Genomic DNA, 210,089 nt, shown 5'->3' with positions numbered 1-210,089 from the left:
AAAATCCTCCTTATTGAAAAAGTTCTGCTTTGCTTCTTATTAAACTTTATGCCTGATTGTTTGAAACCCATTTCTACTTCCTAGCTGGATTCTGTACTCGTTTTGCTTCAAACAAAAGCTTTGGGAAAAAGGGCTGAAAAGACTGGTGTGGCAGACTACTAAGGTCCTGCCATACAACCTCAGTCAGAACAAAGGCAGAGGAAAAGGAATCCAAGAGAAAATTAACTGAGGTCGAGTTTATTAGTCTAACTCATATTTAGTTCTATTTTAAAGCTCTTTGTGGGCATATCACAAAAAACTGAGAGACGTTATTGATCTCACTTTTAGAATTTAGGTTTTCTAAAACTTCTTTTTAAATATCTAGTTATAGGAAGTATCATGCTTATTGGTGAACAGTGAGGTCCATTTCTCTTCCACTTCATGCCCTCAAATGAAAGTTGTTCTAGCCAAACTTTAACAATATGATTTAGGCACCAGCTAAGCAAATAAAATCCATCTTTTTCATAAGGTTTATAAAATTACGCTGCCAAGTTAATAGTTTGATAAGCCAAATACTGAGTCTTTAAAATGCATTTTCTTGCATACAATATAGTCATTTATACTTGTGCCATGGGAGTGTTCAATTAGTGTAAAACATCATAAGACAGCAGAATTCAGGTTTATACTGCTTTGAATATAAAGTCATAAATTACATTTTCTTGTAGAAGCAGCACAGAATCAAGATCAATATTCTTAGCAGAAGACTTACTTCTGAGCAAGTGATGAGTAACAGAGAACTCCGAGAGACAACCAACAGAAGTTAAAACCTAAACGAATAAATAGAATTAGCTAATGTATAGATGATCTATTTGCACACATTTCTTTAGATATTCACAAGTGTCATGAATTATTAAACAGCTACTAGTACAGACAAAATATTGGTTTTATACGAGAATTTATTTAGACTGAAATGCTACAAGAACCTTTTGTACTTTTCCCTTTGTATTACTACTGAAGCATAAGAGAGAGAAAACAAAGGTATATGAACTTCTGTGTTAATATAGAAGTCCTTAACCAAGAAGCAAGAGGAAAAACATTAACTTTAAGATATTTTGATGCACAAGATATAGATATGTACTTCGTATGAAGGCTTTTCTTCTAAGAATACCATGACTTCCCTGAAATACTGCATACTCACATGCATATATCCACATTTTGCCTGACAATATTTAGCTTTATCAAACCATTTCAGTGATGCTCATTGCACTCAGAGCAAACTTTTTAAATAAAATCAACAGATATTTATCAGACTGTTCCTTTAAAAAAGGTAAAAACTATTTCCACAAAGTCAAATATTGCCTGAGGCATATCTGAGCTGCATGTAGCTTATCAGCACATGCCAAATTCCTCCAGCTCTGCCCACTCAAGCATGTCCGATTTACAGTATTAACCCATAATTCAACTTTAAATCAAGTTCCTCAGTCTTACTCTCCATTTCTTCCTGCTTACAACCTAATAAACACTTTTGTCCTGCCCTTACAATCACACTGCCAAAATACCCTCCCTCATAACTTTAAAAACATTTCCATTCTTAATTGAAACAATACCAGTTCATCCCAAAGCTAACTTGTCATATCTGTACAATCCTGTCTCTAGTTTTATGAACACTTTTCAGACTGATAGCACACCAGAAACCTCTGTTAACTTGGAAAATTATCCCAGTTTTCACAGCTTCAAGGGCTTTACTGGTGATCCTTTAGCATCCTTGGATCATTTGTAGATTATTAAAGCTCCATTTGGAAAGCTGCGTACACCGTCTTTTATTCTACAGAAGCCATGAGGTATTTAAAAGTCTAGTGGAAAGCTTTAAGGGGCCAGAGAGTAGGAGGTCTGACCTTAAATGCCTTTCTGAGCACATATTAATGCAAGGCCTTTTCCTCGTCACTTGGCTTTTTTGACTGGGACTGTTCATGAGCTGACTAAAACAGAAAAGGTCAGATAATACCATAAAGAAACAGTGTCATCATAACTCAACATATACTTTCCCCGTAGAGGCCTAACTCCAATACAGCAAGGGTACAGGCTGCCCAGGAAGGTGGTTAAATCACCATCCCTGGAGGGATTTAAAAGACGGGTGGATGAGGTGCTCAGGGGCATGGTTTACTGGTTGATAGGAATCGTTGGACTCAATGATCCAAGAGGTCTTTTCCAACTTAGTGATCCTCTACCTTGACCCTACCTCCTTTACTGACCTTGAACATTTAAAAAAAACTTGTTAGCTTCTCTATTAGGCTCACCCCAAACCTTCTAGTCACTGCCACGTTATTACTGCTTAAACCTCAGGCACACATCCTTGGACTGCATTTTGTCAAGATAAAAATGATAACCCTAAAGCAGGTGGTTTGGGAACATATAGGTTAGAATGAAAGCATTGCCTATGTCTTGGAAGCATGCATGCACACGTGCTCAGTGATTTGAGGTTAAACACCTTGGTTCTGTTCCGCCCCCACTGAAGTCTGTGGCTCTCATTCCCTATTGGTCCTTCCACTTACACGCAGAGCTTGCTCAAAAGCATAAAGGAAGCTTTCTAATATTGTTCAACATGTTTCATACTAAACTTATCTACAGTTATAAGAAACACATTTCTGAATTTAAAAAAAAAATACATATCCTAATCTTTAAATAAATTCAGAATTCACCTGTTCTCACATAAATCAAGGTCCTTAAAACTAGGAACTGAACTGCCCAGAGACCTAATCTCAAACAGTTCATATAATAAAACACTGGTCGTGACAGAAACCTCCTTCAGCCCATAACAAAAGCTACCAAATATGAATTCATAGCTTACCAATAGAAGGAGAAAAGACTTTGCACAACAGAAAATCACTCTACAGGTATTAGTCACGCCACCAAAAAAAAAAAAACTTTTCAGAATTTACATTCATACTTATTTCATGTTTCCTATGCATCCTAAACTATTAATAAAAGATCAGTTGTTTCAAAGTCCAGATAAATGTGTCAAAATCGTCGTGGGCAAGAAAAAGATGCTAAAATTGCCTTATAGTCCTGAAAATACCAAGACTAGCAGCATAACTATTTGTATTGCATTAAAACTACAAATATTTGTGAACCCAAAAAAAACAGGCTAGATGGGACAAAATTATTGAAACCAATGATTGACAATTTCATATGAGCAGCATATGCGCTGTCAGTCTAGCAAAATTGTGTTTGCCTTGGCTTCAATATTCTTGACAGACAAGTAAAATAATGTGAGTTTCTACCCCACCCCTTTAGATTCATCATTGCAGTAAAGTGATAGGAAGTAAATTTTAGGCAGAGACTGGTGGGCTTCCATGACTAATTTCCAAGGTTTTTTGTGTTACTAATCTACCTCATTCCCCTGTTCCCATCTATCCATTGCCTTTATCTCACATGTTCTCTCTCACTGTCTGTGTAAATAAATAGAAGTTCCATCAATATTTTTTGTACAGTTAGTGAAAACCTAATTATTTTCCTTAAAAATAGCTTTGACTTGCAGTTTACTGATCCATTTTATATTGCTTTCACAACTTTCTCAGTTGACTTTATGATGGAGATGTTGCAGTCTCCTTAAGGATATTGTATATTATCTCTGGAAATCAACAAAGATTTTCAAACTAAAAAGTTTCCAAATTTTCCCACAATATACAGCAATTCCATCCAAGAGGCATAAATAATAAAACACATCACATTTACAAAGTACTCAATAAAAGTATCTAAAATACAAAATCTAAAGATAAAGAAGTGGCATAATGCTGTCTTCGTAAGCCTGAAGACACCACACTGCAGCTCATGATGCTGCTCACAGATGTGCTATTTATGGAAGTTGCTGTTCAAAAGCTCATTGTGCCCATGAATCTGAAAATACTGGTCAGCAATACTTTGCAATTTGTGAAGCAGCAGGGTACACGTGTATTTGTATAGGTGTGAGAAACTGAATAAATTAGTGCTGAGAAAAACATTTAGTAGAGAAATGAAAAATAGAATGGAGATAAAAGCTGTAGGGGAGAAAGCAGGGTGTGTAACGTAGGAAAAGGAAAAAGATATGAAGCTAGGCAAGTGGAATAACAATCAAAGATATGACAATAAAACCAACAAGGCAATACAAAGGTAACAAAGGCATTTGAAGTAATTAATAGCAAAAGTAAACAATGAAAGATGTATCAAGAGATTTTTCAGAAACCTAATTAAAAATTAAGTTCACATTTCACACATCATACAAGAGAACTAATAATTAGATCCTTTAAGATGCAGAGCCTGCTCTGTGAGTACAGCAGCATAAATATTTCTATATTTCAAATATTTTAATTACTATATCTAACTAGATAGAGGCCAACAATTAAAATACTCCAGTAACCAACATTTCTATCCTATGTTCCACTGCCTTGTGTTTCAATATATCTTGTCAGAACCTTCAGTATTCCATGCCTTTTCCCTCTATTTTGCTTTTTGCAGCTCTGTCCTGGAGACCCTGCCTGACTACCACTACATTTCCAGTTTAAGTTTTAATGGAAATTTCCTGGAGACCTGTCAGGGCTACACCCTAATGGGCTGGAGGAGTCACTGTTGAGTGACACCCAGACCTCCCCCAGACTGTGAACGTTCTGCTTTTGCAGTCCAAGGGAGCAAGAGACCGGGACCAGGAATCAATACAACCCATTTTAACTAGCAAGAACCACCTAGTAATACCTTGTTTGTATTTCTTGAACGAATGACACAAGAAACACTTATTTCATTCCACACAATAATTCACCACAATCAGAAGGAGCACAGTAAGGGCAACACCATCTCCCAGCTGCTGATTACATCAAAGGTTTGCAGCACAAATTCAATTTTATGATGTTAATCTCAGTCTGCCACTCAGAAATTTTCTCTGAGGGATATGATTTTTCTCTGGATTTCATTTTAAGAATGATTTTCTTCTACTACAATCAATAAAGATATGTTTTCATCAAAAGACTCTATCTTGGCAGAATTCAATTGGCCATCTCAAAACCTTTTGGTGACACAACATTAATTAAAATAGTTTATGTTGCACCTAAGCTGGAAAATAGAGCAGTGAAAGCACCAGGAACTCAGAACACTTGTGCTTTACACACTGTCATAAGGTACAGTACAACAACCTTCACCTCCTTAAAGCTAGTGTTTTACTCCATAACTGTCACATTATTTTAAGCTTGCTAGCAAAGTGTCATGAACTGGTCTTTTGCCAAGCAGAAAAATTAAAAATGCATGCACAAAATACAAATTCCTCACTTTCTTTCATTGTTACTAAAGGTTTCAACAACAGTCAATGATAAAATAGCCATATAAACACATTAGACAACAATTACTGCATGTAAGCTAACTTGGTTTTAAATCACATACATCAAAGCTCCTGCATACATACAAAGTTTATTTGAAAAAGAAATACATTATACAAGTGTACTTGGAGCTATAGCATGCCTTTAAAGAAAAGCCAACCTCATTTGTGTTCACTGTTTCAAATACAGTATCTGAACAGCCTATCAACCACAAGAAATGAAACATATCTTAAGCACTATACTGGAATACACATGTGAATTATTTGCCACTTCTAAAGCCTTAAGCATACAAATATTATCGCATAAGTCATCTTCAGTGGAGTTACTCATATTCAAATAGAGAAACGCTTTGCTGTAGCAGAGCTTTAATCAGGTCTTAGGACATTCACTCGTCAATTCTAACAGGAAAGCACACAGGACACAAAAACATCATGAGTTTCCACAGAATGTAAGCTTTGATTTCTACAAAATTGCATCTTACTGACTAAAGACAGGTATTAACCTTAGTTCTATATGCATCGATGCATGCCTATATTTATTGAAATTAAGTTTTCCATGTGAGAAAGTACCTATGCTAGTAGAGACAGATCCTTACGTTTTCTTAATCATAAATTGTCTTTTGAGCAGAGACACATTTTGTGTCCTTTAAAAAATCAACGATCCCAACATAACCCCACATGAATCAAAAGGTGGTGTCAACTCCAAGTTTATGGCCTACATAACTTGGAAAGCGCTGAGAGTAATAAACTTTTAAGTCTGTGTCAAGAGATGCAAGCAAGAGTCTCATGTAATCTGCAGGAGCTTTGACTGACTTTCATTTTTATGAAATAGCACAGATTTGGTAATGAATTTGCTATAAGTAAACGTACAGAATTCGTTCTTATTTACACTGATTTGATACAAAAGATACAAAATCTGCTAAGGCCAAGACATTAAATCAGCAACAAACTTACAAAACCCTCAAACTCTGAGGGAGTGAATATGCATCAAAGCTTCAAGTCTCTCATTTTGTCTTCCTCAAGTGACCTTGGACTCATTTAAGAAAAAACAAAACAAGCAGTTGATCAGAGAGGTGATGTTTTTGGTTCAGCTATGCTGTACTCAGGACTGTTTCAATAACAAACAAAATTGGAATCAGATGCTGGAAATAAAACAACTAGAACATTTCATCAGCCTTTAGTTTTTGAAATAGTGATGTAGTAATCACTAATCAGTGTTGTAATCAACTGCATCATAAATGAAGATTTACAAACTCTGACACAAGAACTAATATTTTTCGCATTTTGCTCATGAATTACTCTTAATTACAAAACAGGTCTCTATGTGGCTTTCTTTGCTATAGGGCACATAGCTGTTTAGTGTAAACAACTCAGAATGATTTATTATATATACACTGTCAAAATCGCTTAAGTCAAAAGACATTGTTTATTATGAAGCAGAATCAAAGTCCAAGACTGATTCAATGTACAGCAATGCATAGACTGCAGTTTTCATTACAGTGAACTTCTAATTTTAACACTGAAAAAACAATTTTAATATGGCTCAAAAGGTTTGTGTCAGTTGGTAGGACTAATTACACGAGCAGGCCTTTCTCATTAATTTTTTCAGTGTTACACCTCCCACTGTATCAGGTTGCCCAAGGCCTTGAACACCTCCAGGCATGGGGCAGCCACAGCTTTCCTGAGCAACCTGTGCCAGGTCCTCACCACTCTCAGAATGAAGAAATTTCTCTTTATGAGTAGTCTAAATCTGCCTCTCTCCACTTTAGACCCATTGCCCCTCATCCTGTCACCACAAGCCTTTGTGAACAGCCCCTCCCCAGCTTTCTTGGAGCCCCTTCAGGTACTGGGAGGTCGCTCCAAGGTCTCCTCGGAGCCTTCTCTTCTCCAGGCTGAACAACCTCAACTCTCTCAGCCTGTCCTCATATGGGAGGTGCTCCAGCCCTCTGATCATCTTTGTACCCTCCTCTGGACCTGTTCCAACAGCTCCATAGCCTTCTTATATTGTGGATAACGCTACTTAAAACACTTTGCTAAATTATTTTATATAGGCAAGCTGTGAACGGCTATAAAACAAATACAAATTTATTTCTACTTTATGTGTTCGCATCTACTCAAGAAGACATTACTGAAATAACACAACAGCTGACATTTTGAATTCCGACGTGTCCTTGCATCACAGCTTTTCTCAGAAAAGCCAAGCATCGCTCGCTAGTTTATCTTTGAGATGGAAGCCAAGTATTGCTCACTAGTTTATCTCTGAGTTGGAAGCCTTAGACAGCGAGCAACAAGGCTGAAATCATAGAATCATAGAATCACCAGGTTGGAAAAGACCCACTAGATCATCGAGTCCAACCATTCCCATCAATCACTAACCCATGTCCCTCAGCACCTCGTCCACCCATCCCTTAAACCCCTCCAGGGAAGGGGACTCAACCCCCTCCCTGGGCAGCCTCTGCCAGGGACCAATGACCCTTTCTGGGAAAGATTTCATCCTGATGTCCAGCCTGACCCTCCCCTGGTGGAGCTTGAGGCCATTCCCTCTCGTCCTGTCCCCTGTCACTTGGGAGAAGAACCCAGCTCCCTCCTCTCCACAACCTCCTTTCAGGGAGTTGGAGAGAGCAATGAGGTCTCCCCTCAGCCTCCTCTTCTCCAGGCTAAACAACCCCAGGGCCCTCAGACGTTCTCCAGCCCCTTCACCAGCTTTGTTGCTCTTCTCTGGACTTGCTCCAGAGCCTCAACATCCTTCTTGTGGTGAGGGGCCAGAACTGACCCCAGGATTCGAGGAGCGGCCTCACCAGTGCCGAGTACAGAGGGAGAAGAACCTCCCTGGACCTGCTGGTCACACCGTGTCTGATCCAAGCCCAGATGCCATTGGCCTTCTTGGCCACCTGGGCCACTGCTGGCTCATGTTCAACCAACACCCCCAGGTCCTTCTCCTCCAGGCAGCTTTCCAGCCAGACTTCTCCTAGTCTGGAGCTGCCCAGATAAGTTCTGCAGTTAATGCCAAACATTCAGGGGACCAAACAAAACTCCCAGATGAAATTTGACCAAAGGAAGAAGAACAAACGCGTCAGGAGGCCGGGGGGCTCGGGGCCCACAAGGAGAACTCGCCCCTTCGCTTTCGGCCACGGCAAAACCCACCCGCAGCCCCCCGGGCAGCCCCCTTACCTCCAGCGGCCTCCAGGCACCGTGGGGGACACCTGCCAGCGGCGAGGAGAGGGCTGGAAGGGAAGGAGCAGGAGCTGGGCCGGGTTTTATCCCGCGGGGAGCGGCTGCTCCCAGCCCGGCTGCGGCGGGGGCGGCGCGGGCCGGCGGCCGCTCGCTCCGCCCGGGGCTCCCGCGGCACCAAGGGCACCGAAAACACCGGGAAAAAGAACCCTCCGAGACTCGCTGTGGAGGTTTAGAGAGCGAACGCCTTCTCTCAGGCCCGGGCAAGGCGAGGGAGCCACCCCCTTCGAGCGTGTGGGACAGAATAGATTCCCCACTTCATGCATATGGGTAATATCTCCCACAGACCTTCTGCATATTCTATTAGTCTCCAAGGACTGATTTTAATGTTATTACGAGCTTCACAACGGTCAAAACTCCTGCTTATTTGGAGCTGGCTCCAGCTCTCTGCTTAACCTTGCTTCTGAGAGAGAGAAAAGCTCCAAAGAGAGGAAATTCCAGAGAAAAACCACACCTGCTGAGCACAGATCACACCGAAAACAAGGCGTTGGCATCTTCAAAGAGCCAACAGCGTGTGGAAAATCCCCGTTTTTAAGAGACCACGCGGCCAGAGGGGCATTCTGTCTACCTTTCAAAGAACGCAGCTGTTTAGTACTTAGAGGAAAGTTTCGCTTGAATAAAAAAGTATTCTGCTTTGTGTAACTTCAACAGCAATCAGCTTACTGTGGTCATCGTTGAAATCTTCTGAGACTGATGAGTTTTCAACATGCGGCTGAATTGAGGGACAGAAATTTTGGATGCTTCAGCCATGGCAGAAGAGGGAAGGTGAAATGGGTGAGCTCCCTTCCCCTCAAGAAATCTTGCCTCTTCCATCCTGTCCCCAGAATATCCTTAGGTTTTTCTTTAATATTGATCTTCTTATTTAATTTTTGATCTGCTTTTTAAATAATTCCAGAATTTCACTTGGCATTTAGCAATGGGAGGCACTGTGTGTTGGTCACAGAGCAGTGTTTTTATGTTTAGTTAGGCAATATCATTAGTTACAGTGAATTACATTGAGCTGCTTCAATACTTAAATAAGCTTTGAAGTCATAGAATCATAGAATAACCAGATTGGAAGAGACCCATTGGATCATTGAGTCCAACCATTCCCATCAATCACTAAACCATGTCCCTCAGCACCTCGTCCACCTGTGCCTTAAACCCCTCCAGGGAAGGTGACTCAACCCCCTCCCTGGGCAGCCTCTGCCAGGGACCAATGACCCTTTCTGTGAAGAATGTTTTCCTGATGTCCAGCCTGAACCTCCCCTGGTGGAGCTTGAGACCATTCCCTCTCATCCTGTCCCCTGTCACTTGGGAGAAGTCCAGCCAAAAGTACTTTTTTTTTTTTTTCCAGGAGATCAAAATGAACTTTTTATTTGTGCCGCTCTACAAATTGTTTAATATTTGGAAATAAAGCCCTTTTTTTTTAAATACCACTTTCTGCATAGAAACACAACTAGAATAAATTATTTATAGGTTCTCATTTATTACTCCATATGTTTGAATAAGATTTATTAATTTCAGGCTGGACGTTAGGAAAAAAAATTCATGGAAAGAGTCACTGGGCACTGGCAGAGGCTGCCCAGGGTGGGGGTTGATTCACCTTCCCTGGAGGTGTTTACGGGACAGGTGGATGAGGTGCTGAGGGACATGGGTTAGTGATTGATGGGAATGGTTGGACTCAATGATCCAATGGGTCTTTTCCAACCTGGTGATTCTATGATTCTGCCTGGAGCTGTTGCAGGTGCTGCTGATTCTCTTGATGAGGGGCGGAGCCGGCATTTTCCCTCCTCCCTCCAGGTGCTCTGAGGGTGGAGCTTCATTTCGTGCAGGTGTGGGAGGCAGCAGGGGGTGGTTTGGCTGGGGGTAGGGCTGGGTTTTTGAGGCTGAAGTGTTGCTGTCTGAAAGCAATTAGTGAGTTGGAGCGCCTGAGTGAAGAACAAGAACTGTCATGTCTGTTTGCTCATCGGCCTGGGTTGTCTTTGCTCAAAGGTTAGTCACTGCTGGGCTTGGTAAAGGGTCCTGTGGGGAGAGGAGCTGAGGGTGCTGAGCAAATGTGAGTTCACCTCGTTTGTTGGAATACAGACACGCAAGCGAAATAACAAGACTCGGGGTTACAAAAGGCTGAGAGAATTGGTTCCTTTAGCCTGGAGAAGAGAACGCTCCAAGGAGACATTTAGAGCACCTTCCAGTACCTGAAGGGGCTCTGAGAAAGGTGGGGAGGGGCTGTTTATAAAGTCTTGTAGTGATAGGATGAGGGGCAATGGGTCTAAACTGGAGAGAGGCAGATTTAGACTAGACCTAAGGAGGAATTTCTTGACAATGAGAGTGGTGAGGGGCTGGCCCACGTTGCCTAGGGAAGCTGTCGCCGCCGCATCCCTGGAGGGGTCCAAGGCCAGGTTGATGGGCCTCGGAGCAACCTAGTGGGAGGTGTCCCTGCCCATGGCAGGGGGGTTGGAACTGAATGATAAGGTCCCTTCTAACCTTAATTATTCTATGATTCTAAATGCATGGGAAATATACTAAGAGATTTAAGTGCATTTTTAGTGCTCACAGCTTTCCTATTTCAGTATAATTAGTCTGGTAGCTAAAGTATGTGGTGCCTTCATTATTGAGTTTACATTGGCACTAAAACTATTTTCTCAAGTTATCTATCTTAAGTTTAACAGTAATATTCTAAAATGTGTTCATTATCATCTGCCTCTGTGGGCCATATTTAGGGGTAAGTGAATACAATGAATCAAAACCAGTTTGTAACATTGTGGAACGCTTTTGTGTCTTACAAAGTTTTATTTGCCGGTCATTTTCGATATCAGTGTTACACAAGGTTTGCATTCTAATTCTTTTTCAGAGTTTTGATCTAACACGTAGAGCACTTCATCTCATTTTATCCAAATGTAATTTTTTATAACAGAAGGGGGTGAAAACAGGTTTTGGGAAGTATTTTTCAGATTCTTTCGTTGAAGAGTATTTATTTCATTGAAGATTGGATACTGGTCTATTTGGAGACTCTGTGTGGCCAATGTCTGGATTTATCCAGCCTCAATTAGCAATCGAGGCATGTTTTTGAGATGAATAAGGGCAATTAGTGCTTAACAACGTTGTTGACAGATGTCACATACTGAAATATGAAACAGCATTAGCTTAGATTACATTAGGGGATAGTTGTCAAGTACTGAGAATTTATTGTATTATCTTATGTACAATGTGATGAAATATTGATGAAAAATTGTCACATTTCATGTCAATGGAGCTATTGTTTTGCAAAGATAAGCTACAGCTGAATTCACCACTGTATATACTTTTGGAGACTTAAGAATGTTGTTGATTAAATCAGTGCTTTTATGAGAATAAATGCAATTTTACAAATTGCTATCAGATAAAAGGGCGAGATAAGTCCATACTTGTTTCATTCTGGAATTAAAGCAAGGCAGTGTTTTAGTACAGAATTCAATCTCTTAATGCCTTTCTTACTAGATTTACAAACAGTACTGTAGCTTCTAGATCCAACAATAGGGTATTTTCACAATATCGTTAATTTAAATAAATAAGTAATGAGTATGTTTTATCGTTTTTATTGTAATGATAAAGAAGTGTAATGTACCCTATGAGACACCAGAGGGAGTAAAGTGAAAACAGGGAGGAAAGTTAAGTCCTGTTAACTGCTTCATTTTACGTAGAATACAAAAATGTAATTTCTTAGAGTTGAATTGTAGTTTAACTACATTTTAAGCTTGTGAAACTAACCTTGTTTTGTCTCTCTCGTAAATATTTTTACAGGCTTTTTTCTTGGTGTGATTACTCACTTCACACTTTTGCCCTGGAAGATTGTCTGCCTGAAATGGGTTTATTTTTTGTTCCATGTGTTTTTCTGAGGACAAATAGCATCTGCTTAAGATTTATGTTTAGGAAGACGTTATACAGAGGCTAAAGTATCAGATCTGGTGCATAAGATGAGTAGAATTGAATCTTCTGAAGAAAGAAAATCAAGGTATATTTTCTATAGTTCTTTTTAAAAAAGGTAGTAGATATGCTTATGTTTCAGGTGTGTATTTAAATCAAGAAAAATGGACCAAATACTTTTTATTATCTCAAAATTTTCATGTGTGTTATGAAATATAATTCTGCGTTTTCGTATTTTGTTTGTTTGGATTTTGGTAAAGTGTTTGCTGTGCTGTGTTTTAAGAGAGAAATAAAATGTGAAAACATCCAAAGTTCTTTTGGACATGAGAAATCGTTGCTGTTCTCCAGAGCACATCAGGCTCTAGCCACTAGGTGTCTCTCTATGTAAAATAAATGTAGTCAGAAAGGCAGCTAAAATTGCCTAAGAACGTGTTGAACCGAGATGTAGAGAAACTGGAAAACGTTTCCTGCCATACAGAACAAACTTGTGCTTTTAACAATCCGTTCCTGCGTAGAAATGTTTGATTTGGCCTCCGATGAGCAAAGTTTCTGTTGAAATGTACTCCTCCTTAATTAAAACGAGCACAGATTAATTATTTTGTGTCAGCAAGCAATTTTACAGAAATCTCATCAATGAGCAGAGCTACCAACAGCTAAATAAAAACTCTAGAAAATTTTAGTTAACTTGAAATAGACTCTAAAAAGAAAATACCTTTTTCTTTATTAGGTTTAGGTTTCTTTGTGTTATTTAAGTAGCTTTTTCTGATCTATCTTGCTGCACAGAGAGGGTATAGTTTTTGGGGCATAGACTTCAGTGGTCCAAATGACTCCCTCATTGAAGAGCCAGGTCATTGTTGGGGCAGGATAGTATCCAAGTTTAAGGACCTTGGTCCTCTGCCTAGTTAGTGTAGTGGTACAAAGACTTATTTGTACGTATTCAGTTTCTATTTATGTAAAATACTAAAAATGTTTCTCTTTCTTCTCATAGCATTCTTAATGAGAGGATCCCAAAGCACTGTGCAGATGTATATTGTAATGCTATTTGCATAAGACAGGTAAGTGATAATTTTTTCAGTGAGGTCCAGGAAGAAGAGATGTGAAGTAGCATGCAGAATTTGTATAGAAAAATCTTAAGGTTTATCTGGATTGATTTATCTAGTTTTTCTAATGCTGAGGTCCAAATTAAATATGAAACAATTTTCTTATTGACTCCAGCTATTCAATTATTGAAAACTTAGACATTTGTGTCACTTATTTACTGTTGAAATACCATTTTTTTTGCAGCAGAATAAGTAAAAACCTGTGAGGTAGATCTATTTTTAGTCTAATAACTTATTAGCTCCCATGACTATCAAAAATAGGACCAGTGGAATATTAATCTATTTCAAGTTATTGTATTTTTCTTTGTGTTAAAACTAAGGATTTTTTTTTTTTATTGCTGTGGCTTGACTTTTTGTTAGTAATCTCCCAAATTGTTGTGAAAGAGATATTTCAATAGAATTTGTATCTGTATACTTGTGGTTACTAACACATAACAATTTGAAGGAGGGCCCTTCCTTTGTTTCCTGTTGGAAAGGGTAAATGGAGTGCATTGAACTCGTTTATCAAGGTGATTCTTGTCAAGCCCAGAACACATCGCCTATTATTCCTAGCCATAGTTGTGCCTATCATTTGGAGGCAAGGGCCAAACTGATTTAATTTGTGGTTCCTGCCTTCAATATTGCTCATAGTTTCTCAGGGTCAGAAATCAGCTGATTGATTTTCTGCTTATCCTGTCTCTTTGATGATGTATCTCTTGATAGCATATTTTGTTATAGAGTTCATTATTTCTATCTTTTATCACTTATGGAGTCTACGGAAAATTATAGTATACACCATGGGATGCAGAATCTATATTTCTGAAAGGTGGAAATGAACGGGCTGGAAAAATGAATTTTCCTTTTTTAATTTATTTTTTTTACTTGCTTTCCTGGTTGAATTCCTTCTCACTGGTGTCAGCTTTCTGTGTTATGATCATAATGATAATATAGCTGTTTATCTTTGAATTTGATCTGAAAAGCATGTAATTTTCTCCCATAGTAGACAAAAACCTTCTTCTACCACTAGCTCTCATTTTAAGTCAAAGATTGACTTTAAGGTGAAGGCCAAAAACCAGTTTATCTCATAGTTTTCTGAAATAACTGGCATATTTCTTCATGTGCTAGTGTAAGGTGATACTGATTATTGTTGATCAGCTGAAAATTTCAGCATTAATTTGTGAAGGAGAAAATTCTCCTTCTCGACAGAAGAATTTCAGAAGAAATTTTTTTGAAGTCTTTCTGTTCCAAGGTCAAAAGTTACTTAAAAATACACATAGAAGTAGCCATGAAGAAGACACTTCATCATGTTCACAGACAGAAACGTTGGAAATCCAAGGGAACTGTTCCTCTGCTCTATGTTTGTAATATCAATTGAAATTTGGCTATTTTTTTCCCCCCAACAAAGTTATTTTTTTAATATTCTCTTCTATAGTTGGTGTCTTAAGGCAGCTATAGACTGTGTTTTCATTTTTCCATTAAGAGTTGAGAGGTTATCTCCCACATGTTTTTGCAATCAGTATTCAAATGTGCCCTGTTCCTTGTTTTCCTTATATTAAAATCTATGTTTTCTTGACCATAGCTGTTGCGTTACAAGTATCCTGTAGAGGAGGAACTTCCTGAGCAGAACAATAAGTAGTTTTAATGCCAAGTAGGCAAATCATCAGCCTGAAATCTCCTTGCTTTTGATTAATTAATTCAAAGATGTTAGCAGGCTTCTATTTGCTAATATGTGCTATATATTCATATAAAGAAAGAGAACTAAAAAAAAAAAAGGAGATCCTCACTGTAAAAAAAATTTAATTTCATAGATTAAAAGAATCATAGCCTTCTTATATCAGTTGAGAACTGGGATAGAAAAAATAATTACATACACCTTTTGGAAGCAAATCATTCAGTGGTGTCAGATATCAGCTGATACATCCTTAATAACATCATTGTACCTAATTACTCTCTCCTATTGATAAGGGTGAAAGTATAGACAGTTTTGATACAGTTTAGATAAAAATGCAACATATACAATTCCTTTTGTTTATTTTTTTTTCTTCAGTGTCTTCCTAAACTTTCTTTCTGCATGTAGATCTGCAGTGTTAGGACCTTTTAATTGAAGTCAACTTACAGGACTGAAATGTAATATCAGGCATTAAATTAGAAATGGTAGTATGGAAGAAAAAAACATTGGGGAAGGCATGGCTAAGCAACAGGGCGATTACTTGAAGTGCTGTAACTATCAGTTTGTGAAACATCCGTGTTGTGTTGCAAGTTCTACTCTTTATGCCCTTTAGCCAAACATCACCCTGACAGCTTTTTCCAGCTCAGTGCTTTTCACTATTCTTTTGTTAAGTGTAAGAAATGCTTTTTCCAAATGAAAGAGCATTTGCACGTGCCCTTTTCTTAGTCCACAATGATCTTCTGCCTGTGTTCAGGCATTCTCTATGTATCTCCTACCGTTAATCACAACATCTTCTGCAGCTGCATATGTAAGAAACAGTCATGACATCACAGTAAAGTAAACAAACCACAATGACTGGTGTTGCTGCTGAAACCCATGGATTCAAGTAGAAAATCGATATTCTACATGAAGGACCTCAGTATCTGAGAAAATGAGTTGAACAAAGGAAGAGAAGACAGGTTTGCATAATTTCAGAAGGATACAGAAGTTAAGCTGTTTAACTTGGACTTATGCTAAGGCTTATTGTGGACTCTATTTACTGAACCTTAAGTCAGCAGTGATTACATTTTTGTTCCAAGTAAATTTTTTTTTTGTTTGTTTGACCCAAATGCATGCTTAGGATCAGATTCTCGGCCAGTGTGTACCAGACTAACTCTGTTAACTTCAATGGAACTCCAGTTCTAAGACTGTCAGACTCCTGTGGAAGACTTGTTCAGGATAAATAGAATTCAGAAGAGAGATAGTGATCTAAAACACAAGACCAAAAAGTAATACATCCAACATCGCTGCTTAAAAACAGGGTCAGCAAGAGCAGGTTGCCCAGTATTGTATCCAGTCAGGTCTTAAATATCTCTAAGGAAAAAGATTCTGGTTCCTCTCTGGATAATGTATTTCGGTGTTAAACTACCCTCTCAGTAAAAATGAGTTTTCTTATTTTCAGGTGAATCTTTGAGTTTCAATTTGTGCCCATTGTCTCTTCACTTGTTAGTAGGCAACAATTCAAAGCCTCAGTCTTGCTTACACCATCCTATCAGGTATTTAGAAACATTGATAAACCCACCCTGCCACCTGAAACTTTCTCTTAGCCAGGCTAAAGGGTCTCGGCGCTCACATCTCTGTTGAGGTCTGGCTGCCATCCGCACCCAGTTTCTTGGAACCACAGGCAACCACTTCTGAATTGAGAAGACCCATGCTCTCCCCTCTGCTCCAAGGACACACGCCTACTGGAATTTAAGACCTAAGACCAAATGCTGCAATTATAATACAACAGAAAGTAAAAATGTTACATGTCTGTGGAAATACATATACTATTAAGCACAATTAGAAAAAAAAGTTCAATATTAATCTGAACAAGTAGTAATAAGCACCACCGATTTTATAATTGTTTTGAATACTGTCATGAACTATTTGAATAACTGCATGAAAATACTTTCCATTGAAGTGCTGCAATAGAATTAGAAATTAACTAAGTATATTGAATTTCAGTTTGTGGTTTTGTGCAAAATTTATTCACACTTTATTTTAGAAATTAAGCCTACTTTTTCTTAGCTATGGCTAACAGTAAAATAAGAGTTCTGACTGTTAAACTGTGTTTAAAAAATTAAAAATCAAACCCTCGGGATTCTTTGGATGCTTTGAAAACTTTAAAATTTTTCTTAATCATATACTTTGCACCGAGTTTGTTATCACAAACATGGCATTCAGAGATGTTTAGACTAGAGACAGCTGCATACAGCAGACAGACTTAGAGGAAACAAGGGTGAGGAAATGGTTATAATATTTCTCCTTTCCTCTTCCATCTCAATGTGTACAAAGGGAGAGAGAATTTGTTGTTGGTCTTTCGTTACTCCATCAATTGGCTGGCTTTCCTCCATGTGAAACATGGGAGGAGCTTGTAGGAAAAGTGAAACACACTTGCAGTAAGGAAACAGGAGGCAAAGAGTAATGTAGTCTTCAAGTCAAAGTAATTTTTTCCCCACATGTAAAAAAAAAAAAAAAGAAAAGCTTTTTTTCAATTTATTTTTTTTAATATTATTCTACTGGCATGGAACTCCTCTCTGTAAAAGGTAGGTTTTCTTATCACACAAAATCCTTCACCAATGTGACAAATATTTAGTAGGTGGGTGTAAAAAGCAACTTCATAGACTGCAGAAGTGCATTGGGTCGATGAGAATATTCCTTGCAGTACTTCCTTCAAAGTAAGTGCAGTGTGTGAATTCTCCACTGCTGCAGTGCAGTTGAATTGCTGTGGTGTGTGGACTCTGCTTGTGGCTCAGCGACAGTTTGGCCTCTCTCCATTTGCTTTGAAAGCAAAAGCTTTTCCTGGTGTGAGACATGATTGAATTATTAATGCTGTCAGATAGATACAGTGCAAGTATGATGCTACTCCGTAAAATACTTGGGGATGTTTAGGGATAGATGAAAGCAAGAATAAGGAAAGGAAGGCAGATGAGGTTAGGCAAGTGGAAGGGGTGTTGGAAATTGATGGTAAGCTTTTGGCAACCTTTTGGTAAGCTTTTGGCAACCAGGACTGCAGTGGTATTTCATTCAAATTGAACTGAACTGCCTTACATGCGTTGATATGACAGGAAAATTTAAAGACTATTTAACTATATTATATAAAAATCTAAATTCAATGAACTTCAGTAGTTAGACAGTTGATATGAAACGATTTCTGAGTTAACTGAATCATGATCTTATTAGCTTCAGAGCTTTTTTTATTAATGGAAGCTATACCATAGTGTGGAACTTAAAGCTGTTGAAAAAAGTCAGGATTAGAATTGGTCACTTTCGAAATGGTGTTTACTGCAGCATGTATTTTCTAACGGGCAGAGTAAATACAGTTAAAAATAAATACAAATGATTCTTTGTAAGATGATAGAAGCTGCTTAAGATTACATGAATTCTGTGAGCCTTCTATGACTATTATTAAGAAGAATTTTGAACTAGCATTATGAGGTGATAAATAATATATTACTTTCTCTGGTGACCCGGTTTCCATTCTGCACTTTGTGTTGTATCCATGTATTTACTAAGTTTCTGTATGCTGTAAAGACTTTTGACACGTTTTCTTTGCCAAAGATATCAGAGTAATCATTATCTTGCACATTTGTGCTAATGTAAGAATACTTCTAGTTTTTGATTGAGGTTTCTTATATCATAGAAGTCCCTTAGACATTTTTTCATAAAATTTATTGGCAAGCATTGCTAAGTTACTATCTGAAGATAATAATTTTTTTTTTCATAGTGAAAAAAGGGAGGTTGGATAAAGCAGCTGGTAAGTCTGATTTCCCTTTTTAATTTCTGCTTACATTTTTATTTCTTGGGAATATATGTGCATGTCACAGTAAAGAACCATTTAAGCCTGGGATTACTTGAATGCCTTTCATCAACAGTACAGTACAATATAAATGAAGAAAGAGTTTTGAAATATACGTATATTTTAAAGATCAAATTAACAAACAAGATTTTGGCCTCAGACAATCTGTAATTTTTCTGTTATTAATCGTTATTGTCTCTCAAACTGATGGTATTTAAAGGATGTTTCCACTAAAAAAATTAATTCTACATAATTTGATGGTGTAACTATGTCATCAGTCAAGAGTTTATTTGAAGAGAGTTCAGGATTTTAGCTTCACCCAAGTAGGGAGGGGATGATGTCTGAATTTTCCTAGTGAGAAAATGCAGATGGGAGATAGCCATGGGTGTTACAAGATCAGGTATAGGCCCTAGGCAGTAAGCATGAGCAAAATCAAGCTGTCCAGGATCCTGTAAGTCTTCTTCCAGGACCAAGATTAAGCCAGAGTGGAAAAGAAAGTCCAAACTCAGCTGGAGATTTCTCACATGTAGGTAGATGCTAAATTTAAGGCCTTCAAGATCTTTGTAATTACATCCTCCTCCTGAGAATTAGTATATTTAATTAATGCAGCAAATTTACCAGTATGTGTCTGGCTAATACACTTAAGTGTGGTAACCTGAACTAGCACAAGTGAAGCTGCTTTCTGGGAACACATTTCTCCTTTACTCTCTGAAGTAATCATTCTTCACAGGAGGAAGTGAGGCATTGTGTATGAAATATAGACTGAAGAATCATCTTTCTTTCATTGAAAAAACATTCGGCAGAGTACAGCAAATCTTATTTCTTGTTGGTACTCAAAACAAGTGATAATTTACAAAATATGATTATCAAAATTGATAAAAATAATTTTCATTTTCATTCAAATAATAACATTCAGTCTTGACACTGATATTTTTCAAGGAGGTTGCATATCCATGGTTACTTAGAGGACAGAGTTTCTACATTTTCATACTTAACGTAACTCATGAAACCTGGAAAAGGTGAAATTGCTGTAAAGAGCTGAAGGGTAACATTTAGATCAAGAGAAGAGCCAAAGAGGTCAAGGAACAACTGGAGAAACATCTCCTTTCAAAGGGTGATGACAAGGTTCTGGCCAAGACAATGATAATGCAGGCAGTCTGAAAATTCTTTAGTTTTTCTTCTAGAAAAGGAGCTGGGAAAAGACAGAATTTGGTTAGGTTTGACCTAACATGATACATAGGAACAGGAAGATTTTGACTGGGAAAGAAAGTATAGAGTTGAATATGCATACAATAGAACACAGAAGCAGACTTCCACTAAAAGTGTGCCTTAAAAAGTCACGAGCTTGACAGTTACAGCTTCATTTAGAGGAGCCGGGTTTTAATTTTGTGGTGGATTGCTGGTTGTATTTTTATTTAAACATGGATACAGATGTAGGTTTATAGCTGGAGTTATAGTTGCTACTTTTCAGCCAAATGATTTAATGGAAAGATCTTTTTAAAAATTGGTCAAACCCTACATTGCAAGTCTTCAAACTACAAACAGATTTTGCAACTGTAATACATTTTGCAGATTGTTTTGTTTGCCGCAGTTACACACAATAAGCAATAGGATGGCAAATGAATCATGTATTGTTGACACTGTTTCTCACAGATAAGTTACCAGACTCCTAAATCTGTATTGACTTTGTCAAGTATTTTCAGTGTAGGAACAAAGGCGTGTTTGAAAAGACTGGTGCACTGAATCATAGAAAATAAATAAATAACATGCATCGCTGTTGATTTTGTTTATTGAAAAAAATAGTTCCCATTACATAACATCCTTTACCCCTTTTGTCAAACATTATCATCAGTCCTAACTGATAAGATCTACATACAGGATGTACAGAACTAACTCTTCGCCTTCACACTTTAAGTGCGGTGTAATTTGATACAACCTGTTCAAACAGCTATTGTAGACAATAACAGCTTCCCCTCAACTCAGACTGGTTGATTGACCTGTTGTAATACAGACAGCTCAGCAATGACTTATGTTCTTGGCTACATCTCATGTATATTTTGGCAGTAGTTCTATTTTTTTTTTTTAAGTCTTTTTTTAACCATATGTCAATGTTGATCTTTATGTAGGATGCTGGAGGCTAATGAAGGATGTGTTGCATGCTAGCCAAGAAGCTATTCTGAACAGACGCATTTATCAAGATGATCAATGTCCTTTGTTGCCTTAGAGTCCTGTATGAGGCCCTAAAGAGTAGAGCTTGCCTTTGGTTCTTTTACTTTTTTTTTCTGACAGTGATATTTTCAAGCACTTTGAAACTTTTAAAATCTTATTCTTCTTGCTGATTAGGTCAAATTTGATGAATGCTCATATTATGCATTCACAAAGGTATTTACAATATGTTGGAGTTCATTTGGGACTGTGCCTGAAATCCATTTTGCTGCTGCATCTATGGACAGAACTAGATTTGCACACAAAGACTGAATTACATGTTGCAAGGCTGTGACCTTGCCTTATACAGACATAGAAGCCCAGCAGCCAGTCACTGATATTATCATACCAATTGAAAGAAAAAGAAAATCCTCATTATGATCCAGTGGGTCCTTTCCAACCTAGTGATTCTATGATTTGCAGAAAGGGAGAGTGCACTGGTTTCATGCAGGATCTGTTGGGTCAATTGATAAATAATCTAAGAAGCCATATGTGGAAGTTTATCCTTAAAATACTTATTCTCATTTAGGATTGTGCTTGCTCCTACCTGTGGTGTGCAGGCAGTTTCCTGTCAGAATCCCATTAGAGTTAATAAGAATTTCCTTGTTGAAACCCAAATATTTGAACCACTCCTTGGACTGCTTTGTACGGAGTAAGAGATAAACCCTTACTAACACAGGGTTAAAGATTTCCAACTTTGAGGAATAAATAAAGTAGATTTTAATATTCTTGTTATTTCTTTTTCAGATGCATTCAAAACCTATGTTGTCTTAAAAGTCCAAAATTTAAAAAGCACTACAATAGACAGAAGGGGAAGTGAACCTTGCTGGGAACAGGACTTCATGTTGTAAGTAACAGGGAATTCTTATCAATTGTTTTTATTCTCTTTGCTGTTTTTAGATAGTTTAGAACAATTGTTAACATCTGAGACCATGTACAGACTGCAAAAGTGAGGAAAAAGTATCCAGCTCAGAGAAAAGGTAGCAGACTTGTTCTAGTGAACAGAACAAAAGCTAATTTTGCAAGCCACACTGCAGATCAAGGCCAACAGTCAACAAGGGGAAGAAAAATATTCATCTACAGTATCTTTAATTTCATGTAATGTTTGAGGAACACAGGAATGGGAAGAAAGAGGGATCAAACTCATCCTCATGTGCCTTGATTTTTGGTTTATTCAATTTCTTTTCTATACGACTCATATTTTATGCATTCTTTTGGCCAGTTTAGGTAGTTTATTATTGACTTGCACTGTTTCTCACTTCTGTCTGCTCATCTTCACCTGCTTCACTTAACTCTCCATCTTGTTATTCGGTCTTTGTTCTCCTCTTTTTCTCTAAAGCCTTATACACCTCACTAGTCGGATGGGTCCAAACTGACTGGCATTCTGAAGAAAGCTGCCTCCAACTGCCAATTTCAAAACAGTGTAAACCAATGCGTAATCTGATTACATGCTGAGACAGTACGTTAATCTCTGCTGGTTTTGCTCCTTTCCTCCCTGCACAAATCCTTCTCTGTCACCACATCCTCTTTGTGTAAACATAGTTTTTATTGCTGAGATCTACAGTGGGTTGGTATACTTTTACAGAATTAAACATGTAATTAACTTTGTTGTTTTTATGAAAAAATGTCCTTTTTTACAATTTGGGGTTGATTTTCCTAATCCAAGTATTTTAATATTTTGTCAGAAGAATTAATTGTTTTGAATCATTTTCCATACTTTCTGGTTATTGAAATTTGTAAGTATTTCTGACAGGATCTACGTATGCCAGAACTGACATTTTGGTTGAAATAACTACCTCCCAATTTTATTTTATTTTATACTAGAGCATCATTTTTAAAAACCTCCCTCTAACCTTCACAGATATTTTGCATAAATAAGTTTTATTTCTTAATCTCTCCTAAGAGCTTCGTTTTAACCCCAATTTTTTCCTGAATGTGATTAATTGAATTAGGAATTGGTGGGTTTTTTTTTGTTATCATGTAACTGATTTCTTGGGCAGCTGTAGCAGAATACTAGAATGCTTAACTGAAAGACTCTGGGGGACTAAAGGGCCTGTTACATTAGGGCAACATAAATACTTTCTTCATATGCCATTTTATGGCTGGATGTAATGATACATCAAAGAAGTCATCAAAAATTCTGACTTCTGACCATATAAAACTAATCTTAATTTGAGGCTAAATCCTCCCCCATTCCCCAGCCATCAGGCTTCTCTAGCAGACTGTTCAGAGCCACAGTCTAAAATATCCCAGCAGGAAGATCACATCTGTATTTGAAAATGCTAAGGAAAATTAATATTGATAGCTAGCCTTTATAAATGCTATTCTTATACTGCAGCTGATTTGTAGAAAAGCTAGTCATGTTTCAGTGCAGAGGAATCGTCCTGTGTTAACAATTTTTTTGCACTTTACTGATCCAGACATTACTGTTCCAGAACACGTTGTAGGTGGATGGGATGACAGTGTAACAGTATATGAGGAAGCAGATTAATTAATCGTCAGCATTTGCTCTGTTACCTTTGGTGCAGGAAGCAATTAAAAAATATTTTAAAGTGGATGCGTGTAATCCTCAACATTTTTCTGAGGCGCGTGTTAAAATATTAATACATTTGCTTTTCTGTTGCATAAATGCTTTGCTTTTAATTGTATTGTATGTAAATTAGGTGTTCCGTGACATCAATGAGAATGAGTAATTTATTAGGATTATTTTCTTAGTTTGCAATGTAAATTTTAGACTAGAATACTAAACCAGTTTTCTAGCAGACGTCATGAGGTTGCTGTAGCTCCATCTGCTGCCTACTTAACTACACAACACAGCAGACTTTTAAAGCCATTATAGGTAGACATTTACAAATAGATTTATATAGGCTTTGTAAAGTTATATTGTAGTTCTTTTTCATAAGGGCTCTCTCTCCCTCTCTGCTGTAAAAAAACTGTTCAGTTACATACTACCATTATATTTTAAGAATTACATATTGTTTAAGCGTTCAATACAAGGTTTCACTACTCAGTTATCAGTGCAACAGTTTTAAAGTTGGGATCAAAAACTGCCAGAGGATAAGAATTTATAATCTGGCTTCCATAACATATTTGTAAAGGGAGAAGCTGAACAGCAAAAAAAAAAAAAATCCACTGTATCTACTCAACTGCCTGAATGCAGTGGAAAACTAGACATCAAGGCAGCTAACAAAATATTTTTTGAGAGCAAGGTACCTGTCTCAGGGGTGGCACCATTTTGCCTTCTCAGGTTTTATTTGTTCTTTTCCTGGTAGTTTTTAAATACGCAGTAGTTCACTGTTGTACACAACACAAATCAGTTGAAAATTAGTTTTGGTATTTAAAATTAATTCAGTAAAGTGGAGATAATGTACAATCATCTTCAGCAGAGACACTAATGCCCACTTTATTGTAGCCATATTTACAGAATTGGTCAGTAACTGCTTACATTGATATATAAACAAATGCCAAACATTCCATGGGAAAATAACTTCTCTCTTAATTTTAGTTCGATGTCATGTGTAAGTCATACGGTCTGGTAAAATGTTATTTTAAATTCTTGCAAAAAAAAGATGTGGCTTGGTACTGTTTTGGTCAAAACTGGGTAGTAATAAATTACATGTATCCTATAAGCAGGACTAAAATAAAGCTGGGATCTGCAACTTTTAAAGTTGAGAGCTGTTTTCTCGTATTTTTTTTTTTTTTGTCGTGTAGTGCAACTTCTCAATTCTAATGAAGGAAACAAGCTCCAAACATCTTGTCTACCTGGCCTCATTTGCAATGAAAGCAAGAAACTGTTCAAGTTTCCTGCAGGAAATGGTGTGAAGCTTCCCTCTAGAATTTTGAGAGGAAAGATGGAACTTTTTCTCTACTTTTATAAATTATTCTTAGCTGATGGTGTGCATTAATTGATGGTGTGTGCCATCATGGCTGACATTGCCAACTCTTATGTTTCATTGAACGTCTTCATCTGAGTTTTATGATCAAAAGAATTATCATGTTATGGATCCTAGTTTTACCTAAAAGAATTCATTTGGCAAAAGGCTAGCTGTATTGTACTACTCTTCACCTAACAAGTTGTCTACAGTGGAACCTGAGAATGCAGGTTCTTCAGGGCTGTCCTAAGGAGACCAGCTTCCTCTGGAAGCAGCTGAGGAATTCCAGATACTGAAGCTGCTCCAAAGAAGCTAAAACTGACCTAAAGGTATCTTCTGGTCCTGGATTCTTCTTGGATTATATCCAATAAAGCCAAGTCTAGTAGCAAAATAAAGCTACAGACAACTGGGACTTCTGTGCCACGTTTCCAGCCCAATTGTCCTCACCCTTTTGGAAGAGTAATCCTGAGCAATAAGACCTGAGCCTTGGGTACTCCAGTCTAACCTTTGTATTAGTCCTGCTATCTTGCATTTTATGATTATACTGAAAGGAAAATGCCTCTGTATCTGCTGTAAGTCACTAACTCAAGTTATTATTACAGATTACTGAGTACTTGCAACTGTGTTTCTAGTTTAATAGTTTGTGTGTTAATTGTTTCAGTGAAATCTGTGCTGATGGAAAAGGCTTCATTATAGAGCTATGGAAGAAAGGCTTGCTCTGGGACAGCATTTTAGGAGTTTTATGGATTCCCCTTGCAACTGTGGAACATGCGACAAACGTGAGTTGACTTTCCATCAAAATATAAAATGTTGAGTAAAATCTAATGAATTTTTCATGTGACTCATAAAGCAACAACTGATATGCATTAGCCATATACCCTGCAGAGATGGCTCACACACAGATTCAGGTATAACTCAGTAAATGAGTTAGAATTCATCTGCACTCACAAATTATTAGTCAGGGACAATTTGGTTTATGTTATTTAAGTGAAGGAATTTCAAACTGAGGTTCCTGGCCTGGCTCTTTGTTGTGTGACCTTGGACTCAGTTTTGCTCTGCTACACTAGCTGTTGTTGAGTTACAACTTGCTGATGCAGAGGTTGTAACAGTGAATACTGAAACTTTAAAAAAACAAAGATACAAGAAGAAAGATTGTTTCTTAATTTCTTCAGACCCTCTAAGCCTTCATGTATAATTAGGCCACTGTGGAACTTTCCTAGTTATTTATCCTGCTCATCTTAACCCTGCAGCCCTGCCCTGGGCTTTAGAGCTCAGAAATAACCTATAAGGGAGCATTAGTTCACAAGCTCTTTTTTTGGGTTGTTTATTAGCATATATTGATTGCTTCAATCCTGCTAGAATGTACTTATTTGGCACAAATTCAAAGAGGAACTGGAAAATCTGAGTTCATAAGACAAACTTTCAATATTCTTATTTCTTGCTTCTTAGTCATTTGGCCATCATAATGTGGATTTTTCTATATTCTAGAGCAATATTTTATTTTTTTTTATTCCATGCCTTTGAGAACTTGATGAAGTCCTAACCACTACTTACATAAACAGAAATGGAAAAGTCCAGAATAGATCCTAAGCCTATTGATGTCATAAAGAAACTCCTATTGACTTAGGGGAGCCATCATTAAGGAAAAAATGGATAATGCTCTAATCCTACCCAGGTGACTTTCAGAATTGTTTTTTCTAGGAAGGCCCAGGTTCCTGGTGGACATTGCATTCTGAAGTAATAAAAAATGGAAGCGAGATTCAAGGCACAAAAACACCAACTTCACATGAGATCTTGCTGGATGTCTACTTTGCATTACCATTCGGTGAGTTATGGATTGAGGTCTCACTCAACATCTCCGACCATTCTGTTCCACTTCAAGTTCCTGAAATATGGTAGCGAATACTATTTTTTCTATAGAATCTTAAATGCTTATCCATCACTGGAGCATTCATATCATTGATACTGTTAAGTAACGGGATCACTGTGAGCCACTTCCCATGAGGAGCTGAATGAACCATCTCAGTGGTTAATGTTCATCCACATGTCCAGTCTAAATCTCCCCCTCTCCAGTTTATTGCCGTTGCCCCTCATCCTATCACTACAAGACTTTGTAAACAGTCCCTCCCCAGTTTTCTTGTAGCCCCTTCAGGTACTGGAAGGTCGCTCTAAGGTCTCCTTGGAGCTTTCTCTTCTCCAGGCTGAAGGACCCCAATTATCTCAGCCTGTCAATAAATAGTGCAAAGAAGCACCATTTTATAAAGATGACAGAGAAGGACAACAGTTTGTGCAGTAACAGTGGAATACCTGTTATAAAACAAGAAAAAATGGTTAAAATAGTATTTATGCTATATTTACTAGATTCTTCTCGGCGCCTTTGAATCATCGGAATGTTTGAAGTGTGTCCCTTGGACTGTAGTCATGGAGCACTGTGGAAACCCTGTAGAGGTCACTGTTGCACTGTAGTTTTCTGTGCAGAGGGTAGAATTCAAAAGCTTTGTGTCAGGTATTGAGAAAGCCCCACGTTTATCTTCACTGTCTGCCTGGAGTTGGACTGAGGCATTACATTTTCATTGCTTATTCTGTTGAATGCCTCTCGGCTCAGCTGTGACCAGCTACAAATCTGTCCTTGACTCTTGGAATCAGCAAAGCCTCTTTATGACAAATTGCATCGTAAAGGTAGAAGACTGCAGTTATTTTTCGTGTATCCTGAAAGACGTACATTTGAGAATGCCACACATTTGACAGAAATATAAGAGCCTTCCACACTGCTTTTACAATAATGCTTCATTTGGACTTGAAGCACTGTGTGTAGTAAGAGAAGTTTTTTAACATCATTAGTTCATTCATGAGTGCTTTTTTTCCAGAGGCATCATCTAATGCTAGTTGTGGTAGCAACTAAGTTGTCATTTCATTATTGCCATCCAGAGTGAGCTCCATTAAAAGGCTGCTAAGTAAAATGAGGTTCTAGAGATTCAAGTTGATTTAAAATTCCGCAAGCAAATTCGCAGCAATATAGTCTGGACTCCAGATAAATACTAAGCTGAATTGCAAATGTTCAAAATGTTTATAAACAAGTTTTTTAAGGGATAATCATATTTTATTGTGAACTAAAAGAATTTTGCATCAAACTTCTAGGTCATTCGTGCCAGAGAAAATTTAAAAGATATCACTTTTTTTTTTTAATCCAGCATTAGAGACGTGTCATACTCCTTAACATTTGATTATACCATGCATACAGACTATAAGATAAAGAAATTAAAGATCTGTAAAATAGTCTGAAAGATTTCTAGCAGCTTTTTCTTCTCTGCAGATACCAAAAAAACTTTAGATTGCAGAGACTGGCACAGAGACGTGGCCTTCCAAAGGACAACGTGTTCACGCCAAGATACGTGTGATAGTCCATCATCAATGGAAAGTGGTCTCAGCATACAAGAAAGCAAACTAAGGTATTTTAATTTGTCATATAAGACATAACGTAACACTTAGTGATCTTTTTTTTATTTGTGAATGATGTGATAAATATTCAATCATTTAAGCAAGAAGATGACCTTCTTTGATCTTTCTTGACCTTCTCTGATCTTCTTTGATCTTCTCTGACCCTCTCCGACCTTCCTTTGCCTTCCTGAGCGTCTCCTGCTATACTCATTGCTTCATACTCGGCAGACATTGCTTTCTGTGGGAAGTTTATCCCATCTCTCTCTGAACTAGTGCTTTCATTTGATTTCCATAGTTTCCTGAGGCAATGAGAGCCTTCAGGAATGCTGTGTGAAAAATCTTTCCTTTTATTCGTGCTAAACTTGCCACTGGGTGATGGCACTCAGGAGCCTCAGTGGTGTGGTCTGAGCTGTGCACTGAGAAGTGCTTTTTACTTTGTCTAGGGCATTCATGATTTTATTCACTGCTATCATCTCCCCGTCTTCATCTCTCTCTTCCGTGCAGAAGGAGCCATAGCTTTGGAACACTGAGCTGATTAAAGAACTGCATTCTTAGCACATTGGTTCAAAATTTTATAATAATGACTTCCAACAGGACTCCTTTTCACAAGAAACTTGCTCTTCAGACTAGACAATGCATTTTTGTAGACAGAAAGTGGTTTAGGATTTTGGAGTTAACAAAACCCTATGGAAACCTGCTGAGAAAGGTGTTTTAACTTCCTCCAAAATGTTTAGTTCCTTGGTCTCCGATTTCTGCCTGGTGCTCCCAGACCTCACTGCCTGTTGGCATGTGCATAGTGGCAGTTGACGCTCATAGAGCTCCGTGTTCCCTGCCCAAGGCCCATCCAACCTGGCCTTGAACACCTCCAGGGATGGGGCAGCCACAGCTTCCCTGGGCAACCTGGGCCAGGGCCTCACCACCCGTATAGTGAAGAAATTCCTCCTTAGGTCTAGTCTAAATCTGCCCCTCTCCAGTTTAGACCCATTGTTTTGCCCTGATCAGGTGTAGAACAGGCCCTTGGGAAATGCAGCAAGAATATATGGAGTTCCAGGCACTTGATTCATGTTTAAGCAATGTCTAACAGCAGTGGTACCAGAAAAATAGCTTAAACACAAGAGAAACGATGATAAAAGCCATTACATTATTAATTTATATATTCTCCGAGGGGATAACATGTTGTGTATGCACTTAAATGACCTTTGTGTGTTCAGTAAAAAAGCAGAGTCCTAGCACATGTAGCTGCAGCACAAAATTACTAGGGTATAAATGAGTCTGTAAAAAGATCATCACACTCGTGGATGCAGTTAACCAGTTGACTGTATACATACAAGTACTACAGCATCTTTCTGGCCGTTGTGATCCTTGGCTTGTTTACATTTTCTAGCAAGTTCTTGCAGGGGATTTGTAGAGAAGTACAAGTGTTTCCTTAGGGTGAGAACTGTCACTTAATGGCAGTATTCAAGAACTGTTTCTCTCTGTTCTTTTTAAGCACACGTCCAGTCATTAGCATATCATCTGAGCTGACATGTCTCCTCTCACCAGAGATCTGAGCCTCTGAGCAGGTTAAGTGAAAGCAAAAGAAATTAACCTATCCTGACTACAGAGTTATTTCCATTGCCGATTTGTCCCACGTAATTTTATTAAAATTAAATTAATGTTTTTATTACGAAATTGAGAGCCACCACTGAATTACATTTAATACTTTTAAAAGGAAGGTTTTTTTGGTCTAGTAATAGGTATTTTTAAAAATTATGAGCAGAAAGATGGTGATCATATTAAAGCTTAATTAAAAATGGGGATGTGTATCTATTCAGAATAACTGCATTTGTACTTTAAAAATGCACAATAAAAATCTGAGACATTGGGGAAGTAGATTAGACTATTTGTTTTTACTGGCTGTATTAAAAACCAGATTTAACTCTCCTGTAAATATTTGCATGTTAAGGTGTACAAAATTTCTTCATTAATATGTTCTTTGCACTGATATTTACTTGTCCATTCTTTGGTTATGTACATAAATGGTGTTTATAACAGTTGACTCTATATCTAGAGTGATAGCTAATTAAGTGTAACTGATTAACTTTTTCCAGAAATTGTAAATTTAAATTAACTAAATCAGAATTTGAAGGGTGTGGTAAATGATTAAGTGAATTCTTATTAGAGCAATATATCTTTTCCCAGAGTCTTAAAAAAAGAAAAAAGAGAGAAAGGGAGAGGGAAAATACCGTTAAAAACCAATCTAAATTTTGTTCCAGTGGATGTAATTAATGACTGACTGACTGTAATATTTAAAAAAGCAGCAATTTATATTTTAATATATACTTCATTCCAGCTGTGTATACTAATTGTATGATAAATCAACTATTTCATTCTGTATGCATTATTAGTATTGAATGCTGAATGCTACTACTTGCAAGAATAAGAATTTAGTGTTCAATTTTCTTGGTACCATTCAGGTACAAGTATCTTGCTGTATATCTGGAATAGCCACAAGTTGACAAATTTTACATCATTATTACTGGCAACTCAATGCCTTTATAATTTTAGAAATATATAAATTATGGAGAAGCACACAATGAATGAGTACTTCATGTAATTATACTCTGTTTCAGGAAAAATATGCACATAGGTACTCTTGAAAATCTTACTTTTCACATGTGCTTCTTGTGTGTCATACTCTGGAAGTAACGTATAAACATACTGTATTAGCACTATCCTGTGATGTAATTGCCTTAACGTGCAATAATTGGAATTAGAAAAGGCAGTAATGTAACTGATGTAAACATATGATTGAAGATGATAATATAGCTATTGAAACTTGTGATCGTAGGCAATAAAAAAAAGCAAACAAAAAGAAAAAAGTATAAGCAAAATTTAAACTAAAATTTTACTGTAGAGATCAGTAACTGGCTGCTGACCTATAAGTAAGTTTTGTTCTCTGCTCTGGTGTTTGGAAATCTAAATTTTTAAGTGCAACTTAAGTCTCTGCAAATGGGAACCTGTGTAAGGGGTATGGATTTAATGCTATTAAAAATGTATCTTGGAGCAAAGTTTGCCTCCTATCGTCACTGAGACACAAAAATATTTATATGAGGTGGTTGCATAATACTAAATATATATGAATCTATGTCAGGCTTAATAAAGTAAGTCTTGCGGTGACATGGCCAACTGTGGAAAGCCTAGCTCACTTAATTCTCCTTCATAATTTTATCAAGTCATTTACTTACTGTTAACATGATTATAGCTAAGATGGAAATGTACTGTCTACTGCTTCCTCGTGTTTTTCTGAACTGCTGCTTATTGCACAGCTTTTCAATGTTATATTGATTCTTTTATCTGTCTTGTATAACTGAGGTATATGAAATGAGTTTAAATTGAATTATAGCTTTATAGTACAATAATTCTTAATGGGATAGCATTTATATAGTTTCACATCCCAAGTACACTTTCCGATAAGAATAGTGGTCCCTTCTAAGCACATAAGCTGACTTAAAAGCTAGTGATGCAAACCACCTGGTTTTCAGCTGGAAACTATATTAGTGCAGTCAGCTTCAGATAATGTCCTGGCAGGTGCTGTAACAAGGACAAGTTTATTGTAGCCCTGGTACATATAATACAACGAATGTCGCTCTGGCGTGATGTGCAAAGCTGTGGGAGCAACCTCTGCATGTAGTGCTTCACTGTACTAGTAGTTAGAGATACTCCCAAAGAGCTTGTTCTGCTGCAATCTAAATGAGTAATAGGTGTGTAAATCCTTCCCCGAAGTTCTTATGAACTTATCCCATACTTCCAATGCACATTAAATTGTTCATGTTTTAGAAGTCAGAGCATTAGAAGTGTAGTGCTTGAAAGTACTCCTTTTCGCGTTCTAAAAGACATAGAAGCTTTTCTTAATCTCTAGTTATTCTTTCATATCCTCCTCCTGAACTATAGAAGAATGCAGAATAAAACTAGAAATTACCATCAGCGCCCTTACCCCGTATACTTACAAGAATGACCATTATCAGGACTCCCTGAAAAGCACATTTAAAGGAAGCAAACCAAACCAACCGAACAAAAAAAAATTCACAGTTTTGTGGTATTATACTACCCAAGTACAATTCTACTTGATCTGTTCATCAGAGATTGCTTTAAGCACAACATGTTAGGTCCAATGTAACTTTTGCTAGTGGGGAGTGGAAATTGCTGATTAAAAGCCATCATAAGGTGTCATAATGCAGTATAATTATTTCAGTTTTTCTTCAGTAGTTTATTTCTAGTTATTCAAAGCTGACAAAATCGTCATTCGTGATGAATAGTTAGAAACCAAGGCAGATGTTCAGCACTGCCTATTGCAAACAAATACCCGTTCAGAGGATGTCATTATTTGTCTATATGTGGCCATGCTGCAACTGCTGTATAATTAACTGCTTTACAACAGAGTCTGTAGTGAGATTTAATTTTACAAGAAGTGCCATGAAAATGCAAATCATTGAAATACTAGACCAATTCTAATGTATTTGGGCAACATAACTGAGAAGGAAAACATCTATTAAATAAGTGTCATTGTAACTTTTATTTTCTATTAAAAATCCTAAGCTTTTGATAAACCAGACTGAACAGCCCTCATGTTCATAAGGCTTGTGTGTTCCTTTGCGTGTAACTGTCTTCAGTTGGTAAACTGACTGCAACAAGACTGGTTATTTTAATCCTTATGGCCAGGAGATGAGGAGATCTGCTAAATTTGGTGCACAGTGCATCAAAACTTCGCCCTAGGCCGTTTGCTTAGCTCATCATATATGAATATTGCTGGACCTCTCTTTACGAGGCTTCTCTTCTAGTTTTTCCCTTCTTGTTCTTGTGAACTCCACAGGTTTAGAGACCACAGCTGGGCAGTATGTTTTAAGAACAGTGAATCAGGATGATTTTCAGGCACTCTTCTGGCATTTGTCTTGTCTTTTTCTAAGCTCATTTGTTGCTTTACCATGGGGATTTAATTCTTCTAATTATCAGCTATGTTTCCCTTATTCCCTTACTCACTGGCAATGCTTGTGTGAAGTTCTAATCTGCTGTTATTAGCTATGTTGTTTGTTTCAAAATACTATAGCAATCTATTTGTCTGGAACAAAATATGTTCCTTGGCCTTAGTTCAGTTAGCAGTACAGATCATTCCCAGGAGTATGTGGTGATCTCTGCTACTTAGAATTCTATAAGCTGCATGTCTTCTGGAGGCTTTATTCAGTGTTGAGAAACTGCTTTCTGCCAGTTAACATCAGTTTTAATGGATCTAAATAGAAATGTGACTTGGATCAATCACTGTGTCAGCAAGAATTGGCTAGGTAAAAAGCTGCTCCTAACCTTGTCTGTCTGTGCTGAGTTTTTAAGTAGAGTATTAAACTGCCTTACTTGTCTGCACTGCTCAGCAGTCTGATCACAGACCAATGGCTTTGTAAAAGTCTTTCAAACCAGTTAAATGTTTCTCTCTGCTTGTGTAAGTTATGCCTCAAGACTTAAGAACACTCTTGACCCTTCTTACTTTCGGTTAAGGCAGAGGAAGCTGTTTTTCTCTGTTCCTTCTGAATCAACATTGACAACGAACTCTCCATCTGGCCTTGAGGTTAATTACCTTCATAATTCCTCAGGTTAATTATTACCCAGTGTTTTCAGTCTAGTTAGCAGCTGCAGAATGGAGTAAACTAATTATTAGTTTGACTTGGCTGATTTACCTTACAATAAAAAAAAGTGAATAGATGTGAAAAGGGAAAAGGTTGAACCTGCAAACATGTAGCCTCAGATGAGGGCAGGGGAAGACAAACCTCTTCAAATTTCATTTTGCAGTGGTATGCACTGAGCTGTGCGTATCGGAGAGAACATTTTTTCTCTTCAAATAAAAGAACATTATTCTGAAAGTCCAAGATAATTAACTAGTAATGTGTAGATCTAGGGATATCACCAGGATATAGAATATAAATATGTTCCAACTTTACTCAACAGACAAACTGCTTCTGTCCTCTGTAGGCTGTGCCTATAAAATGTTACTGCATACTTTTTATTTTGCTGCTTAACTGTTATTGTACAAGGTAGGATCTTTTGAGTTACTTAGTCTTGCAGGAGTGGTAGACTCTATGCTAATTATTTTAACCTGCGCTTGACACCTGTGAACTGAAGTAGCATTTTTTCAACTCGGACCACCATTCTTCTCAGGCGTGGTAAAGTAGCTGAATAATGAAACCTCATTATAATTTGCCTGTGTGACGGTACAGCATGTGTGGAGCAACCAATTGCATAACAGATTCTTATTTCAAAGATTTATTAGAGTTCTGCTAGTGATGTTTACCTGATCAGATGTAAGTATTTGTTGTGCTGGGTTTTTCTGTGGGTGGTGTTGTTTTGTTTTGATTCCTTTCCTCACAGAGCTTTATTCCAGGCCTTGAAAGCTGTAAGTGGTTCCAGGATGTCTTTTCGGTAACTCCTTTAGCACAATTTCCAAAGATTTTATAATGGTGCTAGCTCTGTGGCACAGGGATGTGCCTTTACTGAGGGAATTCAAAGTTTTCCTTTGTTTAACTCTTGATGGTTTGGGGTTTTTTTGGATTGTTGCTGGCTTGGGTTTTTTTTTTTCTTCTCTCCTCCTGACATTTGATGTCAAAGACTTTGTAATACTGACTTATGAAGCATTATAATCAGGAAATATATTCCTTTAGCAATGCTATTTTATGCTCTGTTAATAATATAAGAGGCAGGGATCATGTCTTTTCAAGCTGGTATACCCTGGATACCAGAATTAATGGAACCCCCTGTAATCCAAAGGGGATACTGGGAGCCATTTTTCTCTGCTTGAACATATCTTAATTGCTTCAGAACGTCTGGATAGATGGGAATTGTTTCAGAACTGCAGTTTAATGTTTTGTTATAGCAGACGAAGTCAGGATCTGGAGATACTGCCATGTGTTTTGCCGCAGTTACCGTCTAGAGTCTGCTTATTTTCCCCTTTATATGAATCAACTATATGTATGCTGCATTCTTATTTTGCAGTCAAATCACCAGCAGGTCTGGGAACTCTTCACTGTAAACATTCTGTTTTCTTTTGTCAACTCACAGCCAAAGTAGAGAGCAGCAGGGTAGTTGGAAATGAATGGAGAAAAGATGGGAGAAAAATGTGTTTCTGTACTCTTGTCTTCAGTTGTAATGAAAAAAAGACAAAATAATATGTACATTATAAAACTCAAATTGTTATATTTGATTTTAAAATTCAAATACTAGAAAAGAAACAAAACTATTTGAAATAGAATTTTGGGTTTTCTTAGATTGTTACTTTTGTTTGCCTTTTTTTTAAAAAAAAAACCTGTGCTGGAGTTGAAAATAGGTATAAATAATAGAAAAATAACAGACTACTGCTTTCAACCTCATCATTCTATGCAACAAATTCCAGTTGAGGTCATGGTGTCATGTCATTAATCAGAAATGAATGAAATAATTCTTACATCTTGAGGGCTAAATAGATCATACTGGAGTGTTTTCCTCCATTATTTTCCATAGCTTGTTTGAGTTTAATATTGACAAAGCAGAGTCACTTGTGCATCCAGTCACTTAAACAGTACATGCTGAACAGTTGATCATATTGACTATGAGGATGACAGTCTGGCTTTGGATCAGGTCTATTCCTGCTAAGTGTAAAGCTACCTTTATGCTAATTACCAGGATAAATTTTTGTGATTTTATATTGGAAATAACTTCCACAGAGCTAGTATTTTCTATCATATGGAGGCTATGATGAACAGAGGAAATACAGAGGGTGATGTTTCTAGCTGTCTTTGATCTGCTTGTACACAGACTTACAGAGCTCTTTTAAGTCTTGTTTTTTTCACAATTTGTTCCGAGTACTTTTTACCGCTCTGCTCTTTCTCCAGGAGAAATAAAGATCAAGCTGATGGAAGTAATTTTGCAAAAGCAAGATGGGCCAGGGCTATTCAGAAGGTAAGAACTGCTCTTAAATCTAGTGATGCGTTACTGTGATTTAAAGAATTTTCCCAGATGGAGAGAGAATTTAGTGTAAGGGTTCTAGTTTGTGTAAACTGCTATTCAGTTACAGCAGAATCTGAAAACGTGACTGCTGAGTTTCTGATACCGTCTTGCAAAGAGAGATGTAGCTATCAAAGGGTAGGAAATGTTAATTTGAAAACATAACGGAATGTTATATTAGGGTTTTTCCATGGTAATGGAAATGGTACAAAAGGGAAAGGGACACCTTTTGTGTTCTCAGTTGGGTAGCTTGTGTTCTTATCTTGATGCCTGCACCAAAAGTCAGAACTCGGTTTTAAGCCCAATCTTTTTTTTTTTTTTTTTAGTTAAAACCAGATGTGTATATAATTTAAAGTTGCATACTAGCATCTTATTCAACTAAGCTCTTTATTTTCTGGTGCCTATACATATCTTAAGAGATCTTGCACAAAGGGAAATGACGTGTACAATCTGGTCGCTTGTTACATCCATTTTGTAGTTTCCTTAAACATAAAGAGGTAGCTTTCCTTCTTTTTTACCTACAAATTAAATTGAATAAGACTCCTCTCCAGATGAAGTTATTTAGCCTGAAATATGCATGTGTCTTTCATCCTTTACACTTCAGTAGCTTAGGTTGAGGGTTGTCTTGGCTTTTTGTTTTCTTCCTGAAGATAAACTGGTTTTCAGGAACAGTACACTGGTATCATCTCATCACTGATTTAGTACAATTGATGTGACATTAAGTGCCATTCTTTGCTCAGAAAATCTGAGAGGCATGAAGGATGAATCTCTGCCAATGTTTAATCAAAATAAGCTTTACACTTGCAAGTATTCTTATGGCTAAAAAAAGGGCCATCGACAAAAACCATGCAACACTAGAAGATCGGAAAACTAAACAATCCTGAAGGTCCTGCTTCCACAAGAAGGGAACTGTTCTAATCCATAATGAACTGGAAATAGAAATAACGACCTTTGGTAACCACAAGGAAGGTTTGGGGCACTGGAGCAAGCTGTAGGTAGGGGTATCCATTCCTGTAGGCCTTTAAGAACAGAGGACCAACGAGTTTTTCGGTGGGTTGTTGGTTTTATTTTTTTAGCTATTTTTGCAAGTTTAGGGAAGGGGATTTAGTTTGGAGCAGAGAGGAGTGTGTGTGGAGATTTCTCAGTTGGATGTCTGTTAAAATGCACACTACCATATACCTGTGTATAAGGGAAAATTGAAATGCTACTGCTTCAGGTATTTTGTCATAGGTGAAATAAGAACGAGTTCTTACTGCACTGGAAAATATATAAGTGGCTTAAGTTCCAGTAAGAATATTTGAAATGTAGGCTTTTAATCTTAACCTATGGAAATAAGAAATTGGATTAGGCAGTTCTGATCAAATATGAGGTGACATCCAGTGGTTCACCAGAGGCATTGTAGCTAATGAATATTTACTCAAACATTGACTGGTTAGGAAAAGTGCCAAACTGTTGTTTTGGAGAATGTATGTTTTAATATAATAAATTGCCTCTGTATCCGTTTGAAATAGCAATCATTAGGCTTCTTGCAATCACATGGATATATAGCAATGTTAAGATGTCACGGTTTATGCCATTAAATTAAAAATATTGATGTATTCCAATATTAAAAAAAAGTGATATAGAATTAAATATTCACTGTGGATTGTTCTTATCCTGTTCTTTATGATACATGGTTAACTACTCCATGGATGCAGTAATGATGCTCAGTACGAGAATGCTCACCAGCACAGAAGTTACTGGTAGCTTATTTCTGTCAGCACTGTTGATTTACTGTATTATTCAGAAACAAAACTTGATAAACTAATACTAAAGTAGATATTGAACAATGACAGCAAGTGGAATTTAACACTGAGTAAGCAGAAATCATTCTTTGTTTAGAAGCCATGGGGCTATGAGATTTATGCAAAGTTTCCCTGTAAAAGATTTTAGTAAGCTCAAAGAAATTGCATTTTTTTTCAATCAATCTTTCAGTTGAACAATTTTTTAACCCTGCATTCCAATTTATAGTTTGCTTTCAAGTGTGTCTTGAAGTAGAAATAAACAGGTGTTTCCTTTTCACGAGATGTTAATAATAGGTATCTTGTATCCTGATGCAACTGAAAAGTCATCAGTGTTCAAGTGGCAATCAGCAAATTGGGCAAAATGACTGTCAGCAAACAAACTGCATTTCTTAAAGTTCTGAGTATTTATTTCCTAGATTAAATATTTAAACAGAAACTGACAAACTGACAGTTTGAAAACAAAGGAATGTTGAAATGCAGTTTCTTTTCAATTCAGTGAATTTAGTGTTTGTCGAGACATTTCGGCAATGGTTTATAAAGTTAATTGATGTTATGAGGAAGCTTAAAATACTTGAGGAGTTAAAGGGCCTCCTAGGATGTCTTTTAATGAATCGCTCTTTTGCTGTTATCTGAAGAAAATTATTGATTGGTTATATCAAGCAGTTCTACTGCAATGGTACAAAGAGAACGTGGTGACAGCAATAGATGTCATCAAGCAGGACCTGGACAGGCTGGAGAAGTGGGGCTGTGTGAGCATCATGAGGTTCAACAGGGCCAAGTGCAAGGTCCTACACCTGGGTCAGGGCAATCCAGAGTTTCAATACAGATGGGGGATGATGTGGTTGAGAGCAGCCCTGCAGAGAGGATTTAGGGGTGTGGGTTGATGAGAAGCTCGACATGAGCCGGCAACGTGCGCCCACAGCCCAGAAGGCCAAACGTGTCCTGGGCTGCATCAAAGCAGCGCGGCCAGCAGGGAGGGAGGGGATTCTGCCCCTCTGCTCCTCTCCTGGGAGACCCCACCTGGAGTATTGTGTCCAGCTGGAATCCTCAACATAAGGAGGAGATGGAGCTGTTGGAATGGGTCCAGAGGAGGTTGCAAGGATGCTCAGAGGGCTGGAGCAGCTCCCATACAAGGACAGGCTGAGAGAGCTGGGGTTGTTCAGCCTGGAGAAGAGAAGGCTCCGAGGAGACCTTATAGTGACCTCCCAGTACCTGAAGGGGCTCCAGGAAAGCTGGGGAGGGGCTGTTCACAGAGGCTTGTGGTGACAGGACGAGGAGCACTGGTATGAACTGCCGAGGGGCGGATTTAGCCAAGGCAGGAGCAGCCGCGGGGGCGCTGCGGCCGAGCCCCGGCAGGGGGCGCGCTGCCGCCGTCCCTCGCCGCCCCCGGAGCCGGGATCGGGGGGGCGCGGGGCGTCCCCGCGGCTGCAGCGGGAAAACTGCCCTCGTGCCGCCTCCAGAGCCACGCGGCCCCTCCCCACCGCGGCGGCTCTGGGGAGCTCTAAATGTTATGATTTCAGAACGAACCGCTGAGGTTTCTTTGTGAACTAACGGGTTAGATTTGAGAATTGACGCGGTTAGTGCCCTTGGTCAGGCTGGGGAGTGGAAATGGACGGCTTGACGCCGTGAGGGCTTTCCCAACTGGAATTGATGAAGCGTTAGAGGGGCAGATTTAGACTAGGCATAAGGAGGAATTTCTCCGTGATAGGAGTGGTGAGGGAAGCTGTGGCTGCCCCATCCCTGGAGGGGTTCAAGGCCGGGTTGGATGGGGCTCTGAGCCCCCTGATCCAGTGGGAGGTGCCCCTGCCCAGCACAGGGGGTGGAACTGGGTGATCTTTAAGCTCCCTTCCAACCCAAACTGTGTTTCCATGAAATACACATGATTTCTCAGTCATTCCATCCATTAGAATAACCATTTCAGTATGAGTATTAAGTAGTCAAATAGTATCTATAACGGTTATACATTATTTAACTCAACTGCTATTACTCTAAAATTGTGATGGAAATTATTGAAATATTTTCACTGGACAGGCTTTTATTCCTAAGAATTCCAACAATCATCTTGGAAAGTCTTAGTCACATAATCCTGGAAATAGACCCACAGAATATGTTTTTTTCCCGTGAGGGCGTATAACCCATCGGGGGTTAGCTTTTCTGTTTGGGGTGTGATTTGCTTTTCTAGGGGGAGGTGGTGGTGGGTACTTTTGATGGAGTTTTGTCGTCTTCATTAAGACACAGGGTTTGGCTAGAATTGTGTAATAAATTGCAGCATCTGCACAATGTGTATTTCATAGAATCGTAGAATAGTTTGGGTTGGAAGGGACCTTAAAGACCATCCAGTTCCAACCCCCCCGCCGTGGGCAGGGACACCTCCCACCAGACCAGGCTGCCCAAGGCCCATCCAACCTGGCCTTGAACCCCTCCAGGGATGGGGCAGCCACAGCTTCCCTGGGCCAGGGCCTCACCACTCTCATTGTCAAGAAATTCCTCCTTATGTCTAGTCTAAATCTGCCCCTCTCCAGTTTAGACCCATTGCCCCTCATCCTGTCACCACAAGCCTTTGTAAACAGTCCCTCCCCAGCTTTCCTGAAGCCCCTTCAGGTACTGGAAGGTCGTATTTCTCCTGTTCCTTCCACATGTGGGCACTGTATCTTCAACAGTGTGTTTGACAAGTATAGTAAATGGATGTGCACCCTTAAAGGTACAGTTCTTTAAGGCCAACTTCAGCATCATGTGACTTAACTGGCAGATAACCACAAAAACCAAATGACTCACGTGTGCAAAGTGCTCATTTGTGTTAGTTTATTGAAGGCTGACATGAATGTCTTTTCAAGATGGACAGTAGCCTTATTCCAGTCATTGCCTTACAGGTATTGGGGCTACCAGAACTGTGAGAGTTTTAGCTGCTGTACAGAATGAAAACCTCTGGTCATATATTTACAGTAGAAAGTTTTAAACCCCAAATCTATGTGAGGATCATGTAAACTGAGATACAACATAACTTTATGTGGGCAAATTTGGGTCACTCCAGTTGCAAGCAATTAGTCTGTGCTTATACATGACACTAGATTCTTGATTTGTTAATATTATTACAATCAAAGTCAACGTTTTGCTGGTTTGACTGAGTTGCACGTGGAATTTTTATCCTGTGGTAGGTGAGTCATTATTGGTTCTGAAGGTCTTTGGATTGTTTTGGTTTGTTTTGGTTTTCCGTCTTAAATGTCAATTGAATGATACGTTTGACAGAGCAAAATTCCATGCTTTTGCTGGGCTATCAATTAAGTGGCTTAAAACTGAAACATTCAATACCTGATAAGGTAAAAGATTAGTATGAAGTGGGTCAATACTTAGAAACTTGTCTGAAGATCACAACATAAATCTAAGTGTTAGGAGTTAAGGTTATTTGCAAACAGTTTTTTAGTTAGATTATAAAACCTTATATTTTTAAGAAAACTTTCCCTGTATTTACTGGTTTTATTGTCTGTAGGCTCAAGAACGCTTGTTTAATCTTGATAAAAACCCAGGTTATTTCTGTTGTGTGTGTCTACTGTGGGTGGCCACGCTTGATTAGGCTGCTTAGGGTTTTTTTTTGTTTTCTTTTTTAATCCTGATGTGAGTAGTCCCGTTGATTTGGAGAGGCATTATTGTTACATCTCTTGTAGTTAGGACTGTGTTGTTGAGTGCTGCTGTCAGTGGAATATTTCCTGTTGTTCACTTATAATATGTTGTATTTTTTGTTGGCGTTGCTACGTGGCAGTTTTGAAGTGTCAGTTTGTTTAAGTTTAAACAGGATATTAAGTAATTACTGCAGGCTAATAAGGACAATAAGATTTGAGCAGTAAAATATTCGTTCATCTGGCTCTTATATGGGATCATTCTGGATGTGTTTCTGTAGTTCTTCGTGTGTCAGAGTTTTAAATATATCTTCAATGTATGTAAGGCTGAATGTGGCCTTACACACACTGTTAAATTATTTATTATTTGAAAGAGCATCTATTGTATTGTGTACAGGGTAATTTACTCACTGCATGCACAGTAATAATCCATTGTGTTTGGATCCCAGCAAAAAAAATGACTGAGTCCTACTGTCTAGGTATTAACTTGGAACGTACAAAATACTTCTCATGGAAAACAGAGTGATATGCTTCTTATCATCTGAAGCATCCTTAAATAATCATGGAATAGTAATAGTTATGACTCTATTTAGCGGATTCATTACCAAAAATGATTGGCTGTTGATGAAAGCACTGCTGAAAGAAATACCTATACAATTATTTTTCTGGGTCATGTCAGACTGATAAATAGAATGTTAGGTGAAACATGGCCCTACCAAGCAAGAGATAGTATCTCATGCTGTTATCCTTGTGGCCACTGATGCACCTGCCAGCTCGCACGATGCACTGCATGTGTTGTTTCTCTGAGCAAGGGTTCTCAATAAGCTTATTTCACTCGATTGGTGAAGCAGAGGGGCTGCCTTGCACGCAGGGGGGCTGTGGCTATTGCAGTGAATCCTGCATTCAGAAGCAGTGGCAGAAGAAAACAGCAACGGGTGAAGTTACCAGCACGAAACCCACCAGGATGATTACTGTTCTCTCGTGTCGCTGTTGTATTTGAGCCGGAGTAGGACACTGACTCCCATTTTGCTGTTATAGAAGAGAAATAAAGCTGAGCTGCAGAATGAATTAGTAGCTAACACCGTGATTACTCTTAGCGCAAGTTGTAGGAGGGAGAAAAAAAAAAAGAAATGAGAGAGAGGGGGGAAAAAAAAAGCCATTTACTGCTGCCTAGGGAATACGTTGGAATTTAGAACAGATACCGTTGCGGACTGACAGCATGCCTGACTGCACTTGAGTTGAATCACTGGGAAGCAGCCTCATGTTGCATTGTACCGTTTTTAAGGCTGAAGGAAGAACAACAAAATAGTAATGGAGTTGTGTGCAGTATTTCTGCATAAATGGAAAATAATATAAAGATGGTGGTATGTAATTTGTGTTTTATTTTTAAGAAGAATTTAATCCAGGTATGTATCCTCTTTGTGGTTTTGTATCTAGACTGCATACATTTTTCTGTTTCCTTTGTTTCCTTATTTTCATTCTGAATGTACCTCCCACTGTTCTAGCTAATGCAATGCATTGATTTGTAACTGATTTGCTTTCTGATGGTATAATGTTGATGAAACTGTCTAGGCTTGTGGACTTAGGAATCAACACTTCATTAAAAAGTGCGGGGGAAGGGTTTGTAATGTTGCTAAGTTCACAATTTGAGTAAGACGATATAGTATTTTATTTCACAGTAAGTTGGAATATTTTAAGTGGTATAAAAAGATAAATAATTCTAATGGATGATTGCATCGTGAAAATACAATGTTCTGCTTGTATCTGCCAGTACTTTTTTCCTAGTTCATGATAGGATTAGTAAAAAAATGGAGCTTTACGGATGTTTATGTATTTCTGGGTCTTGATTAATCTTCAAGATGAACACCCTGCAGCTTGCTTTTGAAGAAGCAGCCTGCTTAGAATACATGCTTGATTCTGTTCCACAGCTAAACCTGTGTTAGAATGCCCTCTCAGATGTACCTCCCCAAATTCACAACCAAACACCCCACCTCCCCCACCCACAGCTATTTAATACTTTTTCGTCCATCTTTTTAGGTTCAAGAAGATAATGTTAGTATTTGGCCTTCTGCAATTCCAGAGGCCAAGTAATAGTAGGTGAAACTAATTTCTTACTATAAAATTGGTGGTTCATTTTGCTTGAAGAGGGAGAACTATGCAAATATAAAAATCTGACTGTATTCATTAACCCCCAACTTTATTTAGTCAGCTGGGTCCTATTGCATTTTTTGTCTTACTAAAAACGTTTTCTTTCAACCGATTACTCATTGTATGTAATAAGTGAAACAGCACATAAAGCTGTGTGCCCTTAAACTAAGGACACGAATAGTTGTTTTATAATGTGCATGTCTAGTAAAAATGTGTTAAAACAACATTTAAGACATGGAAAATCATGCTTATCTGATTGTCCAGTAGTCCTGAAATTGCTTAAAACATTATGTTGCGTTTGTACTTTGTATGCAGACCAGTTTTAAGTAAGATTTTTTTTTTATATCATTGATACAAAAAGGGTTAATATCACTTCCAGCATCTTAATACTGATGTTAACCCTTGGTTGACAGGAATTATAGTGCCTTAAAAGCATTCATTCATGTAACACTATTTAATTGCTTTCTGATGTGAAAATAAACTATGATCATAAAGTTGCAGTTGTTTTTCACAGAGGAGGTCATGCAATGTTTGTATTCTAAATGAAGCTATCAGTGATTATATAAAACAGATGCCTTTAATAATACGCAACTATGATTTGTCAATTAAAATGTAGTTATTTGACGTATTTCAGTGTTCTAAAAACTAGTCCTAATTCTTACCATATAAAACAACATACTGAGGAAAGTGTTGAGAGAATGCTGTTGAGTCTGTAAGCATTAAGAAGAGTGGAAAGTGAATGTTAAGGTTAAAACTTTTGTTCATTGTAAATTACTTTTGTAAAGGATACTAATTATGGTTAACTGTCATCTCAAAAACCTTTCATATAGAAAGAAGTCATGATGCAAGATAAACGAGGTTTTTTTGCAGTGGAATTTAGACAGCCTGAAGAGTTGTACAAAGATTTTCTGTTACTGTACCATTTGCTTGATCCTGCAATGTGATGTCAGCACAACATTATCATAATTACAATATCTTGCTGTGAAAACATTTGGGAAATCACAAGTAAAGTACTGGGATTCCAGAGTGTTATCAAGAAGACTGATAGCTCAGAATATCTCTGAATTCATGAAAGTATCAGGGTGGACTGAAGAGTTTTAAAATTTTCTTTTAACTGTAGTCTTGTGAAAATCTAGGAAGAATGAAATAGTATACTAGCTTCTGCCTTGTGAGACCATTAGAGTAAAACAGAAGCTCTGAAGCATAAAAATTCTTTGGCACTTAAGAAGAAGGTTCTTGTACAGGATTTGTTTTTCTTGTCTTGTCTGTGTCGTTCAGTTAGATTGATAGCTCTGAAGTACAGAGGTTGTTTCAGGTGGAGATCTAAATATCCCACTGTAGTTGTCAATACATTGAAGCAAACAAAGAAGATATTTTTTTTCTTATAAACTTTTTGAGGAAATTTAAATTATGTTTGATATCTACCATTCTTATCAATGAATGTCACTTCAGTTATTTAGCAAGCATGGCTTCTATCTGTGCGTGCCTACTCATCCTGGGGTATGTTGCTGTCAACAGTAGTTGTAGTGGTTTGTGCTTGTGGCGTTTTTTCGAATGTAAATGTCACAGATGGTTGCTACCATTTATCAAATGAAAGCTCTCTTTATCAAAATCCATCCATTTCATACTTTTATGTTCTAAAAATTTAATGGACTTACTAGTTAACTACATTTTAGAAAATATTTAAAACCTTTGGGCGGGGGGGGGGGAAGGAGGGAAAGGATGGAATCCAGAGGGCTTACAAGTACATTGTTCCCTGAATTTAAACATTTCACAGAGAATTTTTATAAGTAGTTTGTGTGTGTGTGTTTGTTTTTTAAAGCCCCCTCAAGCCTAGCTAAACAAAAAATCACAGCTCTCTAAAATAATCTGTGCTATATAGAGTGATGTAGTGAACGCATGGTCGCAGACTCTGCCCAAAGGATGTCTAATTCAAGGCAGAGAACTGCCCATCCCAAGTTTCAGGTCACTACAACTAGAGGATTAAAAGTCTATACCTGAAAGAAAATTGAGGGATTTATATATATCTTTTTTTCTGATGCAATTATTATAGAGATTTTTTGAAGTTGATGAAAAGTTTGAAATGTTGGTATTATATGAGACTTTGAGTGTACACTCAGTATACTGTAAGTTTATCATCTGTATATGTGTTATGCTTCAGTATAAATTAAATCACTTGGTCTCTCAGTTTATAATGCCCTAAAGAAAACTCCTAATTAAAAGCACACACAAAATTAAGGGCAGAACTGAGATTTGGTCAAATGCATCTTAATGCTTTCTGGTTTTTAAAGGCATTAAATAGATTCTGATTGTTCTGTGCTCTGTACACTTTATCTTTTGTGTATTTATGGTAATCTGACATAATAGCGTGCATTTAATAGTCTAACTCATGCTTAGAAGCCAACATGCCCAGTTCTGACTTAGTAGTACAAGTATCCCTATGTAGTCAGTAACCAACTTTTTTCTTCATGTTCCTTTTTTAGCCTCTTTTTTTAGGAATGGACTGTTAAGTGAAATTATCTCTAAATCTAGCAGTATCGACTAAAAATTAGTTTGTTGGAGAGCATAAATCATAAACAGCTGTAAAAGAGGGGGAAAGGACTCTCAGGTTCACTATTGCCTCCTCCTTTATACAATGCAGTTTCCTTTTAATTAAAAAAGCAAAGGAAGCAACTAAAAACATTAAAGTAAGGAAAGGTTAGTATCTTTAGCCAAATAGTATTGAACCTGTGCTTCAAATTATCTGCAGTCTCTTGACCCTTATGTGTGTTAATATATTCAACTGTATAGTGAATAAGAGCTATGAATGACCAGTCTTGCAATATGACTGTTAAATATTTAGATTCGATTCAGTAGCGTACTTGATCAGCATATCTGCAGGTTTCTCAGCACAACAGCAGGCCTTGTGGGTTAAAAAATAGGCACATTGTGGTCTGTTTAGACTGAGGTTTGAAACAACAGTTTGGTATTAGTGGTGTTGGTAGCATTCCGTATTAGCAGAAAAGCAACATGTTTAATGGTAGTTAGAAACACTAATAGCAGGATTCACAATGAAATAGCACCAAATAAATAAATTACATTGGCAGACCCCAGGGACAGTGTTCTAGCCAAAAGGAGAGCGTGCTGCTAGCACTTGGTGCCCTCATGTGAATGTTGGAGGGGGATGGTAGGATAGGGCAACACCTGAGGAATTCCTGGAACAGAGAGTAATTATCCAAAAGACAAAGTAGAACTACTTTTTTTGCTGTTGCCCTTGTCTTTGCCAGGGTCTGCAGGCAGATAATCTATGTAGCATGTGCAGTATTTAGATGAGTATCACTTTACATTGAGAAACTCACTGATAACACAGATCTAAAATGTCAGTATTTAAGAATATAATGAGACTTTAAGAAGAATATAAAGGAACAGATAATTGTTCCGCATTAAGTTGTTCTGAATTAGGTCATCTGAGATGATTGTCAGGATAATGCTCCTGTTATAGTAAGCTAATGAAGCAATCTGGAGTATACACAGTTATGCCTGTCTGAAGAAAGGTAGTGTAGGTTTCACCCAACAGACACTCACTTGATGGTGAGTACACTTACGTCAGGGTAACCTTGTTCCCAGGTGACCACGGCACTAGTAAAAGGCCATACTTCAGGTATCTGTAGACCTAAATTCTAGTTATTCTGTTATTGATTTCTTATCATAGAATCATAGAATAACCAGGTTGGAAGAGACCCACCAGATCATCGAGTCCAACCATTCCTATCAAACACTAAACCATGTCCCTTAGCACCTCGTCTACCCATGCCTGATATGTTCCTGATATGTTATGTTCCTGATAGTTAAAGAACCTATCTTAGCCTCAGTTTCTGTAACTGTAAATTGCTTACATTTTGTCACGTGCGATTAATTCATTTCAGTGAAGCGTTTTGCATATCACAAATAGATGCTGCTGCCTATAGGCAGTAGTGACTACTTTGGCAGCAATGCAGAGTGCTATTGCTGCAGAAAAAAGATTTTTGGGTTTTGGTTTTTATTTGTTTTTCCCTTACTGTCTTGGTGTTGTGAACACAGACTGCTGTATGTCTTCTACAGAGAGAGACAACACTTTAGTCTCTTCTTTTTCTCTGTCTCCTTCCAATAGACATAGGGCCCTTGTTGATTGACAGTGTAAAGGTTTATATGACTATAGTTACTGGCTTCTTGCTTTTTAAGTGGAATAGTCTGTATCCACAAAGCCACCTCTGAATGGAGAAGGATGTTCCTCTACAGTTTCATTTACTGGGATCCAAGCAGAACGCCAGCAGTGATGTAGCTATTCTTTTCAAATACTAAAATTAATTTTTTAAGGTTCAATTTTATTTCTTTGTAAAAATAGAGGGCTGGATTTTGCTAAAACTAGAAAAAAATTGGGAATCTATGAACATCTGTTGTTAAGACACATAACTAAAATACACTGCTTGCATTATTTAAAAAGCTATCATTCTTAACACAGCCCACTCCACCCCCCTTTTACCTGACATAAGAATAAGATCCTTTGTACCTACATGATGCTTCCATCTGATGAGTTTTATTGTGACGATGCTTTATCAATAACAGTATCCTTGAAATTAATCCAAATTACTTGTTCACCTTCTAGTTCTATATTCAGACTTCCTATGGGTAAAAAGTTGAAGGCAGTGTTATTGTGTGCTTTCTTTAGAAAAGGAACTCATTAACAATTTCTTTTATTTCTAATCTCACAATCCATGACACTTTCCAATTTCCTGCACTATAACCATCTACAGTAAACTCTGTATTTCACTGCTGTAACAGTTCAACTTAATTCCTTGTGCTTAGAATGTGTTAACCCAGCTATGCTTAACTTTATCATAGAAATTGGTTTAACTTGATAAATGAGCACACTGGAAATGAAAAATGGGGTCATGATGGTTTATTGTGAGACCTGGATAAAACCAGAAAAACAGATTGACAACCTGCAGCTTATTTAAGCATTTGACTTAGTCATATGTGCTTCTCAAAGACTGTTTCTTATTTCCTAGACTTTTAACCTGCAGTGACTTAAAATGGTAAGAATAATGCTATGCAAATCTTTGCAAAAAGAAATGGATGAGACCTCTAATGACTCAAACTTGATTCTATGTGTAGGTATACAATTTTAGAAAATTATTATTTGGCGGAGCGATGGTAGGCTGTACATTGATGAACGGATCATATGACTAATATAGCTGAGATGGAATGGAATTCGCATGAGAGAACATAAATCTGCTCCATTTAGCAGATCTGTCTATGTAACAGTACAGATTTTAATTTACTATGGCATTGTCAGAAACTGCATTTAAGTATACTGGGTACTGAATTAGCAGCTATTTATAATACTTTCAGTTATCTCTGATAAAAAGTATAGTTAAGGTATTGAGTAAAGTGTGTATATGGCTGTGGCAGTGAAATCAAGGTTCTTCTACAAGAATTAAACCCTATTTTAAAATGAACAGAAATGTTCCAGATTCTGATAATAACTTGAGTATTTCATCATGTTTTGTAGGCTGAACCAATAAACAAGCCTTCTAGCTTGTTTAGATGTTGTTGGTTTGAAGTGTCTTCAATGAGAATAACGTCCAAGTCATCTGAGTGATGTTTATGTAAGAGGGCACGTAAAACTCTTTGGCTGCGTGGGCACAGGAGGCAGTCAGTCACACTTCAAATCTTGCTCAGTAAATGGTTACAAACATTCAGTGTAAGAGCTGAATGGTTAACAAGTGTTTTCTACATCTAGAAACATGCCTTAGATATTAAAAAGTGTCCCAGGACGGTTCCTTGATCCACTAATAATATGTGAAAACAAGGCAGCCTTGGCTCTAGTGAGTTTTGTAACATATTGAGAGATGCCATTTGAATGCCTTGAAAATTGTATGCAGTCTCATTGAGCATTCTTTGGCTTTCAAACATTGCTTGCTCTTAATTCACTCTCAGTACTTTGACTTCAGGCACGAGCCTGGAAGAAAAAGAGCTATGCTGATACATACATGTTAAAAATGTCTTTCATGTTCTGCAAATATTTTATCTTCTATAAAATAACAGGTAGCAGCTTTGGGGACAATGACGAATGTTGTCTATCCTAGTTCTTGCGTTTGGACTGCATCCCTCTTCTGTTATAACTGGAAAATAAATGTCTGTTTACATGCTTTGAAGAAAAACTGTGTAATGAAAAGATCAGATCTTGAGGTGTGCAAGTGAACCATAATGTTTCATGCAGTGCCAGGCTGTTTGCAGACAAGGAGGGCAGTTCATATCCTTTATTCCTTTTAAGTTGCCACAGGGCAAGTTTTAACCCTTCATATCCACTGTATCTAGATAAACTTCTTATTTTGCCAAAGAATTTTTAGCTGGTTTAGAAACTGAAATGGCTGTTTTAAGAACTGCTACTTTGTTGGATTTTTCTGAGCTATTTGTCTTACTTTTATTCAGTAGCTATGAGACTGGAAGGTGAAATATATGCTGTACAAAAAAGTACATTTATAAGTTTAAAATAGAATACAAGCTTTTGTTTTATACAATATAAGCTTACAGATACCTCATGAGATCTTCCATATTTTATATCAAACTGCTTTCTGTTTTAACGGCACCTGGTTTTGTCTTGAAACTCATGAATCATATTTGTTTCTCCCTCTTCCTCTTATTTTGTGTAGGTGGTTTGTTTTTTCCTTTGCCCAGAACAATGTAAAACTTAGTAACCTGGATGAGAAAGTTCTATTAATTGTCATTATATTTTTCTGTTATTTTCTATTATTTGGAGGGTTTATTTGTTTTATTAAAGAAGAGAACCCAAGAAGGTAGGCCCACTTTAAGCCCCAGCTTACCATAACATGTTAGTCTGGCATAGAAAGAAAGAAGGTATTTCTCAAACCCTGGTCATGTGTATAATTCAGTCTCTAGACAGAACAGTCCTTCATGGATGCAAGGCTAATTTGTTGCACAGAATCCTACCTTGCTCCAAAAGATGAAACGAGAGAGCTTTCTGTTTCTATTTTACTATCTAGCAACAATTTGTTCCCCTGTCAGTTTTTTGACCACTGCTGTATGTCATATGGATCAAAACTGAAGTGTCATTACTCTGAAAGAAAGCAGACAGCATTAATACCAAATATCTCCAAGTCAGAGAATGAAACTGGACAAAGAAGACTGTAACTAAGTAGAGCTTTTTTCATTTTTTTTTAATAATATTTGCTTAGAATTGTTTTAAGCTTCAGTTGTTCATGAAAAGTTCTGTTCAGAAAATTATGGGGGAAGTATAAATAACTATTTAACTCCTCCGTGTTTCGTTTATGATGCAGTTAAAACAACGTCATTATTATTGAATGATAGTTAAGTTTATTTGTAACATTATTCCCTCCTTTTTAGATGCTTCAAGAAGCCATATGCAACAGAGTGAGATTTCACAAGACATAGAAAGTCCCTTCAGGATTTGGTTTTGAACAAGCAGATGTGTGATTATTTATGTATATGGGGTTCTTGCTGTCGAAAGCATCAGTAGTTTATATGTCTGTAGTCCTCTGCTGATGAAGTATTTGCTGATGATCTTGTTGGAGATACAAATACTTGCCTGGATCAAAAATTATGTTTTGTGGAAACAGCTTAATATAAATTACACTCCATGGTTTCTGCCCTCTTGAAGAGCCTGATCTCATCTTACATATATAAGATTTGCAAAGGAATGTTTACAAAGAAATTGGGAAATAGTACAAAAAGGAAAGAGAGTTGTCAGAGCAAAAAGGAACAAGACTTAACTGAAATTGGACAAACAAAGAATCCAAAATTTTCAAACACTTTAAAAAGCACTGTTAAAAAGATTGCCAAGTGTCCATCTGCTCGCAACTTATCAACTGAAGAAGAGGAAAGTAACAGAGAATTTTCACTTTCCCCAACATTCAGTTACAGAGTTGCTATTGCCAATGGACTGCAAAAGCATATTTTTGTAACAAACAATAATAGTGAAGATATAGTTCAAGATCTGTCTTCAAATGATAGCTCATATTCTGAGTCATTAAGTGAAGTAAAAATTAACAGCAAGAAAACTGAATACAGATCACACACAATGCCTGTGAGACGCAATAGAAAAAGCTTAAGCAGCCTTGCACCATCTGATGGAAGTTCTGACGGAGAACGCACTTTACACACACTGAAGCTGGGAGCATTACGAAAGTTAAGGAAATGGAAGAAGAGCCAAGAATGTGTTTCATCAGACTCAGAACTAAGTACATGGAAAAAAACATGGGGTTTAAGAAGTAAATCTCTCGACAGGACTGGCCGTCACCAGAAATCAAACACTCTTGAGCCTAGCTTTAGTTCAACAGGGAGTATTAGTCAAACCCATGATGTTATGGAAATGATCTTTAAAGAGCTTCAGGGAATAAGTCAAATTGAAACAGAACTCTCCGAACTAAGAGGGCATGTTAATGCTCTGAAACAATCAATTGATGAAATTTCTAGTAGCGTAGAAGTTGTACAAAATGAAATTGAACAATTGCGAACTGGATTTGTACAGTCCAGAAGAGAAACTCGGGACATACATGACTACATTAAGCTGGTCGGCCATCCAGGAAGCAAAGCAAGTCTTAGATTTCTAAATGTGCCTGAAGAGAGGCTTGAAAAAACTGAAAGCACAGTTTACAAAATATTGGTAGATAAAATGGGGTTCTCGGAGGCACAAAGCACTATTAAAATTGAATTTGCCCAAAGGCTAGGGCAACAAAGAGACTGTCCAAATGCAAAGCCGAGACCCATTCTTGTTTACTTTGAGTCATCGCAACACAGAGATTTGATTTTAAAAAAGTCTTACAAACTTAAGGGTACTGGCATTGGAATTTCTACAGATATATTTTCCCATGACGTAAAAGACAAAAAAGAAAGAGGACTTCCTTCCTCTCAGACGTATGAGAGTATGGATATGAAGCTTTTAACTGTGGAGACAAAAACTAAAATGCATGACTGGGAGTCACCTGACAGTGATAAAGATTTGGAGTCGGATATAAATAAGAACAGTTATGCAAAGATATCCAAATCAGCACTTCAAATAAAAACAAGCACTACAAAAGGGAGTATCGAGTCCCCAAATACTAAAGACCTTAGTAGAGCTGCTGACAGTAGCACCTTGTCAAGCAGAAGAAATTATGGCAACCAGTCACCAGAATTTGACAATGTGGAAAAGCAATCAAAGACCTATTATTCAGACACGAGTTCTCTATGGCATTTACAGAACGACTTCACAACACCAAAACTTAGCCGCTCAGAGTCAGATTTCTCAAAATTGTGTCAGTCTTACTCTGAGGATTTTTCAGAAAATCAGTATTTTAGTAGAACAAATGGCAGTTCGCTATTGTCTTCCTCCGATCGAGAGCTTTGGCAGAGAAGGCAAGATGATTCGATGAACTGGTACAGCAGTTCCCAGGAACAGACTTTTGTCCAAGATATGCAACAGTATCCAGAGCAAAATGAAGCAGAGAACACGGAAAATGTTGACAGTGGGGTAAGCAATGGAATACTACGTGCATCTGGAGACAGAAACCACTATAGTGATTCTCAGCTTTCTTTACGTGATGATCTTTCCCCGTGGAAAGACTGGAATCAGTTGGAGCAAGGGGCAGATTTGGGTCTAGACTCATCCACGCAGGAAGTTTTTGTGTATGATATGAGCAGCCCTTCAGATCAACAGACGGATTTTGCAAAGTACCAAAGTTCTGACCTCCAGTATGATACTGAAAGCTATGATTTTACCCTTGATGGTACTTCTCCATCGTGTCCAGGCCTTGATAGTGAATCACAAAGTCAGTGGACTAGTCAATATGATGATTACCAGGAAACAAATTCTATCTCGTCTTATCAGAATCAAAACAGATTACCCATGATGTACCGAAGCCAGAGTGAACTTCCAAGTGACAACTCGGAGGAAACAGCCCCTAAATCGTGGCATAGCCGATTAAGCATAGATCTTTCTGATAAGACATTCAGCTTTCCTAAATTTGGTTCTACGCTTCAACGTGCTAAGTCAGCTTTGGAAGTAGTCTGGAATAAAAGTACACAAAGTTTAAGTGGGTATGAAGACAGTGGATCATCTTTCATGGGAAGGTTTAGAACTTTATCTCAGTCTACTGCAAATGAATCAAGCACAACTCTTGATTCTGATGTTTATGCTGAACCTTATTGCTACAAAGCAGAGTATGAGGAAGACTTAATTGAACCACCTGCTGAGAATGAAACAGACTATGTAGAAGTAATGGAACAAGTCCTTGCTAAACTAGAAAATAGAACTAATAGTAGTGAAACAAGTGATCAGGTCCAAGAATATGAACTAGGGCAGCCTTTGTATGAAACTCCATATGCAATACTGCAAGAGCAGCAATACGACACGCAGTTTGACAGTGTGATCAGTGAAGAAATATTAGAACTTGAAAGTGATACAGCTGTTAATGTAGAAGTGAAAGAAGATGAAAATCAGAATGTCCCGGAGGTGCTTACTGAAGCTCCAAAGAAAAAAAGAATAAGACCGTCATTTAAAGAAGCTGCTTTAAAAGCGTACAAGAAGCAAATGAGTGATTTGGAAGAGAAGATCCTTGCTGGAGGTAATGGTATTTTAATATTGTCTTTCAAGCAACACATTTTTTCTCACTAGAGTTGGACATTAATTTCTGTATTGTACCTGATACTGTTTCTGTTGAACTTGATGACAAAAAATCTGACTATGGTTGGTTTAGTTCAGAGGGTGAAATTAAACAGTACATTCTTCTTGGTTTTCATATACCTTTGTAAATATATTCACAGGAGTAATCCAGAGTGTTCAGATATCACAGTAGCACAGTATGTACAGTACAGTACATCCATAAAGTATGGAAGAAAAAGAGAAGTGTAAATGGTAGAATCTGTGTATAAAGAGCTGGTAGAAATTAACTCATAGAAGGTGCTGACACAGATTTGTTCATGATCTTTATCTTCTCTGTTAGCAGACTTCAAAGCAGTCAGACGTACATAACTAATACCTCTAGTAGTGCACAAATACGGTAATTTTCAATTTTAATATGCACTGTTATGCTAATGTTATAATATTGCATATGCATTTAATTGGGAACACATAATTACCATAGCTAGCTAGGTATTAATTGTCACCTTTACTGTATCTTTGCTTTCTTTATCTGCCTTGAAAAAATAATCATCTGATGCATTGATTTTAAAGAATCGTGCCTTTAGCCAATGATTGTATTTAGTAGCAATGAGCATCCAAAGCCTGGGCTACTATAGTTTCTTTTGTACGTGGACAAAAACTTTTAAAATAAACATATTGTCAAGTTGAAAGTATGTTACACAAGAATTAAATATTGCTAATATGAAAGTTTATTTTTAAAGTCTATTTTTACACTCAAATAATGGCAGTAGATGGTAGATTTGCGTTTTGCAGATACAGTACTGTGTTAGACACTAGGTAATGTTTGTATGAAGAAACAACTAGCAACAGCAAGTATTTTCATAACTTCTTCATAATTTTATCAGGTGAGGGGGCACAGTCATTTTGTCTTGTCGTTGCACAATAGAAATATAAAGGTCTGAAGACCTAATTAAAGAAACGCCCAGGGAAGAACCAAAATAGTGAAACCCAAATAGATTCCGCAATTTAAAGTCTATGCATTTATCTACATTATTAGATAACATCGGCCGTCTAAACTGTTAGATAGTCTATTCAGAGATAATGGAGTCCACAGATGCAATCTGCATTCTTGGAGATAGTCAAAAGACATCTGATCATGGTCCTGGGCTATCTGCTCTGGGTGACTCTGCTGGAGCAGGGTGATTAGACGAGGGCCCCCAGAGGTCACCTCCAGCCTCGACTATTCTGTGATAAGGAATTAAGTTTTTGTAGTACTTTGTATGCAGCCTTTGAAGAAGGATGTCGTCTTAATGTCAATTTGTTCTGTAAGACATTCATGTTGAACTTCTGTATATTACTTGAATTGCACGGCAATTTTGATTTAGTATAGGAAACAACCTTTTGAAAATCAGTTCTTAGAGGAACTCTGCAAGACACATAAAATGTATTGTTTATAGCCTGTTTTCACAACCTGCCCCTCTTTATATGTGGATTCATGCATGTCCAGGGAATATTTAATTTATGATTCAAACAAATAGTAGCTTTGGGGTATTACATCTTCCTTTCAATATTTGAAGAAGTAATAATTTTGAAGCAGAATAACTAGTAGTTGATCTAGGATTTACAAGACTCTTGTGAATCGTTTTGTAGTTTTAGTGATTTTTTTTTAAGTCTTTTACCCCTATAATTGATTCCTAGTCAGCTTCCCTTTTCTTATTTGCAAGTTGAAAAGTACTAGATGCAGAGCAATTTCCTCAAATTTATCTTCATTATGTAAATAAAGCATAACCTAGTGCTTAATGAATTGTTTCATCTCTCCATGTAGACAGGAGCTGGTACATGGCAATGTGGCCAAGTGGAGATATAGCCAGATAATATAGTAGTGTTATGTCTCCAATTTAGTACAAAAGAAACGTTTAGAATGCTATTATTTTCATTCTGGTAACACATGAGGTAAGGTCATTGAAACTTTGGTACGTAAATAATTTATTAGCGCACAAGAGCCTTGTCTGATAGTTCCATTCTCTGTCTCATGCTGGAGAGAAAAAATACTCTCTGTGCTGATTGCTTATGTATTATTTATTACAACTTGAGTTTGGAGACATATAGGAGTGAAAGCAATAGGGTATGTGCATGAGAGGAGATGTGAGCTATGCATGAGTAATCCTCGGATTTCAAGTTCTATAAGGAAATAGAGGTATTGTGGTGATGCATATACATTAATGGAGGGATTAATGGCTTTTCAGAAAAGTACAAGAGAAATGCTAGCCAGTGGTTTGTTTCTTTATACACTGTAATCGAGAATAACTCCCACACTTTTATTTATTGTTCCAGTCCTCACTCGTTATTTTCTAGCTTTCTTTTTCCCCAGTGGCTTTTTTCATTCCATCCCTATCTTGTTCTTCTCTTTTACAGGTGCCTTACAACAAGCATTGTTCTCTCTCCGGGTGTAACTATCACTCTGGATAAGCTTCCAGAGTTGCACGCACTTTTCTGAGTTGCTTTTAATGATAACATAGCTCTTTTCCTATGAGAGGTAGTTTATGAGCAATAGCTTCTTGATTTAGTTAATTAAGATCTTCCTCATCGTTTGGTGACTGATCAGGTCTTTGGTCTGAAGTTTCTGCCACAGTGTAAGCTGTAGATTGTTTAAGGTGTCGAGTGAACTCATCTTATTCTATACGTGCATACTATAGCAAGTCAGATTACGTGGACCAGTGGAAGAAAGTGGGTTTTCTATTGTTTTGTAGGAAGGATTTGTAATACCTTAGTGGTGTCTGAGTGAAGAGCAGAGCTTAGATATCAGTATCAACACAGACTTACTTTGTCTGTGCTTGGAGGAAGAACTGTGATGCTAACATTTGAAACCAAAGGAAGCAGTAATGTAGTCCTGCACTCCCCTTGCAGTGCGTTTATTGGTTCTACATTAAGTAAATCTGTTGTAAACATAAGTATATTATTAATGCATATTTCACATTCTCTCTGTATTCGAGCTACATTCTTTCTTTCGTATTTTGGTAGCTTTTACAGCCTTTTTATAATAACAGCTTGACAGAACTGCCCAAGTCAGCTGTATTCTCTCAAAGACTCGAGGCTTTAGAATCTAATCTAATCTAATCTTCTCTTGTGGTACCCAGGCTTTGTTTCTTTTACGTCTTGCCTCCATCGTGTTTGTTTTTAATACACTTGTATAGGTGTGTGGTTATGTAATGCTAGTAACTAATAACTATATTTAATAGCATCGTAATATTTTTTTCATGTAAACATAAATCTCGAATTTGGACTTGAGAAGATTAGTGCTGTGGCCTAGATGAGAATCAATTGATTAGGTACTGTTTAGTAAATTAATCTGTCATTTTATAGCCTTTCAGGTGGAAACAGGATAAATAAAACTATTAATTTGATCATGGCATTTGCATATTGGTTGGTAGTGACTGTAATGGAGAAATACAAAGCCTCTTAGCAGACAAATTGCTTTTAAACATGAAAGATTTCTCCTACACTCCATCTACATCGCGTGTGTTGGGAAGTGGGCTTTAAGAAACGACCACTGTTAATAGATAGATAAATGAAGTGTAGATGTATATCCCATCTTATTTCTTAATTGCTTGGGGTAAGTGTGTTGACTGATTAAAATACTGTGAATTGTGTTTGAGTTTGCAGGTTCCTTCTCAGGCTACTGGTGCAGATTGAGTAGGGAAGGAAGCCTAGTCAGATGGTAGAATTCTAGTTCAGTGTATAAAATACTGCAATAATTAATGAAATAGAATGTGTATTTGCATGTATTATGCCAAACTGAGATGTAAGTTTCTTCATTGACCTGTAATAACAGCTAATGTTAGTCAGTCTTGTTCATAGCACAGTATAAAAGAGGTTGTCAATAATTGTCATCTTTCCCCTCTTCCATCAGTCTATTATTGTCATAACAGAAGTAGGTTTGTCATCTTGCAGAAATTCTTTGAAATCTATAACACCTCTCTGTTGTCATTACCACGTCATTTCTTCCAAGTATTTTGCTGTTAAAAAATTAACAGTGTTAATTTTTAGTGTTGTGGCACTGTTGAAGGCTTAGATGGAATTAAATCTGAACAAGTTGTCTTGATCTAATGCAGCTTTAAATTGATATAGTTCTGACATACTTTATATGGGTTTAGGTGTACTTCACTGCAACCACCACCAGAAGCCCTCACTTGAAGGCCTGAAGCAGAGTTGTGGCTGCACTTTAAAGTTCCCTTTAAGTTCAGCATCACCTTTTATTTGATCTCTTTGAGATGCTGTTCCTTCACTGAGCCCAGTGGCATTTCTCATCTTTCTAATCTCAGTCATAGTCTAATGGAGGATAAAAAAGAGAAGTTAATGAGTGAGTCATTGTGAAGGAATAGCCCGGACAGGAACATTCTGAGTTTATTCAAGTTAATAGCAACACCAAATCCTAAATTTTACATCCTGTTTCAAAATAGCGTAACCACCCTATTCAGGGATACAGGGTGGTTTTTTTTCCTCTGCTAGATTTGCTTTATTAAAAAAAACCAAAACAACAAACTCAAGTGCTCTAAGACTTCGTTAATATAAATGCTGAATGTGTGTGCTGTGTGGCTGATAGAGTTGATCTGCAACATTTAAAGAAATTAATATATATTCACCTAGTGTATGAGGTATAAAGAACTTTATACTTAATACTTTTCAACAAAATTTGATTTCTCTATTGCTCTTCTCTTCTTATGTAAATAGGTAGATTACAGAGACTTTTCATCCGTGAAATTCCTTTCAACATTCACGTCACTAGATGGTAACAATGGAACAGATGTATTGTGTAAACAGGCTGGGGAAGAAATGGATGCCTTTGCTATACACTTGAATAGATGTGTGGTACTAAGGGAACAAAATTTATTGCAAGTTAAAGAATCTATTTTGATGCTATATTGGGGATGACAATGAAGTACAGAATTTAATAACCCAGTTCTACCCACTACTTGCATTCATCTTTTGTTTCTGAAGAAAGAGCAAGTGGTTACATTCACCACCTACCCTTAAGTTAGAACTTCATGGAAGGATAATCTGCATCACTTGCTTGCTGCTATACTACATATTCAGTCTGTCAAAAGATGGATTAGAGTAAGGAAAATTATACTGAGAGCAGTGCTCATCATCTCCAAAACTTTTTGCACTCAAATAAAAGCAAACCCCTGAAAAAGAGGTTAAGGAGATCACAAGATGGGTTTTTTCCCCCAGTATCTCTGAAAAAAAAAAATCCAATTTTTAGAAACCTTAAGTGAAAGGATTCTTTAAACCCAATTTTATATGTCTTTCTGAAAACATAGTAGTGTTCTCATGGCCAATTTTATTTTACTTCTGTAATTATAGGCTTCACATTTATCAAAAATTCTTAGGTTGTAATACTACATCTCTTTGAGGAAGGGTAGTAACCAAGTAAATCGAAGATAACAGTGAAATTTAGCATAATAACACTTATTGAATCGATGTGCTTTTACATCAGGACCAAAACAAACCCAAAATAAACGAACAAAAAAACCCAAACAAACAAAACAACACAAAACCCACCCAAATCATATTTTTGGCTGTTTATTAAAAAGAAACAAAAAAAGAAAATAAACCCAACCACTCCAAACCACTTCTGTTTAAAGAATGACTTTTTAGAAAAAGTAATTCATTAGAATTGCTAGTTTCTTTCATAAAAGAAGAAAGTCTTTACTATTCTACTCATTACAAGAACAAGAGACTATTTAACACTATTTTTACTGACTTCAGGTTTCATGCAGATTGATTGATATTCACGTAATTTTCCTGCTCTTTTTGTGCTTAAACGAATTTAAAATAAATTCGCTAAAGCTAAGAGAAATTAGTGTGAATGTCAGTTCCAAGGACTTATAGTGGTTCTGCCATGGAAATGAACAGAAATCAATATTTTATCGCCAAGACTGAGAAATATTTTCTCTTTTTATTTCTAAAAGGTTTAAGCCTTTTCTTTTGATCATTGTGTTCTAGAAGCAGAAATAACTACATCATTTTATAATGCAGCTTCAGGATAAAAGGAATCTTGTTAAAGCAACTGGCTGAAAAAACATCTAGACACGCATTTAAAAAAATGTAATGACTTGGAAAACATGAGTTCATAAATATGCTCAAATCTTCCTCTGATCTATCAGGGAAGTAGAATGCTGCAATAAAGTGTGAAACTAAAGAGATTATCTGTCTTACTGCCAAAGTGAAATTCTGACTACTTTCATGGGACAGGTGCCAGATTTTTTCTTTATGCACATTTTCCAGGTGATCAGCAGAGCATCTACTCAATTGTGTCTCCCTGGGACTCTAAATAAGAGAAAATATCTGAAACCTCTCCAGTTCCTGCTGATGCAAAATTATCATTGAAACTGTTGAGATTCGTCAACCAAGAGATTCGCTTCCTTGATCAGTGGAGAGTATTCTCAAGATAGCTTGCAAGATCAGATGTTTTGGTAAACCTGAAAATAAAGACAGGATTGATTGATGTAGAAATAATTCTAGCAAAAAAAACCAGGGACATAAATACAGCCACCTGCATTTTTATATTGTCTAATAAATACCATTTTTTTAAAAGAGATTTCTTCTGCACTTGCCTGAAGTGAAACTCCTATTCACTGCACTGAAAATTCTATTCATTTTCAGATTAAAACCTAAGTAAAGGGAGAGTTTACAAGGTAGCCCATGTCTTCTAATTGTGATGCTGCTTAGAAATGTCAGTAGCCACAGAGGAAAAGCAAAAGTATTCCACTGTTAAACTAAAATGCTTAAGTACTGTCACCACTTCCCTCCTTAATTTTATCTCTCAGTAAGACAAAACAAACAAAATCCTTTCAATCTATCCTCACAGATTGTGGGGGTTTGTATCTATGCTTGCTCTGGGTTTTGCCATCATCTTTCTATTCAATTTGTTTATGTTTAATGTGATTCCAAAAGCTGGGAAGACAGCTTCAGCTGAAGTTAACAGGTGCACTTAGAGCTGGGTAATTTCTGTCTCCCACAGGACGCATACAATATATTTATTTTTATATAGGGATATGATTTAGTAGTGGACAGGAATGGTTGGACTTGATGATCTCAGAGGTCTTTTGCAACCTAGTGATTCTGTGATTCAATGATTATATACAAATACTTTCTAGAATTACAGTAGCCTTGTTTTTGCACTGACATTGCATCAGCAATGCTTTCAATTTCAAATATACTGTATTCCTTGTACTGCTATCTAATCACTTTTTTTGACAGTTTTCTTTTTTTCTTCCAAACATAGAGCTAGATTATACAGGAGTAGTGTCAAGGCACTCAAGTCAATATGTGAAAAACATTTTAAATTCTAACTCCATTCTTTCAAATACTTGCAACCCATTCCAGATTTGTCTTCTACAGACTGTATGAAATTCTATGCATCCAACTTGTTGAGAACTTTGGCTGAAATCAACCTGTATGATTTTGGTTGATACAATACGTGATACTTATTGCAAAATAATTACTCCCAAATATCACAGCACAACTATACACTCTTTTCTACTAATTTCACCTTCACTGTATTTATTTTACTTACAGCATCACTAGGTTGGAAAAGACCCACAGGATCATCAAGTCCAACCATTCCTATCAATCACTAAACCATTCCCCCCAGCACCTCATCCACTGGTATTTTAAATACCTCCAGGGAAGGGGACTCAACCCCCTCCCGGGCAGCCTGTTACACAGGGAATGTCATGAAAAAAAACCTCAAATATCATACTAGCTCTTTATCCTTTCTGGGTAATGTATGCTTTATCATTCTGTTCCGGGGTTGGAATAGAGTGCTTAAAATGCACTCCACATTTTGCTCCCTACCATCACTCTGACAAGTGGGAGGCAGTCGAGAAAACTGTCTTCAAGAGGACTGCAGTTTTATTTAGGCCACAAACATTTAAGAAGCACCAGTATCATCCTATATAGTAATCAAATGGTTCTCTTGGTAGTCAGTAATTTACTCTTTTAGAGGCGAGTTTCAGAAGTTGGTAGAAGTATCTAGTAGCTATTGAAAGACAATAGAAAACAAGAGCCCTTACAAATCTAATGGGACTCAATTTCTAAATACCAGAGGTGTTTTTAAAGCATGTCCTGTTGTTTCAGATTTGGAGACCAGTTTGTTAATAAAGGCAGAATGCAGTTTTTATCTTCACCAAGCTGACCTCCTGTTTTGGCTCTCGATGTATCCGCTAGTAATTTTTCTACATCACTGCTAGTAAAGTGCTAGCAGCAATTCTATTTCTCCTGTCAACCAAGCTTTATTCAAGTTTGACCTTCTCTTTGTCAGACAAGCATCACTCATCTCTTATGATGTGCTATCTTTAACATTACCTTTCAAGCGTTATACAGTGCATCTTACTAGAATTTATTTCAGCAACACAACATTCTCTTGTCTTACATGCTGTAATATTCTGTCCTGTAGTGATAATATTAGCTTCTGTGTACAGCATTTATTATTTTTACATGGGTTAATTTGTTTTATTGCTTTGGACAGACAATCCACTGCTTTAATGTACTGCTTTTATGTGACCCTGGTTTTCATTTTTTATTTCCCTTTCTTAGCAATGAATAGCAATTATCATTGTCCAGCTCTGACTACAAACTGCTCCTGACTATGTGGACTTTACACATTAGTTCCGTGTAGCAGTTGTATTGTTCTCTGATTCCAGCAAGTATTATGTCTAAAGGGTTTGCTTCCAGGAATGATGTAATTATCAGTCAGTCTGACATTCTTGCAACCATTTTGCAGTATTAAAGATTAAATAGGTACTTTGAGAGATGAATGAACTTTTAAATCTTTTTCCAATTTGACGTTATACAATTATGAACGCTTGTAAGAGTGGAAATCAAGGTAGTATATGTAATACCATCTTAATACTAGGGTTTCCTAGCGGTTTAGATTTTTACAAGCAAGTTTTGCTATGATGAGGGGGTGGTGAACTAAATTTTGCAAACGTTAAAGAAGGAGAAGAATATTAGGATGATGCTCTGCTGCTCAAAAAAATGCAAAAGTGAAATAGTGACACAAGGCTTGAAGGATGCTTATGACCAAGGAAGTGAGGGGAATCTTCTGAACCTCTTTTGATATGAATCTCTCCAACTGATGAGATTATTCTCCAGTTGTGTTTTTGATGGTATTACAAACTATAAAAGCAAAGATCTGTCTTCACATCTTTATCTTCCTTGCTAGTTTATCTTTCATGCTGGAAGAATCTGCCATTTAAGCATCCTTTATAGATGGGGTTTTTTTTTCCCTAGGAAGTTTAGGTATAGAAACAAGTTATCTTGTGTGATGAATTATTGTGTTCTGTGATAAGCTACAGGTGGCAACAATGCTATTGAAAACAGATAAATCAGACTACATGTTAGATTGAAACTATTAATTTTCAGACGGAGTTTGAATAGTAATTATGTGATGTTAATAAACACTTCTTGGAAATTATATTTAGCCTTCTCAAGACCTTTAAGCTAGTTCATGGACAGAAAATAACTTGGATTTATTTGAGGGGGCTGAAAGAATGCCACGTAAGCCTCCCTTACTCCACCTCCCAACATCCCCTGCATGTAGGAACTACTTATCTTGGTGGATACTTGTGAACTGTTTTCAACAGAAGCTTGAATTTAGTGGGTATTTTAAATGTTATACAGCTTTTATAATGGAATCTTAAAGACAAATTTTAACTAGTGAATATTTAAAATTTCTTGTTTACCTAAGGGTTTATGCATGTCTGTTTATGGGAGGCTTAACAAGTGGTATTGGTGTTTCATAACGTAAAAAGTTCTCACATAAAGTAGAAATCTAATGAGAAACAAACTAACTGAGATAAAATAGGAAATACCCTGGAGGGTTAACTAAATTATTTTACACCATTCTTAGTAGATCCATAATTTGTTTTGGTTAGCTGTTTGCCATAAAATGTGTGGACGATAGAAATGAGTTATGTGAAGATAAGCTCTTTCAAGAAAATCGCTGTCTATCTGAGATATCTAGCTTTGTATCCCTGATTTGAAAATACATTCCATGGTCTCTTACATAATCACAGCTCATTTCTTATCTACATCAAGGAATGTTGCTGTCTATTCAGGTAGCCTAATGACTACCAAAGTGAAGTGCTTGATGACTTGTATATTCCCTGACTTGGTGCTCTCAGACAGAGAACACTTCCACAGTTCATATTATTTCATTCACAGTGAGATTAGAAGAAGCAATAAACAGTGAAGTTTTCAAACTAATTTTGTCTCAGAAGATGCAGTCGCTTCTTACGAAAAATAGAGAGATGCTCTCAAAATCTCATTTTGGGAAATTTACATCAGTTGTCTGCTTTATGCAATTTCTACAGAGAAAGGAGGCCACTAGACTGATACTTTTTTTTCTTATTTTAAAGTAGCAGCTGCAAAGAAAATAAGTTAAAACAAGCATGGAATGCCTTTTCCCCGCTCCTAATCATAGGTTGTCACTCTTCTTCCTAAATTTAGGCATAATTAGATTCTCATATGGGAAGTGTAGTAAAATTAGATGAAACTGGCTGAAACTCAAGGGAGGTAAAGAAAATTTTATACGTCCATCTCTCGTGCTCTGAAATCCAAAATTCCATTTAATGTGGAAGACAAGTGTCAACAATTTTGGTTTTTTTAATGTAATTTTCTAATTAACTGAATTAAACATGTAGTTCGTTTGATTCTTTAGGCAGGTGACATTGATAATACCTAGTAGCTCAGCCCTCTTTGCTCTCTTTAAATAATACAAACTCAGATATAATCTGACTGGTGAAACGTGTTTTGAGCAATTTACCTCCAATTTCTGTTCTGCCTGTTCTTGTGTGTATTCTCTGCTTTGACCACATAAGTAACCTCTAAAATTAGTGACACAACAGAGCCTTTTGGTTTCTTGGATTGCTGGTGCTATACTGTATGCGCCTTTGCATTTGCCAGTCTATTTTTTATATATATGTTTGAATGTCTTGTTTTCTTGTAGATAAACTGGTTTAAAAATGAAATGTGCCATCTGTTTAAGGAGTAAGTGATCATTTTGTAACGTATGTAATGTGGGATATCTCCAAACATTGTAAAAACTACTTAAAGGGCCTGCAGAATGTGAACTCCATTTGAGGAAGAAAATTGAGAGATCAGTAAGGTGACAATTAAAATAATTCAGTTTCATATATGCTCTGTCCTATAAAGTATCAAAAAAACCCCCCACAAAACAAATAACTTATTAGTGGAATAGTATATTAAAACAATTTTAAAAGTATTTCTGTATTAAAATTGACAAGACAATAAAATAAGGGTAGCTTTTCCTGTCTGTAGATATTTTCTATCAGATAGTAAATGTGAATACATCACATTTTTACATTAAGCAATTTATAATGAGATACATATATCATATCTCATATTTTAACAATTGCAGGTTTTCTGTTGCTATTTGGGGGGTAATTTCTCTCATTATATGACTGGTTATGATAGAGTAGAATAGAAATGGTTAATGATATTTTTTAGTAGATATATCCTTAGTAGAAACACTCATTTTTGTAGAAAATATGGCATTGTTTTATTGAACATCGCAACTACAGTAAATGTATTAATTAAAGTTACACAAAAACCAAAACAACAACTGAAAAACCCTAGAAGTCATGTGGAGATGGTATAAAATATGTAAATTATGTGATATGTATATATACACACACAGTCCTACATATGTGGCAGGGGTTCTTGTGTAAAGGAAACATCTTTTTGCTTATTTAAAATAGAGACAGCAGTCTTGCCAAAGCAATGCAGCTAAGCACAGGTGTTACTTGGATTCTGCTCTGCATTAGCAGATTACAACAGTGACAACTTTTTATAGATTAAAGTGTTTTCTTAGCAACTGTTTTTATCTAACCTATATTCCCCTTCTTCCCAATTCTCTTTCAGATAGCGGTTCTGTGGATGAAAAGGTTTAAAAATCACATATTTACTATAGGGATCATGTATTTTGTTGATGTTTGTTTGTGACTTACTTGACATGTTTGGTTCCTTCATTTTAGTCGTGATATTTGCATGTTTTTACCAGCTTTCCACTTTTTTTGTTCTCCTTTGAGTGTATCGCAAATATGTTGCGTTTACAAACAGGATTACCCTCACTGTTGTGCTTATCATAACTGCAAACACAGGGGTCTGCTACTGTCAAACATGATAGCTGGGATTTTTTTGCTTCTAATTTTCATCTACACTGCATACACGATAGGATGTAAAGGACAACAACACATGGGAAGTGATATCTTATCTTCCCACAGGTTCTCCTAGCGTGTTTCACTAAATGGTGAATGCTGCCAAAATGTATTCCTAAGCAATAGTTACTCAAGCTTTGGCCTGGAGCTGACCCTGCTAAACATTTTCATAGTATTTGTTGTATGTTTGATGCAATTAAATTCTGTTAGTAAGAGCAACTAAGTAATTGTACTTTTTTTTTTTTATTTATGAAAGGCTCGGATAGTAAGTGGAAGTTCTTTGGATACTTCGAAGCTTTACGCGGTCCAGGCATTTAGTAGGTAAGAACCAAAATGGCTGGAAATTTTGTTAATTGTATCTGTAAATTAGCCTCATAATGTTATGGTATTTTGTTCTAAGTTTTCATTTTACAGGATTATTTTAAAAGGAATACAGTAAGTTTTGTTGTATACGTCTTCTTTTAAGTCCTTAACTTTTAAGATATTAATATGATTTCAATTGCACAGGTCAACTGGGTGACAAGTTGTTTTACCTCCTTACATACAAAATAAATGCCCTTTGAAGCTGTGATTTGATTTTATGTCTTCATTTTAGTAGAAGCCTAGTAATCTGATAATATCAGTCTAATATTTGAAATTTTTAAAGGTCAAGGGCAAATTATCTTCTAGTTGCTGAGAGTGAGCATGGCAGAAACCTTTACAATTTGTTTGGTTGCTTCCAGACAGAGCCATCTTACATCCAGTTATAGGGATTCCTTTCTCTGAGGAAAATCTCTCCTTCTTATTTTGAATAGCTTTTTAATATTCAGTTTAGAAAGGATAAAATGTAAAAGCCATTGGTAAAATTTATCCAGCTATATTAGTTAACTATTTAAAAGGGATATTATCTTCTTGGTGGTGCACTTTGTAAGCACTTTTTGCTACAGTTTTGCTTTGCTACAGAGACAAGATGATGAGATCAAATTAGCTAATTTATCTTCCAGCTTCTCATTAGTATGTCTTAAAGGCTATACAACAGAATGTAAACATTATGAAGTTTTTCCATTTAGATTCCCATGTTTTGGGCTTTTTCTGTAGGAGTTATTAATGGGAATAATTTGCTTAATATAATCTACATGCTGCTGTGGAAGGTATAGTTAGGGTATCATTTCTACTTATTGCTAAACCTTAAACAAATTTAAGAGCACTCTCTAGGTGATGGGAGAGATGGGAGATTCTTTCCCTCTCAACCCTTAATACCTTGCTTTATATGGAAACACTCAATTGACTCTTTGCCTTATTTTTCCATCTCTCATAGCCCAGTGCTGTGAACCCACCTCACAAGCACCAGCACATCCCACATCCATGGCACTGACTGCAATTCTTCATTTTCTGCAATGTTCTCTGCTTGGCTACGTGAAATGGGAGAAAAGTCAGGTTGGGAAAGAAAAGGCAAAGTCTAAATACAGGTTTCCTGGGTCTTCTCACACTACCTTGCTCTTAAAAGGCAAAAGCTCTCTCTTTCCTATTCTTTCCATGCCAGTATCAAATATCTCCTTAGTTTTCTTTTTCTTCTTCATTTTACTGAAGATGGGACCCTTCAGAATTCATCCTTTCAATATTTTTTAAAAGTGCATGGAGTTCAGCTGGGCTTTTCATAATGAATATCAATCTAGGGTAGTTCTGTTTTACTTCTTCCAGAGGCTTGCTCTGTATTAGTTCCCTGTTTACCTGGTGGCAGTGATGTCAGAGACTGATAGTTTTACCACGTGGCCTAATCCATTCTAAAATTCACTAATGATGCACAGATGGTGCTTCATGCAGATGATCACTCCTTTCTTTTAGTGGCACTTTCTCAATGCTAAAATAAATTTATTTTTCTTTATTTCTTTCAAATTCAAATAGGTAATTATTATGCAGAATATCCTCAGAAGCACACAAAACCCAGTCAACTTTACAGGTTTGGGTTTTTTTTCTTGCCTTGAATGATAACTTGGTTGCCTTCAACTTCATCACCTTCTATGTCAGGATATTGTTGGGTTGTTATTGATCACGGTTGGGAGGGGAGTAGAGAATTGAATGAATAACCTACGTAACAGGAACAGTTTGCCTATGGCTGTAGTATTTAATGTTCCAAAGACTACAGAGAAGGACTAATATTTTATTGTCAATACAGCATTGCCCAGTTTGTTAGTTCTGGTAGTGTAGTTATTCTTCTGTTTTTCAACAACATTTGATCTCCCAGTCCAGAACATATATTAATCTTTGCTTCCAGCTCATAGCCCACGATCTTTTCATACTTACCCAAATGTTATTAGAAGGATTGAATTTGTTCTTGTATGGAGAATTTGTGCAGAGGAGAATTTCTAGTTCATATCCCCAGAGGGGCTCTTTCAATCAAGATGCGAGAAAAAGTACTAAATATGCAGTTAGCCAAGAATAAAACTGAAATGTATGTTTTCAGCACAGATATGTGTTAATGGAACTGTATTCTCCCACTGAATCTCCCAGAGGATTCTCCTACTCTCCACTTAAAACTGAAATGGATCTTCCTAGGCAGGTGTACACTTCTTTTTATCTACTGGTGATATGTCAGAGTTTGGTGGGTCGGACTTTCCCTGTCTCCATTGGGTAATGCTCACCAATCCCTTTTATGCTGTTACCTGAAAGGTTTTGTGTATGTCCATGCAATTAGTTCCGTAATTTCTTTCCTTTACATAATACTTCTAACTAAGTATTTATTCTGGGGAAAATAACTAATTAACAGCATTTTAAAATGTTTTAAAAAAAATATGAAATGCCACACCTGTTCTACTACCAGGAGTAACACAGAAATAATTTGCCGGACACCCCATCCAGTTTCTTCACCCGCACCCCACAATATATGCAGGAGTCCAGCAGCTGTTATCTTTATTTCATTACGTGTGCCTCTGTCGATAAGACTACCTGTCTTCAGCATAAATGGCAGTGATCAGAATTCCTGACGTAGCCCTTCTTTAGCATATTACCTTGCTTATGCACTTTCACTGTCTTCCCACCAAGCCCAAAACAAATACACATGCTCATATCTGCTCCAAGCTTCTTCATTCCAGCCTTTTATAGTATTAGCTCCTACCAAGTTTAAAAATATAGTCTTTGTTGTTGCTATTTTTCTGTTCCTTTAAATCCCATCTCTAAGACAATTCTAACATCTCAAACCACTTTAAGGCCACTACCACCTGCTCCATCCAAACCTTTGCCAAAACTGGTCTTCTCCCTGTTTCCCTTTAATCTTCAAAAAAGAAAGGGTCACTGTCCCAGATTATGCAAAGAGACTGCTGTTATACCCTGATGAATTTAGTTTGACAAAAGGTTCCCAAGTCCCTCATAAAATAAGAATTCATGTAGCCCTAGCGCAGTATAACTGCAGAACAGTTCGGAAAAAGTGAAAGCAGTGCTGCAGTTGTGGAAAGAAATAATCGTTTCATCAAAAAAAAAACAAAGCATGAAATTGAGGTTTTAGTGGGAAGTTGGATGTTTGGGCTCATTAGTTGCTTTGCTAGTTGAGCTTGTTTTCATTTTACCTTTCTCTTTCTCTTTCTTATTGAGAACTGTTTTGCTTGTAACTGAGCTTAATGACATCAGGCTGTCTGATAATTATTTTCATCAGCTTGCGTGATTCCATTTTTATGTGTCCACATAAGGTAGCTAAGTAGAAGATGAGCATAGCTTTCCTTATAGAAACATAATTCAGGAACTTATTTATTCATGTTAAAATACAGAACATTGAGTACTAAGCGCCAAAAGCCTCAGTGTCCTGCAGGTAAAGCAACTGCTATGGATAATTCCTTGGATTCTGCAGAAATTATTAATCAATCAGAGATGGAAATGTAGTAAAGCTTTTTGTCACAATTCTGTGATGATTTCCGTCCTGCAAGTTCACAGCTAGATAAAGGTCTGGGTTTAAAACATAAATTAAGGGGTTGTTTGTTTTTTTTTTGGGGGGGGGTGGGGTGTAAGATACAGTCTTATCACCTTCAGTAGGATGTCACTGATGCTTCATTATTGCTTTTAGTCTGTTTTACTGCTTTCTGCTCCAGAATGAAATGCAAATGAAATTGGCTTGTAGAATTTCCTATTTCCATCTTACAAATTCTCGCAAGCTTTATGCACGTGGTTGGTTTTTTCCTTTCCCTTGTTGGTATCTTTTCATTATGGTCGTGTTGATATTAAGGAAAGCATTTACATAGCCTTCAGGAACAGTAGAGGGAATTCAAAATGAGTCCTTGGTTTTGTGGTATTGAAACAATTTGGCTAAGGGAGCATTAATTTTGAGAAGGATGTTCAGATTTTTCTCTTCCCTGTAAATGCTGAGACCAGATTTTCCTTCTAGAAAATATTTCCAGCACTGTGAATACTGCTATTAGTGTTACTACTGGTTTGCTCTGGACTAAAGGTCAAGAATACCAGCAAATGTCATTTTAATGCTGTTTTGCTGATGCTTGGTTCTAAATAACATTTTTTAATTTGAGTCCTAGGAAATAATTTCAGTGCTTTGGGGTGTTTTGTGTGGCTTTTTGGTTTTGTTGTAAAAAAAAAATGAAAAAAATAAAGGAGAAAAATTTACAAGTAGAAATGGTGGCACTTTGGGGCCACATCCCCCAGGGCTAGCATAAAGTCATTTTAGGTGGCTAGCATCATCTCCTTGTAATGTGACAATAAGTATGACAGGAAAAAGAAATAAAGTCAGAACTTCTTTGCCAGCAGCTTTCATTTTTCCAAGAGCTGGCCTGCCAGCAAAATTCAGGGTATCTGCTGGTCTGTTTTGGCTTCCACCTGGGGATGAAGCATTCAACAGATTTGTGATCAGAAAGTGGCAGAGGGAGATTCAAAGCCATAGTCACAAGGTCTGTTTTGCTGCATCAGCCAGAATTTGAGCACTGTCAATATATCCCAATGTGTGAGTAATACTTATCTTTAATATAGAAATATGATTAACAAACTTAAATTCAAAATTTTCATGACATTAATGTGCATACTTACTTAGGTGCACAGCCTTTCAACATTTGAGTGGATGTAGTCCTTCAGTACAGCCTAGTCTACCCCGGAATTTTCTGACATTTTTTATTGGCCAGGATAACAGGTTTTCTTCTGTGGAGGGATTTGGCTCATTCTTTTTAATTTCTCAATAGAGTATTTTTAGCTCATATTAAGAATCTTTTAATCCAACTTTCATTTTCAGAGAAAGTGCTAGGCATTTATTTGGTGGCATTTTAATATACAGAGAACTAGGAAAAGCTGTAAATCCAGTCCTACCATTACTTTTATAATGCTGATATTTTCTCCCAGTACTAATAAACAATTTTAGATCTCAAGTTTTGGTTTTCCACTCCAGCAAAACTTATGTATTACTACCCAAGTGTGGATTTGTTTGTCTTGAGATGGTGTGGCTGTCTCATAATTATTTTCATCAACTTGCATGGTTCCGTTTTTATGTTTTTACAAAAGCCGTTTGCTACATTTTGTCATAATGTGCAGCAATGGTGCCTTTCTTCTTCCCTTCATCGCCGACTAGTTCACTCTTCAAAAAATTCATCTCAATTTTAATGAGATTAAACCAGTGTAATAAGTTATTAAAGCTGTCTAGGTACTTTAGTTATCACGTTTAAGTTTAATTATGCTATAAACCGGACTTGCCTAATCTGAAATATTATTTAATCTGAAGAACTTCAAGAAAATTAAGTAGCCCAGTAACCTATAGTGCATGTTGAATACAAAACAGCGAAACCTCACCTCTTCATTTGCATCATTATTTTTATCTGGAAATGAAGACAGACTGTAAAGAATGACTGTGATTCTCTCCAGACTTTTTATGCCTAGGAATGAAAAGAATAAGAAAACAGGAAAACCTGCCCAGTGTACTGATAAAACTTTCACCGGAACTTCATAGCATGGGAATTATTGAATAGAAGGTGAACAAATACCTCCAACAATATAGATGCCATTATGCCATTTTCCCTGTCCTCTCCTGTGATTTTAGTTCAGTTAAGCTTCACTGAAGCTGAACATTTCAAGTCCTCCATCAAGCACGCTCCAAGAAAATAAACTTGCTGCTGTGCATCTGTTGAAAGTAAAGCATGGAAAGAAATACGGCCAGTCTATTGCTGTGTCCATTTCTTCCAGGTGCCTGTGGAACAGTAAGAGGACCAAATAGAATCCCATTTTATTCCAAGTGAGAGATAAAGGTTATTGTAGACTTGCCTTAGAAACAAAACAGAAAAACAGAAACCTACAACAGCAACAAGCTAGCAAACAAGAAACTAATCCCCAGACAGGTGAGAAAAGTCAGTGATACAGTGAATGACTAAAGGTACATCTAGCCCATCATCCAGCTCCTCCTGATGGTGGCCAAAAGCAGATACCTAGGAAGTTGTCAGAAAAGAGCAAGGATAGCATAAGACTATATTTCTGTAGGATACTCATCTAGCCTTCTACTCTTCTAATAGTCTGTAGTTCAGAGATTGTTTAAAGCAAAGTTAGTGTAAATTTTTTAAACACTAACTTCTCTTAAGTCATTTGGATTTCAGATTTACGAGTCCTTTTGGCTTGCACTGATTCATCTCGAAGACATTAGCAGCGGAGATATCAGAGTAGAGCGATATGTCTGTCCCAGAACTGCTTACAGTCTGGCACATTAGCATAATCCAGCATTGATTTCAGTTTCTATCAGTATGCCAGGCTGAGGTCTCTGATTCATAATTCCTTTTGGATTTAGCTGCAGCTGTGGAACTGTTACATCTATATCCAACAGGAATCATTAGGCAGAGTTTTGGCTTAAATAAACACAGAATTTGTCAAGTCGGCTAGTGGTGGGGGATTGTAATAGCTGAGTCAGCAGAAGAGGCAAAGGTTTGACTCTTTGGAAGTGAAAATTCTGTAACTAATTTCAGTTATATCTCTTTTAACCCAATAATTGTGATTTGTATCAATAAAATGAGGGCTTTCAGATGAGAAACTGTTTACTGTGACTTCTTTTACATAGACATAGACATTTAAGAACAACTGAAAAGGGTATTTGAGACAGTGCTAAGCAGAGGGAGCATTGAGGAGAAAATGTTGGATCTTGAAAAAGATAGTATTCCAGCTTCTCTGAGAGTCTCAGTGTATCTCTGAATTAGATCTGACAAGGTATATAGCCATTGTCCAACACCGACTGTGGAAAAGAATCAGGAGGATAATACCTGTGTTACCTCTTCTCAGGAGTCAGGGAGAATGAGGCATATTGTTACTGGATCAGTATCTATTCTTTTAAATCCTATTGGTGTGTCCGCCATTCTTTGAAGTGACTCTGAGTTGATCTTTGCTGTTGTTTCAAACTTGTATGTGAGATCTAATATGCAGTTTCAATGTCTGCTTAAACTTATCTTAAAATGTCACCAACTCTGTTTTTCACATTCACATGGACTTATGTGAGAAGATGCGATTATCATAGAATCACTAGGCTGGAAAAGACTCTATCAATGGATTATGGATTTAGTTAGATGTTTTACTCTTTGTATTAAATTGGTAAAAATAGTTGTATAATGTACAATGTTGGGATCCATCTCAGCTATCAGATATACAAGCTCTTTTGATGGAAAGTTGCTGTTATAACTTCTAAATGCACGGTAAAAAGATTTAGGAAGTATTAAACAAACTTTCAATTACTTTTGTTTTGAGTGAATACCAGGAGAAAAAGTTAGTCATGCCAAGAGCACCACCATGAATTTTTCTTAAGAATTAGAACGCTGATCGGTTGATAACTGCTAATTATTATTTTGATCGTAAACACACACATTCTAAAAGTCCTTAAGGTTGCAAACTTGTAAGACCTAGGATTGAGGGGGTTTTTGCCTTTTAATCTCCTACAGTGCTGGCCGTGGGCTGTATGGGATTGACAGCATGCCAGACCTGCGTAGAAAAAAGTCTTTTCCCATTGTTCGAGATGTGGTAAGTAACTTGTGATGTCATGAAACTTGATATACATGTCAGTTGTCTAGATCTTTCTTGTAATTACTGTTGCACATGTGAATTATAGTTTGTCAACAATGGATTTATGGGAAAAAAAGTATTTTAAGAGAATTAGTTGAGGCCAGTAAAAGTCAGTGATGCAGTTGTTATAAAGTACTAGATTAATAAGTATGACTATCTCATTGAATGTTTAGATATTTCTTGTGGAATGAAGTAAAACGCATTGCATGCAATAATAAACTACTCATTTTCACATTGAATTAGTTTACTGAGTCCTTGGGATACCGATTGACTTGGTTTATTATGATACTGAAAGCTGAAGAAAGTTACTTTTAAAAAGCAGCCCTGTTTCAGCATGAGTGTTTCAAAGAGTTATCCGTGTTTTTGGTATAAGATGAGGTATGGTTTTTTAGCAGTCATTGTAGACAGTAATAATCTAGGTTAATAAATTTCATAAAGGTGAAAAGAATAACAGTCCCTTTAGGATTTATTCTGACTTCCAGTCTAAATATGATAAAGTAGAATCTCTGCTCTAAAGAATTTTAAGTGCTATTCACATTTCTCTTTTTCTTTTCCTGAAGTATAGAATTCATAATCCGATAGAATAAGAAATTGTTAGTACTTTGCTGTCCAGTCATTGAAGGATAGCTCCTCTTGAAGAAACTCTTCTTCCAATAGGTGAAAGTTGCAGAGTTTTAAAACTGAAATTTGTTCTGGAATTCTGTCATTACGGATTTATGGTATAGCTCTTAACTATATGCTGTTTGAGTATATACTTCTTTAAAGTAGTGAAGTATATTTTAATTCAGTTCTGCAGCTGTAAACCTAAAACAATTTTGCCAACTTGAGGAACATATTTCTGACTCAGTGTAGGTCATCTTTGTCTTTGAAAGATTATTTGTAATTGAAGGTATGTGCATTTTAAATAATTGCCTCGGAGCTTATAATAGATTGATTCCAAAATGCCTCATTTAAATAACTAAATTAATTCTCATGTTGTTGTAAGATCTAATACATTGGGAATTATCTTTTTAATGTTTACTTATATGATGGTTTCAGAAATACAGACATAATATTGCTAGAAATAAGTGCTAGACTCTTTCAACACTGGCTGAAGTAGATATCATTTGATTTTTTTTATTGCAATAGATCTGACAAACTATTAATATTCTTTATAATTTCTTTCCTATCTCGGCTGGATTTTTCAGGCTATGGTAAGTGCTTTTATACTGATAAACGCTCTAATATTAACTCCTAGGGATTTCAGCAGTGTCTTATTTTATGATAAACTTCTCTTGGAAAATAGAGAAACTATTTTATGACAAAGAATTTCATACTAAGTGAAGTTGTGCCTTCTGTGAATGTCTTGTCCTCTGCATTGTATATGCCAAAATTAATAGAAAAAGTTGATGTTAAATAGTTATCTACGTATTCCAAATATCCTTTCTAATGATACAAGATTGTTTAAGACCCAGTCCTGATGCTTCCCTTGTGGAACAGAATAGCCTTATTACCTAGATGAAGAGAAGTTGAATGTGTTATATAGTTTTAAGTCCTCTGGTATCAGTAAACTAAATGCTTGGGTATTTCTTGTAAATGTGACTTTAGCACAGCAAATTGAGACTTTTATGTACTGTGGTGTATTTTTTTAATAACTAAATTAATGTCTCATGGAAATCTTTTCTTTTCCACCAACTTTGCCAATTGTGTATTTCCCTCTTTATTTTCCTAGTCTCTTTGTACTTCCAGTTTCTCTGCATTAGTTTTCGTGCTTTCAGTGTGGTATCTTAACATAAGGTCGATCAAAATTATGGACATCCTCTTAAGGTGGTGTCTTTGATTCCCATTTGCTTCAATAATTTAACATTCTGAAAAATTCATTTTTCAACAGCAGCCTTACTAGTTCTCTTTCTCCTAAATCTCTGAGGAAAGCTTTTTCATTAATGCATTGGGATTCTCTGCTTTCCCTGCTTGTTTTAGATTGAGTCATTGGAAAAGGATAAGGCAGTCAAAATCCATCTGCAGGAACAATTGTATTTGCTGCAGTCATAAGTTTCACTGTGGGTCATTATTAGAGTTCTAGTAGAATATATCTTTATAGGTGGGAAAGAGAATGAAAGAAGTGATCATTCAAGTGGTGTAACAAAACGGAGAGCTTGAGCGGCTTTCTGTTTAAAGTGGAACCAAGAAAAAAATTGAGTGTAATCGCTGTAACTTCTGCTTCAAAGCAAACCTGTTCTCTCTTTTGTGCTAGTTAGAGCTTTTATTTGAGGTGGAACTACAACCAGGGAGAGGAATAGCAGTAATTACAGTGAAGGTTAGAAGTCCTTAACTCGCAGGAGCCAAATAGATGTGGTGATCTGCCCAGTCATAGACAAAGGTAGCCAGCTCTGTTTTTCTATCTCACTGTGTTTTAGTCTTTGCTTCTGTTAATGCAAGTCATCATTTCAAATGTTATGAAAACTCTAGACAGTTCCTAGTTTCATTTGATTTAAAGGTGACCTTACACTGTACGATTGTTGCAATCAGGAAATCTCTTTATCATTCAAGAATTTATTATTAGTTTTATCATTTGATTATAAGAACAGAAGAGTAATTTATGAATCCTTGCTGCTGTTGTAAAACAGACTACTTAGTTCATCCTGTTAAAGTGAACACACCAAATGAAACAATTGCTTATTTCAGTTAAAATAATAACCCGCTGATACTTCTTTGTATATAAGTGTCTCCACAACTCAAGCATTTATAGAGGCTAGAACTTGATTGGGGTAGTTTAGACTCTTTAGATTGAAGACATTCATAGAAATTACAGCTGCCACATTCTCAGGTTTTGTACATTGTCAGAGTAATCATTAGAAGAAAGCTAAATATAAACTATTTTATATTATATCTGATATATGCAGTCCATTTTCTTAACTCCTTGTATCATTAATAGACATTTCGGATTAAATATTTTAATATTTGTACATTGAACAGATAAAAATAATCAAACAGCACTTGTATGTTTGTGGAGGTTTTTAAATTCTACTAAGTAAAATTTTTAACAATATGATGACATTCCTTTGTTTAACACTTGTGTGTTCCAGGGACTTGGGACTACCTGTGGGGAAATTAAGTTATTGATTGTGTTTGATCTTGTTTTCCATGCCATTTCTGACTAACCTTAATATTCAGAATGGTGTTAGAGTCCAGACAGGGCGTGCTTTTTTGTCCGTGCTACAAAAAACAAATATGAAGGAAAAGTAAGTGGCATTACAGTGGTGCCCAGTAACAATTGTTTAGTTAAGCTGAGTTGCCATTTCCTTTCTTAATCTGTTTTCTGGGCTTAGTACTGCAGTTCTGTTGAGCATTTCAGGATCAGACATCAACTTTTTTAATAGAAAATTTATGGGAAAGGAATAAGTTATTTCAAACAATAGCTTGTTTCCTTTTGAGTGATTTCTTCCTCTGTCTTAACCTTGTCCCCTCAAGGAACAGATTACAAATCTGTCTGTCAAAATAATAAATTCAAGATCCTTAGATTGAAAACATTACCTGTAGTTGATAAAAAAGGACCAGTTTTGAAACCATGCAGCTTTTAAATGCTGAAAAAAATATTTTCCTGTCAGATTCACCTCTAGCAGGTAACTATTATATTGTATTAAAACCACAACAGTTTTTGTAAAGTTGCAACAAGTACTTTGTCTTCATTCCTTCTTTTTCCTGGTGGCAGCAGTCTACAGATTCTTTTGAAGAAAAGATTTGTGACAGGAAAGGTAATTAGGAAAACAGAAACCCCTCTGTAAAATGAGTATTGCATGTCACAGCCAGCGTTCACAAACAGTTGCAAAACATTAGCTTGACTGCTTCTTCCTCCCTGCTACTTTAGCTGCTCAAAAATGCAGCTTTTTTATTTTATCGTGGCAGGTGGCTCTTTTTTTCACCCACACAATTTTTTCATTTCGCGTTTAATTGTAGCTTGAGTCTAATGCTCTTTTGCCACTTTTTAATGTTTTTCCTAGAATGCTTTCTAATTATATTTATTTATTTATTTATTTAAGCTGCTAAGGCTAATTTGGAGGTATTATTACTAGGGGGGCTAACAGGAATTGAGCACAAAGGGGGCTAAGTTATTTTAAATGAGAGATTTGGAAAACACTTAGAAAATTCGAGATGATGCTCTGCTTTATTGTATCTCTCTCTCTTTTCTTTTTTTTTTTTTTTATAAATTTGTCCATATGTTCATGATGCCTTAATACCTACATAGAGATTTTTATGCTCTGCAGGTCACATTGTCCTATAAGGAGACATGAGGCAATATCTAAATATCAGTTTGAGAGGGTAAGCAAGTGTAAACTGCTGAACAAGTCTTGTGTTCTGTTAAAGGGGAGTAGTGAAAGGCTTTAGGTTCCTGTTGCTCGCTGTGTTCTATTGATGCTCTGGCAATTTGGTTGCCTTTCTGGAGGCTCTGGATTAGCTGCACTTTCCTTTCTTCCTTGTTACTACTTGAAAACAGAAGTGCAGTGAGTGGAAAAGCTTCTACATTCATTACCTTGTTTCCCATAGATGTCTAGCAGCCTTTTTCCCGTCCTCTCTCCAAAATATTCACTCCTCCTTGCTTCGTTCCATCCTTAAGAACAAGCACTCTTCTGTGTTTGTTCCATGCTTCAAGCTGTTGAACTATCAGCAACTACAGTATTTCAGTACAGTAACATTTTATTTATGGGCTTTCTCTTGAAGATAGAGTTTACTCTGACAGTGATACATAAATGGAAATCATCCTTGTTAAGTTTTTTTTCACTAAAATACCTGTAAATTTAATCCTTAACGACTGTTAACTTTACTAGTTTATGACAAATCCCTCTAGATATCACTTTCTTCTGTATTATGACTTTAGACACATTGATTAATGAGCAAAACGGTTTTGCTCATGATTCCAGGAGTAGCCTTTGGGAGAACCAGGCCTCAATAACATGTGACAAGGTCAAAATTGCTTCCTTACTTTCCTTTTTCTCACAGGAAACAGTGTCTGTTTATTGACTTATACTGATAGCATGAAACAGCAGTTCTCCAGCTGGCTTTTGTACTGTGACTGATATATTGCTGGTGGAAATAACACAGCATCATTCAGTACCCTATACTTAAGGTTAATGTTATTGTGCCCTTTGTATTCCTGCCCTGACAAGTATTGCTCCATATTGCTCTGTAGCCTGGAATGGCTAGGATTAAATATTTTAGGCCTAAAATGATTAAATCACTTTCTAAGTATAAGGGACATGAAGATTAGAGACGAAAACTGTAAAACTAACATACTCAAAGCAAGTGAATGTAAACATATACTTTCAAAGACTTTGAGAGGAAACTTGTGCTTCCAGAGGGATTGGAAGATGGGTTCTTTTAAAATGAATCTTTTTGAACCTAAAACTCTACCAATTATGAAAATTGTTTCTTTTCTTCTTAATATTCATAGAATCATAGGGTGGTCTGAGTTGGAAGGGACCTTAAAGATCATCTAATTCAATCCCCCTTGCCATGGGCAGGGACACCTCCCACTGGATCAGGTTACTCCAAGACCCATCCAACCTCCCCACCCTAATCATGAAGAAATTCCTCCTTATGTTCACTCTAAATCTGCCCCTCTCCAGATTATACCCATTGCCCCTTGTCCTATCACCACAAACCTTTGTGAACAGACCCTCCCCAGCTTTCTTGAAGCCCCCCTCAGGTACTGGAAGGTCGCTCTATGGTCTCCTCGGAGCCTTCTCTTCTCCAGGCTGAACAAGCCCAACTCTCTCAGCCTCTCCTCATATGGGAGGTGCTCCAGCCCTTTGATCATCCTTGTGGCCTCCTCTGGACCAGTTCCAACAGCTCCATATCCTTATGTTGAGGATTCCAGAGCTATGTATTCCTAATACATTTTTGCTTGCCATTTCTCGCATGAATGTGTGGGTCCCGTAGAATTAGATTTTGCTACAAAAAGTTTGAGAAAACAAAGCCTGGGTTCTTTTTAGTCTTTCTTGACCCTATGTCATTCTCACTGCCACACACCAATAGGATTTCCCATGTTCATAGAAACAGAAGAAAAACATGGTCATAGAGAATCAAAAATAATTACTTACTTATTAATAACATAGTGGAAAAGCTGATAGCAAATTAATGACTCAGGCTTCACAAACTGCTGAGAGTTTAAAAGAAGGAAAAAAGGGGGGTGGGGCAGGGTGTCTTGGCATCCCATATTAACTGTAATAGGACAATGATGAATCGAATCAAATATTTCTGTGCCAAGAACCCTATAATTGGTTTCACGAGATTAATAATTCTATGTCTATCTGCAAGTTTAATTATTATTGACAGAAACTTATTGAAAATTGAATGGTTATGTTCTCAAGGGAAAGTAAACATTTAAAATTAAAATTAGCAGTCTTAATATCGCTACATTAAAAAAATCCATTTGAATTATGTCAGTGTTTTAAATGATAAAATACAAAGAAATTGGAATTGTCTCTCCATCGAGAGATTAATGATGTAGTTGCTCTGCTGGTGTAAGCCTAGATTACTTCTGACCTGATATATATTTCACAAAAATAAGGATGTCATGCAAAATACCATTGAAACTTTTGCTGTAATAGCTCTGTAATGGTGGACTACAGAAAACCCAGTTCATAGCAAGGTGAAAAGGTGTATCCTCACACTGAATACAATGACATACTTATGGTTAGTGGGTGGTATAATTGATCATCCTCACTCTTCTAGACTGTAAGGGCAGCAAAGTATGACAAAGCAGATGCTGAGTTACAGAAGGACAAACATAAAGCACAAGTATACAGACACACTTGAAATGATTTAGAATAGGGGGAAGGATACAGTTAAAATGCAGTGATATATCAGTGTTTTGGTTAGTATTTTGTACAGTGGAGTAAATCTTACCTGTTTCTGTCAAGCCAAAAGGACTACTGATAGCAGAAGCAATATACGGAGTTGAAATATTATTTGGAAAACACAGAACTCTCAGGGTCTTTTTCTTTCTGATCATTATACTTTCTGATTAATTCTCAAAGGCCTATTTAAATTACAGGGTTACTGCAGTAAGATAAAAATTTCTTGTTTGTTGTATATTAAATATCTATGGCTTATGTTTATTCTATATTAAAAATAATTTGATTTGAGTCCCCTTATGTTTACTATACTAGAGCAAATGAGGTTGACTTTACAACCAACAATGTAGTGTTTGGAACTGGGACGTGTTCATATACACTTAACATCACATGGAGAAAGGAGACAGATTGAGACAGATAACCATACTTTTTTCTTCCTCCAAGAATCGGAATATTTCTTCATATTCCTTGTCATAGTATTGAATAAATATCGTCTTTGAGGGAAAAACTACTTTTATGTTTCCCAGAGACTTTTTATTTAAGGCAAGTAACATTTTATATACACACACACAGTTTAAAAATGCTCAGTGAGTTACAAAAAAATTATCTGGACTGACAACTTGAACCATAAGACTACTGCAAAATTATCTCCCGTGTTGCTGCAGGCACAGACAGCTTCCAAATTAGGGCAGGATGCCTATCCTTGTACCACATTAATTTGGTTGGCAAAGCAGAGAAACAGTGACAGCCTGTAGTTAAAAAAAACTGAGTCATAAACCTCTGAATAATAGGTTTTATATTTGAAATGGCAGCTCAGCTAGGCACTGCTGAAAGAAACAGTAATGATGATGGAAAGCATGCTCGCATTATGCACTGAAACCTTTAGAAGTCCTATGTTGCAAGCGTTAACTAGAAGGTTTTGTAGCTCCTACAGTTTTGCTTAAATCCAATAGCATAATCAAGTACGACTTGCCTTCCATTAGATTCAGCAGTAATTTTAACGGTTTTGCATTTTCTTTAAACAGACACTCGCAGCTCGAAAATCTGGTATTTCCATGGCCATGCTCATCCGGACTTCCATAAACAATGATGAAATGGTAAGCGTTTTCAATGACAGGTTTATGTGGTTTAAATAATAGAGAAATTTTTCTTCCAAGCTCTTTAGAAATTATTTCAGCCTTCGACACTCCAAATGGAATAAAACAGTATATAAGCATTCTGTTTATTGTGTAGGAACTTTAAGAAATTTGAGCAGAATTTTCTACCCGGTCTACAGTGACAAGACCCAGTTTGCTTCTGCTGACTCTCATCCATGACAGTCAGAAGAGACTTAGCCAGAAACCTTTGTTTTACAAAATAGTTAATGGGGTAACCTTTTATTTTAAATTGTCCAGCTGCACCATGCTTTACCTGCAGTCTTTCAGCAGCTGTCTCTCTTCATTATTCCGTGACTACAATTAGAATGACATTACCCTGCAAGAAGGTTTTTGTGTAATAACTATTTCTTTTCCCCCCAGTCCTTATAGGTGGCTGGGGTGATATTTGATTTTGTAATAACACCCGTAATTCTAGATGAAACAGTATTTAATTCATACAAGAAGTGACCGGCCAAATCGCTTGAAAAATCATATTCTTGCAGCTAGTAAAACCCGTGTGTTGTGGTTTTCCATTATTGACTTCACTTACATTTTGAAAAGGAGATTTATATTAAGCAAAAATGCCACAGATGCCATTTTCTTCCAGAACACTTTGTGTCATGCAAGCGGATTTACATAGCTGAAACAAGCAAAAGCACTGATTTGAAGGAACAGAGGACCCTTTGTGTTCCTTCAATTACTAGTGCAAACATAGCCTTCTAGGATGTATCCTACATTGAATAAAATGAAGCATTGGCTTTCTCGTATGCTGTTGTTAAGCTCCATAATAGAAGAGCAGAACATGATAACAGGTGTTCTGGGAACTGAAACTCACAGCGCAAGTGTGCATGTGTTTATGGCTCTTGTCTGATTTATTGTGAACTTCCTATGCTTACATGGTAATCACAAAGAAAAAATTTGGTAGTGCTCAGGGACTGGTTGATGAGGTAAGAAACAGCTGGTGTTTGAAGTGATCTTTCAGTAGGAGCAGTAGTTTTGTTCTGTCTCAAAAGAGCAACAAAGGTTGATAGAATGAAGAATCTGTGGAATCTTAAAAAAGACATTAAAGGCTGAGGGAAAATTGTAGACAACAAACTCATATGCCGTGCAACTGGTGCAAAACGAAGGCTTTTTCCAGCTGTGTTAGAGCAGCCACAAAAGTATCTAAGTTCAGTAAAAGGCCCTAAGATACTCCATATACTTTACTAAAAGATGTCTAGTAAACAAACAAATAAAACCATTTCTAAGTGTAACTACCTATTATGACAATAATTACAGTTTCAACTATTTGTTTTCATGCTTCCCCCCATGCAAAAACTACCTGGCTGCAGTTTTAGAGGGCTAAAGGTACAAATTTTGGAGATAATATCAATTGCCAACAAATGCAGAACAAGAAAGAATAATTTAGACAGGTTCTGACTTAAGTGGTTCTGTTCAAGAGGAAAAAAGAAGGCAGCAAATGCCAGTGGACAGCTCACTGCAAACATTTCTGCAATGCTTACTGTCAATCAGGAGAGAGCAATGAGCAATAGCTTGAGAGAAATGGAAAGGGAAAAATTATTTGAATGTATTTTTATGCCATTACACTCTTTGGCCTCCATTTGAACAAGGCCGCATGAAAAATTGTGTGCCAGAAATAGATATTTTAAGAAATCTTTAAATGAACACATAAGTCCAAAGGCAGACAACAAATATAATCTACATACATAAAAGTTCATTTGATGAGAGAATGTAAAAAGCTCATTCGGGGAAGAGAGGAATAAGAGAAGTCTGTCACCTTTTACAAAGCGTACTAGGAAGAAGTGGGTACTCTTTCCAGGATAAATGTCAAGGTACCGCCAATAAAACCACTTGCAAAGTATTTAAAACAAGTGGAAGGTAATACTTTTCTGCTTGGTTGGTAAGTAGCCGTCAGAACTTAATGTCCTAAAGCATCATCAAAACTGAGTAGAGCAAGATTTGAAAACAGAAAGAACAGGCATTTTCAGGCATAAAAGATCTCTCCAGGTACTCTCCGCAAAATCAAATGAAAAAGTGCAGTCGCTGATGAGAGTTAAGGAAGAAAATTCTCTTTGGGCAGGTTTTCCCCTGATTAAGGCTTTTCTGGTTTTCACTCTCCCTCGGCTTTTTCTGGAGGGAGGATTGGTGACTCTGAGGGAAGCAGGTTATTTGGCTGATTAGATTTTGTATGGAAATTTTCTGAACTAATGCCTTTTATTAAAAGCTATGTGTGCTTACTCCTGTGGTTAAATGCTTTGAGCTTTGCCGCCTGACATTGCTATCCTACTAGTATAACACATTCATTGCACAATGAGTTTGTATGTTCTCAGGCACCGACCCAAAGACATTTTAAGCAGCGTAAACATACTACTATCAGTGACACCTAAACTTGTGCTTTGAGTTGAGCATTCATTTAATTGCTTTGCTGAACAGAGAGCTAAAGCTGCAAATTTGTGAAAATAATACATCGATGACATTGAAAAAGTGTCTAAAGTAGTATGTGATAGAAGTAAGTTTTACTTCAGAAGATAAGCAGATAACTAAATAAACCTCCTCTGTATTAAATGCTGCTATGCCTAGGGCTCAATGAATGCATATAATAGATACATTTAAAAAGAGAGAGTATTAGGTATGAAAGCCTCTAGACTGTAAGAAAAACAAAACTCTTCTTTACAATTTTAGTTTGCTTTATTAACAGTGGGGGAAAGATCATGTTCAGAAGCAAAAGCAATCTACAAATTGTGTTGTTCAGCTGAAAATGTCATTTACACTCAGATGTTTATTTAAAGGCTATTGAGCTGTGCTGTTTCATTACTTACTGCAATTTCAGAAATAGATAAAAATTACAGGCAAGATTCTAAAATTATTCGTACTGTGAAAAACAATGAAGCTGAAGAGGGCGAAAGCAGGATTTGTACTAATCTTACTAGAGCTCAGGCGTGCGAGAGTGTAATCTGCAAAGGAATCTTCAAAGACCTGGTGGTTTCCGAGAAATATGATTCCTCAACAAGCTGAATAAATTCACTTTAGGTTGTTTTTGAAGTCTCTCGGATCCGTGTAGCTGGTAAGCTGTGACATGGGAGGCAGAAGGTAGAGAAGTGCACAAAGATGAAGTTTGCCAAGTTAGGTGACCACGACTAGCCCAGTCCCTCTTAGGGTCTGCCAAATCAAACCAGTGCAGACCTTTGCTTGCTTTCAGGGGAGTCACTGGGTTGCCTAGGATAGGCTAAGAAAGCACCCTGAAGAGCAACTCAGTATTTGTTTTACCCATTCCTGCTGTATCATCTTCTTTTCCAAGTTGGTTTCTACAGTGTTCTCAGAGGTGCTAGGATGAAATGTCCGTTAAATGTCCGCTATATTTGTTTGGCCAGGCTTCAGAAGATAGGTGTTGGTTTTAGCATGCAACTATGGACTTCAAGAAATGCTGTTGTAGCCTAAACTACTTAACATTTGCACTTGTTAATTGTAGTGCTTGATCCTGTGAATCAGTAGATTTATGGCTACTCGGTAATGGATTTCCTGTGGTAGTTAAATTCTTTAATTGCTGGCTTTGATTGTGCAACATTATCATAGAATCATAGAATAGTTTGAGTTGGAAGGGACCTTAAAGATTATCTAGTTCCAACCCCCCTGCCTTGGGCAGGGACACCTCCCACTGGATCAGGTTACTCCAAGACCCATCCAGTCTGGCCTTGAACCCCTCCAGGGATGGGGCAGCCACAGCTTCCCTGGGCAACCTGGGCCAGAACCTCACCACTCTCATTGTGAAGAAATTCTTTCTTATGTCTAGTCTAAATCTGCCCCTCTCCAGTTCATACCTATTGCCCCTCGTCCTGTCACCACAAGCCTTTGTAAACAGTCCCTCCCCAGCTTTCCTGAAGCCCCTTCAGGTACTGGAAGGTCGCTCTAAGGTCTCCTCGGAACCTTGTTTCTCCAGACTGAACAAGCCCAACTCTCTTGGCCTGTCATTATGCAGATATAAATATTTGATTTATTTAAAATATTTTATTTTTATCAGACATTTTATTATTAGCAGAATGTCCTTTAGCTGAAATCATGATAATTTTTTTTTTTTCTTACTCAACAGAAAATACACGTCTTCAAGAAGACATTGCAAGCTTTGATCTATCCCATATCATCCACTACACCTCATAACTTTGAAGTATGGACAGCTACAACTCCCACATACTGTTACGAATGTGAAGGTCTACTTTGGGGCATAGCCAGACAAGGCATGAGATGCACTGAATGTGGTGTCAAATGCCATGAGAAGTGCCAAGACCTCCTAAATGCTGACTGTTTGCAGAGTGAGTATTTCCTGACAACTAGAGCTCTTCAATACTTCACAATTTTTGATTTTGTGCGTGCACTCAGATATTTCCTGAAATCAAAAGCCAGATAAATTATGTATCAGTGAGGGCATATTGATGTTCATTGGCTGAGGAGCTAGCCAGAGACTTTATGAAATACCTGCTGTTAATTTTGCTTTCCTCCTTAGAACTCGCCAAATGTTACTGTTCAGTTATGAAATAGTGTTTGGTAGCATCGATATATTATTTACTTTCCACAGCCCATGGCAGTACCCAGAGCAACTTGTTGGATGACATAAACTCTCTTTGTTTAACTTGTAACACAAGAAACCCCAAAGCAAAGATTAAAAAAAATAATTCAGAATACTCTTTGTAGTCATATTAATGTGCTACAGAATACACAAGTATATGAAAAGCTAAATAGGATCTTGTCCCTTCAATATACCAAACCATGTATGTGTAAGGGAAAATAAATATCAGTCCCTTGGGATTAGAATTAAGGTAAAATAACCTGTTTCTTTGCTTCTTAATTGGCCATATTGATTCCAGCTACTATGCATTATCCTCCAAAAATATCAGAGTTTCATTTAAACCATAATAAAATTACAACACAATTACTACACAAAATTCTAAACAATAGAAAATTAAGACCTTTGAACTTTCTGATATTCTGATTTTTGAATGGAAGGGGCCTTTACTGCTCTGGTGTTATCCAATATTGTTCACTGCTGATTTGTTCCAAAGGTTTTACCTAGCTTCTTCTTGTAGAAAAATTTCACAGATATTCCAGTAAAGTCTTATTTATTCCCACCATGTTCTCACAATTTCCCAGAGCAACTGACCCCGTGAAGCATAAATCAATGACAAATTTCCGTATTAAACTGCTTAACAGTGCTTAATTGTGATTCTACACTATGGTTGAAGCTGGGCTGTGTTTGACAGCTGAACTTTTGGCGTAGTTTCGCAAGAGAGAAAAGAATGTTTGCTTTGGAAATTAAATGTTATAAAAGTATATTGTGCAGCATTAATATGATTGTGGGTGGTGAGTTTTCAAAAGCGTTGAAGGTAACAAAGATACTCCTGAGTAGCTTCTTCAAAAGAGGAGTCTTCTTCAAAAGAAGGCAAGCTTTCGTAAAGTCAGTTGCTGTTCATTCAAACTGACCAATTGTCCATTTCATTCTAGGTACATTTTAAGACTAGCTAAAAATAATTAATTCCACATCAGCCCATTGATCTCTCTGGTTTAGGTAATTATTTGACATCCTAGTTCTGCTGAGAATCACTTGGTTTATATTACCTGGAATTAGAGGCATGAAAATGAGTTAAAATAAATATGAGCTTGTATTTCTGCTGGCAACAGAGTATGTACAGGTCACTTGCCAACTGTTCATTGGGTTGATGGAGGAACTAGAAATAGGTTTCCTAAATTTAATCTCTCTGCTTATGCACATGTTGTTTAGCGCTATTTATAGGAGGAAAAAAACACAGAGGAGGGGATCTGAGTTGATGTCGATACTCTCAAACTGGAACGTGAGATTCATCTTGTAGGAAGGCCTCAAAACAAATCTGTATGGATCGCAGCAGATCTAATTGAAACTTACTTTCTGGAAATTCTTCAGGGAACTGAGCTATTACTGGATTTGTAGCTACTTTCCTAGAATTCTCATCTGCTGTTCCCTGCAAATGATAACTGTATTCTGTGGCAAAGAGATAACTATCAAGTGTTCTATACAGTGTTGTGGGAATTCCCCTATGGTAATTACATTCATAATGGTCTGAAATAAAGCATAGCTGAAACCTTCTTCATGAGAAGGGGAGGTTTTCTTTCTGAGGATTTAACAGAATAGCTTATCATGTTGTAACACATTGTTTCAGAAATAATTTTGATTTAAGAAAATCAAGATTGTTTCCCCCTCATTAGTATGCAAATGATTTTGAGCAGCCTGTCATGTTTTTTTCATAATCACTAAGACACATGGCCTCCAACTTTTGGGGTTTTTTATGCTATGTAGTTATTTCTAATGTAGGTTGTAGAAGTGAATTAACATCTCAGGCTCTTTATGGTCAATATCGAAGATTGTTCTAAATTAGGTTTAAAAAAATCAGTAATACATTCATTAGACTTCTCATTTTCAGCAAGATATTGCTTTCTAGTAGCAGGTGCAATACTAAACCAGAATTTATTTCAATCATGTTGAGTTTGTATCAGTCCCTAGGCTAAAAAGGGCTTGTTAACTTCCTGTTCAATCTAAGTTACAATATTGTCTTAATTAGTCTGATCAATACTGCATTAAAAGAGTTGTTGATAGACAGTCAGTAGTAGAGGATGTACAAATAGCTGCAATAAATAATTTTGTATGAATAGAAAGCTATGCTGATTTTTCTCATAAAATGATAGTTTTTCTCAAAAATCAGCAAGATTTTTAACAGGAATACATTATTGCCATTCACGTTGTGTCCGTGGATTATCATTTGGTTATGATGTTGTATCTCTACTTTTTAAAGAAAAGGCAGAAAATAGTAGAAAATGTAAAATATTGCTTTCCTGCATCTTGCAGAACTACCCATCACACTTTTCAGGAAGCTCAGCAATAATCTCTTTTGTGATAAAATCACTACGGAGTTCTCTAACTGCTGTTTGGTTTCATGGTAGCATTTAATTCTTTTTCTACTAATTCTTGATTTTTCAGTGTAGAAAATTCTTAATTTTTCAGTGTAGAAAATTCTTAATTGCTAGAACTTTCGTCTTCCACATTCCATAAAATCAGGTACTTAGACCAAGAGTTTTTCAGGATTTCTCTAGATTTAGTAGCTATGGAAAACACCCTAAAGAAATCACATATATAATATATATAAAGCTACTCACAGGATGCTTTCATGGTACGGATCAGTACTGGACAGTACTGATTTGATATTTTATATATTTCTGGGTATAACATATACCTGATTATAGTGAATATTAACCTGTCTTGTGAAACTAAATTAAACTCTAATTTTAGGTATCGCAAAGAATAAATGTGAGAGGCTGCAGTACCAAGAATTGGCTGGAGACTCTAGAGGAGAAAAAGAACTAAGATAGCATTGACATTTTCTCTCATTTCAGGAGCTGCTGAGAAAAGTTCCAAACATGGTGCAGAAGATAAAACGCAGAATATTATTAGTGCTATGAAGGAAAGAATGAAGATTAGAGAGAAAAACAGACCAGAGGTGTTTGAAGTGATCCAGGAAATGTTTAATATTTCCAAAGAAGATTTTGTGCAATATACAAAAGCAGCAAAACAAAGTGTTTTGGATGGAACATCCAAATGGTCGGCGAAAATAACCATCACAGGTAAATTTTCTTCTGAACTGTTTGCTCTATGAGCTCTTTCTTTCCCAGTCCTGCAATTCAGGAATAAGACTTTTATAAACAGAGCTCAAATTGTGTGTTTAGTTGCATGCTTGATGCATCTTTCAAAGCTTGCATTTATAGAACACTAACTGGAAGAGTTTCAAGTTACAACTGTTGGCAAAGCTACTTTATATTCCACTGCTCTGGGAAGGAAGATAAGTAATTGGTCTTGTTGTGTCTCCTCTATCTCCTACCATTATCTCCTGCACCAGTGCTGAAATTTTTGCCACCAATTTAACCAAGAGTTAAAGTTGACAGTTGAGTTTATGGGTTTTAATTACTCTAATCCTAAAAACACTGGCGCTTGCAATTCCCGACCCCATTGGATTGTAACTAATCATCTATTGTTGTTGCTGGACTAAGGGTATGTTCCAGTCCAGTGATGCTGAGCCAAGGAAACCTGCGTACCCAGAACATACTCAAGGTTTCTTCCAGCTGCATTAGGCTGGTTGTGTATAAGTATATCCAGGTCCTCTGACTTTTATAGTTCAGTTTTTGAATTAAAGCCTCAGCATAGAAAATCCAAATAAAAGCTCAGCTGACTGCACAAGTCAACCTGACTTTATGTGATACTGGATTAGAGTCAAATAGAGATTAAACTGAAAGACCAGAGAGTTTAAAGGTAGTGGTAGGCAATATTAAAGGACCCTGGTTAGATTTCACATCTAAATTAGCCTCAATTTCATTTTATTGTAATGAAAAATATAAGTTCTCTTCTGATATTAAAAGTAAATTTTCTCTTTCTCTGGGATTTGCATTATGCCTGGTAGGGGGGGATAAGGCGGTATAATTTAGGAATTTGGTTTTAGCTTTCACTACTCAGTTTTGATAAAAATGAGTGAAACAAAAACTATGTCTTTAAAATAAGCAGTAGTGTATACTTAAGTAACACAGATTTTTCTCACTACTTAAAAGTAACTTGCATAAAAGGGATGTTTAAGACAGTTCTTGGTGCCTAATGTTTCACACCTGTGTTCATGGTAATTTTCCTAACATATTTCACAAGATATTTTCCATATATACTCTTTAAGATCAAACACACGCACACTGCTAGAAAAATGCAGGAGAGTCCTTTGCTGCTCTTCTCCATGTGAAAAAAAGTGACTAGGATACCCTGAGAAGATAGATGACATTATTTTAGCAAGTTGCACAGCAAATATGCAAGTCTTTTCCAACTATCTGCTGGGTAAACATCCCTTTACTAGTGTTGGTACAAAGCTCATTTATATTGCTGAATGGTTTGGTGGTTCTCTTTTAGAATTAAAACACGTACTGATGAGTTCTTCAGATTCTTGACCTCATAAATGAACCAGGAAGTGATATTGGAAGGGATTTCTGCAGTATATTCAAACCTTCTGCTAAAATCAGGACTAACTTCAAAGTTAGATTAGCTTACTCGGGGCTTTATCCAGACTAGATTTGAGACTCTCCAAGGATGAAGATTCCCCATTCTCTTTGGGAAACCTGTCCTGCTTAGTGGACAATCTGTTTCAGTTACTAACCACTCACATGGTAAAACTGGTTTCTTTACATCCAGATGGGATTTCTGATGCTGTAGCTTGCAGCTGTTTTATCTTCTTATTTCACTGTGCCTTTAAGAAGAGTTCGGCTTCATAGAATCATAGAGTGGTTTGTGTTGGAAGGGATCTTGAAAGGTCATCTAGTCCAATCCCCCTGCAATAAGCAGAGATGTTCTGAACTAGATGAGTTTGTCCAGGAGCTCATCATCTCTATGAATGCTGTTCAAGTAGTTGGGGATTACAGCTTGATCTCCTCTTAGCCTTCCTCTTCTCCAGCATAAGCAGACCCAACATCCTTAGAGGCAATTAGTAGACTCATACGAAGTTACACAACAACATGACATTACTTGCCATGCTAACTAAACCAAAGTTTGAGAAGAGTATGTGAATTATGTATGGCCAGAAAAGTACTTTTGTGCTTTGTAGTGAATCTTTAGATTTATTATTCTATTAAAGTGTATTTGTAAATTTTATGCAATCCAGAAGCTTAGTTGGACAGACCTTGTGTTTATTTAGAGTAACTGACAATGAGAAAATTAATCCAGAAAGCTTTATTCTAGGTGTCCATAGTTTGAGGGCTTTCTTTTCTGTTGCTGTTCTCACAGTCTCATTTATTTCTTGGCAATAAAGGCAATGAGGGCCAAAGCACATTTCTCTCCTTTTCTTGCAGTTCTTTGTGCTCAGGGCTTACAGGCTAAGGACAAAACTGGCTCAAGTGACCCGTATGTTACTGTGCAAGTTGGCAAAACCAAGCGGAGGACAAAGACTATTTTTGGAAATTTGAATCCAGTATGGGATGAAAAATTCTATTTGTAAGTATTGAAGATACTGTTATTTCTTGCTCTTTTAATTTACTTTTAGGTAATATAATCCTACCAAGTGAAACGATTAGTTCATTTAAAAATGTTGGTATTGCAAATGCCTTCCTATGTCTCAGATACTGACCATGCAAGTTAAATGTGTTTTATTCAACATTACAACTCTCCTAAGTGAAACTGGGAAATTTTATAGTAACTGGTATACTTCAGGCTCTGGGCTGGGCTTTTTGTAATGTCTACCTTTTCCAAGACTGAGTGTTGTCCAGAAATCTGATGTGGAGGGTATGGTATGATTCTCCTGTCTCCTTCCTTTGGTCCCAGCCTCTGCACTGAAATGGTAACGTTTGTTGTGAAGTTTGACTATGACTGCAAAGTAGATGTTTCAGCCTGTGATACATTGACTAAGGTTTGAATATGGTTTCATGCCAGTTCTGCTGCTGATGTCCCTAGAACTTCTTTCAGGAAGACATGTTACAGTAAAGGGGATTCCAATTCATAGGTACTATACCATTCCTTTCATGAAAATTTTGCCTTAGGATACATGTCCCTGACTGAGAACGTGACCAATCTAATAATAGTAGCATTTTGCTTGGTGTTATCCCTCTACATGGAATAGTCCTCTTGCTATCACTACAAGCCTTTGTAAACAGTCCCTCCCTAGCTTTCTTGTAGTCCCCTCAGGTACTGGAAGGTTGCTGGAAGGTCTGCCTGGAGCCTTCTCCTCTCCAGGCTGAACAACCCCAGCTCTCTCAGCCTGTCCTTGTATGGGAGCTGCTCCAGCCCTCAGAGCATCCTTGTAGCCTCCTCTGGACCCGTTCCAGAACTGGACACAATGCTCCAGGTGGGATCTCACAAGAGAGGAATACAGGGGTAGAATCCCCTCCCTCACCCTGCTGGCCGCGCTGCTTTGATGCAGCCCAGGACATGTTTGGCCTTCTGGGCTGTGAGCGCACATTGCCGCCTCATGTCGAGCTTCTCATCAACCAGCACCCCGGGTCCTTCTCTGCGGGGCTGCTCTCAGTCACATCATCCCCCATCCTGTATTGAAACTGGGGATTGCCCTGACCCAGGTGTAGGACCTTGCACTTGGCCTCGTTGAACCTCAAGAGGTTCACATTTACTTCAGTAACAGGTGAAGTGTTGTACTTAATTGAATGACTGTGAGTAATCTAAGGTAGGAGATTACTGTCTTACACTTAATTGTTATAGTTGTGTAGTATCAAAAGTTGGATGAGCAATTCAGCAAATTTGATATGAAGTTTTAAATATGTGCTCTCAAAGATGTGAGCAGGGCTACCATAAAATTGCTGGAAACTTGAAAATATGGTTTTTTTTTCACCCAGCACTATGTATTACTATCATCTGCTGCTCTGGCAATAACATTAATAAAAAACCCCCAAACACTACTGTAGCATAAATCTCCTGCATAACTGCTTTGAACTGAATACATTTTCAATCATTTTTATAGCACTTGTAATTCCTAAAATAAAATTATCTTCTGAGTTATTTAATACATTGAATTTCAATTGAAAGTGTATGAGAATTTCTAATGTATATTAAGTAAACTATAAATGGTTGACCACAAGATTAATTCTAAAGTAGATCAATGTAACCATTCTATTGACTCAGGAAGTCTCACTTAAATTAGCCTCTACTGGTCATATTTGATAGTCCTATTTAAAATAAAATATTAATCGTCGTTATAAGTCCTAAATGATAAACTGCAGAAATAAAATATATCTTCAAATCTAACAATTATATTTGCTCATAACACCAAAACATTCATTTAAATTACCTCATCTGTTCCAAAATAAGTACTTGGAAGAAACATTGGCTCCCCACTGTGCCTTTGCTCTGTTATAGCAGATAGAGGGGGGGCTGCGTTCTAGTCTGCAGAATCACGCATAACCCCAATATGATTGTATAGTAAGCAGAGAGTGAATGCTTCTAAGAAAACATAATGGAAGTCTCTGCTAAATAACCATGGGATATTGGCATAGAGAACATGGGAACTCATAAGCTATAACTAAAGTAGACCTTATGCACAGCTGCATGCGTCTCAGTAAAAAAGCAAGGCTGTAAGAGGAAGAATGCACCTTTCCTTGAAATGGTTATTTATTCAGTGCCAGATCAAAGCAAGAGTCTTGCAGCTATCTGTCACCTTCTCTCTTCTGGCTGAGTGTGGTATCTGATATGGGAAAAAGGATTGTATTTTTATTTTTTAATTAAAAGGAAGAGATATTTTGGCTGTATATTTTTCAGCTTTGTACAAACTTTTAGACTTGTGGACTGTAATAAAACTCTTCTCCACTCTCATTCGTTTCTTGGCTGTTTTCAACAGTTGATTTACTGAGATATGGAAATCTGCCTTTTTCTAGCAGTGTTGTCTAGCAAGCATGCATTTCCAAGTTGCTTTGTAGACTTTGCAGGTATTGTGTTTCTTCTGACTGTTCATCAATACCTCAGGTTAATTTGTATATTACAGAAGTCTTTCGTATACCTGGATGATTATTTTACATTACTTATTCTTTCTATTTTAACTGTCACTGGGCCACCATATGACTCTGATAAACAGCTTTATTGGATATCTAGAGTAATAGATCTTTTCACTCTTTTCAGTGCAGAAAAACAGTTGATCTGATTGTTTTAAATTAGACCAGTGAGAAGGGTTTTTTTTTTTTGAAGACTGATTACCGCCTGGTCAATATAATGGTCATCATTAACCTGTAAGAATTTGTCTGATTTCTGACATTCTTCATGATTTCCTGGTGATATACAGAAAATATCAATACAGGCATAAAATCCAATAGAGAGAAGATCTACAGTCACTCACAGAAAAAAAAAAAATAGTGTCCGTTTGTTCAAACAAACAAGAATGTTGCTGAGAATTCTTGCTGTAGCACAAACAGTTAGAGACCATGACAGTTAAAGTCCCTATGTTGGACAGAGAAGCTGTTCAAATGCTTCATATTTCAGGTATTTCATTCTAGAGTTTCTAGAAGTGAGAATTTCTGGCAGCTATTTCAGGCATCCAGCTGTGGATATTCTTTTCCTAGAATTGCCTTAAAGAGCAGCACTCGCACAGTTTATTTGGAGTGCAGAGAAGTGATTTGTGAAATCATTTGAAGCAATATTTGCTATAAGCAGCCACGTATAGGAAATAAATACAACCAGGGAGCCTTACCAGAGTCCTTCCCTGCTGTCATTTTATATGCTCTTGATCAACTGAATCGACTTGTAAAAGGTATAATTTTTGCTGTACCTGAAGACAACAGCATTGGTTAAATGTTTAAATGGTTCTTCAGTTTCCAGTGACACCTAAATGCAGCTTTGTGAGAACTGTTGTATCAGCTTAAGGATTGTTTCGTAAGCAAGAGCATATAACAAGGAATTATATTACACAAAGCCAATTAGGTAATAGAAACGTTCAAAATAGTTTACTGGATTCTGAAAAATCTTCAATAAGCAGCAAAGTCTCTGAGAGACTCTGCTAATTAAAATAACTATCTCACAACGTCAGCCCAAAGCAAGAGAGTACATCTCTAAGAACACACTCAAATTATGCCTTGTTTGTTCAGCAATAATGCTTTTTTCAGTATCGTGGTGCAGCATGTTTTATCCAAGTCTTTTTTTTCAAACTACTGTCAATCCAGGTTAACTTTATACAACTCTCTTTATGTTGTGAGAGAGTAAACTAATGCAAGAAAAGACATAATTAGTCTCATTCTGCTTTCTCAGAAAGCATGGCCTGTGACCACACAGTTAAAGGATTGGGACTGCCCAGACTATAGAAGAGACAAGTACTGGAGGTAATGACAGATCTTCAAGTTCAGCAGCAACCAGAGTGACTTCTCTGGAACTTTAGCAAGCCCTGTTCACTCTGGATTTGATGTTTCTGGAAAGTTATATAAATTAATATTATTTGTATCTTGGAAATTCCCACCAGAGAGCAGAGAAAATGTTCATAGAGGAAACATATCTCACACTTTGCTATTTTTTAATAAACCCTGTTGGGAATGAAAATGGATGCTAGTGCTTCGGGAAAGAAAAAAGGCCATTTTGAAAAGGAAGAATGGGCCCTATGAGAGAGAAGTAACAGAGATACTTGTTGAGTGGTTGAACCCATCTGTGATTCATTATCCCAGCTGTAAAATCAGAGTAAGAACAGTATAATGCTTCCCTTTTTAACATTTCTTCATTCTGTCACTTTTGAGGATATCTTTTAAAAATAACTTGGTCATTATCTGTGGCATTGAAAAGTTTCCTATTAGAGTACAAATTCTTCAAAGCTTTTCTACCATTAGTCTACTCTTGAACCAGTTTCCTTGAGAGTTCAGGGAATACAAGACCAGTTCTAAACACATTTGTCTATTTTATTATAACAGGAAAGATTTTTCTCCACTGAAAGATTAGAAGTAGTTTATTTTTAGACTACTCATTTGTGAAATGATTGGTTAGAAGTTGATTTAGAAAAAAAATAGTAGGCTCCAAAATCTGAAAAACTAGGAGTGGGGGAAAAGTGTTGCAAAGGCTTGTCAGTCAAGTTCGTTTTCTAGGTCTCAGACATAGCCTAATACATCTGCTGATTACTTACAAAATTTCACCAAGATACTATATTTTATTGGAAAAACATTTTTTTCTAAGTTATTGAAACAAACTAATAGAGTAGGTGGAAAAAAACCCTCTCTGCCTAGACTAACTATACAGAGTATACAAATATTTTAGTGTATAGAGAAGTTCTTATCGAAGACAGCAAGGAAAGAGTGCTGTTACGATTGATAGATTTCATTTTGACAGAACGGGAAATTAGTCGCTGTACATTCTTCACCAGCTTCTTCATTCATTTGCATTTATTTCTTTACTAAAAATAGCATAGAATCAATTAGTGATTATTTTAACACTGGGTGCAAATCTCGTAGATGAGTGTAGAATGAGGTCATGCCAGTACACCTAATATTAAATTCACATGGGGCTACAATAGCAAACATAGTTTGTTATTACATTTTTTATTACTCTAGCCATTAGAACAAGCAGGAATGATGTGAGGATTGTTTCATGTCTGTAGCATTCTGTGTAAATGCAGATGCAGTGTCATCAGTGTTGATAAATTATTAAAGCTCTCTCTTCTGTCTAGCTACCTCTGAATGTACTGCAGGTTTTCCAGCTTTCAAAAGCAGCAGTATCTTCATTCTCTGTGTGCTAAAGAACAATTCACTTCTCACATTCCTCTATCACACCTTAGTGAACACTTTTACTGAGCATATAAAGCAGAGTGGCTGGAAGAGGAGCATTGAAAACAGTGTACGTTGTGTTTGCCTTGAATTCCCTGGACTGATTATCTTGGACAGAGTAAGAAGTAGGAATCCCACCTAATTCTTATTGCAAAGCCACCAGTGACTAAAGCAGAATGTGCATCCTATTATATAGTGCTGTTTCTGAGAGATTGGGTGGGTAAGTAGAATCATGCAGAGTATGATTCTGTAATTCTAACAGGCCAGTAGAATGAAGCGTTCATCCACCCTTCTGTTCTTGCATCACACATCTATGTTAGTTTTGGGGTCTTGCGCTGGAACCTTGTAAATACGAAGCAGAGTTAAATGTTTAGACATGAACATGTGAGTAAACACACTGGTTGTGATAGGTCTCACCATGTTTCAGTGACCTAAGATTACAGGTGAAAAAGGTGTGGGAGAGACAAATAAGGATATCAGGGGAAAGTGCAGGCCTTCTAACCGTATGAATAAATATTCCTTAATCAGCTAAGTGTACAGGGAAATTGGTGTTGTCTCAGGAGAATAAATATATGGTATCTGTGCTGAAGTACCATTTAATGAATTTTTATGTGCAGCATCTCCCTGAGAAGCAAAGCAGGAACAGGATTTCTGCTAATATAATAGCACAGGTAGGGTGATGAGGGTCCCATAAATGTCTCACCAGTGATGGATCGGGCTATGCCACTGCAGAAATCACCTGTTTAATATTTCTATTGGGTGCACAGCTAAATGCAGTTCAGGACTCCAGCAATGTTAAGCAATAATTCAGGGCTACGTTTTAGGAAAATCAAATGGTTTCTAGATTTAGCCTAGTTTCTTAAGGCAAGTATTTTTATTTGATCCATCTATGTCTTTCTATATTTAGTATGTCCTGGCCAATAGTTTTTGAATTTTGTCCTCAGTCAAAGAAGTTTCACAAACTGCCTAATACTACATGTTCAAGTGGTTAGACAAAGATGAGATCTTAGCAGTGTCTTCAGTATGAGCTTACCCCATAGCAGACATCAGAGTCCATGTGAAGAGGGAATTTATGAAAATCCCAGTTATGCGAGAAGTTTCAATAGGTGATTGCAGTTTGTTAGGTGTCAAGTAAGCCAGCCGTATGACAAAAGGAACCAGGCTTCATTAGTTTTGCTAATCACAGAACAATGTAGGTTTTAATTATCAGAGATCTCTGCAACGTTAAAATTTGGAATACAGTCAGACACGTGCGTTTCTTGATAGTGAATGATGTCACAGTGAGGCGAGTGAAAGCTGTGCATGCAGTTTTTACTGTCTGATTGGCCTTGACAGTAATAATACCATTGAAAGCACTTTATACTTCTAAATCCCATTACTACTACTAATTAATTCTTAGAACACCCTTGAGGGGTGCCGTTTGGGAGATAAGTTATAGTACTACTGTTTTAATGCTCGAAACGCTAAGACAGATCACTGAGCAGTGATAGTGCTTGGAATAGAATTCACCTAAGAACTCTTAATCTAGTGCCAAACTAAGACCTTGCTGAAGATGGAAACTTGCAGCTACGCTTTAAAGCTATATTTAAAGATAACAAAAGATTTGTAATATTTAAAATATTTTTGAATGATATTAAAAAAACAAACAACTGGTTAATACAGATGCACGAGTATGACACGGCTTATAACTGATGGTCTGGTCTGTAGTTGACATTGAATGTCATCAGACGTTTCACAGTCTTCTGCAGTCAGCGTTCAGATATTCCCATGAAATCATCAAAAGCCAACACTTACCAATAGTAAACAGTCCTCATTGTGGCTTATAGGAATAAGCAACAGTAGCATTTCTTTTCCATTTCTGTGTAAATATAAGCGGGATGGAGCTAGGAGTAAAGAATTGTAACCACTGGGAACTCTGCTGATTGCAAGTGAAGCCACCTCGATCTCTCATACATCCATTAGTTTCTCAAATCCACTCAACTCATGAGGAGTTAGTAAGCTGCTTAAATTTGCAAGGAATTTTTTAGCATATGGCAGTCTGTCCCTGCTTCTTCTCCTTACCAAGGAATGGAGGTCTTGAAGAAAAGCAATATATCTTTGAAAGGCAGCAGTTGCTTATTTCTCTAGGTTTTTCTGCTTGCCTGTCTTGTTTTAACATGATGTTTGTGCATACTTCTTGGGAGGTTTTCTTTTTCAAAAACTTCATGTCACTCACTGGAAGTATTCTTTAAGATTTTCTCACTTTTTGTAGTCTAATGTGCTAAGCTACTATTTTTGTGGTCTCCTGTGTGTCCTATATAGGATTCCTGAATGAATAAACTTGATCTAACTCTATCTGTATATTTGTTAAATAGAAGCATCAAGAATTACACATTTTAAATTAATTAATAATTTTAATGAGGCGTTCGTGGCATTCCTAAATACAATCCATAAGTGTATGTAATTCAGTCAAGTTAATCTCTTTAATTTCTGTTATCTGTAGTGAATGTAGTTTTGTCCCTGGCAATGTGGCGTGACCTTTTATTCCATTGAATGTTGCAGGTTGTTTGTATTCTGTCACCGCTAACCAAGCGTACGAGAATTGAGGACAATTACTTAAACAGCAATACAAATGTAGATAGTTTATGTATCACTCATGTTTTGTATTTTATTATTATTTTTATAGTGAATGCCATAACTCTACAGACAGAATAAAAGTGAGAGTATGGGATGAAGATGATGACATCAAATCTAGAGTAAAACAACACTTCAAAAAGGAGTCAGATGACTTCCTTGGGCAAACAATCATTGAAGTAAGAACACTGAGTGGAGAAATGGATGTATGGTATAATTTAGGTACGATTCTTACTGATTTTTTTAGAACAAATATAGGTAGAATCTCAGAATCTGTAGATATGAGACTACAATATTTATAGCTTTGATACCGATCTGTGAATATACAAAATGTTAAATATTACAGGTTTGTTCAAAAATGAAAGATATTTTCTTGGTTGTGATCCAGAGTTATGACAATTGGAGAGGCAGACTAAAGACAGTAGTATCAAAGAAAAATATGTAAGAAAACCTAACACTTCAGACTAGTCCATTCACAGTAACATTCTGCAAAGGTACATAGAAAAATCTAGCTAATCTTGCTTGTCCACATTCATTTTATCACATATTTTTTAAAGTTATTTATGTATCATTCTGGGTCTAATAATCCTTGGTTTTCACTATGTTTACACCTCTGGTTCTTCATGACACTTGCCTGCTTGAGTTTTTTGTTCATTACTTGTCAAATGTGTTTACATGCAGAGTCCTAAACTGAGGACAGCCTGCTGAAGTTCAAAATGTTCTCTACTGTCCTTAATGACTGCACTTTCTTGTCTGGACAGTTCTTAAAAAGTATCATCCTTTAAACTAGAAATAAATCAATGGAAGTGTGTCTCAGGATATGTTTCCTTTATCTAAATCTAAGCACACAACTGGTCTTTAATTCTAAAAGTCTCTTTAGGTGCACTAAATGTTCTGAAGTAGCCCTTAAAAGTTATCCTCCTATATTTTATAATAAAAATGCAATAGTAACATTTTTATCTAGGTTGCCTGCTCTGTGGAAACTTTGGGTGAATTATGTGTCAGAATTTTCTGAAATTATAGAGCATTTTTTTCCTAATCACCAGTCCTTGTTTTCCTCTCTAGTGTCTTGTTTTCCAGTGACATACGTAGGCGTGTCTGGGAGCTATTTGATTTCTTATTGATGAAGGAAAGAAAGCCTTGCTTTATTTCTTATTTATACTGAGATATTTTTAAATGTAAGATAATTGGATAATTACAATTTGAGTTTTATTCCTTCAAAAATTTCAGTGGCTTAATGATATAAATACTGATATAAATTATCACTAGGTGGATTTTTAAAACAAACCTTGCTGAACTTATTTGACTGGAAGCAATTTAATAATAGCATTTAAAATCTACGTGCTCTATGAAAGGAAGAATCTAGAATGAAAATGTTTCAATTGGCATCTAAAAGGAAATGTTGGTAAATGACTTGTGATAATTCCAATATTCTAAAAAGAATGGCATAACTAGTTCTGATACAGACACACATTGACATCATACAGAGGAAAGAGGAGTGAAATACTGAGACAAAACGATTGGATTTGTGGAACGCCAGTTCTTGTTAATTGTACAGCTCATCACCACTCCCGTCACAGCACTTTGTGGAAAAGCCATAAAAATTGCAATACAACTGAGTCAGTTGTACTGCTAGAGTGGATTGGAAAAGTGAAAATTGGAGTTGGAGATGATCGATAACCTCCACAATGAGTGAAAGCAATTAAACCAACTCGTACAGATGGCATAAAAGAAGTTCTTCGTATAATTTTTTCTGTGAGATTCAGCTTAGCTCTGTAACTGAGGTCTGGTAAGAACATTTTGAGTTTCTCTCAGACATAGTAGTTGAGGTTGTTGCTAAAGGCTTCATATTTACAGAGAAATGCCAATAATGAAAATAATAATTAGCTCAGATAGAAAATGGAAATAATTTCTGTTGAAAAGGGAGAAGTGTTAAATAAAGTGCTATATAGGCTGGTTTGAGTTTGGCAGATAGACTAAGCAAGGTTCTTTTCTTCATAGTTTGGTATTCTGCTTCATGATCTGAACCATATGTGAAGTACCAGAAAAAAAAATCTCATTCTCAACAGCAGGGCTTTCTGGATTTTAAAAACATTCTTATTAAGCTAGAATGAGTTATGAAAGCTTTTCACATAATATATATGTGTTCTCCATAGTTACTAATGTATTATTTTTATGCTCTTCAGAAAAGCGAACAGATAAATCTGCTGTCTCTGGTGCCATTAGATTGAAAATCAATGTTGAGATAAAAGGAGAGGAGAAAGTTGCTCCCTACCATGTGCAGTACACCTGTCTACATGAGGTATGTTGGAGAAGTTAAAGCAAGCATATTATGCAGAAATTACTGTTGAGTTATTGCATGGATAAGAAAAATAGGCTACAGAACATTAGAACACCAAAACAAATAACTGCTGCTACACCTCAGGACAAGTTTATGATATATTTCCCACTTTGTATTGCTGGTGGCATATCAGGTTCGGAGTCAAAGGCAGAACACTGTAACACCAACAGATCATTCCTGCCAGCAGCAGTTAGACAAAAGTTGAGGTGGAATCAGATATGTTCTCCCTGTATCATATTTTGTTTTAAAATGTTGATGCTTCATTCATGCTTGCTAACATCAAAAGATACAACCATTTCTGTACATTACAGAAATACAGCTATTAATTGTAAAGGACTTCTTTCCTACTGCATTAATTCATATTTTGGAGAGAGTGAGAAGAAGCAGAAGAAGCATAGACAGTATGAAATTTGATTCTCCTATTGTCTAGATTGCTTTTGTCAACACTGGAAAAATAAATCATAACTGATAAACCAGCGTGTCTTTCAAAAGCTTTCTTCTGTATTTGATTCCTCTTCCCTCAAACAGTGATCCGTATTGAGGTTCTGTTCTAAAAATGCAAGCACTTTCTGAAAGCTGATAGATAATATATGGCTGAAAGTTCAACACTGGTATGTATCCACAAAATCCCATTGTTCACCATTTGTAAAATTGAATGTTCAGGGCATTTGTGCTCACAGGTTTGGACCTGATTCTGCAAAATTGCAGAATTGACCTGTGACTGGCAAAATTCTGTTGCCTTAAGGTAATCCGCAAGTCAGCTACAGGCTAACTTGCAAAACCAAAACAGTTTCAAAGTTTGGGGAGCTTTTTTGTCACTGAAAATAGGAAATCAAATCTGCTGTGGAATTTGTGGGTACATATGGAGCTAGGTAATCTGAGAAGCACTCTTTGACCTTAACATCAAATTTAACACTACCTTTCATCCTGAGGATGCTAAACCTAGACTTTATTGCGTGCCTTTTACTATTTGAGAGGCTTCTGCAATATTTCTGATAGGTTTCCTATAACTTACAGTTCTTAGATAATGACTTTGAAATTTATTGGTCACAGATCCAGTTAAAATTGAAGCACCGTGCAGTGAGCATTTTAGTATCATGATTTCATTCATTAGCAAGGGTATATGATAGAGAGGAGAAAGCTTCTGCATGATTTTATGTTTTGGTCTCCCTGTGCCAGTTAACTGATGTGAACTGATATGACCCTGTATCAAGGAGATGTGCTAAACCACAAGCCCAAACTACCAAAGTTCCATTACAAAAGTGTGTCTTAGTGCCTTGGGGATTTTTGTTTACTAAAGGATGGCTAGCTAGTGCCAGTCTTCAAAACAATTAAAAAAAAACTATCGGTCAACATATTGATGACTATTATATAGGATGTACTTTCAGAATGCCACTTAAAAGCTGAAAATTCTTATTTAAAACATTTTTTTGCTTTTAGAATCTATTCCATTATTTGACGGAAGTTAAATCCAATGGTGTTGTAAAAATCCCTGAAGTGAGAGGTGATGAAGCCTGGAAGGTGTATTTTGATGATGCTGCACAAGAAATTGTAGATGAATTTGCAATGCGATATGGAATTGAGTATATTTATCAAGCTATGACGTAAGTATTATCGTGTCTGGTTTTCTGCTCTATTGTCAATAATGTGTTTGAGGGAAGTAATGAGTTCCAAGCCTTCATGCTTTCATTCTCCATTTCACTCCCATTCCTACTTTAAAATGCTTGTTATCATTTTTCTCAATCTGGTTCTCATTGAAGTGCTTCTTATCTGCAATGGAATTAGTATTTATTATAAACATTTTATAAGCTACTAGTGGCATTACTGCTGATGCACTTCTTAATCCTTATGATACTGATATTTGGCAAGGATCAAAAAGACCGTCACTGTTCCAGATGGTATTGGGATGGTTGAATAGGATTTCACACTCCTTACCAGTACAGAAATCGTTGTATTATGCCAGCAATGGCTATAATAAACTTCCATAGTATATCTGAATGATTCAGACAAAACCATTTTTCATGGTATTAGAACCTATTACTATATTGTCTGTACTAAAGTAGCTGTCTGATCACTTTAGAACACGGCACCACTGAGCTTAGAGTCCTAGGGATACCAAGAACTTCAGCATCTCTTCCTAATTTGTCCAGTGAAAAGGACCGTATTCTGCTCCTATTGCAGCCGTAGGAAAGCAGAGGACTCCAAATGAGTTCTCTGAAGAAGGAATATAGAATTTTTTTCTGACAGCTGATATTTTGGAATTTTTTTATCAGAACCCGTGTCTCATTTCCTCTTTCTTTTTACGGTGCATCCTAAAAAAAAACACCGTATAAGTATGAAGGCACATAAACGTGAAGTTTTCTTTTTATTGCAGGATATAATGACACCATCTGCTATTGCAATGAACATGTCTTACACTTTATGTAGCTCATTGTGAGTTATTGTACTGTACATCTAATAGAAAGGTAGAGGATGAATTTGTACATTTTTAATGCTCTTCCTCCAAGGGCCTTCAACAACATTGCACAGAATCAATTAAGCTTGACAGTTCCCCTGTGGAATGGTATATATGTACTACACATGGAGTAACTCACACGTTGAGTCTCATGAATATTTGAGTTTTCATGTTTAGATTCTCTTTGGCCATGTATGTCTTTGTATCTTGATTAAGTTTCTTACTAATTAGCATAGTATTATAGTTTTATAACTTGATTTAAATTGGTATGCCTTTTTTACCGAAATGTTAATCACTGAAATGATAGAGTTGTTCCTGCTGTATGTATGAAAACTAACTCAAGGTTATATGAGAGAAGAATTCTCAAGAGCTATTAGTGCCAAAGTAGGGCTGTTTTGCTTAGGAAATAAAGCAAGACTGATTGAGCATTAGTGTTTCCTCTTAACTCTAGCCCCAGTAACTGGTTATCTATGGCAGTAGTTTTGGTGGACAACCTCAAATGAAAAAATTATTTAGAAGTTTCTTTTCCTTCATCTCTTGATGAATGCACGTTTTCCAGAGAAAGTTTGAAACCGATTGTAGAAAATCAAATGTAGCAAAAGTCAGCATTGCAAAAGTAGCAATATAATTGATGTGTTAGTATTTTTTTTTCCATTTAACAGTGTTAGAAATGGACAGGTGATATTTTCATAAAGAGAAAATACTTTATTTTTATATCAGTAGATAAGGCAGCACATAGATGTTTTTGAAAAGAAGTAGATTTATTCTGAACATCTAATACAGAGTTGGGCAAGTACTGCAAAATATTTTTTCAGGAGTCAGAATCAAAAATTCTAACCAAGCCATTTGAAGTGGCCTACATCAGCTTATCCTCTTTTTATTGTCTCTTTCTTTTGTACCTTTTCCACTAAACCTCCTTGCTGTTGATGTGACTGCAAGCCAGGCATTTAAATGCAGGTGTAATAAAAAAGTGAATTTAGTATCAGTAGTCACAAGTAATTTACACAGAAACTACAAACTAAGATTTCATTGCCTCTGTACCCACGTCCATTTTTATTTTGAAATGTTGCATGCTAATAATGGCAATCTCTTCTTGAGAAATAGGCAGCATCCTATTTAACGCCACATCCTGTTTAAGTTAGGAATACGATCAGTAATGAATGTCATCTCAAATAAATCTTGGAGAAGAGTATATACTCATATATATTGCTTTGCCGATTCATCTGCAGGCATGTCTCTCAGAGCATTTAGATTTGGAGGAGAAGAGTAAAGAACACACTAGATCTGTCATGGGGAATTTTCTTTTTGTCTCCTGTCTGTTGTTTTCCTTTGCGTTTATGAGATCACCTTTTTCTCCTGAGACAACTTTAATGTCTGGGGGAATAAGTATAGCTTCTTGATTTGGAAAATAGAATGATCAGATTCCATTTGACAACTTGCTTCTATTAAGAGAAAAGCAATTTTCCACCATAAAGCAGAGAGAGAATTTGAATGTAATCACTTTACCCAAAGGAATATTGTGTAAACATTTCATGCTTAAGAATCTAGTTGCAGAGTATTTCTGTTGCACATCTCATGATAACACTGTAAATTAAAATGTTTGCATTTGTAAATTCAAAACTGATTATATTTTCATAGCCTATGATCCGGACCCCAGAGAGCATCCACATGCTTCTTACACACTGTATCAGGCTCAAATGAGTTTTAGGGTGTGGGGTTTGTCTGGATGTAATTTTTTAAATTCATATTAGAATCATAGAAAAGTTTGGGTTGGAAGACACATTAAAGATCATTATATTTGTTTGCAGTTTTAAAATTACACATTATGTAAAAGTTCCAGTACCGCTTAATGCTGTGAGTCTTGACAATTTTAGATATAGGCATACAGTGGAGTAGGAACATATGCTATTCTGCCTTTCTGAACACAAAGTAAATCTAATTAAGTTTCCTCAAAGTACCGTTTCCTTGAACAATTTGGTATCGTGTTCTGCTGTCGTAATGAACTACCCCGCTTGTCTAAAGTCTAAGGTTTACACTGGTGGCTTTGTCACCCAGGATCCTCTTAGTAGACTCTGATGATTTGTTTCTGGTCCTCAAATTCATGTTTATTTATATTTATTCCTTTAGAGCAAAGAAATAATTTCAAATAATAGTAATTCAAAGGATAGCCTTGATTTTCCAAATACACTGAATATACTCATCAACAGCAGTTGTGGCAGCTCAACAAATATGAACAAGAATTTAGATCAGTGTCTTGTTTCAGTATCTCACTGCTTCACAGAAAGTCAGTCCAACAGGTGGCCAACTAGAAGTCCTGGAAACAAACCTCAAGCTTTTTTCCTTTCTCAACCAGTATCACCAAAGAAATTCTGCAAGTTTTTACTGTATCGATTCCACAATCTCCTCTTCTTTCTTATTAATTATTCCTACATTCCTCATGGAGTCTATATTGGGAAAAGAAATGAAAGGGGTTTTTTTTTTGTGATGGGTAGAAGCCAAACAGACACTGTTGGCTACATGAATGTTGTGTATATAATCCTAGAAGTCAAAGCACGTATGTGTGAGAGAATAGGAAAGAAAATAAATATGATAGAAAACAGATTAACAAAAGAACAGCTCAGTGATCCAGCTGGCCTTTTTTGATGACTGCAGTGATTGATGATGACTTATAATGTAAATTCAGTGTCTTGAAGGAATCACACTGGCGCTTTATTTGCCTACTTATATTAAACTACCTCTCTACCACCAAGAAAAAATAATTTTGTTCCTCTCATTCATCTTTCAACATTATTTATCTCTCTTTAGAAAGCAAAAAGCAAAGCAGGTATTGAAACAGTGTTTGAGTAGACAGTGAGATTATACATAACATCAGCATCCTAGAGTTACTGTGCAATGTAACCTTACTCTAAAATATGTGAGACTTAGCAATGGTTGCTGTGGCAGACTGTGCCCATTAGAAATTGTTAATAACTGTGCTATTGGCAGCTGTTTTCAGAGACCTACAGAAACACAGAAGGAAGTTAGTTTCCCATTTGATTTATTTACTTCAGCACACGGAAGGAAGCAGGTGTCTTGCAGATTTTTTACCTGGATTATCAGCACTCTTAGAGTCGTGACCCATGTTGCATATGATAAACTTAATAGGTTGTGTGAGTTTTACTGATTTTAATGAAGAAAAGAATTCACTTAACGTATCACTTGACGCAGATGCCTTATCATCAGTTTCACTGACCAAATTAAAGGTGGAACCATGTAGTAATATAATCAGGGCATAAATTACATTGATAGTTGCAAACTTTCCTCACAATTTCAGTCTCTTTTCAAGGTAAGAGCTCGGTCCAGGCATCAGGTAGCTCAGTGTGAAATCATTGATTTAGAGAGATGTGAGGAACTCACAACCTGGAGTGGTTTTTCAGGCCCGTTTCTGAATCTGTAGATGAATGTCTGCTGTAAGTCTGTGCACTGAGAGGGGAATACTGGAAAAGCAGGAGCATGAGAGACTTTATATGCTGCCTTCTGCTGACTCATTCCATTTCCCCAGTTTCCCTTCTGAAAAATATAAGCTTACAGAAGAAGTGAGACCTGCTTGGCAGATGGGAAATTGCAAATTACCTGAAAGAATTATGAAAAAGGCACCTGCAAATATACTAAGTCTGTGGCATGGGAGACCATAAAAAAGACAGTGTTTTCTGCAGCCCTGGAACATCAGAAAGCAGGAACGTGATGAACAGGGTGATTCACAAGAGCATAAGGCAGCCTTGGAGTGAAGAGATTTAGAGGACCACTCAGGCAATAAGAGGGTATCAGAAAGCATAATGTAGGTAGAATGAGTTTGTGTACAGGCTTAAAAGACAGTATAAAGAGTTATTTTTGTATCTTTAGGAACAGGAATCCAAATACAGGATGCAAATAATCTCAAACATTGGAAGATTATTTGGGCAGTGACAGCAGTTAGGGGTACTTGGCGTAAGTCCAACAGGACTGAGTTTCGTTGTACCTTGTGTTAATTTTTGTGTTGGCCAGGCGCTAGTGCCCAGGTGGTTCAGGCGAGCGTACTGCTCTGCCTTATGAACAGCCGAGAGGAGCCAGAGACTCCAGCTAGGAGCAGCGTGCTGCCAAATGAGGCCCTTCACGCATACAGACAGCTCCAAAGTGATTGTGGGTTCTTCACCCTCTTGTTTGACTCTCTTCATTTTCACCATCACCTTCTCTGCCTTATCTCCCTCACTCTCTTTACTATCTCCTTACATTTACCCTTTATCTCTTCATATTCCTCCCAATTCTGCCTAACAATAAATCTTAAAATCTTGTGTTTTGCAGTGATGATGACAATGCTTTCTATGTGTTAGAGCTTTCATCCATCTTGTATCGTGTGTTTTATGTCATAAACTCTTCGGATGTTATAAGCAGGCATCTCCTGTTGTTTTGAACAAATAAGCGGTGCTGCTGCATTGCAGCTCTGGTTTCAGCTGGTGCAGGTACAGCGAGTTGTTTAGGCTTTTAATTCCTATAGGTTCAATTTTCATTTCAGCTTATGAATTGGAGCCTGGCTGAAGTTAGAAGTCAGAATGCTTTGCTGATTCTGAGCTTTAAGAACTAGCAGAATAATAATAAAACATATGACCTACTTTAATTAATATATTCTCTTTGCATTTTTTACTATTCTCAAAAAAACAAAGAGATTACACAAAATATTAACTTTTATTTAATGTAGTGTATATTGGTTGTACATTACTTCCTTCCCACCTTGGTTACTGTATATTGACTGAGCTAAACTTAGGCCTGACATTATATTCTCACTGATTGAGCAGTGTTTAAGATTTCACCTATTAACTTATATTTGTCCATGAAGTAGACTTCTTAAAAATCAGAGCTGATTTAATGCAGTTAGACCTGGGTGGAAGTCAGCGTTGGGGTTTTCTTACATTGTCTTGCCTGGGTGCTGTTAGCAGTAATGGGTTTTGGTTTCCTTAAGAAAAGTGAAACAGAAAGGTTGCTAGCAAGTCAAGGAGTCAAAAGTATTCAAAACCAAATAGAAAACCACTTCACACTGTTATTTTGTCTATGATCAGCAGCTGGCCCAAATTCTTACTTTCAAGATTCTGTTGAATACAAACTGGAACTCCATCCAAAAAAATACTTCCAGTTAGAAGCTCTAAAAGTTGGAATGGATAAATGCTGGCATCCCGAGGGAGATGATGTTCAGCCTGGAGTCAAGTTATACTCCAGTTCTGCAACACAGCCTTGTGTGGTAGTTTATTCCTTTCCCCTCTTCCTTTCCTTACTCCAGAATTCAACATTATATGAGCATAAGCCGTGATATTTGTACTCTGACCTGTGCAACTCTAAGTGCTGCAGAAAGGAACTGCTCAGTGTCTGATGTTCTCACAGGTGCCTTAAAACAGCTGTAACTGAACAGCCATTAGTGGGAGTAGGAGGCCACCCAACCTTTTCTCCTCCTACTGCTACTGCCAGCTTCAGCCTTCCACAGCCAGCTGAGTTCATCCCTCTGAGCTTCCCCCTCATTCCAGTCGTGTACCTCACTGTACAAAAGCCCATATTTCTGTGCTGCGTCCATGCAGCACAAAGATGCACTGACTTTAATCCCCCCTTGTTAGTCCAAGCACCATACAACAGGTGAAGCAGTTCTGTAGCTTCTTTTGGGGAACAAAACAATCCAGATCAGGGAGCTGGAGAGAAGTTACAGGCTTCTGAGAGAATTTAAATCTCCTTAGACCCTGCAGGAAGTGGAGGATAAAGCCTTTTCTCTCCTGGAGCCCCAAGTAGGCTCAGTGAGTGACTTTCTCTTTTCTTAAATATTGTTCCCACTATTTGGCTGGTTCAGACTGATTACCTAAAATTTACTTGCCTGAATCAAAGTAGAAGAAATTCAATTACTGCCTAAATCAAATCAAGGGGAACGCAGAACTTGCCCACCTTTCCTCACCTTTCATTACTAGTATAGCCTAAAATACAAACCACAGTAAAATGCTGTTTTGAGTCTTTCTGTGGCGTCAGTTAAATCCTTCTCCACTAAAGTATAAATCTCTTGTTACCCTTTATGATAAGAAGTTTGTATTTAGTAATGAATTTTTTGCTTAACAACAATTAAGATAGTTAAATCATGGGGTAGTATTATAGGATTAACAGAGTAAGAAGCAAATGTGAATCTGATGTGTTCAATTTGAAAATATCAGTGTGCAACAAGTAATTACATCAGGCGTGTCTGGATTTTCCTTGTGTATCTGCACAGTTGTCTATGATGTTGCTTGAAAGTTAGATCACTGGAGCTGAAAAGAAATTGTGATGAGAGAAAAAGCAGAATGTTTTCCATCTTTAATGACTGTCAGTTTGTTTGAATTGTAGGCACTTCTCCTGCTTATCTTCTAAATATATGTGCCCTGGTGTGCCGGCAGTTATGAGTACGTTGTTGGCCAATATAAATGCTTTCTACGCTCATACTACAGCAGCAACTAATGTATCTGCCTCAGATCGGTTTGCTGCTACTAACTTTGGGGTAAGTAGACTTTTCTTTTTAATGGAATACTAGTTGTTTATTTTTTCTTTTAATATATGATACCACATTAACTTCTACATTCAAAAATTTTAAAGAAGTTTGTCATTTTAAAGAATAAGAGTTGCTGTTAGCATTTGAAAATTTTACCCTGAGTCTTTACAACCAATCACTGTAAAAGCTAGAGAAGATATTTTTAATATCCTTGTATAGTGATATGTAAGGTATATGGGGTAGAGAGCACTAGCACACATCCATCAAATCATCAACAATCAAGTTTTGTTTTTATTGCACTGGGGCTTGCAAACTAATAACTGCAAAAAAGACTAAGGATTGGTTGCAGTTGCTTTCTTGGGTTATGTGTCATCCCTGAACACATTTTGACCTTATGGATCTATCCATAAGTATTATTCTTCCCACAAGAGCCCGTAATGTGGGACAGTTATTTTTGCTGAAACAATGGTGCATCGTCCAAGTCCTGGATGTAGGTATCAGAAATTTTAGGAGGAAATTTAGGTGTCAGAAATCTAGCATCTCTAGGATATGGTACTTTTTTTGCTGTTGCTTTCCTTTTGTGAGTAAGTATTTCACAGTGTGGACTTCCTAGTCTTTCAACATGATAAAAAATAAAGATACATTCATTCTGCATTCTCATTTATTCACCTGCCCTCACTGAGGAGATGAGAGCAGGAAGAAAGCACAATAACTCAAATAGATTGCTCTCATATCTCTACTATTACACACGGTACAATCAGAGATAGAGTATAAGCACAGTTTTATGCTGAAAAATGCATTCGCTCCTTCCTCTTTATTGTGTGGCTTTTATTTGTATGCCTGATATCAAAGCGGTTTTTCACTTAATGGTAGCTATGAAAATATGATAATGTTTTCTGAAGTACTATTTTTTGACATTAAATAAAGTATTAAACAAAATTAAAATGTATTATACAAATTCTAGTTGTTTAAAGTAGCATTAGAGGTATTACTGCTCTTCTCCAGTATTAAAAATATTAGAAATATTATGAATTCCAGGATTTTCAAGACAACATTATGAATTTCTATGTTTGAATTACTAAACCAAGAGGGACTTAATTCTGACTTTGCTTTTGGTTTCCCATTGGAGGTCAGAAGCACAATTGTCAGACTATGCTCATTAAAGTGATTTAATCCATGCCTGGAAAAAAGCGTAAATGTTTAAGTTTGGAAAGAAAATTTGCTCTAGATGATAAAAAAAATCTGATTTGTGGAAAACATTATATTAAGTACAGTATTTCTGCATATTTTTACATACAGGGCCTGAAATAGTTGACGCTAAATATTAGTTTTCATTTCACGCACAAGTACTTTTGATATATAACTTATATCTGTAAAACTCACTTTACGTAGTCATAATACCAAAGATTGATTTTTCTAATTATTTCCAAGTCCTGAATTTGCTTCAGATCTGATGCTACTGCTTACAGCTGTACACAGCCAACAGTTAGTTCTAAATACTCCTAAAGCAATGTGAACATGAATATATTTTCAAATGTAAGAGATGTCATAATTCTGTAAAAAAGTTTTTGTTATTCTTTTCAGGTCCATTCAGTATTTTTTTAAAAAAAATATTTACACTAAATATGAATTTATTTTTCTTTTAAATGTTAAGTCTGGTGGAAGTACATATAAATACAACCAGGGCTGGGTCTTTAGCTTGGAGACAGTGTATTGTTGAACTGGAACTTTATCTCCTATTATTGGAGGTTTGCTCTGGAAGAGGAATGTTAATATGGCTCCATTGCTATGAAGTGAAAAAGCTTTATTATAGATGAAAAACACTATCAGACTATTTCTGATTTAATTATTGTGTTACTATGACAGCAATATATTGCTTCGTTCTTGTTCAGATTTTCTTTTATAAGCTAATGCATGATGTATTATGAAATGACTTTACATCTTTGTTGAAACAAGGCTGCGCTTTCAATGTTCAGGCTGTATTAGACTTTTGAGTCTGATCCAACTTTTGAAATTTATAATGTTTTTGCTAGATTTCTTATTTTTTCCCCCCCATTTTTCTTAACAACCAGAACTACGTTTATGCTCAGTTTGGATGGAGATTAAGTCTTCTCTTTGATGTTAATGCCAGTTTACCTTTGACACAAATCCTAATTCAATCTGTAGTTCAACAGATGGATGGAAAGGCAGCAGTAAGCATCACTAACAGAGATTTGGAATTCTATGTTCAAACAATTGACTTATAGGCAAAATATTTGATTATTTTTCTTTGTTGGGTCAAAAGGCATTTGTTAGTCGATAGCTGCATATCATTCGTCAAAAAGGACATCTCAAATTCCAAGTCCTCAGGCTACAGCTGGGAAGGATTTGGCTGACTGAGTATTTCAGTACAGATTTATAGCATGACAAAGAAGTTCCCTTGTGATTTGTCCCTTAAGGGAACTGTGACAAATTAGTGGATTTTGGTATAGGCTCGTGCTCCACTGATGAGGCTTAGCGCACAACGAACTCTACTTTCATGTTAGTGCCGATCATGTTTCAGGGATGGCATGGATACAATCATTCTGAGAGCTACCAGATCTTGCTGCTTTCCCAAACCTGCTGCTTTCACACATGCTGGCAAGGATTTCTGCACAATTTTGTGTAGTGGACTACAGAATATGTTCTAACACAAAGATTGATAACTAGAAACTCTCATTAGTATTACTTGATAATTACACAACTCAGCTGGGTAGCTCAACAGCAAAATGTTTTCATTGCACTTTTATCTATCAAGATAACAAGTTAATCTCCACATTTGAAAGGGAAAACTGTGACTGCGTAAGGGTTACTTGGCTTAGTTTTACAAAAGTCGCTGTTTCTGAACTGTAATTTTCAATGTTACAAATCCTGCTGTAAATGCACATAATCTCTTACACTTTAAAGGGACAGGGAAGTGCTTTCCTCAAGAATGTAAACAATTATAAGGCAAATATAAAAATTTCACAATAAAAATTTCACAAATTGATCTGTTTTAATAAGCCTTGCTAACACAACTTAAAATTTTGAACTTTATACTGTATTGATGCTGCTACTGTGTTTTTGGTCAGAGGCATCAGGCAGCAATGCTTTTCAGGTTTTGGGTATTTTGAGTTATTTAACAATGAATCAGTTATTAAGAAAGGAAAACGCTGCATAGGAAACTCTGTGATGCCTCACTAATATATTGTACAGCTGCACTGTGTTGAATGCCTATCAAGTATATGACAATATAGGATAGAAAGGGAAAATAAATCGATTAAAATATACATTGCCTGGTCTGAAATGCAGATATCTCAGATGAGCAGTTTTATATGAAAGAAGGGAAAATGAAGTCTTTTTCAAATAAGTTAAGGATGGAAAACAGCTTTCTAAAAACCTACTAATTACAGAACTTGCAAATTCTTAGACAATGTATTCTTGTTTTCTTTTTACAGAGGGAAAAGTTCATAAAACTGCTGGATCAACTACACAATTCCCTGAGGATTGATTTATCTAAATACAGGGTATGTGCAACATATTCTATATAGAGAAAAATATCACTATGCTCCTTGCCTGCTTAAAGAAGTTATAGAGGTTACTACCTCTTGTGACATAGAAGCTGAAAATATTGGGTGTAGGCATGAAATCCCAAATCCTTTGTGAAAAAAACTTACTGAATTTAAGCAATTTAACAATATTTTTCCAATTTGAAAAAAAGTTATTCTTTTCTTTCCAGAAGCTGAGAATGGGTCAAGGGATGAGCAGACATTCAAGATAGAGTAGGTTTCAACAACTTTGGTTAAATTAATCCATAATTTGATTAATTTAATTTATATGGGATTTACCTCCACTGACTCATGTAGTGCAAATTGCAATTAGTGCTGTACTTATTCTGAGAGGCTGACATCTTTGCTACAGCTTCCAGGCTAAGATCCTAGGAATGCTGGAAAAGACCCAACTTCTTGATTTTCTATATGGTAGGAATCCCCATTTCATTTTTGCCTCATGGAAGCTCTTTCCACTGAGGTATGCTCCAAATCCAGCCTTTCAGGAGGGAATCGTGCGCCGAACACTTCCCAGTTATCATACTGTTCTGAACTCCCTCTCCATTCCCATTCCACTGGATCATGAGACTTCTGGATGATATTCAAGTTATTAGGGCTCCATCAGCTGTGGTTCTCCTTTCAGCTTCATAGGGGTGGCAGCCTCCAACTCAGGGACTTCTCAGCACATCTGGAGGAGAAAGGGAATATTTAAAAGAAACCCAGGTTATTACAGGTAGTAGAAGTTGCACGTACTCTGTTTTTAAGTCCACATCTTTCATGCAACAGATATGTTCATCCTAGGATCTTTTCATTTTGAAGAATGTTATCCTGAAAATATTGAAGCGTGAGAATATTTAGCTGATGTTTCATTAGTATAAAGGCATTTAAATAACACAACTTTCCTTTAGTCTTCCTATTAACTATTTTTTTTACTCCATTAATGTTTTGAAAATATTGCAATATTTTAAATCATTCATATTACAAATCCAGGAGCATTATGAGAGGTGTTCCTGTTCAAGTGAAAGGGATACTTATCAACAGGCAGAATTCAGGTAACATCTGAACAGATCTAATCCTTCAAAGCACCATCTTTGTTTTCCTGGAGGTTTTTTCCTATCTGTTCAAAGATCTTATCTGTAAGTCCAATTTTGCATGATTCCTCTCTTCCTGATTCACTAGGATAATTTTCCTGCCAGCAATTCTGAAAGACTCCAAGATCTGAAATCAACCGTGGACCTGCTTACCAGTATTACATTTTTCCGAATGAAGGTATTGTCCTTTTTTTGCACACTAACTCTAAAAAAATCTGCTGTTGCCTTTTATTTTCCAGGAAAATCATACTCCATTTAATACTCTTAATCAGTTCATCTGCTTTAGTTCTAAATTAAATCTCACAACATACGATCATTGACAAAAAGTCACCATATTCATACTTTGTATTAAAGTGGTAAAAGCTGTTATCTTTGAAAAATAAACTACCATCTTTTCTGACAATTATTTTTACATCCTCTGAAGGAAACATTAAATTTACCTTTCTAGTTAGTTTAAAATCAAGTCACATAAAGGGAACTCTGTTGAACTTCTAAGGAACGTGTCATATGGAATAATGTTTTCCTAGTAGTATAATACCATATGTCTAATAGCAAAATAGATCTGATGACTCTACTTGCTTTAGTCACTCCAGATGTGAATATATAGGTGGTCATGTTCTGAAATGGTTTTAGATTAGAATGGTATACATTGATATTACTGGATGAATACAAATACAAAAACACAAAACAATGTTTGTTGCAATAACGTGATTTCACAGTGTTAGGCACTACATAATGAGAATTAAAATAATTCATTATGCTGAAATTCAAATTAATATATCCTAAAGTGGAGCAAAAAGCTGAACTCTGCTTTAAAAAATTAAGAGCTGTTTGGCTGATAGGAAAACACATTATTATATGATTTCATTATTTCCCAGGTAATGACAATACCTTTCAGTTTTCCACCCCTAGTGGAAAATTTAAAGATGTAAGTCTTAGGGCATATATGCCTCTTTCATAATATGGATAATTTCATTCAAATAAAATTTAGTGATAGTCTGCTTACTTAAATATGTATGTTAATGCATTTTTAAATAAAGGTCACTTTAAGTCAACACAATTTAAAACATGTTTATCATTATATTTCAACAAATTCCATCCTGTATTACAGGACTACTTTCATTGCAGCACTTGGATTGTTTGTGTTCATTCAAATTCTGACATTCTGTCACTTCTGAAATATTTTATTAGGTCCTTGAATTGCAGAGCCCACCTCGAGCCAGCACTGTGGTGAAAGACTGTGTAAGAGCTTGCCTAGACTCAACTTATAAATACATTTTTGACAATTGTTATGATCTCTACTTCCAGTTAGTGGATCAGGTAAGGCCAACATGAACTTGTTTCATGCTATTGCCGATTCATAATTGTTAGTTTACCACGAGTAAATACAGTGGTTCCTTCATATCAAAGCTCTCGTATGTGACAAGGAGCAATATATTATAAGCAACCCCACAGACAGCTATGAACTCTACAGTGTTTAACAAGATGAATTTTAAAATGAGCATAAATCCTAGCCTATGAAGCATACTTGGATCCAAGCTTTCATAACTGCTTCAAGAAAGCTGAGGATAATTCTATAACATTTCTTAATGTATAGCCCATCAGGTTAAACTGTCAGTACAAAATAATTATAGAATTTGTCGTGTTCCAAATGCCATGTTAAAAGCTTTCAGAATGTTGAAGAGGCTTTTTTTCCATAATATGGCTAGAGTTTATTCTATAAATAATGTTGAAATTAAGAAATTTGTATTTGCAAAATTATACAACTATCTAAACTGCTTTATCACATTACCTCTTGTTCCTTACTTTTGCCTTCTGGGTGGTACACTAGAAAAATGGTATTTCAGTGACTATTTCTGCCATGAAAAGGATGAATTACGTTTTTTGGCATGTGCACATTTGCTGTGTAGGATATAATAGATAAGAACAACCACACTACATGATATAGGACAGCAAATTTTATCTGAGAGTACATTTCACTTGAATCTAAACTATGAATTCCTGGGTTTCAGGAGAGGCAGTACATGCTATCTGTACAACCTTTCTAAAATGATAATTTATTTTCTACTGTTGGATTCCTGCTTCATGAGAAAACTTATCTCTGGCTCCCAAGCTTTGAACATAAGAATTTCTCACCAGCACCTATAGGCATCCCACACTCTGAGTGCTTCTGTATGTGTTTATTCTCCAACAGATTGTGTTTCGAGCTGAGTAGTAGTATAAATTAGTAGAAGGAGAAGCTATAGACATCACATCGATTTGCCTCGTAAATTGTTCTGTTTACTTGCTAAAATTTACTCTGCACCAATTTGATCTTGTCTGTTAAATATAATATGAGCTCTTGCTAGACTGAGCGTTACGTAAGTCTGCAGAGTTTATCAGCAACAAGCTAACCATCTTAGCAAACAGTTAAAAGTGGAGTAATTGTACATCTGCAAAGCATTGTGATACCTGCCAAAGCTCACCTGTATTTTCATTACTTTTTTTTCTGTCAAATCATAAAACAATTTAGCCTGTCTGATTCAGTAGATAGTTTAAAAATGGAGGTGTATTATAGCCTTTTCGTTTGGTAGAGAGCATAAAACAAGTTTGAAGTGATGCCTCTCTCAAAATTTTTCCTTTAGCAAAAGGATGAGCAAGATCATTGTATTATTTTTCTCTTGCACAATTCTGCTTAATGACAGAGCAATATGAAGTCCTGAAATGAAGAAAAAAAAAAAATCCACAAATACTCCCTGAGCTGGAAAACGGAATTAACTGCATTTCACTGTATTTGTATTTCTTTTCTATTTTCTTTCCGCAAGATTTCCAGCAGGTGAGTTTGTATGTAGAAAGTTCAAGCAGATGAGTGTCTGTACTGTTATGATCACTGCTAAGTGCAAGAAATTTTATTTGAAAACATGCAAAAAGCAAAATTTAAAGTTAAGTAGACCACATTCCAAAAAACTAGTCACATATAATTGTAATAACAGATAGTAAAATTGTTTCACAGCAGGTGGGAGGCAATTTCTGCAAAATATAATCTAATCTAGCTTAATTAGATAAATGAGTAAAATAAATAAACCTAGAAATAAATAAACCTAAATTTTTATCAACTCTAGAGTTGTACAAAGAAACTACCTTCTGCATTATTCTCTTATAGTTTTGAGGAGCAGCTAAGTGTACAGCCTGTTGGATCATATAGTTCTGGAGCTTTTCCAGTGAATCAAGGTGCACTGGCTTTTGGTATCACAGTTATAATAATTGAAGCAGTAGCCAATGTTGTAATCAACATTTCATTACCTTTCCATCCAAACCCCTTGGTTGGATTACAACAGATTCCAGTCTCAGGCCGCCTTCTTTAACCATTCCCTTATCCCTGCTTGCCTCTCCATTAGATGAGGCAGGACTCTTCCTCCTAGAGGGAAAAAAGAAGTTCAGTCTAGCATGGTAGTGCAGCACAGGAGGTTTATGGTTTAACTGCCTGGCTAAGATTTGAGCTGTGAGTAGTGAGAACTAGAATCTAGGAACTCCAAAGCAGCAAGAAACTATTCATATATAGGTCACCACCTGCTCTCACTCAGGGGACAGACTGGCAGCTGTTGTCCTACCAAGGCCCAATGCAGGCTCAGAGTTTTACTGTGATTTGGTTCTCGCCTAAATCACGTTGTTGATGATACTGTGAAAAAGTGGAACCTAGACAATCTATTTAAACAGTAGTATTTCCATCTGATCAGCAGTGGTAGGTTCCTACATGTTGTATGTGCTATCTCTGCCTGTAACTCATGGTAACTACCTTCTGCCTTTCCTTTTGCCTACATCTAAAATTCTTAAAGGATTTTCCTTCTCGGGGAAGCTGTGGCTGCCCCATCCCTGGAGGGGTTCAAGGCCAGGTTGGATGGGCCTTGGGCAGCCTGGTCCGGTGGGAGGTGTTCCTGCCCATGGCAGGGCGTGGAACTGGATGATCTTTAAGATCCCTTCCAACCCAAACTATTCTGTGATTCTACGCCTGCCACGGTATTTCTAGTATTTCTATATTTAACATCTGAATATGTGTAATTGTCTGATTTGAGGGTGAAAATAGAATAATTAGTGATGAAATTGAGGGTGCTCAAAACTCCCAACAGTTTGGGGAAATTCATCACTATAAGAAAAGCAACAAGTAAATCACAAAATATGCTCAGCAATCTTGGTTTCCTCTTTTTATTACGCTCCACCTTTGTGTCAGAGAGGCAATTGCTGTTATAAAGCAAATATCTTGCAGCAAAATATCATCCCTGGAGAACAGCAATATTTCTTGGTGTGAAGCATTGTAAGTGCAAAGTGTCATACTACGGTGTGTAAAAATGTCATGTTGTGGTTTTATACCAGAATACAAAGAATGGCTGATGACAAAAAACTAATTAATACTATAGACAGTAAAACGTGACATTTTGCAAGTTTTACTGACATGTATATTACTGGCTTCATTCTTTGAGACAAAGCATTCTGATGAGGAACCAACTAATTCCTTATGCAGCAGATGTAGCATTTTCTCTTTTTAATTAACACTGATCTGAGTGAAGACCTAGCTGCCTTCTGTTGAAAAAAAAAATTACGTTCAAAAAGCACTTTGATAACTTTCTGGCTCAATTTACCAATATGTCTTAGGAAAACAAAACCATTTTCAGTTCTTGTGTGATGCTCACAAGGATTGCTGTCCCTTCAATAGTTCTTTTTGCAGCTTTCTCCACTGAGAGAAACCAGTAAAATGCAAATTAGACTCTTCTTGTGCTCTGAAGAGCTCTTGGTCAGTATGAATCATTCCATGACTGATAGCACCAATAGACTGGAAAAGAAGCACTGGGATACCTTATATTTGATACACATGCTCTGCAGAATAGTATTGAAGTTCTACCTGATTTTTGGAGACCTTTCCTTCTGTCACAGTGAAGCATGGTGCAGGACACCCTGAGCCAGCAATAAATTAACTTCTTCTCTAGCCAGATGTTACACAGCTGTAGCAGCACAGCGCTCTTCCCTTGTGATTTGTCTCTGCTTAGAAGTATAGCACCTCAGGTCTGGTCGATAATGTACTAATAATAGCTTCGCATTTGGGAATTGGAGATAAACGACATGCTGTAGACTAGCATGTGGATGGACCAAGTGTTTGAAAACGGGCTCAGTTTTGCTGTACTCATCTGTGAGTCACTTTTCCGGTTAGAATTTGGGAATCTAAGCCACATAGTTGCTTTTGAAGGTGTACCTCCTTTTCTTTAGTAGAAATAACCAAAAAAAAATGATAGATTATTAATTCCCCATAGAAATACTGTTCTACTGTCAATGTTGAAATTTTTTTTTGCAAGATTACAGTTAATTCACAGTTTGCTTTGATTAATTTTATGATCATTATTATTTAGTTATTTATACTATATGACTGGACTATCCTGATATTCCTAGAGAACGATACAAGAACAATATAATAAGCCTGAATGGAATGCCCAGTATTCAGATTCCTTTCTTAGTGAGTCCTCTAGCTGTGAGGATATGAAAACTTGAACATTTGAATGCAGTTGTTTCAAGTCCAATTTGTTTCTGAAACCTGGAAAAAGCAATTGCATAGTAAATTCTGACGTTCCATAATACAGCTCCAAACTGATTTATTCTAAAATATTGCATTATTTAAGTTTATCACTTCCATTTTGTTCCTTGACATTTTTGCATGGTAAAGGATATATGGTATGCTGCAACGTTAAAGTTATCCTAAAGGCAAGAAGTAACCAAGTTGATTAATGTGAGCATATAAAAACCTTTATTGTCTCATCTTGATGGTGAGATGTCAGCTGGTATTATTGTTTGTTTGATCTACCAGCAGATGGATTTGGGGAATATCACTCTTCTGCTTCTGGCAAATTAGTTATTGACCTTTTAAATATAGAATCTCATACAGTATCTTCTTACGGCATTTCACGGTTGTGTGCATGTGGACAGCATTACCATCCTGAGTGACATTACAGAGGGACGAGGTATCTCAAATAGTCTTTCCTAAGTAAAAAGGCTAGTGAAAAATAAAAAAGTGATTCTCCCAATTGGCACACTGTCATTCGTATCAATATTTCCTGAAAGCTCTATTGGTTACTACGAGAGCAATCTGTGATTTTAGCTTATTCAGTAAATTATGTACCCACCAAAAGTGAAAGACAGGCGACTTCAGAAGATATTTCTTTTTGAAAGTCAATATATGTTCACTAGTCATGTTGATATTTTGAGAATTTATGTTCCTCTCGACCTTTTCAGATGTATTTTTTGAAGTCTCCGTATCAGTATTAGCCTGTATAACATTAAGTGGCACTCAGTGCCTTATATATCTTGTCATGGTATCTGTGCCAGTGTGGCACTCTTTTAGTTCATGTTTTTATACTGGTAGTTTTTTTTTCTAATGGATATAGAAAATATAGAAGCCATTCTTCAACATGAGGGTGGGGAGGCCCTGGCCCAGGTTGCCCAGGGAAGCTGTGGCTGCCCCATCCCTGGAGGGGTTCAAGGCCAGGTTGGATGGGCCTTGGGCAACCTGGTCTGGTGGGAGGTGTCCCTGCCCATGGCAGGGGGTGGAACTGGATGATCTTTAAGGTCCCTTCCAACCCAAACAATTCTGTGATTCAATGGTATAACTTGAGTGCAAAAAGAAAGTTACTGTTGTCAAAGTAAGATTTTTTTCCACTTAATAGACCACATAGGTGAGCATGTTTATGCTGCAGATATTTGTGTGTGTGAATTGTTGTAACCACATACTTTGTTTATGTAAAAACTTATCTAATCTTGGCATTTTAAAAAGCATTTCCGCAACTTCTGCACAGACTGTAAAGTCATCGTGTACCATGTAAGTGCCCATGGTATTATTTCCCAAAGTGAAAGGACACATACTGTTGAGAACTGGTTGGATATGGGACCAAATCACAAGACTGAGAGTTGAGCTATTATCATTACAGTTACAGAAGTAGAGCAGATACATTTCTTTTGAGACCACAGAGAAGGAAAAGCTTTGGGTTTTTTTCCATTCAATGAAAGGGCATTCTTTCTGACTGTTCACAATGGACTGATGGTAAACTCATGTAAGCAAAGCAGACTTCAGCAAAGCAGTATAGAAATTAGTGCCTCTAACAGGGTGTTTCATTTCCCAAACAATTGTTAAATTGTATGATGCTGTCCTCCCACTCACTTTTCCTACACTATTATGTAGTTTACTATGCCTCTCAGCTATGATAATAAAACATTTTCAAGCCAAACTATATGACTAAATTTTTTTACATAAAAATAGCTGTTTCACGTTAATTTTTATTCCAGGGTGGAACTTTCTTCTGTCAGTTTTGCAAGTTTAGAACTAATCAATGTAATCAAACTTCCAGCATTGTTTTAGTATGTTACAATGCTTCTGTGAAGGCATCTGTTGCAAGAAACCACATAAAACTAATAATAATGCCAGAAATTAACATAAAAACAATGTGAGTGATTCTGAGCATATCTAACCCATTAGTTAGGCTTTAGGATAGAGAATGGAATTTACAACTGGCCATGGGCAGAATATGCACTTTCATTTCAGAGTACAAATTTATGGCTGTTAACGGGAGACTATTTAAAAAATACCTTCTTTAGGGATTTTGAAACTATCATCTTGGTTTTTAGAAGACTTCTGTGCCGGAGAATTTTTGATGGAAAGTACCTCCTTGTACAGCTTTTACTTTGTAAAATAATCACTTTTTGCTATCTACGCTAAGGAACAGAAATTCACATTCTGTGATTCGCATTCACAATCATGAAATGCTGTCTCAACTCTGTGCCGTTGCAGGTTTTTTTCTGTGAAATGTAGTTCTTGGATACGATGCTGGAATAAATGTAAACTAGCTTTGTGTTCTACAGCTGCCTTTCTGTTGGTTTGGCTTAAACCTGCCCCAGCTTCTGAGGAAAAAAGTTATATTAGGACTAGAGCTTTGATGGAGAAACAAGCTCTTTTAATAAAATTGTAATGTACACCAGGGAAAGACCTTGTGAGTGACATTAACGCTCAAATTTTAATTTCTATTTTGAAAAGCACTCTTGTTTGCATGTGTGGTTTTAACCAGTCAGCGATTCTAGTCACACCATCCATTGTAGCTGTTTCTGAGCTTCACCTTTATTTCCATTCCTTTAGATACTGAAGCCATAACATCTGTAGATCAGCTGAGTATATAACAGCGTGATTAATGATACTTTTCTAAAATATTCCACAGTGACCATAGAAACAATTTCAATTAAGTGTTGTTGAAATTCCCTTTCTGCCATTCTAAATGCTGTTAATAGATAGAAGTTAATTGAGGTTAAGATAACATTTAATTAATTCACTATAGCACTAAAGCAGTGTCATATCTATTCAAAGAGATACAGGGTCTGTTGAAGTGGCCATATTTGCACTATAAGCGAGAAGTAGAATCATAGAATATTTTGGGTCCAAAGGGACCTTAAAAATCATTCAGTTCCAACCCCCCTGCCATGGGCAGGGACACCTCCCACCAGACCAGGCTGCCCAAGGTCCATCGAACCTGGCCTTGAACCCCTCCAGGGATGGGGCAGCCACAGCTTCCCTGGGCAACCTGGGCCAGGGCCTCCCCACCCTCATGGTGAAGAAATTCCTTCTGATGTCTAGTCTAAATTTGTCCCTCTCTAGTTTATACCCATTGCTCCTTGTCCTATCACCACAAGCCTTTTTAAAAAGTCTCTCCCCGGCTTTCTTGGAGCCCCTTCAGGGACTGGAAGGTCACTATAAGGTCTCCTCGGAGACACTCTAATTCCTCTAATATTAAATACATTCAATCTTTTTTTAACAGGGTAAGAAACAAGAAGTTCCTAAAGAAGAACAGGGACCAACAACAAAGAATTTGGATTTCTGGGCACAGCTTATTACTCTGATGGTCACTATCATAGATGAAGATAAAACAGCATATACACCTGTCTTGAACCAGTAAGTAATTACTTTCCCCATAAAAAATAAGAATGATGGATTTATTAAACTCAGAACAGGAAATACACCTGAATAAGTAGTTGTATTTTAAATATAAGCTAGCTAGAGATTTTTAAAAAATATGGAATATAGCATTGGCACAGCTTGATAAAGACTTGGTGCTGTGATCATGGAAAAAGGAGTATTTGTTTTAGGAGCAATGAAGGCACTTGGTATATGAGCCATCCTGAATAGTTAAGTAGCAAAATGTTAAGCAAGAGAACTAAATGCATGGGCAGAAGGGAAAGCTCAGTGAAATACTGCAACGGTATTAATGTTATGATAGTATGCTGAGACATTTTTAGATATTATGATAGAGTTTATGGATGTATTTGTAAAGAATAACAAACTTCACAAAAAGACCCTCTCCAAATTTATGATTGGCAAGAGAGAAAGTCCAGCCAAGCTGACTTGAAAATTTACAGAATGGAGAGCAATATCCTGGACTTTCCAGAAATGGAAGGTGATTTCTCAGAACTGAAGAGAGAGACAAGCGATTCAACTAGTATAAATCCACATAGCTTCACTGTTTTCCAGTGTGGAATTAAGGAAACGCTGTAGCTGCTAAACAGCTCAGCCAACTGTTTCAGGTTTTTCCAATAAAAAAAGAAAAAAAAAATAAATCAAATAAGCTATTGGATTTATCTAAAGTTGAGAAGTTATCAGCAAGATAGATTTATCTTACTTTAAAATGTCTTGTGAGGGAATTGGTACAACATTCAACTAATTATTTAGGCCCCTGATATTAGACTAGCAGAAGTTTTTATTTGAAGATTGGATGGTTCATATGATTGTACAAAACACAAAATACAATAAGTGCATAGTAGGGGAATTATTTTGTGGAAATATTTGCCTTTCTGCTGTACAGCTGTAAGCATGACTTTGAGCAGCAAGTGAACTGATGTAATGTGACTGATTGCAGGTTCCCTCAAGAGCTGAACATGGGAAAAATCAGTGCTGAAATCATGTGGACTCTGTTCACCCAGGACATGAAATATGCTCTGGAAGGTAATTAGATCAAACTATTAATTACACTAGAGAGCTTGCCAAGACTGATTGTCACTGCAAATCACACCTGAAATCAGATTTCTATGGGTGGTAAGAGCTTTCTGACACACTTGTTTAAGATGTTTCCTAAGTTAGTGAAAAAGAAGCATTGTAAAGTAAGAAAACATCATTGTACTGCAACTTTATGAAGTTATCTGTGGAAGGAGGAGACCAAAGAACTGTAACTTGAAATGCTACTTTTAATTACCTAAGTCTAACAAAATTGTCAGTGCTCAAGAAAAACAAATGTGCTTGCTAGAGAGCAGTGTAGGCTTTCTGTATCTTCTCACTAGCTGAAATTATTAACTTGCTATACAAAACACAGGAAAAAACACACAGAGATGATTAAACCTCTTTGCGTACAAAAGGCAATTTATATTCCTTGCAGTTCCAACAGATTCAAATGCAATTTCCCCTTATTCTTTAAGATAGTATTATGGTGAAACATAGGTAAAACATAGGGGGGTTTCTCTATAGCAGATAATCTCCAACTTCCCTGGAGGTGTTAGAAGACAGGTGGATGAGGTGCTCTGGGCTACGACTTAGTGGTTGATAGGAACAGTGGGTCTCGGTGATCCTGGACGTCTTTTCCAACCTTGTGATTCTGTGAAAGGAAGTAGGAATTACGGGAGCAGTGATTATAATATGTAGAATGATAGCAGAAGACATAAGAAATGAAATCTAAGATGTGGGTAGGAGAAGAGATGTTTAATGTTTGAAGATGATGTTCAATAGTCATGTCAGGCAGGAAATCATCCGTTAAGACTGATCGATGAACTTAAAAAGCTACCAAGAGCTGAGAAGCATGAAGACCAAATGAAAGCAACTATTTTGGCTCGCAACGTATTCCTGGTTACATCAGTGAGAACAACCTTCTATCTGGGGAGGCTGGCTGTATATCAGAAACAGTTATCGGAACATGGGTGTTCAGCAACTCGATGTTGTGATTGCACTTACAGATAGCTAGCACGGATTAATAAGAATTTCTAGCAGCTATTATATTGTCATCTTTCATAACTTTGAATGTATAGTTACACTCTGCACAGAGACATCCCTGAGCACCCTGGTGCTTGTAGTGTTTTAGCCACTGAATGATTAACATTCTGTACTGCAAGAAGATAATTCACTAAAGATAATTTATTCTATTTGCTAAGTAGAGCCTGCTGATGACTCAAAAGGCAGCTTCAGATCATGTAATGGTTTGTTTCTCAGTTGTAAAGAGCAGAACAGGAAGCTCTTGAGGAGGAATTAATCATACAATATATGAAATGTGGAAGGTTGGACTGAATGAGGACTTAAAAACAAATTTAATGTAATATCCTAATTCTGGAGAGAGAGAGATAGAGGCCTTATTAGGAGGCACTTGACTTTCTAAGTCTGTTCCAAACTTTGTCTATGTGTTGCTGTGGCTACTGTCTCTTTGAGGAGAGTAAATGCATTTTTTGTTATTAGAAATTCTAAGTCACTCCCAGAACCAGTAGTGAACCATTTCCTGTTTATAAATAATAATTAAAGGAAATGGAAATTAATTATAAATTATCATAAATATACGTATTTTCACCTTCTATGGTTTCATTCCTAAACAGGAACCTCAATAATACTACTCACAAAATATAGATCATCGTGCTGTTTCTCTTAGCAGCTTTACTGGGTTTGCAATTATTATTTCTTTTCATGGATATTTTGCAAAGTGAGTTTGCTTCTCCAGTTTTTAATGGAAATAAATGTTTTTCCTTCAAATTCTACTAGAATAGGAGCAGGACCTTAAATGTGGTCACACTCAATCCTTGTGGTTTTAAAAGTTCATTAAAATGCATTGCATTCTCCTGTGCCAGTCTCGCCTTTCAGGTTATTAACATAGGCTACCATCTGTTCATATGTAGTGTCCAGGGCTGCGATTGCAATCTTTGCCTGATTCAATTTAGCATTAATCTCCTGAAGCAGCGTCTTTTGTGTTATAAAGTTGATTCCTCTCTGCATCCAATCAACAAGCAATGAAATAGTCCAACATCATTTGCAAAAGGATTGCTGATGTGATAAAAAGGATTAAATTAGCTTATCCAAGATTTCCTAAACGTATCCAGCCACTCCCATCAACTTAAATTCAGGAAATGAATGTCATCACTCCATTCTCTAACAAGACCTGTACTGGAACATCCAGTTTAAATTCTTTTTTCCCAAGAGCAGATCAGAATGGTTGTTCACGCTGCATCATCTCACTGTTGAGCTGAATGCCTCTCGGATCTGCTCAGGGGATGTATGGGGCTGCAGCTGCTCCTGGGGAGAATTGCTGCTCCTCAGCAGTCCTGGTTGCCTCCTTTGTAACAGAAGCCAATAGACCCTGTGGTCCAAGCATCGGGAGTCATTAGACCCCTCTAACTCGTCTTCTCCCTTGATTCTTGCCCAGGACAGTCTGGCTGACAGACTGTTGACTGTTGTGACATGGAGAAGGTAGAGAGAACGGCAGCTTCCATAGCAGTGGCCTATTATTCTTTGTTTATGGCACAAACAAATGAGAACAGAGGGAGAATTTCACCAGCAGTGCAGGTGATTTATTACTGACTTCATGTGGTAAGAAATGTGTTCTTTTACAAGTATGAAGATATGGTGGTTTAAAGATGATGAAAGAGTTGTGAGCTGGAATTAGACAAGCGATCACAAAAGTATCTTTAGTTCTATGTCCTTAGAAATGTCTTTTTCAGATCTTTCGTTTCTCCAACTTTAGAATAGGTCAGATCAAAGCTATCCTGTCTGTTAGAAAGAGAGCATTCTAATTGCTGTTATTATGATAATCTAATTCTGGTAGTGGCCAGAAGTCAAGACCACAATCAGGCCAGAAATTAAATAGCCGCTGTGTAAATACAGCAACAGACAATCTCAGTCCTGCAGAGGTAACATTCTGAAGGGTCAGGCCTCCTGAAAATAGGAGAAAAAGAAGAAAATCATTACAGCAGTTTATGCATTTAACATAGATTTGTTTTTAAAGTTTGCTGTCGTCCTCAGTGTGTAAGCAGGTATCATCTGCCTGTTTGCTTGACAGATTCCTCTTTCATGAGAGACGCTCATGAAGTGATTTGAAAGAGAAGAGGCAGGTCTGTGAGTTGATGCTGAGCACAGAGACAGCAGGGAGAAAATAAACCCAAAAGGGCTAATGGCCACACCATTTGGTGGCAGATTTCAAGTCGATTTTTACTCCAACTTTACAATTTACAAACTTCCCCTTGAGACAGAACATAGTCTTGTCTTAGAGGAAGACTACAGAGCGGACCTGGGGAGGTGGCATCGAGGTTATGGAAGGGAGAACAGGGCAGCGTCCAGAACACAGGCTTTCATTAGGGTAGCAAGATATGAAAACTTTGTTTTAGTGACTCTCATTCTGCATTCACACATTTCAGCAAGTCTGTTCCATCCTTGTTTTTACAGACATGAGGAATATAGTCATGTGTAGTCTCATGGGGGATTCAGAGACTGTAACAGCAAAGGCAAGGAGATTACAGTTGGGTTTAATTCCTTTGGCAGATTATCAGTAAGAATGAATGTGACTGATGAATGTGAATGAAGAATGACTGGAGGAAGAGGGGACTCAGAAGTGTTCTTTGGTCAACATAACAGACGATGTTAACAACAGCAGCTACATACTGTATGTACTGGTAGCTGAACTTGGCGATTATGAGAATCCAGTTGAGTACCTATCACATGCAACACAGAATTCCCCAGGCTTGCCTAAAAAGCACCGTAGCCTTACCAAATGACACTATTTTGTTGAAGTTAATTGGATACGCTAATTAAGACAGATAGAGTGGACGGAACAGTTCCCAGGAGCTAAGTTAATAATTATTCATGCCGTAATAGTGTGCTGTATCAATGTGTCGTCTTACTTGGAAGTACCTCAGAAATCTCTAGTATGGCACGACATTGCACTTGGGGGCGTGCCCTCTGTATCATTTGGTCATACCATAACCCCTTTTCTTTGGTTTTACATACTGAACCATAATCAAAACTATAAGTACTACTGAGTGTTTATACTGCAGTACCCGTCTACAGTAACCTTAATAAGTTAAAGCTTCTTTATTTCTGTTTGTAGCTGTATTCATTGTGCCAGATGTTACTAGGAAAAAAAAATGCAGTGCTACAGGGAATGCCTGACTTCATTATTTAGTCTTCAAGTTGTCACTCAATAATAGCAGCATATATTGCCCCATATATTTAATAATGAAAGATCTGGCCTTATTTAATCTTCTTTTAGCCACTGAATGTTAATCTTGTTCTGAAAGATTGTTATTAGTCATCAGGCAGTCACCAATTGTAAAGCATTTGTGTATAAACTTCTCCTGAATGTTGCCTAATTGTGAGCAAGACAAATTTGTGAGTCAATATTTACTAGTACTACAATGCTAGATAGGTTATTAGACCATAAATAATGCTCTAAATGAACACTACGTTCATTAAAAATTATGGATTATTTATAGCTCACTTGGTCCTGTCCTTTCCACAAACCACTGAGTTCAGTATCCAGGTAAGGGACAAGTGCTCTGTTCAATTGAAGGTGCTTTGTGTCACCTATAGGATCAGGAAGAGAACTCTTTCTCATACCAAGGGGCAGTCAAGACTTCCTCTAAGGTCTCCTCGGAGCCTTGTCTTCTCCAGGCTGAACAACCCCAACTCTCTCAGCCTGTTCTTGTATGGGAGGTGCTCCAGCCCTCTGATCGTCCTTGCAGCCTCCTCTGGACCCGTTCCAACAGCCCCATATCCTTCTCATGTTGAGGATTCCAGAACTGGGCACAATACTCCAGATGATGCTATTTTTGTTTCTGCCAATTCTTAAATTTCATGCTAAGACACTTTGTAAAAATTTTCCCTATACAGCAAACAACTGGTCTTCTCCCAGCATCTCTCTTTTACTTTTGGGTCTTTTCCCCACATAGAGATTCACTGGTGACTTTTTTCTCCTATAGATACACAGGTAAATTTCTCTTACCAGCAAGTACATTAGTTCTAAACTAAAAATTTGATATTGGTTCCAGCACTCCAAAGAGAATAAGATAAATCCATTAAAACTGCTTGTTTCCACATTATCTTTTAATAAGCCTTAATTTGGTGGGTAACAATTAGAGAACGCCTCTGTGTTTTTGCCTTTGATTCTGCTTTACAGGCAGATCCAGATACAACACGGGTAAATTGTTGAAGTGCAGCCTCACGTTTATCTTGCTGCCTGTTTCTTCTTGTTTTCTACTTCATGCCACTAATTGCTTACAAAATGCTACCATGTCTATTTGGTAAGGTTTTATGCTCACTTTACAGTCTTATGGTGAGACGAGAAGCTGAGAATTAAGTCTAAATGTTTCTTTCATGGGGAGATATATTTTTAAAAAAGGAAAGTAACTTGTCATAAAAATTACATTGAAGATGCAAAACTGAGTATTCAGCAGCTAAGACCCAATGCAATTAAGGGTGCCTTTATTACCTTTATTCTCTTTGTCCTCGCAGATTCAAACGTGATAATATAGTATTTAATTAAGTGATAACATTTCCTGAGAAGCGGTGGTTTTCCAAGAGACATGTATATTCTCTCTTTATTTTGCAATTTTAATGCATATTAGAAGTTTATGAGAGCCTAATCACTGTAAATTGGATTCCTATATCAGCATTACTTTTATTACATTCTGGTGATTGCTTTGAATAAATGTTGAGACTTCACTACAAAGTAGTTGAAACTTCCATCTTATGCTATGGAACCAGGGCTTTAATCGTTGTTATAGATCTTATACTTACAGTAAAAAAGCACAATTCAGATTATTTCAGTGTTTGGAAGCAAGGGCTTATTTCCATCTCTAATCAATAGTAGCTGTGTGTATTCGAAGACAGAGTTCTGTCTCTGAGTGTTTGTTCTTTGAATGTTATTGATCTGTTTAGCTTTCTTGGTACATGATTTTTAATCCAATGTGATATTGAAGGGCAAAATCTATGCTGAGATTGATGTTGTTGAATTATTTGCTGTACTGGCATTTTTCTTTGCCTTACTTAGAAGCAGGATGGAGAAAGTCTATGCTTAATCAACCTGCATATCTTACATCTTGGGTTGCCCTGCTGGTGATATTGCACCCATCTGCTTTTCTGGAACGTTTCTGGAAGTATTTGACTGTGAAGTAGTAATTAATTGATGAGTCTAGTATGCTAATTTTTCCAATAAGGAGTTAAAAAAGCAGCTCACTAATATTAAGAAGATATTAAAGTTAATTTGCCTACAGTAATTTGAAAAGTTTAGTCAGTATAACGGTAGCTAAAAAATGGTAAATACATTGTGTTTTAGTAGGAAATAGGGTTATTTGCAGGAGAGTCACTCATGCCTTATGATATTATATTTTACATCTCTTGCATAGTATGTAACATTGGTACGTGATGCCCTTAAAGTTTCCATAAGCTGTTTACCTCTCTTAGAAACTAATGTACAGCTCCACCTTTTCAGATGCTAAGGAGGTAGCCCTGAACTCACTTGTACCGTGGTGACACATGAAACAAAGCAGAGCACTCTGAGCAGATGGCCTCTTGCTTTGAGAGCTCCTCCTTGAATACAAAGGGTAATATCAGCTTTGAAAGTGCACTGCATTGAGTCAAGGGTTGATTAGCCAATTTCCACTGCAGGCAAGAAGACAGAAAAAAAAAAAAAAGAACAGTAAATCCATTTCTTTTCCTTACGGTTCCAAATAAGGCAACCTGTCTTCCATCGCTGGTCTCTGTTCAATGAGAAAATATGACTCTGTGGCTAAGAAATCTTTGAACAAGATCAACTTTGCCTTTCATAATTTATATATGTTCCCTTAGTTAATTCACTTAATCTCCCTATACCTCGGTTTCCCATTTGTAAAATGTGAATAGCGGAGTTTAATCACCTCATTGAGGTGTTTAAGGGCGAATCCATTATGTTTTTGAAGCATTCAAACATATTTTGTTGAAAATTCCCCCAAAAATACAGATAAAAAATTGAATATATAGAAGGCTTTTATGAAAGACACTGTTTATTTTTAAAAGGAGAATTAGGTGATTTCCTAATTGTGAATCACTTGAAAGTGTAGTCCAATAAAGGAGGTAATGGCAGAAGTTTTTCAGTTTTCAGCTTATTATATTTTTCTTGGCACAAAAGAGCCCTTTTGGATAGGCCAATAGTATTTCACATTGTCAAAATCCATGTGAATTATACATAATTAGCAGTAAATTGCATTCTGTTCTGTAGTTCAGTTAATAACCAGTGACTTCTATGGCCTTTAGCAAAGTACAAAAACCCTGGGATGACATGTCTAGTAGAATGTAATGTTTCCTTCTAAATCAGTAATGAACTTTGTTTTTTCTTCGTTTGTGACTCAATCCAATATGTTGCATTCGATCAGAGTCCTCCAGTACATATCAGCTGAACAGGGATTAAGCCTAGAGCGCTATAAACATAATACCCACATTAAATAAGGTAGTGGCATAGCAACCAACTCCTGTAGTGTAGGGAAAGTGCTTTGGGCTCAAGTACCCAAAAGCTTAGCTTTTACATTTATCCAAAATAGAGGTGTGTCATGCTGGTGGGATGTTTCCACAGGGATTCCGAGGGACGAATACCAATTCATACTCAGTATCGTTCCTCATAGGACTTCCTCAAGAGCTCTTCTTCCACTACCCATCCTCAGTTCGTGCCATTGCCATAACTTCCCAATTATACAACTGAAAGTTTGGAAATAGGGGATTTTCTAAAACAACAGATCTGAAAGAAATAGATAAAACATGCAGCTGGTAGTCTCTAGAATGATTGCTAAGTAATTATTGCAAATAATATGGAATTATGGTAGAAAATAGCATCTAATTTTTTGATGGGGAATTTTGCAGTTAATCCAAACGCTGTTCCGTTATGCTCAGCGTCAATAAATATCCTAGTTATTAATCTCTGCCATATTATCTTTTATGCCTGGAAACGAGGCAGGCATTTTTTGATAGATATTCACAAATACTTATGTATGTCTAGTTAATTTCTTCATTTCTGCAGTCAAATTTCCTTCTTGCAGTTCTTGCTCCTGAGGATTTGAAATATTCTTTAAAACCACCTCATTAGAATCCTTCAAGCAGTTTAATTCTATGTTGGTACCAAAACCAGTGGCTACGAGAGTGCTGCAGAGTAAAAAAAAAATTGCTCTTAGCTTTCATACTGACGTAAGGAAAAGTTAGAGTTGAACAAAATATCAAATTTATTACCTGAATATTTAAAATGTTCATCTTTTATGAAGGTTGTTAGATTACCCATTTTTTTCTTTTTTAGCAGCTAATATATATCAAAACTTACACAGATACTCAGAATGAAGTTTTTACCTCAAGGTAAGAAAGGGAAAAGGCTTCTGTAGTGAACAGGATTCTATTCCAGTTTGTTAATTAGCATTATGTCTTAAGTGTCACCTCGATGTTTCTGCTTAGCAAGTCATCATTATTATTCTACTGACAAAATACTATGACACTGAAAACATCAGAGCAAAACCAAATAGTGATACAGCAGTTTCTTTTTGCTTGCTGCCTTAAGAAAATCTTCTCAGCTTTCTTTAGCAATTGCTAGGAAAATTAGCAAGAAATCATAGAATCATAGAATAGTTTGGGTTGGAAGGGACCTTAAAGACCATCCAGTTCCCCTCCTGCCATGGGCAGGGACACCTCCCACCAGCCCAGGCTGCCCAAGGTCCCATCCAACTTGTCCTTGAACCCCTCCAGGGATGGGGCAGCCACAGCTTCCCTGGGAAACCAGTGCCAGCACCTCACCACTCTAGCAGTGAAGAAATTTCTCCTTATGGCTAGTCTATATCTGCTCCTCTCCAGTTTATAGCCATTAAATCAAATATGATTCCAAACTATTGCTATTTGGTTTTATTTTTTTTTTCTCTCAGTGCTACTGCTTACTGGAAGCCTTCTTAGAGGTGTTACTGTAATTGTAATTTGTACAATTGAGATGGAATTGCTCTTCGTACAGTCTCATAGTAGTTGCAGTTACAGTGTTTACTACTGCAAACCTGTGGAAAGCATCTGTGCATTAAAGCATTGCTAAAGAGGCATTAAAAAAACCCCACAGTGTAATCAATACTGTAAATAAATACTCCTTACTGGAACAGCAATAGGAAAAAAGCAGTTAAAAGTGCCCCACACACAGAGATCACATTTTACAGATTTTGCAGTTTACAGAAATCTTAACAGTATTTTTTTCATTGATTCATGGTACAGTAATATAGAAAAATGTGTTATCATCACTAATAGGAACTGGAAATGTCTTTGTTCTGAAACCCAGCAGATTAATAGATGCTTCTGAAAATATGCTGCACTGCAAGGAACATTTCATAAAGGGGGCAGAACAAAAAAATGTCTTAATAATGTCAGGTTTCAGTTGGGGATTCCATTTATCTAGAATCAGTTCTGAGAAAGGTCTAATATTTCTATCATAATCTCTGCTGAGCACACACACACAACATACAGTTGACAGGTTTAGTTTCAATACTGACTCAGTATTATGATTTTGCAAAGCAAGAATGGACTTTTTAGAAAAAGTTGTGTTGAGCAGCTATTGTACAAAAGTTGTACTGTACCTCTGTCTCCCACAAAGTGCAAGTTTCTGTAGAGGAAAACACGCTGCCGGCTTTCCTTCCAGGAAAAAAATATACAGATTGCCAGACTGCGTACATATATCCTGTGTTGCCTCAAATTTGCATTAACTTGTGTAAGCTTTTGAGAAATGAAGAGAGAATCCTGTGCGTCCTAATCTAAATTCGGAATGCCTACAGTGATGTTCCTATGCTTACTAACCAAAAGCCACGGTTACTGTGGATAAACCTGTCTGATAGCATTGAGTCAAAGTTGTCATGGGCTGACTGCACACGGGCACCTGTTTTCTCTGGTCTTTGGGTTATATGCACTGAAGAGGCAGTACGCATGGATATAAAATGACTTTATAGATCAAGTGAAGCATTTACTGATGTTCTCATATCTTAATATTAGGAACTGAGGATACATTTTTTCACTTACACGTAGCTACGAGTAGTATTCATGGAGACTTTTGAAATGTTCTTCCAAAGGTATAATAGCCTGGAGACAAAACTCAATTATTCATGAATTACTTTTGTGCTCGTTTCTAGTGTGTTATAGCTTAGGTCTTAACTTAAAAACAGGCAATATCAATGAATGGTGTTGTTAAAGTTATACCCTCCTGGACAAGTTTGCCCATCATTGTCAGCAGCTCATTTCTAAAAGTGAAATAAGCATTTTCTTGGTTTGTGATACCATAAAAAACATTCTGAAATTGCATTTTATAATGAAATAACCCATTCGTGCAGTGCTTGAGTGAAAAAATGCCGTTCATTTCAGAAATTCCACTCTGTTGGGATGCAATATAAGAGATATTTTTTTTAATAATGACTTAATCAGTACATGTGCAGTGAACTTGATAGAAATACAATAGTTGTTCTCAGTCAAAGACTGGTCTAACTTGTAAGAACTACCTTTTATTGAACAAATGTTTGGTTGTCTAGCTGTCTACAATGATAGATCATGGAAAAACTCCTACCAGAAGAACTTCATAAGCTGATTCCCACAGAACTTGGTAATTCTCTACATAATCATAGAATAGTTTGAGTTGGAGGGAACCTTAAAGATCATCCAGTTTCAACCCCCCTGCCATGAGCAGGGACACCTCCCACTAGATCAGGCTGCCCAAGGCCCATCCAACCTGGCCTTGAACACCTCCAGGGAGGAGGCATCCTGAAATTGTACCTCCCTAGAGATATGCTTCTGAAACAGTTATTGCTTGTCTGGCATGCTGAAATTACTGAAGTGCTGATTTGGCATAATAATAAAACTAAAAACTTCCTATTAATGTACCTGGTCAGATCTGAAAAATGCAGAATGTGTATTTCACACTGCATTTGCACTGACAGAGAGCTGAATGGTATTTTCAGATGTTTATATGACTGATGGTGGGTTGCTTCCAAAATGTATTTTGCATCCAAAAATACAAGAATAACGTGTAATATGATTTTATTATGTGAGCAGAAGTAAAGAGCAAAAAGAAGGTTTGAAAGGTAATTTTTTAATTTATACTATTTATGAAAGAGCATCATCCTTGCCAAACATCCCTATTAGGTCACTTTTTAAGGAAGCTGGGAAAAGAGATTAATCGTTTGCTTAAGGAGGACTGTGCAAGTGATATGACACATCAAGCAGATGAGATCTGTGGAGATTTTAGAAGCTGAGAGTAGTTAGTAAAGGAAGGATTGCTCTGCACTGGATTTGTGTATCCGCGGTTTCCTGTTGTGGTGGAAGGAAATGAAATTGTTGAGCAAGGAGGAAGTGCCTGTTCAGTAAAGGGATGGATGAAAGGGTCTGAAGGTGGCTGGATGGGAAGACTGCAGATTATATAGCAGATAAGCTAGAAAAAGGATCATAATCCTGGAAGGAAGATGGACATTTATTCCAAACCAATTAAATAAGACTTTGCGAATGCAGAAAGCGGTTTACAGGTGGCTCCGTGACTCCTGTCATCCATAATCATCTGGATACGCAGTATGTAGAAAACAGGAAGACACAGAGAAGGTGAAGTCCATTTGAAAAACTTCAAAAATACTTCATTAAACCGCTTTTCTACTTGTGCCCTCATTCTTCTTGAATATATGTGATAAATGCAGCCCATTTAGTTATGCAGGTTTCAGAGCTTCCTATAGGACTGGCATTTATAATTGTAATTCCTTTGGCAGCATCTTTTCTGACTTGACACCTGACACCATTCTTACCCACCACAAATCCTTAACCATTCTGTAACAACCAAAGAAGTATCTGAAGACAAGGAAGTCAGCAAATTTGTGGGTCTTCCTCGCTGCAATGAAGAGAGTTGAAAAGCCTAACTTTTGGTCAAGTCTTTGTTTTGTTTTATTTTACTTGGAATCTGAAGACTGAAACTGTGGATACTACTACTACTCAAAAATCAAATAAATTGTGCTTTGAAATGCAAGTACTGTATTATTATGTCAGTAGTGCATCAAGACACGGGAATGTTATTTACTGTTAGAATGCTATTAAGTGCTTTTACTTCAAATCTTTCTGTTACAGAACATGAAAAGCAGCGGTTATGCAAAAGCACAGATTATATGAATTTGCACTTCAAAGTGAAATGGTTTTATAATGAATATGTGCGAGAACTCTCTGCTTTCAAGGACGCAGTGCCTGAATACTCTCTGTAAGTTCTGTATAGGGAAGTATCCCATGGTTCTGGGCTTGGTGCAAGGTTTCTTTTTTTTTTTCTTTTTTCCAGTACCTGAAGGGGCTCCAAGAAGTCTGGGGAGGGGCTGTTTACAAAGGCCTTTAATGATAGAACAAGGGGCAATGGGTATAAACTGGAGAGGAGCAGATTTAAACTAGACATAAGGAGGAATTTCTTCACCATGATGTTTTGTTAAAGTGAATTTTTATCCAAGTTATTTCATGAGCAAATAAAAAAAATGCTAACAAAGATATAATATTGATTAAAGATGCATTCTAAAATTTTTTAAAAAGTGCAGAAAGACTATGATCCCCTGAAAAACATGGACACATTTCTATGGTGGCTACTGCTAATTTGACATCACTGGGGTAGATGCTGGGTAGTAGTGGCATATCTTCTCTCAGGATCTTTATGAAATGTATTTCTTTTACTTTACAAAATGCTTTTTAATTTTCAGATGGTTTGAACCATTTGTCATTCAGTGGCTGGATGAAAATGAGGATGTCTCAATGGAATTTCTTCATGGAGCGCTAGAAAGAGATAAAAAAGATGGGGTGAGCCTTTACTCTTTAAAGAAAAGAATAAAGAAAGTATTAAGACATTTATTTAGTATTTCAAAAACAGGACTACATATGGTCCCATGATGTCTGTGTTGGACCTCCCATAATACACAGTTAGTAACAGTTCTCTGAAGATAGCTCTGCAGACAAATATCTGCTCTAATTCCACCTGCCTAAATTCCTCATAGACATCAGTCTATGATTTCACTAAACTATGATGTGATACTGATGTCATGAAAGAGAATCTTGTTTTTATTTTGAGAGATTTGAAAGTAATAGAATCATTAAAATCCACATTTCTAAGTATTATCAGTGAGACTTTTTTCAATTTGTTTTTTATTTATTACTTTTTTGTGACTATAAGAAGAATTTGAAATATAAGAAAATCAGTCAGTACGGTTTTGATCTCTGAGCTGGTATTATTTCAATATTTTTCTCTAGTTTCAGCAAACATCAGATCATGCCCTCTTCTCTTGTTCGGTGGTTGATGTCTTCACGCAGCTCAATCAAAGCTTTGAGATTATTAGGAAACTGGAGTGTCCTAATCCAGAAGCCCTATCTCATTTAATGAGAAGATTTGCAAAGGTAAATTAAAATCAGTGCATCTCAACTAAGCTTCAGAGATTGACGTTGTGTTGCCACATGCTTAAAAGCTTCGTAATTCCAGTGTTCTTTAGAATCGATCTCTTCTACCTCTGGCTGGCATCCTTAGAAAGACAAGCTGTCTGTGGCTTCACACTGTTTTTCATTTACTTTATTAAAATTGCTTGCCAGTTTGACAGTTCTGTCCTCTCTGAGATTTCCTGTTTGCATATATTATACAATTAATTATTATTCTTGCTAAGCACTGAGTACGATTCTAGTAATGGAGCAATTCAGTGGAATGCAATTGTCTAATTAGTCAATGGAAGAGAAGGAAAAATTCAAGGTATGGCAATAAAATACAGTGGATTGAAGCCCAGAGGTTGTAGTTCTCATTCATCCCCTGCTTGGTAAGCTCAACTGTGTAGGCCAGCTTTCTATTTGGATTGTGGTGTTTCTTCTTTAGATTTCCATTATAGTCCTTTGGGCTTTTAAAAAAATTGCATTTACATGTATTCCTGTTCTTCCATTGCAATGGTTTTCCATTTGCAAACATAGTTCCTATTAACATGGTTATTGAAGGTAAGCTCCTGCTGCCAGGCTTCAAACACTGCTCCCTTGGTCTTATTTTTCCATTATAATTTTTTATAAATAAATAATTTAATTGTCACCCTAGAGGATTTTTTGAGCTTGCTACTGTTACATTAAGTACGTAGCACATTGGAAGGAGTAGAGCTCTCCATGCCTCTCAAAAACAGTATGACTGAAATTAAAGTACCTCTGCTATTGAAGATTACATTCCGTTAAGAGCAACCAACCATCTGTTGTGCAGGGATTTGAAAATGTGCTCACAGGATTGCTTACATTTATCGAGAAAAAAAAATACTAACTATGCAAGTACCTGTATAATCTAAATTTTTTTTATTATTATTTTTGTTTCACATGAGGAAATTTATCATTTAAAAGATTCTTATCCTCTCCTAGACTATCAACAAAGTGCTTCTTCAGTATGCTGTGATTATTTCAAATTACTTCAGCTCGTATTGTGATAAAGAAAATGTGGTGAGTAAAAGCTGTGAGGTCTTTTTTCTGCCTCAGAAATTACATTAAACGACTTTCTGTTATTTTTAAAAATGTAGTCACTTTTATATGCAAGAAAAAGCATGAAGGAAGGAAGGGAATTTTGCATTCCTTTTATTTTAATACGGTCAGTGTGTTTTTGTAGGTACTTACATTGCTGTGTAAAAGCTGTAATAGGTGGGATTAGTTAAGAATCCTAGTTAATAATTTCAGTATTAAAGTGGGAGAAATGCACAAGATGGCCAGGATAACACCCTTAGGTAGTGGCAAATATGGAGAATATATCTTCATCTTTTTTTTCCAAACAGAATACTCTGTGCTTTATCCGTTCAGCAGTGAGAAGAAAATCATGTGCTGTTTTGTTGCTTAACTGCTTAAAAAGCATTCCCTTACGCAGGACAGATTGCCAGGGACTCAGGAACAAATGAGATGTGGACACTGAAGATATGGTTAAGCAAATCAAGACGTTATCAATAGCTTAACATGACCAAGGAAAATTGGTGTGGTACACTGACCTTTCCACATCATTGATATTAGATCAAAGCTAGTACTCCTGAGCCAGGCAACATTTAGTCCTATGTCTGCTCTATTTATGAGTATGTTACAGACACATATAAATCCATGATTGCAGCACCATCTTCATACTATTTGTCTTTAAAAGCACAGCCTCTATGTAGCTCATACATGGATCTTAGCTATATTTGTCACACCCTGTGCACATCTTCTGGGCAGACTCATTCCCACTGATGCTCTCTGTAGTGGAGAACTGTCATAATCTAGCGATCACCAACGTATTCACAATAATAGAATTCAGAATGACATCTCTTGCAGCTAAATATCAATTATTAGTTGTTCTTTTTATGAGCAACACCGCAAAAGACTAAACATTAAAGTTTCAGGCTACAGATATAATTGCTGGGAGAGATTTATACCTTTTTTCTGTTCTTTTTACACAATTTTGTCTAAAATAGAAGTAATAAATAAAAATAACCAAACTCAAATCTTTATCATTAAGTAGAAGATTTGTATCCATGTTTTTACAGAGAAGTGACTTCTATTTATGTAGTTTTATCATGTCTCCGATTTATTTCCTTCTATGAATATTTTCAACCTTGAAGCCCTTTGGTGTAAACACTTTGAAAAGACTCACTTAAGTAAAATGTATAGCCTTTTTTTCCCATTTCTTTCAATTTAATGCTAACGTGAAATAAAGTTTACAGCTTTCTAGAAGAAATAAGTTTTGATAGATAGCACTGGGTTATTAAGTCAAACTGTCAAGTCAAACAGTCCAATGGGATTTTTTTAATTGTTGGAGTGATTTATTTCTGAAGTCACTCTGGTATCATGATCTCTAGTAAGGCTTTAGATGGAATTAATCTTGTTATGTTATAAAGTAGTGTATAAAATGCCTTTGGGGGACATAACTTATTTTTAACAGAAACTACCTTTTTTAAATACATATTTTTAGCTTAATAAAAGACATTTTGATCTGGTGATTTCAACTATATTAAAGTCCATCTCCTGCATTAGAGTTGATAGAAGAGATTAAACCAAATACTTTTTATGATTAAAATTAGGTTTTGGCATAGTTTTTCAAGTCAATGTTTTATTAAACACTATAAAATGTGCACACAAACTCTTCAAATGAAAGCATCACAAAGGTGCTTTTCATAAAGGCATGTATCTAATATAAAAATATCCTTTTATCTTCCACCTCCTGTCAGAGTTTACAAAAAAACCTGGTTTTATGTATTGTACTTGCCACTCACTGTTAGGTGTTGTTGCATCTGGCTGTCTGATTCCTGTAAATTGCTGCGAAGAGTATTCTGAAGGGCAAGATGATAATGAAATAACAAGACAAGAATGTTTTTTAAACTCAGGTTCTGTTATTTGCTGACAGCAATAGAAATTTTTCCATTGAGCCAAGGTACACTTAGGCACTGGAAGAGTGACCTTAGCTGGTCTCAAAGGAAACTTTGAAAACTGCCTCCATGTGAAGAATTTATCTCATAGCTCTGGCATATTGCCAAAGGCATCTGCGCTTGTTTTGAATAAAAGAACCAAGGTATCATATTCATCTACTTATCCCCCCATCAGAAATCTTAATCGTCAGTTTGTAGATAATTTCCAGAATAATGAACATATCAGAAGAGAGGAGCTAGCACAGGAAAGAACAGTCTTAGTGATCATTAATTTATAGAAGGTAGATAAACAAATCTAAGAAATGGGGGTTGTGGATTTTTCAAGAGACAGGAAGAGAGGTGATATTTCAACCATTACACAAAGCTAGCTGTCTTTTGCTGGAGGACAAATAAGATACTTTTCAAGCACTGGCAGGAGCTGCCTAGGGAAGTGTTGGAGTCTCCATTCTGGAGGTGTTCAAAATGCATGTAGATATGGCACTTGGGGACGTGGTTTAGTAGAGATGATGGTGTTGTATTTGGTGCTCTCTTTGTAGCCCTGTATCTTGATGAACAACATTCAACAATTAAGAGTCCAGCTTGAGAAAATGTTTGAGTCCATGGGCGGAAAGGAGGTGAGTCTTATTTGTTTCCTGGTTCGTTCAAAGTTCCTTAGAGATCATTAGCACCATGTTTTCAGCCTAGTCTTTTTCAGCTTTCACTTGTGCTTGCAAAACAAACAAAATGTTTTTTAAAAAGCCTACGAGAATTATTTCATGTCCTGACAATACTAGAAAGACCTAACCCTATTTCAAAGAAAAATGCTAATGATCTGTAAAGTTCAACCAGCGCTGAGTGTTTTGTGTTGTAATTTGTAGTGCCAGCTTCATTTTAATGTTTGTATTGAACTACACTTTCCTTTTTTTCTGCATCAGTATGTTTTGCCTGTATCTTAAAATATGGTAGAATGTGTGCCTTGTGCTTTGTCTGTAATGTGTCATGTCTTTGTCTAATGCCTTTGACTTGCAATCCACTGAGCAGAAGAAAGAAGGAGAGAGATTCTCTTATGAGGTTTGTGATAGTAAGCATCTTTTATTATTCCTGACCATATTTTCTAAGGCTAAGAACAGTCCCATTTCCTACTAATTTCCATTGATGCATTTGTGAAAATCCCTATGACCGAAAATCAAAAAGAGCTATGCTTGGGCATTCAGTTCACACTCTAAATTGAACAGTTTTACTAGGCAGAGAGAGTAAAGTCTTTCAGAATTCTTTTTTTTTAAAAAAAAAATCTGTAAAATCTTTAAGTGCACTTTTCAGCATCTGAGGGCCTGCTTGTATTCAAGATTTGGCACCAGGTCACCAAGAGCTGCTACTCAACAATCCAGAACATCCTTAGTTTTATCTCCTTTTCTATTTCAGAAGGGAGAGTGCCTGAAGTCCTATCAGCTGTAAAAGGATGTAAACATGCACTTCAATACTTTGCTGCGTGTAGTCTTTGACTGTTTTGAAAGTTGATGAAGATAGGAACATCTTTTCGAACTACAGAATCCTGCAGTCTTTTTAAAACGCAATATTTCCATCATCAATATATTATCCTTATGATCAGTAGCTGTTTTAAAAAGGAAGGTACACATACCTCAGCTTTTTCTTGTTGAGACTGAGGTTTGATAGTTTCACAGAACTTTGATCTGATGTGACCATGTTTTAGAGAGAAATGGAAAACACATTTTTTCATATTTCTACATGCACAGTGGAAGCTGCAGAGTTCAGATAGTCCCCTATGTCATGCAATGCATAGCACCTTCCAAATTATCCTACAATTAAGTCCTTGGTGAGGAGGTTTTGTTGAGACTGCTATAGCTTCTTGAAGCTGCCATGGCAAAAATACTTCCTGCTCCAGAGAACAGGGAATAAACATTTGCAGCCTTGGCATCATTGAAAATTTCACATCAAAATTTAAACATATATATTTATCATCCTGACATGGCTATGTATTTTGTGGTTACTTTTAATCCCCTTTCAGTCTCCAAACGTTACAAATAATCTTGTCTTCTATGCTCTTATATTCACTGCAAAGGACTTTTGTATTAAGGGCTTGGATCTATTCCTACGTGTTTAATATCATTAATCATAAAAGCAGCTATGTGTCCATAAATCCTAATGAAGACGAGGGCAGAGGAAAGCTGAGCAGCACTTTGTCTATATCTATCAAATTATTTTCAAATAAGATTACCTCCTTGAATCTCTAAAAGGTTCCATTTTCTCAAGAAAATATTAGTTTACCTTCTGCTTCCAGTAGCAGGTAGCTATATATAATATAGATATAGATGATACAGATATGTAGTAAAAAAATAAATAGGGCTTTTCATAGCAGTTCTCTCACTTGTCATGCTTTGAGGGTGACTTATTAAGAGTGTTACAGTATCAAAGTAACATTTCCTACAAATATGGTGCAACTCTTGGAGAGAATTCAGAGACATTTTTCTGATATCCCTTTGTTTGGTGCTTTAAGTGCATCACCAATTTATGGTATAAGAAAAAAGATCTGAAAATTACATTCAAAATTTTGTTTGTTTTTCATTAAGGCAATTTCATGAAGAAAAGTACATTCATTCTCAATTTTTTTGTCACCCATATCAAAAATGACCCTAAAATGTTTGTCTTCAAACTGGAATATTTATTTTCCCCTAGCTATTCCAAGAGCATAAACACAAATGGCCAATCTGCCTTATTGAACTGATATTTATAAGAAATAAAGCCACCTTATCTCCACAGCACAAAGGCATCCTAAAACCACCTTTACCACTTGTGAAGTTCCCCTTGAACTTCATAGTATAGAACCACCATAATAGATGCCATCTTAGCTGTACCATTTTATCAAAAAGCAGTGGGTTATGGCTGTGGTGTATTTGGATGATGCCAGTCAAGGACTGATGCCTGAGGACCCTCTGATTTGCTCTGGGAACCCAGTAGCACATAAAGGGCATATGATAAAAGAAGTGAAAAGTGCACATTCTAGTCATAGTATGACACTCAAATTACCAAGTTTTCCAGTAGTTAAACAAAAATAAGAATATCATTTTAAAACCTTACTAACGTATTCTCAGACATCACAACATCACCAGGTGTCTAGCACCTGGATGGTCAGCCCGCATACCTCTTTATATTCCACTCCTCCCTATGACACTGCATTAATAAGCATGAGCATGTGTATACACAAGGCTGGAAGTCCTGCCAGATGCCTCCAGCTGTGCACACACAAACGTGTTCATGCAATTTGTGAGCACAAAGCCCTCGAAAATGTCTAGTATTTGCATGCACCTTTCTATAATGTGTTATGTCCGCAATCTAGTGTTAGTATTTGATCCAGTTTTGGCAAGACTAAGTCAAATTCCAGGAGAACTCCTCAAATATATTGTGTTTTCTGGTTATCACAACCACCTCTGATAGAAAGTAACTCCACTGGCCCTTGTAGCCCCAGTGACAAGGTGATTCTCTAGCTTGTGCATGATCTGGTAAGAAATGTTGAGTCTTTTGCCTGCCTGATATTTTTGTGTTTTCTCTGATGTGAACCATGTTCAGTGTGAATGCTTGTGTGTTCAGTATTTGTTAAATGTTAATATTTTACTGGTCTTAATTTTGTGTTCTGTATGTATCCCGTGAAAGGAGGTCGCATAATTCCCCAGTGGAATGGATTTCCCAGAAAGATCTTTGCCTTTGTCAGTAAACTCTAGCTCTGTTAACTAGTACAGACATTTCGGTAAAATTAGCTGTTTAATCCCTGCTCTTCATATGAAGGAAAACAATCACTTTAGCTCTATGAACTGTCAGATTGTGTCTGAGAGGGAAATTACTAAGACATGAAGTGGAGAAGCAACAGAGATTCTCTCAGTGCAAAGTAATTAAATCAGTAAGTAGTCATGGTGTTAAAATACTAGTTTCTCAGATTACAAAAGTGCTACGCATCACTGAGTATCTTCTTAAGGGATGTATGGCAATTCCCCTTGTCACCTCTCTCGGATTTCTGTCAAAAACTTGAGAGAAAATCTTGTATTTCATATGCTTTTTAAACCACATATAACCTCTAAGGAGACAAAGAACGGTCTAAGATTAGCACAGAGATCTCTGGGGATGTTTCAGTGTTTGCTTTTTCTTTACTTTGCCTTAGAATTCCTGTGTAGTCTCATGTAAATCATCCAATATGCAGTGACACAGCTTCCCCTTGTCTCTAAAGTATGATTAAAAGAGCTGACTTTATCTGAGCACCATTTCTGAAGCATCAGATGAAGAATAAGCTCATCCAGTTAAAAGATATGAAAGCACAAATATAAACAGACCTGATTATGTATTCTAAATGTGCTGTTTCCTTTGAAATTGTCCAAAGAACTGTATCAATACTTTCTGCAGAATAGAGCCCAAAATTTAAGGATTATCATCGAAAATCATTCCTTAACATCATGATGTAGATAGCTGAAAGACCTGGAACATCACCTATTAATTCACATTCAGCTGTTGATCCTGATGATCATCAATCATACCCCACAATGAACTGTAACTATTTTTCCTAAAAGCTGAAGTTCGAGGAGACAAAAAGTCAATTTTCTTTAATTTGAAAAAAGAATGCATAGCAAATAAACCAGCTGTTGATCAATATCGACAGAATACCCTTTTGATTTAATATCTATGCATGGATCTCCCTCCCTGTAAATGTTAAACTGCATTTCTGCCCTGCATTCTCTTTTTCCCTATGTTTAGAAAACCTGTGTCAGAGGCACAGGAGCTGTTCTCCGTGTGCATCAGAATGTCTTGCTCTGTGCTTGAATTATTTACGTCTTAATGGCTTTTAGAAACAAAAGTACTAACATTTAATAGATTCCCTTCCCTCATGCTATAGCAATAGAAGCCGCATGGATAGTCTTCAAGCCGTCTTTTCCAGCACTTGCTGTTCTACCTTTACACTGCATTGATGGGAATATGGAAACATCTTGATGCAAATCACAAAAAAAAAAAAAAATCCTGATGGTGGTGAAACATACAAAACAAAACTTCAAAGATTTAAACATCTGTAGTATACAAACACTAACTTCTCTTGCATCCTTCTCTTGGTATGATTTGTGAATACCATTTGCTTTATAATGGTAATTCTCTCGTGACTGCCAACCCAGTTTGCACCATCCCAGAAAGCCATTGTTTAATGGCACAGGTTTGATTTTTAGCTTTATAATTCTTTACTAATGCCATCAAATGTTTTTCTTTGATTGGTAATTGGATTTTTAGGCCTATTAAAGCAATCCTCTGTTGCAACAGTTGTTTCCACAATTGTTTTTCCATAATGCAGTGTATCATTGCATATAATTCCAAATTCATTAATTGCAATGGAAGAGCCAAAAGCATAGTGTATAAGTAAAATATAATATCGCTTATCTTTTTGCAGTTGGATCCTGAAGCTAGTGTTGTTCTAAAAGAACTTCAGATGAAACTTAGCAACGTATTGGATGAACTCAGTGTAACATATGCTACGAGGTAACAAATCTATTTTACTGCAAACCTTAAAGAAATACTGCTGTTCAAAAACCTGCCTTCTTGATTAATTCTGGGTGGTTGTTTGGAGTCCTGAGGTAGAGCTTGCTTCTGCCCTGAGGAAGTGGAGTGCTCTGCTGCGTGAGTCTGTGTTTAGACTCTGAAACATAAAGCAGTAACCTCACCGTAACTGGAAAGAAAACTGGAAATGGTCAGTGGGCAGGCAGGTGTTATAGAGCTGAGGCTGTCAACTCTTGCTCTGCTTTTTGGAAAACAAAAATTAGTTCTTGCCTGATGTTGTTTTAAACTTTTCTCGCTGACCATGTTTCTATTTTTTTTATATTTATTTCCTTCCTGAGACTGACAGCTTTTTCCAGCTTGTTTGTGAGGTTAACAGTGTTAGAAAGATGGCTGACGTCAAGAAAAGCCAATGCTTTATTGGTGGGTCTGGTCCCAACGATTTACATCAGCAGCATCAATAAGCAACTTAGTGTTGATTTTAGCTCAGGCTTTGAAGTGTACGTGGAGAAGTTTCCCATTTTTCCCGTGTTTTACCATGGAGATTTGCATTCTCTTTTTCTGATTAGCCGTATAGCTGGAACAGCTTACTGCCTAATTATTATGTTTCTTTTCTCTCATAGTTAATTCTCCCTCACTTTCCTCAAGTTAATCTTTGCTATTTAACTTTTCACATTAATAGGCCTGGTATATTTATGGCTTCTGTTTTGCATTTCTGTTCATAAATTAATCCTAAACCAAATCAATTCATCATAAATCGATCCATAAACCAAATTACCATGTGTGCAGGGCTTTATTCTGCCTCTGAAATGTTTACTCTGATTAACTGCTGTTCTACATTGTTTAAATATATCGACTGCAGACTGTATCACATCAATGACACTACAAGACTCTACCAGATCAGTTCAGAAAAGCTGAATAGATGCAGCTTGAGGACCAAGAACTTGTTCACACTAACCTTGAAGTGGAAAAGATTTCTTCTAGGAGGGAGAGTCTAACTACATCATAGTGGGTTAGGGTTTTTTTGTGAGAGAATATTTTAAACAGATCAAACGTTTTAGCTCTGCCTAGCTGCAAAGGAATAAGCCAAGCTTCTGATGGCAGAGGCTCCATCTGAAACCCAGGAAAAAGTGAAACTGAGCCAAACAGGGCCAAATCAGTAGAAGTTTTCTACTTGTCCTCAAGAAGAATATCAAAGCTGGGTTCAAAATAATTTGTAGTCACCTATTCCTGTTTTGCTTTCGCACAAAAATAAAATCTTGAGAAGTTCTTGCTCACTGGTAGTCAGCTATCCCCTAAACTACTTATTCTGATACCTCTATTGCTTTCAGAAGATAATTACTTGGAACCCCTACAGAGGCATGAAAAGTGGAGACAAAAAAGTCAAAACACACGTACATGGTTTAGCTCTGTGAGCTATAAACCTTAGGAGGAGTTATTTTCGATCTATAGCACCTGCAGGATCTTGTATTTGTGATCTTACCATCACTGCAAAAAAGATTTAAATCTTGTTGAGGAACATGTCACAAAGTGATAAATGTTGTTAATGTTGTTCTCTAGCCCAGAGTTCTTTCATTTGCGCTTTTTCTTTTCCCCATCCTGCAGTTTTCAATTAATTATTGAAGATTGTGTAAGACAAATGAGCAATGAACTGAATCAAATGAGAGGAAACGGCAATGCCGCAGCCAACAAGAACAGTGCAGCCATTGATGCCGAGATTGTGCTTCGGCCTCTCATGGATTTCCTGGACAAAACGTAAGTGTGGCAGAAGGGTTCGTGTGGAAGATTAGGAACAGGATGCTGAAGTCAGGCTGACTTGGATGGGGCTGTGCCGAGAAGACATGAGGAAGGGACTGAGCCAGGCAGAGAGCAGAAGCCGTTATGTTTGATGGGGAGCCCTTCTTTGAAGGATGCCTGCTGTGCCTTTCTTGCAAAGCCAGCGTCTGGAGAGTTTAAGAGGCAGACAAATCGGTTCAGGCTTCCCAGCATCCTCCAGGTTCTGTTTCCTCCCAACTCTGCTCTTTCTCTCATCCCTGAACAAACATTTTCAGCCCTGACCAGCACCCACAGATTCTTTTCCCATTAAAAAGAACATACTTGGGGAGTGCCGAGGAGCCTCTCTTTGTCTTCTGGATTGTCAAGTTGTACAAATCACGTCACTCCGCACTCCACTATACGATTAGATAGTGTCACTGGGGGTGGCCTGCAGTCCCAAGCCTTCGGAGTCATGGATCCATGAAGGTTTGGTTGGATGCCTTTGACAAACTGCTGTGCATCTATGAAATTTTGGAGTTGATGACAGGATTTTGATTTTTCTTTGGGAGTTTAATTTTTCTAGGCTTCATTTTATAAGGGCTTTGGCAATTACATGAATTTCTGTACAGCCAGCAATGGGCAAATGCTTATCTAATGTACTTGATAAGTTTTGATTGGTTTTGCGACACTGTCAGGGCCATTGCCTGGATTCCTAGTCTGGAAAAATTGTTTAAGTGCTTTATCTATACATCAGCCTTTTATTTTTAGCCATCTAGATAGACCTAAGTGTTAAGTTACTAGAGGGGTATATCTTGCTTTAAAGCAGTATGGGTTTGAATTGTAATTATCTTTGAGGTAAGATGTTTACTCCTAACACAAGTCTTGAAGAAAAAACAAAAGTGTTTATATGCTTATATTTGCTATCCTAAGCTCATCATTTAAAAAAATGCATAAGCTGGATTTTACCTGTCAGGTTTGATTCCAAATAGCTGTTCCTCAAAGCTGCCTTCATAGCTACTTTGAAATTTAATTGAATAATGACATCATAGAAACAAAAATGTGTTTTAAATTACTTTCCAAACAGAAAATACTCCTCACTACAGGAATGTTAAATGGAATTTTAGTAGATGCTAAAGCCACGCACAGAAAATAAAGATGTGAAAATTAAAAGGAAAAAACAACTGCTAGAGAATATCACCTTTGTTACAAATATATATTGATATTAGGATTATAGAAGTGTTATATTCATATGTTTGGGGGGTTAGTTATTTCTTAATTAGGCTTTTATTTACGTACTTACTAAGAATAGGAATAGATGCTAGAAATATGAAGTGGCATACTTATAATGCGATATATGTAATGGGTTTAAAATAATCTTTTTTTACATTACTAGATCAGACATAATTCTGTAAAATTACCCATTTGTGTGATACCTTGAATTTTTTTGCCTGCGCCTGAAAGCTGCAGCACTTTATCCATGGCACTACTTATTCATTATGATACAATATCATTTGTGAATATACTCTTAAATAAAGTAAAAATCTATCTAAGTATATAGAGATTGTCCAAAACTTTAATTTTACTATTAGGAATGGATAGTATGATTGCACAAATATGCCAGTATATAGAAATAAATGCTTCCAAATGGCAGCCCTGAATTTGTATTAGCTGTCAACACCTAGTTCTACATCACAGTATAAATATAGAATACTAAAGTAGACATTTGGGTTTTATTTTTAAGACATAAACAAATTATATACCAAAATTTCCATTTAGGGACTTGGTAGTGCTAAATTGTATCATCCATCGAACTTTATAACTCATCATCATTTTACATTTTTAATAAATATATATGAGTAATATATTAAGCAATAAATTGGCCAGTGGAGATTTACATGATTTTATAATCTGTGAGTCTTTTTTTGGGTTTTTTTTTTTACCAGAAGTATGTACTAATAATATTACAAAACAACTAAACCATTGAGAAATATTTATTGGTGGAGAAAAGCTAAACCATAATGGCCGTTAATCTGAGTATATAGTGATGCAGCAGCTCTGAAGTCTTAATGCTACTTTTGGAGACTGGTTTGTGTTTTGTTTTATTCCAGTTTAAGTATCTCTGCGAAAATCTGTGAGAAGACAGTTCTGAAACGGGTTTTAAAAGAGTTGTGGAAGTTAGTCTTGAACAAAATAGAAAAACAAATTGTGCTTCCACCGCTGACGGACCAAACCGTAAGTTTCCAAGCGGTAGTTCACCCGTGTTAAATAAGGAGTCTAACATATACTGTGCTTAATTAGGTGTCTGCCAAGGGGTCTGATACTACCCTTTTCTGTACCTTGACCAGAAGAAATCATGTATTGATAACGTGCGGTGTGTTGCTCTCCAGGGTTTCAAAGCAGTGTTGCTAGGTTGCTCTTCTGCAGCTGATGAGGAAAGCCTTGCCCTTTCATGTACTGCCTGCCCCAACTCAGAGCAGGTTTTAGGAAAGCAGTCTAAAAGAAGGCAAATCACTGACTTGGTAATTATGCTTCTAGTGTTTTATTCCTCTTGACTTCATGCACAGTAATACCAAGAGTGTTCCTTGCCTTTCCCAGTTGCACCACGAACTCAATTGCTTCCATTTCCGCAGCTTCCAGAAAGTCAGGAATGCTCCATCCCATTCTTCTGTCCTAACTCCTGTGCCATTCCTCATCCTGAGGCAGAACTTAACATCAGGAAGCTCAAGCCAATTTTAGCTCTGAAGTTCTGGGTCAGTTTAATAGCAGGTGATAGGAGGCCCCCTTCGGGCAGGACTGCATTATCAGCCTGAAAAGAAGAGAGAAAGAAACTAAGTTAATAATTCCCCATCTTTACGACAAGCTGGTTGTGACATTGCCATCATACGCCTTTGGGAAACTTTACTCTATACATCCTATGGTACCAGTTAAGCTGCTAAAAATTTATTGATCGGTATCCATACGTTGAAAGTATATCAATAAATCTTATTATAACATACTAAAGGTACATGAGAGAACATTGCTGGAGAGGCAAGAGGAAATCTAAGAGAAAAAGTATAAATAGTGTTAAAGTAGTAATGAGCTTTTGAACATTCTAGACTAGAGCCAATCAAAAGATCATAGCCAGGACTCCATTCTCTGAATTTCTTCATGTTTACTATACTGCTCTTGTTTACTATGCATAATTAGAAACACCCTCTGTTTTGATGAGTGACTGTGTCAAATTTATATTTCTGAGATTATTATTTTGCCTTTCAAGTATTTTGGTGCAAATTTTATCTGCAAATACATAAGTAGCTTTTAAATTAGCTAACTGCATTTAAATCATGTGCTAGGAGCATTTATTAGCTTTACGCAGCATCAGTTGTTACACTCCAAATCATAAAACAGCATGGGTCATAGTTAAGCGGTTTTTTCTGTTGCTTTTTTTAATTGGTTGCCAAGAATACAGAATTACCTATCAAAGACTTAGTAAACCCACTTGGACAATAACACAATATGTTTCAGTCAGGATAGTAAAACATTTTTTAAAACGTTTTCCCCCACAACTTTGAATGTAAACATTTATTTAAAAAGAAATAAAAATATTTTAATCCTTCAACCATATTGAAAATTAACTTTCAACTGCCAACTGAACACAGATTTCTGTTCATCTGCCTGAATCTGTAAGCGCCTCTATTGTCCTTACTGGTGCTCAGAAACCACGCCAAGCAATGAGCTGTGACACTGATGTTCTAGCCCATTTCAGAAAAAGCTTTTTCTGATCATTAGATTAGCAAGTGGATGCTTAATAAAGTTATGGGTGTACATCTGGAAGGCAAAACTTCCACGTTTCAGGCAGAACACAGAAAAGGGTGGTGTACAAGCAGGGGCAAGGAACTCTCCTTCTCTCTCACCCATCTGAAGAGTTTTCTGGATGGATGTTAAATTAGTTAGTGGCCGAAGGTAAGAAGACTTTTTTTTATCACCCAGTTACTGATGGAAGGCAGAGGCCTCACCTGTCACGCAAGACTCTTTGAGATCCTTTTAAATGGTGACAGCTGGAATTTCCACAAGTGCTTTGTCTCCATTCTTCATAAAACTGCAACAACCCTTGCTCCACACATGCATAAAGAAACACAAACCTCAGACTAGAAAATGTGTGCAGCATACTTTTTTCTAAGTTTTGCTCAACATTTGTATAGTAGAAGTACGATATCTTAAATATATAGTCTGTGATGATTAAGGAACTTGAAAAATAGATACAAAGATTACTGTATTAGGCTCTAGGGGCGCTTGCTATATCACATGTGTATGCTACACTTCACTTCACCAGACATTGTTTTTCACTAGTAGTGGCTTCTATGTCAAGTGTCCCATTTGGCAGCATGATGAAAGATGTGTGTAGCTAGTTGGATTTATTGTGCCACTTCTATTTACTGTTGAACACATAATTAAACAAAATCAATGAAAGGTAGGATACTGTAAGACAAATGTGTCCCTTTTGTAGCCTTGACTATTACTTTCTGTCTGAGTGCGACAGGCGCAGGTTTTATTTTTCATTTTTCATATTTATCGTACCATTCTCATTATTAATAAATAATGAAAATTTAAGCTTTAGTTCTATACTACTTCTTTTGTGATTGAACCATACAGAGGCAAAATTATTTCTGCAAATGGAAACCTTCTGGAACAGAAAAAATTGGTTTGTATTGTGGTATGTAAGTTGGACTAACTTTTTTTCTGGCATTCAGGCATTCAGAACTGTGTCTTGCTGAACTACCAAGTAACTGCAGTAGCAATTATATCTCTTGGAGTGATTATAATAAAAAACGTGAGGATGGAATTAAAGCAGAATTTTGTGTGTCTAAGACAAACACATAGGCCTTGGCCTTTGGTATCATGCCAGGATTTGGCTATTTTAAAATATCTATTTAACTTACTAACACATTGATATCTTTTCTTTAAGGAGTAGTTTTGGTTCAACAGTTATGCTGTGTGTTACTCAGCTAAGGGTTTCACTGTAGACAGTTAAGCTTTTGCAGGTTCCTTAGGGCTACCCACTGCCTGTTATGATTATTTATCTTAGCGAAGCACCTGAGAGCTATAATTATGGATCAGCATCTCATTGACACACTAGAAGAACAATCTCAGTGATAGCTTAAAAATATGAAATACAAAATGAGGTAGCAGACAGGAGCACACAAAATCGCTATCAGCAGCATATGCAATATTTGTATGAAGTATAGGATACCGGAGGAAATCATGCTGCAGGCAGGCAACTACTTAGCCTTATAAACTGGATGAAAATATGCCTCATGTGTAATTGAAATTTTCATTTGGGTTTGCAAAACAGTGACTTTGGCTATTGTCCTAGCAGAAAATAAGATCTGGTTGACATAAAAATCCAAACACGCTGTAATGAGTCTGTTTCCTGAATTTTCAATATGATTACAGGGGCCCCAGATGATATTCAGTGCAGCCAAAGATCTTGGACAACTGTCAAAACTCAAGGTAATGAAGCCAAACAAAGCTGTGAATGGCTTGCTCTAATGAAAATAATAGATGAAATATTACCGACTGCAAGGCCAAGCCTCATGCCTCATTCTTATGCTTATTTACTATAATAAGATTGAATATGGCAGTAACTACTCATAGATGAGTGATGATTTTACAGCCTCATCAAAAACAAATTAAGAGTAAAAGACTCTATGCTTGTATAGTGAAGTGATCACTGGATGGGTCAAGAAGATATCAATCCCACGTTGCACAACTAGGCCTTATTAAGCATTAAACACCACCAAAAAACAAAATATGAGATCTTTCTGTTCCCTTCTGGAATCAGTTCTGAAAACAATCTAAGGTGGGAATACCAGTGATTTTTTTCTGAATATTATTTATGGTATGTATTGAAACACAGCATGACCTCTACAATAAACTCATCAGCACAATGTTACTGAGGTCCACAACACCCTCGATGGAGACCTTAGACATGTGAGACTGATGGTAGTTGCTTGCCAAACAATTTTGCCATTAGGATTTCAGATTGGGGCAGAAATGTGGTAATTCATAGAATCATAGAATAGTTTGGGTTGGAAGGGACCTTAAAGATCATCTAGTTCCAACCCCCCTGCCATGGGCAGGGACTTTCCACTAGATCAGGCTGCCCAATTTATGCTTGTTCAGTTCAGTAGTTGTTCACTTTGCTAGAGGAGTTAAAAAGTTACCTGTGTAAATAACAGAATCCTATTTTACACAATTTTGCAGTATAGTCACTTTATGACTCTTAGTTATGTTCTAGTAGGAAACCCTTTTTTAAAAAAACAGGCAGCATTAACAAACATTAGTTAAACTGTGAGGTTCATTAATAAAATTAACTGTTTGAGTTGTATAGTATATGTATTTAAACTTAAAATTTAACCTTTTCCCTGCCCTCCAGGACAGAGAAATAATACATCTTAGGAAAAGAAACAAAAGCTGCAGAGATGCTCGGTATTAAACTGGCTCTTTTTCCCTGTAACCCATGCTTTCAAGAAACATGATTGCTCTAGGTTATAATCTGTTCAAAAAGAAGTCTGAAGTTGAATTAATCCCTGTTAATCAAAGAGGCTTGGGGGACGTTTGGCAGTTTTGTTTGTTTATTTGTTTTTCCAAGAATAGACAGGCCACTATACTGTCTCTCTTTCAAAACCAACTGCAGTCTTAACTTGCTTTGCAGGACCACGTGATTCGAGAGGAAGCCAGAAGCCTGACCCTAAGGCAATGTGCAATAATGGAAGTAGCACTAGCTACTATAAAGGTACGGCTTTACGTGTTTTTCTGTTCTGTACTGGAGTGCCCGAGAACACTGGTGACATAAATGTCAGATTCTAATGCAGAATGCTCCCTTAGAATCATAAAGATCGCTTTATTATGCCAAGAACCATTTCATCCTAAGTTCCTTGTATTGACTGGAAAGCAAATGTCTAATAGCCTGCTTGCAGAGAAGTTAGAAAAATTGTTCTGCCAGATGCAGGGAGAACATGTACAGGATCCATTAAAGGAACAGAAGTGACCAAATCTTACCAGATTCTTGTGTTCCTTTTCCGTTTGGAGTTAGTGCAGCTGATGCAGCTGGGCTAAATCCTTATTATGTCACAGTGTAGCCTCTTTTTCTCCCACAAAGGAGACACTGACCCTGAAAATTGTGGTTATTCCTAGCTGCACTCTCCTGTGAACATGTATGATTTTATACACAGCAGAAAACGAGGCATTTTAATACCATGCATTGGTAAGCACTGCTCTAAATTCAATGTCCAGTTGATTTTATCAACTTTTTGGAGTTTGGAACTCACCATCTAATTTACTTATATTCCTAAATAATTTAATTTAAAGTTGCCATTCATTTATTCTGCACATTGGTTTCCCTTTTCAGTGTAAATAAAAAATTCATCACACCCCTGTTAAAAGCACTTCTGTATAAATTAATTTTTATGCTTACCAACAGCTCATCAATGCAGATGTTGGTAATGCATAAAACTACTTTAGAGAAGTCTTTGCATTGCAGTAAATGTTTTACATTAGATTTTTGAAAGGAACTGTATTAGAGATAATCCATCCCACCTCACCTGGTGCTAATCTCATTACTAGAATTAGCAACTAATTTATTGGTAGTTGATAAAGTAACTGTAGGATTTGACCTCTCTGGAAGGTTGAAAGGATCTAGCCATAGGCCAGATGAAGGATTCTGAAAACTTTGTTTTCACTTCCGCTCATTTTATGGTTATTCCCTTACATTCCTAAATGTAAAACAGATTAAATAAGTCCTTTTTTTCATTATTAAAGTATGGAGAGCAAAAAAAAAAAGTTGTTCAAAAATTAAGTAGCTGATTATTGTAAGGAAGGGATTTCAGGGAGAGTATCTCTGTGCTTGCAGGGGTTTTTATTTTTTCTTTCATTAGTCTAATTTTTACTACCAAAAATTAATTCACTGAGCAACTTACAATTATAATTTAATAGACGAGGGTGTCATTAATGCTTTGAAGAGCATAAAATAAAGTAATAATCTTTCATCTTAAAAAGATGCTTATGCTCTATACACATTTCTGTTGTAAGCAAATATGTTATTAGCAATTATATTTTTAGCTTAATTTGCAATTTACTTTTAGGAGAAGTAGTTTTCTGGCCTTAGTTATCTCAAACTGAGTTATCTCAGCTATCTCATTATCTCAGTCCAGAGATGACATTCATTGATAGCATTGTTCTAGTTTCTGGTTTTGTCTTCGCGAGCCCTGTAAACCCAAGCACTCTATAGTGTGAAACTACCTCATTGCTGCGTGACTTGGGTGGCATTTGTCGCGTTTCGGCTGAGATTGTAGTGGCTACAGCATTGATTTTCACATCCCTGACATTATGCATTTGTGTCTCTACCTTGCATTTGTCAGTATGACTTTCCAGCCTCTTTTGAAACCCCTCAGACTGGAGCATGAGTAGCAGATGAACTATTTTAAGACATACATCTCTAAAGCACAGGTATCCAACTGAATCTGTAAAGTCCTGTTGACTCCTTTTTTTCTGTACTTGATTCCATCCAATAATGATATATTTATATTAGTGGGTTTGCATGCGAATTTTGCCAGTTATTGGCAAAAGAAAAACAAAAGCAAAAACTCAGGAAAACTATGGTCAGTTGTCTCTGTTTCTTTAAATGTTTATTAGCTTTCCTGGAGCTTTTAGACCTTTATAGCTGCTGCAAATAATGTTTTATTGGGAGACCAAACTATAAGAAAAAAATATTGACAGATTTTAGCGCTTACTTATAAATTAAGACCCTTGGTAGAATCGTGAGTGCGCTTTTATACAATTAAGACAATAGAGCTTTCTTTGGATCGGACAATTTGAAATACTTTGCTTGGAAAGATAAATATTACATGTAAGTATGCAATGATGAGAAGATTTAGGTGGTTTAGACAGAATGTCTTAAATTGACACTAGCTGCCCAGATAGGATTAAAACAATATAAAACTTTTCAGCCTGATGACTTCAAATCCTTTGTTTTGCCCTGCAGCTATTTTTTCCCTGTAACAATCAGTAACCATCAACACAGAAATGTAAATTATAGTTATGAGAAATACATTTATGTTTTATCTCTTGCAAAACTCTTGACAGTCAAAAGGTGAAATGTGTAGGCTAATGTGCAGCGGGGATGTATGAACTGTAGGTCTGCTTGTCGTAAATATGCTTAGGATAAAGCATTTAGTATATGTGTGTGTAGGGGAACTGAAATACACTTACATGTATTCCTTTGGCAACACTCCAAGAAGGCAGGGAGAATAGATTCTGCTACAGTTCCCAGCATTCCCTGTATCGAGCTTTATACAGCAGTGATGAAGATCGCAAAAGGCTTTGCAGAGTGTTTGAACAAAACGCTGATTTTAAATTCCTGTAACTAATTTATCTTTTCTTTGTAGCTCAAGCACATTGTTCATCAACCATTGTCTTGTATAAAAACTTAGGAAAACTTCAATTTGGGATGAAGAAGGGAAGAATCTGTCCCGATTTTTATAACTAAACTTTTGGATTGAGAGACATAATATAATAATTGGAATAGTTTACGTAGCGTGGCACCAAAGTGGTAAACATTTTGTTCCAAATCTACCTGTGCCTATAGATCAGGAATCATTGTTTGTTTAAAATATTTATTCTCATTTACATTTTCTTTATATATTTTTTTAATTTTATTTTCAAGGGTAGTACCAGACAGTGACCTCCTTTTCTCTTCCATCCTTTTCATTTCACAGTCCAGGAAAGCCAGTGGCCGCTCAAGGATGACATAAACATTTACTGCATCTCCACAGTAAAACAGGTCTAAGTTGGAATTAAAAATTACAATTGCCATGAAAACTTCTGTGGAGTTTCTAATAATTCCCCAAGGCAGAACCACAATTTCAGGGACAAATGGGATGCAGTGCTAATCCAAACCTTCATGTTCTAGGATCTTGTCTTTTAAAATTTAAGCAAAATTCCCCATTCCTTCAGAAAGAATGTATTCCTTACTTTTGCTCTAAACCATGTCTTAATTTTAGAGATTCTTTTCCTTAGACAAAGAATTAAAATTGATTTTACTCTCTGCAACTTAGGAGAACCCTGCAAGAACAGGGTTGACAACACGAAGACCAAATTTAAGTTTTATGGGGTTTTTTTTCACACGTCTTATATTTTTACCTTTGGGAAGCAGCTCTGTAGTAGAGATGATGACAGTTATATCAACTGCTAGAATCCTAAGTCTAGAGTTATTGTTAAAAGTCTGTGTAAGATTTTTACTTAAAATGCTACATCTGTAACTGGGGTCACTCTCAGATGATTTGCCTCTCTGAATGACCATATCGGTTTCCCATTTTAGCAATATTTCCATGCTGGAGGGAGTGGGCTGAAAAAGAATTTCCTGGAAAAGAGCCCAGACCTGCAGTCCCTGAAATACGCTCTTAGCCTTTACACACAAACTACTGATGCCTTGATAAAGAAGTTTATAGACACTCAGAAGTCTCAAAGTAAGTGACCTGTAAGAAAGGTGTAAGTGCATCAAATTAATTTAAATGTTATGAATGATCGTCTGCCAATCACATTCTCCAAACACTGTGGTATTTTAGACTTTATTGTCACGAATTTGCCCTTGTGATCTTTTCCCACATCAACTGCTGCTCTCAGTCAGTGGAGCTTATCTGAGGGCAGTGCATTTATCAGCTTGTCAGCTCTCCAGGAAAAGCAGGTCCCATAGCACTATGTATGAACGCTGGATAGTGGAGTTACTCATAGGAGCACTCCACACACAAACACGGTAAATTCATAGAGTACATTGGAAGCTCTAGATGCTTTCAGAGCTGGAGGATAATGATTACTAATCACAAATAACTGCAAAAAGCGTGTCATATCCCTGAAGGTTTGCTTTTGGGATTAAGAACAATAAATTGGGAGCAACACGTCCTCAATGTAGCACACTGATTGCACATTACAGAACCCACACTTCCCCCAGGTCATCTGTGGATTCAAAAGGAATATAGGGCTTCTGTAAAATAAAAATCATCATTTTCCCTGTCTAGATGTCTCTGCTTTCAGTATTCAAATTCAAAACCATCCTGCTGAAAATGTCACATCATTTTTTATGCCTGCTTATCAAAATTCAAACTTTCGATACTTTTCCAGAGGCAAAGCAAGGCAGAGGACGTGCCAGAGTATGATATTAGGTATACTCTGAATTTGGACGTCAGCAGCACTTGAAGCCACTTTTTTCTGCACAAGAATTTTCATGTAGTACACAAAAAAAAAAAGAAACGTAAAGTCCTCTTCATTTAAAATATATATAGCATTAATTAATGGTGTATTTCAGAATAGGACTTTCCATGTTTTCAATAAGAGGGCAACAGCTCATGGTTATACTTTTAGGCAAAAAATCCTAATTTTCAAAAAGAAGCTATTTCTTACCATTTTTCTTATCAGTCTAGGACAGTGTTTTCACACTTCGACAGTACATACAGAACTGCCCATAGGTAATGTGCATTATATTCAAATATTTCTTCATTCTAGAAACTGCAAATTTTTGCACAATAGTACTCTATAGTATTAATCTTTTGGATGTAATAAGTATTTGTAAAAATGGCCTGTCCAACGCTTAAGATCTTTGGGAAGGAATACAAGTTCCTGATCTATAAAGAAAGAGCGTAAGAATCAGAAAAGTTTTAATTGGACAGTTAAGATGGAAATAAATTGCTCTTACCTCTGAAATACAGTGTGTTACTCACAGTATAAAAGGCATGAAACATTAGTTTTGCAGCTTGCCCCAAGATTAATTCCAAGGAAAGATTTCACAGGTAGCTTTCATACTTGACTGAGGATGCCTGTTAATAATTCATACATTACAAGTGAGAAAATTGCTATAAAGCTCTAATATGTATGGAAAAGGCTCTTTTCCCACCTCTCAAAAAAGATTAATTATATGGGTTTAGGCAGAAAATTATTAATTACTAGTATATTTTGCTTTTCCTTATATATGCTTTCATTATAACTTCAGGAGAAAAAACTATCTAGATTGTAGCTGTAAGCAGAGATCCTTTGTAAGTCCTGAACCACGAACCTGAGGTTTCTGATTTTCATCCCAGTTTCAGCCTGAGGTCTGTGTTCATTTCTGTGCACATATTAGCGTGTCTGTATTTGCACAGCAGGTATTATCAGAACTGTAGCCACTGGGAAGGAAAGTTAAGGAAAAGTGACTCACAGCTTTTCATCATCCTTTAATGTTTCATTCAAAAGAATTTAACAACTCCTTTATTACGACCTCCCTCCTCCCAACTGTGGCTCTATCATTAGCGTTTTGTTAAAATGAACTTGTTTGCAAATGAGAAACTTCCTCTGAAGAATTGTTAGATTTATATCTGCCCTCGTATTTGTACATGTAAGTAATCCATAACCCATTGATAGTTGGATATAATTAAACTCAAAGCAATGGAACAAGAATACTTTAAAGCAAATAGCATATTGAATAATGACAATGACTACTCTGAAAGAACTGTTCTTCCCTTTTTGTTTATTACTTATTTTTAAGCTCCTTAATCTTATTTTTACCTTATTTTAACTTGTAGAGTAGCAGTCTCTTTGGCAAGTAAATTATCAGTATTGTTTGGTAGGACAACCTTTACAATTTTACATACAATTAATTATGAACTGCAAACAAAATGTTGTTCCATTTATCTGAAGTCAACTTTTAATGTTAACCAGAGGGTGCCCAGGTAATCCTGCAGTGCCCTGTATTCAACCATTCACTGGAGTGTTAGCACTGCCAAAAAACATTTTGTGGAGCAGGTCACTTTAGAGTGTCCAAAACAGACACTGATAGAGACCTAAAGGATTTTGAAGAACTTGAAAGCAGTTTAGTGAAGGGAACTGCATTTCAAAGCCTGAGTTACTAGTATCTTACAGACTGTATGGTCATTGATACCTCTGCATATGAAATACAGCCAAGTGAGGATCTCGTAGCGTCAATCACCATTACCAAGCAGGTCCACTGAAGTTCAGGAGCTCTGATTGATTCTGTTTTCTTTGGACTTCTGTCAGCTGTAAATTGTCACTACTAGTAAATATACATCACCTCACACTGTAAAAGTGATTTTTTTCTACTTTAAATTCAGCTGCAGGATAACAATTTTGCATCCCTTCAGAGAAAATGGATTGTTTTCAACTTCTTTTGTGACCAAACACTTGTTTGCGCACGCTACGCTTGTGCCAAGCATGAATCCATTGTAAAATAGTAGCTCAATGCTAAGGCTGTAAAACCTATAAAACCCTTCCCAGATGCAGGAAATGGGTGTTCAGAGCCCTGTGGCTAAAACTCCCTATGGCCAGCGAACTGCTGGGTGGCAGCCAGCGAGCCAGAACATTATGTTATCAAGGAAAGCTCAAAGGTTTCTGCAGAAGACCATGTTATTTGTCCACTTGATGTATTTATACAAGTTGTCAGCCTACATCAACTCTAGGCAAAAAGGTCAAATTACAGTTCAGGCAGGACAAGCTAATTTTAACTAAACTTGAGCCAGTTCAACCACAGTTCCACAATCAAGATAAAACTATAAAAGGCAAAGGACAAACTCTTCCTGTATATTTGTATTTCATAAGAGAAGGAACAGAATCAGAACCTTAGTAAAACCACATCTATATCGATTAGCCTGTTGCAGAAACTTTCCTACTGTATGGCATATTTGACTTACTGTTACTCAAAGCTCAGACCAGTTCCAGTGATGCTTCTCAAAATTCATTCCTAAAAAAAAGAGAGTTTTCAGCCTGATGATCACGTTTTTATTGAATTAACTTCTGCCTTCATCTTCAAGATTACTTAATCTAAACGATATCATATTTAAAAGACTTATGCCTGTGGTTTAATTCAGCAACTGTCTTAAATCTTCAGTAATTTCATAAACTATAGCCTGTGTTATAAATGTTTACCTTTGGTTAGCATCAACTCAGATAATATTTGGACAAATATGATTTTCGTTTTAGCAAACTACATAAAAAGACAGCACCTCAAGCGTTACAGTGTCCTGAATTTGCTCTCATTTATTACCACTGAATTCTCCAAAGTAAATGCCACTGTTCCCTCCAAAATGTTTACTTACTGGAAATAGAGACATGTTTTTTTCTTATACATTTATAGTAGCTTAGTTTTTATAAACCTCATGAGAGAGCGCTACTGTTACTGTAAGGTATCTGGCATAGCTATGCATAGTGGCAGAACTGCAATATAATTTTTTAGCTTTACTTTAAAGAGTTCGTATTACTTAAGCAGAAAAATCAATACTCATCTAGCAGCTTGGAGCTCATGCTATGATCCCCTCTTGTGTGTTTAAATGGCTGCTGAAAAGGCTATTCTTTCACATCAGCCAATTTATATCAGATTTCTTCATTCTTGTTCTGGACAACCGAAAGCTAAAAGGGGAAGAAGCATCTGAAAACAAGAAAAGATAATAAGCAATATTGAAAATATTTACATAATGAGAAGGAGTAACCATAACAGTAACTCCATTCTCATCTTGTGAAGCCACTGACATAGGGAAGGAAAATACATGATTATTTCTATTCGCTGTCTGTTTCATTTGGTGTATTTGGATTGCCAACTATGCTAACTTGTTAATTGTTATTTCAGGTCAAACCACTAATAATTCAGTGGGTGAGATCTCTATACAGGTGGATGTCTCTACACATCCCGGCACTGGCGAGCATAAAGTCACAGTAAAAGGTAAGTTTCAAATAGTGCTTGGGGGCTTTGTTGTTGCTTTCTTTTCAAAATTAGCTAAGTAAAACACACCAATAATGAAATAAGAAACACTAAGTATTACAGTGCTTTTAAAGCTATGAGTGTGCTTCAGGTGCTTAGGATCATACTTTTTCTTTGCTCAATGTCAGCAGAAGTTAAGCTTCTGAAGGTGAGTGCTGTCTGTGCTGCTCTGCTTAGACAGCTAAAATTTATTATATGAAGTTATGGAATAACACATTCTAATATGCCAAATTATGCTTCTGAATGCCTTGCATATAATTTAGCTTTCCAAAAGCTGTAGCTAAGTTGGGTGAGAAATGACTGCACCAAGATTTAAAATGTTCCTTTTTTAAGAAAATGCTTTTGTTCTGCACAACCTGAATTCCAGAGGAAATCAAGTATCATTTAGATTAGTATAAGCTGATTTTTTATTACAGTGAAGGCAGCAGACAAAAGAGCTGTTAATGTAGAGCGTTTGTAACATATATGTGTATATTTCCTGCTGTTGTAACTGGAAATAGTCATCTTACCTGGCAGAGAACAGGTAATGATTTTCCTCGCCTTGTATCCTATAGGAAAGCTTTCATGTCATCTTTTAGTGGCTATACAAAGTCACACTGGATAATTAATTGGAGATCTTCCAATAGAATTTTCTTTAACTTTGTTTCTTCTATTTCTTTATAGTTGTAGCAATTAATAATCTAAACTGGCAAACAACAGCTATGTTCCGGCCATTTGTGGAAGTTTGCATCTTAGGTCCTAACCTCGGTGACAAGAAAAGAAAACATGGAACCAAGACAAAGAGCAACACCTGGTCACCAAAATACAATGAAACTTTCCAATTGTAAGTCTTTTTTTTGTCTGCTACTTGTATATTTTATGCAAATTTTATTAGAATTCCATGCAGTTAAAATGGTAAGAACATAAAAAACATCTTAAGGCCACCGTACGTGTCAGAGTCCATAGATATAGAAACCACCTCAAAACTAATTTCTATATTTGTTAATGTAAAGATAAATGACAATCACACAGCTTTCATTCTTACAAAAGCTGGTTACAATATAAAATTCATTTCCCTGCACAGGAATAACTACTTATATACAAATCTATTTGCCTAAACAGTTGTCTGGACTGAAATATAATTACTACTGCTAGATATCTGGGCCTTTTTATGACTGTTGAGATATCTAAACACGTAAAGGGTTGTGCACGTGTTAATATTATTTATTATTTAATCCTTAAAGCAATAAGAAACTGGAGTTTTAAATTCAGTACTTCTCACAGCACCTCTTACCCGTTTACTCCTCCTCCTTTTTCATAACTGAGTCCAATTCGTTTTCCCCTCCTTCCCCCTAGCCCTGACCAGGACAGAATTCATTTGCTCGATGCCTCACTGTGAAAAACCTTTTGAGGCTTGCTGCCAGTAACTTACTTTATTTTTGGCAGTTGATTAGAGACATGGTTATGATAACTGTGGAACTAGTTGACCATTTTAAGTACTTCCTAGGGAACGGTAACTGTTTATTTCAGATATTGAGGGAACGACAAATTCTTTGTTTAGGTCACTGGGAGCAGAGACTACACAGTCAGTAGCATCTGAGAGGTTTGCTGTGGTTCAAAATGATATTCTGAGAGGCTTAAAATAATATTCTGTTGCAGTAAAATAGAACTACAAAAAATAAACTACCACGATCACTTTCATTTTTACAAGAATTCTAAAGTATGTTCATTCCTTAGGGAAATTAAACTGAACTCCTTGTTCTAAATTTGTATTTTAAATCCATGCAGCCTTTTGAGGAGTGAAGATAAGCCAGGAGCCTATGAACTTCACCTCTCAGTGAAGGATTACTGCTTTGCTAGGGAAGATCGCATTATAGGAATGACTGTTATTCAGCTGCAAAACATAGCAGAGAAAGGCAGCTGCGCGTCTTGGTATCCCTTGTTGAGAAACATCTCTGTTGATGAAACTGGATTAACAATTCTTAGAATACTTTCTCAGAGGACCAATGACGAAGTTGCTAAAGAATTTGTAAGACTTAAATCAGAAACAAGATCTCCTGAAGAAATGGCCTAAAATACCCACGTAATGCAAGATTCTCACCGCCAAGAACATAGATACAACGCTGTTGTCCGACTAGTGCATGCATGTGCAAATCTGTGGGAATGTTTAACAATGTTTTCAGTGTTTGCCAGTACTTATGTACTATATTTGCAAGGTATGTCAAGGAGCTATATATCTTTTATACACATTTTGGTCTTTGGTAAAGTAATTGTTCCAATGAAGTGCCAAAACTAAGATTAGGAGTAAATGTCTCATCATATCTTTTTAAATGTTGATTTCACCTCATCACGATTCCTTTATTTTTTAACATTTATTAATAAATAATTAGCTTTCTAAATTGATTACAAGGTTGTCTCTGTTAAACTACTGTGTTGCTTATTCTAAATTAAGTTACCTCCCTTAATTTTCTTTTAAAAACAACGTACCTAGTTTTCTTCAAACTATCATTTTATGCAAGCCTCATTTTAGGTATCTTACTGATAACTTTTTCTATCATTACTACAGATGCAGTTACTTATAGACAGTGTTTGTAATTTTATAATTACCGATATAAAGTAATGATTTTTGCATAAAAAAATGAAAAAGGATGGAAATATTTTATGCTAATCTTTTTCCAACCTTTCATAAATATCACTGTGAAGAAATGCTGTTAAAGCAAGTTCTCAAGAAGCTGTGCTTATCAGAGTTTGTTACTGATGTTTGATATCTTGAGATAATTTTGTTCTTCAAAACTGCCAAGGTAATATCATATTTGTATTAAAAGAGTAAGTCAGTATCTGCAGAAAAAGACTGCTGTACAGTATATGTGCTTTTAAAAAAATCATTTTTTAAATGATATGGTACTGTACAAAGGTCAGTAGTTTGGAATAAGTAATGCTGGTTTGTGGTTTGTTTCTAGAAATTGTTTATGAAAAGAAAAGATGCTGTTAGCATTTTCACTCAGAGTTATTAACGTCGCTTTACATACTTAGCTGTAACATCAGTTAAGTGCTTTATTTCTTTATTTTTTTTAGAAAAGTTCAACAGTTTGTACTTATGCAACATTACTATGTATTGCACTAAAGCAAATTCTGTGTCCTGTAAATATATTTAGTGAGAAATTGTAAAATAAAGTATGAAGAAACTGCTTTCTAGTTTTGTCATTTGATATTGTTTATGTACCTGTAGGGCTTATGTACCTGTGAAGCCCATGCAGTAGGCTTACAATATACTTCTATAATCGTAGAATCACTAGATTGAAAAAGACCTTTGAGATCCTCAAGTCCAACCATATCTATCTGCTACTAAACCATATCCTTAAGCACCTCATCTACATGTCTTTTAAACACCTCCAAGGATGGTGACTCCACCACCTCCCTGGGCAGCTGTTCCAGTGCCTGATGACCCTTTCAGTGAAAAATGTTTTCCTAATGTTCAATCTGAACCTCCTCTGGTGCATCCTGAGGCCAAGTAGCGTGAAATAGGAAAGCAACAGATTTTCCAAAGAAGCTTAAAGAAGAAACAATAAAACAATAATTTCCATTGTGTTTCTCTAATGTATTTTTCTAGTTTTCATTGATATTCTCATGCGAGACACTGTGGAAATCAAATTTGTAGGCAAATACCTAAAACAGAGTTATTTACCATAACCACGTTTGTCTGAATTAAATACCGATTTCTTACAAATCCTGTGAAAAAATACAGAAGAGAGCTGAACAAATTGGTGTAAAACAGTAAATTATTGTATTAAATTATATTCAACTAGCAGACATAACATTAACATAAATGGATTCAGTGTTACTTACCAAATATAGATGGGCAAGTATTGGAAAATATGCAGTTGTTTACACGTGCTTATTTTGATGATATTTGTGTTGTTTGTGTTTGCCTTTTGGCATCACATTTACCTCATTGACTTGTACTGTCAAAAATTAATAGAAATTAATTTTCAGGAACAATTTTTTTTCTTTAATTTTTAAATGGTAATTAAGAGGTGGGAGGCAAACATTAGACTGTGATCAATGAGTACAAATGATATCACTGTTGAAATAAAGAAAAAGCAAAGCACGTATGTATCTGGAGAATATCCGTATCTCTGCATGCTACTCTGAGTGAACGCATACACACACTACAGGGTATAAATCACTTTGTAAATGATGAATCTACGAAACATAATTTGAAGACAAACCCAGTCAAGAAGAAAGTAAACAAAAGCATCTTTTCAAACCAATTCTATAGCTGAAAATCATCTTATCTAAACGAAGCATTCCTAAATGACATGTGGCCTATGCCCATGTTGCTGCTCGAATTCATGTTCAGACCTCAGAGACTGTAGCAATTAAAGCTGAAAGCCTTCCCTCTGAATTTAGTTACATTAATCACTGCAAAACAGGAACTAACCGGTGGGCATACTGTATATTTTATAGTGAAAGCCATTAAAGTGCCATAGATTATTTTTCAAATAAATAAATACAAGATAATCAGAAAAATTAATCCAAGGAGGAAAAAGAAGTTTGCCCTTTATGATTTTTCTGTTATTTATTTCTGCTACGGTACTGACAGTACAGAGGGAGACTTCAGTACAGGTTGGATGGGGCTTGGAGCCCCTGATCCAGTGGGAGGTGGGGTTGGAACTGGATGAGCTTTAAAGGTCCTTTCCAACCCAAACTCTTCTCTGATTTTATGATTGGAAGGCGCAGTTGTCTTTACCGGAGTTGTAACTCAGGCAAAAATCCAGGAACCCTATCCTCACTTGCCCTAGACAGACAAGTGCTTGCTGACAATTACTACTCTTCGTTCAACGCGTTTCCTCCGATAGTTACTGAGGCTGCTCTAACTTTCATTCCTTTGAAGCCTAAGAGGCCACACACATTTTGTTCAATAACGTTAACCCATTTAAGCAGGAAGTTTCTGTTGCTGAGCGATGGCAGTTGTTTGCAATGTGATTAAGCCTCCAGGCCTGAGGTCACGACACCAAGAAAAGAAATGTCAATTACTGCCTAGCAGAATCAAAAAAAATGAAAAGGAATTGCCAAAATATGCACTGAACAGTCGAACACTAATGGAAAACTACAGCGTAATGAATACACTCCTCTAGATAACAGTCTCCTAGATTTCTTTGAGTAGAGAAGTCAGGGTAGATGCACAATGCCTGCTAGCTTGATTTTAGTTCACAACACGTGGCAGGGCATAGAAACCACACAGAGTTTATATGCATTACACAGCAGTTGTACGTTAAAAGCACTCAATACAAGTAAACTGGATAACAGAATAGCTGCACTGCTCTGTTTTAAAATTCTTAGTGACCAATATTTTAACATTTGAAAGATACATTTAAAAAAGGAAACAAATGCAAACCATGACCTTGCCTTGCTTTTACAACTGAAGTGACACAGTACGAATGCTTTGACTAAATAGCTGAGATCATTGTCCTTGGGGTAGAAGAAAAGATCCTGGAAGACAAGGAGGTAGTTGCTAAGAAAGAGAGAGGAATCGCGTCAGGGGTATCAGGAAGAGGAGACTGCATTACAGGTGAAAGGTAAAATAGCGTGAGTACTGCAGTATTTTACAGAGACAAGGAAGGGAAAGAACAGTCTTCATAACATAATCATCCAGTGAAATATCTTTCTACTTAGTCATCTTCACTGCATTTTTCCAAACTGCATGGAGAAACACTCAGAGGAAAAGACGGAGAGGGAGAAAAGAGAGGAATGGATGTGTAGATGTGGAACAGGGCTGACAGGCAGCCCCGTCTCAGGCTGCATCCCTTAACTCACAGCAGAACCAGAAGACACTAGGTGTGACTTTGACGTAACAGACACAGAAAGGTAGATTTGTCTCGGTATTTTCTTTACATTCTAGTCTAGTCCAGGAGTCACTCCTGTTGATTGCAGTTGCAGTGGAGGTATAGATCAGAATACCATCCCTGAGAGCCTCTTCCCACTCCTCTTGTACTAAATGGAGTTTGAATACACAAGTTCTGCATTTCACTACCCTCTGTTACAAAAAGATAAACATATTCCCAGCCTGGGGACCATCTCAAACAAATTCAAGCTAAAGAGTCTGCAGAGATTATTTCCCTGAATAATATATATCCAAGACATAATAGCATTGACTAGGTGGCACATTGTCTTAAGGAGCTTGAGAAAAGACTAGCAATTTGCATCTAATGATGCATCAATGTATCAACGTGCTAATTTGTGCCTAGGTGACAATATTAAGTCAATATGCCCTTAAAATGGAATCCTATTTTCCTATCTAATTTGTGAGAAACTCACGTGCCAGACTGAGTTTCCTCAGCACAACGACCACTATGAAATAAGGTCAGGTCCTTCATTCTCCCCTACTCAGCTTGACATTAGAGAAAAAAATACTGCAGGAGCCACCAAAGTGAGCTGGAGTCTGTAGCAGCACTGAACTTAACTCCTATCAAATATGCTCTATAATGTTCAATAGCCCACATAATTGCAGCACATCTTCTCTCTGCTGCTGAGAATTTAATTTCTGATCGGAGAGAAATTCCACAGCAGAAAAAAAATAGAACCAGGAATACTGTTTACATTTAACATTTGCTTTCTGAATTTTTACTGGATTAAAAGAATGAAGACTACAATTCTGAATACGGATCCTTCAGTAGCACGCAGACAATAAGCAAAGCTTATATACAGAGTTTATTGCATGTATTTAAACTGTTTTCTGTTTAAAGTGCTTACAGAAAGCATGCAATTTTGGCAAATGTCATTATTTAGACTGGCTGGCTAAATAACCTGTGAGAAGGGGTTAAACCTTTGACAAATGCTTTGAGTCAGCTATTTAGCAACAACTAAGAGTCTATCTGAATGCAGCAGCTAGAACCAGCTGTCTGAAAAACAGAACTGATCTAAAATCCAGCGCTTCATACATTGTTTCTAGTGGAAAATTAACTACAAAACTTGGAGAATAACATCTGACTTTCTCGATACAGCAAAGTGAGCGCATTAGAAAACATAAATTGCCAAAGAGAGGAGGAAAGAAGATTCTCATTTACAGTAGCAGTTTGCATCAGGTTGATGGGATCAAATAAAATCTCACTGAGAAAAGGTACCCAAAAAACCCAGCACAAAATACATTGTACTAACAGAGAAGGGCAGGAAGAACTGAGAGAGCCTTTCTGCATAACAAAGACTGTGCAATTCTAAATCAGACCTGTCAGCTAGAGAGTCCTTTAAGACGTTTACACTGTAAATTATTTAGACAACTGACTGACAGAGGATAATTAGCAGATATCTATATACCAAGGTGACTGTGAGTAACTGTAAGAAATAAACACAAAAAAACTCTTCAGATCATATTGTGAAGGAGGTCTAGGAGGAAAGATAAAGTTCTAGGTACGTACTGAGATTCCATAATAAGAACAAGATTTATGAAATTTATACCAAGTACCCGATATATCATACTTCCAGTATTGCTGTGATTAATAAATGATGGGGAAGTGGTACAAGAGGCTTTTTGCATTCTTTCTGCCCACACCTGATGCTCATGAAAGGTTTGTTGTCCAAGCACTATTTGAATAGAAATTTAAAACAGTTTTTGAACTTGGTGGTAATAAACAGCACAACATAATCTGAGGAAACCACACAACTGAACAGGTAGATGAATTAAAAAAGCAAAATCTGATGCTCTGTGTCTAGGTTCAGAGCCTTCTACAGCTACCACTTAACCCAGTGCTACCCTTGCTAAGAGAAAGCTGGGAGGTTACTCTTGAAAACTAAAGCTGTGATGCCATAGACCCTCATAGAATTATCATTAATATAATCTTCTTTGTTATCAGGCAGTAAAGCTGCCTGAGATTTGACTATCATACAAAGATTGATAAAAAATGACAGTGAGAATCAAGCATTTATCTGTTTAAACCCATGTAAATTAAATCAACTCTCCCCTCTACCGATTTTTCTGCTGACTCAAGTCATACATAACCAGTTCATCTGTTTCTGTTATCTAAAATACTTCCATGTGAAAAATACATCACATCATCTGTAATTGTTTGAATTTCTCTCGCAAAACTCAGAGAGAGAGAACTCCATTTTTTGAAAGAAGTTATTCAATAATTTTATGCCTTTTTCCAGCAAAAAATACTAGAGCTGCTCCTAGGAACTGAAAAATGTTGCATGCACCATAGCCATCAATAATTTCTGCTAAACTGCAAATGACAAGATTACACAAATACTTAATTATTTCACAGCCTTACTAGTACATTAAAAAATTTCCCTATTAATAAAAAAGTAAATATAGACAGATGCCATAGTGTATTTTAAGCTTCTGATGTACACATCACCTAGTCACACAGTTCTGCAATAATTCTCCTGGCTATTTTAAAGATACCTGGCAGAAATAGTACTATGTGAAAATGAAATCTCACGACACCATAGGAACTAGGAGTTGTTCCCAGGAGCAAAATAGGTCACAAATAAACTATGGAATAATAATAAAAAAAAACCTACCAGGTTTTAGGTCATTTTTAGCTATTACTTCATTTGACAAATTTTTAATACTCTTATATTTGCTGTCACTAGATATCAAAATTCAAGTCCAAATCAAAAACTCAGACATCCCAAAAGGCTGATTACTCTTCAGATTTAAGGAACTACTTAAATTCATTAAGCTACAAGGGTAAACTGAGATCCAAATTCAAAGCTGTCAAGGTTTTCATTCAGACTTCGCATGCTGTCTGGTCTATGATTATACCGAATTTTAAATGATGTCACAGACAGCTATGGAAAATACTTTCCTTTAGGAAAAAGTAAGTAAGAAAGAGTTATCTGCTTGCATTTTTGTTTTAGTAGAACGTGATTTATAGCATATCTGGTACAGATATACTTTCTATATGCTACCAATTATCTGTAAAAGTGCAACCAGAAGTAGATATTCTTGCTGGAAAGGGATTCTCAGAATAGATAAGACAGAGTAGAGTAGGAAAGGGAAACAGAAGCAGAGAGAGTTGCCTAAGGTCATACAATAGATCCAAGCCCAAACAAGGAACAGAACCTTCTGAATGTCAATTCAGTTGTCTCTCGGCCCATTATGCAGTTATTCTGCAGCATTTTTCTGACTAGCTAACCTAGGAACTCAAGAAATTGAGTTTTTTGCTCCATTGGCATGTGACCAGACCATTTGTGAACTATAACTACAGCGTTGCTAAAAAATATTCAGAAGCATAAAAAGGAAGGGAACTGAGGATAAATTGGAAATACCACTATCAACATTTCTATGAGCCCAGACACACCATCATTTAGTTATTTCATCAATTTGTGCCTGTGTTCAAACTGGAAAACTAAGGACTTAAAGTCTTATTAGCCTCAGTTCTTCCCAAACCAATTTCGTACTTCTTAATGTGAGAGAACTGAACTGGAAACCAGTCTGCCCTACATTTCTAAAAGCCCCTTAGTTCAGTCAAAATAATTTTTATTATTATCTTTAATTTACTCAGTAGTTAAAAGATAAGAAAGCATTAAACATCATTTGGCAAAGATTTGCTACAACTTTTGGAGAGAGCAAGGTAGGTACGTCTGCTTGACACTGAGGATTCAAGGCAATCCTTTTCTATTAAAAATATACCATTTTTAGTTATAAGCCAGGAGCTGCTTTTATGTAATGAATTAACCTTCTCAGAAAATGGCTTGAATTAAAAATCAGATTTCCAAATTGTCGCTGAAGTAATTAATTCCCACTGGATGGTCCTAGAATAGTAGAATAAATGTATCTGAAAAAGAAGCCAAGGCTAATACCTTCACTACCTCCAGGTTGTTCTATCAGCTAGTAAGAGTTACACAGCACAAAAAAATTACACCTTTTTGAAAAAAAGAGTTGCATTTGAACTTTAGCTTTCCTTTAACTTAAACTATCAAAGTAGTAAACTGCTACACTTGAAAAGCTGACACGATTCTTATTTGAGTTTGGCACTTCTTAAAAAATATATTTTAAATATAACTTCTAAGTCTTCACACAGACAAATTGGATCAAATGCATTTTAAGAAGGATGCGCGTACAATGTAGTGTCCAAGCGCAGTACATTTAGATGAAAAACTTGAACTAAATTTTAAGTCAATCCAAGGACTTGAGAAAGAAGAAAGACCAAGAAACAAAGAAAGTTCAATTTGAAGCTTGTCAGAAAGGTTATACAGAACACATTCATTAAATATATCCTGTTTTCAAAGGTATTTAATTATTTAGTATATAACTAGCTTTTAAGTCTTGACTACACTTCATTTTTTTTCTAAATAAAAATTCAGAATAATTATTTAGGAGTACTGATTCAAAACATGCTCAAGATTACCCTTTAAGGAACTATCTCCACGAAGAAAAGTTCTCCCTTTAAAGTTTAGAAATCTAAAATAAAAGAGAGCTCTGTTTTGAACGGGTACATATTATACCTCTCCTTCAAAAACATTATCAAGAGTTAGAAACACACAGAAAAGCGCTCCTACCAGATGACGCAAAATTATCATTCAAATTGTAAATCTAGCAGATCTCATTTGATTGGAAGGAAGGTCACAAGTGCCAGGTTACATTGCCTGATAAAGCCTCTCTCGTGTGTATTCACAGTTGCTCATGCAGTTTGGCAGATAACACTGTGAGCATTCCTAACATTCAACCAACAGTACTGTTGCATACAAACCCAAAGTAATTAATAGTATATCACTGGACACATTCCTGAAGGCATCTCAGACTTGGAAAATCAAAACCGCCATCAGACGCACACAGAAAAATAAACTCGGAAAGCCAAGCTCGGGTAAAAAAGAATTCATGTAAACATTTTAGGGGGAAAAAGGAAGGTAACAATAAAATTTTCAGAAACACGTGAAAAAGGTCCAAAACATCAAACAACATCCTCACTGTCCTGATGAACATTCAATAATTCTGCTTATTTTTAAAGATTTTTAATGTGTAGTACATATCTGTGTAAAGAGAGGTATTTGCTAAGTATGGTACCTGACTCAAAGAGGGGAAAAATCACCAGCTCTGTTAACCTGCAATGTTCATATGAACAACTTTTTTTGCATTTCATCGAGCTGGAATAACACTGACATTTCTAATGACTCATAGAAGCACCTTTCAGAAGTAGGAGAAAATTTCTTCAACTTCAACATAAAATGACAGATGCTCTAGATATAGGTCGATTTATTTCTCTTAAGTCGATACTACATTTCATTAATATTGTTATAGAAAATCATGTTTAGCTTCCCCGATCCTTTCAAAATATTCAACAATACATACACTTCCTGATGGTTTGGAAAATACCTAAAACACATCAACAACTATAGCCTCTAGCCATGAAGTTCTCCTTTTGTTGGATTTTAGCCGAGCAGAAGAAATGGTTCATCATTTCTCCTTATTAGCTAAGCTGCCATTAGGTCATGCATCAGTTTCTTTTAATCACAACAACACAGCATTCCCATGTTTTTACAAGGGTTTTCGATTCTGGCTCAGCTGCACAAAAGCACTTTACATACACTTAAAAACTATAAATGAGTCAATACAAACCGTCAGTCTCTTAAGTAATTACCCATGTCATCCTTCTGTTAACAGTTGCAATCTCCAGAGCTTAGCAGTGTTCACCAAGACCCCATCTATGCCGGGAGACATATTCATAATTATCTCAGTCCCGCTGACGCGATTTCACCTCTGCTGACTTTGATATCAATCAGTAGATTTAGCTATTCCACGTGTAAAGCAGCACCTATGAAGTGCTATCATGCAGTTATGTTGGGAATTCACACTTCCCAAAACAGATTTCACTGAAAAATGTGAACGTACAACACAAATATATTCAGAATCAAGACACTGATTCTAGAAATTCTACACCTATTGCAAGTGAATGTGAAAAGGAAACGCCATCAGTGTATGACAGGTCACAATCAAGTTCAGTTGAAAAAGAGAAGATCACGACCTGAGGAACTCAGAAACATTTGTACACCACTGAGAGTTCGTTCTGAAGCTGCTGCCAAATCTCCGAGGAGCATAGAGAAGCTCTAGTGCTCAGATACTAAATGTTTACAGCAATTACTTAGTGAAGGATGACTGGATGTTTACCATCTCCATCTGGTAAGATGGAAAAGATTATACAGATAAAAAATTTTTTTAACATACAGGGCCTTACCTGTTCCTAGGGGCACATAACAATCTTTTTAAATAAGCTTTTTTTCATTTGTACTTGAATTGTTTGTCTTTAAACTCTCCAGTTCCAGAAAAACTGTTAGCCAGAGACACATTTCCCAAGGAAAGAAACTAAACATTAGTGGAATTAAGGTAATTTTTTTTTAAATCATAAACAGAGATGACTTCTTCATCAAGTAGACATAGGAAAGATGATACAGATAAGATATAAAATACAATGACTATCACCTTTTTCTCCTGTTTCCTGACTGAGGATGCAGTGAAAGTTGTTCAATTAAAACCCACACAAAGGAGAATGACTTTGCAGCACTTCTCCTCAATGCTTTCAGCGCTTCCATAAGGGCAATCTCTGCATAGTGGAGCCCTTAGAGACTGCAGTAGCTATTTATAGAACAAAATTGATCCAAAAAGGTTGATCAGCTTCTTGCACTGAGTTTTGAGGCACATAAGAAACCAACATTTTCATTCAGACTCAAAACCAAGTGTGTGATCTCTGTCATCACAAGCTCCTCGCTCCTGTTTGCTGGATCACTGACACTGTCGTACTGTTTCTAGACATCCAACACTTATCAAGCCCTGATTCTGAACTCTAAAATCACCATGAAGAATGTATAAGGAAATCTTACATTAACAAATTTTTATAACTCTCTTGCACTCCTCTGTGCTGGAACGAATAACTGTATAATCTGCAAAGCAACAGAGAGTGATCTCTACATCACACTGTTTTCCTAAAGCAAAGGTGAATTTCCAACTTTGGCTTTAGCTGTCAGCAGATCTGTCAAAGAGTTTCACATTACAAATTCTTCTCTGTTAATGCTGTTGTGGAGTTCCTAGCTAGGAAAGGAAGGGTCTGTGTGAATACAGAGTGAAAATGTAGGTGTCTTCCTTTCAATAAGCCACTCTCACGTTGAGAGCCCATTTAATCCTGTCTTGTCCTTCACAATCAGTCCCTACCATATCGCTGCAGAGCAGCTCTCAGATGTTGCACAGTGCTTCTAGGTTCAGTCGACTATCTTAGAGTGAATGTGCAGTCATTCCCTTAGCTTCCTATCCTCAAACAAGCCCGATTTCTGGAAAATTATGTCACATTTCTCCTGCAGTGCAATAGAAATACTGTGTAGTTATACACAAGGTAATAATGCAGAGATGATGGAGCTGGACACCATTGATGAGACTAGCTGCAGTGCTAGTGACAAAAGCAATATACAGAAAATATTGCTTTGTATTGTGACACAAAAATCCCTGCAAAAAGCAAGCTACTTTCTAGCATATAAGAGAAAAATATTCACATCAGGTGCTTGGGTAAGAGTTTTTATGACGCCGCATGGAAATGCAATCCACTTTCATTACCATTCATTGATATATAATTACCCCAATGTTCACAGAAACTCTGAGGATGAATGGAAGAAATACTTACATCATCTGACTCAGTTCCCCTTAGCTTTGTGATTCAGGACTCTATTTTATGCCCTAAAAAATACAGCTCCAGACATTTACTACCCAGACAGCACAGACAATCCATCATTTACAGCTGTAACAATAAACAATCCTTACCCTCCACAGCCCCAATATGCTGCAACAAGAGAACATTCATTTCCAGAAGGAGTTCTGAGCCGCGTGGATCTGAAAATCTCCCAAGAAAAGATACCTGCAAGTCTACTGAAGTGTGTGATTCTCCTTGTTTATACAGTGGGTCAAGAGCACAGCAAACTCAGACATCTTGTGCCTTTTGAGATGTATCATAACAACGTTTGTCAATGTCAAGGACATTGGAAACTTATGCGAGAGGCATTACTGTTCATTCTCCAATTAAAAAAAAATACACGCACACATGAAAACAAACACACACGCGCACACACAAGAAAATAGTAAATATCAAAGCTAAAGACCCCTGCAACTGGTGTCCGGTAGAAACAATCCCAAGCTATACATCTCCCGGTCAAGACAAATAAAATCTGGGCCCTTTTGGTTGCAAGTAACTATTATCAAACACATCATCAACAAATTCACTTAATAATTAGATCATATAGGGAAGCCAAGGGATCAGGAGCTTAGGACTGTCCTTCTACTTGTCCTTTTCATCACTCGCTTTATGACCCAACCAATCCTGGCAAACATTTGCCATTAGAGATTATATTAGCTGTTCTTAAAATCACAGTAGTAGAACCAATTCTTAATTAGGCTCACTGCAATTTGAGAATTTCACTATCATTTGATATCCTTTCAGCCTTGAAGTCTGTCCACATAGAACAAGATTTTCAGCACCAGATTAAGCCACCAGCTGGAAAGAGACCCAGAATACACAGGACCCTTTGTTTTTCCTTCTTCTTTCTTTCAATCTTATTTTTGCTTGATTAATCAGGTGCATAGTATGTGGTTTTCTACAGACTGCAAAGCATATCCATTACTGTCATAAAAAGCTATTTTTGCATAATCAGATATCAAGATTTAACACATCATTTGTCTTCATTATGTAGCTGATGAGTAAATCCCAAGTTACATGGTTTAGTTATCCTGCATGCTGATTGGCTGTTATAAAAATAAACAAGTTTTTGAGCATCCTAATGCATTGATATAAATAAACAAAAGTTAAATATAAAGAGGATGATACATAACTATTTCAGTATAGTACATACCCTGAAAGCATTTACCTGCCAGAAGCAGAAGCTTTCTTCTCCCCATCCAACCTTCCCCCACCCCAGACATACCTTCATTTCAACTCCCATTCAACTGTACGTGCAGCAGTTCACCTGATCAGTGTGCATTTCAAAAGACCTAATGTGTGCAGACAGAATTCAAATACTGCCTGGAAAGATGTGAAAAATAAAATTGCAAAGTTCACCATAAAAATCTAAAGAAACAGAAGAGGCAGCCTTAATATTCTGGAATGTATTGATTTCAACTCCTCTTCAAAACCTGTTCTAGGGGCACAGAGGGAAGAATAAAAGTATATATTTCTGATAAACAGAACCTTACAAATTGATGATAAGACAATCTATTCTGTTTAATTCTACTAACACCTGTTGTGGATCCAGTCAACATAGAGCTGAATATTAAATTCTCTTAACAGACCTGTTTCTCTGCAGACACAGATGTGGAGATTTCATCTATGTGAACTAAACCTAATAGATATACAAATCTGGAGTCAAGAAATTCCTTGCTTGACTGCTTATTTCCTCTCTTGCCACGTAACATTTGCATAGAAGATAACACACAGTGAGTCCTGGGATATCTGGTGGCATCATTCAGGCACATTTGTACACACTTTCCCCACAAGAGGTGTTTGAAAACCTTTCCTTTCTGCTTCCATTTCCATACCTACCTGTTCATCTCTTTTTATCCTCTCTGATTTGCTTTGTGATTTGTCAGTACCTTTTCGAGAAACCCCTGCAACATCCAGTGTAGCAGCTCAGCAGAGGCAGATTTAATCATTGTTGTACTTGTAACTCTACAAGGTAACACATCCATAATTGTTTTATTTTCATGCACCTAAACACTGCAACAGAATAATTTACACTTAAACCAGCAGTCTGAATAAGACCTCTGAGACTATAGTTAAAAAAAAAAAAAATTTGAAGGTATCACCAAGAAGCAATTGTCACTACTGGATTTAGTAAAACTTCTTTCATCAGAATGTGAAGTATTTACTACTGATGGCTGCCTGCTCCAGGGCTCACTAGAATCCACCCACAAAGAGAACTGCAAAGCTGAAAGGAACATGGCTTTTTTCAAAAAAGCTTCTCTCATTTTCAGCATAATACATGAATTCATGTTTTTCTCTCACTTCACACAATTCTGAATTATAAGACATTCCTGGTCAAACTTTTCCCTCACAGCACCTGTAAACATTCATTTTGTCTCCCTAGAGACCTGTTGCCACCTTCCAAGCTTTTCTTCCTGAAATTTATTCTTCTGCAAACCTTGGAATTTAGCCTAAGGAGCTAGGCAAACCTAGATACACTCTCACTCTTTCTCAGTGGCTTACAGCTTCCAAGTACACGCTCCAGATATAGGTTATTTTTAACCTCAATTAGTTTGCAGTATTAGCACAAACCAGGAGATGACATAATGCTGGATAAGCAGCCAGGTACAGGGGAAATTCATAAACCAGTATTGCTCAAGATAAAAAATAATATTAAAAAATAAAAAAATAAAAATAAGAGGATGGTGTGTATATATATGTACTGAAACAAACAGATGAGATACTCTCCTGCACTACTTTTCCTTCTTTCCAGGTTGATTTTCTGATCCAGTCCCGGGTGCAGGCTTTATGTTCTCAGAATGCCTTATGTTTGTGACCATAGTATCACTCAGCAAGTCCCCTAAAGTGAGAGATCATGTGTCATCCACAGGCAGAACTCTGTTTTTTCACAATGAGAGATGGACTCAGACACAGAGTAGTAGCCAGTGTAAGGCATGAGGACATCAGCACACCTTTCAAAGCCATTCCAGCTGGCCAACTGCTGATCAGTCTTAATATCTTTTTTATAGGCTATCTAAAATCTAGGTTGTTTTTTTTCTATCTCCAGTAGTTGAGGTAGACTACAAAGAGAGAGAAAGACAATGACAACATACTTGATAAATTGAATTGGTACTGAAATATTAAGATACCTACACTTATCAGACTTTCCCCAAATAAAATCTGTGGAACAACAGTATTTCTTACAAAAAAAAATTCATTTCCTTATTTACTTTCTGATAATATCAGAACAAAAGGAACGACAGAACAATGGATATGACTGGGCTGCAGAAGTACAGGTGAACACAGAGCATGATCACCGTGCACTTTAAACGTCAAAACATGTTTTTATCTATCAAAACTGTATTTATCTGTGCTGCCAAGCCATTCTATACCTATGGTCAATGATGAAATAAAATTTCACACATATATTCAGTTGCTTGGTTTTGTTTTGTTTTCTCCCTTAATAGAAGTAGAGTCCATAGAATTGTTTGAATGAAATACCATACACAAAGTGTATTTTTGTGTATATTGTTTCCTTTTTTCCCATTTCTTCCCACAGCAGCATTCATTCTAACGCCGCTCTTCTTGATGGCAGATGTCTGGTTCCTAGGAAGCTGACCTGCAAGGCTCCAGTGACGCCAAGTCTGGGTATAATTTAAGTGTAACTTGTTCTATTTATGCAGGACCTCTCTTCAAGGTTTGCAATAGAAATTATCAAATTGTGTCTAGGTGATCTCTTCCTTCAATAAGCTCGACAGCAGTGGGCAGTTCTCAAACAGTAGCTCTGCCTCAAGAATCTAATTTAATCAGAAACTTGGGTAGAGAGCAAATTCTCCTGCTGCTCTCATACACCCTCTCCAAAAGACCTGTCACAATACCAAGACTTGCATAACCAAAGCTAACAGCAACACAGCATGTCTTCTCAAGACTGAACATATGCTCATAGGCTGAGGAAAAAATGTACTTGAAAGACTGCGTGTAATAGTCCCATCTGTTGACACCTACCATATCCCTGTCCTTTACCATTTACAGAGACAGCACCTACAGGTCAATGAATTTGAGGCTTTGTTGTGCTAGACTTCCTGCAAGTAACAAACGTGACAGTCAACCTCTCTGAACGTTTATATAGAACATAAAACACTGGCATTTACTTATGATTTCCAAGAAAAATAAGGGCTAACTTTTACAAGTTTTACATAGAGCAGCTCTTCAGATACATTTTTCAAAGTGCGATTTTATGTTTCCACATACCTAATACACAACATTCAGGTTAAAATTCCAGATTTGTGTGAAATAACATTTTTTTCTTATTTATTGCGTTAGGGTTATTGGGTTATTTATTTGGTCTTGTCAACACAGGGTGGTTATATTTATAGTCAAGACTACCAGCTAGTAGCTGAGCTGAATCCTTGGCAGGCATCCATCGAAGATGACAGTGATCCACTGAGCTATGTCAGCAAGGACAGAGCACAGGGAAAAGAAGCAACTGCAGAGGCAGAAATAGAGTTGAGGAACAACACTGACAACACTAGCAAATCAAAGAGGCAGAAATAAGAGAGACTGGCAAAGCAGCGTAGAAGTATTAGTAGTCACCAAAGAACTGTGAAGTTGAAGGTAGCAATACAGACAACTGCTCAGACAGGTGACTAAATGCCCTGCCTGCTAAAATATGCTCCCCTAGTGACATAGGGAGCTGGAAAATTGGGAGCAGCTGCTGCTGAAGGGACAGAATATGGATTAACTTTGAGGTTGCCCTGCATGAAGTCAGGAGTTTGATTCATCAATCCTTATAATCCCTTCTGACTCAGGATATTCTATGTTTCTATGAAAGCGGTCATTTTTTCCACTCCTTCCTCACCAACACAGCACTTGCTGTCACATCTGACCCCCCAGCTGCTTCCCCCACATTCAACTCCCTTCTTTTCTATGCCAGGAACGGCCCAGCGCCTTCACCCTGAGAAAGCAAAGTTCAGTTTTGAAAAGCCTAAGCCAGGTTGGGTAGAATACTCTGAAAGTAATAAGAGAATACAGAAGAACAAATTACAATTACATCAGCACAGAAGAAATAATCTCTGGGACACATGCTAATCTATTGATGCAAATGTGCAAGGCAACAATAAAGTTTTTGGCATATCTTACATAATTCTGATAATACATTCAATAAAGAAAGTGTTCTTGATATATATTAGGTAAAACGTAGAGATGAAGTAGAGAGAAAAATCATTGAAGGAAAGACTAAAAAGCTTTCCATCCAAACAAAACTATGGCTGAGGGGTAAAGAACCTTCTGTGTCTATACCCAAAAGAAGGAGAAAGCATTTCTTCAAACTACATGCCACTAATAGCATTTGCATATAAATGAACATAGAATCATAGAATAACCAGGTTGGAAGAGACCCACTGGATCATCGAGTCCAACCATGAACATGAACAAGCTATCAATACAACTGGAAACTCTAAAGTGTCAAACCACTGTAACAGTGACATTTTGAAAAAGCTTTGGAATTCATGTGGTGAAGAAAAAACAAACAAACAAACAAACAAATTAAAAGCATAGAGTAGAGCAAAATGAGTTTAGGATAGAGTTGAGTGCTTGAGATAGCACCAGAGTTGAGAAAAACTTCATGTTATTTTCCTTCTCTCCTTCACCCTCCCAGAACATTCCCCACGAGCATTACACACCAGGCTAACTGAAATCAAAATTGGTTTTATATCACATAGTGAATCACTGAATGCTCCCCAACTGCATCAGTGCTTCAAGCCATAGCAACCTCATTAGATTAAGACCTTTTTTTAAATATACATTCTAATTATAAGGACATAAGACCAAATAAAACTGATTCAGACTTCCTACATTTTTTGTTTGTTCTCTGGAACAAGAATTCCCCTTCAAAGTGCAAAAAGATTTACTTTGACCTAATTTTTTTTTTTTATAGGATGTTAAATAAGAAAAAAAATTAAAGCCCTGAAAAAAGCCCATCTCAATTTATATTCAGGATTTGACCCAGAACTACTAAAATCTAAATCTCTAGACCTAAAATTAGGAATACAATTTATTACAATAACAGCAACGTGCCTAAACATTTCACTTAGTTTTGTTTGCTCCGTTTCTGTTTGAGGTTCTTCCTAAGAAAACAACCATAGGTTTCACTGAATCAACCATATGATAGTAACAAGGGACAGATGGAGAACAAGACTGTTTCAGCGCACTCACAGATGGAGGAGATTGTAAACAACATATTCAAGATATTTTACACCACTCTGTATTTTGAGTAAACAATGAAATCGGATACCAAAAGGCTACCTCTGTTGTGGTAGAAGTGGCAGTTCCTATTTGCAAAACTACACTAGTATGCTGGGCTTTAAACACACCACTTGAAAATAGCTTGAATTCTGAAACGCCCTCATTCCTCACTTCCAAGAGATCAGTTTCTGTAACCCCGGGGTACAGTAGCTTAATCTAAAGCGATGCCAGATGAATTAGAGAGAGATTCCTAGCAATTCTCTAATCCGATTGCTCTCAAATGGAGCAATGGCAACAGTACTGACCAAATAATCTGATGGACATTCTCAAGAAGTTACATAAACATAGATTTACTACTTTAAATGAAGAGATCGTGTGATCCCACAAGAGATGGATCAAAGTAGTAAATGAGTTTAGCTCAGCTACAAAACAAAACTAAGTTCTTGAGTTGCACCAGCTGTAGATCTTAATGTGATATTTTTCTGCGTCACAGCACTAATCGTGCTTGAGGTGTTTATAGGGAAATTGTAGGAAGAAGTTCTCTCACAGATCATCATTGATAAAAAGTATTAACAGCTCAAATGAAGTTAATAATAATGGTTCTTTCCATCCAAAATTCATAATATTAACTTCTTTCTTCATAAAAGACGGTATAGCAGTTATATAGAAAAAAATCTATTGGCCTCAATAACCAAAAACGAAAAATGCTGGACGCCTGAACTAAGAATAATTAGGTTTAATAAAGTGGACATACGTAACATATACAGATTTAAAATAATAGATTTAATTTAAATTTAAAGCAAAACTACTTAGCTCCAAGATAAAATGTGCTATAAAAATATGTTACAAATCAATATCAAAAATTCTGGGGATCTTTTAATTTCTTTTTCTCTAAGAGAACAGCGCACTACCATCTGCTCATACCCTTATTACAGAAATCAGTTCCCATAACTAAGTGTTCTGCTATGTGCCACTGAACTGAGGAGGCAACTGGTCCCATTTAGAATTCTGTTGGGCAGTGTTATTAAATGCACTTTTTGGCCTTTTTCAGCATTTAAAAAACTTTTTCCTCCCCTTAGAACTTCTAACACAGGCCAAGAACAGCTGGCAGAGGAATCACTTTCCCTTACATATGCTTTACTTCAGCTCTTACTAGTTTTTCCCAGCTTCCCCGATCTCCAGTAGCCCAATTTACAGTCCAGTATTTCTAAATGAATGTTTAAAATATAACTTCCTTGCCTAATTTTTTTTTTTGAAGAGTTTTCTACTTTACCCATAACATAGGTACCACTTTGAGGCTTGAACACCTCCAGGGATGGGGCAGCCACAGCTTCCCTGGGCAGCCTGGGCCAGGGCCTCCCCACTCCCTCATCATGAAGAAATTCCTCCTTATGTCCAGTCCAAATCTGCCCCTCTCCAGTTTATACCCATTGCCCCTCGTCCTATCACTACAAGCCTTTGTAAACAGTCCCTCAATTTTGTATTAGACTCAACAAGAGCTCTTCAGTCTTTAAGATACAGGGAGAAATTTGATAGAAGCGTATAAACTCAAGGGTGGCCTGGAAAATAAAACATACCAAAGGACACAGGCAGATGGCAGGTTCCAAACAAACAAAAGGTGCTGTCCTTCACAATATTGAGGAATTACACCAAGGAAGAAAAAAAAAATAGACGCTTTCCTCATTTATAAGAATTCACCTTCGTTTGGTATCTTGCGTAAATCTCAGAGAAGACAAAATCATGTAAGGCATGAGTGGGTTCAACAAGAAATCATAAATCAGTAAAATAAGGATTCCTTCAAAAATAGGTCAGGTTACACTGCAATATTAATCTCCCTCTACATACAGGTTGCTTTATCTACATTCTGTTTTCTTACATTGCAAACATCTTCAAGTATCATGAATTATTTTATGCACATTAAGTATCACATTAGAGTCTGAACAGTTCAAATGGCACAGAACTCATGTGGAGAATGTAATAATTTTTTCATATTTCCTCAAACCATGAAAGAGAAAATATAGATACACACATATAGATGCACACTACATAGAGAGTTACTGATGAAGCAGAATAAATGGGTCACGCAGTGTTTTTAAAAGTCTGTTACTGTGAAAATACATGCCCACTAATGGGATGTAAAACCAGGTTCTCAGTAAGTAGGTCATGCAGCATTTTTATCATTTATTAGAATATACACATGCATACTAATGGAATACAAAACTGGATTCTGTAGAAGTAAGAAGATTAGAGAAACCAAAAAAATCCTGTGACATGGATGGGGTCTGAGGAGGTTCCTCTATTAGACAGCTGTATATATTTGTCAGGGATAACGTATTTCCTGAAATTTTTCTGTTTCTTTTCTTACAAAGTTGTTTGGAACAGCCTCTGAGGGAATTGTGCTTCTCTGTTGGCTCAGAGCAATAAAAATATGGTTCACTTCTAAAACTAGATGTTAGAAAGTAATTCTGCCCCTAGAGAACGTTACATTAAGCTGTCCAAAGTCAAGAAAAGAAAGCTAGACAAGCAGTCCAAACTTGAGAAAAGAAATCTAGATGATGAGAGAAGCAAAACCAAGCTTAGTCATTTTTAAAGCCATCATTAATTCTCCCATGATTGTGTTGACAGTCTAATTAAGCTCACTTATAAAATAAAAGCAACATTGAATTAGCATAATGTATGTCTATAATTAAAAAAAGCTACAGCAATATAATATAAACGATGTAAAAACATGTGACTGAAATATAAACATCAATCTTCTGTACTATTATTTAAGAACACAAAATCTTTATACTTAATGATCATTTTCACAGAATCACCAGGTTGGAAAAAGACCCAAGTGATAGGATGAGAGAAAGTGGCCTCGAGTTGTCCAAGAGGACAAGGGGGCTCCCTCCTACCAGGTCAGCCCAGTAGAGAATAACTCATACCATAAAAACATATCTCATTTTCTTTATTTCCTGGAACTCTCCTCTTCTGCATGGAAAACAGAAATAAGGAAATCTTTTTAGGCTTACCAGAGTCCAAAGGATAACGGAGTTGACAGCTGTCTCTTCTCCTTTACCACCAATTTCCTCAGCTGCTCACCGTCTTCCAGCTGGCAGTTCCTCCTCTGGCATCATTTTGCTCTCTCTCAGGGCAGATCCCAGGCTTACTGGACATACTCCTGTTTTATGGGAGAGGAGTGAGGAGAGGTAGTTTTCCATTGAAAAGTATAAAGTAGCACACTATCAGAAAAATGAAGCTGGGAGTTACATTTTTTCTTCTGTTTCCGCTTACAAAATTACATCCCATCTTGTTTAGGTTAAATAATTCCACTTTTTCAAATATATCCAAGACATTTCAAGAAAATAGTTGATTCAACAGGTGCCAAAACAAATGTCTACACTTCATAAATGCTTGTTCCAGACCAAGTTTGGTGGTGGATCTGCTGAACTTACCTTGCAGTAAGTCCCCAACAGACACAAAAGATTTCACGTTTTGAAGAAAGCAGTCACAGAGAACCAGGGATAGAACATAGAAGCTTTACTCACAGCCAGCTCAGGAATTGACTTGCATCCCAGAAGACCCAGCCAATACCACCCCCACTCCTGAACTGCACCCTGTCAGCTCCACAACCTTCTGCGGCAGGTGCTGCCTTGCCTCGAGAAGATCCCCTTAGCCCTCCACCTACTCTCACCTGCCGCCCCTCTCGCCCCATTGCCCCTGAGGGGGGCTCCCATGACCCCAGCACCTCTCATCGGGTCTCACCACGGCTCAGTGGGGCTCCCACCACCCCAGCACCCCTTACCTGCACACCCCTCACCTTGTTGCCTCTCGCTCCCTGCAGCCACTGCAGCCTCTGGCTCACCCTGTGCCCTTCCCCAACCCTGCAAGCACAGCTGTTTCCCATTTTTAACTTATTTAACCCAGGTGTGCAGAGCAATTACCCCACCCACCCTCCCTGTCTGAGGTGCCACCTCGTGTCCAGAGCTGAAGCAAAAGAATCCACATATATTCTTTTTCACGCTGGAGGACTGGAGCAAATTCCTCTAAGAATTAATTGGTACTGAAATCCTACTAAGAGACCTTTATGAAGTCCACTTACCCACACCTTATGAGTTTTCCTGCAAAGCCTGGACATTTTAAAGCAGATAATTATAAAGGGCTTGGGGTTTCTTTCTGAATGGTGGGGTTTCTTTCCAGCCTCACACATGCATTGCCTGAAGGTTACCCTGAGGCTCAGAGACAACAGCATTTAATTCTCACAGGTGCATTTTAGAAACATAGCAGAAATGTGGCTTGTGTGGAAAACCTCGGTCAGACTCATTAAGCAATTGCAGTGATACCTCAGAGGAATATAATAACTCTTCTTGTAACAGCACCCTTGAAACAAGAATTATTCTTACAGATGCACTGCATTATTCCATAACTCTCCTTTCCATAGGCTACCTTGGTGGGAAACAGTTAAAAACTATTACTGTTAACTTCTGCTCAGGTTCTCTCGACACCAGGTAGCACTTCCACGATGTCACCATAAATCGTCCCCTACCTCAAAAGTTGTTTCATTAAAGACGTTTTTGTTTCAGCTTTTCTTTTTTGGTCCGTCCCCCCCCATCTTTGTGGGGGGAAACGCCATTATTTAAGGATACAAAGTTCTAAAAGCCCTGCCAAGGGCGAGAAACAAGGCAAACACATATGATTTATTCTCACAAATTAAGAATAAACAGCTTTTCCTTCAGAATATTGCATAATTCAAGGAAACATTCCTACAAGGAACTGAAGTTCTTAGTTATTGAGTAGCCTAAAAAGAGAAGGTGCATCTTCTTCATTACCAGAAGAATTCCACAGAATAAAAGAGTATTTTATTTTGAAATGCTATTAGTGGTAGTTTAAGGAAAAGGTATTTCAAGTATTATCTTTTAGAGAAAATATTCCATTAATATCTCCTTTCTAGAAGAAAGACTAAGATAAAATTAAAATGTTTTTTGCAGCATCCTAACAGTAAAATAATTGAGTGCCATCGGTGGCACAATTGTGAAAGCTACAGAATTTGCCTCACTAGGATTTTTGTGATTTCTGTTACAGCTTTACAAAATGAGGAACACGTTCAGCAAAGTACTGAAATCCTTTAGGATCAAACTGCAAGTGTAAACTGAGTTACCAAAAAGTTTTCTTGTTTACTGTATTCTATTCCTCACAGAGAGTCACATCACTTCTGTTGCCGCAACCACCAGAAACCCCACCAACCAAGAACTATAAAATCTGTCCTGATGCTAGTTAAAACAATTGCAGAATTGGCCATTTTTTATAAATTTGGAATATAACTATCTCCTGTCAAAATAATTACTCTCTTTGGAAAGATTTTCCTGTTCTGCCTGGATTTCTTTATGCCAGGTTGTCCCCTTGTCATTTAGAACCACATCCATAACATTTTAATGGCAATTGCTGGACCTTCCATTCTCCCGTTGAACTTTCTCAAATAACTTTGACATTTCTTGTTCCCCAGACTAAACCTGATGAATAGTTTGGGCTGACAAGCTGTGCCAACCAGTCATATCTGCAACTGCCAAAAGCAGCTCAATCTTAGCTATTAAAGTCACTATAATGTTTCGCATTCAGAAGCTTATTAAATGTGTTTCAGAAGTCCAACTGTATCTCTGAGGAAAACTGAGTTACAAGTTGGGGTTTTTTTTAAAAAAAAACCACAAACAGAAATGGATATCCTCTTTGGAAGTGATTTTATAAGCACTTCCCTGTTCTCTTCCATATTATACAATGTTCTCTTCCGGCTACATCTGCAGCTAATGGAGTTTCAGCCTAAAAATGGTATAAAATAATTAGTCTAATGCATTATGAGAACTGACATCAGTATTTGGTTGCATTTATCAATCATCCAGATACTAATAAATAATGAAAGAAAAAACAAGATGATGGCATCTCAATCAATGAAAAGAAAACCTATTCAGTAAGGAATATATATACCGTGGGAAAAAAGTTTTACTTTTGGCTTCCTTTCAACTGTACTTCACACTTCACATCCAAGCTGTGGATGCCCCATTCATCATCCCGGTCTGGGTACTCATGAGAAGGTTGTGACACCGCTGAACATCATCCATAAGGCTGCCTCAGGCAGAACATTTAGGTGTTTTCTTGAGCAGAGGATGTCTGTAATCAGCTTTTGGTCAGAACCCAGTGGTGAGTCATGCATGGAAATCAATAACAATTTCCTACTCTTGCCCAAGTCTTTATTACGTTTATATTTTAAATGAAATAGAGCTTCATCTAAACTGCTGCCTATGACTGTATTTTGGTATAATACATCATTTGAGCATCCATATTTTGCATCTCTGTGGGATGACATAGATCCTACATTTAAAATGCTTTAGTTATACAAACAGGGGAAAGAAAAGGAAAAATTCAAAACCTGCACCACTGTGTTGGTGTATAAGAGTTCATGGAAATCAAATAGCAGTTTGAATGTTTGGTTTTCTCTAATCAGTGGAAAACAAGTTGAACTTAATCATCCATTTCCAAAGGGAGTCTTCAAGCATTTTAAATTAATTAGGAATAGTCTACCAAGACATTTTATTTGGCCTTAATCTGCTTCTTGGGGACTGAAAACACAACAAAGTATGTTAATTGGAATATCACCTGGAAGAATTACTGGGCCTCTGAAGTCATATTCTTGACCATTACACTGAGCTGTCAGAATAAAAATGTTTTCTCTTCCTAGCCTCTCACGTCAGTTAGAAACAACTTACATTGCACACACAAATCTATGAAAGACAGATTGAATGAGAGATTACCTAAAACTAAAAGCTTCTAATGTATTTTTAAACTTAAAAGTACGTAAAAAATGTGTATTTATGTTAAGCTGAAAGAAATGTAATCTTTTTATTTGTTTCTGTTAATCTTTCCTATGAAAACAGACTGGAATTCTTTTAATCCTCCCGTCTGTGGAGGTTTCTAACTAGTCCACTTCAGCAGAGATGGAAAAGGAGGTTTTCCTTAAATTATTTTCTTAGAAATAATTTCAGTATGTCAAGGCAAGGTCAAGTTTCAAAGGCCTGAACCTGTGCGAAGTGCATGCCTTATATGTCTGTACACCATCCTATCTCCACCCTAAAAAAAAAAATAAAAATAAAGAAGAAATTAACAGAAAGTCTCCTTGTACATTCCATTCACTTTGCCTTCTTCTTATTCATACTTAACCATGAAATCCAGTGTTATGTCTGTAGCAAATAATCCATTTATTAGTTCTGGGCTTTATCTGCAGCCTTAACATCTATCATCAGCAAGTTTCACGTCTGCATCATAAAAATGCTCTGAATTCATGTCAACTCTCCACAGATACTGCAAACTAATGTTATATTTTTGCTGTACACAACACATATATCCACAACATTCATTTTATTCTACTTTTTTTTTGCAATGTATGTTGCAATATAATGTTTTCAATATCTCGATAGACTAATGCTGATGAGCGTGGGAAGTTTAAATAAATCAATAAATATTCTATGTACTTTCACCAAAAAGACATGGATCATCAACAGTTAAGATATAGACATATAGTAAGGTAGAAGCCTGGAAGTTTAAATATTCCGAGGAAATCAAGCTGAGATATACACAGCAGGGTTTAGATAAGGAAATATTCAGGTGAAACAACTGCAAGCATTTTTTGAGTGAGTTCCTGTAGTGAAGCTTCTTTGGCAATGAGATCATATCACTATCGCTCCTTCTTGAACAATATCACACTGACTACTTCTCCCTACAATGCATTATAAATGTCTGATTTGGAACAACTTTGTGCCAGAGGGAGATGAGACGAGACAACATTCCAGCTTGAATCTGTACTTTAAAAACGATAGGCATATTGGTTTAATGCTGAAGACTAAAAGAGCAGCAAATTCCTCTTACATTATCTGTATCTAAGGTATTTAGTAGCTCAGCTGAGCAAATACTTTTCTTGCTTTATGAAATAGTGAGCTCTGCATGTATCCTACCAAGGCAGGATTGCAGAGAACTGAACCACCAGACATTGGTCAAGTACTTTTTCAATTTTAAACATGATTTCTCGATTTGTGTCTTCAATAGAACTCTTACACACATTTGCATAATTCTAAACACAGTTTTCCTAATGAAACTTGAGACCTGCATACCTATACTACAGAGAGGGGTTGCCAAATCCGAGCCAAGGAGACAATATTTCTACTTTAAAAGTTGTATAACAGTCATTCTACAGTATTACTCTTTATCAATCCCTGTATTATGTATATTCTAAAAAAACCCACAAATCTCTCTATCAGAAAGGCAATGTGTCACAAAGGCTACTTTTCATTAAATGTCCCTTCAGCCCCTTTGAATTTCAGTAAATGTTTTGGCCAATCTTCTTTTCAACTCAGTTAGTCTATCAAACAGAACTTTATACAGTACAATCTAACTCTCATAAGTGTCTGAAGGTAGTTCTCAGATGTAAGGTTATATTTTTTTCATTTACACAAATTAATTTCTTTAAATTAAGGAATTTAACTAGAAAATATCATGTATAGCACAATTAGGAATGCATTTAACCTTCATTTCCTTGGTGAAGAAAGTTATAAACCTTTCATAACTATAATATTAATAAAGGCTTCATGTCCTTCAATTATATATTGCACCATAAAGTCAGAATTTATTTTCTGATATATGAAGTGGACATAAACTAGGCTTGTAGTATTCCATGGTACTCATTGTAAAACTATAAATAAAATTCCCTTTTATTTACTGAATATGAATAAAAACATAGACTTCCTGTATCTATAGAAAAGATGTGTATTTTCACTTCTCATCTTGTTGCTCAAAGTTACAAAACTATGTTTGAGGAACTACTAAATATTTCAAGCAAATCCCAGAAAAGTCTGAAAATGCTTTCCGAAAGATGAAAAATTCAGTAAGTTACATTTTATTAAATCTCAGTTCCCTAAGTTCGATTTTATTAAATCTCAATGTCCTATATATTTGGAGAACAGATTGTAAAATGTTTAGACTGCAGCTGGCATATTGTTAAATTAATACTTTCCTGGGGAAAACTATTTATTGCTATGATTTCCAGTCACCAACACTGTAATATTGTTTGAATTATTTAAAAGACTTCTAAAAAGTGCTTTAAACAGATTTGTTTCTTTGCATTTTTTCACCTGTAATAGTAAGGTTAAGATATAGAAACAAAAATATATTCCTATAAAAAAAAAATATATATAACATTTTGATCAAATACGCTTAATCGGGGTCTGTCAATAAAATTTTATACACATTGCCACTCTATTTTGCTTATTCTTGTTTCAGGTACACATACATGTTGTAGTTTCATGAAATTTCAATACATGAAAATAATTTCTTTCCTCACCCTGTTCTTGCCCTGTGAAGATGCACAGCCTAGGAAGGTTCCAGCTTCTCTAGTGCAATAACTTGATTTTGAGCAAAAATAGTACATTAGTATCTTTTCTAACATTACTTTTCACTATAAGCAACAATTGCAGATGACCAAAGGAGCATAATGGAGCTGTACAAACTATGTACAAGAGGTCCTGAAATGAAAAGGACCGTGTCACACATTTCCAGTGACAAAGATAACCTATAAAAATGCAATTACTTTGGTCACATTCTGCTCAAAAAAAAAGAATTGTGATTGGCTTAGGATACCCTTCCAAAATGTCAAACTTCCTTCCTACATGCTGGCTCCCATATGCATTTTATAAATGAGATGTAGAAAATAATTAGTCTTTAGGAAGGTGCAAATTTTTTCATCTTTAGTACCAGTATACGCTATCATGTCGACTCTATGATTAACCTTCCCCTCAGACTAGAATATACCTGCGTGTAAAAAACACACGTATATTCAGAGCAAAGTTGATCAAAGTTAACTACTGCTATGTGAAAGAAAAATCCACCCATTGCAAGATACAGAGGCTTCTGGAAGAAGCCACATTATAATTGTCATTCTAATCACAAAACTATACTGTTTCGCATTTCAAGTTCCTTGTCATGGGATATAATTCAGGAGGACATTTTAAATTTGGCAAGCTTCAGTTTTGACAGAAATAAGCAAATGATAAACCCGGCGTTTTGTCACTGTCTGCATCTTCAGAAGCTCAGACAGGTGAACTGCCCTGAAATACAATCTCCCTCTGCCACACTGATGGATTTTTGTCAGATTTCATCTCCAAGAGCATCTTTGTCATTTCCAGATAAGTTCCAATTTCATTTCAAGTCTTGATGGACTATGGAAACAATATTTCTGGGTGACAAGTGGTTTGGTATAACAAAGACCAAGCTAACAGCGCTTGTTTTGCCAGTTGGTGATTCTTCCGCTTTGTTTCTTTCTCTGAATAAACATATAACGCTTCTCAAATATCAGCTTGAAAAACAAGCTAGAAGCCCCCTCAGATCCTCGACCTCAGGGATGAGCCAGTCATCCTTGCACCCTAACAAACTTTCCTAAATCCCCAGGCCTCCCCCTCCTCCCACTGCCAACCTGACACACAGAAAATAATTGACAGGTTGCTCTCACTTCCATCCAGCTACAAATAATCTTTTTTTCCAGTTTTAAACCTGATCCATAGCCCACTGCAGCTAGTGGTGCCTGTAGTCAGCTTCATTCACTAACCCCTTTCTGGACCACACGGGGTTTGCCCTAAGGGAGGATGATGCTTCCTACTGACTTCAGAAAAGTGCTACCTTTTAACTGATGTTTATTCCAAGGAGTTTAAGGTATTTCTCTCTAATCGGTATAGCCCTTGACACAGCACAAACTACTCAGAAAATATATCTTCCCGCTATTAACCTTAATCTTCAGAAAACAAACGTGTTACTGTAGCTGGTAAATCACAAACATGCACCCTCAGTAAGTTTGCAGACGACATTAAGCTGGGTAGAAGTGTCGATCTGCTTGAATGCAGGAAGGTTCTGCTGAGGGACCTGGACAGGCTGGATCGATGGGCTGAAGCCAACAGTTTGGGGCTCAACAAGGCTCAGTGTCAGGTTCTGCACTTAGGTTACAACAACCCCATGCAATGTTGAAAGGGTTATCAAGCACTGGAATGAGCTGCCCAGGGAAGTGATTGAGTCACCATCCCTGGAGGTATTTAAAAGATGTGATGCAGTGCTTAGATGTGGTGCTTAGGGATATGGTTTAGAGGTGACCTTGGCAGTGTAAGGTTTAAGTTGGACTTGATGATCTTAAAGGTCTTTTCCAACTTAAATGATTCTGTGATTCTGGATAAAAGCTGACTTGAAAGAAATTGCAATGGGACGATAAATAAAGGGCTGCTTATTATTCTGTTCTTCAATATGCCTGACAAGCATCCTCTGTATCCCATAAAGCAAATCACAAGAGATGTGACTTTAGAGACTCATAGAGAGAAGCAGGAAATACATAAAATGGGCAGTGTTATCCATGAGTGACAATCATAAATCTTCATGAATATGTAGTGAAGTTCACTGCTGCTTTAGCTTATTCGAAGTCTGCACGTTCATAGCTGGATACATTATATTTGTAGGGGAATTAGAAACAAAACGGTAAGCAACTGTCATTTTCATTGAAAAATTATTTTCCCAAATAAAAAACAAGCGGAATAAGCCTTAAAAGCTCTCAATCATTACTGATTAATTGAGTCTGACTCTTCTAAGGTCTCAGTGGAGTACTTGAATTATTTGCATAATTAACTTTTGATACCTGTATTGTTTAAGGATTTGCTGTGTAACTTGAATGATTAGAAAGTTAAACTTTGTTTTATTAGGATTGTGGATGCAATAAAATAACAACCTATACAAGAGGAAGAAAAGAATTTCTAGGGAATTGCATCAGCTGAGGAGTTACAAGACTTGCACAAAAGAAGGTTAAGTATAATCTCTAATTTGTGGATACAGAAGCTGAATCAGAAGACAAAGAAACCTCTCTTCCTCAGTTCAGGAGCGTGGGCAACTTGCATCTTTTGCTGCTATGCAAAATCCTATAATTGTGCTCAATTTCACTGACAGGTATACCATAAATTAAGATACTACCATCCCAGTTTAGACAGGGGAAAAAAGCAAAACTGTGCAGCACTGACACCTTAAAACATAACTGCAAATATGCTAATGAAGGCTGCTTAGACAGAATTGTATGGAGAGATTTTGCACCACAATATGCATGGGAAGCCAGTCAATAAGGAGAAGGTAATTCTGTGGCAGGCAGTCCTTACACAATCTCTTCTTTGTAGTTCTTGGCTTAGAAAAGAAACAAACTAACCAGCTGTATACGCTCCTAGCCTATATTCATAGACACTGTAATTGTTGTTTTCTTTTGCTCTTTCCCAAGAGGGTTTTTAACCAAAGCTCTTTCTTACAGACAGAAATATCTACACATAATTTTAAACTGAGAACAGTCTTTTACCAAGAACTATTCAAGTAGCACTTGTAACCCGGAAACTTTAGGCAGTGACTTACATCTGCTCAGTTAACACATGGCAAACATGACTTTTAATATGTCTGAAAGTGTGTATGCTGCATAAAATGAGCCACTTAAATGCATATTCACAAGATCAAATAGCAGTTGGTAAAACCAGATTGTCCTCTTTCTTCACATTTCCATAGTATCTAATGTAGTAGAGCTTTGACTCCAAGCAAGGTATTTAAGACTCAACAGAGTACAAATTAAGTAATTCATTAAACAAACACAAGGTAAATGCTAAATTTCATTAAGGAATTTACAGAAAACTTTATAAAAATAAACAAAAAAATCCAAGTTTAATATTAAGCTCATTGTATTTTTCCATTGCTTTCCATTTTAATAAAAGCCAATAAATGTCTTGAGCCAAAAGGAGATAAAAGAACAAGTAAAACCTCTTCAAGTTGCACACCTAGATTGCACTAGAGAGGAACAACTTGCAGCAGAACATCTAGACATACCCTCTGATGTGAAATTGGTCAAACTGGCTTTAAAAATCTGCTACTGAAATCCCAAGAGTTTGTAGTAAAGTGGGTGATTTATGACCTCTGCTTTGAGACATGCTAGAATCAATCTGTCTCACAGTGAAAAAAAATCAATTATGGATTCCAGTGAATGAAGAACTTTGGTAAAGATTCATGAGTTTTGTATATAATTATCTAAAAATCAAAGTTGAGTGGAAGAGGATCCACTCCCTTAACTATCCTTCAAGCATTGGATGGTGCCATTAGATATTTATTTAGTGGGTTTAATATTCTGGAAAGTAGTAGTTACTTGAAAAGATTACATTTCTGGGAACAATGCCACTCAAATCAGCACAGCCCACTGCTTTGTCATCCTGGGACGGACTGCACCAAGTTTAAGGTTTACATTTTAGAACCCAGGGCTTTCCTGCAGTTTGAGAGTGAAAAAAAGTGCACATGGGTTAGCCACTGACTTGTTCTGCCTTTCCTACACCAGCGAAAGGGGTTTTTTGCTTTCGTAATATGCAAAACATGCAGTTTCTCAACAGCAATGAGTGCAATAAGACAAGCAATCCTATTTTTAATTACCCTTGTTTGTAAGTACCACGCTGCTCCACTGCTGAACTAACCCACGAGAGTTCTCTTGAGTTGTCATTAACAAGGAAACCTCTGCGTGCAAAGGTTTGCAGTTTCCTACTCTGAAAGACCTTCTTATGTAAATTGTTCCCATTTGGAAATGAGATTTTTTTTTTATGCCCCAATAACATTATTTCTATGAAAAAGAATTTAAAAGCAAAACTTACAATCTAAGACTATAAATTCAGTATAATCACTTTCAAATATACAGTGAAGTCCAGGATATTGAGGAATATGAGAACAGCTCAAACAATGTAGTCATTTTTATTCCCACTGGCTCACAGACTTAGTGCCACACAGAGTGAAAACCCATTTCTACACTGCTTATCATGTACCGTCAGTAAACAGGTTTAGTTTCCAGCACCTTTCAGTTACAACTGCCAGGCAAAATTCCAAGGTAATGAGGCTGCACAGAAGTGCACACTTTGCATCTAGTCAGTGGAGTCAAGGGCCATAACATGGACTTAATCGCCATTCAGAGCGATTTAAGCCAGAAAGTAAAACAGATATTAAGCCATCTGACCAATTTGTCTCCTTGTAAAATGAATACATTTGTCTGAAAGACATTAAAACATGCAGTAGGTCTCCAGATCTATATAAATTATTCATCATTGGATACGTTACTGTCAGCACATTATTTACATAGAAAAATCTTAAAGATTTTAAGATCTGAATCTTCTAGGCAAACAACTTCAGCTAATTTTGACTGCAAAACCGAGACAAGGTTTACCTTACTAGATGTTTCAGACCACCTTTCCTCTAGCATCTAAATATTTATATGCTATGTATCTTTCACGTAAATATTTAGACATTCATCTCAGGCAGAAATGAAGAAAAACATCTAGAAAATGTCTTTTTTTACTAAGATTTGGGATGAGAAAGATGTGTAAAAGAAGAAAAGAAAAGACATCTCTAAAGCATCAAAACAGCCTGCAAGCATTCATGCTTCTGTAAGTCTTTATCTCCCCACAGTACCTGTTTCATATAAGATAACTGACTGCTGTAATTGCTTGCTAAAGCCATCCCTTTAATTCAGGTTCTCTTTCCCATTTTCAGTACCTTAGACAAGCTTCCCTGGCAGTCTAAGCAGAAGGTCATGTTCAATACGTCCTGTCATTTGCAGCATTTCCTGAAAAGGAACTTGAGTTGCAAGTGTTGTCGTCCTTCCACCACCCTATTTGGCAAGAGAGATCTCCTCAGAACAGATTTCTTGTCTGAGATAGTCTACGCTTTCTTTTGGATTGTTTTCTTCTACATATAAAATTAAAAGCTCCCTGCTGATTTCACTGGATACAAAATTTCCTACCTAAGTTCAGAATGACACTGATAACCACAGTTGGAATAAACTGGACACTAACACATCATAATGTTTGTTTCTTTAAAAAAAACAGTTGCTGTCTTTGAAATACAGTCCTAAAAATTAAAGGAAAAAAAAGTTTTTGTGCTTATCCAAAGAAGTAATCCTTAAAAAATAATGCTTTTACTGTTTCAGCCATTCACATTTTATCTGGGAGAAGAACAGCTCAATAAGCAGTCTTGCTGTTTCTGCGTTACAAAAACGTTGCATGACTACAGCATTATACCTGCAGAACAATCATGCTTTTTCACAGAGGCCCACAGGTTATTAAAAAAGATAATCATATTCGTAAGTGAAGCTGTTTGGGAGCATCTTTAACTGCCTATAAAATGCAATATTAAAAAAATCTGTTTGCTTTTTCTAACTGCTTCCACCATTATGACCTTGGGCCACTTACAGTGTCTCTGTTCCCACATTACGTTGTCCCTGAAATAACTCTGTTATCATGGAAATATAAAAAATTAGAGACTGTTGTAATATCAGGAGATTAATGGCTATAAACTGGAGAGGGCCAGATTTAGACTGGACATAAGGAAGAATTTCTTCACGATGAGGGTGATGAGGCCCTGGCCCAGGTTGCCCAGGGAAGCTGTGGCTGCCCCATCCCTGGAGGGGTTCAAGGCCAGGTTGGATGGGGCTCGGAGCAACCTGATCTAGTGGGAGGTGCCCCTGCCCATGGCAGGGGGATTGGAACTGGGTGATCTTTAAGGTCCCTTCCAACCCAAACCATTCTAGTCTAAGTCCACCCCTCTCCAGTTTACACTCATTGCCCCTTATCCTATCACAACAATCCTTTGTAAATTGTCCGTTCCCAGCTTTCCTGTAGCCCCTTCAGGTACTGGAAGGTTGCTTTAAGGTCTCCTCAGAGCCTTCTCTTCTCCAGGCTGAACAGCCCCAACTCTCTCAGCTTGTCCTCATGTGGGAGTTGCTCTAGCCCTCTGATATAAAGATAAAATTATAGAAAACTCTATTGTGAGACTTTGAGTAGATACATTACCAAGAATGTAATACTACTGAGAGTCCTGAGACTGATCAACCAAGACTTTAAAAACCTCATCTTTCATAAATGGAGCTTCGTATAAATTAAAATAACTCCATACTGAATTTGGCAAAGAGCGGGTCACTGCTCCCTGCAGCACAGGTGCACTGAAAGAAACACATTGGAAGCTGTCCAGTATTGCACAACCATCTGCCTCAGTCTGCAGTTTCCAGCAAACGATTGTGAGTTGCTCTGGTGTGCAGACAAGGTGCCTTTCATACAGATCACCAAAATCTCCACAAAGTTTAAACTGGTGAGTTTTATTACGGGTTTGCTCAGGCCGCTCAGGTAACCAATTTTACCTTTTGTGCAGGCTCACTGCTTTATCAAAGCCAGGGGAGAAAATTACATAAAATTCAATGTCTGCCTGAAGTTCGAATTATTTAAATTTCAACGTACAAAAGATAACTTTTAAAATGAAAACTCCTTGCATTTAATACAGAATTAAGGATTGCTTCCTAGCTTCTGGAAACCTGAGGCCTGAATGACCAATTTCACAGGGAGTTAATTAGACATTGTAACAGTAAGTTTAGACCCTGGATTTTATTATTCAATGCAAGCATTCCAATCAGAAGAGTTTAATGTATTTAACAGCCAGCCCAGCAAGTTCACAGTGGGACATTTTTGTATATACAGTAGATGTTATGTGACCAACATCACAAACATTTTGTAGGGGACAGATATGAACCTATAAAAACTCCCCACAGAGAGGCTCTATTATGAGTAGTTGAGTAGAGGCCACTCTACTAGAACATATTTCTTAGTTCTGCAGACATGCTGAAGGATGGGTGTAACAGGATAGAGAAGTATAGTGTGAGCAGATATTGTTTCTACTAGATATCGTAGAGGACAATAGTGTTTCCTTGTGTTTGTGCTGATGAGATTTACACAAGACACCAGTGGCACATAACCACATAACTGCCAAGGAGATTCAAAGTTTCTGCATAGGTCTCAATTATCTGTGAGGTCACGTTTGAAAACAGGAATTTCACTCATTTGCCCCAGAGTGCAGTATTAAATTAATGAGTGAGAACAGTTTTATCTGTTTCATGGAAGTGTAGAATCATAGAATAGTTTGGGTTGGAAGGGACCTTAAAGATCACTCAGTTCCAACCCCCCTGCCCATGGCTGCCCAAGGCCCATCCAACCTGGCCTTGAACCCCTCCAGGGATGGGGCAGCCACCGCTTCCCTGGGCAACCTGGGCCACCACCCTCCTCGTGAAGAAGTTCCTCCAGTCTGAATCTGCCCCTCTCCAGTTTATAGCCAGTTCCCATCTTTTCTGTACATAAAGCTGAAATTACTTTTTCAGTAATGTAAATGGCAGAGAAGGATTCAGTAACACACTTTCCTGGCCTTAAATAGATCATCCAGGTAGGACTAGCAGAAGGAATTGGTATGGGCTTTTTGGTTAATTTTCATCACACCTTTCTGAAAGAGGTAGAAACATATTCACCAGGCTAATTTAAAAGTTACCAGCCTTACATTGTAAAATAAGTATTTTCTAATCACTTCCCAACCATCCAGGCATTCCTTGTTCACATCAGAGCACAAAAGCTTTCACCTTGTTGGAAGTAACCAGTATGGTTATCAGGTGACGTGAAACCAATTCATTTTGTACAGTTTGCGATATATGCATTGCTGTCAGAGTCAATATTTTGATATCTCCAGAGATGAACACAGGGTTCTTTAAGAGCCAAGAGAAACATCAGCTATCTAAAGAACAGAACACTGAAGATCTGTAGGAGGTTTTACATTTGCAGCCACAGACATTTCCATCACAAGGAAAGCTGGAATGGTAATTCAGCACCAGCTTTGCATTGCTAAACAGTCTTGCATCCACTAAGGGGTTTATCTAAATTGGTGACCAGGGGCCATAAATGACATGGAAGAATTTTATTCCTCTCACAATGGAGAATTTTCCTGCTTTAACAAATCCTCAGTTTTGCCATCCTGTTTAAAGTGGTGGCAATGATATTCATTACACCACTAAATTTTAGTAGACTGTTTTCTTTAATACCATAATCATTTCAAGGGCATGTTTTCATAGGCCAGACAGTGTCCTTTATGCTTTTATTTCTCAGAGATAATACCTACTCCAAACCAATAGCCCAAACTCTCCTTATTTCAGCTTTGTTATACAAGCTTTCAGAAAAATATACATTTCTTTTCCTGACCCCAATGGAAACATGTCATTGTATCACTGAAGTGCATGAAGTTATTGAAGCATATTACATTTGGAACGGTTCTAGCACATGGGATTATTTTCCTTTAGTCTTTGTAAGGATATGTTGAAACAACAGCTGTCAGCAATGAAACACAGAAGCTTCTCTTCACAATAGCAGAATGAGCAGTGTTTCTGTCGTTCTGTAAACCCCCTTCTGCTACTTAGTAATTGGAAGTGGTTTGCATGTGATTTGTTTCCAAAATCAGCCCCCTCCTCAAAGAGAACAGAAGAACCAAGTATCCAACTTTACGCAATTTAAGAATGAAGTTAGAAGGTAATTTAGCCACAAACACTTCCGTTTCTCTGTTCCCAGGACTATTTCTCCTAGAGTATAATACATGATCAGAAGACTGTTGCAACCATGTATTTTACAATTGGATGTTTCATTTGCATTGTGTTAATTCAGGCTCAGTCTTTTTAAATCACTATGACCAGAAAATTTTCCTCTAAAAGAGAAAAAATGCAAATATGAATTTGTTGAGCAACTTATGAAGATTTCAATTTGTCTTTCTGTCAGAACCGCAAAGATGAGAATGAACAGTGTTTAACTCCACAGAACACAACTTCAGTTCTAGAAAATGTTACGGGAGAGATGGGGTAGAACATAAGGACAGCCACTTCGGTGTAGGGAAAGTTATATAGGACTGAGAATGCCTACAGAGAATTACCTTCCTTTACACAGTGCACAGTTAAACTGTGGATCAGCTTAAATGTGGACAGGTACGTTCTCGAGACACACGACCAAAAAGATTAATTACATACATTTATGGGGAATTGGCCTATTAACTGTTATTACACACACTAGTCCACAATCAATTGTCAGCTCAGGAAGACCGAATTGTTTTCCAGAAGCCTAACTAACCACAGCAGGCTAATGTCAGGGACAACAAACTGAGCTCTCAGACTGATTAATGCGTTACTTGTGTTCCTATCTCATATTTGCCTCGTAAGTTCCTTGCGTTGCCATCTGGGCCAGACACATGCAACAATTTTTTGCTGATAGCACATAATCTCTTATGATTCAAACTAAACCTGCTTTTTGTAAAACTTCAGCTGATATTTCTTTTAAAAGTGTTATCAATATATTTTTTCCAAGTTAAGATAAATAGCAAGGCCTGCTCTCCACAGATCTCAAAACACAAGGCAGCAATCCAACTCATAAATGCACTCTGGTCAGCTCCTGATCAGGTGTCATTGCCTTTGCTGTCTCTAAATTGAACCACAATGTTTTAAATAAAACAACTAGTTTTAACATGAACTAGAACTTTTTCTAGAGCAAGTTCAGAAACTGAGAAACTCAACAAACTTGAAAAAGTCAACATTAAATAGTACATTGAATCCCCTACTGAATCTAAGATGAGACATACTGTTTCACTTTCAAACGACTCAACCACCTCACCTTTCCTCATTTGCATGACTTCTGTGCTTAGCTAGGAACTTGAAACTTAAAATAAAAATAAAAAATCTTTACTTTACTCTTTTCCTCTTGAGTAAAGTCTCTATTGTACAATCAGCTCATTTTGAGAGTCTTAATATAGAAGTTTTCTTTTTGATTTGTATCTCTTTGCATTATTTTTTTAATCCTATATCCACTGTGCTTTGCAACTTCTTTGTTTAGAAAAAAGTCTTCAAAAAAAAAAAGACTGAAGAATTATAAAGTATCCATCTCCTGAAATGTTTTTTACATTCAATGCATGTGCAATAGCAAACACATCCCTGCAAGGAATACTACATTTCAGATTGAAAACATTGACAAAAATCCTAGGGATGCCAGCAACCCAGTTTTTCACAAACCTGAAAAATATAGCTGATTTAGAAATCATGGAAACAAAACAGAGCTGCAGTTTAGTGATCAGTGAAATATAATAGCATTAAAAGAAAGATACAAAGCAAAAGTTTAGTACCCACCTTACAAGACTTATAATGCCAATAGCTGATTGTAGACACTCAAGGAGTCAATCGAACAGACAGTGGGGTCACAGACATCAAAAACACGCTCTTAAAAACAAATTCTGAAAAAAATAACTTGTAAGCAAGGCATATGCTCAGTGCTTTACACAGGCAGCACAAACAAATATCAGTTCAAAGGAAGATATGTTACTTAATTTTTCATACCATGTTTAAAACAGAGCTCTAAAACGTTTATTCATCCTATCTGGCTGTGAACAAAACAGAATTGCATGACCTGTTATGGAGGAAGATTTAAGGCATCATCTGGAAAAACTGAACAGTTTCAAATCAGCAGGCCCAGATAATTAGTTGAGAAAGTCTCTGAGCTGCTAATAATTTTTTAACAAACCTAAAAAATCAAGGAAATACTCAAATACAAAACGTTCCCAATTTTATTGCAGTATTAAAAGCAGTAAAACTTGTGGCTGGGGAACTGGAAACTGGTCAGCCTTATGCAAAGGCTAGAACAGCTAACTTTTAACTGGCAACACAGATTCAAATAACACCAATGCCAGTCAACAATTGGAATATCATAGCTTATGTTCTCCAAGCAAGCTGGTCCTGTAAAAACTATCTATTTTATTGTAGAAAGGTGCATAGCAGTTTGTGTCAGTGCAGTCCACTTGGGCTTCTCCAAGACACTGGTTTTACAAAGAAAAGCTTACATGTGGAGAGTGTAATCTACTGTAATCCAATGTGTAACTTCAGCAGTTTGAGGCAAGGTGCTCAAATGCTCACCAGAAGATCTAAGAGAATATTATTACAGCTGTTTTTCTTCCTCTCATTCCTGGAAAAATACACTTTGTGTTTTTCCTGCTCTATATTAGAGCAATTCCGAGGCTGTTTCAGATCTGCAGTAGCTTCACCCCACTCTTTGAATGGCTTTTGCCAACAAAACATAAAAATAATCTTCACAACATCTCCTCTTCCTGCACTAAAAACCAAAACAAACCCTAGTATATCTGGAATGTAAAAGAAGGTGGTATTGAGCTGGCTGTTCAAGCTATGCCCCTGCAACAGATTCCTCCTTCTGACTTTTTCCTGCTTTTTAGCACCACAGAAAGTCAGGATCAAGAGCTGAGAGTTTGCCCAAAATACTGTGAGAGAGCTATTTGTAGATAGCAAATAATTATCTGGAGGTCCATGCTCAGGTCAGCACATTGATTGGCTTTCAAATCAAAAGAATGTGGTTTTTTCTTACTATATGGGTAATTCTATTAATAAAATAATATTGTAGAAGTGATTCTCATCCCACAAAAGCCTTTGTCAGAAGATGGTCCCGCTAGATCAAACACTGAACAATAATGTCAAGCCCCAAACATTAATAGACAGCCATTCAAGAGAAATCAGCTTCTAAAAAGCGTATGGAAATGCATTACATAAAAAAGTAGTAAAGATGAAATACTGAAGGAAATTGGAGAACCTGCCTACACATCCAGGAAAATTACATCTTTTACATGAAAAAATGTGTTGTTCTGCTATCTAATTTTATGTCCTTTCTCATTAACAAAGGCATCCCTGGATATTCATATTCATAGGAAGACATTGCCTGTTGTTGAATATAAAACACAGAATCATTTTGCCTTTCTAGCTAGACCTGTCTTTGTAAACCTCAACTTCCATCTATTTTATTGACCTGCTTATATTATTCAAATACCAAGAGTAAGGATAGTCTAATATTGGCACATAATTTGCAGTGTCAGACTGCAAAAACTGTGTTACAGTTATAGAACAGTCCAGGAACTCAGCTATAATCAAAAAATAATAACCTACCAGACTCAAGAAATGGGCACATTTAGCAGATGTTTAGGAATATTATCAACTTCTAAAAGCCAGAATCTGGGCTGCAAAAGATCTATGTACTCTTCTATTACCCTAAATGTTATTTTAGATGCCTGTTACTTTTCTCTTCACATATTTTCTTAGGGTCATTTCACACTCTCACATTATATGTTAACATATCAATAAAAATACAATTAAAAACTCAGAAGGTCTGAATTTGATGGATGACAATGCAAAGAAGGGTGGAAAAGTGAATGTAAATGCACCTTATTCTGCTAACCTACTGCTGAACCACCAATTTAAAGGAGTATAGCTCAAAATTTAGGAAGGAACTATATTTTAATAGAACAAAGAATATGTCTCTAATATTTTAGAAAATATATTCTTTAACACAAATGGGAAAAAACGGGTATTTTCTGTGTAATGAAGTTGTCCAAATTATATGTCTCATTTACCCCATTGCAACATAACAACGGCAAGTTGATGAGATATTTATTCAAATACAATTTCAACCACATTTTAGAAGTTAGTATGTGGTTTGGTGCTCTTAGGAGCAACGTTTTTTCCCAGACCACAACTCTGTTGGAAGAGATATTTCCTTCCAAAACCCTCTATCATTATTTTAACAACTTTCAAACACACTGAACCCACCTGAGACTTGCAGCTAAGTTTCACAGTCTATTATTTTGAATACACTGAAGTTTCAATGCTATAAATTTTAATGCTAAACAAAAAAAAATTGTCATATTACATCTGTATTACTAGCTTTAGTATTCAGAGGGTTTGCACTGTCTTTTTAATAACACGCTTTCAGTATGTAATTCAATGCATTTAATTTTCTACTTATACCTAAGTAATTTCCATCAGCTCATTCCTCACACAGAAAGCGTTGCAGTAGAAAATTGATACAACTATGCTAGTTTGAATAGGAAATTATTTCAGTACATCAATAAAACTGATATCCTCAGATTATTGAAGATAATGGTAAGATATACAGGCAAAGAGTAAAAGTATTTTAAATGTATTAATTTCTTCTAACCTCTCAAGAGGTGAATGTGCAATAAACCTGCACTGCAATTTTTAAAGAAAAAAGACTAATTCTGAGCTGTAATCTGTTGGGTAAGAGTGCATTTGAGGTCAAGCTGGAAGCTGTGCAGTTGAAGCACAGAACTGCTGGGCACCAGAAAGTGCAACAGGAGGCCTGTAATGTTGCTGCAGCTGCTCTGGGTCCAAAGGTGAAGCACGGGAAACTGGCAATAAATCTGAGAGCTGACCGTGCATGTCCAGATTAATATTCACAGCACATATACTATTAAAAGGAACACAAATACCTCTTGACTCCTAATACATTTTGCCATCCCCCAAACGCCCATGATTTAAATCCTTCAAATGCTTTAAATGGGAAAGATATTGATTAAAATCTACCAAACTGAACAAATCAGACTATGCAGAATATTCCAAAATGACAATAAAAAGAGATTTTACAAAGCTTGTGAAACTGCAGAAATCCAAGAATGTTAAAGGTAAGAGGCAATTCTTGAATGTGGACAGAATGAGATATGCCACAGCGTAACTAAGATTATGGAATCATAGAATAGTTCAGGTTAGGAGGGACCTTAAAGACCATCTAGTTCCAACCACCTGCGATGGGCAGGAACACCTCCCACCAGATCAGGCTGCCCAAGCCCCATCCAACCTGGCCTTGAACCCCTCCAGGGATGGGGCAGCCGCAACTTCTCCGGGCAACCTGTGCCAGAGCCTCACCACTGTCATCCTGAAGAAATTACTCCTTATGTCTAGTCTAAATCTGCCCTTCTCCAGTTTATACCCATTGCCCTTCATCCTATCACCACAAGCCTTTGTGAACAGACCCTCCCCAGCTTTCTTGTTGCTCCTTTCAGGTACTAGAAGGTCACCTGAAGCTATGCAACACTGCAGAAAACAGTGTAGGAAGAACCGCATCTAAACAGATTGTAGTAGGTCCTCAGCCTCTTGTCCACTTCCCTGTGAGCCCTGATGCTGAGGGCACTATCTCTGATTGCCTTTTCCCCAGCATGTTATCCAGAGAAGGGCCTGGAGATGACACCTGATCTCAATCCATCCTTATGGCTAAATCACTTTGGCAGCAAAGTTTATTTTACATTTCATAATCACCTTAAAGTCTCATTACAGCAGACACCTGGTACTCGCTGCCACATTTAAGGTTGCAAAACAGTTTCCATAGCAACAGCTGTCCCTGCACACCATAATTTTGTAGAGAGTTTCCCTATTGGCTAAAAAAGAAAATCCACAATTTCTTTCTGTCCAAGGTTTAATTCTTCCATCAATCAACTCTGAATTAATTTGAGGTGAAAGAATATATTATTTTTTATTAGAAAAAAAAAAACTCCCATTTTCTTCTGGGAAAAACTATCATAAAACCAGACAGACTGAGCAGTGCTAGATAGTTTGGGCTGAGAAACATCAGTGTGTGCTCACAGCCCAGAAACCAACCATGTCCTGGGCTGTATCAAAAGAAGCATAGCCAGCAGGGTAATTTTTGTAGACAAATAATCAGGTAATTTTTGTAGACAAATATTTACAAACTTTCCGTGAACAACACTCAGAAGAGCTCCGCTTCTGAAATTTAGCTGTATTTCTACTAGACATTTTAGTGTTTCTTAGCTATTCAAACCCGTGCCTAGAAATTCTGAATAGGTACAACTTCACAGAACCATCTTAGAGACACCTCTTTTACTCCTGCAGAAGAAAAGGGTGCCTATAACACTGACTTCATCTCTATCAAGGGCATTCCGCTCCAGAAATTCCACATAATAGGAAACTCAGCCCCATCTGCCGTCACACACACACACCCCCCATGTCACACACTGATCCCTGTAACCAGCCTGGAGACTACATTGCAGGATGACTTCTTAGATGTCAGCAGTTACAACCTCCTAGTTTTGCTCAAACATTTCTAAGCCAAGTCTCATAACAGCTATAAAGTGACATTGGAAGAGATCCTTCATAAAAACCAAACCCACCTGAAACTTATGCAAGAAAAAAATATATCCTTCAATATGGATTTTCCCAGCATTCCCACTGGTTGCTGCCTGCGGAAATTGGTTT

The 210,089-nt window shown here is 36.8% G+C and overlaps 1 protein-coding gene across 1 annotated transcript; it reads left to right on the top strand.

Annotated features, from left to right (window-relative positions):
• Window positions 1-42,849: 42,849 nt before the first annotated feature.
• On the top strand, window positions 42,850-168,367 carry UNC13C (unc-13 homolog C). The gene is made up of 34 exons (XM_069867125.1): window positions 42,850-43,324; window positions 51,453-54,670; window positions 66,637-66,659; window positions 67,189-67,253; window positions 74,801-74,879; window positions 76,109-76,114; window positions 82,780-82,851; window positions 86,978-87,197; window positions 90,304-90,531; window positions 92,782-92,923; window positions 100,826-100,995; window positions 102,960-103,075; window positions 104,555-104,718; window positions 111,936-112,086; window positions 115,533-115,601; window positions 116,802-116,891; window positions 117,905-118,033; window positions 125,533-125,666; window positions 126,628-126,713; window positions 138,861-138,987; window positions 139,469-139,565; window positions 140,013-140,156; window positions 141,138-141,215; window positions 143,692-143,769; window positions 144,176-144,205; window positions 148,572-148,660; window positions 150,281-150,430; window positions 152,539-152,662; window positions 155,864-155,920; window positions 157,125-157,205; window positions 160,788-160,935; window positions 165,075-165,167; window positions 165,870-166,029; window positions 166,974-168,367. The coding sequence occupies exons 2-34, from the start codon at window positions 51,706-51,708 to the stop codon at window positions 167,257-167,259; spliced, it is 6,651 nt and encodes a 2,216-aa protein (XP_069723226.1). The 5' UTR covers window positions 42,850-43,324; window positions 51,453-51,705; the 3' UTR covers window positions 167,260-168,367.
• Window positions 168,368-210,089: the final 41,722 nt, after the last annotated feature.

The sequence above is a fragment of the Phaenicophaeus curvirostris genome, chromosome 12 (assembly GCF_032191515.1).
Source record: "Phaenicophaeus curvirostris isolate KB17595 chromosome 12, BPBGC_Pcur_1.0, whole genome shotgun sequence".
Taxonomy (NCBI): domain Eukaryota; kingdom Metazoa; phylum Chordata; class Aves; order Cuculiformes; family Cuculidae; genus Phaenicophaeus; species Phaenicophaeus curvirostris.
This window is presented reverse-complemented; position numbering and strand designations above follow the sequence as displayed.

Excerpts from the sequence above, each read along its gene's own strand:
- UNC13C (XM_069867125.1), top strand. The coding sequence starts at position 51,706 with ATGGTTTCTGCCCTCTTGAAGAGCCTGATCTCATCTTACATATATAAG. Across the intron at positions 138,988-139,468 it reads GCAGTGCCTGAATACTCTCT|ATGGTTTGAACCATTTGTCA; the intron begins GTAAGTTCTGTA and ends TTTAATTTTCAG. Across the intron at positions 165,168-165,869 it reads GCATAAAGTCACAGTAAAAG|TTGTAGCAATTAATAATCTA; the intron begins GTAAGTTTCAAA and ends ATTTCTTTATAG.